Source organism: Gorilla gorilla, chromosome X (assembly GCF_029281585.2).
Source record: "Gorilla gorilla gorilla isolate KB3781 chromosome X, NHGRI_mGorGor1-v2.1_pri, whole genome shotgun sequence".
NCBI classification, from domain to species: domain Eukaryota; kingdom Metazoa; phylum Chordata; class Mammalia; order Primates; family Hominidae; genus Gorilla; species Gorilla gorilla.
In genome coordinates, this window is record NC_073247.2 from 131,741,968 (window position 1) to 132,030,325 (window position 288,358).

The 288,358-nt window shown below is 42.5% G+C and overlaps 6 protein-coding genes, 1 long non-coding RNA gene and 2 pseudogenes across 14 annotated transcripts; 4 read left to right on the forward strand and 5 right to left on the reverse strand.

Annotated features, from left to right (window-relative positions):
* Positions 1 to 33,982: 33,982 nt before the first annotated feature.
* On the reverse strand, positions 33,983 to 39,467 carry LOC115932259 (rhox homeobox family member 2). The gene is made up of 4 exons (XM_031005954.3): positions 39,190 to 39,467; positions 38,614 to 39,004; positions 37,619 to 37,664; positions 33,983 to 34,559 (listed from the first exon to the last, which is right to left on the reverse strand). The coding sequence occupies exons 1-4, from the start codon at positions 39,266 to 39,268 to the stop codon at positions 34,230 to 34,232; spliced, it is 846 nt and encodes a 281-aa protein (XP_030861814.1). The 5' UTR covers positions 39,269 to 39,467; the 3' UTR covers positions 33,983 to 34,229.
* A 13,720-nt stretch (positions 39,468 to 53,187) lies between these two features.
* LOC101149428 (putative uncharacterized protein CXorf42) lies at positions 53,188 to 208,926 on the reverse strand. Of its 6 annotated transcripts, XR_010132585.1 has the most exons (6): positions 79,097 to 79,302; positions 73,137 to 73,290; positions 64,913 to 64,983; positions 61,113 to 61,234; positions 56,297 to 56,476; positions 53,188 to 54,404 (listed from the first exon to the last, which is right to left on the reverse strand). XR_010132585.1 is itself a non-coding variant. In XM_019019655.4 (2 exons), the coding sequence occupies exons 1-2, from the start codon at positions 208,546 to 208,548 to the stop codon at positions 155,478 to 155,480; spliced, it is 444 nt and encodes a 147-aa protein (XP_018875200.1). In that variant the 5' UTR covers positions 208,549 to 208,692; the 3' UTR covers positions 154,266 to 155,477. The 6 variants fall into 6 exon arrangements, 3 of the variants coding, with proteins under 3 accessions (XP_018875200.1, XP_063559327.1, XP_055232218.1); XR_008675541.2 differs by having other exon boundaries at positions 53,188 to 56,476; XR_010132584.1 differs by lacking the exons at positions 53,188 to 54,404; positions 56,297 to 56,476; positions 61,113 to 61,234; positions 64,913 to 64,983 and adding an exon at positions 208,187 to 208,692 and having other exon boundaries at positions 73,112 to 73,290; positions 79,097 to 79,384.
* Positions 82,321 to 91,020, forward strand: RHOXF1 (Rhox homeobox family member 1). Its single transcript, XM_055376241.2, has 4 exons — positions 82,321 to 82,379; positions 84,340 to 84,781; positions 87,345 to 87,390; positions 90,769 to 91,020. The coding sequence occupies exons 2-4, from the start codon at positions 84,384 to 84,386 to the stop codon at positions 90,877 to 90,879; spliced, it is 555 nt and encodes a 184-aa protein (XP_055232216.1). The 5' UTR covers positions 82,321 to 82,379; positions 84,340 to 84,383; the 3' UTR covers positions 90,880 to 91,020.
* LOC101146547 (rhox homeobox family member 2) lies at positions 122,006 to 127,496 on the forward strand. The gene is made up of 4 exons (XM_004064797.4): positions 122,006 to 122,288; positions 122,474 to 122,864; positions 123,815 to 123,860; positions 126,920 to 127,496. The coding sequence occupies exons 1-4, from the start codon at positions 122,210 to 122,212 to the stop codon at positions 127,247 to 127,249; spliced, it is 846 nt and encodes a 281-aa protein (XP_004064845.1). The 5' UTR covers positions 122,006 to 122,209; the 3' UTR covers positions 127,250 to 127,496.
* Positions 165,187 to 172,457, reverse strand: LOC101148712 (swi5-dependent recombination DNA repair protein 1 homolog; annotated as a pseudogene).
* Positions 199,833 to 203,702, reverse strand: LOC129530030 (uncharacterized). The gene is made up of 2 exons (XR_008675545.2): positions 203,607 to 203,702; positions 199,833 to 202,634 (listed from the first exon to the last, which is right to left on the reverse strand). It is a non-coding gene; the product is annotated as an uncharacterized lncRNA (long non-coding RNA).
* Positions 208,927 to 213,601: 4,675 nt separating the features above from the next.
* On the forward strand, positions 213,602 to 221,814 carry ZBTB33 (zinc finger and BTB domain containing 33). 2 transcript variants are annotated; one of them, XM_019019654.3, is made up of 3 exons: positions 213,602 to 214,394; positions 216,096 to 216,197; positions 216,841 to 221,814. In XM_019019654.3, exon 3 carries the CDS (start codon positions 216,843 to 216,845, stop codon positions 218,859 to 218,861), a length of 2,019 nt encoding a protein of 672 aa, XP_018875199.1. In that variant the 5' UTR covers positions 213,602 to 214,394; positions 216,096 to 216,197; positions 216,841 to 216,842; the 3' UTR covers positions 218,862 to 221,814. The 2 variants fall into 2 exon arrangements, with proteins under 2 accessions (XP_018875199.1, XP_018875198.1); XM_019019653.3 differs by lacking the exon at positions 216,096 to 216,197 and having other exon boundaries at positions 214,074 to 214,394.
* A 248-nt stretch (positions 221,815 to 222,062) lies between these two features.
* TMEM255A (transmembrane protein 255A) lies at positions 222,063 to 274,616 on the reverse strand. 2 transcript variants are annotated; one of them, XM_004064804.5, is made up of 10 exons: positions 274,348 to 274,560; positions 267,432 to 267,574; positions 257,508 to 257,570; positions 254,766 to 254,855; positions 250,627 to 250,695; positions 249,098 to 249,169; positions 248,600 to 248,688; positions 240,361 to 240,523; positions 231,720 to 231,863; positions 222,063 to 224,465 (listed from the first exon to the last, which is right to left on the reverse strand). In XM_004064804.5, the coding sequence occupies exons 1-10, from the start codon at positions 274,403 to 274,405 to the stop codon at positions 224,307 to 224,309; spliced, it is 1,050 nt and encodes a 349-aa protein (XP_004064852.2). In that variant the 5' UTR covers positions 274,406 to 274,560; the 3' UTR covers positions 222,063 to 224,306. The 2 variants fall into 2 exon arrangements, with proteins under 2 accessions (XP_004064852.2, XP_018874359.1); XM_019018814.3 differs by lacking the exon at positions 249,098 to 249,169 and having other exon boundaries at positions 274,348 to 274,616.
* On the forward strand, positions 234,270 to 237,022 carry LOC109024646 (prefoldin subunit 4-like; annotated as a pseudogene).
* Positions 274,617 to 288,358: the final 13,742 nt, after the last annotated feature.

The window sequence follows — 288,358 nt, forward strand, 5'->3', positions numbered from 1 at the left end:
GATGTCATGATTACTCACTATCATTAGAACAAAACTAGAGGGGAAATCTGCCCCTATGATCTAATCGCCTCTCACCAGGCCCCATCTCCAACATTGGGGACTACAATTTGATATGCATTCGCAATATCAATTGCTGCATACCAAGTTCTCTCTGTTTTGGGCCTCTGTAATAGTCACAATGTCAGGTACTGCTGGTGCCAAAGGTGGTATTACGCATTGAGCTGCCTAAAATCAGTGGTAAGTCTCCAAGAAACCAAGGTCTTGTGCACAGGCCAGATGGGGCTATTGAATGGAGAAACAGTCTCATGAAACATTTTGGCTTCCTTAAGCTCAGCAATGATGGCAATTATTCTTTTTCTCCCCTAGGCAGCTGACATTGTTTTTTGGGAAACAACAGTACTAGGTGTTGGTCATCAGATGGGTCCATGGTCTTCTATATTTCTCACTAAGATGGCCATAACTATTGCAATTCCTGTCAGGGCTTGGAGGCAAAGGCAAGTGGGGCTGCACATGGAAAACACATCACTACCAATATTTCATTCAGTAGTGGGGGCCGTGACAACGGAGGTTAGTAGGAGCCCAAAGTCAGAGAACGTGATCTGTTTTCTCCTCATCTTGATGCAAGGGTTTGTGGGGATCACAGTCACCTGTGTACTGGTATCTAAAAGGCCTAAGAAGTGCAATTCCTCTCCACTGTTCAGTTGAACTCTAACCTTGGCATAGGGCCTCTGGGTCCCCTGAGTACAGAAGGATCTTGTTTATAACCCCTAAAATCTTTGGATTTTTGTTTGTAACCCCTAATCTTGTTTATATTTGAAAGCTGAGTGTCAGAGCAAAAGTTGCTCAGGATCTCTGATTTGTCTCCAAATCCACCAGGAGAGGTGGAAGGCCATCACTGTGCAGACTCTAGCGGGACCACTTATCAAATCCCCATGGCCTGGTACTTGGCCCTGAATTTTTTAGTGGGGAGCCCATCAATCTGCTTTCGTGGTTCCATTATTGAGTAATCAGACTCAGAGATCTCTTTGGGAAGGCCCTTGCCCAGATAGTCCAGAAGAGGGCGCTCAAGTACTATTTTTATGCTCCTTTTTTGGAGGGGAGGGGTCAGATTTTGCTATTTTATCAGAAGCCACTTCTTCTGTGCCTGAGAATTTCTCAGTTAAGATCTGGATCACATTGCAGATTGATGGACTTGACCTCAGGAGGTGGCTTAATTGGGCTTGACAACAAGCAGGAGCAGCATGAACAAACCCATAAATCTAAGTCTGGTTAATCTTCTCATCTACTGTTCCCACTCCCTCGTAGTAGACCCAAGAGACCACCAGGAGGGCTGCAGGACCTCCATAGTCTCTGCGAAGGTGGTCGAGACATGTTTTTCAGTGACTAGGTACTCATTATGTGTGGACCAAACCTGTCAGAGACCAAATAGTACCCAGCTGAGGAAAGAGATGGTCGTTGGTATACATACACTCTCATCTCCCCACCTTGCTCCTCCTCCTCAGAGAAAGTGGCCACTATCAAGGCACTATGGAGGAGGGGGTCTGTAGTGATGTACCCCTCAAGGAGCCACTTTCCTTTATGAAGTTTATTTAACAAGATTACCTTTTACGTAATGGAAGCAAACTAGCCAAGTCTCTGTGGTTTCTTCCCCTAAGCAAGTCTTCCTTCTGGCTTGGCTGCTGGGCATTGACCCTATCTAGTGAGATCACTGGACAAAGTGATTCTAAAGAGCTCTACATTATTTTTATTAGAAGCATGAGTCTCAGTAACATGCTGCATGGCATGTTGTCCATCAGCCCCAGGGAACTGCTTGGATCTAGGAATAGTTTTGGGGTACAAGTCAGTTTACAGGGTCTCCAACGACTTCTGGCCCCATCATCAGAGAACAGTGTCCAGGGAATTGTTCCTGTGGCTTCTTAGAGCCCCTCTGCTGGATCTCTTATTTGATCCACTAGGTTATCTCAGCCGAGGTGATGGGGATAAACAGGAGGACCGATGGTTACCTTGGAACCAAAAGCTTTTATAAACAATTTTCTATCATCCTCCAAGTATACCCTGTGACTTACAATAGCAATTCCTGAGACCTGCTGGCATGGCTGGTAAAGTGCCACGTGAGGTCTGCTAGCACTTCCCAGGACTCACTGGCAGAGTGCCCGGTCAGATCCTCTGACTCTGGCAAATAATCCATTAGCATCCTCCAGGAGTGCCCTGCAAGGTCTGCTTACACCCATCATTAGTGAATTGCCCCACGAGATTTTCGGGCTCTTTGCTCTTCAAAAACGACATTGTGCATAATCAACTACCCAGCTTGCCATTCCAATTTTTCAAGAGCTCAGTTGAGCTAGAGAGAGCTGAGCTGCTGGGTGTCAGAGTAGTTGATTAAGACGAGTCAAAATAAAAGTAACAGTCAGACTTTAATAACTGCCTTTGATAGTATAAGCAAGGGACTGAACCAGAAAAAGTACCGACTCCTCCATTATTCCATTTTTCCACATGGAGTGGCTCCAACAGGGGTCTGATGGATTAGCACAGATGCAGGCCATCATCATCTCACTGTTAAGGGAGCCCTGAACAAGAGGCTCCTGCCATTTTATGGACCCAGGGGCAGGAGGAGGTGACAGGGAAGGGCTAGGAGTAGAAAAGTACTGAGTCAGCTTGAAGAAAAAAATATTTTTAGGCATCCCCCACTCCCACCATGGCAAAAAGAGGTCTCAGCTCAGGTGCTTGAGAAAGGCCTCTGCCAAAGGCTCCTGACAAGGCGGACTCCAAATGGAGGCATCTGGTCTAGGAATGCCGACATGTGTGAGAGCATGATCAGTTAGGGACGTCTGAGTCCTTGACTGCAACTCCATTCACAGACTGCAATGCACGGCTGTGCATCAAGTCTGATGTGGGGAGGGCATGTCCCCCCACGATCCCTGCCAGGTAAAGCTTTTGTAATTGCCTATGGCGAGGCCTGAAAGATCACCCATAGGTTTTTGGCCAAGAGTTGAATTCACTCTCTCCAGTGGTCCTAGCACTTCCTGTGAGAGGTCTTGCTGTCATTGTCTCTAAAAGCATGAAACAAAGGAAGTCAGATCTCTGCCCCTTTGGAATGCAGCTACTGTGGGGCTAGGTGTTTCTAGTTTCCATTACAGAAATACTGAATCCACCCGTGCCCCTACCACACCCACACAGGGAACTCAGGAGAAGGGGAGGCAGGGCTGTGGTTTCTGGCCTGCTGTGGCACTAGAAGGTTCATAGCAGTGAGTCTGAGAGGCTTTCTGGGTGTCAGACCAGACAGAAGAACCAAAGCCAGTCACCATCATCAGTAGTATTCTAGCTCTGGAGCTTACGTGTTCACCAATGACAGTGTCTGCCCAAATCTTCCTTCTGGCTTGGCTGCTGGGCATTGACCCTACCTAGTGGAAGCTTAGGACACACCTATCCCTGGAATTCTGGGCAAATTCTCCCAGCTCAGGAGAGTGGTGGGCTGTTTTTGGTTCCTCTGCTTTTTAAATTCTATCTGTTATGGTTAGTATCAGGCCTCTGAGCCGAAGCTAAGCCATGGTAACCCCTGTGACCTGCACGTATACATCCAGATGACCTGAAGCAAGTGAAGAATCACAAAAGAAGTGAAAATGGCCGGTTCCTGCCTTAACTGATGACATTCCACCATTGTGATTTGTTCCTACCCCACCTTAACTGAGCAATTAACCTTGTGAAATTCCTTCACCTGGCTCACAACCTCCCCCACTGAGCACCTTGTGGCCCCTGCCCCTGCCCATAAGAGAAAAACCCACTTTGATTGTAATTTTTCACTACCTACCCAAATCCTATAAAACAGCCCCACCCACCCCTATCTCCCTTCACTGACTCTCTTTTTGGACTCAGCCCGCCTGCACCCAGGTAAAATAAACAGCCCTGTTGCTCACACAAAGCCTGTTTGGTGGTCTCTTCACATGGACCTGCATGAAATTTAGTCCCTTAATCATCATCACTGTGGAAGATAATGTTTATTAAACACCTACAGCATGGCAGGCCTTGTTCTGAGTGTTCTACTTGAATCTCTTCATTTCATCTTCTTTTCAGCCCTATGAACTAATTACTGTGAAAATTCCATTGTACAGATGAGGCTCAGAAAGCTAAAACAACCTGCCTAAAGTCACAAATCCAGTAAGTGGCAGATCTGTGACTTGAAACCCTCTGTCTGCATTGAGAGTCTCTGTTCCTCCTATTTAGCCACACTGACTCCCATACTTCTGAAACCGCCTTTGCAAAATTATGGCTAAGACAGTGAAAGAGATTTAACTTAACCAACTCCATTTTGCTTCTAACCTCCAAGCTGTCCTTGTTCATTCCTGGGCGTAGGCCCAACTAACCTTGGAAAAAACTTAGTTTATAGTTTAAACAAAGATGGTAATAGCCTTTCCCAAAGCAGACTTCCTTCTTGCCTGGGAACTAGATTGCCTTTGTAGGACCAACATTGGCCACAAGATTAGAAATTATAGTTTAGGAGTCATGCAGCTGGAGGCTACAAGATTCTAACCCTTCCTAAACTGCTCCTAAGATCAGTGGTTGAGATATTTTGTAAACCCTGCACTTGATGGATCAGCTGGCACCACCCAAATGGATAAACTGGCTCATCTGATCTTGTGGCCGCCACCCAGGAACTGACTCAGCACAAGAAGACAGCTTCGACTCGCTATGATTTCATCTCTGACCAATCAGCACTCCTGGCTCACCGGCTTCCCCCCACCCACCAAGTTATCCTTAAAAACTCTGCTCCCTGAATGCTCGAGAAGACTGATTTAAGTAATAATAAAACTCCAGTCTCCCACACAGCCGGTTCTGCATGAACTACTCTTTCTCTATTGCAATTCCCCTGTCTTTATAAATCGGCTCTGCCTAGCAGTGGGCAAGGTAAACCCCTTGGGCAGTTACACTTCTTCCTCCCACCCCAGTGCCCTTACCCCTCCATGCCATCTCAGCAGCATGATGTTTACATATGGGTCCTAGATTTGTGTAGTGTTTTCCAGGCAGCAAGCTTAGTATTTCTTCCTGGATACAGAGGACATTTAATGAAGCACTTCCCTTTCTGTATTGCAATTAAGACCAATTGTCTTAAGGTGGGAAACTACTCCACATACAAAGCATAGTGGTTAAAGGCAGGGGTTCTGATACTTGGAGATGTCAGGGACTAATAAAGTTAATAAAATTGGGTCCTGACATAGGTTATTATCTTTTTATTTCACTAATTAAGGACATGTAAAACAACACCATTTACACTACTATTAAAATAATAGTAGACTGAACATGGTTGCTCACACCTGTAATCCCAGCACTTTGGGAGGCCGAGGCAGGAGGATCACTTGAGGTCAGGAGTTTGAGACCAGCCTGGGCAACATGGGAAGAACTAGTCTCCACACATAATAAAAAAGTTAGCTGGGTGTGGTGGTGTGTGCCTGTGGTCCCAGCTACTTGGGAGGCTAAGGCAGGAGGAGTACTTGAGCCTGGGAGGTTGAGGCTGCAGTGAGCTGTGATTGCACCACTGCACTCCAGCCTGGGTGACAGAGTGAGGCTGAAACGGCTTTTGCAAAAATTACAACACTGAGAAAATTATAGCAGTGAAAGAGATCTGATCATGCCAAAGTCCCATCTTGCCTTTGGCCTTCAAGGTGCCCCTAATTATTCCTGGGTTAGGCCAAGCTAACTTCGAGAGACATTTAGTTTATACTTTCAATGATAATAGCCCTTTCCCAAAATTCAACTGCCTTTGTAAAGCTAATGAGAGACCACCAGGCTAGGGGGATAGAGGAGCCTAAATTCTGCTAAGGTGTACACATAAACGATTGCCAGCTATTGTTCTGGAGGTCACAAGATATGCTACTTCCCCAATTACTCCTCCAGATAACATTACTATTGTAGAACCTAAGACTGGCCTTTTGGGATATCTTTTCAGATTTGTTTGCCTGTCTGACACCAATGGCTTCACCTGGACCTGCCAGCCACTCCTGTGGCCCCACCCAGAAGATATTCATTGAGCAGAAGGACCATTCCTGCACCCTTATGACTGCACCCCCAACCAATCAGCAGCAAGCACCCATTGCTTAGCCACCCTAACTCCCTCCCTAAAACTATCTTTGGAAAACCCTACCCCTAAATGCTCAAGAAGATTGATCTGAGTAACAATTCTATCTCCCATGTGGCGTGGCCAGCCTTGCATCAATTAAATTCTTTTATTTACTACCATGCCGTGGTCTTCATTTGTGCAGCAGGCAGGAAGAACCCATCAGGTGGTTACAATCCTGTCTCAAAATATTTAATAACAGAAATAATATCTAAACCTTGTAAAGAAAGATTACAATGTGGCAGGTTCTGCTCTCAGTCTTTCAATGAAATATCTGATTCAATCCTCATAAAAATCCTGTTCAGTAAGCTTGTTATCCCCATTTTATAGGCAAGGAAATTGAAGAAAAAGAAACAATATGTAAATTGCTTCTGCCTCTGCTGATAACCATTATAGTTAGCATACTATAATATACTGTCTCTCTCTTTCATAAAAGACAAGAGTAACCTTTAGGCCCACAAGGGAGGCCCTGATCTCAGAATTTAGGAATAGCCAAGTAAAACACAGACACCTCTGAGTTTGAGTCTTGGGAAAATGAGCATTGTGTCTGTTTCCTGAAATTTAAGATGAAAACACTAATATCTGTTGTGAGGAGTAAATGACAACATATACCGAGTATTTACACAGTAACTGGCACATAAGAACCTCCGAATACGTACCAGCTGTAAGGCTTATTGTCACTCTTCCTCCTTGCACAGCCCTATGAGTTCATCTCTTGCTGGGAAGAAGCTGAGTATGGATACTACAGACTGGTCCTGTTATTGAGGTCAGATAAATTTGATGTTCCTCCTTCCCCCACTCTCTCCCATTTCCTCCTCCTTGACCGAACTGAAACGGGCAGAAATATTTGGGCTTTACTTCCCATTGGTTGAAATTGTTGCTATAACAGCATTCATAAGCATTCTTTCTGGGAACCCTGGGTAAGAGCTGCTTAAAGACTTCTGAGGCTTCTTCAGCTACTGCTGCTGGTACTCCAAACAAGGATCTGATCATTCATGTATCAGAGTTTGTCAGGAATGGGGACTGTCTACAAAAAAAAGTACCTACAGTGGTTCTCCCCATTCATCACCAAGACCCCACACTTGACCATGCTCCCAGCTCTTTCTGCCCATTCTGCCTACCTAGCATCTTATTAGGAAGGTACAGATAAAAAAAGAGCTAGAAAAGGTCATTGGGAGGATCAAGAATGATTTGTCCCCACAGATATGTAAGGATAAAATCCTAGTATTTTCCTTCTCCCGTTGGAACACAGGGCTCCATGGAGAAAGTTCTAAAGAGGGTCTTCCCATGGACAGAGACTTCACCTTAATTGCTTGGTGTTGGCAGTCATGATTTTGACTCCTGGTTAATTCATCAAGAGCCATTTTGCCAAAATCCAAGTCACAGAATGACCAAGTGAACAAGTGAGCCATTCTTGGAGCAATCAAGTTACCAATGACTAGTTCATGCAAGCTTAAGAAATTAACTGATTTACAAAACACTTTGTTGTTTTTGCAGAGTTTACTACAATTTACTTTGAGTGAATGGGCATGGCATAAGGGCTATGGAGAGCCAGTTCTATAATGTTCTGTGCCTTCAGACATATCCTCTCCCATCGGTCGGTCTTTCCCCAGTCTGGAATGGGCAGTTTCAGGAGACTGTTTTCCCCCAGTAGATGACCCTCTCTCCCATCCCCAACCCACAGCTACAGCAACAGGAACTTAGCTGAAGCCATCCAGCTGATGCCCAAGACCATTCCAGTCAATGAACTAAGGACAAGCGTATGAGTGTCCCCCCACCCCCATCCCAACCCCATGCTCCAGACCTACCCTCATGGCCACTGAGTGGGACACTGGAAACTTTGCCTTCCTGAGAGAATGGGGCTCTCTCTGAGAGTGGGAACATCTCTGTTGTCTTGGCTCCCAGACTGCTGCCACCACAGTGCAACCACCCAAAGCAAAGGGTATCATGGAAGCTATTTCACGTATGCTGACAAAGCCCTGCCCCAGTCCTAGGGGACCTCCCACCAATGTGAAGAGGTGTGTGTGTGTGTGATACAATTGTGGGGTTTTTTTTCTTTTTTTTTTATTGTACTTTAAGTTCTAGGGTACATGTGTACAATGTGCAGGTTTGTTACATATGTATACATGTGCCATGTTGGTGTGCTGCACCCATTAACTCGTCATTTCACATTCGGTATATCTCCTAATGCTATCCCTCCCCCCTCCCCCCACCCCACAACAGGTCCCGGTGTGTGATGTTCCCCTTCCTGTGTCCATGTGTTCTCATTGTTCAATTCCCACCTATGAGTGAGAATATGCGGTGTTTGGTTTTTGGCCTTGCGATAGTTTGCTGAGAATGATGGTTTCCAGCTTCATCCATGTCCCTACAAAGGACATGAACTCATCATTTTTTATGGCTGCATAGTAGTCCATGGTGTATATGTGCCACATTTTCTTAATCCAGTCTATCATTGTTGGACGTTTGGGTTGGTTCCAGGTCTTTGCTATTGCGAATAGTGCTGCAATAAACATACATGTGCATGTGTCTTTATAGCAGCATGACTTATAATCCTTTGGGTATATACCCAGTAATGGGATGGCTGGGTCAAATGGTATTTCTAGTTCTAGATCCCTGAGGAATCGCCACACTGTCTTCCACAATGGTTGAACTAGTTTACAGTCCCACCAACAGTGTAAAACTGTTCCTATTTCTCCACATCCTCTCCAGCACCTGTTGTTTCCTGACTTTTTAATGATCGCCATTCTAACTGGTGTGAGATGGTATCTCGTTGTGGTTTTAATTTGCATTTCTCTGATGGCCAGCGATGATGAGCATTTTTTCATGTGTCTTTTGGCTGCATAAATGTCTTCTTTCAAGAAGTGTCTGTTCACATCCTTTGCCCACGTTTTGATGGGTTGTTTTTTTCTTGTAAATTTGTTTGAGTTCATTGTAGATTCTGGATATTAGCCCTTTGTCAGATGAGTAGATTGCAAAATTTTCTCCCATTCTGTAGGTTGCCTGTTCACTCTGATGGTAGTTTCTTTTGCTGTGCAGAAGCTCTTTAGTTTAATTAGATCCCATTTGTCAATTTTGGCTTTTGTTGCCATTGCTTTTGGTGTTTTAGACATGAAGTCCTTGACCATGCCTATGTCCTGAATGGTATTGCCTGGTTTTCTTCTAGGGTTTTTATGGTTTTAGGTCTAACATTTAAGTCTTTAATCCATCTTGAATTAATTTTTATATAAGGTGTAAGGAAGGGATCCAGTTTCAGCTTTCTACATGTGGCAAGCCAGTTTTCCCAGCACCATTTATTAAATAGGGAATCCTTTCCCCATTTCTTGTTTTTGTCAGGTTTGTCAAAGATCAGATAGTTGTAGATAAGTGGCATTATTTCTGAGGACTCTGTTCTGTTCCATTGGTCTATATCTCTGTTTTGGTACCAGTACCATGCTGTTTTGATTACTGTAGCCTTGTTAAGTATAGTTTGAAGTCAGGTAGCGTGATGCCTCCAGCTTTGTTCTTTTGGCTTAGGATTGACTTGGCAATGCAAGCTCTTTTTTGGTTCCATATGAACTTTAAAGTAGATTTTCCAATTCTGTGAAGAAAGTCATTAGTAGCTTGATGGGGATGGCATTGAATCTATAAATTACCTTGGGCAGTATGGCCATTTTCACGATATTGATTCTTCCTACCCATGAGCATGGAATGTTCTTCCATTTGTTTGTATCCTCTTTTATTTCATTGAGCAGTGCTTTGTAGTTCTGCTTGAAGAGGTCCTTCACATCCCTTGTAAGTTGGATTCCTAGGGATTTTATTCTCTTTGTAGCAATTGTGAATGGGAGTTCACTCATGATTTGGCTCTCTGTTTGTCTGTTATTGGTGTATAAGAATGACTGTGATTTTTGCACATTGATTTTGTATCCTGAGTCTTTGCTGAAGTTGCCTATCAGCTTAAGGAGATTTGGGGCTGAGATGATGGGGTTTTCTAAATATACAATCATGTCATCTGCAAACAGGGACAATTTGACTTCCTCTTTTCCTAATTGAATACCCTTTATTTCCTTCTCCTGCCTGATTGCCCTGGCCAGAACTTCCAACACTATATTGAATAGGAGTGGTGAGAGAGGGCATTCCTGTCTTGTGCCAGTTTTCAAAGGGAATGCTTCCAGTTTTTGCCCATTCAGTATGATATTGGCTGTGGGTCTGTCATAGATAGCTCTTATTATTTTGAGATACATCCCATCAATACCTAATTTATTGAGAGTTTTTAGCATGAAGGGCTGTTGAATTCTGTCAAAGGCCTTTTCTGCATCTATTGAGATAATCATGTGGTTTTTGTCATTGGTTCTGTTTATACGCTGGATTACATTTATTGATTTGCGTATGTTGAACCAGCCTTGCATCCCAGGGATGAAGCCCACTTGATCATGGTGGATAAGCTTTTTGATGTGCTGCTGGATTCGGTTTGCCAGTATTTTATTGAGGATTTTTGCATCGATGTTCATCAGGGATATTGGTCTAAAATTCTCTTTTTTTGTTGTGTCTCTGCCAGGCTTTGGTATCAGCATGATGCTGGCCTCATAAAATGAGTTAGGGAGGATTCCCTCTTTTTCTATTGATTGGAACAGTTTCAGAAGGAATGGTATCAGCTCCTCCTTGTCCCTCTGGTAGAATTCGGCCGTGAATCCATCTGGTCCTGGACTTTTTTTGGTTGGTAAGCTATTAATTATTGCCTCAATTTCAGAGCCTGTTATTGGTCTATTCAGAGATTCAACTTCTTCCTGGTTTAGTCTTGGGAGGGTGTAGGTGTCGTGGAATTTATCCATTTCTTCTAGATTTTCTAGTTTATTTGTGTAGAGGTGTTTATAGTATTCTCTGATGGCGGTTTGTATTTCTGTGGGATCAGTGGTGATATCCCCTTTATCATTTTTTATTGTGTCTATTTGATTCTCCTCTCTTTTATTCTTTATTAGTCTTGCTAGTGGTCTATCAATTTTGTTGATCTTTTCAAAAAACCATCTCCTGGATTCGTTGATTTTTTGAAGGGTTTTTTGTGTCTCTATTTCCTTCAGTTCTGCTCTGATCTTAGTTATTTCTTGCCTTCGGCTAGCTTTTGAATGTGTTTGCTCTTGCTTCTCTAGTTCTTTTAATTGTGATGTTAGGGTGTCAATTTTAGATCTTTCCTGCTTTCTCTTGTGGGCATTTAGTGCTATAAATTTCCCTCTACACACTGTTTTGAATGTGTCCCAGAGATTCTGGTATGTTGTGTCTTTGTTCTCGTTGGTTTCAAAGAACATCTTTATTTCTGCCTTCATTTCATTATGTACCCAGTAGTCATTCAGGAGCAGGTTGTTCAGTTTCCATGTAGTTGAGTGGTTTCGAGTGAGATTCTTAATCGTGAGTTGTAGTTTGATTGCGCTGTGATCTGAGAGACAGTTTGTTATAATTTCTGTTCTTTCACGTTTGCTGAGGAGTGCTTTACTTCCAGCTATGTGGTCAATTTTGGAATAGGTGTGGTGTGGTGCTGAAAAGAATGTGTATTCTGTTGATTTGGGGTGGAGAGTTCTGTAGATGTCTATTAGGTCCGCTTCGTGCAGAGCTGAGTTCAATTCCTGGATATCCTTGTTAATTTTCTGTCTCATTGATCTGTCTAATGTTGACAGTAGGGTGTTAAAGTCTTGGAGTGTGAGTCTCTTTGTCGGTCTCTAAGGACTTGCTTTATGAATCTGGGTGCTCCTGTATTGGGTGCATATATATCTAGGATAGTTAGCTCTCTTGTTGAATTGATCCCTTTACCATTATGTAATGGCCCTCTTTGTCTCTTTTGATCTTTGTTGGTTTAAAGTCTGTTTTATCAGAGAATAGGGTTGCAACCCCTGCCTTTTTTTGTTTTCCATTTGCTTGGTAGATCTTCCTCCATCCCTTTATTTTGAGCCTATGTGTGTCTCTGCACGTGAGATGGGTTTCCTGAATACAGCACACTGATGGGTCTTGACTCTTTATCCAATTTGCCAGTCTGTGTCTTTTAATTGGAGCATTTAGCCCATTTACATTTAAGGTTAATATTGTTATGTGTGAATTTGATCCTGTCATTATGATGTTAGCTGGTTATTTTGCTCATTAGTTGATGCAGTTTCTTCCTAGCCTCGATGGTCTTTACAATTTGGCATGTTTTTGCAGTGGCTGGTACTGGTTGTTCCTTTCCATGTTTAGTGCTTCCTTCAGGAGCTCTTTTAGGGCAGGCCTGGTGGTGACAAAATCTCTCAGCATTTTGCTTGTCTGTAAAGGATTTTATTTCTCCTTCACTTATGAAGCTTAGTTTGGCTGGATATGAAATTCTGGGTTGAAAATTCTTTTCTTTAAGAATGTTGAATATTGGCCCCCACTCTCTTCTGGCTTGCAGAGTTTCTGCCGAGAGATCAGCTGTTAGTCTGATGGGCTTCCCTTTGTGGGTAACCCGGCCTTTCTCTCTGGCTGCCCTTAACATTTTTTCCTTCATTTCAACTTTGGTGAATCTGACAATTATGTGTCTTGGAGTTGCTCTTCTCGAGCAGTATCTTTGTGGCGTTCTCTGTATTTCCTGAATTTGAATGTTGGCCTGCCTTACTAGATTGGGGAAGTTCTCTTGGATAATATCCTGCAGAGTGTTTTGCAACTTGGTTCCATTCTCCCCGTCACTTTCAGGTACACCAATCAGACGTAGATTTGGTCTTTTCACATAGTCCCATATTTCTTGGAGGCTTTGTTCATTTCTTTTTATTCTTTTTTTCTCTAAACTTCTCTTCTCACTTCATTTCATTCATTTGATCTTCCATCACTGATACCCTTTCTTCCAGTTGATCGAATCAGCTACTGAGGCTTGTGCATTCATCACATAGTTCTCGGGCTGTGGTTTTCAGCTCCATCAGGTCCTTTAAGGACTTCTCTGCATTGGTTATTCTAGTTAGCCATCCGTCTAATTTTTTTTCAAGGTTTTTAACTTCTTTGCCATGGGTTCGAACTTCCTCCTTTAGCTCAGAGTAGTTTGATTGTCTGAAGCCTTCTTCTCTCAAGTCGTCAAAGTCATTCTCCATCCAGCTTTGTTCCATTGCTGGTGAGGAGCTGCGTTCCTTTGGAGGAGGAGAGGCGCTCTGATTTTTAGAGTTTCCAGTTTTTCTGCTCTGTTTTTTTCCCATCTTTGTGGTTTTATCTACCTTTGGTCTTTGATGATGGTGACGTACAGATGGGGTTTTGGTGTGGATGTCCTTTCTGTTTGTTGGTTTTCCTTCTAACAGTCAGGACCCTCAGCTGCAGGTCTTTTGGAGTTTGCTGGATGTCCACTCCAGACCCTGTTTGCCTGGGTATCAGCAGCAGAGGCTCCAGAACAGCGGATATTGGTGAACAGAAAATGTTGCTGCCTGATCATTCCTCTGGAAGTTTCATCTCAGAGGAGTACCCAGCCGTGTGAGGTGTCAGTCTGCCCCTACTGGGGGGTGCCTCCCAGTTAGGCTACTCGGGGGTCAGGGACCCACTTGAGGAGGCAGTCTGTCTGTTCTCCAATCTCAAGCTGCGTGCTGGGAGAACCACTACTCTCTTCAAAGCTGTCAGACAGCGACATTTAAGTCTGCAGAGGTTTCTGCTGCCTTTTGTTTGGCTATGCCCTGCCCCCAGAGGTGGAGTCTACAGAGGCAGGTGGGCCTCCTTGAGCTGCGGTGGGATCCACCCAGTTGGAGCTTCCCGGCCGCTTTGTTTACCTACTCGAGCCTCAGCAATGGCAGGCGCCCCTCCCCCAGCCTCGCTGCCACCTTGCAGTTTGATCTCAGACTGCTGTGCTAGCAATGAGCGAGGCTCCGTGGGCGTAGGACCCTCCGAGTCAGGCGCGGGACATAATCTCCTGGTGTGCTGTTTGCTAAGACCATTGGAAAAGCGCAGTATTAGGGTGGGAGTGACCTGATTTTCCAGGTGCCATCTGTCACCCCTTTCTTTGACTAGGAAAGGGAGTTCCCCGACCCCTTGCGCTTCCCGGGTGAGGCGATGCCTCGCCCTGCTTCGGCTCATAGTCGGTGCGCTGCACCCACTGTCCTGTACCCACTGTCTGACACTCTCCAGTGAGATGAAACCAGTACCTCAGTTGGGAATGCAGAAATCACCCATCTTCTGCGTCGCTCACGCTGGGAGCTGTAGACTGGAGCTGTTCCTATTCGGCCATCTTGGCTCCACCAATTGTGGGGTTTTTTTTTCTTCAGTGCCATCTTGACCCAATTTTGAGGCCCTGGCTAGAGGCTAGTCAGTTCCTCTTCTTGAGCAGCTGATTAAATCCACATCTCAACCACTTCCCTTATGGGGCTCTCACATTCCTGGCAACTATGTACCTGCCCTAATCACCACAGGGATAGGTACCAGACAACTAGGGACAGCCCTTTTGCCTAAGTTTCAAATGAACAAATCCACAGGGAGCCCATGAAACCTCCCTTGCCATACTTGGGCTGCCTCCTACAGGTATAGCTCTATCCTGGGTTACAACTTCAGGTGTGGCTCTACCTGGCAGCCTTCTCTCATTTGGAGCTGTAAGTAACAAAGAGTTCTGCCTTTCATCTATCTGAATATATTTATGTGGTATCCTTCCATCCAAGGAACCTATGTTCCTGTCTAACATTTTATAATTATGAAACAATATGGGCATAAAGAGGACAATAAGGGAATCTAGTCCCCTGCTTGTTTCTGATTTTACATGAGGCTCTCCAAATTTAAGGTGGGTAGGGGACCATAAGTGGATATAAATACAATTGCCAACAGCCCACAAATGTGGCTCTGGGCACTATGTCAATGAGTTAGCCCTGCTTCACAAGGAACAGCTCCAGTTAAGTAAAAGATTGCTGTTTAATACCACCAAGTCACCCTTGAATTCTTTCCTGGGCAAAGCCAAGAACTCTCCCAGGCTAAGCCCCAGTTTGGGGGCTTGCCTGCCCCACGTCATCTGAACATATACTCCAAGTAATTTTCTAGGTTTAACAGAATTTCAATTAACACAGAAAGATAAGCAAGAAAACACATGGTCGATCTAAAAGTAAGTATGGAATTCATTTAACTACATATTTATTAGAAAGACAAAACATTAATCTTTAAGACTGACGATGACTGAAAAATGAAATACTAGTCAATCAAAAAGAGATGTCTGAAGTAGCTGTTGGCATATATGACATTAACAGGTGCCAAATATATATGTAGAATGATGGAAGAAATATTGTTTTCCTTGTTTTGGAAAAAGAAGAATGGCTTCTGATTGCTTCTGAATGCGAGTACATGAAATTGCAGGAAATACTCCACAAAGTAGTTGTATATATGCTGTTACATAAACCATATCAATATACTGAAACACTAAACAAAATATGCATATCTTGGAATGATGGGATTCAAACAAGCAGACCTATGGCTGTATTAAAGCTTTGATCATGTCTTACTTTTTAACACGTGAGACTTCCAAATCCCAGTGATACTGTGAGTTCACAAACTGCTTAGCATTCACCCAGGCAAAGGAAAATGGCTTTATCTTTTGAAAAAGATGTCTTAATCCACAGTTAACATTTTTTTTTAAGAGAGAGGATCTCACTCTGTTGCCCATGCTGGAGTGCAGTAGCGCGATCATAGCTTATTACAGCCTCGAACTTCTGGGTTCAAGTGACACTATTAACATTATTTTCTAAAACAACTTTTTTTCATTTTTCCTTTCTTATTATATTCATTGTATATATGTTGCCTTACTTCCTAACAGACAATAAATGGATGGGTTAATGATTATAAAGAAAAAATGGCAGCACAGAAAAGGGAATCTAATGAGCAAATAGAAGAATGAAAGAAAAATATCTAGTACATACCCAGCAGTCTATTCTGTTTAATTTGTATCCAGAAATATTGTGTACTTATATATTACAATGAATCCTTAATTCAGCGTAATACCCAAGGGTTAGATTTAGTCTGGTTAATGGACTGTTTTAAAGAAATGAGATTGAACAAGAATCCCATGTCATTGTTTATTTCCTCATTTTCTTTTTATTTTAATTAACTAATTTAGAGATGGGGTCCTGCTGTTACCCAGGCTGGAGTGCAGTGGTCTGATCATAGCTCACTGCAGCTTTGAACTCCTGGGCTCAAGCAATCCTCCTATCTCAGCCTCCCAAATAGCTGGGACTACATACAGGTGCATGCCACCACACCCAGCTATTTTTTTCCTAGAGATGGGGTCTCACTATGTTGCCCAGGCTGGTCTCAAACTCTTGGCCTCAAGCAATCCCCCCACCTCAGCCTCCCAAAGTGCTGGGATTACAGGCATGAGCCACTGTGCACAGCTTATTTCCTTATTTTCTGTTGAAAAAAATGTGAGATTATGTATGTCTATTTTCCCCTCACATTTGAGTCTACTGAACAGAATGGGATGTTTGGTGAATGAATTCCATTATAGCCACTTGTCAGCTGTGATTTGGACAGATTATTTAATCTCTCTCTGTCTTTATTTCTTCATTTGTGAAATAGCAATAAGCTTAATTCACACACAGTACTTGTCACACATTAAGCCTTCCAAAAATTTTAGCTGTTACGACAATCACTGCCCTTTTAAACATTACACATAAAGCGCCACTCCTAGCTTCCGTGAAGGAAACAAGAAGAGTAGGAGACCCAGTCTGAAAATGCAAGTGCTTACCATGCAGGTAGGGAACATAAGAATTACACCCACAAAACAGTTATGTTTCAGTGAGAGGCCATAAGTCATGACTGTTGGCTCTTAATTAGTGATTGATACTTCAGGTCTACAGGGGGTCTGGAAGGGGAGACAATTGGGCAGGTGAGGTTGAGAAACAGAAGGAAAAAGAAGAAGATGGGTGAAAGGAGGCAGAAAATGTGAGAGGAAAACAGACATGAATGATTTGGCTAGATGAGGAAAGGAGTATAGGAACAGCACAAGCAAAGATAGTCAGAAATGAGCATGGTATATTCCAGAGATTCACTGTGAGTTTGTAGTGTCTAATATGGTTTGGCTGTGTCCCCATCCAAAATCTTATCTTGAATTGTAATCCCCATAATCCCAATGTGTCAAGGGCAGGACCAGGTGGAGGTAACTGGATCATGGGGGTGGTTTCCCCCATTCTGTCCTCATGATTGTGAATGAGTCTCGCAAGATCTGATGGTTTTATAAACATCTGGCATTTCCCCTGCGTGCACTTCCTCCATCTTGCTGCCCTGTGAAGAAAGTGCCTGCTTCTCCTTTGCCTTCTGCCACGATTGTAAGTTTCCTGAGGCCTCCCCAGCCATGCAGAACAGTGAGTCAATTAAACCTCCTTCCTTTATAAATTACCCGGGCTTGGGCATTTCTTCGTAGCAGTGTGAGAACAGACTAATACAGTGTCTAAGAGCCATCACTCCAAAGAGCAAACTTTATTGCCATGGCATTAGCTGAAAAACACTTAGGCTATTAGGTTGAATGTGTGCTGATCCCTGAGACTTTCTCTAAATAGTTATATAAAGCAACACATATGGAAAAAACAGCTAAGCAAAGAAAAAGATTCAGCAGAGGAAAAGTGGCTGTCTTGGTTATTTATCTTTTGCTGCAATAAGTATGCAATCATGATTAATTAAAGTTCCCTCCTAGTGTTATTCTATTTAACTGAGATATTGATGTACAATATTAGAATGCTACCAATTGTGAGAGGGAACAAGACAGTTTGGGCATGGTGCCTAAATATCAGGAGGGTGTTAAAAGAGTTATTCAGAGTATCATTTTTATTTTGCCTGTGGATTGAGTCTTTCCTATGGTTCATAGGGGAAAGAATGGTGAGAAGGAGCAGAGTGAGATGAATGAAATTTGATCTCTGTCGTTGGCTGTGGTTGCTACTCTTGGACAGTAACTCGATGACCATGAAGAAGACTTCCTCATTTCATCACATCCTGCATGTTGACTAGGATCACAGCTGGCAGCTAGTCTCCTTCCTTCCAGTTCAGAATGAATGGACTAAACATTTACTTAGTGGAGAGTTATGCAAAATTTTGATACTATAGAATGTGTTCACCTGACGGGTTGAGCCAAGAAGAGGCTCCTAAATCTAAGTCTGTATGTTAAATAAATAGAAGAGACGATTTAGCATCTTACAATATTTCTGTCGGACTCACTTTTGGAGTTGACCTTTTTGATGTGGTGGGTAGGCCTGTGGAATTTGTGAGAAATCCTTGGAAATTCTTTGTGCTTAAAATGAATACAATCATATTTTGTGCTTCTTGAGGTGCTGGGGTTGGGGACCTGGGCCAGGGAAAATCAGATTGTGAAACCTCCACTCAGTCTTTACTTTCCTTTCTTCCTTATAAATAATTTCAATCCCACTGAAACCCCTTAATGTGACCAGACGAGTTAAAGGGAGGATAGGGATCAGAGGTAAAGAGAAATTGGTCTTACTGCTTGGCCTCGTGATGAGGGCTATGGAAGGCGATGTTAGGGACTGATTTATATAGGAACCAGAGTTCTATTTTTCCTTTTTTTTTTTTTTTATGGTAAAGCCCAGCTGGCCAGAGCTACCTCCTTGTGCCCCACTGGCTACCTTCCAGAGGTAGTACCTAGCTGCTAGCCGCTGTTTATCATCAAGCTCCCCACACCTCAACAACAGCTCCAGGCTCAGCCATTGCCATGGATTTCTTTCCTCCTATGTCTCCACAGACTCTTTCACCTTTTGATTTGAAAACATCCGTTGTTTAATTTTTTTGTTTCTCTCGTTCAAAGGGAATGGACAGAGACCCTTCCTTGTTCTCTGCCTTCCCTCCATTATTTTGCCTAAACCAAGATTCTTCGGCTTGAAATAAAAAATCATAATCCAACTCTGCAGTTCTCATAGAGGCCCTAGTTTTGTTTGCGGCCTGTGCTTTAGAGGGGTCCAAATGTATCAATTATGATGCTCACACCTGAATGCTACCTCTGAAATCACCTTTGTCCCCTTGCTTGTGTAACACAACAGAACGTGCTTTTAGAAGGGGTCTTTTGTATTACTAGATTCTAAAATATTGACAGAACAATTTCCAACCTGTTAGCCTGCTTTCTTAAAAAAGTTAATTCAACACCAAGCACCAAGCTAGTTATTGTTCATGTGTTGTGCTTCCAGCTTCAGGCACAGATTTGCAAGAAGACTGGGAGAAATGAGAGTTGTGAGGAGGGTACAAGTTGTATCACTCCCTCAAGGGCCTGTAAGAATGGACACCAAGATACTGAATGCCTTTAGGGGAGGTTGTTTACTATTCCTAGAGGTAAAATGGCCCAGTGCCATGACTGGGGAAGGGACTTGAATCTTCAACCCTTTAAGTGAAATAGTTCTGGGCTAGATAATGTGGTAGGTGCTGAAGAGCTGAACTTGGGCTGGTGTGTGTTTCTCTTAATTGAATGATCTCTGGCCCAGGGGATGGCATCGCCATTCAGCGGCTGGCCTCTTCTAAGCTGAGCTGTGTGTGTTCTCTTATGTAGGCCACTCCATTGCTCTGGGCCTGCAGAAAGCCCTCTACAGTGCTGTATAAAGGATATAGTCAAAAGCAGGTCAGTATAACAGAGTTCATTTTAGAGGAATTCAAATGTACCATTGGCCAAATCTCTACAACAGGATAACTGTGTTTTGGGTCCATATTCCCAATACTGTTTTCATAAAATAGTTTTAGTATATTTGCAAAAGGGAGGAGAGCATCTGCTAAAAGTTTCTTGGGGAAATTCATGCTATAGTTTGGAAATAGATAAAAACATACTTTGTTTTCACTTTAAAAAAAATCTTCGGCTGGGTGCAGTAGCACACACCTGTAATCCCAGCACTCTGGGAGGCAGAGGCAAGAGGATCACTTGAGCCCAGGAGTTTGAGATCAACCTGGGCAACATGGCAAAATCCTATCTCTACAAAGAATACAGAAACTAGGTGAGTGTGGTGCTGCATGCCCGTAGTCCGAGCTACTCTGGAGGCTGAGGTGGAAGGATCACCTGAGCCTGTGAGGTCAAGGCTACAGTGAGCCAAGATTGTGCCACTGCACTCCAGCCTAAGAGATAGAGTGAGACCCTGTCTCAAACAAAATATTTTGTTTGGTCCATTTTCCCTCCAGAACTCCATAGAGGACTGTATAAATTCACATAAGGAGAAAAAGCAACTCACCAAACCTTAAGATGGTTTCTCAAAATTCCCAGACCCTGGTATACACACATATTCTCCCATACCAGGACACTGAATGCCTTTGGAGGAGGTTGATTACCTTCTTTAGAGGTAAAAAGGCTCAGGCTTAAGACAGAGCCTTGAGCCTGCAGGCCTTTGAAGGAAAGCATTCTGGGCAGGATGGAGTTGGTAAGTGCTGAGGAGCTGAATCTGATGTAGTGAGCACTTCCTGTATCTGGGTGACTGGGGAGCTAAGGAAGGGCGTGGCCACTTAGAAGCTGGCCTTCTCCAGGGTGCAGTCTATATGTTCTCTTTTGCAGACCACTCCCTTGCTGTGCGCCTGTGTTCCTTCATCTGTAAAGTAAAAAGAGTAGGCTCGATGTTCCCTAAATTCTGTCCATTGTTTACGCAACACATCCTCCAGGAAGGACTCCCTAGCCAACACAGGTAGGACTGGGGACGAAGTGTGGGCTTGTCCCTTCAGATATCCCACCCTCAACAGACAGATTGTACCATAAGAGCAGAAAACATGCCTGGTTCATCTCTGTGACCCCATCGTCTAGCCAGGAGCTGGGAACAGAGCAGGTATCTCCAACAGTCTGTGTAATATATACATGAGAAACTGTTCAGGCAAGTAATCTTGACAACCCCTCCAGCAAAGTTCTGCTGTTCTTTTCAAACCTCTCCATTCACGAAATCAAGTGATGGCTAAGACATGGTCATCAGATAACACTGAGCTCAAATCCTGGCCCTTTCAGGATCTTTGGCAGGTCATCTATAGCAGATGTCGTCTGTGTCCTACTAGATCTCAGCCATATGTACTTGGCCCAATTTCCAACAGCTTGATGCTTCCTCTGGGGTCTGAAGCCCCTCTGCCTGAACAGGGAAGGCTGGGGAATAAATGCCCCCAGGAGCAACCCTCAACCAATGATTATTGGGAGTTGGTGGATAAATGCCCAAGCTTCCTTGCCCCTTAGACAGGATAATTACGAAGTGATTGTTCTACACTGTGAGAAGGTGATAAGCAGTCTGTACTAGTCCGTTCTCATACTATAAAGAACTACCTGAGACTGGGTAATTTATAAAGAAAAAGAGGTTTAATTCACTCACAGTTCCACAGGCTTAACAGGAAGCATGACTGGGAGGCTTCAGGAAACTTACAATCATGGCAAAAGGTGAAGGGGAAGCAAGGCATATCTCTTCATGGTGACAGGAGAGCAAGAGAGTGAGGGGGGAAAGCGCCACACACTTTTAAACCATCAGATATTATGAGAACTCACTCACTATCGTGAGAACAGCAATGGGGAAATCCTCCCCCATGATATAATCACCTCCCATCAGGCCCCTCCTCCAATTCGACATCAGATTTGGGTAGGGACACAAATCCAAACCATATCGCAGTCCCTGACAGCCAGCACTGGCCTGGTACTCACAACTAGGTCTTGATGTTTTCCTGTTGAACATAAACAGTCTCACAGAGCACTACTGCCAGACAAAATCACTCTGTGATCTTGAAGTGAGAAAAAAAATACCACTTCATAACCTTGTCTAGGCATAGAAAAAACAAGATCACTGTGCAAATGAAAAAAGTACCAAACACGGAGTTCAACTTCCCGCATGACAGCTTGAGGAACTCTGCTGATGCACTCCCAAGTGAAAGTGGTAAATATTATTTTTAAAACAACAACTTAAAGCCCCTGGAAATGGTCCTAAGGGAAAACAGCAAATGAAGAAACATCTTTCTAAGAGAACCTACAAAAATTCAATACGAAAAGCAAGTCTGTGGTATTTGAATCACTACAGCTTGCTTCTTCCTTTCCCCCTCCCAGATCAGTAAGGCAGAGATTCTACTTCAGACTGCTGCAGACAAGAGCATAGGGCTCCCTCTCCCCTCTGGCTCCCAGCCAGAGGACTTTCTTCCCAAGAGGAGCAGCGCTTCAGCATCATTCATACTGACACCAGCTACTTGTTTCTGAGGCTAAGTATCAGGTGAGTACAGCTGAGTGATGGTGGCTCATTTAATCTGCCTACTCTGTCCCCCAGTTATTTAATGGAGGCTCTACCTTAGATGCAACACACTGAGGAAACTGCGGCTCCAGTTTTCCTTGCCTCGCTCATGAGGTGGTGGTTACATGCTGAAGAGGCAAGCCGAGAGCACCTTAGGCTGCTGCACCCCACTCTGCCAAGGCTTCAGCCCATAGAAAGGGGTTGCCACTCAGGCAGAAGCTTGCCACCGTCCCTACCCTGTCTCTAGAGCTCTTGCTCAAAGATTTTGCCTTGGAGGAGGAACAGGCTACAAAACAGGTAGCTCCTAATCTCTTCCCAAAGGGACTGACTTCATTTGCAACAGAGTGTAAAGTTCAAACCTAAGAGTGCTCTCAAGAACAGTGGACGTTGTCACACAAGGCAGTTGAGATTTGTGGATCTCATGAAGATAAAGCATGGCCTGTAAGCTGGATCGTTTTCAGGAGAAAACCAGGAAATAAGATGGCTGGTAAGAGCACTCCTGATATCAGAACAAATATCAGACGTGGACCTCAAAAACTATTCCTTCAAATCAACCACAATTTAATTGAATTAGTTTGTAGAACAATTTATGTCCTAGAGCATTGCTGAAAACAATAGAATGATCAGCAGGCAATTAGTGGAGTTTAATAGTTGGGCATGGTAAGGGAAAGATAGAGAGCCCTACTAACACCACTGCCATCCTAGAGTGACGGTGTACACACCCAAAGTCATGTCTTCCTGAAGAGCAACATCAGAGGCTTAAGACTATGAGGAGAAGGAATAAGCTTCATTAAAATAATCCAGCCAGTCACTAAAAAAATATACCAGCAAATAACAAGTCCCAGAGGCCAGGGTTGGGGGCAGTTGCTACAACCTATTATCAAAAATTTTGTGGCCAAGCATAATGCTTCACACCTGTAATCCTAGCACTTTGAGAGGCCAAGGTGGAAGAATCACTTGAGCCCAGGAGATCAAGACCAGCCTGGGCAATACAGAGAGACCCCCCCATCTCTACAAAAGTAATAAAAAAAATTAGCCAGATGTAATGGTGCATGCTGATAGTCCCAGCTACTCAGGAGGATGAGGTGGAAGGATCACTTGAACCTAGGAGGTCGAGGCTGCAGTGAGCCATGATTGCACCACTGCACTCCAGCCTGGGTGACAGAGTGGGACCATGTCTCAAAAATGATTTCAATTTCCAGCAAAAGATTTATGAGGCATGTGATATGGTTTGTCTATGTCTCCACCCAAAATCTCATCTTGAATTGTAATCCCCTTAATCCCCATAATCCCCATGTGTCAAGGATGGGACCAGGTGGAGGTAATTGGATCATGGGGGCGGTTTCCCCCATGCTGTCCTCGTGATAGTGAGTGAGTGCCACATGATCTGATGGTTTTATAAGCGTCTAGCATTTCTCCTGCTTGCACTTCTCCTTCCTGCTGCCTTGTGAAGAAGGCGCCTTGCTTCCCCTTCACCTTCTGCCATGATTGTATGTTTCCTGAGGCCTCCCCAGCCATGCTGAACTGTGAGTCAATTAAACCTCTTTCCTTTATAAATTACCTGCTCTCGGCTATTTCCTTATAACAATGTGAGAACAGACAAATACAGACCTGCAAAGAAACAGGAAAGTATGCCCCATACAGCAGAAAAAAGCAGACAACACCAACTGCCTGTGAGAGCAACCACATGATGGATTTAACAGAAAAAGACTTCAAAATACCCATTATAAATATGTTTGCAGGCCAGGTGTGGTGGCTCATACCTGTAATCCCAGCACTTTGGAAAGCTGAAGCGGGAGGATTGCCTGAGGCCAGGAGTTTGAGACCAGCCTGGTCAGCATAGCAAGACCTCCATCTCTACAGAGAAAAAAAATAATATGTTTACTGAACTAAAAGAAAGCATGATTCAGAAAATAAAGGTATGATAACAATGTTGCATCCAGTAGAAAATATCATTAAAGAGATAGAAATTATTTTAAAAGAACCAAATGGAAATTCTGAATCTGAAAAGTACAAGAACTGACATGAAAAAAATCACTAGCAGGTTCAATAGCACATTTAAACTGGCAGAAGAAAGAATTAGCAGATTTGAAACAGGATTGATAGCGATTATGCAAGATGAAGACTAGAGAGAAGAAAGAGTGAAGAAAAATAAATAGAGCTTCAGACAAATGTAGGACACCATCAGCCACACAAACCTAAGTGGGATCTACTAGAAGAAAGGAAGAGATAGAGAGGAGATGAAAGGAAGAGATAGAGAGGAGCAGAAAAAATAGTCAAAGAAATAATGGCAGAAAATTTCCCAAATTTATTTTAAAAACAATAACCTACACACTCAGGAAGCTCAGTGAATTATAAGAAGGATATATGTAAAGAATCCACAAACAGATTACATCATAGTAAAACCAGCTAAGATCAAGGAGAAAATCTTGAAAGTGGCAAGAGAAAAATGTCTCATCACTTACCCCGGTAAGATTGGTAGTTGACTTCTCAGCAGAAACAATGAAGGCCGGGAGGCAGTAAGATTAAATACTCAAAGTGCTTAAAGAAAAAACTATCAACCAAGAATCCTACATCCAGCAAAGCTACCTTTCAGAAATGAAGGCAAAGACATTCCCAGTTAAATAAAAATGGGAGGATTTGTTGTTAGTAGATCCACCTCACAAGAAATAATGAAGTTCTTCAGGTTGAAAGCAAGTGCTTCAGATGTTAATCGCAACCTATGAGAACGAGCCAAGGCCCACTTTATCCACTGCCTCTTTCCCTTCCAGCCTCACGAGTGTCAGAATGTCTCAGCCACAAGTCTGACATACCAGGATAAAAACCCCACTTTATCAATTACAGACTGAATATTTTTGGGAAGTAACAGCCACTCTGGGTATGACAGTTAATACTGAGTGTCAACTTGATTAGATAGAAGGATACAAAATATTGATCCTAGGTGTTCACTGAGGGTGTTGCCAAAAGAGATTAACATTTGAGTCAGTGGGCTGCACAGGGCAAATCCACCCTTAATCTGGTGGGCACAATCTAATCAGCTGCCAGTGAATATGAAGCAGGCAGAAAAACGTGAAAAGGAGAGACTGGCCTAGCCTCCCAGCCTACCTCTTTCTCCCATGCTGGACACTTCCTGCCCTTGAACATCGGACTCCCAAGTTCTTCAGTTTTGAGACTCAGACCGGATCTCTTTGCTCCTCAAGCTTGCAGACAGCCTACTATAGGACCTCGTGATCATGTAAGTTAATGCTTAATTAACTCCATATATATATACATGGAGGATATATATATATATATATATGGAGGATATATATATATATGGAGGATATATATATATGGAGGATATATATATATGGAGGATATATATATATGGAGGATATATATATATGGAGGATATATATATATGGAGGATATATATATATGGAGGATATATATATATCCTATTAGTTCTGTATATATATATATTCTGTATATATATATAAGTTCTGTATATATATACATATATATATCCTACATATACATATGTATATATCCTACATATACATATATATATATATATATATATATATATATATATATATATATGCTATTAGTTCTGTCCCTCTAGGGAACCCTAATGCACTGGATCTCAAAGTTTCTATGGTGAGACCAAATGTTTAAAGATGTCTGATGTCCCCTAGACCAGGAGAACAAGGGAGTAAGGAAGGAGAGTGCTGGAACTTTATGACTTCAGGCAGTCACTGTCTCTCTCTGGGCCTCAACTTCCCCTTTGAAAAATGAGAATGTTTGCCCTCTCTAAGAATACCAGACCCAAAGTGCTCAGGAGCATTTCTCAAGATTATTGGAAGTGTCAAAATTAGAATCAGATCAAGTTAGGAAACATTTTAAAGTTTATTGTTATACAGTAAGAGAAAGTACAGCTCATGATCCAGGAGACTTCAAACAAAGTGGTAGAAAGCTCACCTTATGGCAGTCATAGCACACTTTATAAAGCATAAAGGAGAATATTTTGATTTTTTTTGTGGTTGGCTGTTTTACGTTATCATTCTTTTTAAGGTAAACAGAGCTGTTTAAACTGATTTGCCTATAGCTGATTGGTTTAATTTCACTGAATCATGCTGACAACGATGTAAAGGTTATGTTTGATATTTATGATTAGAGACAGTGTTTTGGGGAAATTGGGAAGAATTAAATTTTGGTTACATGGTTATGAGTGGTTGGCCTTCGGGTACACGTAAAGTGCGGCTTCATTTTTATCTTTAACAGAAGATAACTGAGCTCTCATTATGTGCTAGGACACTGTTTAAATTCTGAATCCTGCCCTCTGGTAGGAAGACAGACATTAAACAAGAGAGCCAATAACCAAACAAAAAAGTAGAGAGACTGTGGGGTTAGGCATTTTAGCTCAGGTGCTTAGAGAGGGCATTTGAGCAGAATCATGAATGCAATAAAGGAGGCAGCCATGCAAAAACCTGTAGGAAGAGCATTCCAGGCAGAGAGAACAGCCAGTGCAAAGGCCCCAAGGTGGGAACGAGCTTGGTGTGTTCTCAAGACCCATGTGCTCAGGACCCAGGGGGCAGAGGAGGAAGCAGGGGAAAATGAGGCTAGGAAAGGAGGCAGACGAAGATGGCAGAATAGAAAGCTCCGCTGATCGTCCTCCTGCCACTCTGTGCAAGGACACCAAGTTAACAACTACCTACACAGAAAAGAACATCTTCTTAAAAACCAAAAATCAGGTGAGCACTTACAGTACCTGGTTTTAATTTCATATCACTGAAAGAGGCACTGAAGAGACATAGAAAACAATCCTGAATCACCAATGCTACCCCTTCCCCACCCTGGCAGCCATGGCATGGTGTGGAGAGTGTTTCTGGGCACTGGGGAAGAGAGAACACAGTTCTTTTGCTTCACAATTCAATTGTGAAGCATTGCACTCAGCAATGTCCTGTTACAGCAGAAAGGAAAACCAGATCAAACTCAGTTGATGCCCACTCACAGAGGGAGCATTTAAACCAGCCCTAGCCAGAGGGGAATCACTGATCCCAGCAGTCTGAACTTGAGTACCTGCAAACCTCACCATGAAGGGCCAAAGTGCTCTCAGTCTCTAAGTAAACTTGAAAGGCAGCCTAGGCCATAAGGACTGCAACTTTTAGGTAAGTCCTAGGGCTGAACTAGGCCCAGACACAGTGGATTGGGGGTGGGGGGGCGGGGAACACAACATGCTGAGACGCTAGCTAGGACAGCCAAGGGAATGCTGGCATCACTTTTCCCCTAACCCCAGGATGCACAGCTTGTGGTTCTAAAAGAGAGCCCCTCCTTCTGCTTGAGGAGAGGAGAGGGAAGAGTTGGGAGGACTTTGTCTTGCGTCTTGGATACCAACTCAGCCACAGCAAGATACGGCTCCAGTCAGAGTCAACAGGCCCCTGTTCCAGCCCTAGTTCCCAAATGACATTTCTAGACAAACTGTGGGCCAGAAGGGAACCCACTGCCTTGAAGGAAAGGACCCCATCCTGCCAGCATTCATCACCTGCTAACTGAAGAGCCCTTGGGCCCTGAATAACCAACAGCAATACACAGGCACTACGTTGAGGGCCATCACGAGCCTCTGAGACTTGCTGGCTTCAGGTACCAACACCACCACGGGGGCTAGAGCACCAAGCAGGTTCTTGAGGTTCCAGATTCCAGGACTTGACAGCATTTCTGGACCTGCCCCAGGCCAGAGGGGAGCCCAGTGCCCTGAAGGATGAGTCCCAGACCAGGCAGCATTCACCACAAGCTAACTTAAGAGACCTTGGGCCTTAACGGAACATTGATGGTAGTCTGTCAGTACTCCTTGTGGCCAGGGGTGGCAGTGGCTATGGAGTGAGGCTCCTTTGCCTTTGGAAAGGAGAGGGAAAAGCAGGAAGGACTAGGTCTTATGGTTTCAGTGCCAGCTCAGCTGCAATACAATAGAACACCAGGTAGACTTAGAAGGTTTTTGACTCTAGTCCCTGACTCCTGGATGATACTTCTAGACCCACCTGGGGCCTGGGGGAACTCACTGACCTGGAGGGAAGGACACAGGCCTGGCTGGCTTTGCCACCTGCTCATTGTAGAGCCCAGGGTCTTAAGCAAACATAGAGACAGTAGCCAGGGAGTGGTTACAGCAGGCCTTGGGTGAGACCCAGTGCTGCGCTGGCTTCAGGTCTGACCCAGCACAGTCGTAGTGGTGGTGGCCACAGGGGTGTTAATACCTATGTCACTCCACCCCCAGCTTTAGTTGGCTCAGAACAGAGAGAGCGATTCTGTATGTTTGGGAGAAAATAAGAGAACAAGAGGCCAGGTGCGGTGGCTCAAGCCTGTAATCCCAGTACTTTGGGAGGTCGAGGCAGGTGAATCACAAGGTCAGGAGACCCAGACCATCCTGGCTAAACACAGTGAAACCCCATCTCTACTAAAAATACAAAAAATTAGCTGGGCGTGGTGGCATGCACCTGTAGTCCCAGCTACTCGGGAGGCTGAGGCAGTAGAATCGCTTGTACTTACAGTGGAACGTTCCAAATGAACAACAACACATTGAAATACATTTAAAAATGAGGGCTCTTGGTAAAATCCCTTTTGGCTAAGGACGGGTTTGGCACTATGGAATGTTAAGTGCTATTCTCTTTGGATTAATCGGTCTTACACTTTTTGCTGATGGCTATGGGTGACGGGATTAGGCATGTGCAGGACCATGGGAGATGGGGAGCTTTTTCCTCCCCAGAAGGGGAATCCTGACAGCTGATGGAACTGCTGGAAAAGATCCCTTCACTACTGGCAAGTGGTCCCCTGAACTTTTCATTTTCAGTGTCACTGCAATGAATGGGTGGGTCCTTCTCTGGCCTCTGTGAGCTCTTCACCTTCCCCACCCTGCCACAGGCAATGCTTTTCTCTCTCTCCTTTCCCTTTCTTATCTTTTCTATTACTCAGGGTGACCATCTTGCCCAGGGACCACGTGTTGAAATTCCTAGTCAGAAGTTGGATTAAAGATGACGGGACCCATCTAAGGACAAATTTAAGCCTTGCCAGTTTAATATTGGGTGCTAAGCAGAGTAGCTAATGTCTATGTTTCGTCACACATATTTTACTCTGGCCCAAACAGAAAAACATAATTTTCCTTTGTGTTGCGGCTTGGCCCCCCAGGGCTATGGTGCAGCGAGCTGGGTCACTAGGGCCACTTAGGGAAACGGAACACAGAAGCCTGGCATGCTGGCAAACAGGTAAGAATTTCTTACCAGTCAGACTTCTGGCCTCTCTCTCTCTCTGTGCAAACAGGTTGAATAAATGGTAACAATCACTGTTACTCTCCTGTAAAGTTTAAATTAATCAGAAAAAGCACTTGTAAGGCTAGTCTTAAGCTGTAGCAAATTTGGTATGCTTTGTGTGTCTTTCCATATTTTCTGTCATTAATGAGGGGTACCTTAGGATAGAATACAGGCTTAGGACACCTGTAAGCCCGCTGTTCAAGACAGCCAAGCAAACTGATCACTTATAAGCTTTGCTGCAGGTCCCTGAAAAAAAAAAAAAAAAAAACTGGATAAGGTTTCCCTCTTGTCCTGTATGTCCCTGGGAGCTTGACCTTGTAACCATGTGGCCATGCTTTCTCTTCACAATGGCAGCCTGGGTTCAGGGTTCAATTCCTGGCTTGGAAAATGAGTCCTTTAACTTCTGTCTATGGATTTATATGTATTATGTGTTTGATGTTTATATATAAAAGAGCTTTCACTAATTGGTTTAAAAATAATAAAAGCTTAAATAACATATTTTGTCAGAAAAGTAAAAAGTGTAATGCCTTTTAGTTCATGTGTCTTAAGTAATTTTTGGGAAATAAAGACAGTTTTAAAAATTATTGGTAAAATGAAAATGTCAAATAAGGCAAACGTCGAGCTGTAACCAATCCAGCCATTCTCTATCTCACTTCTGATTTCTGTATGTAGTTTCCCTTTTTTGTCTATAACTCTCCCACCACATGGCTGCACTGGAGTCTCTGTGAATCTGCTGTCATTCTGGGGGCTGCCCGATTTGCAAATCGTCCATTGCTCAATTAAACTCCTTTAAATGTAATTTGGCTGAAGTTTTTCTTTTATCACATGAGAACAGGACTTATAATGAGAAAAGAATAAGGTGGAATGATGGCATCCTAGGATTGCTGGCTTTAGAGTTGCTTTCAATCATATTCTATTGCTCCACGGTTTTGAATTTGCCTAAAGTTACCTTCTCAAGTACAGGTTGCAAATTGGAAGCTGCATCCTATATCTGGTCTGCAGATCTGTTTCGGATGACCAGTGTAATTTTAAATAAAACGTATTTGAATTGATTGCTCAGATCTAAGGATCAGAAGGTTTCATGTAAACACTTATTTCTGGCCAATCTTTACAAACTGGAAAATCTGCCAGATCTGGACCCCAAAGTCCTGACCAGAAAAATTAGGCTGAAGCAGAGTAGTGGCCATTCCCTTTGGGGGAGACATATCCTTTCCCAGTTTACCAGTCCCCACTCTGCTTGTTTTCTTCATTTATGTTACCTTCCTGGCCCTGTTAGCAGCTAGGTTTTCGACCCTTACTATTTTTTAAAAAATTATAGGAAATGTCCAAAATATATAAAAGAAACATAAGATGAACACTCATATAGCCACCACCCACATTCAACAATTATTAATATCCAGTCTTGTTTCATCAATAGCCTTGCTGATTTCTCCAACATCCCTGCACCCAACCTGGGATTATTTGGAAGCACATCGAGACATCACAAAATTTCATCATTAACTATTTCAGGGCATGTTTAAATGATACACCCTTTTTATACAGACAGCCACAGTATCACTACCATAGCGAAAACATGGAAAAGCCTTTACAAATATCCACTCTGCTCACTTTAAAAAATTCCTCTCCGTATTATTCACTTCATTTGATTCCTTTTCTCTGTCAAGAAAGGACGAACAGTAATTGTTGATCTGGGAAAATGGGTTCGAGCATGCATATAAACATGAATGGTACTCCCCACACTCTAGAAAACAATGCGTGAAATGATTTTTTCCATAAGGCATTCATTCCTATTTTTTCTGATTTTTTGAAATATGCCTGATAAACTTTTACCACTAAACCTACTCCGAATACATGAGTCATGCTATTACTGTCATGATTCCATAGGTGAGATGATATGGTTGGGATATTTGTCTCTGCCCAAATCTCATGTTGAAATGTAATCCTTATTTTCCCCAATGTTGGAGGTGAGGCCTGTTGGGACGTGTTTGGGTCATGGGGGTGGAAACCTCATGGCTTGATGCTGTCCTTGCAATAGTGAGCGAGTTATCACAAGATCTGGTTGTTTAAAAGTGTGTGGCACCTCCCACACCCACTCTCTCGCTCCTGCTCTCACCATGTGAGATGCCTGCTCCCAGTCTGTCTTCCACCATGACTGTAAGCTTCTTGAGGTCCTCACCAGAAGCAGATGCCAGCGTCACACTTCCTGTTAAGCCTGCAGAACTGTGAGCCAACTAAACCTCTTTTCTTTATAAATTACTCAGCGTCAGGCATTTCCTTATAGCAAAACAAGAATGGCCTAACACATGAGACAACAGAGATATAGTAGGTTAAGTGACTCATTCAAGGTAACAAAGACAGCGTAGAGCTGCAGCAAGAACCCAGACCACCTTATTTTTAATCAGATCTCTTTCTGTTATACCACACAGGAAAGGTGGAACAACAGGTTATAATAATATGATGATAGAAGATAATACAGAATAATAGTAGAAAACATTTCTGCGTGCTTACTCTGGCTGGGCATTGTGGAAGGCCACTTACATATGTTATTTATTCCTCTCATCAATTCTGTGATATAATATTATCATCTTATAGAGAATAATAATGATACTACAGAGCTTAAGTAAAATGCCCAGGGGGAAACAGCTGGGAAGTGGTGCATCTGGGATTGGAAGCCAGATTGCCCTAACTGTGGCATCCCAGTGCACCACCGCTGAATTAAACTTGACAAAGCATGGGCTCTGGAGGCAGACAAACTTGGCTTCAGAGCCTCTTCCTCTGATTAGCTCTGCACCATGGATAAGTTTCCTCTTCTTTCAATGAAGATGCTAGAACCTCACTATTAGGATTCATTTGAGCATCAAACAAAATCATCCAAGGAAATTATTTTATTGCTTGTCACATAGTAAAGGCATACAAGACGTTAGCTGCTAATAAAAAGGGAATGAAAGTTTTAAAGGGTACTGTCTCCAGTAATGTTCTCCATCAGAAAAAATTGTAACTTGTTCTCCACCCAGCCCCTTGAACTAGTCCCATTGTATGCTACCTAAACAATGTGTTGTTCAAGGTCAGTAAATGACATCCTAACTATAATTCTATGAATTTGAATTTCTTAAGGTACAAGAACTCTGCTTTGAAGTTCAGAATCTAGGTTACCAGAGCTAGACAACATCTTGACCTATAATTCTAACAGGTACTTATCAGATACATGAAAACAAATGCCAACTGAGTATAGGAGATCTCATTTTCTACATAAAGGAAACATATATGGCTAAAAATGTCTTTTGATGGTGTAAAAATTTTATGAATCTGATAACCACGGGGAGGGATAATGGAAGTATGACTTCAATCTCCCCTCCTCCCCTTTTACCTTTCTTTGCCTATTTCTGAGTATCTCTAGGCTACCAAATGTTTCAGTCTGAATGTAGAAAAAACAAAATAATGAGCAGGAATAGACCGACTGGCACAAAATGTACTAAATGGAAACAATTTCCAGACGGAATGTACCCTGACATGCGCGACTTACTGTAAATAATTATACAAAGCACAATACAATGAGAACAAGAGCAAAAAAACAAAAAAAAAAAAAAAAGGAAAATCTCAGTCGGAGAAGAAAAAAGAATCCACTTGGCCAAGAGGCATGCATTAATGCATAGTGAATTCGTGGACTTTCCTTATTCCCACCAAGGCTTGTGGCTTCAGGGGTATGAATAAACCTCCTTGTCCTTGCAGAACCCTCACACCAAATGCAATTGCGTGGCTGAAGCTTGACACCCACAACTGTGAAGAGAGAAGTGGGGAATGAAAAGCAGCACACAGCCTGACAGAAAGTTCATGCTCACCCAAGAAAATGGAATTTTCCTTCAGGCTGAAAACATAATCATTATGAAACTGGCCATCAAATAATTTTCAGAGAAAATATTGTTGTAACCATGACTCCTTATCTGCAGGCATTGCAATCACTTCACAGGATGACCACAATGTTCATGATCACTTTTTAAAAACTTTTTGGTATATTTTTTCTTTTCTTTTGTTGTGGTAAACCATATAAAAATTTGCCATTTTAGCCATTAAATAAGTGTATAATTTCATGGCATTATTTACATTTACACTTTTAAAAGAAAATTACTTTAAAGAAGTCTTCCATAGCAAGAAAAAACTGAATGAATGTTTAAGAGTGGGCATGGCTTCCTTCCCGATACCATTTTGGTTTTGCTGTTTTCCACCCTGGCAGTAACTTGAAACACACTATTCTCTCATTAGGGACTCACACCACCCCATCCTGCACATGTACCTGGTATCAATGGGGGCAGAGGGGAGATGAGTATGGGGTGTTGGGGGTGGGGGTGGAAGAGAATGTGTGGGTCGGTGTAAGCCTGCCATGGGCACATGGGAAAATTCTGTGACATGCACAGCCCCCAGATGGTGACTCAAGATTACTGCATGAGACGAGAGTCCGTGACACTCGGTTTGAATGGCATTTCTTAACAATTTTTATTCAGAACTTACTGACCCCATGTGACACACAAAACAAATGTACATACCCTTCACATATTTATAGAAACATTTTTAAAAGTGCCCTAAAAATGGGTCAATGATGTACTTTTCTTTAAAACATTTAATAGACATTTGAGGAACTACTTTTGATGGGGTGCTATGCAAAATATGAATCTGGCTCAAAGACACTCTGGCAAAAAGTGGCACAGAGGCTATCCCTTAGACATTGGGGAATGTGAGAGAAGGCACGATAACAAAAGGGAATGGGCCAAATTCAGCCTGGCCAGCGGGTGGCATAGGTGGAAGAAGCATGAGTGGAAGGGGCAAGGACGGAGGAGGAAAGGGTGGCATGGGGAAACACAGGCTGCTGGAATGGCTGTGGCCCCAGAAGTAACCATCTCTCATCCTGCTGATGAACAAGGGTGCCATGATGGCCTCAGCTGCGGTTACCACGACAGGCTGGCCCACTACCATGAAGGGCAGCATGTTTCTTGCCATTAACGCCCTCTGATGTCTCCTCCATTTGTCTCTTCTATTCTCAAACCAAATCTTCAATCAGAGGAAAAAAGAAACAGGTTTAGTATACTGAGCATTTAATTTCATCATGGAAAAAAACACAACAAGCAACTCTCTATGTCCTTAACCTTCTCAGGTGTATCAAGACAAGCTACTTCCTTACTACTGAAATATCTTAGAAAGGTGAACACCACACCTTTCCCCTAGTGAGCTCCAAGTATGTGCTACGTACGCTCTGGCTTGGCTTATTTCTTTGTCTCTCTCCTTTTATCTGTAATATTACTTTTTCCACTCTTGGGTGCAGGTGTAGCTGATGAGTGGGACTCGATCCCTGCTGGTATTGCTATGTGTGGCATGTCTGCTTGCAGATACTTGACCATCAGCTACCCAGCTGCCCACCAACTCCTACTTACTAGGCCACTGTCACCCTGGTCGTGGGGGAAGCTGAGCTTGGAAAGAAAGGCGGGGGTGCCTTTTAAAGTCATACCAAGAAGATGAGGCCCCCGTTTTGAAAAGCCCATCTTCAGTGTAAAGTAAAAAATCGATAAGAGTACATTGTATTTTAAAACAGGTTTTCTTTCCTTCAAGAAATTCTAAGGGGTCATTCATCTTCTGAAACTCCTTGAGAATTAAAAAGATGGTATATTGCAAGGCAAGTCTCGTTACAGGGGGCCCAGGGAGTTTGTGGATTTCCAGTCTTGCTGGGAAATGAGGGTATCTGAAGCCCTGGACACTCTTCACACTTCAGCTTGACGCTTTGTGGAAGGAGGACACAAATGTTGTCCAAATTCACAAAAATTCTCAAAAAGCTTTGCCCAGTTGAGAGTTTGAGAGAAAGGAAGCATTGCTAATTCTGCATGCTCCAACTCATCCCTCCCTCCAAATCTTCCTGGGCTAAGGACAAGGTCAGCTCACTTTGTTCTCCCTATAGTCCTGGGATATGGGACAAAGACTTGGTTGCCCAGTTCCATGGGACGCCTTCAGCCATCTACCCTCACTACTCAAGCAGAAGATCCCAATCTCATCAGCATTCCCAAAGCGGGAGTGTCCAAATAGGCAACTCTGAACATGTTCACTAGTAATGTGGAGGAGGTATCAAAAAACACTACTCCCTAAACACCTGCCAATTGTTAAAAGACCAAAAAATAAAACCTGTCAATTAAACAACCCTATCCCCCAAGCTTCTAGTTAATGACATTTCCATTGTATTTTGATCCTTCTGGAAGTTCCCAAACTGCAAATTTTATGGGACAAAGGGACTCTTCTCCCTGTTTGATGCCCCCTTTCCTTCTCCCATCTTACTATTTGGAGTCCTTCTCCCTCATGAATACATAGTCTAAATTTTAAGCCTACTGTAATAGTGCTTGTTTAGAGACAATTCCAATGTACCTGTGGTCAAAGGTTCATAAACATAAGCAATGCCAAAAGTGGGCCAAATGTGCTATGGGACAACATTAGGTCCCTATTCTCAGTATTGGTTTCATAAACCAGCCCTTACTATCTTTACAAAACAGAGGGGGGAAACATCTATTAAAAATTTTTGGAGATATTCATGCTGAAATGTTTGGCAATAGATGAGAACATCATGCCTTTTTCCTTATTTGCCGAGTGAGAGTGGTCCTCTTGCCTTCAGAACTGCATTGAGTGAATGCTATGTAAACCCAGGGAGGGGAAAGGCAATTCACCAAAACGTCAATATTTCATCTCCCCCAAATTGGCATTGCCTGCCTGAGAAAATGGAGGGCAACAGGATGCCAACACTCAGTGCCCCATTTTGTCAGGCTGCTTTTCTACATGCCACCATTGACAGAACCGCAGCATAGTTCCCTCACTGCACTCACACACATGAGCTCTGCAGAAAAGCTATTAAGGTCATCCCGATTTTTCTTTCTTTTCTTCCTTTTTTTGCAAATACTCCTTTGGATCCACTGACCTACAAATTTATTATCACAGCCTGAGCAAATAAATAAAAAGGTATTTCAAATTACCACAGGTAAGAGTCTAGCCTGACCTGACAGCCATCCCCCACTATCAACACATTCCACAAAACACATCTCTTCCTATTAGTACAACAAACTGGAAGAAACAAAAAAATCTCTTAAACGCTAGAAATTGATCAAGAAAATATTCACTGATGCATGTGGTAGTTTCAAAAGTTGAATGGGGGCAGCTTCCCCAAGCCATGAGTGTGACTGTATACAATTCTTGCCTAACACTTCCATCCTTAGGTTGGTGGAAATTTATGAAAAATTGATCTTGTAGTTTGTTTTGGTTTCTAGATAAACTTGCAAAGGTTGCAAGCCTTTTCGCTATCTCTACCATAATGCAAAACCAACTATGTCAGCAATGTTTTCAGCCTGCTATATCAAAGTATTCCAGAAAATTAAAATTTAGAGCTGCCACTCTCTACAAGGCTTCACCAAATACTTAAAAACAATAGTAGGAGGGCCAGGCACTTGAACTTTATGCTATCCCCCGCCATCAGTCTCAGCTTAAGGAAACATACGTTCTGGTTGGGAATTATTCCTTTACCCCAATGCCTAAACATTTATAAATTCTTAACCAAAGAGTTTATGCTTGGTTTTAAATATATTAAATAATTTAGTTTAATGGAGCTCTTTGGAGCATTAGTTCGAATAATCCCCATGTCAGAAGACCCCAGGATGCCTCCACATGGAAGTGCTACCTAAAGGATACCAGGGCTGGGAATTGAATCTTATATATTATGCTATATTTAATTTATACTGTTATATATTATATATATTTGTAATTTGGAATACATATATTTATATGTTTGTAATTTATTCAAGTGTATAATATATTTTATACACAAGGAATAAAGGAAACAGTTCAGTACTAATTTTTTTTCCGTGGATTGTCATGTTCCCTCTGGTAATGGGAAATTTCCACAAGCTGAGCTTTCCTTACCGCATTTTCCAGCCACAAAGATCCCAAAGTTCAGACCTCACTGCCTATACATGAAAAAGGCCACAAAAACACCAAGATGGCAATGTCTGGGTCAAAGTGTGTCCAAGCCCTGAAGCAGGTTTTAGAATGGCTCCCCTGCCCGATTGCTTTTTCGGTTTACTGACCTGCACTGCGAGTTCAGTCACATTCATTCTTCTTGCCAGCCTCCTTCTATGGAAGAAACCACACGTGTTCAGCATTTGGAGTTGTGGGTGTCGTTTCATTCTCGTGTTTAATTTTTTATTCTACCAACTCCCCACACCCAGTAGGCTGTTCTGTAACACCCAGCTGAGCCTCACATTAGGAACATTTCTCTCATGCCACAAATAAAGGAGATGCCAAAAAAAAAAAAAATCAGGGCGGTGGCTCACGCCTGTAATGCCAGCACTTTGGGAGGCCGAGGCGGGAGGATCACTTGAGGTCAGGAGTTCGAGACCAGCCTGGCCAATATGGTGAAACCCCGTCTCTACTAAAAATTCAATAATTAGCCGGGCGTGGTGGCTGGCGCCTGTAATCCCAGCTACTTGGGAGGCTGAGGTAGGATAATCTCTTGAACCTGGGAGGCAGAGGTTGCAGTGAGCCGAGATGGCACCATTGCACTCCAGCCTGGGTGTCCCAGCGAGACTCTTTCTCCAAAAAATAAAAAAATAGCCCCCCCCATAACAAAAAAAAATCGTTAATCAATATAAATGACATTCTAACTTACTATTTGAAACTTAGAAAAATTAACACCAAAGGAAACCCAGACGAACGACGGACTTCTCAGAATTTTAAATAAGGTCAGAATGCGACCCTGCACTTGCTGTACAGAACCTTAATCTCCTCATCTTTATTTCTGCCTCGCCTGGGATAGGAGTTATTTATCATAACTGACCTCAGCCCAAAGTTGCCCAACTTGGTTCATTTAAATTCTGCATGATGCCTAATAGGCATAGCCCCACTACGGAACCCACTAGGTGCCAGGGGTCTGCGGGGAGGGGACGGCAGCAACACCAGGCCCCAGATGGGTTTTGGTTCAGGAGGGGAGAGGGTAGGAGAGGGACTGCGGGAAAGCCAAACGCCGCCCTGGAGCAGCATGTGCTCCCTGCAAACCGCGCGCCAACCAGAGCAATGGGCTTACCGCAGGAACTCACTGGGGAACTGCTTGCGTTGGAAAATGCGCTCCAGCTCCTGCAGCTGCAATGGGGTGAAGGCGTGGACGTTGGGCTGCTGCGCGTTGCCAGGCTCCAGCCCCCCGACGGCGCCCCGTGGGCGCGAATCCTGCTGCCCAGGTTCCTTCTCGCTCTGGTCACTGTCCTCAACGTTGCCATCGCTGCCGCTGGTGCCCTCGAGGTTTCCTTCCCATAGGTGGCCAGGAGCTCCTGCGCCGCCGCCATCTTTTTCTTCTCCGCCCTGGGCTCCTGCCGACTTTAACTTTTCTCCTGCTGCTGTGCCTTGCTCAGGCTCAGGCTGTGCATCCTCTTCCTCCTCTTTGACCTCTTCAGTAAGCGACAGCACCACAGCATTCATATCTGGAAAAGTAGAAACCCCAAGAGAAAGATCAAGGCATTGGTCCTGAGGGTGTTGGAAGGAGGCGGTGAGGGGCTACACTCTGAGAGCAGTGGTAGTGCAGGGGCATCATCCAGTCGACTCGCCTCTCCCAGAGAACCCTGGTTTCCTGAGTTCGCAAAAGCATGTGTCCCACCAAGGTACTGACCCTGTAGTTCTTTCTCGTCGTCGACTCCAGGGCTGAGCAAGCTGGTGATATACTGGCTACACTGGTCCGGAGGCTCCATACCCTGAGTGGTGTGGATGGAGCTGTGCACTTCTGCAGATTCTGAGCTGGGGCCACCACGATCTCCTAGGCAGTGCTAGAACTGTGAGTCGCCGCCTGGAAGGTTCTTCTGGTGTCTAGACTCAGCAACAGTGTATCCACTTAGAGACCTCCTCTCTTGCTTTTCTGCTTCCCGCTATTTGCTGTGGGTTGGGCCTGCTGAGGTGCGCATGCCTCAGGGGCTTGGCCTTGCCCCGGATGAGGGAGAGCACGCGTTGGTGGTGTGGGGGGGGGGAGGGGTAAGTGGTGTAGTAGGGTGTGGGGGAGGGGGGAGTAGGGCGTGGCGCGGGGGAGTAGGATGGGGTGGGTGCTTGCATGCGTTGTCCTGTAGACAGGCATGCGTGAGTGTGGAACTTGGGGAAGCTGCTGCGCTGAATTGTGCAAGCCCATTTTATGGCGATAAGGGAGATTTTGCACTAGCTCCATGCTTCCTAGGTCTCCAGGAACAGGAGCTTGGGCCTGGATTTGCAAAGCTTGTGGGCTGCGCAAATGCACTATGTAAAAATGCAGCACACTCCTTGAGAAAGTCCACTATTAATTCTTAGTAATGAATCCACATCAAAGTGCAAGGGTGGAAACATGCACAATGCTTAGAGCATCCGAGATTGCTTTTCTTTTCTTTCTTTTTTTTTTTTTTTTTTTTTTTTTTGAGACAGCCTTGCTCTGTCTCTGGAATGCAGTGGCACTATCTGGGCTCACTACAACCTCCATCTTCTGGGTACCTAGATTCAGTAACAGTGTATCCACTTAGAGACCTCCTCTCTTGCCTTTCCTCTTCCCACTATTTGCTGTGGGTTGGGCCTGCTGAGGTGCGCATGCCTCAGGGGCTTGGCCTTGCCTTGGGCACGGGAGAGCACGTGTTGGAGTGGGGGCAGTAGGACGGGTGTGGGGGGGAGTAGGGCGGGGGAGGGAGTAGGGCGGGGGGGCATAGGGTGGAGTGGGGGAGTAGGGCGGGGGGGCCGGGGAGTAGGTTGGGGTGGGTGTTTGCATGTATTGTGCAGGTACTCAGGAGTGCCTCAGCCTCCCGAGTACCTGGAACTACAGGTGCGCACCAGCACACCTGGGTAATTATTGTGTTTTTAGTAGAGACAGGGTTTCACCATGTTTGCCGGGCTGGTCTGGAACTGCTGGCCCCAAGTGATCCACCCACCTCGGCCTCCCAAAGTGCCGGGATTACAGGCGTGAGCCACCGTTCCCAGCTGCAGCCAAGATTTCTAAAATTGCAGGGCATCCTTCCTTTGCCTTTGGTTGTGACTGTGGATAGCGCAGCTTCTGCTATGTCTCTGGCTACAGACCCATTACAAATGCGCGCTTACCTTCTGTGCTGAGCTGGTGCTGTGGACCTGCAGTGATTTCCCTTGTTTCCTGCTGCTGCATAGCCCTCTTTTCCTCTACTCCTGCCCTTTTCTACAGATATCTTTCTGAGCTCTTGTTTAGGAATAAATACATTTTATTTATTGTCAAATAAACACAGCCAGGACAGATTGAGTGCTCTAAGATTCTTCCTTTAAGAAGTGTTTTGTAGATACTGCAGGACTTGTTAATGTCCTGAATATAGAGAGTAGGTTTTAACCGTAGAACCTATCCTCCATCGTTTGAGTGACTCATTCTATTTTTGCTTGCACAATGACCCTTTTCATCAACCTTATTTTATATAAGAAATTAAACTATTTTGTGGGCCCCTACATGTACTGTGGGTTCCGGTCACCCCAACGACTGATCCTAATGGATGAGTGCACGCATCATACCTCATGTTCCCAGAGGATGGGTAAGAAAACGGCTGGAAAATATTTGACCAATTCACGTTCAAAGAGATGGGAAGGGATGACGATCTAACAGCCTCTTTCTGATTTTAACTAAGATGTCTCCTCCTCAGGCTGGCTCTTCCTGGAGCTAAACTGCTGGAATCTGAAATTTTGCTTTGCTTCCTGTTGCTAGCTGGCTAATCTCACTTGATCACTCTCCGTTTGTGTTAGTTTTCTCACCTGTAAAATGGGAATAACAATGATAACTATCTCATGGGGTTTTCGAATAGATGGAGATGATTAAACATGCTGCCTCACATTTCCTGCTTCTGTCAGTCTGTATGTGTTTATTTACAAGGGTCCTTGAAAGAAGAGAGATGATGGTTATTCTCTGGCAGTGGGCAACAGGGGCAAGACGTTTTATTGTGAAAATAATGGTTCTATAAGTCTTTTTGTACCTATATGTACTTCACTCAGTAAACCTTTGTTGGCTGCTGTGTTGACAGGGCCCTGTGGCAAGAAATGTGGGGATTGCCACAATGTCTGATCAATGCCTGACCATTGAGATGTAGGTTCTCATAGTGTAGTGGGATTGATAAGGAATCAGAGAGACTGATGGGGTTCAGGAGGATATTTATTATTTAGGTGCACCGGCCCAGTAAGATTAACATCCGAAGAACTGAGCCCTGAACAAAGAGTTAAGTTACTTTTTAAGCATTTCGTGGGGCAGGGGGAAGCATATTTGCAGAAGTGAGAAACAGAGACAGTTATTCAATTAATTGAGACATGCATTACAGCATTTCTTACTTTTCGAGGAAAAACATGTTTTATGACTTGAGTTTATCTGTCTAGTGAACTTGCAGCTGCACAGCTAGGGAAACAGGGTCTTCACAATGCCTGGGAAAGGAGGAGAGATAAGGCTCACTAGCCACAGAAAAACAGGCAGTTAATTTTTAAAGGACTCCAACTCTTTCTCTTTCTCAGGGGAATTGGGTTTTCTTACATACAACTGAGTTTCTGCTTACATATTCTTTAATTTCTTTTAATTCCTATTCCATTCCCCCCTTTGGTGCTTTTTATAACAAAGGTGTTAATAGAAAGCACCACTACTTGCCACCTCTTTGCGGAGCTGAGCTGCTTCTACTGGCAGTGGCTGATATTCGGTTAATGCCATCAACTGTGCGGTAGTGTGTCCGGTTACTATTGCCTCTAGAGTTGACTGAATACTCCTAGTAAGCAGGGGGAAAAGGCAAGGGAGGATGAGGCAGTTGCCAAGAATAAGCAAGAACCTACCAATGAGGGTTTTGAATCCTCCAAAGGCTGAGAACCATCCTCCAAACAAGGAATCCAGGGACCACCCGGATCAAGTCTGAACTAGAACGTGGGCCAACTCGCGCATTCTAGCTGTGATTTCCATAATAGCTTGGCCATTATCGTCAATTTCTAGGCAACATTTGGTTAAATTAAATTTTCTACATACTCCTCCTTCTGAGGCTAAGAGGTAATCCAAAGCTAATCTATTTTGATGTATAGCATTTCTTATTTGTGTTGCTTGTATTGCCAATAAACCTAGTGCCCTTGATGTTTCATTGGTTATAATTTCAAGGACTACCTACAACCTTATGATGCAGTTGAGCATATAGATTGGGGTGCAATATCCCCATGAACCGTCTTGCACCCAGATAGCTGGCTTATAATATTTAATGATTCTTTCAGGAGACCATTCATTATCTTTTCAGTCTCCTATGTCCACATCTTTTTGACATTTGTGTCTATTTTTGTGATTATGCTTCTTCTAGTTCTTCTTTTATTTTCATCATAAACTGGATATCCTAAGAGTTCCTCTTGCTTTAGAGGAATTAGAAAGAAGGATGGCTTGATTGTTCCTAACACACATGCCCCTGTCCATTTAGCCGGCAGTTGCCGATATACCCATGCTCCACAGATCCATTATAGGCCAGAGGATGCCTTCCAAGCATTTGGAGCCTCTAGCCGATTCCAAGTGTGGCTTAGAGTAGAGAATCAGGAGAAAGGGTTTGGACCTGGTAAGTAGGAGTCATTCTGGGCATTTCTCCATAGAGTTTTGTTTTTAGTCTCATCATAATGCTGTTGCCCTAGGCAGGTTGTTTCTCCTACTGCCTCTGTGAAAGCCTTTCCCCATCGGGTGATACAGTACTTTTTAATTATGGAGGTTTTTAACAACCAAACACTGGCTGAGGCTGTTGGTTCACTGGCAGGGTTAGGCAAAGTGAAGTTACCTTGTGGCATTAATTCCTTTGCCTCCCATGGCCACTGGTCACCCATATTAGTTCCTCCACATACATAGCATGAGGAAATTCCTAAGCTGCCAGTTATGTTTTCAGCTAGTTGAGCAAATATGTTTTTGGGTGATGGGGGAAGCTCAGGCACTGGCTGATCAAAATGCTTATAGAATGACTTATGGACCCAGAATTGGGGGATTGGACACATTTGAGTCCTTCTAGTCTTTTTGACAATCAGTAGTGGAACTCCAAGGCCTGCTTCTTGTCTATCAACTCATAATAGTGCTGCCTGCCCTGTAGACCAAAAAGGTAGCTCTGGCTTTAAGATAGTAAAATTTAAAGAATTGCATGTCCTTGTCTTACGATTTAGTTTGACTGACATACTACTTAGCAGAGCAGTCCATCCTGAATATAAGTGTTGGAGCTGTGTTAGCCTAGACCACTGAATGTTACAGTCCGGGCATCCGATTTGTGGTTCTCCATACAGATGTTTAGGGCTGTTCCTGCTCAGCCTCTCTTGTGTTAAACCATTGCAGGCTGCTTCTGTTTTTTTTAAGATTATGAACATATGCGGCATGGCAGGCATCAAAGTACAAGGAACTACGCCTTTTATAGGAGGGAGGGGCTTCTTTGGTTCGAGCTATAAGCTCTCCTTCTTTTTCTCCCTCTGATTTAATATGTACCTCAAACCAGAATTCATAAGGTAAGAGTTTAGGGTCATAACCTACATATAGCTGATTATTTCCTGGGTCACAGAATGAATAGGTGGTCTGGTTGTATGTGCAGGTTCCTAACTTGGTTCCTGTACATTCATAGTAGGTATGGTACAGTAGAGTTTTAACTATGGTATTTCTTACCCAGGTAGTGTGTACACAGTATGGGCATCTTTCTAGAGATTTCTCCTTTTTTAGTATAGGCAGAAATGGTAAGAACATTAGTGTATATAATAGAAACATGCTTACACTACACATGGGCATGGCAGACCTTCCTCTGGGCATAGACATTTGCAGCATTTGCAGTAATAACATAACATAATAACCAGTATTGACAGAATTATAGCTAGGCTTATAAATTGTATCCACATTTGCTTATCCGGAGATGGTCCTTTTAGCTTCGGCTGTGCATAGACTAGTCAGCTTCCGGGCTGTGACTAGAGCAGAGCTTGCAGGATTCTCAAGCTTCACCTGTGCGTAGACTGACCAGCCTCCGGTGTGGTCAGAGCAGGGCAGTTGTCCTTCTTACCGGTAGTTGGGTTTTGCCATAGGACTGTTCGGGTGGGGCAATCTGGGTCTTGTTGGCTAGTCCACTGGTCGTCATGGGGAGTCACTGCTGCCGCTGGTTTTAGCCAGCTATGGTGAATCCAAGGTGTGACACCTGCAACTTTAACAGCAGTGGGAGTAGACATGATCACAATATGGAGCCCATCCTATAAGGGCCCCAGGGTTGTTGGATTCCACCTTTTTTTTTTTTTTTTTTTTGAGATGGAGTCTCGCTCTGTTGCCCAGGCTGGAGTGCAGTGGCGCAATCTCGGCTCACTGCAAGCTGTGCCTCCCGGGTTCATGCCATTCTCCTGCCTCAGCCTCCCAAGTAGCTGGGACTACAGGTACCCACCACCATGCCTGGCTAATTTTTTGTTTTCGTATTTTTAGTAGAGACGGGGTTTCACCGTGTTAGCCAGGATGGTCTCATTCTCCTGATCTCGTGATCTCCCCCCCGCCGGCCTCCCAGAGTGCTGGGACTACAGGTGTGAGCCACCACGCCCAGCCTGGATTCCACATTTTAACCCAGACAGAATCCCCAGTTTATGTGGATGCACTGGGTCTGTTAGACTTAAAGGTATCCTTTCACTTACCCAGCCTTGCACCTCCTGCATTGCCACTCCTGAAGCCTGCATCTGTCTTCTAAGGGTTAGCTCTCCTAACTCCTTTAACTACCCTCTGATTTGATTAATGATTGGGGGTGGCCTTCCAAATAATATTTCATAGGGGGAATACCCAATTTGTTCTGTAAGTGCACACCTGACCTGGAGGAGGACCATGGGCAAGACCGGATCCCATCGTAAGTGAGTTTCCTGGCAAAACTTTTTTAGTAGCTGTTTGAGTGTCTGGTTCATCCATTCCGCCTTCCCTGAACGCTGTGGTCAGTAGGCTGTGTGCAGTTTCCATTTGATCTTTAAAAGCTGAGTCAGCTGTAGTACTACTTCTGCCACAAATGCAGGACCATTGTCTGATCCTAGGGTTAAAGGCAATCCAAACCTTGGTATGATGTCTTTTAGTAGCACCTTTGTCACCTCTCGTGCCTTTTCAGTCCTGGTGGGGAAGGCCTCAACCCACCCTGAGAAGGTGCAAAGAAACACTAGCATATACCGGTAACCTCCTGCTCAAGGCAACTCGGTAAAGTCTACAAGCAGGTTCTCACAAGGCACAGCTCCCATTTCCTGAATTCCTGGGGGTCAAATAGGTCCTGGTTTTGGCTTATTCCAGACACAGGATAGACATTATTCGCAAACAGCGTGGGTGATGGCAGAGAGCCGTGGCACATAGAAGTGTTGACCTATCAAAGTCTCTAGTTTCCAGTGTGTGTTCCTTGATGGATCTGCTTCACAAACCTTGAGGCTATTGTCTCTGGGACGTCTAGTCTCCCATCAGAGAACAGCCACCATCCACCTTTAATATATTTCCCTGTTTCCAGAACAAAACAAGCTTTTTCACTCGAAGAGTAAGGGGGTACCTCCAGCAAAGGGGGCTCTATAAGGAGAGGCATTGCTAGAGTTCTTTCTTCAGGTGAAGCCTTGCTCATTGCTGCCTGCCGAGCCTCTTGGTCTGCCTTTCTGTTGCCCTGCACCTCATAGCTTTTCCTGATTTGGTGTCCTTTGCAATGAATGACAGCCACCTTCTCCGGAGCCCATATGGCTTCTAATAATTGCAAAATTTCCTCTTTATTTTTTATTTCTTTTCCTTCAGTAGTCAAAAGTCCTCTCTCTTTGTGTATTCCCCCATGGGCGTGCAGGGTTGCAAAAGCATATTTTGAGTCAGTATATACGTTTACTTTCTTCCCCTTGGCCAATAACAGTGCTCTGGTTAATGCTATTAATTCAGCCTTCTTAGCGGAAGTCCCAGAAGGTAAGGCTTGAGCCTCAGCCACTGAGTGTTGGGTCACTACTGCATGTCCTGCATATCTCACCCCATCTGTTATGAAACTGCTACCATCAGTGAAGTATTTAACATCTGGGCTCTCCAAGGGGGAATCTCTGAGGTCTTCCTGGCTCGAGAACACTTTGTCCACCATATTTATGCAACAGTGGGGAAGGTCCTGCCAGGAGTGAGGCAACCCAGCATCCTTCCAATCGGGTTCCTCCACAGGCAGCAGGGTAGCTGGGTTCAAGGTATTTACATTCTCTAGTGTTATCTGGGGATTTTCACATAGAAGCCCTTGATACTTTAGCATTCTAGAGTTGGACAGCCAACCATGTCCTCTTTGCTCCATTAAGGTGACTACGGCGTGTGGCACTGAACTATTAACTTCTGACCTAGGGCTAGCTTGTTGGCATCTTCTATAAGGATTGCGGTAGCTGCCAATGCCCTGAGGCGGTGGGGCCAACCTAAAGCCACCAAGTCCAGTCTTTTGGATAAGTATGCTACCGGCCGATGCCAAGAGCCCAAGAACTGAGTTAAGACTCCAACTGCCATTCCTTGACATTCATCCACATACAAAAGAAGGGCTTTTTTACATTTGGCAACCCTAGTGCCGGGGCCTGGATGAGAGCTTCCTTTATATCCTTGAAGGCCTTTTCCTGTTTCTTTTGCCATAGGAGGGGCTCTCTTTCCTTTCCTTTTATAGCCTCACACAAGGGCCTTGCTGTAAGGGAGAAGTTTGGAATACAGATTCGGCAGAATCCTGCCACGCCTAGAAATTCCCTGGCCTTGTAACTGGGGTGGGCAGTGCACATACAGCCTCCTTGCGTGCACTTAAGCCTGCGCTGGCCTTGGGATACCATGAATCCTAGATATCCAGCCTCCTGAAAACAGACTTTTGCCTTGTCCTTGGACACTTTATAACCAGCTTCACACAGCACGTGAAGAAGCCTCTCTGTTCCTTGGAGTCATTCCTCCCTCGTGGGGGCAGCAAATAGGAAATCATCAATGTGTTGTAATAGCACATAATTGTCACTAGGTGGCGCAAAAGCCTCAAGATCGGTAGCCAAAGCCTCCTGGAAGATAGTGGGAGAATTCTTCTTCTTCTTCTTTTTTTTTTTTTAGGGCTAATAATTTTATTTATTTATTTATTTTTTAAATTATTCTTGAGACAGAGTCTCGCTCTGTCGCCCAGGCTAGAGTGCAGTGGTGTGATCTCAGCTCACTGCAACTTCCACCTCCCAGGTTCAAGTGATTCTCCCACCTCAGCCTCCTGAGTAGCTGGGATTACAGGTGTGCACCACCACACCCAGCTAATTCTTGCATTTTTAATAGAGACGGGGTTTCACCATGTTGGCCAGGATGGTCTCAATTTCTTGACCTTGTGATCTGCCCTCCTTGGCCTCCCAAAGTGTTGGGATTACAGGCGTGAGCCACCACGCCTGGCCTGTATTTTTTTTTTAGTAGAGACAGGGTTTCACCTTGTTGGCCAGGCTGGTTTTTTTTTTTTTTTTTTTTACAAGAGATACAGAAATTTTTGTTATTAATAAAGATATATGTAACAGGGTGTCACTTTTTTTTTTTTTTTAGTATTTATTGATCATTCTTGGGTGTTTCTCGGAGAGGGGGATTTGGCAGGGTCATAGGACAATAGTGGAGGGAAGGTCAGCAGATAAACATGTGAACAAGGGTCTCTGGTTTTCCTAGGCAGAGGACCCTGCGGCCTTCCACAGTGTTTGTTGTCCCTGGGTACTTGAGATTAGGGAGTGGTGATGACTCTTAACGAGCATGCTGCCTTCAAGCATCTGTTTAACAAAGCACACCTTGCACCGCCCTTAATCCATTTAACCCTGAGTGGACACAGCACATGTTTCAGAGAGCACGGGGTTGGGGGTAAGGTTATAGATCAACAGCATCCCAAGGCAGAAGAATTTTTCTTAGTACAGAACAAAATGGAATCTCCTATGTCTACTTCTTTCTACACAGACACAGCAACAATCTGATCTCTCTTTCTTTTCCCCACATTTCCCCCTTTTCTATTCGACAAAACCGCCATCGTCATCATGGCCCGTTCCCAATGAGCTGTCGGGTACACCTCCCAGACGGGGTGGCGGCCGGGCAGAGGGACTCCTCACTTCCCAGACGGGGCAGCTGGGCAGAGGCGCCCCCCACCTCCCTCCCGGACGGGGCGGCCGGCCGGGCGGGGGCTGCCCCCCACCTCCCTCCCGGACGGGGCAGCTGGCCGGGCAGGGGCTGCCCCCCACCTCCCGGATGGGGCGGCTGCCGGGCGGAGACGCTCCTCACTTCCCAGACGGGGCGGCTGCCGGGTGGAGGGGCTCCTCACTTCTCAGATGGGGTGGCCGGGCAGAGACGCTCCTCACCTCCCAGACTGGGTGGTGGTCGGGCAGAGACACTCCTCAGTTCCCAGACGGGGTCGCAGCTGGGCAGAGGCACTCCTCACATCCCAGACGGGGCAGCGGGGCAGAGGCGCTCCCCACATCTCAGACGATGGGCGGCTGGGCAGAGATGCTCCTCACTTCCTAGACGGGGTGGCAGCCGGGAAGAGGCGCTCCTCACTTCCCAGACTGGGCCGCCGGGCAGAGGGGCTCCTCACATCCCAGACGATGGGCGGCCAGGCAGAGACGCTCCTCACTTCCCAGATGGGGTGGCGGCCGGGCAGAGGCTGCAATCTCGGCACTTTGGGAGGCCAAGGCAGGCGGCTGGGAGGTGGAGGTTGTAGCGAGCCAAGATCACGCCACTGCACTGCAGCCTGGGCAACATTGAGCACTGAGTGAGAGAGACTCCGTCTGCAATCCCGGCACCTCGGGAGGCCGAGGCAGGCAGATCACTCGCGGTCAGGAGCTGGAGACCAGCCCGGCCAACACGGCGAAACCCCATCTCCACCAAAAAATGCAAAAACCAGTCAGGCGTGGTGGCACGCGCCTGCAATCCCAGGCACTCTGCAGGCTCAGGCCAGAGAATCAGGCAGGGAGGTTGCAGTGAGCCGAGATGGCAGCAGTACAGTCCAGCCTCGGCTTTCACAACTTTGGTGGCATCAGAGGGAGACCGAGGAGAGGGGGAGGGGGAGGGCGATAGTGGGAGAATTCTTCAACCCTTGTGGCAGACTTGTCCAGGTATACTGCGATTGCCCCCACTGCAGGGCAAATATAGGCCGACTTTGGGGAGCAAGCCTCAAGCAAAAGAAAGCGTCCTTTAAGTCCAGACACGTGAACCACGTGGCCTCAGCAGGAATCTGTCCCAACATTGTGTATGGGTTGGCTACTATGGTATGGATAGTGACAGTGGCCTTGTTTACCACCCGGAGATCCTGCACTGGCCTATATTCACCATTTGGTTTGCGCATGGGCAGCAGAGGAGTATTCCAGGAGGACTTGCATTTCACTATAATATGTTTATAGAGCCAATTTAAATGTTTTGTTATACCTTCAATTGCCTCTCTGGGTAGTGGGTATTGATGGACCCATACCAGGGCAGCATGAGAGTTAAGCTCTACTACCACCGGGGATCTGTTTGCAGCAAGTCTAGGGGTGTTGTCCTCAGCCTATACACCCGGTATCTTGAAAAGCATTCCCCACATATTGTGTAGGTCCGGCTCTGGCAGCCTCCTGGTACACAGTTCATAGAGCCGCCATTCCTCAGTTCTTGGGACAGTTAGAGTCAATACCATTGCCTCTGGCTTCCCTATCTCCAGGGTCATATTCCTTTTAGGTGTAAAGGAAATTTGTGCCTGCAGTTTCTGGAGTAAGTCTCCCCCCAACAAGGGCACTGGACAATTTGGCATATACAGAAACTCATGCTGCACTTCTTGTCCCCCATTAACACACCTCCTGGATTTACAAAAAGGTCTCTTTTCTTTGGCCCCAGTAGCCCCTACAATAGTAGCACAGTTCTTTGTGGTGGTGCTAATTGGGTGAGTTACCACAGAGAAATCAGCACCAGTATCGACCAAAAAAATCCATTAATTGACCCCCTATTTCCATAGAGACCATAGGCTCCCTGGGGCCTAAAAAGATGGAGCCTGGTCTGTCTCAGTCCTCAAAATTCTCGGCCCCCTCTAGACCGATCAGATCAGGATCTGCCTTTGAAGCACCACGACTAGCAACTGAATGCCACACTTGGGTGTTACATCATTGACCATCATCTCCATCCTTTTCCTTTTCGGGGTACTCATCTTTCCAATGGCCCATTTGCCTGCACCTTGCACATTGGTTCCTGTCCAGCTGGGACTGGCTTTCATCTCCCGGTCTTGTCTGTCTCCTTCCTCGGCCTCTGCCTCGGCCACTCCCTCTAGCAAATCCAGGGTTACTTTCTGCTAGTGCAGCAGCTATAAATTGAGCTGTCTCTTTGTTTCTATTTCTGGTTTTTCTTGCTTTCTCTCTGCCTCTTCTTCCTGGCTTATGTATATTTTGTTTGTTATTTCCAGGAGTTCACTAATATTTTTCCCTGCAAAGCCTTCCAGCTTCTGAAGCTTTTGTCTTATGTCTCCCTGAGCTTGCCCGACAAACATCATATTTATCATATTTTGGTTTTCAGGAGCCTCTGGAATAATTGGTACGTACAGCCTATAGGCCTCAGAAAGCCTTTCATTAAATGCACTTGGGCTTTTGTCAGGCTTTTGGCACAGTTCTGATATTTTGCTTATATTCATTGTCTTCCTTACTCCTTCTTTTTTCTCATTCAGGAGTGCCTTTCTATATAGCTGCAGGCCTTCCATGTCCCTTGCCTCATTTGGATCCCAGTTAGGGTCCTCATTTGGGTATTGCTGAACTGGCGTGGGTTAGGGGTGGTCTCTGGGGCTTCCCCTTCTAACCAGCTGAGAGCTGCCTGATTAACTCTCCTATGCTCCTCTGTATTAAATAATGTTAGCAAAAGTTGTTGACAATCCGGCCAGGTTGGATTATGTGTCATAATAATAGAATTCACCAAATCAATGAGAGCCTGAGGTTTTTCTATATAGGAGGGGGTGTGCTGTTTCCAATTTAAGAGATCAGTAGTGGAGAAAGGCTGATAAACATAAAGCCTAGGGCCACCTTGTATCTGCCCCTGGTCATCATAAACTTGTGTCCTGGTCTCTCAAAGTGGCATCTGCAAAGCCTGTGGTCGGCCTGAGCAGAGGCACCCAGCTGCCTCACCCTGTCCATCTTCCTTGTTTTTTTATAATGGGGGCTTCTGGTCCTCTGTGGGGGGAGACTGAGCCTCACTTTCCTCCAAGCCCAACTCTCTGGACACTCCTGACTCTGCCTCCTGCCTTATTCTGGTCAAAGATGGGTAGACTGGCACATATGGGGGCGGACATTCCCTTTCCTTGGGTGGGGCCTGAAGAACTGGTTTCAGCTGAGGCTTCAGGGATTCCTTTTCCTGGGAGATGCTAGGGGCTTTAGGTTCCTCTGCTTCCTTTGGTTGGGCCACATGAGACACTAATGATTTGCAATATCCCTCTAGGCAGGGCTGTAGCTACTTGAGGTGACTTCGTGCCACATTGAGCCAAGAGTCTATATAGGGAAACTGGTCTGGGTATCCTGGTTGTCCTCCAACTCCAGTGACCACCTTAAACACATGGCCAGTTAATTCCCTGTCTATTATACCTTCGGAGGGCCTCCCCACATTGAAAGCAGGCCAATCTATTTCACAGTTATGTCCTTAGCTTTTGAGCACCCAGTTTCATCCCATAATCACCTCTAAATCTTTTTTTAAAATTCTATATCATGCACTCCAAAGGAGTTGATTTCAATGCTTTCCCTCCCATTTCCTCCCTTGTGGCGCACTTTCCCTTTCACTTTCACCCTTGGGTCCACCAGACCGGGTCCTATTATGGGAGTTTTGGACACTGCTTAGCCAGGAATGTGCCTTCCCCTGTCACAGCCTGCTGTGGCTGTGAAGCTGGTCCTATCAGCCGTATGCAGCGTCCTAGGTCTGATTTCCCCCACACTTGCCTCAGAGCACACAGCCCACACTGAGGGATCTGTGCCTCCCCACATCACTCCCCACATTGGCCTCTCCTGAGACCGTCTCTTTCTCACACTTTCACACACCTCCCCTGCACCAGGACTCCTCATTGGATGAAACAAGCCTCTCTCGTGTCCCAGGTGAGCCTAGTTAGGCTCCCACATTCACACACATACACAGACCACTCCTACCCCAGGACTCCTCATCGGACAAAATGAGCCTCTCTCATGTCCCAGGTAGGTTCACATGCACCCACACACTCCCAGTTGGGATGGCAAGCCACTCTTGCCACCCTGCCAGCAAGCTGTACCTTGCTGCACTTGCCACTCTATTGGCCCATTTTCTCCCTTTTCCCAGTTCCACTGTTAGGGGGACACGAGGTTCATCCAAATTGGCAAGCCACTCCTGCCGCCCCCAGCCACTCTAGGTTGGATTACTGGTTGGTCCCTGGGAGGTGACCAAGCTCCCCTTCATCCTTATGGGATGGGCTTTCATGCCTTGGGCCCTTGCTCCTTACAGTGGTTCCTGAAGTGCTGGTATCTTCCTGCAGCCCCATCCCCGGTTCCATTGCACTGCTGGGCAGGCCACTGGGATGCAGGGAGAGCCTATCTCTGTCTGGGTGAAGCTCCCCTGTGATGCACCTTGGATGTCGGGTCTCCCCCGGTCCTTGGGCTCTAGTCCCCACAGGCAAAGGAGACAGTAAATCTGTTGTCTCCAATCCCAGGCGAGTCCCCAGAAATGTTGCAGGATTTTTTAAGGAATCAGAGAGACCAATGGGGTTCAGGAAGATATTTATTATTTAGGTGCAACGGCCCAGTACTCAGCCCAAAGGACTGAGCCCAGAACAAAGAGTTAAGTTACCTTTTAAGCATTTTGTAGGGTGGGTGGAGATCTGTGCAGGGGGAAGCATATTACAGAAGTGAGAAACAAAGACAGTTATTTAATTAATTGAAATATGCATTACAGCATTTCTTACTTTTCAAGGAAAAACATGTTTTACAACTTGAGTTTATCTGTCTAGTGACCTTGCATCTGCCCAGCTAGAGAAACAGGGTCTTCACAATGCCTGGGAAAGGAGGAGAGATAAGGCTCACTAGCCACAGAAAAACAGGCAGTTAATTTTTAAAGGACTCCAACTCTTTCTCTTTCTCAGGGGGAATTGGGTTTTCTTACATACAAATGAGTTTCTCCTTACACATTCTTTAATTTCTTTTAATTCCTATTCCAATACCATAAAAGCGATTAAGGACAGGTCTAGAGTTAGTTAAGGTGGAGGTGGTGATAGAGAGGACAGGGTTACACTGGTAAGGGTGACAGTTAGAAGGGGCAGTCCTTTTAGTGAAATAGATGAGAGGTTTTAGATCTGCACAAACCTTTTTCATGGAAGTCCAACTTTGCTTCTGGGTAGTTTAAAGGACGTAGTCCCATGTACTACAAGGTTGCCAGGCTATAGGAGCAGAAAATCAGCGTCTTGGCTGCAGGTGATCACAACGATGAGTGCTAGGGGTAACTGTGTCAATTAGAGGGCCGAGGCATAAATAATTGTGTGAAAAGGCTAGCTGTCATTGATCTTTTACATTTCCACAAGGTATGACAGAGCAAGCATAAAAGGCAATGGTCTGAGGTGACTCAGACTTAGTTACATTAATAACAAAGGAGCTAGTAACAGAATAAGGAAAGGAAAGGAAGCAATATAGAAGGTATATGAAAATTAAGCTTTCTTTAACTTTAAGTTAGTAAGGCTTAATCCTAGTACAGTAACCCATGATTCTGACGAGGAAGATGTTTTCTTGACTTCAGTATGATAGGTGGGTCCATCCTTTCTCAGCTGTGAGGATGGCAGTCTCAGTGGTTAACAGCATAAAATAGGGTCCTTCCCAGGCTGGCTCGAGTTTTTTTCTTTCTGTCTTTTGATGAGGATGTGGTTTCCAGGCTGCTGCTGGTGTACTGGAAATTCTAGGGCTGGTACCTGTGCTAAAAGACTTTTAGTTCTGAGGGAAGGGAAAGTGGAAGATAAAAAGTATATAATTTTTGCTGCATATTCTGGGGCTTGAGGCCCCATGGTGATGCCTCCCACTCCATTCCTGCTCAGCACCACTCAGGGGATGCTGCGGCCCTGCCCCCTCTTAAGGTCTTGGCCTTCTAGTGGCCTTCATCTCCCCTGCACATTGTATCCTTGGGGATGAGGAGCTTGTGACTTACCCAGCCGCCCTCGGACCTTAAGAAAGCTAAACACCATTTTATATTTGACAATGCTTTTTGTATGATTTTGTACCAGGTAAGTTAAATTTTACCTTTATATTAATGTGCTATTAATGTTAAACTTAATTTTAATAAAATCTTGTAGACATTATCCAATTTTAATGTCAGACTATAAGGTAAGATTTTTATAGACTCTTTTTAACATGTTAAATTTTTTGTTAAAGAGCAGGTTAGTGCTTTAAGAAAAAACTATTGTGGTTTTATTTTAATGTTCAGTTCACAGCAAAACTGGATGATAAACCCTTTACCTTTAGCCAAAATGTTTACACACAGAATTTCCTTTACAATTAACATGTTAAAACTTGCTTAAACCTTTAAAACAAAATTTTTTAAACCTTTTAATGTAGGTAAAAATCCATATTCTTATGCCTCCTTATAATCCTTTTATTAAAAGTATATTTTATTTTTCTTACATACTTTGTACATAAACTGTTTTTTTAATAGTTTTACATTCAGGAGGCCTAATTACTTTTAAATTATACAATATTTCTTGCATAAATTCCCTTTATAACCTTTCTTACGACTTTCATAGACAATCTTCAACATGTCTTAACTTTCTGCCTTCCTTTTACACTATTTCTTTTCCTAGTTTCACCCTCTGTCTTTCTTTGATTTCTGTCTCTTCCAGTTTCTCTCTTACTTATTCTTTCCCCCTATTTCTCTCTCTCATTTGCACTCTCTTTTTTTCTCTCTCTCTCCGTCATCCCTTGTTTCCTTTTTCCTGCGGGGCCGGCAAGGCCGGGCAATGGCATGGGTCCCGCCCCCACACACACACTGCCGTCTGTTTCATCTGCTTTTTTTTCTTTTCCCAATTTCCCTTTTTACTTTTTTCCTTTCTTCTTACACTCAGTTTCTTGGGCTGGGTGGGATTTGTGGGGCTGCAGTCCAGACCCCGGGCCATCACTGGCCCAGAGGCTTGGCAGATGCCTGCTGCAAGTTGCAATAATTATGCCCTTTCACCTCCTCTGCTCTCCTCCTGGTGCCGTTCCCCACACTCTTTTTCACATAGAGCTGGGCTGGGGAGAGGGACTTAACCCTTGGTGCGCCTGTCTGGTGTCACACTTGCTGTTTTTGCTCTCTTTCTCTCTGACTTCCTTTCCTGGTTTCTTTTTCCTCCCTGCTGGACTTTGCCTCTGCCAGCCACCTATGCTGCTGTTTTCCCCCCCTCCTTCCCCTTCCCCTAGGGGAGCAACCGGTGGGAGTGGAGCTTAGCCTTTTTCTTTTCCTGAGAAGAGAGGAAAGGGGAGTTTTGAATATATATTTACTACCGGAGGTTTCTGTGAGATTCAACCCCCACAATGGGGATTTCTCACCTCTTTGAGGTTCAATCCCCCAATGGGGATTTCTCACCTCTTTTTGAGGTTCAACCCCCACAATAGAGATTTCTTACCTCTTTTTAAGGTTTAACCCCCCCAGTGGGGATTTCTCACCTCTTTTTAACCTCCAAGACATCCTGACTAAGGAATACTTTACCACCCCCTGTGGCTTTCTTTCCCTAGTCCTGACTAAGGAATGCTTTACTGCCCCTGCGGTTTCTCTCTCCTCCGTATGTCTTAACCAAGGAATGCTTTACCACCCTGCTGCTTTTTCCTTAGTCCCCACCACCAAGGAAATACTTTACCGGCTCTCCCAGTGTTTTTTTTTCGTCGGTTTGGGCATAGAGTTTCCTGGTTCACATGGATGTGAGGATCCTTTACTCCAGATCGCCAGCCAGTTTTTGTTTTTTTTTTTTCCTGTGTTGCTGAGAGTCTGGGTTTATTCATCACACCAGGTGGATCTTAATTCCATATCCCTGAGGCCACTGCAATGAGGCAGAGGAGTGTGCTCCCTCATGAGAAAGGACTGGAGACCGCCCCCAGAAGAGAACGTATCCATGTACGGATTTCCACCAAAATTGTTAGAAATGCTTGTTTCCCAGTGCCATAAAGAAATTTACTTGAACGTAAATTTAATTTCCTCAGCAAGGGCATTTTTACTTTCTGCAGAAAGGGTACACTCGTCAGCTGTTCTGCCATGAGAGTACACTGAACAAGGGAGACAGGGTCATTTATAACCTGACATGTCCACCCTACTGCTATGTCCGGTCTCCATTGGCTGGAATGGAACCTCACATTCTGTATTAGTCCTGATTGGCTAGCAACTTAGAACTTTTTAAAAGAGGCAAAGGCAGAGAAGAACAAAGGAAGGAGGAAGTAATTTATGGAATGCTGAGAAAGGTAAAAACACCTTCAAATAAGGAAAAGGAACAGGCTATCCTAATGCTTGCTTGGACCAGTATAAGCATGCCAGGGCAAATATTTAGGCTAAATCGTGGAAGCTAAGAACATAAAGTACATTGATTTCTTTATTACAGCTCACAGATATTTAAGAATGTTAGCCCAGGTCTTTGAATAAATTTTGCTTCTAAGAGAAGTTACTATTTGTTCCTAATTAGATGGGGAGGAAAGTCTTTGAGGAGGAACCTCTACTTTACTTTTCACAATCATGAAATGAAATTAGAAACCAATAGCAGAAGGGAAACTGGGAAATTCACAAATATGCGGAAATAAATAATATGCTGTTAAACAACAAATGGATTGAAGAAGATATCACCAGGGAAACTAGAAAATACTTAGAGATGCATTAAAATGAAGACACAAACTCCCAAAACCTATGAAATGCAGCAAAAACAATGCTCAGAGGAAAATCTATACCTAAAAACACCTACATTAAAAAAGAAGAAATGTGCAAAATCAATAATCGAACTTACACATTTAGAAACTAGCAAATGAGAGGAAACTAGACCAAAGCTAGCAGAAGGAAGGAAATAATAAAGAATGGAGACAAACAAAATAGAGAATAGGAAAGCAATATAAACTATCAGCAGAACCAAAATGTGGTTCTCTGAAAGATCAACAAAGTTGACAAACTTTTAGCCAGACTAACAAAAAGAGAGAATATCAAAAACTAAAATAAGAAATGAAAGAGGGGATAATACTGGTTAAAAAAAAAAAACAAAAAACAAAAAAAACCAGACACATAGACCAATGGAAAAGAATAGAGAGCCCAGAAATAAAGCTGCACACCTATGGCCATTTGATCTCTTACAAACTTGACAAAAATAAGCAATGGGGAAAGGACTCCCTATTCAGTAAATGGTGCTGAGATAGCTAACTAGCTATATGCAGAAGAATGAAACTGGGCCCCTACATATCATATACAAAAATTATCTGAAGATGGGTTATCATATACAAACATTTTATCATATACAAAAATTAACTGAAGATGGGTTAAAGATTTAAATGTAAGATATCAAACTATAAGAACCCTAGAAAATTTAGGAAACACCATTCTGGACATCAGCCTCAACAAAGAGTTTGTGAGTAAGTCCTCAAAAGCAATTGCAACAAAAACAAAAATTGACATTTGGGACCCAAGTAAACTAAAGCACTTTTGCATAGCAAAAGAAGCTATAAACAGAGTAAATAGACAACCCACAGAATGGGAGAAAATATTCACAAACCATGCATCCAACAAAGGCCTACTATCCAGAATCTATAAGGAAACAATTCAAGAAATAAAAAACAAATAACTCCATTAAAAAGCAGGCAAAAAACACATGAACAGACACTTTTCAAAAGGAGACATACAAGTGGCCAACAAACATTTGAAAAAATGTTCAATATCATAATCATCAGAGAAATGCAAATCAAAACCACAATGAGATACCATCTCACACCCATCAGAATAGCTATTATTAATAAGTCAAAACACAACAGATGCTGGTGAGGCTGCAGAAGAAAGGACACTTACACACTGTTGGTGGAAATGTCAATTAGTTCAGCCACTTTGGAGAGCAATTTGGAGAATTCTCAAAGAACTTAAAACAGAATTATCATTTGACCCAGCAATCCCATTACTGGCATACATCCAAAAGAAAATAAACTGTTCTACCAAAAAGACACATTCACTCATATATTCATCACAGCAATATTCACTGTAGTGAAGACATGGAATCAACCTAGGTGCCTATCAATGGTGGACTGGATAAAGAAAATGTGGCACACATACACCGTGGCATACCGTGCAGACATAAAAAGAATGAAATCATGTCCTTTGCAGCAACAAGGATGTAGCTGGAGGCCATTATCCTAAGTTAATTAACATAGGAACAGAACACCAAATACTGCATGTACTCACTTACAGTGGTAGCTAAACATTGGGTACTCATGGACATAAAGATGGCAATAATAGGCACTAGGGACTGATGGGGGGAGGTAGGGAAGGGGGCAAGGGTTGAAAAACTAACTGTTGGGTACTATGTTCACTAGTATCCCATCCGGATGACAGGACCATTCAGATCTCAAACCTCAACATCATGCAATATACTCATGTAACAAACCTGCACATGTATCCCCTGAATCAAAAATAAAAGCTGAAATTATTTTTTTAGAAAAAGAAGAGGGGATGTCACCACTGATTTGACAGAAATAAAAAGGATTATAAGAAAATACTATGAACATTGCATTTCAACAAATTAGATGCCCTAATACATTGAAAAACAATTCCTACAAACACACAAACTACCAAAACTGACTCAAGAATAAATAGAAAATCTGCAGACTTATAACAAGTATGAAATTTGACAATAGTGCCAAACCATTCAAAGTGAAACCACTTCGTCTAGGGAAATACCTGTAGTTAGTTGTCTGGCGCCGATGATTAACAACATGGACACACACGTGGAGTGGGTTAAGGAGCAGAAAGTTTAACAGACAAAAAGGAAGAGAGATAGAATAAGCTTCCTCATGCTGAGAAAGCGGGTCACCTGAGAGAGGGTTTCTAGGTTAGGTGCAGAACGTGATCAATTTTGTACAAAGGCTTGAGGAGGCGGTGATTGATTTACATAGAGCCCAGGGGATTGGTTTGACCAGGTGCTCTATTTACACAGTCCATGAAAAGACTGGCCCTCCAACCCTAATCTTTTATTATGCAATTATGGCTTCTATCTGACTGTCGCCATGACACCTGCACATGTGACTTTACCTGGCTAGTGCCATGACACCCGCACACGTGGCCACAAAGAAAAGGGAGCGAGAATCGCCATATTGAATGTACCTGGCTTCCAGGTACAGCTGATGGCATTTACATATGAAAGCTAGCTTGCATAGCTATGCTTGCAGCTTGAAGTTTCAGGCTGCTTTCTGTTAGAAAAGAAATGGTTTGGGGGCTGCTTTCTGTTAGAAAAGAAATGGTTTGGGGGCTGCTTTTTATTAATGGAAAATTCCACCAAGAACTCTTTACCCTTTCTAATTGCCTAAGATAATTTTTAATAACTGCTGTATTAAAAGGATATGTGTACCGAAACTAAGCCAAAACACAACTTTAATAGGCTTAAGATCTCTGTGTGTTTGCTCCTAGACAAAACAAATGGGGTACAGAACAAACAAAAACATGTTGATAGGAGAGAGAATGGATCATGGTCTTTCATAGAGCATTCTGTGCTTCTGGACTCAGAAAAGCTGTCAGACACCTGTTTATGGTTTATTACAGCTACAGAAAACACATTAAAAACAGCAAAGGAAAAAGGTATCACTTGAAGAGAACAGATATTCATATTTCAAATTAAATACTTCAGGAAATCCAGTTTAAATAATTGAAAGCAAAACTCAAATGCCAAAAGTGGGTAAATATTTAGTCATATTTTCTTGTAAGTTTCTTTAGATTAATTGTTGATATTATTGTTGCTGCTGTTGAATATCCATTGTCTTCCTATCCTTAACACTACAAGAACACAAATACGTCATTGTAGATATATTAGCGTAAGCCATTCCCTACTCTTCTAACCAATTCTGAACTCTTAACCATGTGATTTCAAATAAAAAATTTTCCCACGATATGCTCTGTAGTAAAGATATAAATAGGTTTGTAACAGTGACATTTGGGGAAATTTATCAGGGCTTTACATGTATTTACATAATAGAAACAGGCAGAGAATGCTTAAGGACACTAATCCCATTTGTGAAGACTCTACCCTCATGACCTAATAACCTACCAAAGGCCCCACCTTCTAATACAATCACATTAGGGGTTAGGATTTCAACGTATGAATTTGGTGGGGACACAAACATTGAGTCTATAGCACTGTCATATACTAGTGTTCTGTAGCAGATTAGCAAATTTATGAACACACAGTTTCACAATTTCTAGAGGAATATGCTTCCTCATTGTATAATTTTTCATGTTCATTAACAGAACCAGATGTATTTAGCTTCACTATATCATATAAAAATAAAACACCAGGCCGGGCACGGTGGCTCATGCCTGTAATCCCAACACTTTGGGAGGCCAAGGCAGGTAGATCATGAGGTCAGGAGACTGAGACCATCCTGGCTAACACAGTGAAACCCCATCTCTACTAAAAATACAAAAAATTAGCCAGGCATGGTGGCACGCACCTGTAGTCCCAGCTACTCGGGAGGCTGAGGCAGGAGAATCGCATAAAACCAGGAGGTGGAGGCTGCAGTGAGCCGAGATCGCGCCACTGCACTCCAGCCTGGGCGACAGAGGGAGACTCCATCTAAAAAAAATAAAATAAAATAAAATAAAACACCAAAAGCATATAAACTTAAAACTTAGGTTCAGTAATTAGTGTTTAAGTGGTTACTTAGAAAAGATCTAGGTTCTTATTTTAGGCAAACATAACATTAAACAAAGCTAGCCATCATTTGAAGTTATTTCCCTATTAACTATTTTTACAGGATGTCCATGTTTGACTGGCATCACAAAAGCAAAAACCTAAAAAGTTAAATGCATGAGTTTGTTGTTTTACTGCTGTGCTTGACACACATGACGTAATGGAATCAGACAATTCATTTTTACCTGCATCTTTACTTGTACATTTGTTGTTAGTTTGGATTATATTTATTATTATTATTATTATTATTATTATTATTTCAGACACAGTCCCACTCTGTCCCCCAGGCTGGAGTGCAGTGGCACCTTCTCAGCTCACTGCAACCTCCGCCTCCTGGATTCAAGCAATTCTCATGTCTCAACCTCCTGAGTAGTTGGGATTACAGGCGTATGCCACCATGCCTGGCTATTTTTTATTTTATTTTATTTTTAGTAGAGATGGGTTTTCACCATGTTGGCCAGATGGTATCAAACTCCTGACCTCACATAATCCACCCACCTTGGCCTCTTAAAGTGGTGGAATTACAGGTGTGAAACACCGCACCCAGCCATTAGCTTGAATTTATAATGTTTATAACCTTAAACATCTGCCAGACATAATATTAGTTTATTAAATGAGTAAACCCAAATAGAATAAAAATATATGCCCATATTATACTTGAAACTGACAACTCAGAAGACAGCTGTTTTTATTAAACCAAAAATATTAAACTAACTTTATTTACCAAAGATTTAACCAAGTCATGTGAACTTGAAAGGCATTTGGGTTTCTTTCTATATCACTGGGAGTTTTAGGAATATTCCATTGAGATAAGTGTTCATTTATCTTTAGGCCAATTTGAATAGAGCTCCTTTAAGAGATTTTATAAATTCATTAGTTAATACCATCCAGAGGTGGAAAAAAATCACATATACATAACATACATTCATACATAAACATAGACACAGGCATAAATGGAGATCTTGGTTTCATTCTAAACTTTTAGCCATGAATCAATACAAAACTCATTGATTCATATCTTCTTTATATTTTTATCCGAATTATATTTCTGACAAAAATGGGACAAGGTTACCTACTGAATAAAGGCTAAAGCCTTTTTTAAATCAATATTTGTATAGAAGACTTTTAAGATTTTCTTTTACCCTGATATGTAATCTTATGAAGTCCGTGGATACTATTTTAGGCAAGAGACTAAGGAGACATCTAGCGGCTGTTTGAATATCTCCAAAACACATCTGAGTGGATAAAATATTCAGTCTATTTCTAATTATCCTTTTTCCTTTTGAGCTTCAGGTAGTTGCCTTTGGGGTCACTAAGTCCCTTGAGAGCCCCTAATAGGGTCAAGCAACCTAAAGGTAAAGAGACTGGGAAGTTGAGGGGTCAAAATGGGAAGGGAAGTCTGGCAGGAGTGGACAGAGGAATGGAAGAGGTAGGAGTTTGCCAGGGACATATTAAAGCATTCAAGGCAGCTGAAGAGAAGATTGAAGGTAGCAATGAAACCAAGTGCCCCGTTTTCTTAAAAGGAATTATTTTTACCTTTTTTTCTTTTTCCCTCGCCTCTTACTTAGCTCTTTAGGAATACAATTAAAATCTTTACCTTCTTTTTAACAGGCACTCCCTGCACTGCAAGCTTATCTAACTATGTTTTTGCTTAGAAGTTCCAGGGACCAAATCTCAAAACAAACAAAGCACCCTCTGGAATTCTCCCCCACCGGGAGACTGCCTCAAAACAGCAATTAATTAACAACCCACTTCTGTCCACGAAGGCACTGACCAGGCCATCAGACCACAGCATCACTTAAGGTAAGCATTGGAGCGAGTCACATAGATCCCACACCTAGTCACCCCTCTTGCATGCCATTCACTCCAAGTTCCCCTTTTTAAACCCTTGTTTTCTATCCCAAAGTTTAAAGTGGATCCCTTAAGGCAGGAGCCTCTTCTGCTTCTCCACTGCTAAGCTCTGGAATAAGTCAGTTTCTTTTCTTTTTCTTTCTCTTTCTTTCTTTCTCCCTTTCCTTTCTTTTTTTCTCTCTTTCCTTTCCTTTTTTCACTCTTTCTTTCTTTTTTCTTTTTTTTAAGATGGAGTCTCACTCTGTCACCCAGGCTGGAGGGCAGTGGTGCAATCTCAGCTCACGGCAACCTCCGCATCCCAGGCTCAAGCAATTCTGCCTCAGCCTCCCGAGTACCTGGGACTACAGGCATGCACCACCACGCCTGGATAATTTTTTGTATTTTTAGCAGAGACAGGGTTTTGTCATGTTGGCCAGGCTGGTCTTGAACTCCTGGCCTCAAGTGACCTGCCTGCTTCAACCTCCTGAAGTGCTGGGAATACAGGCGTGAGCCACCATGCCAGGCCTAGAATAAATCACTTTCTTTTTACCACCCTCGTCCTTGCTATTTGATTTTGCAAGCGCTGAGCGGCCAAATCTGTGTTTGGTTAAACATTTGGTGGCCCATACAGGGAGCACTGTGCATTTCTGGCTGTCCGAGCCTACTGGCCCAGTTTACACTACTGGGCAGGGCACAGGGCCACCTGTGAACACCAGCTGCTTGTTGGTAAGCAAGTTCTTACAACTGCTTGTTGTAAGAACATTAGGGTATTTCCCAGAAGCTGCCAAAATGCTTTCTTTTCAAGTAACCTCCCTTTCTCTTTCCTGCATGATGTCTGCTGCCTTCAATGCCTTGCTGGTATAAAGAATGTGACCTCTGAAGAAATTTGGCAACCTTTGAAACTGGGTGAGTGACTTGGAGTGGACTCGACTTTCCTCTGTGTCTTCTACAGTGTTGCTGGGGATCTGCTCTGTTTAGACTTGGCTGCCAGTGGCACCATTTTGGCGTTTAACACATTTGTATATGTGGCACCATTGGGGCTTTGGCACCATTTGGACTTAGCTGCCTGTGGAGCTGTTTGGAACTGAGGTAAGGCATTCAGGATTTTACCTAGCCCCTTAACCAGGGTTTTGTTCAGAAGTGCACCATTTGTTTGTAAGTATGAGTGTTTGACCTTTGTGTGTGGATCCTGATTTCATCCTTTCCTTTTCACTTCCAACTTCATCTTCCTGATTTATCTTGCAAAGCCACCTACATCGTTACTTCTCTCAGGCAAATGTATCTTTAGCTCCCTCCAGCTGGAAACAGTTCACTTCAACCAGTGACTTGTGGAGTGGGGAGGGATTCATCCTACATTGTGCAGGTCTAGGGTACTTGGGCTCTCCCTGACAGGAGGTAAATGAGAGTGGTGGGGGTACCAACCCCACACCATGCAGGGGCTGGAAGGGTCACAAACCTCCTTCTCTTTCCTTCTCTTTCTCTTTCTCTCCTTTAAAACCCAGCTCCTTCACAGAAGCCTGCCAGGAACTTCATATTTTAATTCTCTTTGGAATTACAGCTGGTTACATATTATGACGTATTTTTGTGCACATTTTTAAATGATGAGAAAATTACAGCAAGAAAAATTCAGAGCTCGAGTGGTAACCTGCAACTAGAAAGTTAAGCAGAGTGTTTTAAAGCTCTCTATCTTCCTCTAATTTCTATTCTGCCTGCTTGAAATCTATTACTAACCTTCGGGTGCTGAGATGAGACTCGTTATTTGTGGTCCAACTAGAATATAAACATTGGAAACTCATCTGAAACTGAAAAAAAAAAGATAGAAGAGGTTATATATATATATATATATATATATATATATATATATGTATTTTTTTTTTTTTCAAACTGCCACAGAGACTGCTTTACCCAAATTTTGGTTCACAGCTTTCATTGGATTATATATTGGGGGCAATCAAAATTTAGCCATATAAACAGCTTCCAATGTAATCAAAGAATAATGTGGATCCAGCTATCTTTCATAAAGTTGTGAGTTTGTATTGTTATCTGATGGCTAGAATTCTGAGGTAAAAGCTATTGGGACCTTTGTTTGTGTGCGTATACATGTTTAGATCTGTTCATGTGTATGTACATGTATTATATATTGTATCTAGCATGCTACCAAAAGGATTATAAGTAAATGAGTACAATCTGCCAAGATGGGCAGATTACTTGAGGCCAGGAGTTCAAGACCAGCCTAGCCAACATGACAAACACCCACCTCTACAAAAAATGCTTTTTAAGTTCACATGAATTTAGTAATCTTTGATAAATAAAACTGATCTTAAGATTATTGGTGAAATAAAAATAGAAATACCTTCAGAACTGTCAGCACACATTTTTGTCTGAGTTTATTGACCAAATGGTTTATATTTGTCACTGTCTATAAATAAAAGTATTAGGCTTTAACATAAATGTCATAAGCCTATAAATCCACCAAAAAAAATCTTTGTGTGATTTTTTAAATAAATAAGACTAATATAATATTGTTAGTTTAGTAAAAAATTAAATCTTCTAAATTATCAACAAAATGCCCATATGTTTAACTTTAAGGTTCTTACTTAAATAAACACCTAATGTGTACAGACTTTAAAAATGGTTAACAGGGAACTAACTCTAAATAATGATTACCTTTGTGTAATATCTCAGTTTTCATAAGTAATCTAGATAAACTGTCAAATGTTTAAAAATTTAAACATGTAAATAAAATAAATGCTTGCAGGCCAGGTGCAGTGGCTCACACCTGTAATCCCAGCACTTTGGGAGGCCAAGGTAGGCTGATCACTTGAGACCAGGTGTTTGAGACCAGCCTGACCAACATGGTGAAACCCCATCTCTACTAAAAATACAAAAAAAATTAGCCAGGCATGGTGGTGCATGCCTGTAGTCCCAGCTACTTGGGAGGCTGAGGCAGGAGAATCACTGGAACCTGGAAGATGGAGGTTGCAGTGAGCTGAGATCACTCCACTGCACTCCAGCCTGGGTGACAGAGTAAGACTCCATCTCAAATAAATAAAAAATAAATGCTTGTAAATAGAGTTTTCATGTATTTTTAAATCTTGAAATTTTTAAATTAAGTAATAATTGCTTGTTGGATGTCTGGGCCATTTCTAATTAAGAAAAAATTAAGTAAAGAAAAACGTGTTTCTAAAATCATGGAGGCCGGGCACAGTGGCTTACACCTGTAATCCTAGCACTCTGGGAGGCCAAGATGGGCAGATTACTTGAGGCCAGGAGTTCAGGACCAGCCTAGCCAACATGACAAACACCCACCTCTACAGAAAATACAAAAATTAGCCAGGCATGGTAGTACATGACTGTAATCCCAACTACCTGGGAGGCTGAGGCACGAGAATTGCTTGAGCCTGGGAAATGGAGGTTGCAGTGAACCAAGATCACACCACTGCCCTCTAGCCTGGGCAACAGAGTGAATCCATGTCTCAAAAAATTAATTAATTAGTTAGTTAATTAATTAAAATAAAATTATGGAATGGTTTCCTCTATAAAATACTATTATCTGTTAAATTGTTCATAATTTCTTGCTTCCTAGGTTTTCACTAAAATTTACGGTCGCTAAGAATAAGAATTCTAGTTAATAAGTATTATATAAGTTATATTCCTAGTTTAAAAATAATTTTATATAATGCAGAGGGTTTTTTTAGTTTTTTTTAAAAAGGAAAAAGGCAATAAATAGGAGACAGGTATGAAAAAGTTATGGATATAAAAATATATCTTTAATTTTAAAATGGTATAAAGAAAATAAAATAATTTTTATATATATTCAACCTAAAATAAAGTGACTGGTTATTTAGAAAAGAGAAAAATTTAGGACAAGTCAAATAGTCCAAGCATGTTATAGATGATCTATGTAAGTCATGATAAAGTTTGTGAAGAGGAATTTATGAAAGAAATTTTATATATAATTAAGTTGGGCTATAATTAAAAAGGAATTATTTATAATAGTCTTTCTAAAGATTGGTCACCTATGGTAAAACAAAGTTTTCTTAAGGTATTGATTTACTCTTAATAAAATTACAAAAGGTAGAAAAGGGAAAAGGACTCAGAATTTAAAAAAAAAATTGCAAAAGATTATTAATTTTAATTCTATAACCTATTTCTTTTAAAAACTTCTTGGAATCATATCTCAGAAGTTCAACTTTTGATGTGTCTCACTGCATTCAGCTTTTTTTCCCCTTGAGAGGGCCCAAGGTAACAACTCTCTCCTTTAGCTTTTTTATCAACTCCTATAACATTTTTCTTCCAGTTCTAACTGCTGTTGTGGCCTAATGCTAAAATGTTTTCTCTTAAAGGTCTAGAAAAGTAATGTTTTCCTCTAGGATAACTTGACTCTGCACTCTTGTCTTTCCTTAATATGTCCAAATTTTCAATGTAATCTGAAAATTTCTCATGCATTTAGTCAGAGTCATGTATTCCCTGGCTATACTCATTACCTTAAACACAGTCTTCCCGTGTACGATTAAAGTTAAGTACTTTTTTCATCTAGTTTGACTTTCAGGTTATCTAAATGGGCTTTCTAATTTAAAAATGCAGTCACACTAAAGAAGGGGTGGGATTTTTTTGCCTTTTTGATAACTGGCTTAAGAAACAAGATTTTACATTTTATCAAGATAGTTCCTATGTTGTCTTAATAAGGTTTATTAAGTTTTTGATTAATTAAAAAACTGAGATTTAAAAGGATTTAAGTTTTTATATACATGTAACCTTCCACCTTGCCTTTAAAATCTCTTAGTTATCATCTTGGATACATTAGCAACTTTTGTTTTACAAGGACCTATGGTTCTGTTTTGATCAATTTTAAGCCTTTTAGCCTCTTTGACAGATGTCCTCAAAATCAAATCCTAAATTAAGTCTCAAACTTATTGCTGAGGTTTATCAAAGGTATAAAAATTAATGACTATAAGGTTATAAAATCTTTTTACAGCTTCCAATCAGGTCATAAACTCCAGTATTACCACCTCCAACCCCTTAAAAGTCCTCATCAGGTGCTATTGATAGCGACAGGAGGCAGAGAAATTCTAGGCAGATGGGAGGGGTCCATGGTAAAACCCCACCTTTGAGCCAAAAAGCCTGAAACACATAGCCCAAAGTGAGAACTTCTATTCCTGTGTGCCCACTCTCTCCCAATTGGTTCTTCCTGAATAATGTATTTTTCCCAATCGAATATTGCCTTTTCCAAAACTACCTAGGCCCATTCTGCCTCCCATCCTGTGTCTATAAAGACCCCAGATTCAGCCAATAGAGAGGAGAAGCGGCTGAATGTCAGGGAGAGATGACTTGACTTCAGAGACAGTGGGTGGACATCGGAAAGAGGCAACTTGACTTTGGAAGAGAGAGGCAGAGAGGCAGCTTGATTTCAGGGTAGAGCGACCTGCCCTTACTGTCCCCTTTCCAGCTCCCCTCTCCACTGAAAGCCACTTTCATCAGTCAATAAAATTCTCTACATTCACCATCTTTCAATTCATCTGCATGACCTCATTCCTCTTTGGCACTGGACAAGAATTTGGGACTCACCAAGTGCAGGTAGCCAGAAAGGTTGTCACACTGGCCCTTTACCCTCACTGGCAGAGGGAAGCTGCCCCATGTGATGAGGCAAAAGGCCCACTGAACTAATAACACACTGCTGTCTGAGGATGGTGGAGCTAAGAGAGCATCATAACATGCCTTCTGGGGCCTTGGGGTTGGAGGCACCCCCACCTGGACAATGCCACAGGGCCTGCACAGAGTTTGCTCCTGCTGGCACCAAAGCAGCCAGCCAGTTCCTGCACTTGCTTATTCCGGCTCCTGCACTGCACTCATTCACTCACACATTCCCTCCTACGAGGGGTTGAGTGGGGTGGGCTGAGTAAATGGGGCACCCCTGTTGCAAATCCAATGAAGGGGTCAAGAAAATATCTTGCATATCTATTAACTAATCTTTGTGTTGTTAAGTTATAGGGCTTTGACTCCTGGATACACATATCTTATCTAAAGAAGACACTGACTCCTGCCAGTATCTGACACCAGACTCAAGTTAACCAAAGTCTTCTCTTTAGACTCAGGCAAAGGCAACAATCAAAATAAACTGCTTTCATGAGACACAGGGAAAGGTCTGTCCTCAAAAACATTAAGATTCATTTAATAATTTTGCCTCTATCTGGAATAATATAAGTTATTCTATGCCTTAATACTAAATGATTTAAATGTTTAGCTACCTATAAACTTACCTTTCTCAAAACTAGACAGGGCTTTTAACTTTTTTGTTTGTAACACTGCTAATTCTTTATCTTTGTTTTGCCTCCAGAGCGTAAAACTATTCAGTCGTTCCAAACCCAGGGACTATTGTGCAAGCGGTGGGCATATGAGATTATAAGGGCTAGTTTTGAGGGATAAAACCAATTCAGACCCTCCAAATTGAGGATGGGCACACAGAGGCCTAAGCCACTAAACAAAATGCTTGTGTTTTATATACCTAATTGCTACAAGCCAAAATTAGAATAGCTCAATGCATAAAATGTACGCTCTTATGTTACTTGAAAGGGATTTTAAAGGTTAATGGGTGCCTGCTTACCTCCATTCCCATCGGGCCTAGAATGTTTAATTGCCTATAAATCTTTTGGCTCTAATCCCTTGGCAATAGGGGTCGTCCCTTGGCCATAGGGGTCCTACCAAGGGACATAATGGACACACACCACCCTGGCAACAACACGGGACAAAATTAAAGTTTAGCCATCAATGCTGCCTCTGGTATGTCTTAACCAAAAGCAGTGGGGAATATAAACTAAAAAAAATAAAATCCTAAACCCCAACCAACTAAATGGATTCCCTTCTTGCCCGAAGGGAATCCCAAAGAAACCTAAAAGAAAAAGTTTCAGGCCATGACAGACAGCAGGGCATCAGGCATGCCTCACTACACCATCCCCACCCTTTCTGGAATTTAGGCAAAACTGACAAGCATTAACATTAAAATGGAGATCATAAGACTGATAAGACAGATTCTTTGTAACAATAAGATACCAAACTATAAACAAGACCACTGACCATAGGCTAATTCTGGCTAGTTTACAAAAAGTACACATTTGCATGCCTTTATGTCCTATAAAGACCTTTTGATGTCTAGGGCCTAATTATAATACATTATACGTTAAGTCCCCACACAAAAATAAACATGAGTCATATGTTACATACATATTTGTTCCATACACGTGTCAAGACTGCCTTCATAAACATTTATGACCTCTCCTGTATGTCTTAACCAAAAGATGTGGGAAATATAAACTAAAAAAAAACTGTTAAATTTGTGTATTGAGTCCACCTGTCATCATATCCCCACAAGAACTCTGGACACAATTGATAGTGGGGACTGTGCATGATAATTAAGTAATTAAGACTGAATGCTAAATATTATGCCAGATAATTCAGAAAATGTCTTGTTAGCCCTGCAAGACATGAACCAACAAATCAAAACTATGTCTGACCCCACATTGTCGCTAGCTCAGTGGTTAGCAACCTGGTTCAGGTCAGGACCGTCCTGGTGGCAAAAGCTGCTTATAACTTTGGCCCTGGTTGCAGGGATAGGCATATTTCTTTGCTGTGGATTTTACTGCTGTTGCAACTTCTGTATGGAAATGCAAGACAGGCTTTCCCAAGAGACTTTCCTGGCCTCGCACCATAATGCTCCAGCAAACATTGTCTGTGAACCCCAGTACTTGTGAATATTTCCAACTCCAATGGATCAGTTCCATTCTGGTACCCTATAACTCCTCCCACTTTCAGCAGTAAGTAGCCAGAATAAAAACAATGCCCAAATCCCATGAAAATGGAATGGAATTTGACAGTGGGGAGTCGTAACCAAGTACCTCATTTTCTTAAAAAGAATTATTTTTACCTTTTTTTCTTTTTCCCTCACCTCTTACTTTACTCTTTAGGAATACAATTATAAACTTTACCTTCTTTCCAACAGACACTCCCTGTGAAGCAGGAGAATAGGGTCTGGAGGCAGGGAACCTAAAGCTGTTTCACACTAACTTCCTAGAACTAAATTGAAAGGAAAGCCCTAACTTTCCACACCTAAGTAACAAAAGGACCAGAGGCTACTCCCTTTGCAAACCCCCACCTTTCCTTTGCTGCAGATGGGAAATTGAAAGTACCTCTCTGATTGGTTGATTTTGGCAACCAATCAGACCTTTATATAGGAGTGTAACTTTATAACTTTAGTTCAGCTCAATCTGATTGATTGCCAGCCAGGTCTCCATTTGCATAGAAGTACAACTTTTTGACTTCACTTTAGCCTCTGATTGGTTGCTTTCTGCAACCACCAGATGTTTGCATGGGAATGTGACCTTTGTAAGTTCACTTCAGCCTCTGGTTGCTTTCTGCAACCACCAGATGTTTGCATGGGAATGTGACCTTTGTAAGTTCACTTCAGCCTCTGGTTGCTTTCTGCAACCACCAGATGTTTGCATAGGAATGTGACCTTTGTAAGTTCACTTCAGCCTCTGATTGGTTGCTTTCCGCAACCATTCAGACTGATTGCGGGCCACCACTTCATTTACGTGAGGTAAGCACCAAGTGGCCAATGGGAAACCTCTAGGGGGTATTTGGACCCAAGAAGATTCTGTATCTGGGCCCTTGAGCCGCTGCTCAGGCCTGCTGCCACCCTGTGGAGTGTACTTTCGATTTCAGTAAATCTCTGCTTTTGTTGCTTCACTCTTTACTTGCTTTTTTTGTGCATTTTGTCCAATTCTTTATTCAAAACGCCAAGAACCTGGACACCCTCCACCAGTAACACCTAGACTGAAAGCTTATTTAAATATATGTTTGCTTAGAAGTATCAGGGACCAAATCTCAAAACGAAACAGGCACTCTCTGGAATTCCCCACCAGGAGATTGTCTCAAGACAACAATTAATTCACAATCCAATTCTATCCATGATGGTGCAGACCAGACCATCAGATGGCATCACTCAATGTAAGTCATCCAAGCGAGTCACGTAGACCCCGCACCTCCTTGCCCCTCCTACATGCCATTCACACCAACTTTCCCTTTTTAAGCCCTTGCTTTCTTCCCTGAAAGTTAAATCAGTTCCCTTAAGGCAGGAGCCTGTTCTGTTTCCCCACTGCTAAGCTCTGGAATAAAAGTCACTTTCTTTTTACCACCCTCGTCCTTGTTATTCAATTTTGCAAGCAATGAGCAGCTTAGCCTGCGTTTGGTTACAGTAAGAGGAGGAAGGAGGAGAGAAACCAGTGGGAAGAGAGAAGTCTTAGAGACACCAGTTTGGGGAGATGATAAGTTTCCCAAAAAGACCAGTGAAGTTCCAAATTATCCTCAGCAAAACCATGTCAACAAGAAGGAGTTGGACAGTGTAGGTGGAGCATATAGTCAGTAGGAATTCAAGAATGGTGTTTCAGTTGACTCAGAAGTTCCTGTGGGAAAAACAGGATCAAATAGAACAGAGAGGCCTCACAAAGTAACAAGGAAAAAAATTTCCAGCCTGGGCAACATAGTGAGACTCTGTCTCTACAAAAAAAAAAAAAAAAATTAAAATTAGCCGGGCACAGTGGCGTGTGCCTGTACTCCCAGCTACTCAGGGGTGCTGAGGTGGGAGGATTGCTTGAGCCTGGGAGGTTGAGGCTGCAGTGAGCCATGATCACACCACTGCGCTCCAGCCTGGGCAACAAAGGAAGACCCTGTCTCAAAAAAAAAATTTTCCAGCCCAAAGAATCAATGAATAATTCCCACTCAAAATAGAAAGCCAGAAAGAAAAGCTTTCAGCCCAGGGAGCCAGAGAATAATCCCCACTCAAGACAGAGATCCAGGAAGGAAACCATCCAGCCTAGGAGATACCTTTCAAAACAAGCCTGGGACTCTAACCTGCTTCAGAGAGTATACTCAGAATCTTAAGAATCAAATCAGTCCTTACCAGCTTTAACAGAAGTTTGCCTGGAACAATGGTTCAAAAGTCTGACTTAGCAGTGGATCCCAAATCAATCAGTCAGGAGTGAAGGAAAGGGCTTAAAAGGTGCACATTTGAGGTCCGCAGTGATAGGTCCAGGAGTCCAATGATGAATCTGATCCTATAAAAGTCACAGCATCATTACTGTTCAATTTTTTTAAATGACACTTGTTAAAGATGGTGAGAAAGACTGTGTTCAAGGGGGAAATATCAAGATAAGTATAGGAATCACTGCAATGGCATCTTTCAATGGGGGAGATAGATTGAGATCAGCTAAAATACAATGTGGGCAAGTGGGAATTTAGAGCCAAGGAACAAGGTGGGAGTCAATGGATGGAAATTAACTAAGAGGAAACATCAGGCATAATGGAAGATTTGGGCCAAACCGACCTAACGTTATTTTTGCTGAAGGCACCAGGGCGATCAAACATCACCTGGGAGATGGTGGAGGATGAGGAACCAGATTAGATATTGAGAGTGCTTGGATATAGGGGATGACTAAATAGACTTAGCAGGACTTAGCAATTTCCTTGCTGAAATCGGACAATGCAGAGACAAACTCAGAAATCCAAAAATCCAGGCCTAGTTGAAAAAGAGCTCAAGGGAACCTGAGTAAAATTCGGTCAATAAGAGAATCTTTGTCAGCACTAGAATTCTGGGATGAATAAAACAGAGCTCCTTCCTTCCAGGAGCTCAGTGTAGTGGGGAATAAAAACATGCTCTCTAATCCCAGCTACTTGGGAGGCTGAGGTGAGAAGATCGCTTGAGGGCAGGAGTTCCAGACCAGCTTGGGCAAGGTAGCGAGACTTCATCACTAAAAAATACAATTTTTATTACATAATATATATATTATATACAATATATGTTATATATTAACATATATAATATATAACATATATATTATATATAATTTTCTTTAATGATAACACAAGACAAGGAAATTCCAGTGAGTATGAGGTGTTTGGCTATGTGTGCTCCAGCAGAAGGTGAAAGGGAGAAGAAGGAGACCAGGGCAACTTATGAAGGGACATGATGAAGAGTAAGAACGTAAGGGAGTAGGTAGGATGCATAAGGGATCCATCAGCTGTATGGATTGAAAGGGTGAAAACACAAGGCAGGCAGAGAGGAAATGTGAATAGACAGAAGTAAGATGTCAGGGACTCTGCAGGCAGGTGAGCTCACTCACTTCTGCCACAGGCTCTCCTCCCTCTCCTTATTGAGGAGGCTAGGCCACAGCTTGTCATACCCATAGGGGTGTGGGTAGCTGCCATAATTGGCGGACCAGAAGACAGAAGCTAAGGGGATGCCATGCTGGGCAGAGGGCCACCCTAGAAAGCACGACCACTAGTGTGAGCGGTAGGACTGGTTTCAAGAGCTTTGGCAGAGGCCACCCAGCTGATGGCTGAGGCCATTCCAGTCCCTAGGCCATGGGCAAGAGTGAAAGTGAAAGCAGCAGTCCTGCAGGGAGTGGGCAGATTTGCTGGGCTTGGGGCTTTTCCAACAACTTTGACATTTCGTCCAGAGCCCAAGGACTCCCAGATACCTCACTGCTGCTGTGGGATAAGGGGATAAAGAAAAAAGCCAGTAGGGCAACTGGGTCCCTGTCTCCTTCCAGTTCCACATGACATTCAAGTCTAAGCTAAACAGGAGACCTTGTCCTTTCTCTGCCTCATTCCTAAATGACTGAAGAAAGTGTTACCAAAACACCAAGGCTACCGTCTAAGTCCTGCTGCTCACTGCACAGAAAGCCAATCACAGAGACAGTGAGTATTGCCAAGGAAAAAGGCTATAATCGGATGCTGCAGCTGAGATGGAAGCTCAGTCTCAAATCCATCCCCCGAACCCACTAAAACTAGGGGTTTATATAGCAGGGAAGAAATTTAACAATGTATAAGAAAACAGGAACTAGGGAGGGGCAAGGAAGCAATCAAGATGAAAGAGGGGTCTAGTGTCTCACTGTCTGGATGTGGTGATCTGGTGAGTTTCAGTTCTTTGATCCCTTTTTTTTGAGAGGCCTGAAGGTTGCTTCCTGAGGAAGGAACTCAGATAAAACAAATGTAAGGTTCAAACTTTAACACCAGAAGGGTCCATTTCTATTTTTATCAAAATGAACAGTCCATGGCAGGGGTCCCCAACCCCTGGGCCACAGAGCAGTACTGGTCTGTTGCCTGTTAGTAAATGGGCTGCACAGCAGGAGGTGAGTGGTAGGTGAACGAGCACTACCGCCTGAGCTCTGCCTCCTGTTGGATCAGCGGTGGCGTTTTATTGTCATAGGAGAGCGAACCCTACTGTAAACTGCACATGCGAGGGATCTAGGTTGCGTGCTCCTTATGAGAATCTAACTAATGCCTGACGATCTGAGGTGGAACAGTTTCATCCCAAAACCATTGCCCCGCCCGCCAAGTCCATGGAAAAATTGTCTTCCACGAAACCAGTCCCTGGTGCTGATAAGGCTGGGGACCACTGGTCTATAGAACTGTTGGGTCGGTTTCAGAAGGACCACAGGTCACAAGACGTATTTCACTGAGCAGCTGTTTCAACAATACAGTCAGTTCAGTTTGTGTTTCGCGTGTGTTTACATCAGGTATTATATAGAGCACACTGTCACGTATATCTGTATATAGATAATATATATATGAGTGTATATAACATATGCATGTGTATAATTATAGGGATGGCTCAAATCAAAGTACCTAATGTTTTCCTTAATCTCTCCTAAATTAAAAGAAAAATATAAATGGGATGAATGGATGAGAAAAAAAGGACAAAGTATTTAAAGCATTTCCTATGAAAATGACAACATGTTTATATGAGAGTTGCAATAAAAATACGGAGTGCTGAGTCAAACTACTGATAAACAACAAATATTTTTAGATAACTGTGTCTCATGCAATATTTGGGACATACTTTATACAAAAATATTTGTTGTTTATTTGAAATTCAAATACAAGTGAGTGTCCTGCAGTTTACCTGACAACGCAGAAGGGGAACATCACACACCGGGGCCTGTTGTGGGGTGGGGAGAGGGGGGAGGGATAGCATTAGGAGGTATACCTAAGTTAAATGACGAGTTTATGGGTGCAGCACACCAACATGGCACATGTATACATATGTAACAAACCTGCACATTGTGCACATGTACCCTACAACTTAAAGTATAATAAAAAAGATTATTTCCTATACTTCAAAATCAACAAGATTTGATTGCATTTAAATTTTTCTGTCAATTTGTTCTTCTATGTAATACTTTAAAAATAATTGGCATAAAAATTCAATCAATTCATAAAAGTCCAAAGCAAAAAAAAAACAAATCTACTGACATCTCTTGAGGAAGAAATGATCAGGATTGGCATTAATGAACCCTCTCACAGAGACCACTACACACACACACAAAAAGAAGGATGGGTGAATGGATGCAGAGAGAATTTAATAAGACTGAAATGATGCCATACATGCTTTTAAAAAATAAAAAGTATTAAATTTTAAATTTTACTTCAATATAAGAGAAGAAAAAGAAAAAAGGGAGATTGAAAGAACTGCTGAACTTCAGGAAGTTCTACTTGATCACAAATTGATACTAGTTTTATAAAATTCCCTTTTTCTTCTCAAGGGTGCCCTGCCCTTCCAGCCTGGTGCCTTGCCCCCTTGAGGCATAATATTTCTGAAAACTGTCCAAAGGACCTGCATATTGTTAAGAACAGCTGCACAATGTACCAGAGAGAAAGATCAGGTGAGCTGGTGCCTAATTCATTACTGTGAGGTCTCCTCTCTTGGACACTTGCGAAGTCTTGGTCATCAGTGCTCTGAACCTTAAGATCAGAACCAAGTAAAGAGAATGAAAGATAAAGTTAGAGAAACTTCAGGTAGGGATGGAAGGCAGAGAGCAAAGCATATACGGGCACGGGACTTATAATAAGGAACAGCAGGACAGCACAATGGCATTCTTGGATTGTTGGCTTTAGAAACGCTGTCAATTATATTCTACTGCTCCAGAGAATGAAAATTGCTTAAAATTGGCTTCTTAGGCAGAGTTTACAAACTAGCAGCTCCAGCCTGAGTCTGTTCTGCAGACCTGATTTAGATGGCCAGCATACTTTTCAATAAAACATATTTCAGTTAGTTACCAACATTTAAAGAACTGAAGGTTTCATATCAACGTTATAATTTGTGGCCAATCTTGAAAAACTGAAAAATCTGGCAGTCCTGGCCCAACATTGCCAGCCAGCAACACTAAGCTGGAGCTGAATACTGGCTGCCCCTTTGGAAGAGACATATTCTTTCCCAGTTTGCCACAGTCCCTACCCTGCTTGCTTCTCTCTTTTATGTTACCTGTCTGGCCTTGTCAACATTTGAATTTACAACTCTGATTATTACAATTTTTCTATTATGCAAACTGTCAGACATATACAAAAGCAGAGAGAATGGTAAAGATGAACCCTCCTATTTGTACCCATTACCCAGTTTCAACAATGATCATAGACAACCTTGTTTCATGAATACCCTAACCAATTCTCAAACACACTTGGATCTCCCCCTGGATTTTTGTGATGCACATCTAGACGTCACATCATTTCATCAGTAAATATTTCAGTGTGTATCTCCAAAAGAACCAAATGTGTGACTCCTAACCAGGCTTCTTCTGTTATGTCACACATGCCATGGGTTATACTGTGGTGAGAGGATATATTACAGAGTAATAGTAACAAATATTTCTGAGGTCTTACTCTGTGACTAGGTATTGTGCTAGGTACTTACATATATTGTCATTTATTCCTCTTCTCAATTCTATGGCATAGACAATGCTTTTATTCCCATCTTATCGATAATCTTCACATAGATGTCCTCCCTAATATATATACACATATGTATTTGTGTGTATATATATACACACATACAAACACATATACTGCATATTATTTATTTATATTTATATACAATATAACATATTTAGATACTTCATACTGATATTATTCACATACATATTTAATTGTATTAATATATAGGAACTAGAAAAGTAGTTTGGTTCTACTTTCTTTGGCCTTTTTTGAAATCGTGTATGCTCTGATAATGGGAAATTTCCATAAGCTGAGGTTTTCTTATCCCATTTTCTATTCGCAAAAACTCACAGTTTGAACTTATTTCCCAAACCTGGAAAAGGCAACAAAAACACACCAACTTCAGAATATCTAGGGCAATGGTATCTACCTCTTGAAGCAGGTTGTAGAATGGCTGCCCTGCCAAATAAGTTTTTTCAGGTATAGTGACCTGCACACTGGTTTCAGTCATGCTCATGCATCTTACAAGTCCCTTTCTGGTGAGAGAAAACCACAAAGATTCAGTATTTAGAGTTGTGGATGAAACAAAATTTATGTTGTTCATTTCAAGCTTGCTTTTAAATACTTATCTCCCAACACCTCTCCCCGAGTACACTATTTTGTAATATCCAGATTGAGGCTTTCTTTAGGAATGATTTTCCCCCATAGTGAATGTAAGGGGGCACAAAAAACTCAGGATTCCAGAAAAATAACACTTTTTGCACTACTCTGAAAAATCAAAAATATTATGAGCAAATTATCAAATATTTACATAAAACCAGAGTTTGCCCATCCACTTGCACGACCATGGCTTACTCTCCTCACCCTGATCATGGTTCTTGTTCCAATCAAATTCTACTTATACAAACCTAGTTATCAGGCCAAAGTTTCCCCACTTGATTCATTTAAATGTTGCTTGAAAATATTTACCTTGGTGTCCAAGAGGCATTGCCTCCACCCTGAAGCCCAAGGGCAAACAGGCCCCAGCAGCCTTGAAACCCCTAGGTAGCTTTTGGCTCAGAAAGGTTTAGAAGGGGCCTGGGGAAAGAGAATAAGCCCTGAGCCCAGCCCCTGCTCCGTGAAAAGTCGGTGCCGCCTGAGCATGCCACTTACCTAACACGTCCGGGTATGGAACAAGTTGAAAAATATTCTTCAGCTCCTGTAGTTGCACCAGTGTGAAAGTGAAGAGCCAGAGGAGCTGCTGACTGTCCTCAGGCTTTCTGAGTTCGTGGCCACTGCCACTGACGAGTTTCTCTTTGTCCATGGGGCCAGGGCCTGCCGCACTACCGCGGCATTCTGCTGGTGCTGCTGGTGCGGCTGCTCCTTGTTTACATTTGGACGGTATTTTGCCCTCCTCGTTTTCGCCTGATACAATCACTGAGATCACGGGAGGAATCGCATCTGGAAAGGCGGAAAGGCAAAGAGAAAGATCAGAACACTGGAGGCCTGAGTTTATGGGCTGGAGGAGGTTAGGGGCCGCAAACTGAAAGCTGCACAAAGATAATCGGCTGTCGCAGGAAAAGGTAGTTTGCCTGAGTTCACTGGAGCACCTGTCACCATCCAGGCACTGACCATTAAGTTCTTCCGGGTCCTCGATTCCCAGGGTGCGATAACGGTGCCATCTTGGCTTCTCCTGGGCTGAAGTTTCAGTCCCTGCTGTTGATGAAACGGTGCGCCTCCGCAAACTCTGGACTGCGATCTGCGGTAATCCCCGGTCCGGACAAGAAGTGCAACGCTTCTTGAGAAAAGTCCAAGTACTCCAAAATTTTAGCCATGACTCCACCACCTCAGAATGCAAGTGTAGACCGCAGCCCAGTGCTTAGTGCATCCAAGAATGTTAATGTTTACACTGCATGGGCTCTGGCCGCGACAGTGGCACATTGCATCCTCTGCTGTGCTCCACCTCCGGGCTTCTGGTTACAAGTACTCTACACAAGCTTAAGTGTTCCCTGTGTTGGGCTCCTGCTATGGGCCTGGGCAAGTTTCCACTTTTCCCTGCCTCCTCCTCCTTCCACCTTTTCTCCCTTTTTCTAGAAATAAAATCCCAATCTTATGCTCAGAAATAAATAAAACTTTATTGTCAAATAAAAGAGGCAGGCCAAATTGAGGACTATGGTTCTCCCTTCAAGATGTGTTTTGCAGACGCTCCAGGAGATGTTAATATCCTGAGCACTGGAAATAGCTTCCAATAATAGGCCCTATGCTTGGTATCATACTATGATATTGGTCTACCGTATTTTTCCCTTTGCAACTATCATTATCTTCAGCACCATTTTATGAAAGAAACTAAACCATTTTCATGGGCTGCTAAGGGTGTCATTGGGCTTAGGTACCTTACCTACTGTACCTAATGGATAAGTGCCCCTGCCTCATATTTCTGCAAGATGGCTAAGAAATCAGCTTAAAAAAAAGGTGATCAAACAATTCACTTTTAAAAAGATGTCAAGGGATGGCAATCTCACAACCTCTCTCTGACTTCAACCAAAATCTGACTTTTGTTGGAGTCTGGCCCCCTCTCCTTCTCTTAACTAATCAGTTCATGATCAATTTTTAGCCTTGGATCAAATGCTGCATGAGAGACATGTAAGAGTTTTAATCATGGAGTGCAGCAGACTAGCTGGGACGTCTGTGACAGCTTGATGTTCTTCCACATCTCAGATTTCCACAGTGTACCCCGGTGTTTTCTCACCTTCAGTCACTCATAGGCATCTTAGGTGAGTGTTGTTGCCCTATGTGGGCACCAGAAAAGCTAGTACTTACTTAAATGTTTTACTTTAAATATAATTTAATTTTTAATTTTTGATTCACTCTTGAAAACCTTAAGTACCTAATGGAACCCTCATCCTAAGCAAAAATAGCCACAAATCACGGCCTGATGTAACAGATTTATGTGAGCAGTTACCCTAGAACCAGACTAGGTATCTGAATCATGGCTTCACTCACTACTTGCTAGCTGGCTAATCTGGTGAGCAGTTTATTCTCATTTTGCCTTGGTTTAATAATTTTTTAAATGGAGATAACAATCATACCTAATTCATAGAGGTGTTTTGAGGATTAATTGAGGTGCTTAATTATACAATTTCACAAATGACCATGCAGCCTCACATTTCCTACTTGACTCACTTTCATATTTTTTTATTCACAAGGGAAAGAGAGAGAGTGATTGTTCTCCTCTGGCAGCATGTAATAAAGATAGAGCATCTTCTTGTGAAAACAATACATGTACCATGTTTCTATGTACCTATATGTGCTTCCATCAATAAGCCTATGTTGGTTGCTGCATGTATGAGCCCTGGGCCAGGAAATGTGCCAGGAGAGTGTGTCTTTCACTCAGCAGATAGATTTTCTTCCTTGGCCTAATATGTCTTATTCCTAGATACCAGAGCAAATAATAATGTAATAAGCATTACCACGTATTAAGTACCTACTCTGGACCCAACCCAAGAACAAGCAGTATGAAGGTGATAAGCAGGGGCACCATGGTGTAATTCACATTTTCATCATCAGATCACTCTGGCTGCTGGGTGGAGAATGTTTATAGGAGAAAAAAGGTGAAAGCAGGGAGACAGGACACTAATGCAATATCCCAGGTTTAAGATGATAGTGATTATCTTAAGCATGTCAGAGAAAAAAAATTAAAGGTTTGGGAATGTGTTTCTGAGGCGGAGTCAACAGGATTTGCTGATAAATTGACTATTTGGAGTTGAAGAAAAAGAATAAAACAGTCTATATGTAACCAAGTACCTCTTTTTTAAAGAATCAAATGAATTATTTTTTCCTTTTTCTTTTCCTCACACCTCCTACTTAGCTCTTTGGGAATGCAATTATAAACTTTACCTTCTCTCCACCAGACACTCCCTACACAGCAAGCTTATCTAACTACATGTTTACTTAGAAGTTACAGAGACCGAACCTTAAAGCAAACCAGGAACCTCCAGAACTCTCTCCTACCAGGAGACAAATTGAGATTGCCTCAACTTACAACCTAGCTCTGCCCGTGAGGGTGCCAGCCACACCACCTGATAGATAAGACATCCGAAGCAAGTCACATAGACTCTACACTTCATCGCCCTCTCCCCTGCATGCCATTCACGCCAAGCCCCACTTTCAAAGCTCCTGCCTTCTGCCCCAAAGGCTTTAGTGGCTTCCTCAAGGCAGCCTGTACTACTTCCCCTCAACTAGCTCTGGAATAAAGCCACTTTCTTTCTACCAGACGTCGTTCTTGTTCACTGGACTTTGCAACTGGTGAGCAGTCGGAGCTGTGTTCAGTTACATGTATGCCTTGCCTCATTGAACTCTCATGAAAACCCTATGATCGAGACACTGTTGTTATCTCCATTTTATAGGTGAGGAAGCTGAGAACCAGATAGATTCATCCAGTGTCCCAGGACACACAGTGAGTCATGCTTCGGATCTGTGCTCCTAGCTGATGCCTCCCATTACTGGTAGTCCTTTCCTGCTCCCCACAATGTACATTTATTCATTTCTTTTTCTATTTTCTTATTATCTTTCTATTTTTCTTCTTCTTCCTCTCTCTTCTCTCACTAGGGATAGAACGCAAGGATCTCACTTAGCCCAGTGGATGGCAGTCAATTAATGGAGCGAGTGGCTTAGTCCTTGTCATGCTGCCAAGTGCAAGGGCCTTTCCATGCTCAGAATCACCATGAAGACGAGAGCTATCTCTCTTGGTAGGCTACAGACTCAAAGGGTCTGCATATTTATATATGCTGCCAAAAAACCTCAAATAACCAATAGATATAAATAGATACAGAAAGTTTTTAAAAGAACATTTAAAAATACAATTTTTAAAAATATTTTTAAAAAACAAAATAAAGTATATAACATCACTTAAGAGCACACACACAAACTCTAGAAAAATTAAGGATTCATGAGTTGTCCACCCTCAGAAGACATCTCCATGCCCTTCCTCATGACAGACTCTCTTAGCGCTTTCCTTTCTTTCTTTTTCATTTTATTTCTTATTTTATTATTTATTTTAAAGAAAAGGGGCCTCTGTCTGTTGCCCAGGCTGGAGTGCTGCCATGTGATTCTAGCTCACCACAGCCTCAAACTCCTGGGTTCAAGTGATCCTCCCATCTCAGCCTCCCGAGTAGCTGGGACTAGTGCAGAAGCCACTGCACCAGGCTCTTCAGGGTTTTTCTTCGTAATTGGGCTTATTGGGGTCAGTGGTAGGAAGGCTGTGTAGTTACAAGGCTCTGTGGAGCAGAAGTGGCCCCACATCCAGTAAGCTGCATATCCATAGATCCCAAATCTCCATCCCAAGATTGGAGATTTTTGGCAGGTATGCCCTTACTGGTACTCTTCCTATACCATCCCCGATTTTATTTATTTATTTATTTTTTGCTTGTCCTTATAGCACTCCATTTTGCCATGAGTACAGGTTTCTCTTGCATAGCCAAAGATATTCAGTCTCAGGCTAACAGATTCAGCCTCGTGTTTATTCTGTGTTGACTTTCTCAAAGGGTGCGTTAGATTTCTTGCAGAGTACATCTTACCACCCAGAATGCTCTGCATGCCCATCTCCAAGATCCCGATCCCAGCACTGAAGAGAGCATGGCAGCTCTGCTTTCAGTGCCTTTGCTGGAACTCTGAACAAGCAGCCTCCAGTCAATCATTTCAGCTTAATTAATAGCCCGCGCCCTGTGCATGCTGCCAAATATGGAGGGTCAGGCCATGAGATATTCTCCAAACTTTTACTCAAGGCGTCCTATGGTCACCGTGAGATCTCACCTCCCCTCTGAGCTCCCAAATCAGCTTTCCTTAGGGTAATAACTAGGCCCGAGTAGGGTGTAGTCAGCAAAGCTGCAAGCTGGGGCCCCATGTTGCATACATATATGCCTCCTATTGGTCCTTTTCTTCTCCACACTGCCCCTATGTTTTGGCCACCCCACTCCACCCTCAACTGCCACCCCCACCCACGACCCATACCACACCCCTCACCCCCACCCACAACCCCTACCCCCACCATGCACCCCCCACCCACACCTCCCATCTCCACCCGCTACCCCCACCCCCACCATGTACCCCCACCCGCAACCCCCACCCCAACCCACAACCCCTACCCTCACCCGCAACCCCCACCCTCACTGTGCACCCCCCACCCTCCACCCACACCCCCATCCCCACCTGCACCCCACCCCACACTCACAACCCCCCACTCCCACCTGCAACACCCCCACTCCCCACCCCCACCCGCACCCCCCAACTTCCCATCCCCCCACTCCTCTCCATTCCCTCTCTTGCTTGTGCGCATAAGCAAGTCCCACTCATTGCAACTGTAACCAATACCAAGCATGAGAACAGGAACTAGCTCCACCCTCTAACCCCCACTCCAGCTGCAGACGCCACGGAGTTTGTGCAGGGGCGCAGCGCTCCAGCCATGGCGCGTTCGCTCGTCCATGACACCGTGTTCTACTGCCTGAGTGTATACCAGGTAAAAATAAGCCCCACACCTCAGCTGGGGGCAGCATCAAGCGCCGAAGGCCATGTTGGCCAAGGAGCTCCAGGCCTCATGGGTAATATGAACCCTGAGGGCGGTGTGAACCACGAGAACGGCATGAACCGCAATGGCGGCGTGATCCCCGAGGGCGGCAGTGGAAACCAGGAGCCTAGGCAGCAGCCGCAGCCCCCGCCGGAGGAGCCGGCCCAGGCGGCCATGGAGGTTCCACAGCCCGAGAACATGCAGCCACGAATTCGGCGCACGAAGTTCACGCTGTTGCAGGTGGAGGAGCTGGAAAGTGTTTTCCGACACACTCAATACCCTGATGTGCCCACAAGGTAAGTGGCCTGCTCCAGGAGCCACGAGATCTCCAAGTTCGTTTCGAGGCATCTTTTTCTCTCCCTTGCCCCACCCAATCATGAGGAAAAAGCCACTGGGGGTCCTTGCCTGCCTTTGTGCTGGTGTGGAGGGGGATATTTACCTCCTGGGCATCAAGGTAAATGTTTTATTGCAATGTTTATGTGAATGAAACCTGGAAACTAGTCCGTGCCTCCCTTTTATAAAGATGTGGTAAAATACACGGAAATATGAAATTTACCGTCCAAACCACTTTTTAAGTATAGAGTTCAGTTGTGTTAAGTATGTTCACATTGTTGTGCAATAGATCTCTAGAATTCTTCTCATCTTGCCAAGCTAAGTCTCTATACCAGTTAAGCAACTCCCCTTTTCCCCCTTTCCCCAGCCCTTGGCAACCACCATTCTACTATTTTATGTCTCTATGATTTTGACTACTCTAGGTATCTCATGTAAGTAGAATCATACAGTATTTGCATTTTTGTCACTGACTTATTTCACTTAGCATAATGTCTTCAAGGTTCATCCATATCGCAGCATATATTAGAATTTCCTTCCTTTTTAAGGCTAAATAATATTCCATTTTATAGATACAGGTGCATACACACCAACAGTACATGGGGGTTCCAGTTTCTCCACATCCTCACCAACACTTGTTATTTTCTGGGGTTTTGTACATAACCATCCTAATGGGTGTGAGGTGATACTTCATTGTAGTTTCGATTTGCTTTTCCCTAATGATTAGTGATGTTGTGCATCCTTTCATGTGCTTAGTGGCCATTCGTATATCTTCTTTGGAGAAATGTCTCTTTAAGTCCTTTATCCATTTTAAAATCTGAGTGGTTTTTTCTTTCTTTCTTTTTTTTTTTTTTTTTTTTTTGGTTATTGGGTTGTAGGAGTTCTTTATATACTCTGGATATTAACCCCTTATCAGATGTGATTTGCAAATATTTCCTTCCATTCTATGAGTTGTCTTTTTACTCTGTTCATTGTATCTTTTGATATACAGAAGTTTTAAATTTTGATATAGTCCAAGTTATGTATTTTTTCTTTTATTACCTGTGATGATGGCCTGCTTTTGTTGTTGTTGTTGTTTTTGTTGAGTGGGGGATCTGTCACCCAAGCAATCCTCCCATCTCAGCCTCCTGAGTTGCTGGGATTATAGGAGTGAGCCACCACACCCAGCTGTGGTCTGTTTTTATAAATAAAATTTTATTGAAATTGGGGTAAGGAGAATGAGGTACTGTCAGGCAACTACAGTGCTAGATCCTTCCTTTATTTAAAATGTTGATAATTTGTTCATCATAGTTTTTTTTTTTGTTTGATTGGTTGGTTTTTTGTTTTTCTGGTTTTTTTGTTTTGTCTTGAGGCAGAGTCTCTCTCTGTGGCCCAGGTTGGAGTGCAGCAGTGCGATTTCAGCTCTCTGCAACCTTTGCTTCCTGGGTTCAAGCCATCCTCCCGTGTCAGCCCCCTGAGTAGCTGGGACTGCAGGCACAGGCCACCACACCTGGCTAATTTTTGTATTTTTTTTGTGTGTAGAGATAAGGTTTCGCCATGTTGCCCAGGCTAGTCTCAAACTCCTGGGCTCAAGCAATCTGCCTGCCTCGGCCTCCCAAACTGCTGGGATTACAGGCCTGAGCCACAGTGCCTGGTCCTCATCACAGATTTTTGCATTAATTGTTATTTATTAAAATAGTGCATTAGGGCCAGGCACGGTGGCTCAGGCCTGTAATTCCAGCACTTTTAGGAGGCCAAGGTGGGAAGATTGCTTGAGTCCAGGAGTTCAAGAACAGCCTGGGCAACATGGCAAAACCCCGTCTCTAAATATAACTTAAAAAATTAGCCAGATGGGTGTGGTGCTGTGTGCCTGTACTCCCAGCCACTTGGAAGGCTGAGGCAGGAGGATCGCTCGAGCCCAGGACATGGAGGCTGCAGTGAGCAGTGATCCTGCCACTGCACTCCAACATAGACGACAGTGAGACCCTGTCTCAAATAATAATAATAAAAATAATAATAATGCATTAAATTATTCATCTTGGCCGGGTGCAGTGGTTCATGCCCCAAATCCCAGCACTTTGGGAGGCTGAGACGGGCAGGAGTTCGAGACCAGCCTGGCCAACATGGCAAAACCCCATCTCTACTAAAAATACAAAAATCAACTGGGCATGGTGGTATGTGCCTGTAATCGCAGCTACTCGGGAGGCTGAGGCACGAGAATCGTCTGAACCCTGGAGGCAGAGGTTGCAGTGAGCTGAAATCACGCCACTGCACTCCAGCCTAGGAGACAGAGTGAGACCTTGTCTCAATTTAAAAATAAAAGTATTTCTCTTGATTACTGAGTTGTTAACATCACCTTAAATTTCATGATGAGGGTAAACCATTTCTAAAGCAACCATGGAGCTGGGAATTAGAGAAAAGTATATACTTGGGGGAGGTGTGAGGGGAGATTATAAACTGTAAAACAAACATGAAGTAAATAGTAGATACTATATATTTCATTTCGTCCACAACTTTGAATACTAACCATGTGTGATCTTCTCTCCACAGAAGGGAACTTGCCGAAAACTTGGGTGTGGCTGAAGACAAAGTGCGGGTCAGTACACTTGAAAAAGCAATTTGAGAGGACAGCCATTCTAAAACCTGCTTCAGGGCATTGAAGGCTTTGAAGGCTTTGTCCTGAACATTCTAAAGTTGTTGTTTTTATTATTGTCTTTTTTATGTTGACAAATAAGTTTTGAAGTTTGGGTTCCTTGTCGGTAGAAAAGGAAGTAAGCTCCAGCTTATGGTTCTTTCCTCTTTCCCATTCCAATTAGGGAATATGATTTCCTAAAGGAAAAACAAAACAAAAACTGCTTCTCCTAATCTGTATACAAAATTAAACAAATACATACATATGAAACACATATATATTATACATATATGTATGTATCCAATAAATAAAATTCAACTCCTTCTAACGCTGGTATCTTTTAGGAACAATTTCTGTGTAGAGTCATGGTGGGGTTCAGTCTTACCTTAGAAGTATTCAAGTTAATGCAGGGAGGAGCAGGGTTATAAGAGGGTTCAAGTGTACTAAATTATTTAAGGCCAGGCATAAACACTTAGCTAAATGAGTGAATTTATAAATATTGGAATGAGGGAGTAATTCACCCACAGAACACATTACATGACTAAATAATGTATACTTAAGCTGAGACTGATGGGAAGATAGCTTATATGTCCAAGCCCCTGGTCCTTCTTCGTTTGTTTTTAAGTTATTGGTAAAGCAGTATAGAGAGTAGCAGCCCTAAGTTTTAATTTTCTAAAATACTTTGATGTGTCAACCTGAAAATATTGCTAAAATAGTCACATTATTTTGAAATTGAGGAAGGTTTGTAAGGTTTGTATGCTTTGGAAAATTGTCTAAAGAATGAAGCAAACAAAATGAGTAATATTGAATTCATTTCGGTTGACCAAGAAGGGTGAAAAGGTTAGAGAGAAATATGGTCAAAATAGGCTTTGCACATACTATGCATGTACTATACAAATTCAACATTATGGAACTACTAAATGTTTAAGTGACTGTTCTCTTGAGGAATTTCTATCCATCTAAGGATTTATATTTCTTTTTGGTGGTACTTTTTTGAAGAGGTGGGTTTTCTGGAATTTGTTTGGAGAGGTGGCCCTCATTTTAGGGTAGATTCACACCCATGTTAATTTCAAATACTTTTCATTCCTTTAAGCAGTGTTAACTAATTTGTAGGTCATAGGATTCAAGTGATGACCACTTAAGACCAAAGAAAACCATACATAGTATCAAAGTGATGTTTTCCCAAAAAAGAAAAAACAACAATCAGGATGACCTTATTATTAGTTTTTATGCAGAGTGCATGTGTGAGTGTAGTGAGGGAAATGCACTGCCGATCTGGTAGTGGGTTGTCCAAAAAAGCAAACTAACAAAGCGGGTTACTGAGTGCTGGCATCCTAATGGCAAAGGGTGGACTCACAATCACACCTGGTTCGGGTTGGAGAAGTTGAAAAGAGGTTGGGATCACTTTTCTCCAGCTGGTAAGGCAAACTCAGAGGAAAAGAAAAACAAGGCTTGGTGAGTTGTTTTTCTCCTCCCTGGGTCGACATAATGTTCTCTCCTTAGTGCTCTGAAAAGAATATGAGCCACAAGATACAAATAAGGGAAGAGACAGAATGCTCTCATGTATCTCCAAACTATACAGCATAAATTTCCCCCAAGAAAGTAATACATAGTTTCCCCATAGCTTTTGCAGATGTAATGCAACTGGTTTATGAAACCAGTACTGGGAATGCAGACCTAATATCAGAACATACCAGTTAACCCACTGTACACTTTGGTTATGTTTATAGAGATTTGACCAGTGGTACACTTGAAAGCTCCCAAAATGAGCTCTTTTAGACTTTTAGAGACTGGCCTCATGCAGCAGAAATACTGCAAATCCTTACATGGGAAAGTGAAAAAGACGTGTCAGGTAGAGAAAGAAGGCCCTTTGTGCCACTTACAATTTGCAGTTTGAGAACTTTTGAAAGTAATAAATACAATATAAACTCCGTTAACTAGGTTGCTGAGAGGATAGTGACATCTAACTGACAGGTTTTTTTTGTCTGTTTGCTTTTTAATTGTTGGCAGATATTTAGGGAGGAGCCATATTTGTGACCCTTCCCCCACATTGATGTTAACCATCTTCCTAAAATGCTGGTTCCACCTTTCTGCCTTAGGAATAGGGGGTGGGATTCAGATCTCCTGGTTGAGTAGCAGGGCCTAGGGGGCCCTGCCTTACTGGGCTACAGCACCTCCAGTCCAGGATCCTGGCGCTGTAGGTAAAACAGAGTGAGCTGACCTTGTCCTGAGCCCAGGAAGGTTTGGAGAGTGCAGCAGATTGGAGAACGAAGATTTGGCATTGGTGACAATGGTATGCCTCTTTCCCCTAAACTATTGGGTGAGCAAAGATTTTTGAGAGTTTCAGTTAATTTGGGTCGAGTTGGTTTCAACTTTCCTTAATGCTACAGGCTAAAATATCAAGGCAGTGTCCAGGCCTCTCTTGCCAGAGGACGAATGATCCCTTAGACATCCTGGAAGGAAACCTGTCTAAAATTCCAGTGTGCTCTTTCCTATTATTTACTACATACTAAAGATGGATTTTTTAAACAATCCCCTGAAAATGATTTGAAATTAGGCCCACTTTTTACCATGCCGAACTTCTCCCACAAACAAGATGAAACTCTCCCTAGTGAGGAGGGAGCAGGAGGCAGCTGGATAGTTGATGGTCACTTGTCAGATGCACACCTTTTGTTACCCTGTTGCCAGGCATTGAATTAACAGCAAGGACCTGGAACAACTCATAAGCCAGAACTGCATCCAATATCTGGAAGTAACCATTAAAGAATATTAAAATTGGGGCTGGGCACAGTGGCTCACGCTTGTAATCCCAACACTTTGGGACACCAAGGTGGGAAGATCACTTGAGGCCAGGAGCTCAAGACCAGCCTGGGCAACATAGCGAGACCCTGTCTCTACAGAAAAATTAAAACAGCTGGGCATAGTGGCATGTACCTCTAGTACCAGCTACTTGGGAGGGTGAGGTGGGAGGATCTCTTGAGCCCAGAAGTTCAATGTCACAGTGAGCTATGGTTGCACCACTGGATCCCAGCCCAGGCAAAACAGCAAGACCCTGTCTCAAAAAATAAATAAATAAATAAATAAATAAATAAAATGGAGAAGAGAAATACAAAGTAATAAGCTTATTCCAGGACTTGGCACAAAGCTGGTCCTCACTAAGGGTGAGCTGAAGGGCCACGGGCTATGTTGTTAACTTTCCTAAGGTATTTTAGCAATGAGGAAATAGCTTTTCCTGATGCAGTTTAAAATCTCAATAGCATATAAAGTTGCATCCTGTGTTTTTCTATTACGACATTAACTGTTCAATATACTAAACCAATCCCCTTTTCCCTCTGATTGTAGGTTTGGTTTAAGAATAAAAGGGCCAGATGTAGGCGACATCAGAGGGAATTAATGCTCGCCAATGAACTACGTGCTGACCCAGACGACTGTGTCTACATCGTCGTGGACTAGCCCTAGAATGCCGTCCTTCTTCAGGAGCTAGTTTGGAGATGGGTTTTTCTGGTGCCACTGACACCTGGGCTGCCCATGCCGCTCAGGCTACCCTTATCTCCTCTGAACTTATGTTATCAATAAAGAGGCAAATTCTCAATATATTTGTTTTTGTGTGCCAATTGTGGTTAGTAGGGTATCGGTGCAAATTGTTTTTAAAAAGCCATTTAAGGCCGGGTGCAGTGGCTCACACCTGTAATCTTAACACTTTGGGAGGCCGAGGCGGGTGGATCAGGAGGTCAGGAGTTCAAGACCAGCCTAGCCAAGATGGTGAAACCCTGTCTCTATCAAAAATACAAAAAAATTAGCTGGATGTGGTGGCAGGCACCAGTAATCCCAGCTATGCGGGAGGCCTGAACCCAGGAGGCAGAGGTTGCAGTGAGCCAAGATCGCACCACTGCACTTCAGCCTGAGCAACAGAGTGAGACTCCATATCAAAAAAAAAAAGAAAGCCATTTAAACAAAATGACAAGGAGATCTTTCATGAAATGACATCCCTGAGTTGCCATCAACAATAGGCCCTGCACATCACAGAAGTTTACCAAGCATCATTGTGAGTTTGCACTGACCCATACATCCTTTTCCACTCCCCCTCCCTACCCCTGCCATTATGCCATCCTCACCACCTTGCCCCTTTAGGGACCACAAATATGTGCAAGAAGGGGTGAAGCAGATTCCTGGTGAGACAACAGTGTATTCCCAGATAAAGCTGAGTTCCAGTTATGCTGACTAGTTCAGTCCAAATTCTGGACTCTAAAGAGAAACTTCCTAGGTGGCTACTCATAGGATTTATGGGAAGGTGGCAGCTGAACGTTGATCCACTCCACTATGCTCCAAATTCTGTTCACTGCCCTCCCTTTATGTGGGGGACACAGGGGAATAGGAGCTATTCTGCCCCAAGGATCCTGCTGCTTCAAAAGAAACACAAGCAAAAATTTCATTAAGCCCAAAAAGAGGCTCTTCTCCATTTTCTCCCCTCCCCCCAGCCCAGAAAGCATACTGTTATACCTTCCCTAGCTCAAAAGCAGATGAACAATCCTTTAAGTTTATTTTGTCATCTTCAACATCTTCGAGAGAATCCCACTTCCTGCTGATTACAAGGTGAAAGGGGACCTTTTCATTTAGTGCTGCTCAAAGAAGAGTAAGAAGATGGTACCCTGAGCAAAGTTCCAGAATAACCACTCACTGGAACAAAGCTGTCAGACCTCTGCTTTGTTCATGCTATTGTAAACCAAAAATAAAATTCGAAGCCCCACGACTATCTGAATGGATCCCTCCTCTCAGCCAAGGGCATTCCAAAGTTAACCTGAAAAACTTATTCAGGTCATGACAGGAAGTAGGCGTCAGACATGCCTTATTATTCCCTACTCCTTTTTGGAATTCGTGTACAGCTGACCAGTCTTAACGTTAGAACAGAACTTAAGACTAACATACTCTGTGGCAATAAGACACCAATTTCCAGCCTAACTCTAGTATAGCATCACATGACAGATAGCAAGGCTTGAAAGAAATCAAAAGTATTTTACCCTATGTGTTTCTTTGCCATATTTTGAAATAGTCCTGCAAAGCTGTCTCTTGTGGGGGGAAATGTACATTCTCAAGAGAATCCCCTTTCTTGTGCAGGCCTTTTTCTTGATCCAGGAGAGAATCAACTCAAGTAAGAAACATTTACAATCTACTCTCTCTGAAGCCAGCTACCTGGAGGCTTCCTCTGCATAATGGGAACCTTGGTCTCCACAACCCCTTATCTTAACACAGACATTCTCTTGTATTGATTCTTGGTCTTTAGACAATAATGTAACTTTTCAACCAATTGCCAATCAGAAAATCTTTGAATCTACGTATGACCTAGAAGCTCCCACTTCAAGTTTACCCACCTTTCTGGACAGAACCAATGTTGTATATCTTACATGTATTGATTGATGTCTTATGTCTTCTTAAAATGTGTAAAACCAAGCTGTAACCCAACCACCTGGGGCACACATTCTCAGGATCTCCTGAGAGTTTTCATGGGCCATTGGTCACTCATATTTGGCTCAGAATAAATCTTTTCAAATATTTTACAGAGTTTTACTCTCTTCATCAACACGATCTTCTTTGTGCAAAACTTCCAGGATAGAAAGAAAACAAAAACAAAAATAAATTAGGAAGATGAAGAGGCCCAGCCCATTTTTTAAAGCATAAAGTTCTTCTCAGTTTAACCTTTGTTTTTGAGTAACCTTTAGCAATATGAGTCTCCTTCAGTGGAGTTTTATGTTAAAACTGATTAATTGTGGACCCCACAGTCATACTATAAAGTGATTGCAGTGACTATAGATAAGGTATCAGAGTTACCCCACAATTTCCTCTCATGGGTCTTAGTCAAAGACCAGCTTAATAGTGCATATATGTTCCCAGTGTAGAGGAAGGCTCTGTTTCCTTGGAAAAGCATGCCATGGTGCCTGCTAATTTTAATTCCTTACTTCTTCCTTTTTTCCACTTGTGATTGTCAAATTTCAGCGAAGTAGTATGCATAATGTGTGGCTTCCACACAGAGAGGGTTGTTATTGCTACACAGAAGCCCCAGGCCCTGTTGGGAGTGTGGAAAATCCAAGAAGAATGTACCTCACCACTCTCACAGGATGATTTTCAAACCAAAAATTATTTCCCAGTGTTAATCACTTTCCATCTAAAACAGTAAATTTCTCAATGCTTTAAGCAGCCTCAGAATTAATGGGTCTGTACAAAAAAGCCCCAAGACACCATCAGACCCAGGCCTGACACCTTCTCTGCACTGGCTACAGCTGAAACTGAAGGCCAGAGAGTGCTCAGCAGAAATCCTCAGTCAATCCTCACATCCGGTCTGGCACACACTAGCAGAGAATATTCTTTTTTCATGTTCAGATTTCCTGGAAGAAGCAAAATAAAAGTGAATACATTTTCCAGAAGTGGGTAGCATCTTCAAGAGTCATATACACTGTTTTTTAACATGTCTCTACTTCCAGGTGCCAGAAATTAAGGCAGGATTCAGGCAGGACGGTGGTATGAGGCAGAAAAGATAAGCAAAACATTGTGGTACATGATAATTTACCTGCAGTCTAGGTTTTCAAAGAGAGAGATCCTCTAAAATTAATGCCACAAAGAACACTTCTCTTTCTTTTATTTTTTTAGTTAACTTTCATTTTAAGTTCAGGGGCACAAATGCAGGTTTGTTACATGGGTGAACTTGTGTCATGGGGGGTTGTTGTACAGATTATTTCATCACCCAGGTATTAAGCCTAGTACACATTAGTTATTTTTCATTATCCTCTCCCTCCTCCTACTCTTCAGTAGGCCCTAGTGAGTGTGTTCCCCTCCATGTGTCCATGTGTTCTCATCATTTAGCTCCCATTTATAAGTGAGAACATGCAGTATTTAGTTTTCTGTTCCTGCATTAGTTTGCTCAGGATAATGTTCCTTTTTATGGCTGCGTAGTACTCCATGGTGTATATGTACTACATTTTCTTTATCCAGACTATCGTTGATGGGCATTTGGGTTGATTCCATGTCTTTGCTATTGTGAATAGTGCTGAAATGAAATACATGTGCATGTATCTTTATGATAAAATGATTTATACTCCTCTGGGTATATACCCAGTAATGGGATTGCTGGGTCAAATGTTATTTCTGGTTCTAGGTCTTAGAGGAATCACCACATTGTCTTTCACAATGGTTAAACTAATTTACATTCCCACCAACAGTGGAAAAGGGTTCCTATTTCTCTGCAGCCTCGACAGCATCTGTTGTTTCTTGATTTTTTTAATAATTGCTCTTCTGACCAGTGTGAGATGGCATCTCACTGTGGTTTTGATTTGTATTTCTCTAATGATCAGTGATGTTGAGCTTTTTTTATATGCTCATTGGCCACACAAATGTCTTCTTTTGAGAAGCGTCTGTTCATTTCATTTGCCCAATTTTTATTATACTTTAAGTTCTAGGATACATGTGCAGAACGTGCAGGTTTGTTACATAGGTACACACGTGCCACGGTGGTGTGCTGCACCCATCAACCCATCATCTACATTAGGTATTTCTCCTAATGCTATCCCTCCCCTAGCTCTCCACCCCCGACAAGCCCTGGTGTGTGATGTTACCTCCCTGTGTCCATGTGTTCTCAATGTTCAACTCCCATCTATAAGTGAGAACATGCAGTGTTTGGTTTTCTGTTCCTGTGTTAGTTTGCTGAGAATGATGGTTTCCAGCTTCATCCGTGTCCCTGCAAAGGAAATGAACTCATTCTTTTTTATGGCTGCATAGTATTCCATACTGTATATGTGCCACATTTTCTTTATCCAGTCTATCATCGGGGGGCATTTGGGTTGGTTCCAAGTCTTTACTATTGTGAGTAGTGCTGAAATAAACACTGTGCATGTGTCTTTATAGTAGAATGATTTATAATCCTTTGGGTATATACCCAGTATTGGGATTGCTAGGTCAAATGGTATTTCCGGTTCTAGATCCTTAAGGAATCACCACACTGTCTTCCACTATGGTTGAACTAATTTACACTCCCACCAACAGTGTAAAAGCATTCCTATTTCTCCACATCCTCTCCAGCATCTGTTGTTTCCTGACTTTTTAATGATTGCCATTCTAACTGGCATGAGAAGGTATCTCATTGTGGCTTTGATTTGCATTTCTCTAATGGCAAGTGATGATGAGCTTTTTGTCATATGTTTGTTGGCTGCATAAATGTCTTCTTTTGAGAAGTGTCTGCTCATATCCTTCAACCACTTTTTGATGGGGGTTTTTTTTTTTCTTGTAAATTTATTTAAGTTCCTTGTAGATTCTGGATATTAGCCCTTTGTCAGATGGGTAGATTGCAAAAATTTTCTCCCATTCTGTAGGTTGCCTGTTCACTCTGATGATAGTTTCTTTTGCTGTGCAGAAGCTCTTTAGTTTAATTAGATCCCATTTGTCAATTTTGGCTTTTGTTGCCATTACTTTTGGTGTTTTAGACATGAAGTCTTTGCCCATGCCTATGTCCTGAATGGTATTTCCTAGGTTTTCTTCTAGGGTTTTTATGGTTTTCGGTCTTACATTTAAGTCTTTGATCCATCTTGAGTTAATTTTTGTATAAAGTGTAAGGAAGCAGTTTCAGTTTTCTGCATATGGCTAGCCAGTTTTCCCAACAAAATACCTAGGAATACAGCTAACAAGGGATGTGAAGGACCTCTTCAACGAGAACTACAAACCACTGCTCAAGGAAATAAGAGAAGACACAAACAAATGGAAAAAAACATTCCATGCTCATGGATAGGAAGAATCAATATTGTGAAAATGGCCATACTGCCCAAAGTAAAGAGAAAAAGAGTCTGGTATTCTAGGGGGAGATTAAAAACCGATGCCAAATCAAACATAAAATTATAAAAATCTATCATAGGATTGTATAAGGGGACCAATTTTATCAATATAGGTAGTTTTAAATTTAGTCTCTTACTATTTAACTGGATCTCTGAGGTCTGAGGCAGAGCCCACACTGAATTCTGAATCTCCAAAAGAGAAATTTTCATGAGCCTAGAACATGTGATGCTTTTATAATGCACTTTCTTTGTGAAGACATTTCTCTTAGTGTCTAAACTATACTCTTTCTGATTTTAAACACCCAAGAATAGCCACTGTTGTAATAACTACTTTAGTCAAAACAGAATCAGGTAACGATACAAAAGCAAGCTATTTAAGATCTGAGAAGAACTTGTCTGTTTATACTCTTAAGGTTCCATAAGGAAAAACAGAGGTTTCTCCCCAAAATGGAGTCTGGCACCTTCTCTGTTTTCTTTAAGGAATCTCAGGCTGTTAAAAACCATTTTAGGTCCTTCATGCAGCAGAGAGGGGCAAAAGGAAGGAGAGACAGGAAGAAAAATGGAGAAAACAGAATTCAGTCAACTGAGAAAAACGAAACTTTTTCTACAAAAAAAATGAAGTTCTAGGGAAAAAAAACATAAAGGCCTTTTAAGTGGACACACACACACACATACACACACACACACACACACACACCCAAAATCTTCAATATTAGCTTTTTAATTAAGCAGATTCATAGCCATTGAGCTCTTCTAAAAAAAAAAATCCTTTTAAGCTGGGTGTGGTGCCTCACACCTGTAATCCCAGCACTGGGAGGCCAAGGTGGGTGGGTCACTTGAGGTCAGGAGTTTGAGACCAGCCTGGCCAACATGGTGAAACCCTGTCTCTACTAAAAATACAAAAATTAGCCTGGTGTGGTGGCACATGCCTGTAATCCCAGCTACTCAGGAGGCTAAGGCAGGAGAATTGCATGAACCCAGCAGGCAGATTGCAGTGAGCCGAGAATGTGCCACTGTACTCCAGCCTGGGCAACAGAGAAAGACTCCATCTCAAAAAAAAAATCCTTTTAAATCTCATTGCCATATTTTAGCTGAGACAAATTGCTCATATTTCAACAGTAACATAAATATGAAACCTGAAAGGACTTGATTTAGGAACCAAACCCAGGGTGTTGTGGTGGGAAAAAAGGGCAGAACCATAGCTACTGAACTGCACCATGGGACAACAGCTGTTGCTCTTTCAGTTTGGCTTGGCTAGCAAAAAGTGGCCTTGTTATGTAAGTAAAACCCCTCAGTAGTTAAAATCTTTCCTCTTTTTCCCCTTTGCTGGTCATTTTTTCTTTTTCCTTTTTTTCCCCAGCTGTGGGAATTTAGCTAATTCAGTGGCATTGTTCCCCATAATTTGGAAATTTCCTTCAGATTTGACTAAGTCTGATAGAGTTTATCAAATCCAATGGAAAAAAGACCAAAAGAAGAACAAAAATAGAAACAAACAAAAATAGTTAAGCAAAACAAACAAAAAATTGCACAACTTATACAATTACTGAGCACTCTAAAGGTAAGGAGAAATTAAGAGCGGCTGGTTGTTAATTTTAACTTTAGTCATTAAGGAGAATTTCCAAGACAAAATCCCAATTCAGTTACTTACCTAGGAATGGAGCCCAGTCTGAAGATGGCTCTCTACCATCCTAGAAGCAGGAAACAACTTCAACTCACCTTCCCTGTTGGAAGTGAGCTCACACTCCAGAAAGGAGTTGCCTGCTCTCCATCAACATGAAGCAGGACAATTCACCTTCCTTGTGTAAAACTCCAGAAAAGGAGTTGTACAACAAAATAAACCTTAGATCTCAGCCAAATTTGAGGAGATCATGGATTCTCTGAAGGGGGAGCTCCCAGGACTTCACAAATTGTCCTATTGGTTTGAACAATAAAGATAGCTCAAACTGGTACCAAGCACCAATAGGAGATTTGTCAAGGGTTAGGGGAACCTCCACTCAGAAGCCATTCCTGGTTACCAACTTGTGAACCAAAAGTATCTGAGACAGGTTCCAATCAATTTAGAAAGTTTATTTTACCAAAGTTAAGGATGCACCCATGACACAGTCTCAGAAGGTCCTAATGACATGAAATGTAGCAGGACGATCCACAGACAAAACTCCTCAGGCACCAGGTTAAAGACGGAAGGAGCTTTATTCGGCCAGCAGTGTCGGCAGATTCATGTCTCAAAAACCGAACTCCCTGAGTGAGCAATTCCTGTCCCTTTTAAGGGCTTACAACTCTAAGGGGGTCCACATGAGAGGGTCGTGTTCGATTGAGCAAGCAGGGGGTACATGACTGGGGGCTGCATGCACCAGTAATCAGAACAGAACAGAACAGGACAGGGATTTTCACAATGCTTTTCCATACAATGTCTGGAATCTATAGACAACATAACCAATTAGGTCAGGGGTCGATCTTTAACTACCAGTCCTGGAATGCAGTGCTGGGCTGTCTGACTACTGATTTCACTTCTGTCTTTTAACTCCTACTTTTTCTTTGAGGCAGAAATTGGGCATATGACAATATGAGGGGTGGTCTCCTCCCTTATTCCCCCCTTTGAGAACCTCACTAATTAGTGGGAGTTCTCACTTTCATCCTCACTACCCATGTCTTCTTGCAAGACAGATCAATAGTGATTTATATAGTACACCTGTGCTGAAGCATTTTGGTGAACTAAGGTAGCGGTGAAGCTTTTTATTACTTGTAGGAGTACAGGTAGCAAACAAGGGAGTAGTAAGCAGGTTCTTATTACTATTATAATTTTTATTATAAGAGTTTTAAATGCTCTTAACCCTAGAAGCCATTTTCCAAACATGGCTCCAGGATGAAGTCCATGCCGTACTTGCATGGGCACATGTGCCAGTTTTGTCATATCTTTTTGTCTTCAACTACTTGCCCTTGATCATTTATGTGCAAACAGCAATTGGTTAGGTTAAATTTTCCACAGACTCCTCCTTCAGCTGCTAGCAAGTAGTCTAGGGCTAGTCTATTTTGATAGATAGCATTTCTCATCTGGGTTTTTGCTGGGCTAAAACAGTTAAAGCTCTGCCAGTTTTATTAGTGATTACTTCTCAGACAGCTTGTAACCATATGATTCGGTTGATAGTATAAATGGGGGTTGGGTATCCCCATGAGCCGTCTTGTGCCTAAGTGGTAGGCCCATAGTACTGTATGATTGTTTCAGGGGGCCACTTGTCATCTTTCCAGTCGCCTACAGCTATGCTTCTCTTTTCTTGGGAAGCATAGACTGGGAAGCCTAGAAGTTCACCTGTTTTTATGGGCAGTAGGAAAAAGGATGGGTTATAGCACACATCAGGCTGGTCACTTCCTGGTCTACATACCTTGTATAGAACAGCATTATACAAACAAGTTCCCTTTAGAGTCCCAGTAGACTTATAATAACCATAAAATAATAGGACTGTAGCAATCTTTTGTCCTACCTCAGTGACTTGATATATATACTGGGAACAGTCCTCAGTCTGAGGAAGGTCAGTTGAAGTCCTTACTGTACAAGTCCAAATTTTAAGGGAAATGAGTCCTGCGATGAGTTTCCTCATGCTTTGGCCATGCAAGGACCAGTCAGCTTCCAGGTGTGACTGGGGCAGGGCTTGTCATCTTCTTCAGAGTCACTTTGCAGGGGTTGGCGAAGCTGCTCCCATGCACGTACAGCTCCCAGTCTACTGATGTTTAAGGATGGTCTTGGAAGTTGGGCCTGCTAGAATAAAGTGAGTCCAACACCTCTACATAGTTATGTTTAACTGGGCTCTCTGATACCAGAAGCAAGGTGGCGGGGTTTAGGGTGTTGCAAACTTCAATGGTTATGTGGGGATTTTTCACAGAGCAAGCTTTGGTATCTAGTTAGTCTAGTATTTGTTAGCTAATGACGTCCTTTGGTATTTATTAAAGTCACCACAGCATGGGGGGCCTTTATGTTTAGGTTTTGCCCAAGAGTTAGCTTATCCATTTCTTGTGCTAGTAGCGCTGTTCCTGCCAAGGCCCTCAAACATGGGGGCCAACCCTTAGAAACCCCATCTAGTTATTTAGAGAGGTAGGCCACCGGCCTCAGCCAGGGCCCCACAGTCTGGGTTAAATCTCTAACTGCCATTCAGTGTAAAAGGTTTGGTCAGGTCAGGTAGCCCCAGGGCTGCGGCCAACATGAGGTTTTTCTTTTAACTCATGAAAAGCTAGTTGCTGTTGGTTGTAATAGGTGTAGTTTATTTACTTTACATTTTTATTAACTGTCACCTACCAAAATATTGACTTAAATCCTGCAGCTATTTGATTTTGGGCTTTAAATTGATCTGGTATTTCCCGTGGGACTCCAATTGCATCTAAATAGACATGAGAGTTGAAAGACCCATAAGAGGCTTCTCTCGCTTTACGATGTCTTATTTTTCCTCCCTCTGGTTGATGAAATACCAGGGTGAAAGGGATAGCCAATTGGACTAAAGTACAAATGCCACTCCAGTTATTTGGCAGAGTGCCCAGTAAAGGTCTACCACAATATCACACACATCCGCTCGGGGATGAACAAGGGCTGATTGATTGATAAGCTCTTGAAAATTCTTAAGCTCACTGCATCCCTTCAGGTCTCCAAGGAATGCTAAGTTTTCTCCCTGTTGTGAGAGACATGAAGTGAACTTAGTGCTGGGAGATGGAAGCTGGATGGCCCTCAGGGGCTGACTCGCAGGGTGCCGGACTTCAGGATATAGCGGAGAGAGCTTGGCACTGACTTATTACTCCAGGCTGTAGAATCCTGAAAAAGAGCTATCATGCAGCCCACACCTGGTCAACTGGATGACTACCTTAGTGAAAAGGGGACAGTCTGGGCCTCTGGCCTGCCACGTGCACAAGCATAACAATTGCTTTTGTTTAACGTGCGGAAAGAATATTTGATCCATTCCAACCAGGCATTTGCATCTTGGTATACTGCCTTAATTGCCAAAGTTTGTTTTAAGTCTTTAACTTCTATGATTCTTTAGTAAAATGAATGTATGGTTTTAGGAAATTACAAACACTGGTTGGGGTAGTTCATTCTTGCTTTTTAGTGGTCCACAGAACTTTGGACCAACTACGGCATAAAAGCTCCACATCGGGGGGCAAGACTCCCGGTTGACACTGGGGTCTTTATTGAAATCTCCCTGGATTAGATGGTCCTAATTTACTAATGCCCAGTCTGAGGAGAGTCAGGAGGGACAGAGGTACTTTTTTGAAGTAGAGAGCTGTTTTTGGCTTAGCAAGTCCCTGCAGGGTATAACAAAGCAAGCATTAAATGCAATAGTTTGAGGCGAAATTGACTTGGTTATGTTAATAACTACATGGTCAGCAATAGAGCGAGGAAAGAAGAAAGAGTAATAGAATAGATGAAAGAATTAAATTTTTCTTAGCTTTAGTTTGGTAGGGTTTTCCCCTGGGACTATGGCCCATGACTCTGGAGGGGGTGGTGCTTTGACTCGGGTGTGATGAGTCCATCCCTTTTCTGCTGTAAGAACAGCAGTCTCGGTGGTTAGCGGCACAAGGAAGGGTCCTTCCTAGGCTGGCTCGAGTTTCCCTTCTTTTTACCCTTTGATGAGAACATGATCCTCAGGCTAGTGCTGGTTTACCAGAAATTCTAGGGGTGGTACATGTGCTAAAAGACTTTTAGTTTTAAGGGAAAGGAAAGTGGAAGATAAACCAAGTATGCAATTTTTAAGAAATTGACCTTTTGTTTTAAATGTGGGATCATCAGCAGTCCTTGGTGCCTTTCTACTGAAAAATTTCCTTTAGCACCTACTTTTATTAGTTTTTAGACCAAAGAAAGCCAAACACCATTTTATATTTAATAATGCTTCCTGTATGATAATACAGGAATAATAATGCTTCTTGTCTTTCATGCATGGATGTGAATTGACAGTTCAATTGCATTTAAAATCTGGCACAATGAGCCATTGGCTGTGCTGAGAGATCTGGGTTGTTGACCAAATTCTGAGGCTTCCTTGTTCTCAATCCCTCTCACAACCTGTTTCCCTAGGAACTTGGTGGTCAGCAGAGCACTTGAATTCTCCTTCCAAACCATGAGCTTATATTTTTGGCTGTTCCTTCTCTCTTTTGCAGACACACGTGCATGTAGGCATGCATGCACACACACAGGATCTTTAGCTGGAAAGCACCCTGGAATGGTCACATCACTCCATTTCACCCTGTGCTTTTTGGTCATCAGAATACCCCCACCCCCCACAAGCTGCAACCACATTTCTACCTGTTAGAAGACACAACTGTCAAGTTGTTCCCAGTGAGATAAAACAAGAAACAATCGTCTATTTATGAGAGCATTTTCCAATTTAAAATTCCAATTGACTAATCCAGGAGTTTGGGAAATTTTCCATATGTACAGTGGCCTAATATCAAACTCCTTCCTATAAAAATAGGAACAATTCATCATCATAAAGCTTGTCAAGCCAGTTGTTAGTGGGACCCACAAAGCCAATTCCTCAGTTGGGTATCAAATCCGTACAAATCTGTATTAACTAAAAATAATAACTAGTTTATTCACGAGAAAAATTAATTTTAAAAGTACATAATTCAGGTCCTTCCAAAAACACATTAGTGATTAAAAGCTTTTTTTAGTGTTGAAATCTCTTAAAAAGTTATTGATATAATTGGGAAGGGCCTTCACGTAGAGTCGAATGAACACAGACCATAATACATTCCTGCACAACCCCTACTCCCTATTGGCTCCCCCCCGGAGTCCTGCATGGGTGCTCTAAGTGGCAGTCATGTGCCAGTCCATGCTGCAGGGTCACAGATTGGGAAGACCGGTAATGAATGGAAGCTGGATGTCCCTGAAGCTATAACACAGGCCAAGTGCAGTAGCTCACACCTGTAATCCCAGCACTTTGGGAGGCTGAGGTGTGCAGATCACCTGAGATCGGGAGTTGGAGACTAGCCTGGCCAACATGGTGAAACCCTGTCTCCACTAAATATATGCCTGTAATCCCAGATACTGGGGAGTCTGAGGCACGAGAATCACTAGAACCCGGGAGGTAGAGGTTGCAGTGAGCCAAGATCACACCACTACACTCCAGCCTGGGTGACAGAGTGAGACTCCATCTCAAAAAAAAAAAAAAAAAAAGGAAAAAAAAAAAAACAAGCTGTAACAGAAAAACAACTTAATTATTGCAAAGAAGAGATCAGTATAGTGACATGTGACTCCAATCCCACTGCAGTGTCTAGGGTAGGCATGTGTTACCGTGTGCTCTTTCAGTTTAGCCATCCGTAGGCAGCTTGTGTTTATCAACTCAATTAGACCCCCTGCCTTATCGCAAGGGCAGAGGGCTTTCTGTATCGCAGGTTCTTGCCTTGGTGTACCAGAAAAATCAGATGACATGTGGGCTTGGAGGATGGGTGCAAGGTTTTTTATTGAGTGGTGGTAGCTCTCAGCGAGGTGGATGGAGAGGCCAGAAGGGGGATGGAATGGGAAGGTGATGTTCCCCTGGAGTCAGGCCACCCAGCAGCCAGGCTCTCCTCTGACCACCACAGCCAAACTCAGTGTTGTTCAGCTGGTCGGCCTGCTGGCATCTGCTGGTGTCTGCTGGTGTCTGCCGGTGTGCTCTTCCACCAGTGTGCTCCTCTCGAGGGCCAGCCACTTCTGTCTGCCCATGGCCACTTGTGTCTCTGCCCAATATGGTCTCGGGGTTTTTATAGGCACAGGATGGGGGCGTGGTGGGCCAGGGTGGTCTTGGGAAATGCAACATTTGGGCATGAAAACAGAAATGCCTGTCCTCACTTTGGTCCATGGGCACAGGACCGGGGTGGAGCCCTTGCTAGGGACCCCGCCTTCTCCTCCCAGCGTTTCCCTGCCTCCCTCCCCTGTCACTGGTGTGCTCTGGCCTCCCCTCACTTCCCATTCAAGAAACACAGGCTGCTCTCCGGAAATGGCAAGAACATCGTGCGCCATTTGGAGGTGGGAGAGTTGGGAATAGGAGAGGTGGGGTTGTTCTCTGAGGACCTAAAGTCCCACCAATCAGGAGTCTGGCAAATGAACCACAATTGCAAAATTGGCTTTTATGCGAAAGTATACATTCTGGTGCCACAAAAGTCGGGCAATTAAGATTTCCATTGAAAAGTTTCTTACTAGAAATTTCCCCAAATCACGTAACTTCTCTGACTCAATTCAGCTCTTGGACCTAACTCAGTGAACGATTACTTTCAGTATCCAATAGTGTGGTCCAGTTTTTCCATTTAACACTATTTCAGAAATGCTTTTCAACATTTTATCATTTTCTTCATAGTTTTCATTTTAATGTCTGCATTCGTATCTTGTAATTTGCTTAAGGTTGTTTCCTGACACATAATGAGTGATCAACAGATATCAATTGAATGAATGCACATCTTTGTACATACGGCTACTTTTAAACTTTCTTTTGCTTCCTTTTTTGTTTTCTGTTTGTTTGAGACGGAGTCACCCTGTCACCCAGGCTGGAGTGCAGTGGCACAATCTAGGCTCACTGCAGCCACTGCCTCCCCGGTTCAAGCAATTCTCCTGTCTCGGCCTCCGAAGTAGCTGGGTTTACAGGCGTGTGCCACCATGCCTGGCTATTTTTTTGTATTTTTTAGTAGAGATGGGGTTTCACCATGTTGGCCAGGCTGGTCTCGAACTTCTGACCTCAAGTGATCTGCCCATCTCGGCCTCCCAAAATGCTGAGATTACAGGTGTGAGCTACCATGCCTGGCCTTGTTTTGTTTTTGAGGCAGTGTTTCACTCTGTCACCCAGGCTGGAGTGCAGTGGCTCAATCATGGCTCACTGCAGCCTCGACCTCCTGGGCTCAAGTGATCCTCCCACCTCAGCCTGCTGTGTAGCTTGGGCTATAGGCACGTACCACCATGCCCAGCTAATTTTTCAAATTTTTTTGTAGAGCCAGGGTTTTGCCATATTGCCCAGGCTGGTCTTGAACTCCTGGACTCAAGCAATCTTCCTGCCTCAGCTTCCCAAATTGCTGGGATTTCAGGCATGAGCCACCGCACTCAGCCTAAATTAGCATTTTTGGGCTAACATGCCAGAACTGAAATACATAAGTAAAAGAGTTTGAACCTTTTCTTTTTTTCTTGCATATTGCCATGAGAAGCAGTATCCAGTTTTGGTTAAAAACATGGTTTTTAGGCCAGGTGTGGTGACACGTGCCTGTAGTCCTAGCTACTCAGGAGGCTGAGGCAGGAGGATCCCTTGAGCCAAGGAGTTTGAGGCTGTAGTGAGCTAGAGTTGTGCCACTGTGCTCCAGCCTGGGCCACAGAGCAAGACTCTGCCTCTAAAAAATAATCAGCAAGGCACCGTGGCTTACACCTGTAATCTCAGAGATTTGGGAGGTGAGGTAGGAGGATCACTTCAGGCCAGGAATTTGAGAACACCCTGGGCAACATAGTGAGACATCATCGCTATTAAAAAAAAAAAAAAATGCTTCCAAATGGTTTTATGTAAAATTAAAAAAAAGGAACATAGCGTTTTTAACTTCAACAAAGCTCTATTAGGCTAGTTTGGATATTTGTCCCCTGCAAATCTCATGTCAAAATTTAATCCCCAGTGTTGGAGGTGAGACTTGGCAGGAAATGTTTGGATCATGGGGTTGAGTCCCTCATGAATGGCATGGTGCTGACCTGGTATAATGAGTGAGTTCACACTCTATTATTTCCCCTGAGATCTGCTTGTTAAAAAAGCCTGAAACCTCCTCCCCTATCTTTTGTTCCTTCCTGTCACCATGTGATTGACATACACTTGCTCCCCTTCCTCCACGAGTGGAAGCTTCCTGAAGCCCTCACCAGAAGTAGATGCTGGTGTCATCCTTCTTGTACAGCCTACAGAACCATGAACCAAATAAACCTCTTTTCTTTATAAATTACCCAGCCTCAGGTGTTCCTTTACAGTAACACAAAAATGGACTAAAACACCATACTAACTGTGTGATGGGGGACCACTTACCCCTCCCTTCTGAGTCACAGTCATCTGATCTACAAAATGGGGTAAACAGTAGTTCCTCTGCACAGAGATGTGGGCACAAGAGGAAAGTGGACACAATATTGGTTATTGTTATTATCATTGCCATTTGCAATACATGTTTTTCCCCACAGCCACAGGAACGTTGTATTTTATCATTTTCAGCTTGTCTTTATTTATTAATTAGGTATGAAATGACACTGTTATATTTATACTAACTAGGCCAGGCTTGGTGGCTCATGCCTGTAATCCCAGCACTTTAGGAGGCTGAGGCGGGCAGATCACCTGAGGCCAAGAGTTTGAGACCAGCCTGACCAACATGGTGAAACCCCATCTCTACTAAAAATACAAAAATTAGCTGGGCGTGGTGGCAGGTGCCTGTAGTCCCAGCTCCTCTGGAGGCTGAGGCACAAGAATTGCTTGAACCCAGGAGACAGAGGTTGCAGCAAGCCGAGATCACACCACTTCACTCCAGCCTGGGTGACAGAGTGAGATTCTGTCTCAAAAATATAATAAAATAAAATATAAATTTAATTTAAAAATATATTTATAGTTCCTTGTTGCATAGTGAAGTTAACACCTTTTTTAAGGATCTTCTATGTACTTTTTGTTCTGTGATTTGTTTTATTCTTCACTGAACATTTGGACATTTGGTGGCATTCTTCCAACGTTTAATAACTTAAAAAATACATTTAAAATAACTAATGCTTATGTTTTTCACTACAAATATTTCCCCATTCTGTTGTTTTCCTCTTTTTCTTAGTTTTGTGGTCCATATTTTTCTTTCTGATTTTTTTATTGCTTCATAACTTTAAAAGTTATCCTCCTTCCAGAGTTGACATTATGCTTTATCAAATAATTGCACTGATGATTTTTAAATTCTATACTTCTACTTGATTTGATGTTACCTAAATTTAACTCCTTAAATCAGCTGAGATACACTGTGCTGCCTTAGTAGGAGATAGGTAGAAAGGTGAGGATAGGAATAACATCTACCTTACACCATTGCTGTGACAAGTGAAAGACGCAATGCATGCATGTCTCACACTGCACCTGGCAGGTAAAGAGCAGGGACTCAGTAAGTGACGAAAGCTATTAATTTAATTCTTATTATCAGTATCTAAAGTTGGATATCTGTAGAAGGAACACTGAGAGGTTTGTCACATACCAATTCTAGGAGTAACATAGAACTGTAAAAATTTTAGAAATTAATTGAAAATGACAACTCTAAATTCATATGTACAACTGCACATGAAATACATATAATCATAGATATAACTAAACATACACAGCAATACATTTACTTCTTTTTGATACTGCGAGTGATGTCAAGGGAAAAGACATTCACATTTCAAAGTTTAGTTTTATAAAATTAAATATTTCAAGAATATCAGTTAAAATAAAACAAAAGCATAACTCAGAAGCTAAAAATGGGTAAAACCTTTGGCCAGGTTTTCATTTAAGTTTCTTTAGATTTGTGAGTTTTGTTATTATTTTTAGAATTTATTTATTAAGTTGGTTTTTTATTTCCATAGGTATTTGGGGAACAGGTGGTATTTGGTTACACGAGTAAGTTGTTTAGTGGTGATCTGTGGGATTTTAGGACATCCATCAATCAAGCAGTATACACCGAACCCAATTTGTAGTCTTTTGTCCCCCACCCCACTCCCACCCTTTCCTCTGAGTCCCCAAACTCCAATGTATCATTCTTATGCCTTTGCATCCTCATAGCTTAGCTCCCACTTATGAGTAAGAACATACAATATTTGTTTTTTGTTATTGTTTAAACAGTGAGTTTCAAAAGTGTTTCACTTTATAAAAGTACACTCAGAAATATGAATATCTATTGCCTTCTTGTTCCTCACACTACCTCAGGAAAGCAAATATGTCATTGCAAATATACTAATGTAAGTTATGCTCTACCCTTCTAACCAATGACATAATTCTTAATTCTGTGATTTGAAATAAAAAAATTGTCTCAGCACATGGTCTCAAGAAAAGCCTTGCATGGGCTTTAGGGAAATTGATCAGGGTTTTACATATAATTACGGAATAGCAACTAAGCCAGGGAACCTTTTGTGGCTCCTTACAGCTGCACTCTGAAAATTCAAGTGAATAAAATTAGAGTTGAAGTTATGAATAACAAGTTTTAGCCCTGGAACAATGCCTACTGTAACATTCTAGCATTTCAATTATGATCCTACCTGAGGCTGCCAACTAGGCTGGATCTTCCATGGAAATATTTTCTGCACACTTCTTACAATCTCTCCAATTTCTGTGTCTAATCTTCGTGACACATGTTGCCAATATTATCAAAGGAGACCAATTTAGCTGACAAGTGTACAGATTTTAGGTTCCATCCAAACTTTAAGGGGGCATAGTCTTTCCTAATATGCCCTATGTTTAAGGACACTTGCTCTGAAGTCATACAACTCAATTTCTCCCATCTCTTCTCTGCCCTCCCTATTACACCATCCCTTAGTTATCTTCTTCCCTCATTCCCTCCTCCCCCTTGCCCATTCTCTTCATGCTTTCTCCTCTTCATGTCTACGTCTAGCAAGCTGATGGCTCCCAGCAATGAAGTGCAGGTGAAATTCTGACATTGTATTTTTCTCAAATAAGCCACTCAGCCAGCAGATAGCTTGTCAACACCTTTAAAGTACCTAGGTGTCTGGCACTATGGGGAAGAAAAGCTGAATGAACTAATGTTTCCATCCTCACAACATAGTTGGAAAGATAAAGCATGTTCATGTGAAAAGATAACTAGAAAGGCCAAGCAGGGGACAGCAAAACACTTTCTAACTTAAAATATGATTCAAAGTTAGATTTAGTAAGTTCTAAGCAACTATAGCCGAAGTTAAATCCTTTCAAGATAAAGGGCACCACACTGACCTCAGAAATAAGAGTGTAACCAAGTACCCCCATTTTTCTAAGTGGTAGTTTAATTATTTTTTTCTGTTCTTTTCTCCTTTCTCCTTTCCCCCTGCTTCCTATTTAGCCCTTTTTGAAATGCAAAATAACCTCTCTCCTCCCAGTCACCAGACTTTCCCTACAGCGCAAGTTCATCTGTGTGCCCCAAGATGGAGCTCTCCTCTAGAGTTGATAGTTGAAGTGCAGATCAAAGCATGTCCCCACAGAATCCCACCTCCAGAGGGTCACCTCAGGAGGGCATGCTTTCCATTTAGCCACTTTTACAACTTATTTCTGCCCAGAAAGGCACCAACTCAACTGTCTGGTAGATAAGAAACCAGGGTAGCAGGGAGACCCCCTGCCCTTGCTCACTTCTCTGGTCAACTTAGAAAAGATTTCACTTTTGCTACAAAGGTGAAGCATCACATTTAAAACAAGACACTTTATGCCCCTTCCCCTAGCTAGCTTCGGAAATAAATTCACTTTTCTTGTACAAGGCCTTGCTCTTGTTAATTGGACCCTAAGTCCAATTAACCTGCTTTTTGGTTACAAGAGGAGGTGGTTATAGCCCAGGATTTTACCAAGCTGAGGTCCATCCTCCAACATTGAAGTCCATAGACCCTGAGTACTGTGCTGGTCAGTTCCAGGTGGGCAGATCCTTGAGAGTCATGAAATCTTAAGACCTCTCAGAACAATCCAGCCTCACTTGAACAGGTGTGTTTGCCACACAGTGGACTGCCTCATTGAATAGTGCCTTGTGCAGAACTAAAATACTGTGGCAAAGCTGTTCCTCTAATGGCTGAATATCTGATGGTGATGTTGATGTTTTTCTCTTTTCCAGTCAGGTCCAAGGTCATATCTACGATGGACCACTCTTACAGGCTTAGCCTGAAAACTCTATGATTACCCTATAGACCTGATTAAGCCCACCCCAAACACCAAGGTCTGTAAGGTAAAAGAAAAGAGTGGGCTCCCTGGACCTTGACCGCTTTTTAGCCTCTAAAAACAAAATACATTAGCACTAGAAGGAAAATGTATATGCTAAACAAAACACTCCTCCATGTAACCATGTGGTAAGTGGCACAAAAGAAGATGCACCTAATGTATCAATGAAACTCTTTTTTGTGTGTGTGTGTGATGGAGTCTCACTCTGTCGCCCAGGCTGGAGTGCAGTGGCGTGATCTCGGCTCACTGTAAACTCCGCCTCCCAGGTTCACGCCATTCTCCCGCCTCAGCCTCCTGAGTAGCTGGGACTACAGGCACCCGCCACCACACCCGGCTAATTTTTTGTACCATTAGTAGAGACGGGGTTTCACCGTGTTAGCCAGGATGGTCTCAATCTCCTGACCTCGTGATCCGCCCCCTCGGCCTCCCAAAGTGCTAGGACCACAGGCGTGAGCCACCGCGCCCGGCCCAATGAAACTCTTAAACACATGGGAAATCATATTGTTTTCTTGTATAAGTAATACTGGATGTTCTCATTGTTTTCCCTACCTTTTATCTACTGCCTTTGTGAATATAATTCTTTGGGATCATAGTAGAAATCACATACTTACTTTATTATATTATCTGAGCACTCTGTAGATCAAGTATAATCATTGATCTCTCTGTGTTTTCTGAAAGTAAAGATAGTATCTGCCAACATACAAAACAACTGATAAGATTATGCAAACATAGCTTTGGGTTTATTCTACACAGAACTTAACTTTTCTTTTGCCCTTTGTCAAAAGTGCAATAAAATGTGAAAGTTATAACAAAGTTCTCAACCAGCTCAGTTCAGTTCAGTAATTCTCAACAGGACAGTCAGCTATAGGCCACAAATTTCTGTGCCTGTATCCCTTAGAAAGAAAAGGAAGAACACATTCCAAAAGAATATTCCAGTGTATGTATGGAACAGGAATTAAAAGAAATTAAAGAGTGTGTAAGCAGAAACTCGGTTGTATGTAAGAAAACCCAATTCCCCCTAAGAAAGAGAAAGAGCTGAAGTCCTTTAAAAATTAACTGCCTGTTTTTCTGTGGCTAGTGAGCCTTATCTCTCCCACTTTCCCAGGCATTGTGAAGACCCTGTGTCCTTAGCTGTGCAGCTGCAAGCTCACTAGGCAGAAAAACTCAAGTTGCAAAACATGTTTTTCCTTGAAAAGTAAAAAATGATGTAATGCATGTCTCAATTGAATAACTGCCTTTGTTTCTCACTTCTGCAGTATACTTTCCTCTGCACAGATCTCCCCCCACCCACGAAATGCTTAAAAGGTAACTTAACTCTTTGTTCAGGGCTCAGTCCTTTGGATGTTAATCCGACTGAACCAGTGCACCTAAATAATTAATAAATATCCTCCTGAGCCCCATTGGTCTCTCTGATTCCTTAAAAATCTCGTAACATTTCTGGGAACTCGCCTGGGATTGGAGACAACAGATTTACTGTCTCATTTGCCTGGGGGACTAGAGCCCCAGGGCTGGGGAGACCCAGCATCCAAGGCGCGCCACAGGGGAGCTTCACCCAGACAGAGACTGGCTCTCCCCACATCCCAGCAGACTGCCCGGCAGTGCAACAGAACCAGGAACAGGGCTGCAGGACGATGCCAGCACTTCAGGAACTGTAGTAAGGAGCAAGTGCCTAAGGCAGGGAAGCCTGTCCCATAAGGATGATCACCTCCCAGGGAATGACCACTAATCCAACCCAGAGCAGCTGGGGGTGGCAGGAGAGGCTTGCTAATTTGGATGAACCTCGTGTCCCCATTAACAAAGTGAAAGTGGTTTACTGGATCTGGAGACAGGAACTGGGAGTGTGTGGGTGTGTGTGAACCCACCCAGGACATGAGAGAGGCTCGTTTCGTCTGATGAGGAGTCCTGGGCAGGGGAGGTGTGTGAAAGTGTATGAAAGAGATGGTCTTGGGAGAGGCCAATGCGGGGAGTAACGTGAGGAGGCACAGATCCCTTAGGGCAGGCTGTGTACTCCAAGGTGAGCGTGGAAGAAATCAGACCTAGGATGCCACATACGGCCAACGGGACCAGTTTCACAGCCACAGCAGGCTGTGACAGGGGAAGGCACATTCCTGGCTAAGCAGTGTCTGAAACTCCCATAAAAGGACCTGGTCTGGTGGATCTGAGAGTGAAAGTGAGAGGGAAAGTGCACTGCAAGGGAGGAAATGGGAGGAAAAGTGTCGAAGCCAACTCCTTTGGAGTGCGTGATAAAGAATTTTAAAAAAGGATTTAGAGGTGATTATGGGATGAAACCGGATGCTCAAAAGTTAAGGACATACTGTGAAATAGATTGGCCTGCTTTCAATGTGGGGTGGCCCTCTGAAGGTACAATAGACAGAAAATTAATTGACCGTGTGTTTAACGTGGTCACCGGAGTTGGAAGACAACCAGGATACCCAGACCAGTTTCCCTGTATAGACTCTTGGCTCAATGTAGCACAAACTCACCCCAAGTGTCTACAGCCCTGTCTAAAGAGATATTATAAGGCATTAGTGGCTCAGGCAGCCCAACCAAAGGAAGAAAGAAAAACCAGATATAGGAACAGAGATGGCTCAATTTATAGCTGCTGCACTAGCAGAAAGTAACCCTGAATTTGCTAGAGGGCGTGGCCAAGGCAGAGGTCGGGGAAGGGGGCAGACAAGACCAGGAGAGGAAAGCCAGTCTTGGTTGGACAGGAACCAATGTGCAAAGTGCAGGAAAATGGGCCACTGGAAAGATGAGTGACCCAAAAAGGAAAAGGATGGAAATGATGGTCAATGGTCTAACACCCAAGTGCGTTATTCGGTTGCTAGTCATGGTGCATCAAGGGCAGATCCTGATCTGATTGGCTTAGCAGGGGCCAAGAATTTTGAGGACTGAGACAGACCGGGCTCCATCTTTTTAGGCCCTGCGTAGCCTATAATCTCTATGGAAGTAGGGGGCCAATTAATTAATTTTTTGGTCGATACTGGTACTGATTTCTCTGTGGTAACTCACCCAATTAGCCTCCCCACAAAGAACTGTGTTACTATTGTAGGGGCTACTGGGGCCAAAAAAAAAGAGACCTTTTTGCAAATCCAGGAGATGTGTTATTGGGGGACAAGAAGTGCAGCATGAGTTTCCATATATACCAAATTGTCCAGTGCCCTTGTTGGGGAGAGACTTACTCCAGAAACTGCAGGCAGAAATTTTCTTTACACCTAAAGGGAATATGACACTGGAGTTTGGAAAGTCCAAGGCAATGGTATGAACTCCAGCTGTCCCAAGGGCTGAGGAATGGTGGCTGTATGAACCGTGTGCCAGAAGGTCACCAGAACCGACCTACACAATATATGGGGGATGCTTTTCAAGGTACCAGGTGTATGGGCCGAGGATAATACCCTGGACTTGCTGCAAACAGACCCCCAGTGGTAGCAGAGCTTAACCCTCATGCTGCCCCGGTATGAGTCCGTCAATACCCACTAACCAGGGAGGCAATTGATGGAATAACAAAAGCATCTGAATCGGCTTTATACGCATGGGATTATAGTAAAATGCAAGTCCTCATGGAATACTCCTCTGTTACCCATGCACAAATCAAATGGGGAATGCAGGCCAGTGCAGGATCTCCGGGTGGTAAACAAGGCCACTGTCGCTATCCATGCAACAGTACCCAACCCATACACAATGTTGGGACAGATTCCTGCTGATGCCACTTGGTTCACATGTCTGGACTTAAAGGATGCCTTCTTCTGTTTGAAGCTTGCTCCCCAAAGTCAGTGGGGGCAATCGCAATATACCTGGACAAGGCTGCCATAAGGGTTTAAGAATTCTACCATTTTTGAGGAGGCCTTGGCTACAGATCTTGAGGCTTTTCCGCCACCTAGTGACAATTATGTGCTATTACAACACATTGATGATTTCCTATTTGCTGCCCCCACGAGGGAGGAATGACTCCAAGGAACAGAGAGGCTTCTTCACGTGCTGTGTGAAGCTGGTTATAAAGTGTCCAAGGACAAGGCAAAAGTCTGTTTTCAGGAGGCTGGATATCTAGGATTCATGGTATCCCAAGGCCAGCGCAGGCTTAAGTGCACGCAAGGAGGCTGTATGTGCACTGCCCACCCCAGTTACAAGGCCAGGGAATTTCTAGGCGTGGCAGGATTCTGCCGAATCTGTATTCCAAACTTCTCCCTTACAGCAAGGCCCTTGTGTGAGGCTATAAAAGGAAAGGAAAGAGAGCCCCTCCTATGGCAAAAGAAACAGGAAAAGGCCTTCAAGGATATAAAGGAAGCTCTCATCCAGGCCCCGGCACTAGGGTTGCCAAATGTAAAAAAGCCCTTCTTTTGTATGTGGATGAATGTCAAGGAATGGCAGTTGGAGTCTTAACTCAGTTCTTGGGCTCTTGGCATCGGCCGGTAGCATACTTATCCAAAAGACTGGACTTGGTGGCTTTAGGTTGGCCCCACCGCCTCAGGGCATTGGCAGCTACCGCAATCCTTATAGAAGATGCCAACAAGCTAGCCCTAGGTCAGAAGTTAATAGTTCAGTGCCACACGCCGTAGTCACCTTAATGGAGCAAAGAGGACATGGTTGGCTGTCCAACTCTAGAATGCTAAAGTATCAAGGGCTTCTATGTGAAAATCCCCAGATAACACTAGAGAATGTAAATACCTTGAACCCAGCTACCCTGCTGCCTGTGGAGGAACCCGATTGGAAGGATGCTGGGTTGCCTCACTCCTGGCAGGACCTTCCCCACTGTTGCATAAATATGGTGGACAAAGTGTTCTCGAGCCAGGAAGACCTCAGAGATTCCCCCTTGGAGAGCCCAGATGTTAAATACTTCACTGATGGTAGCAGTTTCATAACAGATGGGGTGAGATATGCAGGACATGCAGTAGTGACCCAACACTCAGTGGCTGAGGCTCAAGCCTTACCTTCTGGGACTTCCGCTAAGAAGGCTGAATTAATAGCATTAACCAGAGCACTGTTATTGGCCAAGGGGAAGAAAGTAAACGTATATACTGACTCAAAATATGCTTTTGCAACCCTGCACGCCCATGGGGGAATACACAAAGAGAGAGGACTTTTGACTACTGAAGGAAAAGAAATAAAAAATAAAGAGGAAATTTTGCAATTATTAGAAGCCATATGGGCTCCGGAGAAGGTGGCTGTCATTCATTGCAAAGGACACCAAATCAGGAAAAGCTATGAGGTGCAGGGCAACAGAAAGGCAGACCAAGAGGCTCGGCAGGCAGCAATGAGCAAGGCTTCACCTGAAGAAAGAACTCTAGCAATGCCTCTCCTTATAGAGCCCCCTTTGCTGGAGGTACCCCCTTACTCTTCGAGTGAAAAAGCTTGTTTTGTTCTGGAAACAGGGAAATATATTAAAGGTGGATGGTGGCTGTTCTCTGATGGGAGACTAGACGTCCCAGAGACAATAGCCTCAAGGTTTGTGAAGCAGATCCATCAAGGAACACACACTGGAAACTAGAGACTTTGATAGGTCAACACTTCTATGTGCCACGGCTCTCTGCCATCACCCACGCTGTTTGCGAATAATGTCTATCCTGTGTCTGGAATAAGCCAAAACCAGGACCTATTTGACCCCCAGGAATTCAGGAAATGGGAGCTGTGCCTTGTGAGAACCTGCTTGTAGACTTTACCGAGTTGCCTTGAGCAGGAGGTTACCGGTATATGCTAGTGTTTCTTTGCACCTTCTCAGGGTGGGTTGAGGCCTTCCCCACCAGGACTGAAAAGGCACGAGAGGTGACAAAGGTGCTACTAAAAGACATCATACCAAGGTTTGGATTGCCTTTAACCCTAGGATCAGACAATGGTCCTGCATTTGTGGCAGAAGTAGTACTACAGCTGACTCAGCTTTTAAAGATCAAATGGAAACTGCACACAGCCTACTGACCACAGCGTTCAGGGAAGGCGGAATGGATGAACCAGACACTCAAACAGCTACTAAAAAAGTTTTGCCAGGAAACTCACTTACGATGGGATCCGGTCTTGCCCATGGTCCTCCTCCAGGTCAGGTGTGCACTTACAGAACAAATTGGGTATTCCCCCTATGAAATATTATTTGGAAGGCCACCCCCAATCATTAATCAAATCAGAGGGTAGTTAAAGGAGTTAGGAGAGCTAACCCTTAGAAGACAGATGCAGGCTTCAGGAGTGGCAATGCAGGAGGTGCAAGGCTGGGTAAGTGAAAGGATACCTTTAAGTCTAACAGACCCAGTGCATCCACATAAACCGGGGATTCTGTCTGGGTTAAAATGTGGAATCCAGGCTGGGCGTGGTGGCTCACACCTGTAGTCCCAGCACTCTGGGAGGCCGGCGGGGGGGAGATCACGAGATCAGGAGAATGAGACCATCCTGGCTAACACGGTGAAACCCCGTCTCTACTAAAAATACGAAAACAAAAAATTAGCCAGGCATGGTGGTGGGTACCTGTAGTCCCAGCTACTTGGGAGGCTGAGGCAGGAGAATGGCATGAACCCGGGAGGCACAGCTTGCAGTGAGCCGAGATTGCGCCACTGCACTCCAGCCTGGGCAACAGAGCGAGACTCCATCTCAAAAAAAAAAAAAAAAAAAAGGTGGAATCCAACAACCCTGGGGCCCTTATAGGATGGGCTCCATATTGTGATCATGTCTACTCCCACTGCTGTTAAAGTTGCAGGTGTCACACCTTGGATTCACCATAGCTGGCTAAAACCAGCGGCAGCAGTGACTCCCCATGACGACCAGTGGACTAGCCAACAAGACCCAGATTGCCCCACCCGAACAGTCCTATGGCAAAACCCAACTACCGGTAAGAAGGACAACTGCCCTGCTCTGACCACACCGGAGGCTGGTCAGTCTACGCACAGGTGAAGCTTGAGAATCCTGCAAGCTCTGCTCTAGTCACAGCCCGGAAGCTGACTAGTCTATGCACAGCCGAAGCTAAAAGGACCATCTCCGGATAAGCAAATGTGGATACAATTTATAAGCCTAGCTATAATTCTGTCAATACTGGTTATTATGTTATGTTATTACTGCAAATGCTGCAAATGTCTATGCCCAGAGGAAGGTCTGCCATGCCCATGTGTAGTGTAAGCATGTTTCTATTATATACACTAATGTTCTTACCATTTCTGCCTATACTAAAAAAGGAGAAATCTCTAGAAAGATGCCCATACTGTGTACACACTACCTGGGTAAGAAATACCATAGTTAAAACTCTACTGTACCATACCTACTATGAATGTACAGGAACCAAGTTAGGAACCTGCACATACAACCAGACCACCTATTCATTCTGTGACCCAGGAAATAATCAGCTATATGTAGGTTATGACCCTAAACTCTTACCTTATGAATTCTGGTTTGAGGTACATATTAAATCAGAGGGAGAAAAAGAAGGAGAGCTTATAGCTCGAACCAAAGAAGCCCCTCCCTCCTATAAAAGGCGTAGTTCCTTGTACTTTGATGCCTGCCATGCCGCATATGTTCATAATCTTAAAAAAAACAGAAGCAGCCTGCAATGGTTTAACACAAGAGAGGCTGAGCAGGAACAGCCCTAAACATCTGTATGGAGAACCACAAATCGGATGCCCGGACTGTAACATTCAGTGGTCTAGGCTAACACAGCTCCAACACTTATATTCAGGATGGACTGCTCTGCTAAGTAGTATGTCAGTCAAACTAAATCGTAAGACAAGGACATGCAATTCTTTAAATTTTACTATCTTAAAGCCAGAGCTACTTTTTTGGTCTACAGGGCAGGCAGCACTATTATGAGTTGATAGACAAGAAGCAGGCCTTGGAGTTCCACTACTGATTGTCAAAAAGACTAGAAGGACTCAAATGTGTCCAATCCCCCAATTCTGGGTCCATAAGTCATTCTATAAGCATTTTGATCAGCCAGTGCCTGAGCTTCCCCCATCACCCAAAAACATATTTGCTCAACTAGCTGAAAACATAACTGGCAGCTTAGGAATTTCCTCATGCTATGTATGTGGAGGAACTAATATGGGTGACCAGTGGCCATGGGAGGCAAAGGAATTAATGCCACAAGGTAACTTCACTTTGCCTAACCCTGCCAGTGAACCAACAGCCTCAGCCAGTGTTTGGTTGTTAAAAACCTCCATAATTAAAAAGTACTGTATCACCCGATGGGGAAAGGCTTTCACAGAGGCAGTAGGAGAAACAACCTGCCTAGGGCAACAGCATTATGATGAGACTAAAAACAAAACTCTATGGAGAAATGCCCAGAATGACTCCTACTTACCAGGTCCAAACCCTTTCTCCTGATTCTCTACTCTAAGCCACACTTGGAATCGGCTAGAGGCTCCAAATGCTTGGAAGGCATCCTCTGGCCTATAATGGATCTGTGGAGCATGGGTATATCGGCAACTGCCGGCTAAATGGACAGGGGCATGTGTGTTAGGAACAATCAAGCCATCCTTCTTTCTAATTCCTCTAAAGCAAGAGGAACTCTTAGGATATCCAGTTTATGATGAAAATAAAAGAAGAACTAGAAGAAGCATAATCACAAAAATAGACACAAATGTCAAAAAGATGTGGACATAGGAGACTGAAAAGATAATGAATGGTCTCCTGAAAGAATCATTAAATATTATAAGCCAGCTATCTGGGTGCAAGACGGTTCATGGGGATATTGCACCCCAATCTATATGCTCAACTGCATCATAAGGTTGTAGGTAGTCCTTGAAATTATAACCAATGAAACATCAAGGGCACTAGGTTTATTGGCAATACAAGCAACACAAATAAGAAATGCTATACATCAAAATAGATTAGCTTTGGATTACCTCTTAGCCTCAGAAGGAGGAGTATGTAGAAAATTTAATTTAACCAAATGTTGCCTAGAAATTGACGATAATGGCCAAGCTATTATGGAAATCACAGCTAGAATGCGCGAGTTGGCCCACGTTCTAGTTCAGACTTGATCCGGGTGGTCCCTGGATTCCTTGTTTGGAGGATGGTTCTCAGCCTTTGGAGGATTCAAAACCCTCATTGGTAGGTTCTTGCTTATTCTTGGCAACTGCCTCATCCTCCCTTGCCTTTTCCCCCTGCTTACTAGGAGTATTCAGTCAACTCTAGAGGCAATAGTAACCGGACACACTACCGCACAGTTGATGGCATTAACCGAATATCAGCCACTGCCAGTAGAAGCAGCTCAGCTCCGCAAAGAGGTGGCAAGTAGTGGTGCTTTCTATTAACACCTTTGTTATAAAAAGCACCAAAGGGGGGAATGGAATAGGAATTAAAAGAAATTAAAGAATATGTAAGCAGAAACTCAGTTGTATGTAAGAAAACCCAATTCCCCTGAGAAAGAGAAAGAGTTGGAGTCCTTTAAAAATTAACTGCCTGTTTTTCTGTGGCTAGTGAGCCTTATCTCTCCTCCTTTCCCAGGCATTGTGAAGACCCTGTTTCCCTAGCTGTGCAGCTGCAAGTTCACTAGACAGATAAACTCAAGTCATAAAACATGTTTTTCCTCGAAAAGTAAGAAATGCTGTAATGCATGTCTCAATTAATTGAATAACTGTCTCTGTTTCTCACTTCTGCAAATATGCTTCCCCCTGCCCCACGAAATGCTTAAAAAGTAACTTAACTCTTTGTTCAGGGCTCAGTTCTTCGGATGTTAATCTTACTGGGCCGGTGCACCTAAATAATAAATATCCTCCTGAACCCCATCAGTCTCTCTGATTCCTTATCAATCCCACTACACTATGAGAACCTACATCTCAATGGTCAGGCATTGATCAGACATTGTGGCAATCCCCACATTTCTTGCCACAGGGCCCTGTCAACACAGCAGCCAACAAAGGTTTACTGAGTGAAGTACATATAGGTACAAAAAGACTTATAGAACCATTATTTTCACAATAAAACGTCTTGCCCCTGTTGCCCACTGCCAGAGAATAACCATCATCTCTCTTCTTTCAAGGACCCTTGTAAATAAACACATACAGACTGACAGAAGCAGGAAATGTGAGGCAGCATGTTTAATCATCTCCATCTATTCGAAAACCCCATGAGATAGTTATCATTGTTATTCCCATTTTACAGGTGAGAAAACTAACACAAACGGAGAGTGATCAAGTGAGATTAGCCAGCTAGCAACAGGAAGCAAAGCAAAATTTCAGATTCCAGCAGTTTAGCTCCAGGAAGAGCCAGCCTGAGGAGGAGACATCTTAGTTAAAATCAGAAAGAGGCTGTTAGATCGTCATCCCTTCCCATCTCTTTGAACGTGAATTGGTCAAATATTTTCCAGCCGTTTTCTTACCCATCCTCTGGGAACATGAGGTATGATGCGTGCACTCATCCATTAGGATCAGTCGTTGGGGTGACCGGAACCCACAGTACATGTAGGGGCCCACAAAATAGTTTAATTTCTTATATAAAATAAGGTTGATGAAAAGGGTCATTGTGCAAGCAAAAATAGAATGAGTCACTCAAACGATGGAGGATAGGTTCTACGGTTAAAACCTACTCTCTATATTCAGGACATTAACAAGTCCTGCAGTATCTACAAAACACTTCTTAAAGGAAGAATCTTAGAGCACTCAATCTGTCCTGGCTGTGTTTATTTGACAATAAATAAAATGTATTTATTCCTAAACAAGAGCTCAGAAAGATATCTGTAGAAAAGGGCAGGAGTAGAGGAAAAGAGGGCTATGCAGCAGCAGGAAACAAGGGAAATCACTGCAGGTCCACAGCACCAGCTCAGCACAGAAGGTAAGCGCGCATTTGTAATGGGTCTGTAGCCAGAGACATAGCAGAAGCTGCGCTATCCACAGTCACAACCAAAGGCAAAGGAAGGATGCCCTGCAATTTTAGAAATCTTGGCTGCAGCTGGGAACGGTGGCTCACGCCTGTAATCCCGGCACTTTGGGAGGCCGAGGTGGGTGGATCACTTGGGGCCAGCAGTTCCAGACCAGCCCGGCAAACATGGTGAAACCCTGTCTCTACTAAAAACACAATAATTACCCAGGTGTGCTGGTGCGCACCTGTAGTTCCAGGTACTCGGGAGGCTGAGGCACTCCTGAGTACCTGCACAATACATGCAAACACCCACCCCAACCTACTCCCCGGCCCCCCCGCCCTACTCCCCCACTCCACCCTACGCCCCCCCGCCCTACTCCCTCCCCCGCCCTACTCCCCCCTGCCCTACTCCCCCCCACACCCGTCCTACTGCCCCCACTCCAACACGTGCTCTCCCGTGCCCAAGGCAAGGCCAAGCCCCTGAGGCATGCGCACCTCAGCAGGCCCAACCCACAGCAAATAGTGGGAAGAGGAAAGGCAAGAGAGGAGGTCTCTAAGTGGATACACTGTTACTGAATCTAGGTACCCAGAAGATGGAGGTTGTAGTGAGCCCAGATAGTGCCACTGCATTCCAGAGACAGAGCAAGGCTGTCTCAAAAAAAAAAAAAAAAAAAAAAAAAAGAAAGAAAAGAAAAGCAATCTCGGATGCTCTAAGCATTGTGCATGTTTCCACCCTTGCACTTTGATGTGGATTCATTACTAAGAATTAATAGTGGACTTTCTCAAGGAGTGTGCTGCATTTTTACATAGTGCATTTGCGCAGCCCACAAGCTTTGCAAATCCAGGCCCAAGCTCCTGTTCCTGGAGACCTAGGAAGCATGGAGCTAGTGCAAAATCTCCCTTATCGCCATAAAATGGGCTTGCACAATTCAGCGCAGCAGCTTCCCCAAGTTCCACACTCACGCATGCCTGTCTACAGGACAACGCATGCAAGCACCCACCCCATCCTACTCCCCCGCGCCACGCCCTACTCCCCCCTCCCCCACACCCTACTACACCACTTACCCCTCCCCCCCCCACACCACCAACGCGTGCTCTCCCTCATCCGGGGCAAGGCCAAGCCCCTGACGCATGCGCACCTCAGCAGGCCCAACCCACAGCAAATAGCGGGAAGCAGAAAAGCAAGAGAGGAGGTCTCTAAGTGGATACACTGTTGCTGAGTCTAGACACCAGAAGAACCTTCCAGGCGGCGACTCACAGTTCTAGCACTGCCTAGGAGATCGTGGTGGCCCCAGCTCAGAATCTGCAGAAGTGCACAGCTCCATCCACACCACTCAGGGTATGGAGCCTCCGGACCAGTGTAGCCAGTATATCACCAGCTTGCTCAGCCCTGGAGTCGACGACGAGAAAGAACTACAGGGTCAGTACCTTGGTGGGACACATGCTTTTGCGAACTCAGGAAACCAGGGTTCTCTGGGAGAGGCGAGTCGACTGGATGATGCCCCTGCACTACCACTGCTCTCAGAGTGTAGCCCCTCACCGCCTCCTTCCAACACCCTCAGGACCAATGCCTTGATCTTTCTCTTGGGGTTTCTACTTTTCCAGATATGAATGCTGTGGTGCTGTCGCTTACTGAAGAGGTCAAAGAGGAGGAAGAGGATGCACAGCCTGAGCCTGAGCAAGGCACAGCAGCAGGAGAAAAGTTAAAGTCGGCAGGAGCCCAGGGCGGAGAAGAAAAAGATGGCGGCGGCGCAGGAGCTCCTGGCCACCTATGGGAAGGAAACCTCGAGGGCACCAGCGGCAGCGATGGCAACGTTGAGGACAGTGACCAGAGCGAGAAGGAACCTGGGCAGCAGGATTCGCGCCCACGGGGCGCCGTCGGGGGGCTGGAGCCTGGCAACGCGCAGCAGCCCAACGTCCACGCCTTCACCCCATTGCAGCTGCAGGAGCTGGAGCGCATTTTCCAACGCAAGCAGTTCCCCAGTGAGTTCCTGCGGTAAGCCCATTGCTCTGGTTGGCGCGCGGTTTGCAGGGAGCACATGCTGCTCCAGGGCGGCGTTTGGCTTTCCCGCAGTCCCTCTCCTACCCTCTCCCCTCCTGAACCAAAACCCATCTGGGGCCTGGTGTTGCTGCCGTCCCCTCCCCGCAGACCCCTGGCACCTAGTGGGTTCCGTAGTGGGGCTATGCCTATTAGGCATCATGCAGAATTTAAATGAACCAAGTTGGGCAACTTTGGGCTGAGGTCAGTTATGATAAATAACTCCTATCCCAGGCGAGGCAGAAATAAAGATGAGGAGATTAAGGTTCTGTACAGCAAGTGCAGGGTCGCATTCTGACCTTATTTAAAATTCTGAGAAGTCCGTCGTTCGTCTGGGTTTCCTTTGGTGTTAATTTTTCTAAGTTTCAAATAGTAAGTTAGAATGTCATTTATATTGATTAACGATTTTTTTTTGTTATGGGGGGGGGCTATTTTTTTATTTTTTGGAGAAAGAGTCTCGCTGGGACACCCAGGCTGGAGTGCAATGGTGCCATCTCGGCTCACTGCAACCTCTGCCTCCCAGGTTCAAGAGATTATCCTACCTCAGCCTCCCAAGTAGCTGGGATTACAGGCGCCAGCCACCACGCCCGGCTAATTATTGAATTTTTAGTAGAGACGGGGTTTCACCATATTGGCCAGGCTGGTCTCGAACTCCTGACCTCAAGTGATCCTCCCGCCTCGGCCTCCCAAAGTGCTGGCATTACAGGCGTGAGCCACCGCCCTGATTTTTTTTTTTTTTGGCATCTCCTTTATTTGTGGCATGAGAGAAATGTTCCTAATGTGAGGCTCAGCTGGGTGTTACAGAACAGCCTACTGGGTGTGGGGAGTTGGTAGAATAAAAAATTAAACACGAGAATGAAACGACACCCACAACTCCAAATGCTGAACACGTGTGGTTTCTTCCATAGAAGGAGGCTGGCAAGAAGAATGAATGTGACTGAACTCGCAGTGCAGGTCAGTAAACCGAAAAAGCAATCGGGCAGGGGAGCCATTCTAAAACCTGCTTCAGGGCTTGGACACACTTTGACCCAGACATTGCCATCTTGGTGTTTTTGTGGCCTTTTTCATGTATAGGCAGTGAGGTCTGAACTTTGGGATCTTTGTGGCTGGAAAATGCGGTAAGGAAAGCTCAGCTTGTGGAAATTTCCCATTACCAGAGGGAACATGACAATCCACGGAAAAAAAATTAGTACTGAACTGTTTCCTTTATTCCTTGTGTATAAAATATATTATACACTTGAATAAATTACAAACATATAAATATATGTATTCCAAATTACAAATATATATAATATATAACAGTATAAATTAAATATAGCATAATATATAAGATTCAATTCCCAGCCCTGGTATCCTTTAGGTAGCACTTCCATGTGGAGGCATCCTGGGGTCTTCTGACATGGGGATTATTCGAACTAATGCTCCAAAGAGCTCCATTAAACTAAATTATTTAATATATTTAAAACCAAGCATAAACTCTTTGGTTAAGAATTTATAAATGTTTAGGCATTGGGGTAAAGGAATAATTCCCAACCAGAACGTATGTTTCCTTAAGCTGAGACTGATGGCGGGGGATAGCATAAAGTTCAAGTGCCTGGCCCTCCTACTATTGTTTTTAAGTATTTGGTGAAGCCTTGTAGAGAGTGGCAGCTCTAAATTTTAATTTTCTGGAATACTTTGATATAGCAGGCTGAAAACATTGCTGACATAGTTGGTTTTGCATTATGGTAGAGATAGCGAAAAGGCTTGCAACCTTTGCAAGTTTATCTAGAAACCAAAACAAACTACAAGATCAATTTTTCATAAATTTCCACCAACCTAAGGATGGAAGTGTTAGGCAAGAATTGTATACAGTCACACTCATGGCTTGGGGAAGCTGCCCCCATTCAACTTTTGAAACTACCACATGCATCAGTGAATATTTTCTTGATCAATTTCTAGCGTTTAAGAGATTTTTTTGTTTCTTCCAGTTTGTTGTACTAATAGGAAGAGATGTGTTTTGTGGAATGTGTTGATAGTGGGGGATGGCTGTCAGGTCAGGCTAGACTCTTACCTGTGGTAATTTGAAATACCTTTTTATTTATTTGCTCAGGCTGTGATAATAAATTTGTAGGTCAGTGGATCCAAAGGAGTATTTGCAAAAAAAGGAAGAAAAGAAAGAAAAATCGGGATGACCTTAATAGCTTTTCTGCAGAGCTCATGTGTGTGAGTGCAGTGAGGGAACTATGCTGCGGTTCTGTCAATGGTGGCATGTAGAAAAGCAGCCTGACAAAATGGGGCACTGAGTGTTGGCATCCTGTTGCCCTCCATTTTCTCAGGCAGGCAATGCCAATTTGGGGGAGATGAAATATTGACGTTTTGGTGAATTGCCTTTCCCCTCCCTGGGTTTACATAGCATTCACTCAATGCAGTTCTGAAGGCAAGAGGACCACTCTCACTCGGCAAATAAGGAAAAAGGCATGATGTTCTCATCTATTGCCAAACATTTCAGCATGAATATCTCCAAAAATTTTTAATAGATGTTTCCCCCCTCTGTTTTGTAAAGATAGTAAGGGCTGGTTTATGAAACCAATACTGAGAATAGGGACCTAATGTTGTCCCATAGCACATTTGGCCCACTTTTGGCATTGCTTATGTTTATGAACCTTTGACCACAGGTACATTGGAATTGTCTCTAAACAAGCACTATTACAGTAGGCTTAAAATTTAGACTATGTATTCATGAGGGAGAAGGACTCCAAATAGTAAGATGGGAGAAGGAAAGGGGGCATCAAACAGGGAGAAGAGTCCCTTTGTCCCATAAAATTTGCAGTTTGGGAACTTCCAGAAGGATCAAAATACAATGGAAATGTCATTAACTAGAAGCTTGGGGGATAGGGTTGTTTAATTGACAGGTTTTATTTTTTGGTCTTTTAACAATTGGCAGGTGTTTAGGGAGTAGTGTTTTTTGATACCTCCTCCACATTACTAGTGAACATGTTCAGAGTTGCCTATTTGGACACTCCCGCTTTGGGAATGCTGATGAGATTGGGATCTTCTGCTTGAGTAGTGAGGGTAGATGGCTGAAGGCGTCCCATGGAACTGGGCAACCAAGTCTTTGTCCCATATCCCAGGACTATAGGGAGAACAAAGTGAGCTGACCTTGTCCTTAGCCCAGGAAGATTTGGAGGGAGGGATGAGTTGGAGCATGCAGAATTAGCAATGCTTCCTTTCTCTCAAACTCTCAACTGGGCAAAGCTTTTTGAGAATTTTTGTGAATTTGGACAACATTTGTGTCCTCCTTCCACAAAGCGTCAAGCTGAAGTGTGAAGAGTGTCCAGGGCTTCAGATACCCTCATTTCCCAGCAAGACTGGAAATCCACAAACTCCCTGGGCCCCCTGTAACGAGACTTGCCTTGCAATATACCATCTTTTTAATTCTCAAGGAGTTTCAGAAGATGAATGACCCCTTAGAATTTCTTGAAGGAAAGAAAACCTGTTTTAAAATACAATGTACTCTTATCGATTTTTTACTTTACACTGAAGATGGGCTTTTCAAAACGGGGGCCTCATCTTCTTGGTATGACTTTAAAAGGCACCCCCGCCTTTCTTTCCAAGCTCAGCTTCCCCCACGACCAGGGTGACAGTGGCCTAGTAAGTAGGAGTTGGTGGGCAGCTGGGTAGCTGATGGTCAAGTATCTGCAAGCAGACATGCCACACATAGCAATACCAGCAGGGATCGAGTCCCACTCATCAGCTACACCTGCACCCAAGAGTGGAAAAAGTAATATTACAGATAAAAGGAGAGAGACAAAGAAATAAGCCAAGCCAGAGCGTACGTAGCACATACTTGGAGCTCACTAGGGGAAAGGTGTGGTGTTCACCTTTCTAAGATATTTCAGTAGTAAGGAAGTAGCTTGTCTTGATACACCTGAGAAGGTTAAGGACATAGAGAGTTGCTTGTTGTGTTTTTTTCCATGATGAAATTAAATGCTCAGTATACTAAACCTGTTTCTTTTTTCCTCTGATTGAAGATTTGGTTTGAGAATAGAAGAGACAAATGGAGGAGACATCAGAGGGCGTTAATGGCAAGAAACATGCTGCCCTTCATGGTAGTGGGCCAGCCTGTCGTGGTAACCGCAGCTGAGGCCATCATGGCACCCTTGTTCATCAGCAGGATGAGAGATGGTTACTTCTGGGGCCACAGCCATTCCAGCAGCCTGTGTTTCCCCATGCCACCCTTTCCTCCTCCGTCCTTGCCCCTTCCACTCATGCTTCTTCCACCTATGCCACCCGCTGGCCAGGCTGAATTTGGCCCATTCCCTTTTGTTATCGTGCCTTCTCTCACATTCCCCAATGTCTAAGGGATAGCCTCTGTGCCACTTTTTGCCAGAGTGTCTTTGAGCCAGATTCATATTTTGCATAGCACCCCATCAAAAGTAGTTCCTCAAATGTCTATTAAATGTTTTAAAGAAAAGTACATCATTGACCCATTTTTAGGGCACTTTTAAAAATGTTTCTATAAATATGTGAAGGGTATGTACATTTGTTTTGTGTGTCACATGGGGTCAGTAAGTTCTGAATAAAAATTGTTAAGAAATGCCATTCAAACCGAGTGTCACGGACTCTCGTCTCATGCAGTAATCTTGAGTCACCATCTGGGGGCTGTGCATGTCACAGAATTTTCCCATGTGCCCATGGCAGGCTTACACCGACCCACACATTCTCTTCCACCCCCACCCCCAACACCCCATACTCATCTCCCCTCTGCCCCCATTGATACCAGGTACATGTGCAGGATGGGGTGGTGTGAGTCCCTAATGAGAGAATAGTGTGTTTCAAGTTACTGCCAGGGTGGAAAACAGCAAAACCAAAATGGTATCGGGAAGGAAGCCATGCCCACTCTTAAACATTCATTCAGTTTTTTCTTGCTATGGAAGACTTCTTTAAAGTAATTTTCTTTTAAAAGTGTAAATGTAAATAATGCCATGAAATTATACACTTATTTAATGGCTAAAATGGCAAATTTTTATATGGTTTACCACAACAAAAGAAAAGAAAAAATATACCAAAAAGTTTTTAAAAAGTGATCATGAACATTGTGGTCATCCTGTGAAGTGATTGCAATGCCTGCAGATAAGGAGTCATGGTTACAACAATATTTTCTCTGAAAATTATTTGATGGCCAGTTTCATAATGATTATGTTTTCAGCCTGAAGGAAAATTCCATTTTCTTGGGTGAGCATGAACTTTCTGTCAGGCTGTGTGCTGCTTTTCATTCCCCACTTCTCTCTTCACAGTTGTGGGTGTCAAGCTTCAGCCACGCAATTGCATTTGGTGTGAGGGTTCTGCAAGGACAAGGAGGTTTATTCATACCCCTGAAGCCACAAGCCTTGGTGGGAATAAGGAAAGTCCACGAATTCACTATGCATTAATGCATGCCTCTTGGCCAAGTGGATTCTTTTTTCTTCTCCGACTGAGATTTTCCTTTTTTTTTTTTTTTTGTTTTTTTGCTCTTGTTCTCATTGTATTGTGCTTTGTATAATTATTTACAGTAAGTCGCGCATGTCAGGGTACATTCCGTCTGGAAATTGTTTCCATTTAGTACATTTTGTGCCAGTCGGTCTATTCCTGCTCATTATTTTGTTTTTTCTACATTCAGACTGAAACATTTGGTAGCCTAGAGATACTCAGAAATAGGCAAAGAAAGGTAAAAGGGGAGGAGGGGAGATTGAAGTCATACTTCCATTATCCCTCCCCGTGGTTATCAGATTCATAAAATTTTTACACCATCAAAAGACATTTTTAGCCATATATGTTTCCTTTATGTAGAAAATGAGATCTCCTATACTCAGTTGGCATTTGTTTTCATGTATCTGATAAGTACCTGTTAGAATTATAGGTCAAGATGTTGTCTAGCTCTGGTAACCTAGATTCTGAACTTCAAAGCAGAGTTCTTGTACCTTAAGAAATTCAAATTCATAGAATTATAGTTAGGATGTCATTTACTGACCTTGAACAACACATTGTTTAGGTAGCATACAATGGGACTAGTTCAAGGGGCTGGGTGGAGAACAAGTTACAATTTTTTCTGATGGAGAACATTACTGGAGACAGTACCCTTTAAAACTTTCATTCCCTTTTTATTAGCAGCTAACGTCTTGTATGCCTTTACTATGTGACAAGCAATAAAATAATTTCCTTGGATGATTTTGTTTGATGCTCAAATGAATCCTAATAGTGAGGTTCTAGCATCTTCATTGAAAGAAGAGGAAACTTATCCATGGTGCAGAGCTAATCAGAGGAAGAGGCTCTGAAGCCAAGTTTGTCTGCCTCCAGAGCCCATGCTTTGTCAAGTTTAATTCAGCGGTGGTGCACTGGGATGCCACAGTTAGGGCAATCTGGCTTCCAATCCCAGATGCACCACTTCCCAGCTGTTTCCCCCTGGGCATTTTACTTAAGCTCTGTAGTATCATTATTATTCTCTATAAGATGATAATATTATATCACAGAATTGATGAGAGGAATAAATAACATATGTAAGTGGCCTTCCACAATGCCCAGCCAGAGTAAGCACGCAGAAATGTTTTCTACTATTATTCTGTATTATCTTCTATCATCATATTATTATAACCTGTTGTTCCACCTTTCCTGTGTGGTATAACAGAAAGAGATCTGATTAAAAATAAGGTGGTCTGGGTTCTTGCTGCAGCTCTACGCTGTCTTTGTTACCTTGAATGAGTCACTTAACCTACTATATCTCTGTTGTCTCATGTGTTAGGCCATTCTTGTTTTGCTATAAGGAAATGCCTGACGCTGAGTAATTTATAAAGAAAAGAGGTTTAGTTGGCTCACAGTTCTGCAGGCTTAACAGGAAGTGTGACGCTGGCATCTGCTTCTGGTGAGGACCTCAAGAAGCTTACAGTCATGGTGGAAGACAGACTGGGAGCAGGCATCTCACATGGTGAGAGCAGGAGCGAGAGAGTGGGTGTGGGAGGTGCCACACACTTTTAAACAACCAGATCTTGTGATAACTCGCTCACTATTGCAAGGACAGCATCAAGCCATGAGGTTTCCACCCCCATGACCCAAACACGTCCCAACAGGCCTCACCTCCAACATTGGGGAAAATAAGGATTACATTTCAACATGAGATTTGGGCAGAGACAAATATCCCAACCATATCATCTCACCTATGGAATCATGACAGTAATAGCATGACTCATGTATTCGGAGTAGGTTTAGTGGTAAAAGTTTATCAGGCATATTTCAAAAAATCAGAAAAAATAGGAATGAATGCCTTATGGAAAAAATCATTTCACGCATTGTTTTCTAGAGTGTGGGGAGTACCATTCATGTTTATATGCATGCTCGACCCCATTTTCCCAGATCAACAATTACTGTTCGTCCTTTCTTGACAGAGAAAAGGAATCAAATGAAGTGAATAATACGGAGAGGAATTTTTTAAAGTGAGCAGAGTGGATATTTGTAAAGGCTTTTCCATGTTTTCGCTATGGTAGTGATACTGTGGCTGTCTGTATAAAAAGGGTGTATCATTTAAACATGCCCTGAAATAGTTAATGATGAAATTTTGTGATGTCTCGATGTGCTTCCAAATAATCCCAGGTTGGGTGCAGGGATGTTGGAGAAATCAGCAAGGCTATTGATGAAACAAGACTGGATATTAATAATTGTTGAATGTGGGTGGTGGCTATATGAGTGTTCATCTTATGTTTCTTTTATATATTTTGGACATTTCCTATAATTTTTTAAAAAATAGTAAGGGTCGAAAACCTAGCTGCTAACAGGGCCAGGAAGGTAACATAAATGAAGAAAACAAGCAGAGTGGGGACTGGTAAACTGGGAAAGGATATGTCTCCCCCAAAGGGAATGGCCACTACTCTGCTTCAGCCTAATTTTTCTGGTCAGGACTTTGGGGTCCAGATCTGGCAGATTTTCCAGTTTGTAAAGATTGGCCAGAAATAAGTGTTTACATGAAACCTTCTGATCCTTAGATCTGAGCAATCAATTCAAATACGTTTTATTTAAAATTACACTGGTCATCCGAAACAGATCTGCAGACCAGATATAGGATGCAGCTTCCAATTTGCAACCTGTACTTGAGAAGGTAACTTTAGGCAAATTCAAAACCGTGGAGCAATAGAATATGATTGAAAGCAACTCTAAAGCCAGCAATCCTAGGATGCCATCATTCCACCTTATTCTTTTCTCATTATAAGTCCTGTTCTCATGTGATAAAAGAAAAACTTCAGCCAAATTACATTTAAAGGAGTTTAATTGAGCAATGGACGATTTGCAAATCGGGCAGCCCCCAGAATGACAGCAGATTCACAGAGACTCCAGTGCAGCCATGTGGTGGGAGAGTTATAGACAAAAAAGGGAAACTACATACAGAAATCAGAAGTGAGATAGAGAATGGCTGGATTGGTTACAGCTCGACGTTTGCCTTATTTGACATTTTCATTTTACCAATAATTTTTAAAACTGTCTTTATTTCCCAAAAATTACTTAAGACACATGAACTAAAAGGCATTACACTTTTTACTTTTCTGACAAAATATGTTATTTAAGCTTTTATTATTTTTAAACCAATTAGTGAAAGCTCTTTTATATATAAACATCAAACACATAATACATATAAATCCATAGACAGAAGTTAAAGGACTCATTTTCCAAGCCAGGAATTGAACCCTGAACCCAGGCTGCCATTGTGAAGAGAAAGCATGGCCACATGGTTACAAGGTCAAGCTCCCAGGGACATACAGGACAAGAGGGAAACCTTATCCAGTTTTTTTTTTTTTTTTTTCAGGGACCTGCAGCAAAGCTTATAAGTGATCAGTTTGCTTGGCTGTCTTGAACAGCGGGCTTACAGGTGTCCTAAGCCTGTATTCTATCCTAAGGTACCCCTCATTAATGACAGAAAATATGGAAAGACACACAAAGCATACCAAATTTGCTACAGCTTAAGACTAGCCTTACAAGTGCTTTTTCTGATTAATTTAAACTTTACAGGAGAGTAACAGTGATTGTTACCATTTATTCAACCTGTTTGCACAGAGAGAGAGAGAGGCCAGAAGTCTGACTGGTAAGAAATTCTTACCTGTTTGCCAGCATGCCAGGCTTCTGTGTTCCGTTTCCCTAAGTGGCCCTAGTGACCCAGCTCGCTGCACCATAGCCCTGGGGGGCCAAGCCGCAACACAAAGGAAAATTATGTTTTTCTGTTTGGGCCAGAGTAAAATATGTGTGACGAAACATAGACATTAGCTACTCTGCTTAGCACCCAATATTAAACTGGCAAGGCTTAAATTTGTCCTTAGATGGGTCCCGTCATCTTTAATCCAACTTCTGACTAGGAATTTCAACACGTGGTCCCTGGGCAAGATGGTCACCCTGAGTAATAGAAAAGATAAGAAAGGGAAAGGAGAGAGAGAAAAGCATTGCCTGTGGCAGGGTGGGGAAGGTGAAGAGCTCACAGAGGCCAGAGAAGGACCCACCCATTCATTGCAGTGACACTGAAAATGAAAAGTTCAGGGGACCACTTGCCAGTAGTGAAGGGATCTTTTCCAGCAGTTCCATCAGCTGTCAGGATTCCCCTTCTGGGGAGGAAAAAGCTCCCCATCTCCCATGGTCCTGCACATGCCTAATCCCGTCACCCATAGCCATCAGCAAAAAGTGTAAGACCGATTAATCCAAAGAGAATAGCACTTAACATTCCATAGTGCCAAACCCGTCCTTAGCCAAAAGGGATTTTACCAAGAGCCCTCATTTTTAAATGTATTTCAATGTGTTGTTGTTCATTTGGAACGTTCCACTGTAAGTACAAGCGATTCTACTGCCTCAGCCTCCCGAGTAGCTGGGACTACAGGTGCATGCCACCACGCCCAGCTAATTTTTTGTATTTTTAGTAGAGATGGGGTTTCACTGTGTTTAGCCAGGATGGTCTGGGTCTCCTGACCTTGTGATTCACCTGCCTCGACCTCCCAAAGTACTGGGATTACAGGCTTGAGCCACCGCACCTGGCCTCTTGTTCTCTTATTTTCTCCCAAACATACAGAATCGCTCTCTCTGTTCTGAGCCAACTAAAGCTGGGGGTGGAGTGACATAGGTATTAACACCCCTGTGGCCACCACCACTACGACTGTGCTGGGTCAGACCTGAAGCCAGCGCAGCACTGGGTCTCACCCAAGGCCTGCTGTAACCACTCCCTGGCTACTGTCTCTATGTTTGCTTAAGACCCTGGGCTCTACAATGAGCAGGTGGCAAAGCCAGCCAGGCCTGTGTCCTTCCCTCCAGGTCAGTGAGTTCCCCCAGGCCCCAGGTGGGTCTAGAAGTATCATCCAGGAGTCAGGGACTAGAGTCAAAAACCTTCTAAGTCTACCTGGTGTTCTATTGTATTGCAGCTGAGCTGGCACTGAAACCATAAGACCTAGTCCTTCCTGCTTTTCCCTCTCCTTTCCAAAGGCAAAGGAGCCTCACTCCATAGCCACTGCCACCCCTGGCCACAAGGAGTACTGACAGACTACCATCAATGTTCCGTTAAGGCCCAAGGTCTCTTAAGTTAGCTTGTGGTGAATGCTGCCTGGTCTGGGACTCATCCTTCAGGGCACTGGGCTCCCCTCTGGCCTGGGGCAGGTCCAGAAATGCTGTCAAGTCCTGGAATCTGGAACCTCAAGAACCTGCTTGGTGCTCTAGCCCCCGTGGTGGTGTTGGTACCTGAAGCCAGCAAGTCTCAGAGGCTCGTGATGGCCCTCAACGTAGTGCCTGTGTATTGCTGTTGGTTATTCAGGGCCCAAGGGCTCTTCAGTTAGCAGGTGATGAATGCTGGCAGGATGGGGTCCTTTCCTTCAGGCAGTGGGTTCCCTTCTGGCCCACAGTTTGTCTAGAAATGTCATTTGGGAACTAGGGCTGGAACAGGGGCCTGTTGACTCTGACTGGAGCCGTATCTTGCTGTGGCTGAGTTGGTATCCAAGACGCAAGACAAAGTCCTCCCAACTCTTCCCTCTCCTCTCCTCAAGCAGAAGGAGGGGCTCTCTTTTAGAACCACAAGCTGTGCATCCTGGGGTTAGGGGAAAAGTGATGCCAGCATTCCCTTGGCTGTCCTAGCTAGCGTCTCAGCATGTTGTGTTCCCCGCCCCCCCACCCCCAATCCACTGTGTCTGGGCCTAGTTCAGCCCTAGGACTTACCTAAAAGTTGCAGTCCTTATGGCCTAGGCTGCCTTTCAAGTTTACTTAGAGACTGAGAGCACTTTGGCCCTTCATGGTGAGGTTTGCAGGTACTCAAGTTCAGACTGCTGGGATCAGTGATTCCCCTCTGGCTAGGGCTGGTTTAAATGCTCCCTCTGTGAGTGGGCATCAACTGAGTTTGATCTGGTTTTCCTTTCTGCTGTAACAGGACATTGCTGAGTGCAATGCTTCACAATTGAATTGTGAAGCAAAAGAACTGTGTTCTCTCTTCCCCAGTGCCCAGAAACACTCTCCACACCATGCCATGGCTGCCAGGGTGGGGAAGGGGTAGCATTGGTGATTCAGGATTGTTTTCTATGTCTCTTCAGTGCCTCTTTCAGTGATATGAAATTAAAACCAGGTACTGTAAGTGCTCACCTGATTTTTGGTTTTTAAGAAGATGTTCTTTTCTGTGTAGGTAGTTGTTAACTTGGTGTCCTTGCACAGAGTGGCAGGAGGACGATCAGCGGAGCTTTCTATTCTGCCATCTTCGTCTGCCTCCTTTCCTAGCCTCATTTTCCCCTGCTTCCTCCTCTGCCCCCTGGGTCCTGAGCACATGGGTCTTGAGAACACACCAAGCTCGTTCCCACCTTGGGGCCTTTGCACTGGCTGTTCTCTCTGCCTGGAATGCTCTTCCTACAGGTTTTTGCATGGCTGCCTCCTTTATTGCATTCATGATTCTGCTCAAATGCCCTCTCTAAGCACCTGAGCTAAAATGCCTAACCCCACAGTCTCTCTACTTTTTTGTTTGGTTATTGGCTCTCTTGTTTAATGTCTGTCTTCCTACCAGAGGGCAGGATTCAGAATTTAAACAGTGTCCTAGCACATAATGAGAGCTCAGTTATCTTCTGTTAAAGATAAAAATGAAGCCGCACTTTACGTGTACCCGAAGGCCAACCACTCATAACCATGTAACCAAAATTTAATTCTTCCCAATTTCCCCAAAACACTGTCTCTAATCATAAATATCAAACATAACCTTTACATCGTTGTCAGCATGATTCAGTGAAATTAAACCAATCAGCTATAGGCAAATCAGTTTAAACAGCTCTGTTTACCTTAAAAAGAATGATAACGTAAAACAGCCAACCACAAAAAAAATCAAAATATTCTCCTTTATGCTTTATAAAGTGTGCTATGACTGCCATAAGGTGAGCTTTCTACCACTTTGTTTGAAGTCTCCTGGATCATGAGCTGTACTTTCTCTTACTGTATAACAATAAACTTTAAAATGTTTCCTAACTTGATCTGATTCTAATTTTGACACTTCCAATAATCTTGAGAAATGCTCCTGAGCACTTTGGGTCTGGTATTCTTAGAGAGGGCAAACATTCTCATTTTTCAAAGGGGAAGTTGAGGCCCAGAGAGAGACAGTGACTGCCTGAAGTCATAAAGTTCCAGCACTCTCCTTCCTTACTCCCTTGTTCTCCTGGTCTAGGGGACATCAGACATCTTTAAACATTTGGTCTCACCATAGAAACTTTGAGATCCAGTGCATTAGGGTTCCCTAGAGGGACAGAACTAATAGCATATATATATATATATATATATATATATATATATATATATATATATGTATATGTAGGATATATACATATGTATATGTAGGATATATATATGTATATATATACAGAACTTATATATATATACAGAATATATATATATACAGAACTAATAGGATATATATATATCCTCCATATATATATATCCTCCATATATATATATCCTCCATATATATATATCCTCCATATATATATATCCTCCATATATATATATCCTCCATATATATATATCCTCCATATATATATATATCCTCCATATATATATATATATATATCCTCCATGTATATATATATGGAGTTAATTAAGCATTAACTTACATGATCACGAGGTCCTATAGTAGGCTGTCTGCAAGCTTGAGGAGCAAAGAGATCCGGTCTGAGTCTCAAAACTGAAGAACTTGGGAGTCCGATGTTCAAGGGCAGGAAGTGTCCAGCATGGGAGAAAGAGGTAGGCTGGGAGGCTAGGCCAGTCTCTCCTTTTCACGTTTTTCTGCCTGCTTCATATTCACTGGCAGCTGATTAGATTGTGCCCACCAGATTAAGGGTGGATTTGCCCTGTGCAGCCCACTGACTCAAATGTTAATCTCTTTTGGCAACACCCTCAGTGAACACCTAGGATCAATATTTTGTATCCTTCTATCTAATCAAGTTGACACTCAGTATTAACTGTCATACCCAGAGTGGCTGTTACTTCCCAAAAATATTCAGTCTGTAATTGATAAAGTGGGGTTTTTATCCTGGTATGTCAGACTTGTGGCTGAGACATTCTGACACTCGTGAGGCTGGAAGGGAAAGAGGCAGTGGATAAAGTGGGCCTTGGCTCGTTCTCATAGGTTGCGATTAACATCTGAAGCACTTGCTTTCAACCTGAAGAACTTCATTATTTCTTGTGAGGTGGATCTACTAACAACAAATCCTCCCATTTTTATTTAACTGGGAATGTCTTTGCCTTCATTTCTGAAAGGTAGCTTTGCTGGATGTAGGATTCTTGGTTGATAGTTTTTTCTTTAAGCACTTTGAGTATTTAATCTTACTGCCTCCCGGCCTTCATTGTTTCTGCTGAGAAGTCAACTACCAATCTTACCGGGGTAAGTGATGAGACATTTTTCTCTTGCCACTTTCAAGATTTTCTCCTTGATCTTAGCTGGTTTTACTATGATGTAATCTGTTTGTGGATTCTTTACATATATCCTTCTTATAATTCACTGAGCTTCCTGAGTGTGTAGGTTATTGTTTTTAAAATAAATTTGGGAAATTTTCTGCCATTATTTCTTTGACTATTTTTTCTGCTCCTCTCTATGTCTTCCTTTCATCTCCTCTCTATCTCTTCCTTTCTTCTAGTAGATCCCACTTAGGTTTGTGTGGCTGATGGTGTCCTACATTTGTCTGAAGCTCTATTTATTTTTCTTCACTCTTTCTTCTCTCTAGTCTTCATCTTGCATAATCGCTATCAATCCTGTTTCAAATCTGCTAATTCTTTCTTCTGCCAGTTTAAATGTGCTATTGAACCTGCTAGTGATTTTTTTCATGTCAGTTCTTGTACTTTTCAGATTCAGAATTTCCATTTGGTTCTTTTAAAATAATTTCTATCTCTTTAATGATATTTTCTACTGGATGCAACATTGTTATCATACCTTTATTTTCTGAATCATGCTTTCTTTTAGTTCAGTAAACATATTATTTTTTTTCTCTGTAGAGATGGAGGTCTTGCTATGCTGACCAGGCTGGTCTCAAACTCCTGGCCTCAGGCAATCCTCCCGCTTCAGCTTTCCAAAGTGCTGGGATTACAGGTATGAGCCACCACACCTGGCCTGCAAACATATTTATAATGGGTATTTTGAAGTCTTTTTCTGTTAAATCCATCATGTGGTTGCTCTCACAGGCAGTTGGTGTTGTCTGCTTTTTTCTGCTGTATGGGGCATACTTTCCTGTTTCTTTGCAGGTCTGTATTTGTCTGTTCTCACATTGTTATAAGGAAATAGCCGAGAGCAGGTAATTTATAAAGGAAAGAGGTTTAATTGACTCACAGTTCAGCATGGCTGGGGAGGCCTCAGGAAACATACAATCATGGCAGAAGGTGAAGGGGAAGCAAGGCGCCTTCTTCACAAGGCAGCAGGAAGGAGAAGTGCAAGCAGGAGAAATGCTAGACGCTTATAAAACCATCAGATCATGTGGCACTCACTCACTATCACGAGGACAGCATGGGGGAAACCGCCCCCATGATCCAATTACCTCCACCTGGTCCCATCCTTGACACATGGGGATTATGGGGATTAAGGGGATTACAATTCAAGATGAGATTTTGGGTGGAGACATAGACAAACCATATCACATGCCTCATAAATCTTTTGCTGGAAATTGAAATCATTTTTGAGACATGGTCCCACTCTGTCACCCAGGCTGGAGTGCAGTGGTGCAATCATGGCTCACTGCAGCCTCGACCTCCTAGGTTCAAGTGATCCTTCCACCTCATCCTCCTGAGTAGCTGGGACTATCAGCATGCACCATTACATCTGGCTAATTTTTTTTATTACTTTTGTAGAGATGGGGGGGTCTCTCTGTATTGCCCAGGCTGGTCTTGATCTCCTGGGCTCAAGTGATTCTTCCACCTTGGCCTCTCAAAGTGCTAGGATTACAGGTGTGAAGCATTATGCTTGGCCACAAAATTTTTGATAATAGGTTGTAGCAACTGCCCCCAACCCTGGCCTCTGGGACTTGTTATTTGCTGGTATATTTTTTTAGTGACTGGCTGGATTATTTTAATGAAGCTTATTCCTTCTCCTCATAGTCTTAAGCCTCTGATGTTGCTCTTCAGGAAGACATGACTTTGGGTGTGTACACCGTCACTCTAGGATGGCAGTGGTGTTAGTAGGGCTCTCTATCTTTCCCTTACCATGCCCAACTATTAAACTCCACTAATTGCCTGCTGATCATTCTATTGTTTTCAGCAATGCTCTAGGACATAAATTGTTCTACAAACTAATTCAATTAAATTGTGGTTGATTTGAAGGAATAGTTTTTGAGGTCCACGTCTGATATTTGTTCTGATATCAGGAGTGCTCTTACCAGCCATCTTATTTCCTGGTTTTCTCCTGAAAACGATCCAGCTTACAGGCCATGCTTTATCTTCATGAGATCCACAAATCTCAACTGCCTTGTGTGACAACGTCCACTGTTCTTGAGAGCACTCTTAGGTTTGAACTTTACACTCTGTTGCAAATGAAGTCAGTCCCTTTGGGAAGAGATTAGGAGCTACCTGTTTTGTAGCCTGTTCCTCCTCCAAGGCAAAATCTTTGAGCAAGAGCTCTAGAGACAGGGTAGGGACGGTGGCAAGCTTCTGCCTGAGTGGCAACCCCTTTCTATGGGCTGAAGCCTTGGCAGAGTGGGGTGCAGCAGCCTAAGGTGCTCTCGGCTTGCCTCTTCAGCATGTAACCACCACCTCATGAGCGAGGCAAGGAAAACTGGAGCCGCAGTTTCCTCAGTGTGTTGCATCTAAGGTAGAGCCTCCATTAAATAACTGGGGGACAGAGTAGGCAGATTAAATGAGCCACCATCACTCAGCTGTACTCACCTGATACTTAGCCTCAGAAACAAGTAGCTGGTGTCAGTATGAATGATGCTGAAGCGCTGCTCCTCTTGGGAAGAAAGTCCTCTGGCTGGGAGCCAGAGGGGAGAGGGAGCCCTATGCTCTTGTCTGCAGCAGTCTGAAGTAGAATCTCTGCCTTACTGATCTGGGAGGGGGAAAGGAAGAAGCAAGCTGTAGTGATTCAAATACCACAGACTTGCTTTTCGTATTGAATTTTTGTAGGTTCTCTTAGAAAGATGTTTCTTCATTTGCTGTTTTCCCTTAGGACCATTTCCAGGGGCTTTAAGTTGTTGTTTTAAAAATAATATTTACCACTTTCACTTGGGAGTGCATCAGCAGAGTTCCTCAAGCTGTCATGCGGGAAGTTGAACTCCGTGTTTGGTACTTTTTTCATTTGCACAGTGATCTTGTTTTTTCTATGCCTAGACAAGGTTATGAAGTGGTATTTTTTTTCTCACTTCAAGATCACAGAGTGATTTTGTCTGGCAGTAGTGCTCTGTGAGACTGTTTATGTTCAACAGGAAAACATCAAGACCTAGTTGTGAGTACCAGGCCAGTGCTGGCTGTCAGGGACTGCGATATGGTTTGGATTTGTGTCCCTACCCAAATCTGATGTCGAATTGGAGGAGGGGCCTGATGGGAGGTGATTATATCATGGGGGAGGATTTCCCCATTGCTGTTCTCACGATAGTGAGTGAGTTCTCATAATATCTGATGGTTTAAAAGTGTGTGGCGCTTTCCCCCCTCACTCTCTTGCTCTCCTGTCACCATGAAGAGATATGCCTTGCTTCCCCTTCACCTTTTGCCATGATTGTAAGTTTCCTGAAGCCTCCCAGTCATGCTTCCTGTTAAGCCTGTGGAACTGTGAGTGAATTAAACCTCTTTTTCTTTATAAATTACCCAGTCTCAGGTAGTTCTTTATAGTATGAGAACGGACTAGTACAGACTGCTTATCACCTTCTCACAGTGTAGAACAATCACTTCGTAATTATCCTGTCTAAGGGGCAAGGAAGCTTGGGCATTTATCCACCAACTCCCAATAATCATTGGTTGAGGGTTGCTCCTGGGGGCATTTATTCCCCAGCCTTCCCTGTTCAGGCAGAGGGGCTTCAGACCCCAGAGGAAGCATCAAGCTGTTGGAAATTGGGCCAAGTACATATGGCTGAGATCTAGTAGGACACAGACGACATCTGCTATAGATGACCTGCCAAAGATCCTGAAAGGGCCAGGATTTGAGCTCAGTGTTATCTGATGACCATGTCTTAGCCATCACTTGATTACGTGAATGGAGAGGTTTGAAAAGAACAGCAGAACTTTGCTGGAGGGGTTGTCAAGATTACTTGCCTGAACAGTTTCTCATGTATATATTACACAGACTGTTGGAGATACCTGCTCTGTTCCCAGCTCCTGGCTAGACGATGGGGTCACAGAGATGAACCAGGCATGTTTTCTGCTCTTATGGTACAATCTGTCTGTTGAGGGTGGGATATCTGAAGGGACAAGCCCACACTTCGTCCCCAGTCCTACCTGTGTTGGCTAGGGAGTCCTTCCTGGAGGATGTGTTGCGTAAACAATGGACAGAATTTAGGGAACATCGAGCCTACTCTTTTTACTTTACAGATGAAGGAACACAGGCGCACAGCAAGGGAGTGGTCTGCAAAAGAGAACATATAGACTGCACCCTGGAGAAGGCCAGCTTCTAAGTGGCCACGCCCTTCCTTAGCTCCCCAGTCACCCAGATACAGGAAGTGCTCACTACATCAGATTCAGCTCCTCAGCACTTACCAACTCCATCCTGCCCAGAATGCTTTCCTTCAAAGGCCTGCAGGCTCAAGGCTCTGTCTTAAGCCTGAGCCTTTTTACCTCTAAAGAAAGTAATCAACCTCCTCCAAAGGCATTCAGTGTCCTGGTATGGGAGAATATGTGTGTATACCAGGGTCTGGGAATTTTGAGAAACCATCTTAAGGTTTGGTGAGTTGCTTTTTCTCCTTATGTGAATTTATACAGTCCTCTATGGAGTTCTGGAGGGAAAATGGACCAAACAAAATATTTTGTTTGAGACAGGGTCTCACTCTATCTCTTAGGCTGGAGTGCAGTGGCACAATCTTGGCTCACTGTAGCCTTGACCTCACAGGCTCAGGTGATCCTTCCACCTCAGCCTCCAGAGTAGCTCGGACTACGGGCATGCAGCACCACACTCACCTAGTTTCTGTATTCTTTGTAGAGATAGGATTTTGCCATGTTGCCCAGGTTGATCTCAAACTCCTGGGCTCAAGTGATCCTCTTGCCTCTGCCTCCCAGAGTGCTGGGATTACAGGTGTGTGCTACTGCACCCAGCCGAAGATTTTTTTTAAAGTGAAAACAAAGTATGTTTTTATCTATTTCCAAACTATAGCATGAATTTCCCCAAGAAACTTTTAGCAGATGCTCTCCTCCCTTTTGCAAATATACTAAAACTATTTTATGAAAACAGTATTGGGAATATGGACCCAAAACACAGTTATCCTGTTGTAGAGATTTGGCCAATGGTACATTTGAATTCCTCTAAAATGAACTCTGTTATACTGACCTGCTTTTGACTATATCCTTTATACAGCACTGTAGAGGGCTTTCTGCAGGCCCAGAGCAATGGAGTGGCCTACATAAGAGAACACACACAGCTCAGCTTAGAAGAGGCCAGCCGCTGAATGGCGATGCCATCCCCTGGGCCAGAGATCATTCAATTAAGAGAAACACACACCAGCCCAAGTTCAGCTCTTCAGCACCTACCACATTATCTAGCCCAGAACTATTTCACTTAAAGGGTTGAAGATTCAAGTCCCTTCCCCAGTCATGGCACTGGGCCATTTTACCTCTAGGAATAGTAAACAACCTCCCCTAAAGGCATTCAGTATCTTGGTGTCCATTCTTACAGGCCCTTGAGGGAGTGATACAACTTGTACCCTCCTCACAACTCTCATTTCTCCCAGTCTTCTTGCAAATCTGTGCCTGAAGCTGGAAGCACAACACATGAACAATAACTAGCTTGGTGCTTGGTGTTGAATTAACTTTTTTAAGAAAGCAGGCTAACAGGTTGGAAATTGTTCTGTCAATATTTTAGAATCTAGTAATACAAAAGACCCCTTCTAAAAGCACGTTCTGTTGTGTTACACAAGCAAGGGGACAAAGGTGATTTCAGAGGTAGCATTCAGGTGTGAGCATCATAACTGATACATTTGGACCCCTCTAAAGCACAGGCCGCAAACAAAACTAGGGCCTCTATGAGAACTGCAGAGTTGGATTATGATTTTTTATTTCAAGCCGAAGAATCTTGGTTTAGGCAAAATAATGGAGGGAAGGCAGAGAACAAGGAAGGGTCTCTGTCCATTCCCTTTGAACGAGAGAAACAAAAAAATTAAACAACGGATGTTTTCAAATCAAAAGGTGAAAGAGTCTGTGGAGACATAGGAGGAAAGAAATCCATGGCAATGGCTGAGCCTGGAGCTGTTGTTGAGGTGTGGGGAGCTTGATGATAAACAGCGGCTAGCAGCTAGGTACTACCTCTGGAAGGTAGCCAGTGGGGCACAAGGAGGTAGCTCTGGCCAGCTGGGCTTTACCATAAAAAAAAAAAAAAAGGAAAAATAGAACTCTGGTTCCTATATAAATCAGTCCCTAACATCGCCTTCCATAGCCCTCATCACGAGGCCAAGCAGTAAGACCAATTTCTCTTTACCTCTGATCCCTATCCTCCCTTTAACTCGTCTGGTCACATTAAGGGGTTTCAGTGGGATTGAAATTATTTATAAGGAAGAAAGGAAAGTAAAGACTGAGTGGAGGTTTCACAATCTGATTTTCCCTGGCCCAGGTCCCCAACCCCAGCACCTCAAGAAGCACAAAATATGATTGTATTCATTTTAAGCACAAAGAATTTCCAAGGATTTCTCACAAATTCCACAGGCCTACCCACCACATCAAAAAGGTCAACTCCAAAAGTGAGTCCGACAGAAATATTGTAAGATGCTAAATCGTCTCTTCTATTTATTTAACATACAGACTTAGATTTAGGAGCCTCTTCTTGGCTCAACCCGTCAGGTGAACACATTCTATAGTATCAAAATTTTGCATAACTCTCCACTAAGTAAATGTTTAGTCCATTCATTCTGAACTGGAAGGAAGGAGACTAGCTGCCAGCTGTGATCCTAGTCAACATGCAGGATGTGATGAAATGAGGAAGTCTTCTTCATGGTCATCGAGTTACTGTCCAAGAGTAGCAACCACAGCCAACGACAGAGATCAAATTTCATTCATCTCACTCTGCTCCTTCTCACCATTCTTTCCCCTATGAACCATAGGAAAGACTCAATCCACAGGCAAAATAAAAATGATACTCTGAATAACTCTTTTAACACCCTCCTGATATTTAGGCACCATGCCCAAACTGTCTTGTTCCCTCTCACAATTGGTAGCATTCTAATATTGTACATCAATATCTCAGTTAAATAGAATAACACTAGGAGGGAACTTTAATTAATCATGATTGCATACTTATTGCAGCAAAAGATAAATAACCAAGACAGCCACTTTTCCTCTGCTGAATCTTTTTCTTTGCTTAGCTGTTTTTTCCATATGTGTTGCTTTATATAACTATTTAGAGAAAGTCTCAGGGATCAGCACACATTCAACCTAATAGCCTAAGTGTTTTTCAGCTAATGCCATGGCAATAAAGTTTGCTCTTTGGAGTGATGGCTCTTAGACACTGTACTAGTCTGTTCTCACACTGCATTAGTCTGTTCTCACACTGCTACGAAGAAATGCCCAAGCCCGGGTAATTTATAAAGGAAGGAGGTTTAATTGACTCACTGTTCTGCATGGCTGGGGAGGCCTCAGGAAACTTACAATCGTGGCAGAAGGCAAAGGAGAAGCAGGCACTTTCTTCACAGGGCAGCAAGATGGAGGAAGTGCACGCAGGGGAAATGCCAGATGTTTATAAAACCATCAGATCTTGCGAGACTCATTCACAATCATGAGGACAGAATGGGGGAAACCACCCCCATGATCCAGTTACCTCCACCTGGTCCTGCCCTTGACACATTGGGATTATGGGGATTACAATTCAAGATAAGATTTTGGATGGGGACACAGCCAAACCATATTAGACACTACAAACTCACAGTGAATCTCTGGAATATACCATGCTCATTTCTGACTATCTTTGCTTGTGCTGTTCCTATACTCCTTTCCTCATCTAGCCAAATCATTCATGTCTGTTTTCCTCTCACATTTTCTGCCTCCTTTCACCCATCTTCTTCTTTTTCCTTCTGTTTCTCAACCTCACCTGCCCAATTGTCTCCCCTTCCAGACCCCCTGTAGACCTGAAGTATCAATCACTAATTAAGAGCCAACAGTCATGACTTATGGCCTCTCACTGAAACATAACTGTTTTGTGGGTGTAATTCTTATGTTCCCTACCTGCATGGTAAGCACTTGCATTTTCAGACTGGGTCTCCTACTCTTCTTGTTTCCTTCACGGAAGCTAGGAGTGGCGCTTTATGTGTAATGTTTAAAAGGGCAGTGATTGTCGTAACAGCTAAAATTTTTGGAAGGCTTAATGTGTGACAAGTACTGTGTGTGAATTAAGCTTATTGCTATTTCACAAATGAAGAAATAAAGACAGAGAGAGATTAAATAATCTGTCCAAATCACAGCTGACAAGTGGCTATAATGGAATTCATTCACCAAACATCCCATTCTGTTCAGTAGACTCAAATGTGAGGGGAAAATAGACATACATAATCTCACATTTTTTTCAACAGAAAATAAGGAAATAAGCTGTGCACAGTGGCTCATGCCTGTAATCCCAGCACTTTGGGAGGCTGAGGTGGGGGGATTGCTTGAGGCCAAGAGTTTGAGACCAGCCTGGGCAACATAGTGAGACCCCATCTCTAGGAAAAAAATAGCTGGGTGTGGTGGCATGCACCTGTATGTAGTCCCAGCTATTTGGGAGGCTGAGATAGGAGGATTGCTTGAGCCCAGGAGTTCAAAGCTGCAGTGAGCTATGATCAGACCACTGCACTCCAGCCTGGGTAACAGCAGGACCCCATCTCTAAATTAGTTAATTAAAATAAAAAGAAAATGAGGAAATAAACAATGACATGGGATTCTTGTTCAATCTCATTTCTTTAAAACAGTCCATTAACCAGACTAAATCTAACCCTTGGGTATTACGCTGAATTAAGGATTCATTGTAATATATAAGTACACAATATTTCTGGATACAAATTAAACAGAATAGACTGCTGGGTATGTACTAGATATTTTTCTTTCATTCTTCTATTTGCTCATTAGATTCCCTTTTCTGTGCTGCCATTTTTTCTTTATAATCATTAACCCATCCATTTATTGTCTGTTAGGAAGTAAGGCAACATATATACAATGAATATAATAAGAAAGGAAAAATGAAAAAAAGTTGTTTTAGAAAATAATGTTAATAGTGTCACTTGAACCCAGAAGTTCGAGGCTGTAATAAGCTATGATCGCGCTACTGCACTCCAGCATGGGCAACAGAGTGAGATCCTCTCTCTTAAAAAAAAATGTTAACTGTGGATTAAGACATCTTTTTCAAAAGATAAAGCCATTTTCCTTTGCCTGGGTGAATGCTAAGCAGTTTGTGAACTCACAGTATCACTGGGATTTGGAAGTCTCACGTGTTAAAAAGTAAGACATGATCAAAGCTTTAATACAGCCATAGGTCTGCTTGTTTGAATCCCATCATTCCAAGATATGCATATTTTGTTTAGTGTTTCAGTATATTGATATGGTTTATGTAACAGCATATATACAACTACTTTGTGGAGTATTTCCTGCAATTTCATGTACTCGCATTCAGAAGCAATCAGAAGCCATTCTTCTTTTTCCAAAACAAGGAAAACAATATTTCTTCCATCATTCTACATATATATTTGGCACCTGTTAATGTCATATATGCCAACAGCTACTTCAGACATCTCTTTTTGATTGACTAGTATTTCATTTTTCAGTCATCGTCAGTCTTAAAGATTAATGTTTTGTCTTTCTAATAAATATGTAGTTAAATGAATTCCATACTTACTTTTAGATCGACCATGTGTTTTCTTGCTTATCTTTCTGTGTTAATTGAAATTCTGTTAAACCTAGAAAATTACTTGGAGTATATGTTCAGATGACGTGGGGCAGGCAAGCCCCCAAACTGGGGCTTAGCCTGGGAGAGTTCTTGGCTTTGCCCAGGAAAGAATTCAAGGGTGACTTGGTGGTATTAAACAGCAATCTTTTACTTAACTGGAGCTGTTCCTTGTGAAGCAGGGCTAACTCATTGACATAGTGCCCAGAGCCACATTTGTGGGCTGTTGGCAATTGTATTTATATCCACTTATGGTCCCCTACCCACCTTAAATTTGGAGAGCCTCATGTAAAATCAGAAACAAGCAGGGGACTAGATTCCCTTATTGTCCTCTTTATGCCCATATTGTTTCATAATTATAAAATGTTAGACAGGAACATAGGTTCCTTGGATGGAAGGATACCACATAAATATATTCAGATAGATGAAAGGCAGAACTCTTTGTTACTTACAGCTCCAAATGAGAGAAGGCTGCCAGGTAGAGCCACACCTGAAGTTGTAACCCAGGATAGAGCTATACCTGTAGGAGGCAGCCCAAGTATGGCAAGGGAGGTTTCATGGGCTCCCTGTGGATTTGTTCATTTGAAACTTAGGCAAAAGGGCTGTCCCTAGTTGTCTGGTACCTATCCCTGTGGTGATTAGGGCAGGTACATAGTTGCCAGGAATGTGAGAGCCCCATAAGGGAAGTGGTTGAGATGTGGATTTAATCAGCTGCTCAAGAAGAGGAACTGACTAGCCTCTAGCCAGGGCCTCAAAATTGGGTCAAGATGGCACTGAAGAAAAAAAAACCCCACAATTGGTGGAGCCAAGATGGCCGAATAGGAACAGCTCCAGTCTACAGCTCCCAGCGTGAGCGACGCAGAAGATGGGTGATTTCTGCATTCCCAACTGAGGTACTGGTTTCATCTCACTGGAGAGTGTCAGACAGTGGGTACAGGACAGTGGGTGCAGCGCACCGACTATGAGCCGAAGCAGGGCGAGGCATCGCCTCACCCGGGAAGCGCAAGGGGTCGGGGAACTCCCTTTCCTAGTCAAAGAAAGGGGTGACAGATGGCACCTGGAAAATCAGGTCACTCCCACCCTAATACTGCGCTTTTCCAATGGTCTTAGCAAACAGCACACCAGGAGATTATGTCCCGCGCCTGACTCGGAGGGTCCTACGCCCACGGAGCCTCGCTCATTGCTAGCACAGCAGTCTGAGATCAAACTGCAAGGTGGCAGCGAGGCTGGGGGAGGGGCGCCTGCCATTGCTGAGGCTCGAGTAGGTAAACAAAGCGGCCGGGAAGCTCCAACTGGGTGGATCCCACCGCAGCTCAAGGAGGCCCACCTGCCTCTGTAGACTCCACCTCTGGGGGCAGGGCATAGCCAAACAAAAGGCAGCAGAAACCTCTGCAGACTTAAATGTCGCTGTCTGACAGCTTTGAAGAGAGTAGTGGTTCTCCCAGCACGCAGCTTGAGATCGGAGAACAGACAGACTGCCTCCTCAAGTGGGTCCCTGACCCCCGAGTAGCCTAACTGGGAGGCACCCCCCAGTAGGGGCAGACTGACACCTCACACGGCTGGGTACTCCTCTGAGATGAAACTTCCAGAGGAATGATCAGGCAGCAACATTTTCTGTTCACCAATATCCGCTGTTCTGGAGCCTCTGCTGCTGATACCCAGGCAAACAGGGTCTGGAGTGGACATCCAGCAAACTCCAAAAGACCTGCAGCTGAGGGTCCTGACTGTTAGAAGGAAAACCAACAAACAGAAAGGACATCCACACCAAAACCCCATCTGTACGTCACCATCATCAAAGACCAAAGGTAGATAAAACCACAAAGATGGGAAAAAAACAGAGCAGAAAAACTGGAAACTCTAAAAATCAGAGCGCCTCTCCTCCTCCAAAGGAACGCAGCTCCTCACCAGCAATGGAACAAAGCTGGATGGAGAATGACTTTGACGACTTGAGAGAAGAAGGCTTCAGACAATCAAACTACTCTGAGCTAAAGGAGGAAGTTCGAACCCATGGCAAAGAAGTTAAAAACCTTGAAAAAAAATTAGACGGATGGCTAACTAGAATAACCAATGCAGAGAAGTCCTTAAAGGACCTGATGGAGCTGAAAACCACAGCCCGAGAACTACGTGATGAATGCACAAGCCTCAGTAGCTGATTCGATCAACTGGAAGAAAGGGTATCAGTGATGGAAGATCAAATGAATGAAATGAAGTGAGAAGAGAAGTTTAGAGAAAAAAAGAATAAAAAGAAATGAACAAAGCCTCCAAGAAATATGGGACTATGTGAAAAGACCAAATCTACGTCTGATTGGTGTACCTGAAAGTGACGGGGAGAATGGAACCAAGTTGCAAAACACTCTGCAGGATATTATCCAAGAGAACTTCCCCAATCTAGTAAGGCAGGCCAACATTCAAATTCAGGAAATACAGAGAACGCCACAAAGATACTGCTCGAGAAGAGCAACTCCAAGACACATAATTGTCAGATTCACCAAAGTTGAAATGAAGGAAAAAATGTTAAGGGCAGCCAGAGAGAAAGGCCGGGTTACCCACAAAGGGAAGCCCATCAGACTAACAGCTGATCTCTCGGCAGAAACTCTGCAAGCCAGAAGAGAGTGGGGGCCAATATTCAACATTCTTAAAGAAAAGAATTTTCAACCCAGAATTTCATATCCAGCCAAACTAAGCTTCATAAGTGAAGGAGAAATAAAATCCTTTACAGACAAGCAAAATGCTGAGAGATTTTGTCACCACCAGGCCTGCCCTAAAAGAGCTCCTGAAGGAAGCACTAAACATGGAAAGGAACAACCAGTACCAGCCACTGCAAAAACATGCCAAATTGTAAAGACCATCGAGGCTAGGAAGAAACTGCATCAACTAATGAGCAAAATAACCAGCTAACATCATAATGACAGGATCAAATTCACACATAACAATATTAACCTTAAATGTAAATGGGCTAAATGCTCCAATTAAAAGACACAGACTGGCAAATTGGATAAAGAGTCAAGACCCATCAGTGTGCTGTATTCAGGAAACCCATCTCACGTGCAGAGACACACATAGGCTCAAAATAAAGGGATGGAGGAAGATCTACCAAGCAAATGGAAAACAAAAAAAGGCAGGGGTTGCAACCCTATTCTCTGATAAAACAGACTTTAAACCAACAAAGATCAAAAGAGACAAAGAGGGCCATTACATAATGGTAAAGGGATCAATTCAACAAGAGAGCTAACTATCCTAGATATATATGCACCCAATACAGGAGCACCCAGATTCATAAAGCAAGTCCTTAGAGACCGACAAAGAGACTCACACTCCAAGACTTTAACACCCTACTGTCAACATTAGACAGATCAATGAGACAGAAAATTAACAAGGATATCCAGGAATTGAACTCAGCTCTGCACGAAGCGGACCTAATAGACATCTACAGAACTCTCCACCCCAAATCAACAGAATACACATTCTTTTCAGCACCACACCACACCTATTCCAAAATTGACCACATAGCTGGAAGTAAAGCACTCCTCAGCAAACGTAAAAGAACAGAAATTATAACAAACTGTCTCTCAGATCACAGCGCAATCAAACTACAACTCACGATTAAGAATCTCACTCGAAACCACTCAACTACATGGAAACTGAACAACCTGCTCCTGAATGACTACTGGGTACATAATGAAATGAAGGCAGAAATAAAGATGTTCTTTGAAACCAACGAGAACAAAGACACAACATACCAGAATCTCTGGGACACATTCAAAACAGTGTGTAGAGGGAAATTTATAGCACTAAATGCCCACAAGAGAAAGCAGGAAAGATCTAAAATTGACACCCTAACATCACAATTAAAAGAACTAGAGAAGCAAGAGCAAACACATTCAAAAGCTAGCCGAAGGCAAGAAATAACTAAGATCAGAGCAGAACTGAAGGAAATAGAGACACAAAAAACCCTTCAAAAAATCAACGAATCCAGGAGATGGTTTTTTGAAAAGATCAACAAAATTGATAGACCACTAGCAAGACTAATAAAGAATAAAAGAGAGGAGAATCAAATAGACGCAATAAAAAATGATAAAGGGGATATCACCACTGATCCCACAGAAATACAAACCGCCATCAGAGAATACTATAAACACCTCTACACAAATAAACTAGAAAATCTAGAAGAAATGGATAAATTCCACGACACCTGCACCCTCCCAAGACTAAACCAGGAAGAAGTTGAATCTCTGAATAGACCAATAACAGGCTCTGAAATTGAGGCAATAATTAATAGCTTACCAACCAAAAAAAGTCCAGGACCAGATGGATTCACGGCCGAATTCTACCAGAGGGACAAGGAGGAGCTGATACCATTCCTTCTGAAACTGTTCCAATCAATAGAAAAAGAGGGAATCCTCCCTAACTCATTTTATGAGGCCAGCATCATGCTGATACCAAAGCCTGGCAGAGACACAACAAAAAAAGAGAATTTTAGACCAATATCCCTGATGAACATCGATGCAAAAATCCTCAATAAAATACTGGCAAACCGAATCCAGCAGCACATCAAAAAGCTTATCCACCATGATCAAGTGGGCTTCATCCCTGGGATGCAAGGCTGGTTCAACATACGCAAATCAATAAATGTAATCCAGCGTATAAACAGAACCAATGACAAAAACCACATGATTATCTCAATAGATGCAGAAAAGGCCTTTGACAGAATTCAACAGCCCTTCATGCTAAAAACTCTCAATAAATTAGGTATTGATGGGATGTATCTCAAAATAATAAGAGCTATCTATGACAGACCCACAGCCAATATCATACTGAATGGGCAAAAACTGGAAGCATTCCCTTTGAAAACTGGCACAAGACAGGAATGCCCTCTCTCACCACTCCTATTCAATATAGTGTTGGAAGTTCTGGCCAGGGCAATCAGGCAGGAGAAGGAAATAAAGGGTATTCAATTAGGAAAAGAGGAAGTCAAATTGTCCCTGTTTGCAGATGACATGATTGTATATTTAGAAAACCCCATCATCTCAGCCCCAAATCTCCTTAAGCTGATAGGCAACTTCAGCAAAGACTCAGGATACAAAATCAATGTGCAAAAATCACAGTCATTCTTATACACCAATAACAGACAAACAGAGAGCCAAATCATGAGTGAACTCCCATTCACAATTGCTACAAAGAGAATAAAATCCCTAGGAATCCAACTTACAAGGGATGTGAAGGACCTCTTCAAGCAGAACTACAAAGCACTGCTCAATGAAATAAAAGAGGATACAAACAAATGGAAGAACATTCCATGCTCATGGGTAGGAAGAATCAATATCGTGAAAATGGCCATACTGCCCAAGGTAATTTATAGATTCAATGCCATCCCCATCAAGCTACTAATGACTTTCTTCACAGAATTGGAAAATCTACTTTAAAGTTCATATGGAACCAAAAAAGAGCTTGCATTGCCAAGTCAATCCTAAGCCAAAAGAACAAAGCTGGAGGCATCACGCTACCTGACTTCAAACTATACTTAACAAGGCTACAGTAATCAAAACAGCATGGTACTGGTACCAAAACAGAGATATAGACCAATGGAACAGAACAGAGTCCTCAGAAATAATGCCACTTATCTACAACTATCTGATCTTTGACAAACCTGACAAAAACAAGAAATGGGGAAAGGATTCCCTATTTAATAAATGGTGCTGGGAAAACTGGCTTGCCACATGTAGAAAGCTGAAACTGGATCCCTTCCTTACACCTTATATAAAAATTAATTCAAGATGGATTAAAGACTTAAATGTTAGACCTAAAACCATAAAAACCCTAGAAGAAAACCAGGCAATACCATTCAGGACATAGGCATGGTCAAGGACTTCATGTCTAAAACACCAAAAGCAATGGCAACAAAAGCCAAAATTGACAAATGGGATCTAATTAAACTAAAGAGCTTCTGCACAGCAAAAGAAACTACCATCAGAGTGAACAGGCAACCTACAGAATGGGAGAAAATTTTGCAATCTACTCATCTGACAAAGGGCTAATATCCAGAATCTACAATGAACTCAAACAAATTTACAAGAAAAAAACAACCCATCAAAACGTGGGCAAAGGATGTGAACAGACACTTCTTGAAAGAAGACATTTATGCAGCCAAAAGACACATGAAAAAATGCTCATCATCGCTGGCCATCAGAGAAATGCAAATTAAAACCACAACGAGATACCATCTCACACCAGTTAGAATGGCGATCATTAAAAAGTCAGGAAACAACAGGTGCTGGAGAGGATGTGGAGAAATAGGAACAGTTTTACACTGTTGGTGGGACTGTAAACTAGTTCAACCATTGTGGAAGACAGTGTGGCGATTCCTCAGGGATCTAGAACTAGAAATACCATTTGACCCAGCCATCCCATTACTGGGTATATACCCAAAGGATTATAAGTCATGCTGCTATAAAGACACATGCACATGTATGTTTATTGCAGCACTATTCGCAATAGCAAAGACCTGGAACCAACCCAAACGTCCAACAATGATAGACTGGATTAAGAAAATGTGGCACATATACACCATGGACTACTATGCAGCCATAAAAAATGATGAGTTCATGTCCTTTGTAGGGACATGGATGAAGCTGGAAACCATCATTCTCAGCAAACTATCGCAAGGCCAAAAACCAAACACCGCATATTCTCACTCATAGGTGGGAATTGAACAATGAGAACACATGGACACAGGAAGGGGAACATCACACACCGGGACCTGTTGTGGGGTGGGGGGAGGGGGGAGGGATAGCATTAGGAGATATACCGAATGTGAAATGACGAGTTAATGGGTGCAGCACACCAACATGGCACATGTATACATATGTAACAAACCTGCACATTGTACACATGTACCCTAGAACTTAAAGTACAATAAAAAAAAAGAAAAAAAACCCCACAATTGTATCACACACACACACACCTCTTCACATTGGTGGGAGGTCCCCTAGGACTGGGGCAGGGCTTTGTCAGCATACGTGAAATAGCTTCCATGATACCCTTTGCTTTGGGTGGTTGCACTGTGGTGGCAGCAGTCTGGGAGCCAAGACAACAGAGATGTTCCCACTCTCAGAGAGAGCCCCATTCTCTCAGGAAGGCAAAGTTTCCAGTGTCCCACTCAGTGGCCATGAGGGTAGGTCTGGAGCATGGGGTTGGGATGGGGGTGGGGGGACACTCATACGCTTGTCCTTAGTTCATTGACTGGAATGGTCTTGGGCATCAGCTGGATGGCTTCAGCTAAGTTCCTGTTGCTGTAGCTGTGGGTTGGGGATGGGAGAGAGGGTCATCTACTGGGGGAAAACAGTCTCCTGAAACTGCCCATTCCAGACTGGGGAAAGACCGACCGATGGGAGAGGATATGTCTGAAGGCACAGAACATTATAGAACTGGCTCTCCATAGCCCTTATGCCATGCCCATTCACTCAAAGTAAATTGTAGTAAACTCTGCAAAAACAACAAAGTGTTTTGTAAATCAGTTAATTTCTTAAGCTTGCATGAACTAGTCATTGGTAACTTGATTGCTCCAAGAATGGCTCACTTGTTCACTTGGTCATTCTGTGACTTGGATTTTGGCAAAATGGCTCTTGATGAATTAACCAGGAGTCAAAATCATGACTGCCAACACCAAGCAATTAAGGTGAAGTCTCTGTCCATGGGAAGACCCTCTTTAGAACTTTCTCCATGGAGCCCTGTGTTCCAACGGGAGAAGGAAAATACTAGGATTTTATCCTTACATATCTGTGGGGACAAATCATTCTTGATCCTCCCAATGACCTTTTCTAGCTCTTTTTTTATCTGTACCTTCCTAATAAGATGCTAGGTAGGCAGAATGGGCAGAAAGAGCTGGGAGCATGGTCAAGTGTGGGGTCTTGGTGATGAATGGGGAGAACCACTGTAGGTACTTTTTTTTGTAGACAGTCCCCATTCCTGACAAACTCTGATACATGAATGATCAGATCCTTGTTTGGAGTACCAGCAGCAGTAGCTGAAGAAGCCTCAGAAGTCTTTAAGCAGCTCTTACCCAGGGTTCCCAGAAAGAATGCTTATGAATGCTGTTATAGCAACAATTTCAACCAATGGGAAGTAAAGCCCAAATATTTCTGCCCGTTTCAGTTCGGTCAAGGAGGAGGAAATGGGAGAGAGTGGGGGAAGGAGGAACATCAAATTTATCTGACCTCAATAACAGGACCAGTCTGTAGTATCCATACTCAGCTTCTTCCCAGCAAGAGATGAACTCATAGGGCTGTGCAAGGAGGAAGAGTGACAATAAGCCTTACAGCTGGTACGTATTCGGAGGTTCTTATGTGCCAGTTACTGTGTAAATACTCGGTATATGTTGTCATTTACTCCTCACAACAGATATTAGTGTTTTCATCTTAAATTTCAGGAAACAGACACAATGCTCATTTTCCCAAGACTCAAACTCAGAGGTGTCTGTGTTTTACTTGGCTATTCCTAAATTCTGAGATCAGGGCCTCCCTTGTGGGCCTAAAGGTTACTCTTGTCTTTTATGAAAGAGAGAGACAGTATATTATAGTATGCTAACTATAATGGTTATCAGCAGAGGCAGAAGCAATTTACATATTGTTTCTTTTTCTTCAATTTCCTTGCCTATAAAATGGGGATAACAAGCTTACTGAACAGGATTTTTATGAGGATTGAATCAGATATTTCATTGAAAGACTGAGAGCAGAACCTGCCACATTGTAATCTTTCTTTACAAGGTTTAGATATTATTTCTGTTATTAAATATTTTGAGACAGGATTGTAACCACCTGATGGGTTCTTCCTGCCTGCTGCACAAATGAAGACCACGGCATGGTAGTAAATAAAAGAATTTAATTGATGCAAGGCTGGCCACGCCACATGGGAGATAGAATTGTTACTCAGATCAATCTTCTTGAGCATTTAGGGGTAGGGTTTTCCAAAGATAGTTTTAGGGAGGGAGTTAGGGTGGCTAAGCAATGGGTGCTTGCTGCTGATTGGTTGGGGGTGCAGTCATAAGGGTGCAGGAATGGTCCTTCTGCTCAATGAATATCTTCTGGGTGGGGCCACAGGAGTGGCTGGCAGGTCCAGGTGAAGCCATTGGTGTCAGACAGGCAAACAAATCTGAAAAGATATCCCAAAAGGCCAGTCTTAGGTTCTACAATAGTAATGTTATCTGGAGGAGTAATTGGGGAAGTAGCATATCTTGTGACCTCCAGAACAATAGCTGGCAATCGTTTATGTGTACACCTTAGCAGAATTTAGGCTCCTCTATCCCCCTAGCCTGGTGGTCTCTCATTAGCTTTACAAAGGCAGTTGAATTTTGGGAAAGGGCTATTATCATTGAAAGTATAAACTAAATGTCTCTCGAAGTTAGCTTGGCCTAACCCAGGAATAATTAGGGGCACCTTGAAGGCCAAAGGCAAGATGGGACTTTGGCATGATCAGATCTCTTTCACTGCTATAATTTTCTCAGTGTTGTAATTTTTGCAAAAGCCGTTTCAGCCTCACTCTGTCACCCAGGCTGGAGTGCAGTGGTGCAATCACAGCTCACTGCAGCCTCAACCTCCCAGGCTCAAGTACTCCTCCTGCCTTAGCCTCCCAAGTAGCTGGGACCACAGGCACACACCACCACACCCAGCTAACTTTTTTATTATGTGTGGAGACTAGTTCTTCCCATGTTGCCCAGGCTGGTCTCAAACTCCTGACCTCAAGTGATCCTCCTGCCTCGGCCTCCCAAAGTGCTGGGATTACAGGTGTGAGCAACCATGTTCAGTCTACTATTATTTTAATAGTAGTGTAAATGGTGTTGTTTTACATGTCCTTAATTAGTGAAATAAAAAGATAATAACCTATGTCAGGACCCAATTTTATTAACTTTATTAGTCCCTGACATCTCCAAGTATCAGAACCCCTGCCTTTAACCACTATGCTTTGTATGTGGAGTAGTTTCCCACCTTAAGACAATTGGTCTTAATTGCAATACAGAAAGGGAAGTGCTTCATTAAATGTCCTCTGTATCCAGGAAGAAATACTAAGCTTGCTGCCTGGAAAACACTACACAAATCTAGGACCCATATGTAAACATCATGCTGCTGAGATGGCATGGAGGGGTAAGGGCACTGGGGTGGGAGGAAGAAGTGTAACTGCCCAAGGGGTTTACCTTGCCCACTGCTAGGCAGAGCCGATTTATAAAGACAGGGGAATTGCAATAGAGAAAGAGTAGTTCATGCAGAACCGGCTGTGTGGGAGACTGGAGTTTTATTATTACTTAAATCAGTCTTCTCGAGCATTCAGGGAGCAGAGTTTTTAAGGATAACTTGGTGGGTGGGGGGAAGCCGGTGAGCCAGGAGTGCTGATTGGTCAGAGATGAAATCATAGCGAGTCGAAGCTGTCTTCTTGTGCTGAGTCAGTTCCTGGGTGGCGGCCACAAGATCAGATGAGCCAGTTTATCCATTTGGGTGGTGCCAGCTGATCCATCAAGTGCAGGGTTTACAAAATATCTCAACCACTGATCTTAGGAGCAGTTTAGGAAGGGTTAGAATCTTGTAGCCTCCAGCTGCATGACTCCTAAACTATAATTTCTAATCTTGTGGCCAATGTTGGTCCTACAAAGGCAATCTAGTTCCCAGGCAAGAAGGAAGTCTGCTTTGGGAAAGGCTATTACCATCTTTGTTTAAACTATAAACTAAGTTTTTTCCAAGGTTAGTTGGGCCTACGCCCAGGAATGAACAAGGACAGCTTGGAGGTTAGAAGCAAAATGGAGTTGGTTAAGTTAAATCTCTTTCACTGTCTTAGCCATAATTTTGCAAAGGCGGTTTCAGAAGTATGGGAGTCAGTGTGGCTAAATAGGAGGAACAGAGACTCTCAATGCAGACAGAGGGTTTCAAGTCACAGATCTGCCACTTACTGGATTTGTGACTTTAGGCAGGTTGTTTTAGCTTTCTGAGCCTCATCTGTACAATGGAATTTTCACAGTAATTAGTTCATAGGGCTGAAAAGAAGATGAAATGAAGAGATTCAAGTAGAACACTCAGAACAAGGCCTGCCATGCTGTAGGTGTTTAATAAACATTATCTTCCACAGTGATGATGATTAAGGGACTAAATTTCATGCAGGTCCATGTGAAGAGACCACCAAACAGGCTTTGTGTGAGCAACAGGGCTGTTTATTTTACCTGGGTGCAGGCGGGCTGAGTCCAAAAAGAGAGTCAGTGAAGGGAGATAGGGGTGGGTGGGGCTGTTTTATAGGATTTGGGTAGGTAGTGAAAAATTACAATCAAAGTGGGTTTTTCTCTTATGGGCAGGGGCAGGGGCCACAAGGTGCTCAGTGGGGGAGGTTGTGAGCCAGGTGAAGGAATTTCACAAGGTTAATTGCTCAGTTAAGGTGGGGTAGGAACAAATCACAATGGTGGAATGTCATCAGTTAAGGCAGGAACCGGCCATTTTCACTTCTTTTGTGATTCTTCACTTGCTTCAGGTCATCTGGATGTATACGTGCAGGTCACAGGGGTTACCATGGCTTAGCTTCGGCTCAGAGGCCTGATACTAACCATAACAGATAGAATTTAAAAAGCAGAGGAACCAAAAACAGCCCACCACTCTCCTGAGCTGGGAGAATTTGCCCAGAATTCCAGGGATAGGTGTGTCCTAAGCTTCCACTAGGTAGGGTCAATGCCCAGCAGCCAAGCCAGAAGGAAGATTTGGGCAGACACTGTCATTGGTGAACACGTAAGCTCCAGAGCTAGAATACTACTGATGATGGTGACTGGCTTTGGTTCTTCTGTCTGGTCTGACACCCAGAAAGCCTCTCAGACTCACTGCTATGAACCTTCTAGTGCCACAGCAGGCCAGAAACCACAGCCCTGCCTCCCCTTCTCCTGAGTTCCCTGTGTGGGTGTGGTAGGGGCACGGGTGGATTCAGTATTTCTGTAATGGAAACTAGAAACACCTAGCCCCACAGTAGCTGCATTCCAAAGGGGCAGAGATCTGACTTCCTTTGTTTCATGCTTTTAGAGACAATGACAGCAAGACCTCTCACAGGAAGTGCTAGGACCACTGGAGAGAGTGAATTCAACTCTTGGCCAAAAACCTATGGGTGATCTTTCAGGCCTCGCCATAGGCAATTACAAAAGCTTTACCTGGCAGGGATCGTGGGGGGACATGCCCTCCCCACATCAGACTTGATGCACAGCCGTGCATTGCAGTCTGTGAATGGAGTTGCAGTCAAGGACTCAGACGTCCCTAACTGATCATGCTCTCACACATGTCGGCATTCCTAGACCAGATGCCTCCATTTGGAGTCCGCCTTGTCAGGAGCCTTTGGCAGAGGCCTTTCTCAAGCACCTGAGCTGAGACCTCTTTTTGCCATGGTGGGAGTGGGGGATGCCTAAAAATATTTTTTTCTTCAAGCTGACTCAGTACTTTTCTACTCCTAGCCCTTCCCTGTCACCTCCTCCTGCCCCTGGGTCCATAAAATGGCAGGAGCCTCTTGTTCAGGGCTCCCTTAACAGTGAGATGATGATGGCCTGCATCTGTGCTAATCCATCAGACCCCTGTTGGAGCCACTCCATGTGGAAAAATGGAATAATGGAGGAGTCGGTACTTTTTCTGGTTCAGTCCCTTGCTTATACTATCAAAGGCAGTTATTAAAGTCTGACTGTTACTTTTATTTTGACTCGTCTTAATCAACTACTCTGACACCCAGCAGCTCAGCTCTCTCTAGCTCAACTGAGCTCTTGAAAAATTGGAATGGCAAGCTGGGTAGTTGATTATGCACAATGTCGTTTTTGAAGAGCAAAGAGCCCGAAAATCTCGTGGGGCAATTCACTAATGATGGGTGTAAGCAGACCTTGCAGGGCACTCCTGGAGGATGCTAATGGATTATTTGCCAGAGTCAGAGGATCTGACCGGGCACTCTGCCAGTGAGTCCTGGGAAGTGCTAGCAGACCTCACGTGGCACTTTACCAGCCATGCCAGCAGGTCTCAGGAATTGCTATTGTAAGTCACAGGGTATACTTGGAGGATGATAGAAAATTGTTTATAAAAGCTTTTGGTTCCAAGGTAACCATCGGTCCTCCTGTTTATCCCCATCACCTCGGCTGAGATAACCTAGTGGATCAAATAAGAGATCCAGCAGAGGGGCTCTAAGAAGCCACAGGAACAATTCCCTGGACACTGTTCTCTGATGATGGGGCCAGAAGTCGTTGGAGACCCTGTAAACTGACTTGTACCCCAAAACTATTCCTAGATCCAAGCAGTTCCCTGGGGCTGATGGACAACATGCCATGCAGCATGTTACTGAGACTCATGCTTCTAATAAAAATAATGTAGAGCTCTTTAGAATCACTTTGTCCAGTGATCTCACTAGATAGGGTCAATGCCCAGCAGCCAAGCCAGAAGGAAGACTTGCTTAGGGGAAGAAACCACAGAGACTTGGCTAGTTTGCTTCCATTACGTAAAAGGTAATCTTGTTAAATAAACTTCATAAAGGAAAGTGGCTCCTTGAGGGGTACATCACTACAGACCCCCTCCTCCATAGTGCCTTGATAGTGGCCACTTTCTCTGAGGAGGAGGAGCAAGGTGGGGAGATGAGAGTGTATGTATACCAACGACCATCTCTTTCCTCAGCTGGGTACTATTTGGTCTCTGACAGGTTTGGTCCACACATAATGAGTACCTAGTCACTGAAAAACATGTCTCGACCACCTTCGCAGAGACTATGGAGGTCCTGCAGCCCTCCTGGTGGTCTCTTGGGTCTACTACGAGGGAGTGGGAACAGTAGATGAGAAGATTAACCAGACTTAGATTTATGGGTTTGTTCATGCTGCTCCTGCTTGTTGTCAAGCCCAATTAAGCCACCTCCTGAGGTCAAGTCCATCAATCTGCAATGTGATCCAGATCTTAACTGAGAAATTCTCAGGCACAGAAGAAGTGGCTTCTGATAAAATAGCAAAATCTGACCCCTCCCCTCCAAAAAAGGAGCATAAAAATAGTACTTGAGCGCCCTCTTCTGGACTATCTGGGCAAGGGCCTTCCCAAAGAGATCTCTGAGTCTGATTACTCAATAATGGAACCACGAAAGCAGATTGATGGGCTCCCCACTAAAAAATTCAGGGCCAAGTACCAGGCCATGGGGATTTGATAAGTGGTCCCGCTAGAGTCTGCACAGTGATGGCCTTCCACCTCTCCTGGTGGATTTGGAGACAAATCAGAGATCCTGAGCAACTTTTGCTCTGACACTCAGCTTTCAAATATAAACAAGATTAGGGGTTACAAACAAAAATCCAAAGATTTTAGGGGTTATAAACAAGATCCTTCTGTACTCAGGGGACCCAGAGGCCCTATGCCAAGGTTAGAGTTCAACTGAACAGTGGAGAGGAATTGCACTTCTTAGGCCTTTTAGATACCAGTACACAGGTGACTGTGATCCCCACAAACCCTTGCATCAAGATGAGGAGAAAACAGATCACGTTCTCTGACTTTGGGCTCCTACTAACCTCCGTTGTCACGGCCCCCACTACTGAATGAAATATTGGTAGTGATGTGTTTTCCATGTGCAGCCCCACTTGCCTTTGCCTCCAAGCCCTGACAGGAATTGCAATAGTTATGGCCATCTTAGTGAGAAATATAGAAGACCATGGACCCATCTGATGACCAACACCTAGTACTGTTGTTTCCCAAAAAACAATGTCAGCTGCCTAGGGGAGAAAAAGAATAATTGCCATCATTGCTGAGCTTAAGGAAGCCAAAATGTTTCATGAGACTGTTTCTCCATTCAATAGCCCCATCTGGCCTGTGCACAAGACCTTGGTTTCTTGGAGACTTACCACTGATTTTAGGCAGCTCAATGCGTAATACCACCTTTGGCACCAGCAGTACCTGACATTGTGACTATTACAGAGGCCCAAAACAGAGAGAACTTGGTATGCAGCAATTGATATTGCGAATGCATATCAAATTGTAGTCCCCAATGTTGGAGATGGGGCCTGGTGAGAGGCGATTAGATCATAGGGGCAGATTTCCCCTCTAGTTTTGTTCTAATGATAGTGAGTAATCATGACATCTGGCTGTTTAAAAGTGTAGCATCAGCTGGGCATGGTGGCTCACACCTGTAATCCCAGCACTTTGGGAGGCCGAAGTGGGCGGATCATGAGGTCAGAAGTTCGAGAACAGCCTGACCAACATGGTGAAACCCTGTCTCTACTAAAAATACAAAAATTAGCCGGGCGTGGTGGTGTGTGCCTGTAATCCCAGCTACTCAGGAGGCTGAGGCAGGAGAATTGCTTGAACCCGGGAGGCAGAGGTTGCAGTGAGCCAAGATGGTGCCACTGCACTCCAGCCTGGACGACAGAGTGAGACTCCGTCTAAAAAAAAAAAAAAAAAGAAAGTGTAGCACCTCTCCTCTCTTCCTCCTGCTCTGGCTGTGTGAAGATGTACCTGCTTCCCCTTCCACCATAATTGTAAGTTTCCTAAAACATCCAAGCCATGCTTCCTCTACAGCCTGTGTACCTGAGTCGATTAAACCTCTTTTCTTTATAAATTACCCAGTCTCAGGTATTTCTTTATAGCAGTGCAAGAAAAAACTAATATAGAGCAATTTCTTAAAACTGCTCCTCCCTGAATCCTCACTCTCACAGCCAGAGACCTAGTTGCCATCTGCAATGGACTTAATTGTGCCCTGCCTCAAATTCCTGTGTTGGAGTTGTAATCCCCAATGTGACTGCATTTGTAGATTCGGCTTTTAGGTGATAATTATTAAGGTTAAAAGAGGTCATAGGGTAGGGTCCTAATCCGATAGGATTGGTTACCTTATAACCTCATAAGAAGAGGAAGATTGACCAGGCGTGGTGGCTCATGCCTGTAATCCCAGCACTTTGGGAGGCTGAGGCGGGTGGATCACCTGAGGTCAGGAGTTCGAGACCAGCCTGGCCAACCAACATGGTGAAACCCTGTCTCTACTAAAAATACAAAAACTAGCTGGGCATGGAGGCACACCCCTGTAATCTCAGCTACTCAGGAGGCTGAGGTAGGAGAATCACTTGAACCTGGGAGGCAGAGGTTGCATTAGTAAGCCGAGATCACGCCACTGAACTCCAGCCTGGGAGACAGAGCAAGACTCCATCTCAAAAAAAAAAAAAAAAGAAGAAGAGGAAGAGGAAGATTCTCTCTCTCTCTCCCCTTCCCTCTCTCCCTCCCCCCTCTTTCTCTCCACTGGAATGTGAAAGGAAAAGCCAGTGAGTACACAGAGAGAAGGCAGCCAACTGCAAGCAAGGAAGGTGACTCTCACCAGAACCTGAGCTCACTGTCATCCTGACCTTAGACTTCCAGCCTCTAGAACTGTGAGAAAATAAATTTGTGTTGTTTAAGCCAGCCAGTCTATGATATTTTGTTGTAGCAGCCCAAATAGACTAAGACACCATCCATGATACCTTCTTCTTTCTCAGCCCCACATATATTATGTCACCATATCCTGTGTGCCCTTCCTTCAAAATATGCTCTGAATCTGGTTACTTACCACTTCCACTGTTGCCACCCATAACCAAACTGCTATCATCAGCTCTTCCCTAAACACCTGCAATAGCTCCTTACTAGGCTCCCGCACTCACGCCTGATTCCCTCCCATCTGTTATCTTCATATTAAAAATAATACAGTGGCTTTCCACTATACCCTAGGATTTGATTTAAAATTCTTAGCATGGCCTTCAAAGCTTTGCCTAATCTATCTCCTGCTTAACTCTTCAAACTACTGGAGCCTCTCTTCTCCTCACTCCTCACCATCTAGTCACATGGCCACTTTGGGAATATATGAAAACTTCCCAGCTTGGAATCACTGCCCATTATCTTTCACCTGGCTCATTCTTGTTTATCCTTCAGGTTCAGCTTTCATGTCCCTTCTTTGGAGTGGCCTTCCATGACCTACATCCTAAATTAGAAGTCTTTGTATTCTTTCTAGTTTTAGCATGTTCTTTACATTGACATGCATACCACCAGTTTTGTATGTATTGGTTTATTGTCTGGCTCCCCAGTTGGGTGACCAATTTCATGAGAGTAAGGAAAGCATCTGCCTTGTTCACTGACGTTATTACCAGCACCCAGCCTAGGGTTCAACAGGAGTAGGTGCTCAGTGAACATGCGTTGAGTGAGTGAATAAATGAATAGAGTCTATGAGGTTGGTGTTTTTAGTTCAGAGTAGTTTGGTGATTCACTTGCTGCCACACAGCTAGCAAGCAGACACAAATGGGCAAGATCCCAGAATCATAGTTCCAAGGTGAATGCATAATCAAGAGACTGCTAGGGGGTGAAAAATGGAAGGGGACATGGAGTGTGAGACAGGTGAAAAGATTCCAGACCATTGATTCTAGGGAGATCTTCCCCCGGGGTGTGTTTTTGGGGGGGGTACATATTCAATATTCACATTTGTTGAAAAATAGCTTCTGATTTCATAATAAATATATATTGCTGAAAGACTATTCCGGTTGGTAAGGATAACAGAAAATGCAGCGTTTCTTCACTGAGGGCAGATTTTTTTCAGTTTATTGAAAGGAGGCAAGTTAAAAACGTGACTAGGAAACTGCACAAAAGCTTTCTGCCATTCCCCTGATTGGAGCTAAGGCCTGTGGGGTGCAGGAGACACCAAGGTTTGGGTCGTGCCGGGACTATGCTCATATAGTGGAGAGTAGGTCTTGGTGACACAGCAACCCACAGGCTGCACATTGCCACCCACCCCTTACCCCAGCAAACTGCACATCATTCCACCCCTACCCCACAGACTCCCCTTCACAATTCCCTAATCTGTATATTACCTCTCAGGCTCCACACATGCCCCACGCCAGCCCCCTTCTCCAAGCTCCACTTTACCCCACATTACCTCCTAGAATCACATCACCCCACAAATGGTGAGAAATGGCCATTTGTGAAAAGCGAGTTTGGAAGGTGCTGGTCAGGAGAGCCGGGTGCGAAGCCAGAACCCTTGGGCAGAGGCAGCATGAGGGCCAACTCGACAGCAGAAGGCGCCTGAGAGCCTCTCCGCAAAGGCCATGCAAGGACGCGCGCTCCTGTAAGTACAGCCTCCATGCCCGGGTTAATTCCTAGACAGGTAGTGAGCCAATCAAGCCAGCCACCCACTTTCTAAAAAACAAAAAATCTACTCTTTCTCCTTGTCCTCCTCTGCTCAGCATCGTTCACTATGCCTCGAATATTTTAAATGGCCCTATGGATATCTGTAAAACAAAGGCTAGTAGTTATCATTATTATTATCATTAATCAGATATATAGGTAAAAGGTGATCCTAGGAACAAAGCCAAGAATCTAGAGTAAGGATGGCTAATGGGGATTGTGTTTGAATAGTTTGCTTTTGTTTCTTATTTTGCTTGGGTTGTGACGTGTGTTGCTTCAACATATGGCTTAAAAAAAAAAGTCTGTTAATGTATTGGTCACAAAGTGTCTTTCTGGGAAAAGGCACTTATTTTCCCAGAGTGATTTGACACATTTCTGGTGAAATGCATTAACATTAACGTTCCTTTTTTTTCCCCCCAAGTTTTGGACATATGGGTTTAATTACCTGCTAGATTAGCAGATGGAAATATGTGGTAAATGGATGTAAACAAGGTGCATAAACTTAGGAGAGAGGCAGAAATTTTTAAACTTTAGGTTTAGACATTCACTAGATTGGACAATTTTTAACATTTAAAATAAAACTTTTTGCCACAAAGAAACAATTGTATTAAAACTAGTTTCCAGAACTGCCCAAATGACTTTTTAAACATGATTTAAATGTCAAGCTTTCTTTGGCAAATCTATCCAAAATACTAATTTTCCTTCTAGAACTTGGTTTATAATTTATATATTAGAGTGCCCTTAATTGATGTTCATTGGGATGCCTTCCTCTGAGCCCTAATGGTTTCTATCTTCCCTTTAAAATGAGTAAGTATCTTTTAATTAAGTTGTCATTCGCAAAGATATTCTGGAGCAAAAATCAGGAATTAAACATCTATGAATTCTTCTTCACTTCTGTTATAGTGTAGCAATTTATCTTCTAACCCATATAGTCTATCAATTGAGTAAGGCTTAGTTTCTTGTTCTCTTCAGACACAGCTGACTGCAACTCATAAAGCAACAGCTGGCTACAGCTCCTCCACTTCTTTATTAACAACTGTAATGGAGACAGATTCTTTGATCATACAGTTTGATGAGTTTTAGCCTCCAAAGAAGGTCTTCTTTCTCCTGAACCTGCTTCACCAATTTGGCTTTTTCATCGTTTAATCTTTGTTTAGAAAGGTTCTCATTCACAAACTCATTTTGGAGAGCACTGCATGACCCAGAGTCAAATGACTGAGATTCACAGACATTGATTCTTCAAAGTATTTTTCAAATTTATATTTTCTTCAAATTCACTGTCTATATGTTTAAAACTTTCTTGAAATTCCAAACAGTTTTCCTCTGTGGAAGATGCTGGTTTCTCTGAAAAGTTCTGATCGTTTTCTTCATTCTCTACTTTAAGAAGTTTCACCACATTATAACAGGAATTAAATGAAGATCTTGCTTTCCTTAATCTTTCTCTAAGTGTTGCACTCATAGGTTGTGTTCGTGAACTATTTGTATAGGGAGATGATGGATTCACAGAGGTCTGAGGAGTGCTAGGTAAAACCACAGCTGAGTCTGATGGACTTTCCATCTTGAAAATGAAATCTTGGTTTTCCTTCAACTCCACAGCAGACTCCCGAGGAAGTCCAGGTCTCAGGCATCCCCCTTCCCCTCAGCAGGGTACCTCCCTCCGCCATCCCCAGAGAGAGCAAAAAGCCAACTTTCCCTTCTTAAAGGACTCACGGGAAGGGAATAATGGAAATAATAACTTCACATGCTGAAGAAAACAGATAAAGTGTGAAGAAACCATTTATCAACATTTAAACCTCCACACATTGTTTGTTCTTTTTTTAAAAGAACTTTGCTAAGAATCAGATTCATTAAGTCAAAGAATGTTAGAAGACAAAGGAACCTGCAAAATTAAATCGCGTTCTTATTATATAAAGCAGGAGACCCAGAGAGGGTAAGTGACTTGTCCAAAGTCACAGAGCACTTGAATGCAGTCAGGGCTGATTTCCAGTCTGCAACTCAAAAGAGAAGCAGTGTTTCTCAGTGAAAGAACAGTGGTGTGAGTTTTAAAGATTTTATTCTATTCTTTATTACATGATTATTATAGGAAAAATTGGGACACGTTTTAAATTACCTAGAATCCTACCACTTCACAATGATCATTGTTAGTATTTTTGCTGTATAATTTTCCAGACTTTTTAATGTATATGAATACTGGTAAATGTGTTTACTAAAACTGGATCACACTGTCTGTACATCTCTGTCATATAACTCCTAACAGATGCAAAACTAGTCCACTGAATAGATTAACTTCATCAGTTTAACCAGTCCCTTATTGATAGACAGATAGATAAGCTTTTTCGAATGTTAAACCCTTATAAAAGATGCTGCACTAACCATTCCTGTTCAGACATCTTTTGCTGAAGTGATTTCTACCTACTGATCTGTGTGAATTTTGTAGGGATGCAATGATGTAGACTAGGTTTGAACTCAGGCTCTAGAACTTACTGTGTGTCTTTACACAAATCACAACTTTTCTGCGCTCTAGTTTCCTCATCTTCAAGTGGGAATAATCATACTGATAGCCTAGAAGTGTTAAAAGGATTAAATGAAATAATACATGTAAAATAGTTGGTTAATACCTAGCATGTAGCAAATCCTAAATAATATTAGTTATTATTATTACCACAATGCTGAAGAAAACTGGCTCTTCAAAATAATGCCCATGATTTTCTATTACTCTTTAAAAGAGACTAGCCAGAATTTTACAAAGAAGGTTTTAGATGCAAAACTTCAGTAGCTAAATTAATATTTCCTTTTTTCTAACTTAATCTATCGAGAAGAAAAGTAATAAATTTAAATCATGTGTGGTCTGTTGAGCTAGTTACTATGTTCTATTTATATAACTTAATGCCAGTCAAAATTTAAAAGGCATAGCTTTTCATCAAACATTCTTGTCTTAGTCTGTTTTCTGTTGCCTATAATAGAATATCTAAAACTGTGTAATTTATAAAGAAAAGGAATTTATTTCATATGGTTATGGAGGCTAAAAAGCCCAAGGTCAAGGGACTGCATCTGGTGAGGACCCTCTAGCTGGTGGGGATTCTCTGCAAACTTCCTAGACAGCACAGACCATCACAGGGTGAGGGGGCTGAGCATCCTAGCTTGGGTCTCTCTTCCTCTTCTTATGAAGCCACCAGTCCCACTCCCATGATAACCCATTAATCTATTGACCCATTAATCCATGATGGATTAGTCCATTCATGAGGGCAGAGCCTTTATGACCCATCACCTCTTAAAAGCCCCAAGACCCCACCTCTCAATACCGCCACATTGGAGATTAAATTTCAACATGAGTTTTGGAGGGGGCAAATATTCAAACCATAGTCATTTGTAAGTAAAAAATCAACTGTTTTGTGATAAAGTTGCTCACCTTTCTTTCCCCTTTGGAAAATGCTCAAAGCATGGCTTACCCCATAAAATCAGCAGAATATCTTTACAGTCATCTGTCCAGCCTCCCGGTGCCTTCAAGCTATTCTCCACTGCTTTTCTGTTTTATCCATGGGCCCCCAGCTATTTCATATTCCTCAGAGGGGTGGGCAAGAGCACAGAAGCTGAAGTTTTCACCTCTGAGACTTTGCTTTTAAACTGAAAAGATATCCATTGTCACACTGGGATTCATTTCTATCTGAAGCTTTGGAAACACATCACGACTTTTACCAAAGCCTATACAGTGAATCTAATTTATGTGTCACCTTTATTTCACCAATAGTTGCTTTAAAAATAAGGGAACACTCACCCCCTTTGAAAAGCTGGGTGGAAGGTTCAGTGTTGTATGGCTTATCTCAGAAGTCAGGGGTCAGTGACCAAAATTCACGGTGACCAGAAGCATTCCAAAATGCTGCCAGTAACTCCATGCTTACTGTTTCTTCCTCTTCTACTCTACTGAACATTGTGGACATAGACACTCACGATTGTTGGGGTGGATGATACTGGTTAAATGAGTCCTTCTTGGACACAGCTTTGGTTGAATGTGAGCACCAAACACTGAGAAGTCCTTGTCTATAACTGATGTGCAGAATGACCCATATGTTTTTTGGTTTGGGATTCTTTTTTTTTTTCTCTACTGTGTGTTATCCTTTTCTCTAATAGTGGCCAGTCACATTCTACCGGTCTGTATTTGTCTCACGGTTGTTGAAGTGGCTTTGCCAACTTAGCTAAGCTAGAAACATAGTTTCCTGGAATTGCCTTCCCAATGTGGTTCTGAGTTAGAGTGGACCAGGAGAAAAATTTGGGCAGGGCTTGGGAAGTGGGAGTGAAGCAATATATACTATATTCTGAAGTTTGGTAGGACCAGGCACTATTACCACTGGCATACACTGGCACTGATCAACTGGCACACCTCGTTGGTGTGGGGCAGCAACAGGACCTGCAGCAACTCCAACTCTGACAAGATCTCCTTCTTCAACTTCTCCAAGTCCTAAGTCAGGTGTGTGTGCACTTCCACGACTATGGATGCCAGCTCTTTCTTTAGGTTGGAGGCAATAAGAGACAGATGCAGGTTCCAGTAAGTCTTCATGGGATTTAGTTTGTCCTAGGGATTCAAGTTAATCCTTGCAGGTTCCAGTTTGTCCTTGCTTTCCCCCACACCACATACACCTCTTCTTCCCAACTGTGGGCCCTGAATATCTACAGTGACCTCAGGCTGCTATAAGTGCAGAGACAATAGCCTTCCATAGACTTCTTCCTCTGTGTAAGGTACATGGATGTTCTTTGGTCAAGGAATAGGCCAAGGTGGATATCCAGGCCTGCATGACTCAGTGAGTTTGGCATGCAGGCACACACCTCCACTTGTTACATAACCTGTTTGTGTAAGTTTATACTTCGCTCTAAGCCACTATTGTCTGTAAAAGGTATAACTGCCCTGCTAACGTTCTACAGGGGCTCTTGGGACTCTGGTTAGCTCAACATGGCTTAACATGGTGGGCACGCTGGTGCCCAGAGAAAGAGAGAGAGAGAGCCAAAGCTGTCCGTCTTGCAGATGGACAGGAGGGAGCCAGCACACAGCTTGGCTTGCTCATGCCCAGAGAGAAAAAGAGTTAAGCCGCTGACCCTGAAGGCAAGGAAGAGCCAGATGCACAGCTGTTTGTGGGAGCCACTGGCTCAAGCAGCTGTGACAGGGCAAACAGTGTGAGAGAGCTAGTGTGAGAAAGCTGTTAATAAAAGCTGCTGCTGAATAAAACCACATTCACCTGCCTTCAGCCCCGAGTGTTCTTTCTGCTCATCCACCAACTCCCTCTGGACTTCAGCATGGGCTGGACCCGGACCCCCGGGACCTGACAATTGGTGATGAGAATGGGATGAGGTGAGTTGGCCCCAGTCCCTGAGGGCTCCCAGGTTGGCTTTGTGGCCACAGCATGGGCTGTGATACCCGGTGGCAGCTGTGCTGCGAAGACGGGCTCCAGTGGAAACATGGGAGGCAGTGGGTGGGTCTCCTGTGAGTATGGAGAAGGCACTGAAGCACCTGGAAGTGCACAGCACTGAGAAGCATGCCTTTGCTGGCAGAGTCAGATGAGCGTTTGTAACTGTGCTGTGGGAAGTTCATGCCCAGTCCTTGTGGAACTCAGTGCAGTGAGGAGGAAGAACCTCCATGGCAGGCTTGCCCAGTGATCCACCACAAAATAGATCATGAGCAGCTACTGGGCCCCACGAGTAGGCCCAGAGACCCCCTGCTGTGGTGGAGCACCCTTCCTTTGGTGCCTGTGCCCCTGCTGAGTTGAGGGAGTTAAGCAAGTAGTGTCAGCAGTCATGCACAGACTTAGTGCGAGTCATTTGGGAGAAGGACCTTGCTGCGCAACCCAGTCCTGCTCGAGCATTCCAGTTCAAAGAGTACCTGCTGCAGTTGGTGGAAGTGTAAAGCCTTTTCTGTTTGATAAGAGAACTGTCCGAGATGTCCAGCTTGGAGGGCACTGGACAACGGGAGCCACATTTGGACTTCGCAATCCACTGGTCCCTGAACCCAGATAAGTTTCCAGGCAGAGCTGCATTTATTGACAACTATGAAGACTGGTCAGTGAAAGTGAAACCTGTATCTCTGCATCTTGGCATCGACTGCTTGGCTCTCTGCTTATGTGCTGTGTATGTCTCTCCATCCACACCTGAAGACATTCTGGGGTGGATGTTTTGCATGGCTTGGCAGCTGTGCCATCTATCACAGACTTAATAGACCACCTGACAATGGAACTTGGCAGTGCCACTGTGTGGTGGACTTGGCTAATGCATTCTTGTCAATCGACAATGCTCCAGAGAGCCAGGAAGAGTTTGCCTTCATGGGACAGCGACAATGGACTTTCACAGTGTTGCTGCAGGGCTACTGTATAGCCCCACCATATGTTGTGGTTTTGTTAATAATGTTATGTTAACCTCTGATTCTCTTGCAGGTTTAAAAGTGGCAGTGTCCCTCTTGCCTGGGATTGGGGTGATGAGGCTGAGACAGCCTTTCTGGGTAGTAAACCAGGGTGCTCATTTACACTGAATGTGCATGTAACCACAGATAATTTTGGCTAGGGCCTATAGCAGTGCATGGAGCACTTGGAAGCACCAGTGGGCTGTTAGTCCCAACTGTGGAAGGGAGCTGAGCTCCAGTGCTTACTAATAGAGAAGCAGTTATTAATAGTGGGATGGGTGCATTCATGGGTAATGACCCCCTGGACAGAGGCAGCACAGACATCAACTTTAGCGAAGTGGGGTACCTACTTGAAACAGTGAAGTATGCTAAGTAAGTACAAATCCCTTAGCAGCAAAGTTGCAAGAGGTCTTGGGACCTGTAGTCCTAATGCAAGATAAGGCCATGGGGCCTGAGGCACTCCTAAACCCTGAGCTTCATCATTAGGAAGGGCATCCCCTCGTTCCTGATAGGGCATGGCACACAGCTAGGTCTAGCTGGGGTGCTACTGCTGCCTGGACTGCTGGTGCGGTCCAACCTAGTACTAACACCATATGGTTTGAAACCAGGTGTGGGCAAAGCAGCTAATAAGCTAAACTCAGGGCAGTGTGAATGGTAATCACCAAGGATGTGACAACCTATGGTAATCTGCACCAATAGCTGGGCAGTTTATCAAAGCTTATGTATGTAACGGGCTTGAGTGCCCAAAAGCTTGTGTATGTATTGGGCCTGCATGCCCAAAGCTTGTGTGTCAGGCTTATGTGTCAAGCCTGTGTATGTATCAGGCCTGCGTGCCCAAAGTTTATATGTCAGGCCTGTGTGCAAAACTTGAGTATCAAACCTGTGTGCCCAAGACCTAAGTCTCCCTCAGCCTAGGGGGTGGAGTGTAAGGTACATGGATGTGCTTTGGTCAAGGAATAAGCCGAGGTGGATATCCAGGCCTGCATGACTCAGTGAGTTTGGCATGCAGGTGCACACCTCCGCTTGTTATATAACCTGTTTGTGTAAGTTCATACTTGGCTCTATACTTGGTATAAAGATATATTTGCCCTGCTAATGCTGTACAGGGCTGTTGGGGCTCAGCTCGGCTCAACATGGGTTAACATGGTAGTGGGTGCGCTGGTGCCCAGAGAAAGAGAGAGAGCCAAAACTGTCAGTCTTGCAGATGGACAAGAGGGAGCCAGGACACAGCTTGGCTTGCTCATGCCCAGAGAGAAAAAGAGTTAAGCTGCTGACCCTGAAGGCAAGGGAGAACTGGCTGCACAGCTGTGTGTGGGAGCCGCTGGCTCAAGCAGCCAAGACAGGGTGGCCAGTGTGAGAAAGCTGTTCATAAAAGCTGCTGTTGGCCGGGCGCAGTGGCTCACGCCTGTAATCTCAGCACTTTGGGAGGCCGAGGCCAGCGGATCGCGAGGTCAGGAGATGGAGACCATCCCGGCTAACAAGGTGAAACCCCGTCTCTACTAAAAATACAGAAAATTAGCCGGGCGTGGTAGCAGGCGCCTGTAGTCCCAGCTACTCAGGAGGCTGAGGCAGGAGAATGGTGTGAACCTGGGAGGTGGAGCTTTCAGTGAGCCAAGATCGCGCCACTGCACTCCAGCCTGGGCGACAGACCGAGACTCCGTCTCAAAAAATAAAATAAAATAAAATAAAATAAAATAAAATAAAATAAAATAAAATAAAATAAAATAAAATAAAATAAAATAAAATAAAATAAAATAAAATAAAATAAAGCTGCTGCTGAATAAAACCATATTCACCTGCCTACAGCCCCCTGAATGTTCTTTCTGCTCATCCACCCACTCCCTCCGGACTTCAGCATGGGTTGGACCCGGACCCCAGGACCTGACACCCTGCTCCCACAATTGCATATGGTCTGATTCCTGTAATCATCCCTTATTGCTTTTCACTCTGCTTCTCTGATCAAACTCTGCAACTATGTTCAAGTGATTCTTATTTTACATCCAAATTTGCAAATCAGACACAGGATTATAGACATTACAAAAAAATTCAATTTTGAAAAAAAAAGGAAGAGATTTGTATATGACACTTAAGTAACCCATCTATTACCCTCGCTTTCTTTTTGATGTCAAACTTCTTTAAATGGCACCCTAAGTTTATTGCAAAAGTATTTTTCTTCCTCCCATTTTCTCTGCAGTTCCTTGAATATGACTCCTGCTTTTAAAATACTATTTTAATTCATCAGAAACTTATAAAACATCAAATCCAGATCTTAGTCCACTTTATTTCTTTGTACTCTTAACACTGTTGACTACTCTCTCTTTTTTTCTCATTAAATTTGGTTTCAATGGGTCTCAAATTTCTGTGACAGATTTTTGGTCAAGTTGTTTCCACTAAAAAGTGCTGATTTTAAAAACTAAATAACTTAAAACTACCAGATGCCAGAAAAAAAAAAAGTTCACAAAACATTCTCCTTTCCTTCCAAAGGTTTTACAATGCATTGTTATCATTAACCAGTCTTTTACGACTAAACTTAAGTGGCCAGTTGAAACAAACAGTTCTGAGACCCTTCCACCACTGATTAAGACTCAGGCCAGACACCGTGGCTCATGCCTGTACTCCCAACATTTTGGAAGGCTAAGGTGGGTAGATCACTTGAGCCCAGGAGTTTGAAACCAGCCTGGGCAATATAATGAGACCTAGCCAGGCATGGCGGCACATGTCTGTAGTTCCAGCTACTTGGGAGTCTAAGGCAGGAGGATTGCTTGAACCCAGGAGGCAGAGGTCGCAGTGAGCAGTGATTGTGCCACTACACTCCAGCCAGGGCAACAGAGTGAGAACCTGTCTCAAAACAAAAAACAAAAAACAAAAACACCAGACAACAACAACAACAACAAAAAAGACTGGGGTAGCACGTATTAGGGATAATATTCATTTAGCTTTCTGAGCTTTCTGGACAGACTTGGTGACCTTGCCAGCTCTAGCCGCCTTCTTGTCCTCTGAACCCATGGCAACTGTCTGTCTCAGCGAGTTTGGCATGCAGGTGCACACCTCCACTTGTTATATAACCTATATAACCTGTTGTATAAGTTCATACTTGGTTCTATCCTTGGTATAAAGGTATATCTGCCCGCAAAATGTCCCAGAAGAGAATAGTCAGGATAGTCAGAATATTCAGAGAAGCTCTCAACACACATGGGCTTGTTAGGAACTATATCAGTCATGGCAGCACCACCAGATTTCAAGAATTTAGGGCCATGTTCTAGCTTCTTACCAGAATGGTCATCTTTTCTTTCTGCTCAGAACACTTGCAAGGAATTTGAGATGTGTGACAATCTAGTGCAGGGGCATAGCCAGCACTGATTTGGCCTAGATGGTTCAGGATAATCACCTGAGCAGTGAAGCCAGATGCTTCCATTGGTGGGTCATTTTTGCTGTCACCAGCAACATTGCCATGATGAACATCTTTGGCAGATGCGTTCTTTTTTTTTTTCTTAGAAAGAATGTAATGCATGTTTTTAATCAGAACAACAGCAATAACAAAAGCTAAGTATGGATATGCCAATATAGTGTTGAATCCAGCAATGGACACAAATAAAGAGCAAATGCTTGACAGAGACAGCTGTAAATAATCTATGTACCTCTTACATCCCCCCACTTCATAAAAAGACATTCTCTTTGGAAATATGGTTACAAATGTAAATCACTGATTTCTTGCAAGACCACGATGATTCTGTAATAAATATCAAATTGTTCCATTTCAGATTTGTAAAAGGATTCTTTCAGATATGAAGACTTGGGAGCAACTGTGAAGCTGTCTTTATTCAGATGCTTTGAAATATAAAGTGGTGATCTTAAACCACCAAGAACTGTAAGGCATGCTAACTGATGTTTATAACAACTTAGCCTTTTTTTCCTTTATATCCGATTTTATTAAGTGGGCAAACACCTTGTTCACATTGAGGCCCACATTGTCCCCAGGAAGAGATTCACTCAAAGCTTCATGGTGCATTTCAATAGACTTTACTTCAATTCTAACATTGACTGGAGCAAAGCTGACCACCATGCCAGGTTTGAGAACACCAGTCTCCGCTCGGCCCACAGGTACAGTACTAATACCAACAATCTTGTAGACATCCTGGAGACACAGACACAAGGGCTCATAAGTTGGATGAGTTAATGGTAGAATAAAGTCCAGAGCCTCAAGCAGCGTGGTTCCACTGGCATTGCTATCTTTATAGGTGACTTTCCATTCCTAGAACCAAGGCATGTTACCACTTGGCTCCAGCATGTTGTCACCATGCCAACCAGAAATTGGCACAAATGTTACTGTGTCAGGGTTGTAGCCAATTTTCTTAATGTAAGTGCTGATTTCCTTGTATCTCATCTGGTGGTAGGGTGACTAAGTGGAATCCATTTTGTTAACACCAACAAGTAGTTGTTTCACAACCAGTGTGTAAGCCAGAAGGGCATGCTCCTGGGTCTGCCCATTCTTGGAGATGCCAACTTCAAATTCACCAACACCAGGAGCAATGATCAAGAGAGCACAGTCAGCTTAAGATGTGCCTGTGGTCGTTTTTTTTTGTTTTGTTTTGTTTTTTTGAGGCGGGGTCATGCTCTGTCCCCCAGGCCAGAGTGCAGTGGTACAATCTTGGCTCACTGCAACCTCCACCTCCCGGGTTCCGGTGATTCTCCTGCCTCAACCTCCCGAGTAGCTGGGATTACAGACGCATGCCACCACGCCCAGCTAATTTTTGTATTTTCAGTAAAGATGGGGTTTCACCATGTTGGCCAGGCTGGTCTCGAACTCTTGACCTCAAGTGATCCGCCCGCCTCGGCCTCCCAAAGTGCTGGGATTACAGGCGTGAGCCACTGTGCTCGGCCTGTAATAGTGTTTTTGATGAGGACTCTGTATCCTGGGGCATCAATGATAATCATGCAGTACTTGCTGGTCTCAAATTTCCACAGGGAAATATCAGTGGTGATACCATTCAGCTTTCAGTTTATCCAAGACTCAGGCATACTTGAAGGAGCCCTTTCCTATCTCAGCAGCCTTCTTCTCAATTTTTCAGTGGTTCTTTTGTTGATGCCACTGCATTTGTAGATCAGATGGCCAGTAGTAGTGGACTTGCCTGAATCTACATGTCCAATGACGACAATATTGATATGAGTTTTTCCTTTCCCATTTTGGTTTTTAGGGGTGGTTTTCAAGACAACCTATGTGTTGGCGGCAAACCTGTTGCAAAAAAGCTACTTTCTCTTTTCTGAATTTCTCTCTTCCCTTGGTTTCTATGACAAGCACTCTTTGGAATTTTCTCCTATCTCTCCAACTGCTGCTCCCTGTCTTAGTATGCTCACTTCTCTTCTACCCAATCGTCAAGGTGTAGGAGTTGGTTGCTCAAAGTCCAGTTCTTGGCACTCTTGAATTCTCACTCTACCCTCTCTACCTTTATGACCCCCTCCACTCTAAAGGATTCAACCACCATCCCTTCACACTCATGATTTATAGATCTATGCTTTTATCTCAGCTCTCTCTCCTGAATGCCAAGGTCATGATTCTTATAGTCCATTTAGTTGCAGATGACTCTCAAATTCAACAAGCACAAACTGACCTATTTATTTACCATGACATGTTCCATGTCCCCTAACTTGGATAATGGCATTACAATTCTTCAGTCACTCATTCTCAAAACTTCAGAGTTGGGGAGTGATGTCACCAAAGATGGAGTAGAAGCAATCTGGATTCACTCCCCCTGCCCACTGAAAACCAAAAACAACTATCCGGGGCCACAATTATCACCAGCAATATCCCAGAACTCAAAATCAAAGCTGTGACAATCCCTGAGGCCACAGAGAAGTAAAAAACTATGAGCTGAAAGTGAGAGAAATGGATTTCTCTATCCACAATGCCCCTGCCCCAAACTACTAGACACCACATGGAAAAATCCTCCAAGACTCATGGTTTCTACATTGGAAAAAGTGAGATCAAGGTGGAAAGCCAGCTTCCCCATCATCTTGGGTTCCTATGCAAGAAAGCTGTTCCTGCCTCAACTCACAGGAAGCATCACAAGTGCCTCCACCTAAGGACAGGTGGAGACAAACCTTGGAGGTGGAGCTGCATGGCCCAGCACCAGAAACTCGGGGGCTGCTCTCCACTCTAGAAAAAGGGGACACCAAATCAGAGAGGTGGTTTAGCAGCACCACACTGTAGGAGGCACCCTGCAGGGAACCTCTGGGCATGAACCCATAGCCAGCCTCCCCACACAGCTGAGGAGTCCCCTTTGGAATCTCCCCCTGTCTGTAATGGGCAGCACTTGGAGAACTACAGAAAACCTGTGTTTAGGGCGCCATCTAGTGCTCAAAGAAGGCAGCAATCTAGGGCTAAGGGAATCAATGGGCAAATCGCACAGAACCTCTAAACACACAAACCAACTCAGACAGGAAAGACTTGAAAAAATAACCAATTCTTTAATGCGAAGACATAGATCTACATACATAAGAAATAACAGCAAACAGTGAATAATGACCTCCCAAAATGGACAAAGCAAGGAACCACTGATCAACCCCAGTGAGAGAGCAACATGTGAGCTCTCAGATAGCAAAGTCACAGGAGTCAGATCAAGAATTCAAAATAGCAGTTCTGAAGATACTCAGCAATCTCCAAGTTAATACAGAAACGCAACTTAGAAATTTATCAGAGAAATTTAATGAAGAAATGGAAATAAGAAAAAATCAAACAGATACCTGGAACTGAGAAATACATTGGCTGAACTGAACAACTCATCACAGAGGTATCAACAGCAGAACTGATCAAGCAGAAGAAAGAAATAGTGAGCTCAAAGATAGTCTACTTGAAAATACACAGTCAGAGAAGAAAAAAAGAAAAAAGAAGAAAAAGGAATGAAGAATATCTACAAGAACTAGAAAATAACTTCAAAAGAGCAAATCTGAGTCATTGACCCTCAAGAGGAAATTGATAAAGAAAAGGGGGTCATTAGCTTATTCAAAGAAATAACAGAAAACTTTCCAAACCTAGAGAAAGATATAAATATCCAGATACAGGAAAGTCAAAGATTACCAAACAGATTAAACCCAAATAGGACTATACCAAAATATGTATTAAGCTCTCAGAGGTCAAGGACAAAGACAAGATCCTAAAAGCAGCAAGAGAAATAAAAGCAAATAACACACAAAGGACTTTGATTTGTCTGGCAACAGACTCTCAGCAGAAACGATACAGGACAGAAGAGAGTGAGACAACATATTCAAAGTGCTCAAGGCAAAAATTGAGAATAATATACCCAACAAAGCTATCCTTCAAACATGTAGGAGAGATAAAGACTTTCTAAGACAAACAAAAGGTGAATGAATTCATCATCACCAGACCTGTCTTGCAAGAAAATGCTAGAGAGAGTTCTTCAATCTGAAAGAAAAGGATACGAATGTGCAATAATAAAGTCATTTAGGCTAGGCATAGAGGCCCACACCTGTAATCCTAGTGCTTTGGGGGGCACTAGGCACAGAAAGACAAACATTGTATTTTCTTACTTATTTGTGGGATCTAAAGATCAAAACAGTTGAACTCATGGACATAGTAGAAGGTTGATTACCAGAGGCTGGGAAGGGTAGTGGGGGATAGGTAGGGGAGTTGGGGATGATTAATGGGTACCAAAAAATAGTTAGAATGAATGACACCTACTATTTGATAGCACAACAGGGTGTCTATAGTCAATAATAATTTAATTGTACATTTTAAAATAACTAAAATAGTATAATTGGATTGTTTGTAATACAAAGAATGATCACTTGAGGGGGTGAATACCCCATTCTCCATGATGTGATTATTATACATTGCATGCCTGTATCCACACATCTCATGTACCCATAAATATATATACCTACTATATACCCACAAGAATTAAAAATAAAATTTTTTTAAAAAGTAGAAAGACTTCAAATAAATAACCTAATGATGCACCTCCAGGAACTAGAAAAGCAAGAACAAATCAAACCCTAAATTAGTAGAAAGAATGTAACAAGGCTGGGTGTGGTGACACCTGTAATCACAGCACTTTGGGAGACTGAGGCAGGATGATTGCCCGACACCCACCTGGGCAACAAAGTGAGACTGTGTCTACAAAAAAAGTTTGAAAATTAGCCAGGAATGATGGCATGTGCCTATAGTCCCAGCTACTTAGGCGGCTGAGGCAGGAGGAATGTTTAAGCCCAGGTGGTTAAGGCTGAAGTGAGCCATGATCGCACCACTGCACTCCAGCCTGGGGAGCAGAACAAGATTCTGTCAGAAAGAAAAAGAAAAGAAAAGAGAAAAAGAAAATAATAAAGATCAGCACAGACATAAATGAAATCAAGATTATAAAAAAATACAAAAGATCAATGAAACAAGTAGTTTTCCAAAGAGATAAACAAGCAAAACTGACAAATCTTTAGGTAGACCAAGAAAAAAGAGAGAAGACCCAAAGAAATAAAATCTGAAATGAAAAGGAGACATTAAAACTAATACCACAGAAATATCACAGAAATATAAAGGATCATGAGAGACCATTATGACCAACTATATACCAACAAACTGGAAAACCTATAAGAAATGGTTAAATTCTTGGACATATACAAACTATAAGAAATAGAAAGCCTAAACAGACCAGTAACAAGTAATGAGATCAAAGCAGTAATAAAAAGTCTCTGATCAAAGAAAAGCCCAGGAGCAGATGGCTTCCACAATGAATTCTACCAAACATTTTAAGAACTAATATAAACTCTGTTCAAATTATTCCCCAAAAAATTGAACAGTAGGGAATACTTCCAAGTTCATTGTATGTGGCCAGCATTACCCTGACAGGAAAACAAGACAAAAGATACAACAACAATAACAACAACAACAACAACAAAACTACAGGCCAATATTCCTGATGAACATAGATGTAAAAATTCCCAATAAAATACTAGCAAACCAAGTTCAACATCACATTAAAAAGATCATTCACCATGATCAAGTGGGATTTGCCACAAGGATGTAAAATGGTTCACCATACACAAATCAATAAATGTGTTATATCACATTAACAAAACTAAGGACATTTTTGTCCATGATGATTTCAATAGATGCTGAAAAAAGCATTCAGTAAAATTCAGTATCTTTTCATGACAAAAACTCAACAAACTGGGTATAGAAGGAACATATCTCAAAACCATAAAGGCCATATATGACAAACCCACAGCTAACATCATGCTGAATGGGGAAAAATTGGTAGTCTTTCTGGGGAAAAATTGGCAGTCTTTCCTCTAAGAAATGAAAGAAGATAAGGATGACCAATTTTACTATTTTTATTAAACACAGTCCTGAAAGTCCTAGCCAAAGTAACTGGGCAAGAGAAAGACCTAAAGGGCATCCAATTTGGAAAGAATGAAATTAAATTATCCTTGTTCATTGATGACATGATCTTATATCTAGAAAAACCTAAAGACTCTACCAAAAAATTATTAGAACTGATAATCAAATTCAGTAAAGTTGCAAGATACATAATCAACATACAAAAATCAGTAGCATTTGTATATGCTAACAGCAAACAATTGGAAAAATAAATCAAAAAAGCAATCCCATTTATAATTGCTACAAAAAAAACCTAGGAATAAATTTAACCACAGAAGTGAAAGATCTCTTACAAAGAAAACTATGAAACACTGATGAAATAAATTGAAGAGGATACAAAAAAAATAGATATCTCATGCTTATGGATTGGAAGAATTAATACTGTTAAAATATCCATACTATCCAAAGTGATCTACAGTGGTCTCTTCACTCTATTGATTGTTTCCCTTGCTACCCATACAATATGATACAAAAATGATCTACAGATTGCAATCCCTATCAAAGTGCCAACAACATTCTTGATGGAAATAGAAAAAACAATCCTAAAATTCATATGAAACCACAAAAGACCCCAAATAGCCACAGCAATCCTGAGAAAAAAAGAACAAAGCTGGAGGCATCATACTACCTGACTTCAAAATATGCTATAAAGCCATAGTAACCCCAAACAGCATAGTACTGGCATAAACGCAGGCACATAGACCAATGGAACAGAATAAAGAACCCAGAAATAAATCCACACATTTACAGCCAACTCATTTTTGACAAAGATGCCAAGAACATATATTGGGAAAGAACAGTTTCTTCAATAAATGATGCTGGGGAAACTGCATAACCATATGCAGAAGAATAAAACTAGACCCCTGACTCTCACTATATACAAAAATCAAATCAAAATGGATTAAAGAAAGCCAGGCATGGTGGTGTGTGCCTGTAGTCCCACTACTTGAGAGGCTGAGGCAGAAGGACTGATTGCTTGAGCCCAGAAGTTCAAGTCCAGCCTGGGCAACATGATGAGACCCCCTATCTCTTAAATAAAGACTTAAATGTAAGACCTAAAACTATAAAACTACTGGAAGAAAATGCTGAGGAAATGCTTCAAGACATTGGTCTTGGCAGAGATATTTTGTGTAAGACCTTTAAAGCACAGGCAACAAAAGCAAAAATAGACAAATGGCATTACATCCAGGTAAAAAGCTTCTGCACAGCAAGGGAAACAATCAATAGAGTGAAGAGACAACCTATGGAATGAGAGAAAATATTTTCAAACCATATATTAAATAAAGGGTGAATATGCAAAATAGAAAAGGAACTCAAATAATAGCAAAAAATAATAATCTGATTAAAAATGGGCAAATGATCTAAATAGACATTTTTCTTTTAGATTTGCCGTTAACAATGAATATATATTTCTTAAAAGAAGACATACAAGTAGCCAACAGATATATGAAAAATGCTCAACATCACTAATCAGGGAAATGCAAATCAAAACCACAATGAGATATCATCTCACCCCAATTTAAATGGCTATTATATTCTACCTGAGAAAACTGAAAAAAATGGCTATTATAAGACAAAAATAACAATTGCTGGTAAGGACGCAGAGAAAGGAGAACTCTCATACACTGCAGATGGAAATTTAAATTAGTACAGCCATTAATGAAAATAGTATGAAGTTTCCTCAAAAAAACAAAAAAACTACCATATGATCCAACAATCCCACTGTTGTGTATATATTCACAAGAAAGGAAATCAATATATTGAAGAGATATCTGTACTCTCATATTTATTGCAGCACTATTCATAATAGCCAAGATATGGATTCAACCTAAGTGTCCAGCAAGAAATGAATAAAGAAAATGTGGTATATATACCACAGTGAAATATTATTCAGCCATAAAAATGAAATAAATACTTTCATTTGCAGAAACATGGATAGAACTGAAGGGCATTGTGTTATGTGAAATAAACCAGGCACAGAAAGACAAATGTTGCATGTTCTCACTCATATATGAAAACGAACAAACAAACAAAAAAAGGACCTCATGGAGGTATAGAATAAAATAGTGATTACCAGAGGCTGTGAAGGGTAGAGGGAGGGAGGATGAAGAGAAGTTGGTTAATGGGTACAAAACTACAGTTAGAAGCAAAAGGTTCTAGTGTTTGATAGCACAGTAGAGTGACTATAGTTAACAATAATTTATTGTATATCTCAAAATAGCTACAAGAGAAGATTTGGAATGTTTTCAACACAAGTAAATAATAAATATTTGAGGTGATGGATACCCCAATGACCCTTATTTGATCATTATACATTGTATACATGTATCAAAATATATGTACCCCCAGAAATATATGTACAACCATTATATATTAATTAAAAACTTGAGTTATTCAATACTTTTCCCTCTAATCAGACTCCTAACTTTAGCTTCCACCTCTTTTTCTACCCCCTAAAGCTTGTGTTTCCTTCCCAAAACATGAATCGGCTTATGTAAATTCTTTGTTCAAAATATCTCCTGGTTCCCAGTGGCATATAGAATACATATCTGCCAGTTTTGTACAGCATAGCCACATTTTGATTTCTTCCCTTTCAACTGTATGTCCTACTATACTCCAATGTCCCTTTCATCACACACACAGTCTGTGGATCTCCCTCAGCACTCCCCCATCTTCTGGATATATCTGGATGCTCCTGGCCCAGGGGCTTGGCTCAGACCTTTTCTGTTTGAGTTATGTACTATATTGAATGCCTAACCATACTCCCTATCCAGTTTCAGTTTTCACTCCTAGCTGATGACTTGGATAAGAGTCTCTTGAGTTAGAAATAGTTTTTATCAATAACATGGGAGTAACAATGCATATAATAGCAATAGCTCACATGAATCAAGCTCTTAATTACTGTGCCAGGCACTGTTAATGACAAAAATGATAAATGTCCTCCAGGATAAAGGGACCTAAGAGACAGTTTGATCAAATGTCCTTACACCCTCAAAGAGGGTTTCCTGATATAACAGGCCCAGCCTCTGTCTACTTGCCCTTTTCTATTCCAACTTGTCAGGAGAAGAGGGGCCATACCCTGTTAAGTCCAGTGAGTAGAATCACTTCATTCATCAAGGCGGGACATGGCTTGTTTATGCATGAGGTAGTTATTCCACTCTGGTTTAATTTCTTTTAAAATGGGGATGATGACAATTGTGGTTGTTGTGCAGATAAAAACTCATGTACAGTGTCAAGCATAGGACCCATGGTTAAGAGCTATTAATATTCAGAATATTAACACATCACAGGGTACCTGTAAAACACTTCTTAAAGAACTACAGTGCCTTCAACCTAGCCTGGCTCTTATTTATTTGACACTTCAGTGGGGAACAAGAATTCAATTTTGGCCAGGTGTGGTGGTCACACCTGTAATCCTAGCACTTTGGGAGGCCGAGGCAGGTGGATCACTTGAGGTCAAGATTCAAGACCAGCCTGGCCAACAAGGCAAAACCACGTCTCTACTAAAAATATAAAAATTAGCTGGGCATGGTGGTGCACATCTGTAGTCCCAGCTACTCAGGAGGCTTAGGCACAAGAATTGCTCTAGCCCAGGAAGTGAAGGCTGCAGTGAGCTGAGATCGTGCCACTGCACTCCAGCCAAGGTGACAGAATGAGACCCTGTCTCAAAAAAAAAAAAAAAAGAATTCATTTCAGGAAGATAGTTCTGAGAGGCAAAAGAGGAGAAGCAGGGAGGAGTGGGAGGATGAGGTAGCAGCAGTACCCACAGTGATGCAGGAGCTCCTGGATGGGAACCTGGAGGGCAGTGGTGTTTTTATTGCCTCTTCCATGATTAGAAAATAAGTTTTGAACTTTGGGGGCTTTAAGGAGTGGAAATGAGAAAAGTAAATACAGAGGCTGTTAGCCCTTCTTAAGGGAGAATACTACTGTCTTCTGTGTATCTTCATGTTGGGACTCAGTCTGAGCTGGAAGTATTCAAATTAATGCACTGAGGAGCTGGATTATACAAAAATTAGCTGGGCATGGTGGCATGCACCTGTAATCCCAGCTACTTGGGAGGCTAAGGCAGGAGAATTGCTTGAACATGGGAGGCAGAGGTTATAGTGAGCTGAGATCACGCCACTGCACTCCAGCATGGGTGACAGAGCAAGACTCCGTCTCTAAATAAATAAATAAATAGGGCCAGGAGCGGTGGCTCATGCCTGTAATCCCAGCACTTTGGGAGGCCGAGCAGGCGGATCACGAGGTCAGGAGATCGAGACCATCCTGGCTAACACGGTGAAACCCTGTCTCTACTAAAAATACAAAATAATTAGCTGGGCGTGGTGACAGGCACCTATAGTCCCAGCTGCTCGGGAGTTCTGAGGCAGGAGAATGGCGTGCACCTGGGAGGCAGAGCTTGCAGTGAGCGGAGATCGCGACAATGCACTCCAGCCTGGGCGACAGAGCAAGACTCCCTCTCAAAAATAAATAAATAAATAAATAAATAGGGTTCAATTGTACTTAACTATTTGAAGTATTTAAAACCAAGCATAACCTCTGAGCTAAAATGAGTGATTTTGTAAATATTTAGGCAGTGGTGTGAGGAAGTAATTCTCCCCCAAAACACACTAATGTACATTTAGTTACAATGAGACTGAAGCAGGGAGATGAAGGCCAAGTCCTTCTGCTGTTGTTCTTAAGCCTTTGGTAAAGCAACATAGGGAGTGGCATCTTTAGATTTGTCTAAAAAAAACAAAGAACAGTTACAAATAAAATTCCATGCACATGTATCCCAGAACTTAAAGTAATATATATATATGGCAAAAAACCACAAAAACAAATAAAATTCCAGACAGAAAGAGGATGCAAATATTAGAGAATTATATACAAAGTATGCCTTGCAGCTGCCACACAAACTCAACATTATGAAACTATCAAATGCACAAATGAACACTCTCTTGAGGAATTTCTAATATCAGAGGAATTGTTTTTTTCCCTTTTGGTGGTACAATTATGAAGAGGTGGGTTTTGCAGAATTTGTTTAGTGGTGGTAGGGTGGCTGTCAATTCAGGGTTGATTCAAACCTCTGTTAATTTGAAATACTCTTCCATTTTCTCCAGGAGTGAAGACTTATTTGTAGGTCATGAGATCAAAAGGTGACTACCTGAGACCGTGGAAAACCTAAAGTTGTGTCAAAGAACTATTGTCAGGGAAAAAACATCAAGATGAGTTTATTGTTAGTTTTGCTGCAGAGAGAGAGAGAGAGAGTGTGTGTGTGCATGCAGTAATGGAAACATGTGCAGATCTGATGGTGGGTTGTCCAAAACAAGCAGCCCCTGAGTGCTGCCATCCTAACACCATAGGTAGGGCTCACAGTCAGTCTTGGCTGACTCCCACAGTCAGGTTGGGAGGATGAAAGAAACCTCCACTGTCTCAGGAGGCATGGAAAGCTCAGAGGAAACGAAAGACAAGGTTTGATGAGTTGCTTTTCTGGTTTTCATAGTGGTCTCTTAATGGAATTCTGAAAAGGAAAAGGAGCCACAAGAAAAAAGAGAAAGAAAATGTTCTCATCTATTTCCAAATTCTAAGGCATGACCTTCCCCCAAGAAACTCTTGGTAGATGTTTTCTCCCTTTCTCTTATTTGCAAATATAATAGAACTGTTTTATGTAATCAGTACTGGGAATAGGGAACTAATATTGGCCCATAAAACAGCCTACTTTGGGGATCGGCTATTTAGGTAGATTTGATAATAGATTTGAACATGCCCAAAATGAGCTCTATTACACTAGCCTTCTTTAGACTATATTCATGCAGAGAAAGGATCCTAAATCCTAAAATAGGAGAGTGAAAGTGAGGAGTCAGACACGGAGAAAAGGCCTGTAGTGTCACAATTTGCAGATTGGGAACTTCCAAAAGGATTAAATACAATGTTAACTCCATTAACTAGGATGCTGAGTGGACGTAAAGCCCACCTGACATGGTTGTTTTGTTCTGTTTTTTAGTAGCTGCCAGGCATTTAAGAAAAAGCCTTTTCTGTGACCCCCCACACCCACATTGATGTTGACCTTGCATTAAAATGACTAGTTCTGTTATGGGATCTTTGGAGTGTCAATTTTCTGGCCAGAAACCTCTGTGGCTGGTGACATCTTTGCCCTAGTTCTTGTCCTGTGTCCAGGAAGAATGAGGTATGCGACAAGTGAAGAGTGAACAAGACAAAGAGGCGCCTGAGTTCTTGTCCTGCATCCAGGAAGGATGAGGTATGCGAACAAGTGAAGGGTGGACAAGGAGGAAGAGGAGCTTTATTAAGTGTTAGAACAGCTCAGAGGAGAACCACAGTGAGTAGCTCCTCTCTGTAAGCAGGTAATCCCATCTCTCCATCCTCTGCCCTGCTCTGGCTGAGCCCAGAACTTCTATGGACCTCAGAGGGGAGGAAGTGTGTGCTGATTGTTCCATGGGCAGCCATGGGTGGGCCCAGAAAAGGCACCACAGGTCCTCACTCCAGTCGTCAGGACTGGCTGCCTGGCCTGAAGGTGGGGTCTTACTGAGGACCTGCCCTCTTCCACCCAGGAGCCTGTCTGCCTCCCACAGCAGTCCATGGCGCCCAGGCTGCTTGCACCAAGGGGCACTTGCAGGCCAGTGCTGAGCTGCCCTCAGCCCCCCTTAGCTTCCTCTCTCATGTTCGTGGGCACTCAAATTCTGGAGGGGGCCAAGGCAGCAGGGCACTGGCATGTCAGCACTGCCCTGAGCCTACACACATCTTCCGGGCTGTGACAGCACCTCCAGCTCGGCCCCAACTCCTCTCTGAGATGAGATCAGAGCAGGTGCCTGAGGGAAAAGAGAACAGGCAGTGGGAGCAGACACCCCTGAGCCTGTGGTGGTGGGGCTTCCTGGCCCCCATGGATGCAGGCTGCAGAGATGCCCGTGTCCTGCACCTGGGAGGGCAGCTACAGATGCACCTGAGGAGCTCCTGCCCCACCAACTTGGAAGGGGTGGGGCTCCCACTTGTCCCTGGCTCCTGCCTGCTCTGTGGAGCCAGAGGCCTGGGTCTGCAGCCATGGATTGGGCAGTTATAGTTGCACTCAGGAGGACAGGGATCCTGCCTGCTCCTGGCTCCCTCGAAGAGCACAGGGAGGCTCAGATCTGCAGCCCAGTAGGGTCGGGGCTCCTGCCTGATCCATGGAGCTGGAGGCCCAGGTCTATAGCTGCAGTTTAGGTGACTGCAGTGGCACCCAGGAAGCTCCCTCCCCAACATGGAAGGGGTGGGGCTCCCACCAGCTCCATGGAATGTGCAGCCCCAACCATGCCTCCCTGCTGCAGCCAGCATGATTGCAGCAGCCGCTGCCATCAGTTCTACTTTCCTGCCTTAGAAATTGGTGATGGTGTAGCAGGAATTTTAAGGAATCAGAGAGACTGATGGGGTTCAGGGGGATATTTATTAATTATTTAGGTGCACCAGCCCAGTTGGATTAACATCCAAAGGACTGAGCCCCGAACAAAGAGTTAAGTTACCTTTTAAGCATTTCGTGGGGTCGGGGGAGATCTGTGCAGGGGGAAGCGAGAAACAAAGGCAGTTATTCAATTGAGACATGCATTACTTCATTTCTTACTTTTTAAGGAAAAACATGTTTTGTGACTTGAGTTTATCTGTCTAGTGACCTTGCAGCTGCACAGCTAGGGAATCAGAGTCTTCACAATGCCTGGGAAGGGAGGAGAGATAAGGCTCACTAGCCACAGAAAAATAGGCAGTTAGTTTTTAAAGGACTCTAGCTCTTTCTCTTTCTCAGGGGGAATTGGGTTTTCTTACGTACAACTGAATTTCTGCTTACATACTCTTTAATTTCTTTTAATTCCTGTTCCAATGGGAATGAGATCTCCTAGTTTTGGACTGGGGCTAGCAGGGCCTCGGGTGCACCACCACTTGGCAACATCAGCCTCTGTCCAGAATCCTGAACCTGTAAGCTAGAACAGGGTTAGCTGACAGTGTCCTGAACCCAAGAAGGTTGGGAGGGTGGGGTTGGATTGGAGTAAGCAGGATTGACAATGGTATACCTCTTCTCCAAACTACTGGCTGGGCAGAAATCTTGAGTTCTAATGAATCTGAACTTAGTTAGGCTAACCTTTCCTTAGCACCTTTCCTTAGCAGTAAAGGCTAAAATATCAAGTCAGTATCCAGGGCTTCAGCAACTCGTGTCCCAGTAAGACAAGCCACAAATACCTTTGGCCCCATTATCAGGCCTCCATTGCCATAAAATCTTTTTAACTCTCAAGAGGTTACAGAGAATGAATTACTCCTTAATCATACTTGAAGCAAACCTTCTGTCTAAAAATCCAATGTAGCCAGGCATAGTGACTGGAGCCTGTGATCCCAGACACTTAGGAGGCTGAGGTGAAAGAATTGCTTGAGACCAGGAGTTTGACACCAGCCTGAGCAACATAGTGACTCCCATCTCCAAATAAATAAATAGACAGATAGATAAGTAAATACATAGACAAATTGATAGAATGATAAATAGATAAATGAGTAATAAATAGATTAGGTAGAGATAGATAGCCAGCTAGGTAACTAGCCAACCAGCTGTCTCAAAAAAAAAAAATGGCTGGCTGTGGTGGTTTATGTCTCTAATCCCAGCACTTTGGGAGGCTGAGGCAAGAGGCTCTCTTGAGTCCAGGAGTTCAAGACGTTTGGGCAGCATAGTGAGACCCTGTCTCTAAAAAAAAATTAAAAATTAGCTGTGTGTGGTGGTGTGCACCTGTAGTTCCAGCTACCCTGGAGGCTGAGGTAGGAGATCAAGGCTGCAGTGAGCCATGACTGTACCACTGCACTGCAGCCTGGACGACAGAGCAAGATCCTGTGTCAAGAAAAAAAAAAAAAAAAAAAAGGAAACTGGGTTTTTTCCCTCCACTTTCACACACAGTTAATACAATACTCAGCACAAAACACTTTTGACATCAGATTCTCCAGTGAACACCAACTGGGTGTCTTATGATTTAATTCAATTCTGACACTATCTACCTGGAGATAGTGTCAGATCCTATGGGTTAACGGCTCAGTCCCACGAGATTGCGACCCCCATTTCAGATGCCAGTCACAAGCACTAGATTGTCACTTATACTTCTGACTCCCTGGGTATAAATTGCAGGGTCCTACAACCCCCTCCTCAGGTTCAATTAATTTGTTAGAGTGGCTCACAAGACTCAGAAACACTTACTTACATTTACTAGTTTATTATAAAGGATACACAATAACAGCAAAATGGAAAGGATGCATAGGGCAAGCTATCAGGAGGAGGGTGCAGAGCTTCTATACTCTCTCTAGGTGTATAACCTTCCAGGCACCTCTGTGTGTTCAGCAATCTGGAAGCTCATCAAATCTCATTGTTCAAGAGTTTTTATAGTTCTGGTGTTCTATGGCACAGTAGGGTGACTATAGTAAACAACAAGGTGTTGTAGATCTCAAAATAGCTAGAAGAGAGGATTTATATGTTCCTATCACAAAGAAATAATACATGTTTGAGGTGTTGGATATGCTAATTACTCTGATCATTTGATCATTACACAATGTATACATGTATCAAAACAAAATCACATTAGGCTGCATGCAGTGGCTCATACCTGTAGTCCTGATGCTTTGTGAGACCAAGGCAGGAGGATCGCTTGAGGCCAGGAGTTTGAGACAAGCCTAGGCATCATAGTGATACCCCATCTCTACAAAAAAATTTTAAAAATTAGTTGGGCATGGTGGTGTATACCTGTAGTCCTAAATACTTAGAAGGCTGGGGCAGGAGAATCCCTTGAGCTCAGGAGTCCAAGGCTGCTGTGAGTTATAATCAAGCGACTGTACTCCAGTGAGGGCAACAGAGTGGAGACCCTATCTCCCAAACACACACACACACACACACACACACCACATTATACCCCATAAATGTGTACAAAATCATGTCACTGAAAAATACTTCATTTTTATGTTTTATTATTAATATTTTTAGAGACAGGGTATCACTCTGTGACCCAGGCTTCAGTGCAGTGACCTGATCATAGTTCACTGCAGCTGTGAACTCCTGGGGTCAACCGATCCTCCCACCTCAGCCTCCTGAGTAGCTAGGACTACGGGTATGCACCATCATGCATGGATAATTAAAAAAAATTTTCTTTGTAGAGATGGGGTCTTGCTATGTTGACCAGGCTGAACTTGAAATCCTGCCCTCAAGCAATACTTCTACCTTAGCCTCCCAAAGTGCTGGAATTACAGGCATGAGCCACTATGCCTAGAAAAAAAAATTATTAAAAAGAGTTTTTATAGAACTCATCCCTTAGCCCTGTTTTCCCACCTTTCCTGGATGTTGGTGGGTGAGGCTGAAAGTTCCAACTTGCCAATCCTCTAATCCTCTATTACCTGTTTTTTCAGGTGACTGGCCCTATCCTGGGCTACCTGGGAGTCACACTCTGAGTTATATCATTAGCATAAACTCAGATGTAATCCAAAGGGACACATTATAAATAAGAAGATAATACTATTTGTCAGGAAATTTCAAGGGTTTTAGGAGCTCTGTGACGGGAACCAGGGACAAAGACCTAATATATTTCTTATAATATCATAGGACTATTTCCCTCAATATGACTTTAAAAAGGTTCAGTTTTTATGATGCTCAGCTTCCCCCATGACCAGGGTGACACTATTTGTAGTAAAGAGGGACAGAACAGCTGACAGCTGATAGTCAGTTGTCAGGACACTAATATTTCTTTATTCTGTTACCAAGCATAGCATTAACAGAAAGGACACAGTGCAATTCATTAGCTAGGTTTGCATCCAAGACTTGGACGAAAATGAAAGAGTATTAAAAGTGGGTAGAAACTTTGAAAGGAAAATAAATCTCGGAACCCCCAAATCACTAAGCCAAAGGGAAAAGTCAAGCTGGAAACTGTATCGGACAAACCTGCCTCTCATTCTATTCCTAAATAAGATAGTTACAAAGATTTGTTTAAAAGCTACATACCTCTGTCACAATTTGCCCATAAGGAAAATCCTCATGGACAAAGGACAAACAGAACTCAAAGTCATCCCTCTGCTGCTGTGCAACAAATGCATATCTGATTGCTTCCTTTGCCCTATTGTTTCACTAAGCCAGACTAAGGCATAAGTGACTATTCCTGTAAATTGTGTATTCAGTGAAAGGCTAATCAGAAACTCAAAAGAATGCAACCATTTGTCTCTTACTTACCTATGACCTGGATGCCCCCTCCCTGCTTCGAGTTGTCCCACCTTTCTGGACCAAACCAATGTATATCTTACATATATTAATCGATGTCTCATATCTCCCTAAAACGTATAAAACCAAGCTGTATCCCAACCACCTTGACCACATGTTGTCAGGACATACCGAGGCTGTGTCACAGGCGCATCCTTAACCTTGGTGTAAGGAACATGGCTGCACTGAAGCCAGGCAGACATAGGCTGAGGTAAACATCCTGCATGACTCAACAAGTTTGGTGTACAGGCACATAAATCCACTTGTTATATAATCACAGCCATGTAGCCATAACATGGGAAGGCTCATCACTCAGCTCAGAGCCACTATTGTCTGTAAAAGGTACAACTACCCTGTTAATGCTGTACAGGTGTGCCCAGAGAAAGAGAGAGCCAGAGCTGTCTGTCTTGCAGATGGACAGCGGGAAGCCAGGACACAGTTTGGCTTGCTTGCACCCAGAGGGAAAGAGTTAAGCTGCTGACCCTGAAGGGAGAGCTGGCCGTGCGGCTGTGCGTGGGAGCAGGTACAGCAGTTAGCCAAGACAGAGACAGACAGTGTAAGAGAGCTGCTGAATAAAACCATCTTTCACCTGCCTACAACCCACCCCCTCCCCTGCCCTGAGTGTTCTTTCAGCTATCTGCCACCCATCCACCCACTCCCTTCTGACCTCAGCATAGGCTGGAACCTGACCCTGGACCTGACACTTGGCAAAATAAATTTTCTAAATTGATTGAGACTCGTCTCAGATACTTTTTGGTTTACAAATTGGTGACCACAGAGGGACTCAGTGGAAGTGGCCCTGACCTTTGGCAAATCTCCTGTTGGTGCTTGGTACCAGCTTCAGCTATCTTTATAGCTCAAACCAACAGGACAATTTCCTGAGGCCTGGGAGCTCCCCTCCCTCCAGAGAATCCCTGATCTCCCAAAATTTGGTTGAGATCTAAAGTATATTTTGCTGTACAACTCCTTTTCTGGAGTTTTACTTGCTTCCAACAAGGCGGGCAAGTTTTCCTGCTTCCATGATGATGGAAGGCAGGTAACTCCTTTCTGGAGTTTGAGCTTGCTTCCAACAAGGAAGGCAAGTTTGAGTTTCTTCCCGCTTCTAGGATGGTAGAGAGCAGTCTTCAGTCTGAGACCCATTTCTAGGTAAATAACTGAATTGGGTTTTTTTTTTTTTGTCTTGGAAATTCTCCTTAATAACTAAAGGTTAAAATTGACAACCAGCTGGTCTTAATTTCTCCTTACCATTAGAACACTCAGCAATCATATTGTTGGGGTTTTTTGTTATTGTTTCGGTCGTTCTCCCATCGGATTTGACCAACTCTACCCAATTTGGTCAAATCTGAATGAGAATTCCAAATTATGGGGAACAAGGCCTCCGAATTGGCTAAAATTCCTTGCAGCTGAAAACAAAACAAAAACATATGTTTAGTTTCTGTGTCTGCTTCCTGTCTTTTCTTTCACCCTATTCCTCCTTCCCCTTTGCCATTGTTGACCAAGAAAAAAATCTAGAGAAGGCTTCTAATGAGTCAACCCCCTCAAAGAACTCAAAACGAAGGCACTATTCATGCCTCTTTGGAGTGTTCTGTTTTCTTTGTGGAGTTTCAAGAGTCATGGGCAGATTCTTTGTAGGTCTAAAGCTCTGCTCTCCTGTATTGCCTTACCTGACCTCTTTGGTTTTTGGCAGTACTAGAGATTACCTCGTACTGTAAGAGGATTTGACTTTGGCATGTGTAATGGCAAATGAGAACTTCAAAGTTAAGAGTGGGTGAGGACAGTTTACAGGAAGTGGTTTCAGCTGAGTATTTTTCCTCCTAGGAAATTGTTTAGGATCATAATTCTAGTTCAGAGGTTCATTCTAAAGGGTCTTCTTTGTTGCCTTTCCTCCTGAAATTCATCTCAATTGGCTTGTCTGCACATTTGCATGAGGAACTGAACTGTTTTCATAGACAAATGAGAGACTGAGTTTCCTCAGCTCTGAAATGAAAGGGCATTTTGCTCCTCCCAGCTGAAGGGCACCCCTGGGTGATGAGTGGGAGCTTTCTTTTCTACCTGCTTTAAGTCTGCTGTTACTTTTCTACTGAAATAAAATTCACTGTTTGCATCCAACCATTTCTTTTTGTTATTGTTTGCAAACTGGTGAGTTTGTATTACTATCTCATGGCCAGAGTTCTGAATTAAAAGCTATAGGATCTTTGTATGAGTGTGCATATGTGTGTTTATGTGTACATGCATGCATTTTATTATGTGTTTTTGGTCACAAGGTACCAAATTGGCTTAAAGTTAAGTAGTACTCATAAATTAAATAAGCCCAAATGCTTTTCAAGTTCATGTGACTTAAAATACTTAATACGCTAGCTTTACAATTATTGGTAAAATAATATTAGAAATGTCTTAAGAATTGTCAGCATACATTTTTGTTTGCATTTATGAATCAAGAGATTTCATACTTATCCCTGCCAAATATTATAAGGTGTCAAAATTTGTCATAATGGTTAAACTATAAACCCAGCCCAAAACAGAATGATATTTGCTTGTGTAATTCTTGATAAATAAGATGTTAATACTGTTTTAATGTAAACAGCTAAATTTTGGATTATTTAGTAAGATAACCATATATTTAATCTTAAGGTTCTTACTTAGGTAAACATCTGAAATTCACAGGCTATAAAATGCTTCACAGGGAAATAATTTTAAATGATGACTATCACAGTTTTCATAAATAATCTAGGTAAACAATTAAATTAGGTAAATATAATGGGATATTTATAGACAAATTTGTCATAATTTAGAATCTAAAGTTATATTAAACTAAATAGATATTTCATTAAATGGGTATTTTCCAATAAAAAATATATATAATATAGTAGGAAAACATTCTTTCTAAAAAAAGGAAGTGTGCTCTTATTTAAATGTGAACTACTTTTGTCTAACTAAAAGCTTATTTAAAGGTTATGTGTAAAACAAGGTAAAAGAAACTAGGAAATAAGAGAGATGTAAGGAAAGCTATAGAAATAAAGAGGTATTTTTGGTTAAAAAAAGCTTAAAGAAAAATAATTTTATATAAGAATATTAGGTCAGGTACAGTAGCTCATGCCTGTAATCCCAGCACTTTGGGAGGCTGAGGTGGGTGGATTGCTTGAGCCCAGGAGTTCAAGACCAGCCTAGGCAAAAGTGTGAAATCCCATCTCCACAAAAAAATACAAAAATTAGGCAGGCATGGTGGTGCATGCCTGCAGTCCCAGCTACTTGGGTAGGCTGAGGCAGGAGGATCGGATCGCCTGAGCCTGGGAGGTGAAGGCTGCAATGAGCCATGATGGCGCCACTGCACACCAGCCTGGGCAACAGACAAGACTCTGTCTCAAAAAAAAAAAAAAAAAAAAAAGAATCGTATATGGTAAATTTTTTTCTCCTAGAATAAAATGACTGGTTGTTTAAGAAAGAGGGATGTTCAGGACAAACCAGAAAGTCCAAGCGTGTCATGAATGGTATGTATAAGTCATAAGATTTATGGAAAAAAACTTTTATATGATCTAATTGGCTATAATTAAAGGGAAATGATTTATAATGGTCTTTCTAGAGATTGGGTTTTGATATTAAAAAAAGACATATACTAAAGAATTGGTTAGAACAATGAAATTTTCTTAAGGTATTGCTTTACTCTTAAAATTACAAGACATTTTAATTCTTTAATACAAAGTTCAACTTTGTGTCTCACTGTTTTCAGCTTTCTCTCCCCTTTTAAAAGGCCTGAAATAATAACTCTATCATTCAACTCATTTTCAGCTCCTGTAAGTTTTTTTTTCCCTTCAGGTTCTAATTTTTGTAGCCTGATGCTAAAAATGTTTTATTGTAAAGGTCTAAAGAAAACGTTTCCTTCCAACATAATATTCTGTGCTCTTGGCTCTAAATTGTTCTATGAACCAGAAAATTTGCATTTATGACCCAGGAAACACTCTTTCTATGTCTAACTAATTCAAGTACCCTTTTCATTAGTTTTGAGTTGCAGGTTATCTGAATGGACTCCCCATAGGGAACAGCAGTCATACTGCAGATCTTTTCTTTTGCCTTTGGGTAACTGGCCTAATAAACAGATTTTGTGCTTTATCAAAATAATTCCTGTCATTACTAAGTATTGGTTTGCTTGGAAATAACACTGAGATTAAAAAAAATTTAATTGAGGGTATTACATCCATGAAACTTTCTGTATGTGCTTTTAAAGTCCTTGTGCTATTAAGTTACGGGGCTTTGACTCCTGGGTCTAAAAAGGGTCTAAAAAGGACCAAGTCCTGCTAAATCTTAAACACTAACAGCCGTTAAAGCCTCATCTTCGGAGCCGGTAGAAGATGCCAATCAAAATAAACTGCATTCATGAGACACAGGCCAGAAATTAAAGCTATTCAACTCCTCAAGGCCCAGGGACTATCATGAGAGAGGTGGATCTGTGAGATTATAAGGGCCGATTTTGACCATTAATGTCAAAGGCACACTGATGTAAGACCAGCATATGGGTCCCTGTGTTAGATTAACAAGGTTTTCTTGAAGCATTCACCCACTCCTTAATAAAAGGTTATAAAGGTTATAAAAAGGACTTAGGAAAATTATATCTTATGGTCAAGATGATTAAAATTTTATAGGTTTATAAAATTTTGAAAAACAAATTTAATTGGGCCTCATGCCATCTTTATTAGGACTTATTGTTTTGGAAATTAAGTCTCCTGTCTCAAAGAATAAAAGTTTTTAACTTTTTTAAAAAATCGAGTTATTACTTTGGCTAAATGAATGACTTATTTTACAATGACCTGTGATCCTATTTTGTGATATCATGTGTTTTAAACTATTTATGTTTGACAAACTTTTCAAAATCAAATTTTAACTTCAGACCTCATTAATTTTTTGATATTAGTCTCCTGAAGTCCAAAAGAGACATCTTTGGCTTATTTGATGTAATAAAACCATACAGAAGTATTGTTAAATATGAAAGTGTTTAACTTTCTTTGGATTTATATAAATGTGTTATTAGTATGTGTTCCAGAATTATATGAAATTCCTGTGATTCTGATGTGTCTTATAGCATGTTATCAGTGGTAATTGTGATTATTATGTTAAATTGTTGTATGCCATAGAAGTAACCAAATTTCCTTGCCAATTGTCTCTTTAAATATGACTGTTCTAAGATTTTTTCATCCACAGTTATTTTACTTTCATCATCTTTTTTTTGAGAGGGAGTCTCACTCTGTTGCCCAGGCTAGAGTGCAGTGGCACCATCTCGGCTCACTGCAAGCTCCACCTCCCGGGTTCACGCCATTCTCCTGCCTCAGCCTCCTGAGTAGCTGGGACTACAGGCGCCCACCACCACGCCCGGCTAATTTTTTTTTTTTTTTTTTTTTTTGTATTTTTAGTAGAGACACGGTTTCACCATGTTAGCCAGGATGGTCTCGATTTCCTGACCTTGTGATCCACCTGCCTCGGCCTCCCAAAGTGCTGGGATTACAGACGTGAGCCACCGCGCCTGGCCACTTTCATCCTTTTCAAAAGGTGGTTTTATAATCAGCATAGGACTCTGACAGGTGCTCTTGAATGCACACTTTTGATAATTTTGGAGATTGTGACACTAGAATAGAGGAAAAACCTCCAAGGCTCCCATGGAGAGCTGAAATGTTCATGATTATCAAGCAGAACAGGAGTTAACTACATAGACTGAACTAATAGAAGACTGAAATAATTATGACTTTTGCTCAAAATGTTGCTCATCCTTTGTTTTTCAGAGCCAAAAAAACTTTTCTTTTGAGCTATTTACAGCTTTTAACACTTAAGTATACTCCTATAAACAAAATTTAGTGCATATTTCTCTCTACCTGATCTCTCCAAAATTTGGAAACTAGTTGAATGTATACTTAACTTATAGCAACATAGCTAGTTGCATAAGTGCAATAAGAATCTGTTTTCTTTTGTAACAGGACACAAATGGAAAAAACTGGTTATTTTACCCAGGTATTGACAGGAATAACATACTTTCAGATATAGTCTCCTTTAAGAAATCAAAGTTGACTTACAGGGCCAAAAAAAGCCCCTTGTAAAAGCTATCCTCATACCTTATCTACACAGTCCCTGTACAGTCTCCTAACATGTGGTAAGTAAAGAATGCCACTTTCTGACAGGCCCAGGAGACCCAAGTTTTCTGGGGACCTTGAGGTGAGGAATTCACCCAATTAATACAAGTATTTGCAGGCACAGGCTGGGCTTAAGGCATTAAAGTTGAATCTGAGATTCCTTATGGAATAAAGTTCCAGCAAAGCCAATTTTAAAAAAAGAGAAGACTATATGGCAAATAATTATTTTTGCTGACTTTATGCAAATACCGCAGCCATAAGACTAAAACTTATTTTGCCAATGAATTTGTCCTATGATTTGTCTTTAGTGAAAACGGGACTGGAGAGAGAAAAAAATATGTTTCCAAATAAACTATAGTATACCTGTTAGATTCTAGTTTGCCTAGTGTTTTTCAATTTTTATCATTTTCTATAGTTTAGACTGAATTCTAATTTTTTTCCTGGCTACAAGTCTCCAAAATAATGTTTTCAAATTGTCCTTCTTTCCTTTCCCTTCTTCCCCATTTTTCCTCATTTAAAATCACTAAAAATTAAGCTGTGCTTTCTTCAAGCCCTGCAAACTGAAGCTAGACAACTTCAGAAGAAAATAACAGCAACCTATTTACATACATCAACCACTTTCATACCTGCCTACTGATGCATGGACTTCAGAGTAATATGGCCTATATAGATTTTCCAGGATTGTTCTTGTTTGTTGTTGCCTTTCTCCCTTCCTCCCCGTTTTCTCTTCATAGGACATGAAACTTCACAACCTACTAAACATGAGCTTTCCTAATAACATGGGACCTAATCATGTAGGAATAAAGCATCCTAGCCATGAGAGATCAGACAAACCTAAGACCAAAGGACTCATTTTCTTCTAAAATGCTTTCTCTGAAGGATTTTTAAAAGGGGGGAAATGTAAAAAAAAATATATATATATCTCGGGACCCCAAAATCACTAAGCCAAAGGGAAAAGTCAAGCTGGGAAAAGTCAAGCTGGGCAGGACAAACCTGCCTCCTGTTCTATTCCTAAATAAGATAACTACAAAGATTTTTTACAAAGCTATATACCTCCCTCACAATTTGCTCACAAGGAAATTCCTTGTGAACAGACAGAATTTAAAGTCATCCCTCTCCTCACGTGAGACAAATGCATATCTGATTGCTTTCTTTGCCCTATTGTTTGACTAAGCCAGACTAAGGGATAAGTGAATATTCCTGTAAATCGTGTATTCAGTGAAAGACTAATCAGAAACTCAAAAGAATGCAACCGTTTGTCTCTATCTATGACCTGGAGGCCCCCTCCCCACTTCGAGTTGTCCTGCCTTTTCGGACCAAACCAATGTGTATCTTACATATAGTGATTGGTCTCATGTCTTCCTAAAAGGTATAAAACCAAGCTGTGCCTCAACCACCTTGGGCACATGTCGTGAGGACCTCCTGAGGCTGCGTCACAGGTGCATACTTAACCTTGGCAAGATAAATTTTCTAAATTGATTGAGACCTGTCTCAGATACTTTTTGGTTTACAAAACAAAGCCAGAGGCCTAGTCCAGAGGTTGGCAAATAGTCCATGCTCACTAAAGGTGAGCTGAAGGGAAGGCTTGCAGTGTTAACTTTCCTAAGATATTTTAGTAATAACATAATAGTCTCTCCCACTGTGGTTTAAAATTTCAATAGCACATAGATTTGCATGTTATATTTTTCTATTAAGATATGAACTATTAAATATACTGAACCAATTCTCCTTCTCCCCCTGAAGGTTTGGTTTAAGATTAGGAAGACCAAGTAGAGAAGATATCAGAAGGCTTTAGATTTTAGATATATGTCACCCATTGCCATCGATCTCCCTGTCATCATAATCTTGGATGGGCTCTATAATGCCATCCTTGTTCTGGAGCCCAGTTGGAGTTGGGTTCTTGTAGTGCCACTGCAGCCTACAATATCCAGGCTTCCCATGCTGTCCTTGCCTCCTCTGTCTATGCCTTGCTTTGCCCTGACTTTGTTTGGCCTGGTATACGCCCCTGTCATCAGCATTCATTTGTAGTCTCCATTTTCTTAGGTCTGTTTTTTACAAATTTTTCCAAAATGTTTTTCTGCCAGATTCAAATTCTGCATGGCACATCCTCAAGTGCAGTTCACCAAATGTCTGTTAAATGAACTAAATAAACAAAAAAGTCAGTGCACCATTTTTTATAAGGCACATTTTTTATTTAAAAAAAGTTGTGAATTCCTTGTAAACATTGGTTCCCAGGACCCCTGCAGATACCAAAATCCATGCATACTCAAGCCCCACACTTGACCCTGCAGAATCCAAGTACACAAAAAGTTGGCCTTACCTATCTGCAGGTTTTGCATCCCACGAATACTATATTTTTGATCTGCATTTGGTTGCAGGTGTGAAACCTGTGGATGGGGGGCCAATTCTATTTATTGAAAAAAAATCCACATATAAGTGGACATACGCAGCTCTAACCTGTGTTGTTCAAGGGTCAACTGTATATCTGTTTTGTGTGCCAAATAAGGTATTGATAAGAATTTCAAAGGAAAAGTCATTTAAACAGAATTACAAGGAAGCCTCATTTTATGAGCTGACATTCCTCAATCACCAATAGGCCCTGTACGGCTCACATACATACATATGCAAAATGGGGGTGGGGAAAGTCCCTAGTAAAAGAACAGTGTGTTTCAAGACAGGGCCCATCTCCATTTATGCTGAAGAGCTTAGACACAACCCTGTAGTCTAAAGGAATCTTCCGAAGAAGCTACTCATAGGGCTTTATGGGAAGGTGGCAGCCAAACATCTATCTAGTATATTCCAAATTCTGTTCACTGTCCTCCCTTTCTGTGGAGGACATAGGGAAATAGGAATCATTCTGGCCCAAAGTTCCTCTGCATCAAATGAAACACAAGAGGAGACTCTACCAAAGCCAGAATGAGGCAGTTCTCCCTTTGCTCTCCCATCCCCAGCCCAGAAGGCATATTGTTGCATATTCCCCAGCTCAGAAGCTGACAATCATGCATTCAAATGTATTTTGTCTCATTCAACCTCCTTGAAAGGACCCTGGTTCCTGATGATAAAAACACAAAAAGGGAACCTTTTGGTTAGTGCTGCTAGAAGCAAGAGGGAGGAGGTAGTTCCCTGATTAATATTCTAGATTAATTGATCATCAAAAAGAAGCAGTCAGACCTTGGCTTTCTTTATGCTGTCTTCCTCATGTGAAACTGCTAGGCTAGAAAACAACAAAAATTTAAAAATGGAGTGTGATGAGAGTTGAGGAGTTATTGTTAATTTTTTTAGGCATGATAATGGTATTGTAGTTATGTTTTTAGAAAAAGAACGTGTATCTGATATGGTTTGGCTCTGTCCCCACCCAAATCTCATCTTGTATTATAATCCCCACATGTGGAGGGAGGGGTGTGGTGGGAGGTAATTGGATGGATGGGTTTCCCCCATGCTGTTGTCATGATACTGAGTGAGTTTTCATGAGAACTGGTTGTCTGCAAAGTGTCTGGTGCTTCCCCCTTCTCACTCTCTCTTCTGCTCCCATGTCAGATGTGCCTTGCTTCCCCTTTGGCTTCCGCCATGATTGTAAATTTCCTGAGGCCTCCCAAGCCATACAGAACTATGAATCAATTATACCTCTTTTCTTTATAAATTACTCAGTCTCAAGTATGTCTTTATGGCGTGTGAAAACAGACTAATAAAGAAAACAGTCTTTTAGAGAAACATGCTGAATTGTTTATAAATGACATTATACCTGGGATTGGTTTCAAATTAATTAGGGGGCAATGGCAATTTCCCACAAGTTGTTAATTGTTCAAGCTGGGTGCTACGTGCCTGAGGGATCATTATACCATTCTATGTATGTTTATACACATTTGACCTTTTCCATAATAAAAATTAAAGGAAAAAATCTGGCCATCTGCGTTTCTTTTCCTTTTTCTTAGCTGTCTTTGCTCTCATTTTTGTGTCTTCGTCTGCAAATTAAAACACATTATAATTTTTAAAAAGTTACCTCTAAAACCTCAATACTTTTGAGTAAATAAATATGCTTTTGCTGTTTCTCATTTGTTGTTACAGAGAAATTTATTCATTCAAACATTTATTACTATTTGTCAAGAACTGTGCTAGGCACTGGGGATATATATATTATTAAAGTCACATTAGGTATTATATGATATAAGAAATTAATGTTAATTTTTTCATAAGTTAATGGTATTATGGTTAAGTAGGAAAATATCATTTTAAAGAGATACACAGAAATATTTTGTAGCGAAATGTGATGACATTTGTAATTTACTTTGAATACCTTAGTGAAAAATCCATATTTGAAGCAAACATGTCAAAATGCTAACAAATGTTAAACCTGAGTACTAAGGTATATAGTATTAATTATACTATTCCCTTTACTTTTCTGAACATTTGAAGATTTCCATGATAAAAAGGGAAAGAAAACTATGTGTGGGGAAGGAGAATGCTTTCTAGGAGCTCAGTCTAATGGAGGAGACAAATAGGTAAAGAGATTGATACAATCCAGAGTGACATAAGGAAGCTTGAGGTGCTCTGGACACACAGAGGAGTCTCAAAATCAGAACTGATTTGAGGAGGGGGGTTGAGGAATGGTTGACCAAGAAAGGTGGCTCTTAGAGTAGTTATTTGATTACAAAATCCATTGTTGCAATGAGTAAGCCAAGCTTGTTGGAAGAAGAGACTGGTATTGTAGGCAGAGGGCCTCTCTACCAAGCAATAGAGTCAAGAGAAAGAACATGGAATACTGAGGAGACAGAAAGCAGTTCTAGCCTGGGCAACACAGCATGACCTCATCTCTACAATTTTTTTTTTTTAATAGCTGGGCATGGTTGCACGTGCCTGTGGTCACAGCTACTCGGAAGGCTGAGGCAGGAGAATCACTGGAACCCTGGAGGTGGAGGTTGCAGTGAGCAGAGATCGAGCCACGGCCCTTCAGCCTGGGTGACAGAGGGAGGCCCTGAAAAAAAAAAAGAAAAGAAAGAAAAGAAAAAAGAAAGAAAGAAGAAGGCAGGCAGGCAGGCAGGCAGGCATGAAAGAAAAGAAAAGAAAGAGAAGAGAAGAGAAGAAAGAAAGAAGGAAAGAAAGAAAGGAAGAAAGAAAAAAAGTTTTCAGGCCACAGAGTATGGTGCAACAAAAAGTGACAGGGTATATGTGATTAGAGAAGGATCAGTCAGGGTCTGAACTTTACCCTGAGGGCTATGGAGAACTACTGAAGGATTTTGAGTATGGCACTGACATGCTTAGATGTGTGCTTTAAGAAAGTTTAGTTTTCCAGTGGCAAGGAAGTAAAGTGACATTGGGGACCAGGAATCTGGGGCAATATCAGAGGAAGCAGAGCCTTTGTGGAATATGCCAACCAAGAGGAAGCACCCTCTGGTCAATCATTAGCCAGGAGAGGGCATAAAAAAGGTGGCTTTTTGTGATGCACTACCCCAGATGGGGTGCCTTCCATAAATTGGCAGCCAGTCTAAAGGGAGTGCCTTTTTGAAAACTGTACAGCAGTGCCCACTGGGCACGAGAATTACACAAATGAGCCCTTCCACTGGGCTGATGCAGCCCTGTAAGGCTTACTTTGGTACAGCCCAATCCCCTGACTTGGTCTGGTGCCATGTGCTTTGTACAACTATGCACAACCAATCTGGAGTCAGATTGCTTAGGTTTGAATCCCAACTGTGTGACCTTGGGGACAGTACTTATAATCTGCTCTGTCTCCATTTCCTCATCTATAAGATGTACCCAACAGTTATTTATGGATTAGATGGTAATAATGAATATAAAGCACTTATGGGGAATGCCTGGCACAAGGTTAGCAAGCGTTCAAAAACTCTTCAGTATTATTAGTGTTTTCAGGAATCTTCTTCTAAAATAAGTTTAAAGAAATAAAACTAGTTTTGAAGCAAGGCTTGCAGAATGCTGTTGGCTTTCTTACCACTGGAGTCTGTTTCAGAATCAGAGTCACTGTCGCTATCTTCAGAATACTTCTTGTGTTTTCTTTTTGATAAATTTTTCTTTCTTCCTTTCTTGGACCTTTCACTTGAATGACTAGACTACTATTTTTCTATAAAAAATATAAATAAAAAAGTAACTTCTAAAAAAGTATTTCTGATTATCAATTTTATTGCATTTGAAATACTGAAAAGGAATAGATGATAGGCAATTTGAATAAAAGTAAAGTCTAATGTTTAACTATTTATAAACTTTTTTTAACTTCTCAAGAAAGGTCTGTATCTTAAAAATCCTTTCTGATGTGGAAACTGAAGTAGTGCATTTCTTTGGCTCTTCATTCTTTACTTCAATATGTTCAGCAGAGCTGAATTTAAAGAAAATGGTTATAAGAATTAGAAAAGTGATGAAATATGGACCATAGAGTATAAAAACACAGGCTTAAAACTTTTCAGCAACAATGACAATTGTCCAAGAACCATTAAAAACAAGCATTGGACTGCTTTCATAAGAATACAGTTCATGTCTGTAATCCCGGCACTTTGGGAAGCCAAGGTGGGAGGATCACTTGAGCCCCAGAGTTCAAGACCAGCCTAGGCAAAATAGCAAGACCCCATCTATACAAAACATTTAAAACATTTGCCAGGTATGGTGGTGCTTTCCTGTAGTCCCAGTTACTCAGGAGGCTGAGGTGGGAGGATCACTTGAGCCTGGGATGTCAAGGCTGCAGTGAGCCATGATCATGCCATTGCACTCCAGCCTGGGTGACAGAGCAAGACTGCCTAAAAATAAAATAAAATAAAAAATAAATAAATACAGTTCAAGGGTCTGCCACCTTCATAATAATAAAATAACTTACATTTGCACAATGCTTTACAGATTACAAAGCACTACTCAAACTGAAAGCAGCATGGAGGATTTATATTTTCAGAAGAAATCACAGGCTAAAAATAGAGAAAACAGAATCAGAAGGAAAGATGAAAGAAACTGTATATAAAAAGTCTGAAGAAGATATTATAATTTTATTCTAAGCATGTAAAAAACAAATGGTAGAGCAGCAACTGTTCTGTCTCCTCAGAGCAAGAAGATCCTAAGAAGCTACAATCTAAAGAGATTTGGGGGACACATGTTCTCAGGACCTGAGGCTATGTCACGGTAAAAAATTGTGTGTGTGTGTGTGTGTGTGTGTGTGTGTATATATATATATATATATTTAAATATATATTTATATATAAATATATATATATTTGTTTTGTTGCAGATAATTCTTAAAATAAGTATTATTAAAGTTTTACAGTAGGCTTGGCATGGTGGCTCATACTTATAATCTCAGCACTTTGGGAGGCCAAAGCACAAGAACAGCTTGAGCCCAGGAATTCAAGACCAGCCTGGGCAACATAGTGAGACCCTTCTGCACAAAAAATTTAAAAATTAGCTGGGTGTAGTGGTGTGCACCTGTAGTCCCAGCTACTCGAGAGGCTGGGGCAGGAGGATCACTTGAGCTGGGAAGGTCAAGGCTGCAGTGAGCCATGATCGTGCCACTGCACTCTAGCCTGGGTGACAGAGTGAGACCCTGCATCAGAAAGAAAGAGAAAGAAAGCAAATAAATCAATAAATAAAGTTCTACAATACTTTAGAAAGGGACTTTCTATATTATATAATCTTTCCCTTTGAAGATCACATCTGCAATAATTTAGGTATTGCCTAGAAAATTATTTTTAGGGTTCCTTCTGACTCTAATTCTATGAGTTCAGGTCCTTTAAGCATTTACCAAGGGTATCTATAAGAATACACTTCAGATAATAATGTTTTATCACCTTGTCACAAATTACAGGTTTACCTGTGAAACACATTGCCTCAACTCAACCTAAACACAGAAATAGAGGAGAGGGAAGAAGAAACTTATGAGCAACACCAAAGAGAAAAGAAATAAGCAAAAAAAAAAAAGTACTAATATTTCACATAGTATTGGATACAGGAAAATTAACTAAACCGAACTACACTGGCATCTGCATTTTTAAAAAATCGCTGTGTAATACTATTGTCTGGGATGCAATCTGCTCCTGGGTTGAAGAAAAAAATCAAAATATAAATGTATTATCTGTTTTAACACTGAACTCCTCTATTAATAGGAAATTAGCACCCCATGAATACAATTTGAAGAAAACAATTAGCATGCTAAAATCCACTAGCAACATGTTTTAATTCTTAGGTATGTTAGACTCCCTTTAGTTCCTTTTTAAAAAAGAGTACCTTACCTATCTGTTCTTTGGAGGACACTAATTTTTTATTGTATTATAATGTTTGTCATTTATTGTTTTAATTTTTGCTGTTACTCATAAGCTGAAAAAAATAAACTAAGAGAGGTTCAATTTCCCCAAAGTTTAGCTGCTTACGTCTATAAAAATCCTTATAAAATAAATATGTTTGATTTCATTGTTTGAATAAATATTTTTTACTTCTTTATTCAGGGAAAAGGTATTATAAGTATACAGAGTTAGTCTCAGAGGGTTTCCCATTTCAAGAGCAGGTAATCAAAAAGTAAACATACGTCTAACAGTTCTTGGAATATGAGTATAGGGACCAAGGATGCCTGCCAGACTATAAAGACACACAGTCTTTGTGGTGTGAGGCACAAAATTAAGGCCCAATATTGTGTACTACCTTGACAATTGGGGAAACCAGGAGGGCTCCCAATGGCCTTACTGCGAATTCTCCTCTCCATTCTGCTCCTGCAAATAAGGTCCCCTAGCCAAATGACCCTCCTTCTCAAAGAGACCAGACACAGTTCCAGCTTATCTCTGGGTAGCAGATTTTAGTACATTGTCAGCTTGTGGAATTATTCAAACAAGCCAATCATATCCTTCCAAGGGGAAGCAGGTATTACCTCAATTTCTTGATACCACAAAGTCTACCTCCCACAGCCCCTGATTATTCACTGTCTTACCAACAGCAACCTCGGTGTGGCCCTTCGTGGCACGCTGTGTTCTCTCCCATTCCAGCTGTGAACATATGTGATTAATAAACTGCTGTTGATCTCATCTGTCCTGTGTTCAGCTACTCCATAACACAAAGGGTGGGAATCCTTCCCTCATCAACATGGTGAATAGCAGACGATTATAACAGTCCCTGCTGCTACCTAGTTTTATCTGTGCCTTAAGATAAATTATTTATCTTCTATGTGCACAAATGCAAATTTTACCCAAGTTGTTCTTATATCTTTTGGTTAGGATTCTAAAATAAGTTTTTTGATTGACACAAACTGGGAGGACCTTTCCATCCCAAAGGCAGGAGCGCTCCTCAGAGGACAGGTGCAGTAGTTTCACTCACCTCTCCCACATGGGCAAAAAATGTGTATCTCTAACCTAACTCAGGACTGTTTTTACTTCCTCTGCTCCCAGGCATGAAACTCTAATAACCAACACCTGTGAAATGCTTATTACGTTCAAGGCACTACATCATTACAATAACCCTAAAAACGTCAGTACTATTTGTATCCCCCTTTTACAGGTGAAAAAAAAAATGAAGCTTGGAGAGGTTACCAAGGTCACATAGGTATTAAGTAGCAAAGCAAGGCTTCAAACTCAGAAAGTCTCAATCCAGAGGCTGTCCTTCTCATCACTATGCTTTATTACATCCCACTAGTGGAAGAAAAAGACTCATCAAGACATCTCCCACCTGTTGGAATTTCAACCTACCCCTCAATACCTGTAATGTTTTTAAATTTCTCATTTTTTAACCGTAGTGCATGTAAGGCACTCAGTATAGTACCTGACACATTCAATAAACATTTGATATGAGTACTTACACAGCAATAATTATAATTATTTTCCTTCTCAAACCATCTACTTCCCACTCCAATATTCACTCTCATTAGAGGAAAACTCATCTCACTCTCCTCTCATTCTTCAAGGTCAAGATTGAGACCACTTAAGACCTTCCTGAAGGTAGCCACATCTGCAGTTTAGCACATCACTTTGCCTACATTCATCCAATTATCTTGTCTCAGAGGAAGGTATTTCTCCTTTCCAATTTAAACCCTTAATCTCAACCCTTTCCAACTCCCTACAAGGAATTTCCACTTAGTTAGCCTGTTAGGATCTCAAACCGATCATTCACGCGACACACAACACTTTCAGTAGATTGAGCCCCTATTAAGTGCCAGGCACTGCAAATTCTGTAATGAATAAAATAGGGGTCCTCCTTTCCACGAGCTCAGTCTAGTGGAGAATAAAAATACGTTCACGAACGATAACACAAAGCAAATAAATGCTATACGTAGGTCTGTGACCCTTAGCCGTGTCTGCTCCGAGATCAGAGGCGAAAGAGGGTGGAGGGAGACCAGGGCACCCTACAAAGGGGGGCCCAAGGATGAGTGAGAATGTGAGAGAGGAGAAGGGCGAACAAGGAGCTGCCGTGGATAGATTGCAGAAAAGGATGAAAATGGGCGCGGTGAAGGTAGAAGGAGCGAAATGCAAATGGTCAGAAGCGGGCTGAAAGATGAAGCGGACTCGCTGAAGGCAAGCGGGCTCCTTAGAGCGAAGGTGCAGCCATGATCTCACTCACCTCTGCCACGGATTCACCTCCCTCTCCTCGTCCCGTAGGAGCGTGAGTAGTTGCCGCAATAGGCGCACGAGCAGGCAGAAGCGAAAGTGATGGTCCACGGCGCAGACAGCCGCTCTTGAGAATGCGACCACAAGTGGGAGCGGCAGGGCTGGTTTCGGGAGCCTTGGCTGAGCCCATTCCATTCCCCAGTCAGAGAACAAGAGTTCCAGTGAGAGTTGCGCCCCAGCGGGGAACGGGCGGCTTTGCTGGGCTTGGGGCTCTTGGACAAACTGCAACACATTCCCCCGCCCGGAGCCCGAGGCCTCCCTCTCGGCACTGCAGAACCGGACACTGGAGCTACTGCAGCCTCGAAAACGGGACATTCTCAGGAGCCTCAGCAGTATCCGTTGCCTTTGCTCCGAAAACCCAGCCCGCGCAACCGCTGGGAGCAAAGGAAACCATGGGAACTATTGCGAGTACGTTGGCAAAACATTTCCCCAGGTCTGTGTGGCCTCCGGCCAAGGTGAAGAGGTGTGTGTCTTGGTGTAAATAAACCGCCACTGCAACCGATTTCGCTCATCCTTTGGTTCCGCATTGAGGCTCACCAGGGTCTAAATCCGCACAGAGACCACGTCTTCCTTAGGCTTCTACTTGAAATAACTGAAGGGCAGGACGACAGTCCACTGGAGACATTTCACAGAATGGCCATATCAACAACATAGACAATTCTGTTCGTGTACGGGTGCTTTCCGTGAATGTGTGTATTACATGTTCTATAATATTGGGCGCACTCTGTGTCGTGTGTGTGTATAAAATATGTACATTTGGTTATGTGTGTATATATGTACATATATAATAAATAGGACTGGCTCAAACAGATTCACATATTTTTTCGGAGTCTATTTGAATTAAAAGAAAAATCTGAGATGGGAAGAAAAGGGACAAAGTATTCAAAGTATTTCGTACACAACTGAAAGTGTTTATTTCAGTGTTGTCAGATTTATTAATAGCAAAAAGAAATATACAGTAGGCCACTTATCTTTGAATTTCAAATAAAGAATAATGTTTTAGTATAAGTATGTTCCATACAATAATACAGTAGAAAGTGACTACTTTCTATTAAAGATGAGGTGATAGCCACGGTTGTACTTCTTCCTCTCCTACTACTTCTAAAATTTGTTTCTTATATTCTTTTTTTGTTTGCTTGTTTTGTTTTGTTTTGAGATGGAGTCTCACTCTGTCACCCAGGCTGGAATGCAATGGCGCGATCTCAGCTCACTGCAACCTCCACCTCCTGGGTTCAAGTGATTCTCCTGCCTCAGCCTCCCAAGTAGCTGGGATTATAGGTGCCCGCCACCACACTCGGCTAATTTGTGTATTTTTAGTAGAGACGGGGTTTCGTCACGTTGGCCAGGCTGGTCTCGAATTCCTGACCTCAAGTGATCCTCCCACCTCGGCCTCCCAAAGTGCTGGGATTACAGGCATGAGCCACCGCGCCCAGACTTGTTCCTTATATTCTAAGGCTTTTAGCTTGCTGTTTGAGAAAGGGAAGTGGGAGCAGCCCCTGATATCCACAAACTGACCTCGCACTCACAATTAGGCATGTTCTTCTCTTGTTGAACATAAACTCACAGAACACCAACCCAAGACAAGATCACTGGGAGCCTGATCAAGTGAGACAAAACAAGACCACTTCATAAGTTTGTCTAAGCACAGACAAAAACAAGCTCACTGTGACACCCAGAAAACACCAAACACCCCTTCTTGGACAAGATAGGTCACTGCTACTTTGCCAGTTAATGTACAGCTTTATCCTCCCTCTAGTCTGCCCTCCCTATAAATAAGATTTATTGAAATGTGCAATCATACAATTGCCCCTGCTTTCTGATGTATCTGAGACGGAACTCCTGATTCCTAGACCTTCCCCCAAATTGTCCAAATCCTATAATAGGTTCATTCTAACAACTTCTTATTGAAACACATCATAGTTACCTATAGTGTGTGTTGTCCCTCCCTGGAGTAAGAGTAATAAACTCAATCTGTCAACTATGGGTATGTTTCTGGTAGTCTTTGGTTGAAGGGCATTGACACATTCCACTGCCTAAAATGTTCTTCCCCAGATATTTATATGGCCCTTTCCCTTAGTTCATTCCATTCTTTGGCCATACATCATCTTTTCAGAGAGGCTGTCCTTGACCACACAATTTACAATAACACCCTCATCATTCTCTATCCCTTTGCTCTATTTTTCTTCATAGCACTTACTACTTTCTGTTATTGTATTATATATTTATATTATATATACAAATGTTGATTGTATGTCTCTTCCATTATAATGTAAGTTCCATGAAGACCAATATCTCAACTTGATGATAATTATATCCACAGTGCCTACAACACTGCCTACAACACTGCCTGGCACAGAGTAAATACTAAATGATATATATTTAATATGTATTGAAAAAATGAATGAAGTTTACAGTGTCGGGCTTTATAAGTTTCATTGTCACATAGTCATAATCAATCTGTTGTTTGGACTTAGTCTTCCACTTAAATAGATTGGCTTACTGCAAAATCTCCATTCTTAATTCTTTATTTGGACTCATTTCTTATTTGATTTGACTTCATATATTGCCAAGTAATTTTCACAAATGACTCATAGGTAGTATATTCCCTCAATTTTGTTCAAGTTTGGAATAAGCTGTCTGTTGCTTTTTTTGGTAGATTGTATTATTGTTAGCAATTATCGACGACTCCTTTTCCAGTAGGAGAGTTATATATCCCTATCCAATTGACTTTGGAAAGTTTTAAGAAAAAAGGGCAATAGGCAGTATTAGACAGGTCACTTAAAGAGAGATTTGTTGGGATTAAGCAGAAAAGGGGATAGTGGTGAGAAAGCAACATATATTTGGCACTTATTGGGTTCCAGACACTCATTCGTTCAGCATTAAGCAACCATCTCTATCTACAATTTGTTGGGCCAAGGGATGCTTCACAAATAGGTTAGTACTTGAGTTGGGTTTTTATGGAAAACCAGGCACTTGCCAGGAACTAACCAGACAACAGGTTAAGCGAGGTGTGGCTATGAAGGGAATGACTATTCCAAGCTCAGGGCTCCAGGCTCAGACTTGAAGGCAGTAAATTGCATGGCATATTCTGGAAACCGTGAGCAGTTTGACACTATGCATAGTTAATTCATTTAATCCTCAAAGTGACTCTGTGGGAAGGTATTATTATCCCTATTTTACAGATGAAGAATCAGGCATAAGATCAAAGAGCTAGGAAGTGGCCGTATCACAATTCCAACCCACTCACATCTTCTGCTTAAGACTTTGTTTCTTCCACTCTACCTTACTAGGGTTTCTGTAGATCCCATGGAGTGACCTTACCAAATCTGTAACCATAAGCATAACATATAGGAAGTGCTCTAAGACTGAACGAGTGTCACTTTATCTTTTGTCATCAATTAATATATATTAAGCACCCACAAGATTGTTGGCATTTTAACACAGGAGAGGACAGTTACCGCCCTCATGGAATTCACAATCAAGGTCAAAAGGCAAGCAAACGCTGACAATATGGCTATAAAACCTAACTCATTCCATTTTCAGCCAATAAAACCTTTCTAGAATGTGAAACAATTGATACCTCCAAATCCATTTGATATAGGTTGTTCTCTGACCTCAGGTGATCCTCCCACCTCGGCCTCCCAAAGTGAGTTGTTGTTGTTTGAAATAGAGTTCAAACTACTGGGTTGTTTGAAGTAGGGTTAAGCCCTCCAGATTAAAAACAAAAGTAAAAGTGAAATGACTAGTTGAGAAACAGAAAATTAATTAAACTTTCCGGTGATCCTGTCCCAAAGACAATTATTAAGGCCACTCAGGCTTCTTGGTCTGTTCTGCTTTCCTACAAATAAAATTCCTTTCCTGACCATTGGACCCCCTTTCATTATAGGTAGCTTTTAAACTTGTTTAGTTTTTGCTTGGTTAGGGGGTGAGAGATACAGCAAGAAGGGAAGAGAAGGTTTACTGTGCTTTGAATGAACAGATTTCATCATATGTTAGTTGGTACTCCAGACTTTTAAAATACTTTCAGGAAAGTGACAATGGCAAGGCAATTCTGTTGCCAGCCTCGGTGATGTAAATGCTGGTGCAAAATAAATTGCATTGTGCCTTCCAGTTTACTGAGAGCTGACCAACAAACATGATATCTAGAGTGGCATCTATTGCCACTGTGATCTGTATTTCAAAGATATGTCTCATTTTAGTTTTCATCAATTAAGCCACTGAAAGATAAATAGATCCTAAACTTTCAAGATATACTTTGTTCTAATTACTAAGATTTTTTTTTACTACTAAGTTTTGGGGAGGATAACTCAGAAAAATGGTTATTAAGTACTCAGTTGCCAGGAAAAATACTAATCTGCCTTAGTTTATTTTACAACAGCATACTTCTATTTGCCATGAAATATCTTTATAGTAAACAATGAAACTTTCATAATGCTAAGTCCTAATCAAAAATCAATAATGCAATAATTCCCACATAGTTTGTTTTCCCACAATACAAAATCTTGGAGAAGAGCTTAAGGAATTGCATATTTCCATGGGAAATACAGCTATATTATACCACTTTGATGTTTTATTATACCATGTGGCTTTACTTTATTGAGGAGGATGAAGAATAGATTAGGGATAGGTAGATGAGATGATGACATCCATGTCTGATTTCCTGTCAGAGAAAATTAGATATAGTTACATCTGTTTTCAGTCTAATATCCTGATGGACATTTTCAGCAAGATTTTTTAGGAAAGAAGCACAGGAATTCCACTGCAAGGTATTAATAGGTACAAATTTAAGATTTTGGAAATGAATGCAGTATTATCCTACATATATCTTTTTAAAAAGATAATGAAGGTAGTGAATGGCCTTAATTATGGCAGAAAAAAAGTTACTATTTGGTTCCTTAGTTGAATATGATCAATAACCAGCCTAAAAGGGAAACATTTTGCTCTCCAAACACCCATCCTGTTGCTTCATTCATTATGGTACTCAGTTGGAAGGGTATTACCAGAGGATTTTAAAAAATTATGTAACTCACAGTGTATTTTTTCGGTCATTAAACAATCACTGAACACATACTATGTGTCAGACACTAAAGCCCTCTGAAGACGAAATGTTATGGAAATAGTAACAATAAAAAATTAAAATAGTAACAATAAAAAATTAAAAATGCAAGTGTTAATATTATTAATCTTTCAAGATACAGGTCAAATGACAGCATTCAATTTGCTATTCTCTTCTCTCTGCTTCTACACCTTGTACAAATATTTTTGTCCATGTTTGTGTACCTACCTACTGAGCTCCCTAAAGAGGTAGAGACCTTTGGGTTATTCATTTTTGTATTCCCGAGAGCCTAACATAGGGTTTTTGCTACAGATCAAGCAGGGGGTCAGTAAATGCTAGTTGGAATGAGGGAATTAACATAGTACTGCACCATTTAGTATTCAATTAAGAAGATAGTTGTCCAAACACTAAATTTCTTTCTTAAAAGTAGTTACTGTAATGTAGTTGCTCTCTTGTTATCCCAGAACTCGAATTACCATAAGAAGTTGTGAATTTATATTTGATTGTATGTATTTTGATTATATTTCAAGATGGTTTATCATCTAGCAAACAGTCTAATAGAGCAGATTCAAACTTGCAAAATAAATGAAACCTGTATAGTCTCTAAAAGTTTGTATGCCCTAGAAGTTCACATTGAATTTCGATGAAAACGACTCGCTTCCCTTCCATCCAATTGCTTGCGACTGTCTTACCCGATCTTTCCCTTTCCTTTTTTCCCCACCCTTTAGCCCTCCGGAAAGAGCCGAACACACAAGAGCTTCCCAGTCTTCCTCCGCCCCCTTGCGGAAAGAACCGAAGGCAGAGCACGGCGCCGAAGTGGAGCCGCCTCAAGCTCGGGCCCTTCCGGACCACCCCGGCCTGCGCTCGGAAGAGGAGGGCGCCTTTGGCTTCAGCGCTTCGCCCCCGCGCTGTGCCCTCTGTCGGCGGCGTGGGGCAGCTGTAGCAGCGTTGGCGGTAGGAGGCGGCGGCCGCGTCGACGTCGACCCAGACTGGAGCGACGTTTAAAGAAGGGGCAGAATCGCTGGGGAGTGCGGCTTCTTCTTGTTGGGGGACTCCCAGCCTTCCGCGCGTCCGGAGGAGGAGAAGCGGCGGCGCCGGGAAGCAGGTGAGGACCCGGCCCCAATCAGGGAGGGGGCGAAGGAGCGCGCTTGCCTTCTCCGTCCCTGGGCCGCGCCTGCGTTTGCATTCGCCTCACTTGAACCAGGAAGCGGCAGAGTCGGAGGCTCGGCTCCTCCGGCTCTTTCTTTGTGTGGGCCGGGGAGTGAAGGAGGGGACGAGCCGCGAGGGCCGCGGTGCGGTCCCCTTCGCCGTTAGGGGCCGAGGGGCTGCCGGTGCCCTGGGTAGGCCCCGGGGCTTGGGGAATCCATCACAGAGACCCACTTGGCTTTTCCCTCGCCCGTCTCCCTGCTTTTTTTGTGCCTCTTTTACTCCCCTAGCCCCTACTTTGATTTAGAGCTTTTCTGCCAGGCCCATCCTCCCCTTCCGTCCCCTTCCCGGGGCACAACAATGCCGCCTGCTTCGCTTCATTCCCCCCACCCCCCCACCAACACCCCACCCTGCCGTTCGCCACCTTCTACTTTCCCTGGTACCCCATATTCCTCCCGCCCTCACTCTGCTGTTTGTACCTCCGTCTGTATTTGCAAGAAGCTTGCTTTGCACGTGAATTGGGGTTAAAAACCTCGGTTGCAGCTGGCAGGGTCCATATGGGGAAGAGGGAGGTGGAGGAAGGGAGATGAGGTTCAGCTGCCGCAGGGAGCCGCGTGTCGGTTTGTTTCACTCCCTCGCGGATGGCTTTTATCTCTTTCCACCGTCACCAGCTCCTCCGAACTGGCCCTCGGTCAAGGGTTTCACAGTGATGTGGAATGGCTTTTCCACAGTCGAATCGCAGATCTTCGGAGTGGGTTCAGACCGACTTGTGCTGTCTCTGGGGCCACCCTGAGTGGGAGGAGGGGGACACATAAACGAAACGAAACCGAGTCCCAGTGTCACCTGGACACGTACATTTGACGCATTCCCATATTGGAAGAACCCGGGAGCAAATGACAAAAATTGCGTGCCGTTTTCAGAAAACCTGTCTTTCCACTTAATATCGACTTCTGTCGAAATGCCCGTATTTCGGAAGCCCTGGTTTTTGGCAAACTGTCCAAAGGTCACCCTTTCTGATGATGAATGCCTTTATGGTAACCTGGAATTCCTTGGTACTGTTAACATGCAACACCTTCTAATAATGTTTTAAATCTTTGATTTTTAGACTTTTTGCTTGCTGTTTGTTCTTAAGGTATCATTTTGAAAAATTTAGAAGGTATTTGAGACAGAACTGCCCTCCACCTATATATAACTTAAGCATTGTGACATCGACACCCTTTTGGTAACTTCAAAGGGAGAGAATATTAATAAAATATTTCTTCACTAAAAGTACTTGTCAACTAATTGTTAATATATAATATCCATATATTAAAATATATCCATATATAATATGTATGGATATTATATATTTTTAATATATGGGTTTTTTTAAACTCTGGCCTCTTTGTTACTGGAAATATCTTCTGCAAAGTGCAAAAAATGATGTTTTGCTAGTGCTACACAACAATGCATTCTACTGACATCATCCCCTTTTTCTAGAGTAGTCTATTCCAATAAGTTAATGTTTTCATTTTCACTAACTCATTTGGTGTGGAAAAAATTCTCATACCAATGCACATGATTCTTTACCAACAAAAATAAAATGTTTCGTGTTTTCTTGGAAGTGGGCATTTAGAAATGGTAAACTTTCCTTTTCCTTTGTCATATTTTTTCATGATAGTGTCTGTTGACTTCACTTGGCACTGTTTAACATTCCACCTCTGGAAATTGTAAAGATGGAGAGATGAGGGGAAGGGACAAGGGGATGAAGAAAGAGGAAAGGGTAAGAAAGATGTTTAATAGTTTATCAAGATGAGGCACCCCAATTTAAATAACAGAAAAATAATGGGACGTTGGGAGGTAATAATTGTCAGTGTTTATAAATGTCATTGGCTCCAGGGTGTAGATTCTGCATATATTCTTAAAGATTAGTTGAAATTAAGAGTATGTATTTCAGACACAGTATTGCATGCGCTGAGCTTTTCTGACATTTAAATCATTTACAGACGAAATAACTTCTGTGTGTTCATGATGATTTTCCTTAATTTTGACAGTTAAAAGTCAACTCTTACCTCTTCTTGGAAAGAAAACCCAAAATTGGGACTAAGAAAATTAATTCTAATCTTTAAAGATCACTTAGTGGAGGTGCATGTATCTAATATTCAAAAGAAGGTGACTATGGAGATTACTGTTCAAATCTCTGTAACAATGTAAAACTTGCTCAACTCAGGAGCAAGCCATGAAATTGGACACTTGTTCCAAAAGCCAACCTGTATGAACAATTTCTGTAAAAGCCAAAAAATTATGCTGAACTTTGGTTAAAACTTGAATAAACTATTTAATGATGCTACGGCTTAAATTCTAAATAAGTACTTTTGTTTTTTCTCTCTAATCCTCTCCCATCCCCTCCTCTCTTTCTCTTAAAGGCATGGAGAGTAGAAAACTGATTTCTGCTACAGACATTCAGTACTCTGGCAGTCTGCTGAACTCCTTGAATGAGCAACGTGGCCATGGACTCTTCTGTGATGTTACCGTTATTGTGGAAGACCGAAAATTCCGGGCTCACAAGAATATTCTTTCAGCTTCTAGTACCTACTTCCATCAGCTCTTCTCTGTTGCTGGGCAAGTTGTTGAACTGAGCTTTATAAGAGCAGAGATCTTTGCAGAAATTCTCAATTATATCTATAGTTCTAAAATTGTTCGTGTTAGATCAGATTTGCTTGATGAGTTAATTAAATCAGGGCAGTTATTAGGAGTGAAATTTATAGCAGAGCTTGGTGTCCCATTGTCACAGGTTAAAAGCATCTCAGGTACAGCGCAGGATGGTAATACTGAAACTTTACCTCCTGATTCTGGTGACAAGAACCTTGTAATACAGAAATCAAAAGATGAAGCCCAAGATAATGGGGCTACTATAATGCCTATTATAACAGAGTCTTTTTCATTATCTGCCGAAGATTATGAAATGAAAAAGATCATTGTTACCGATTCTGATGATGATGATGATGATGTCATTTTTTGCTCCGAGATTCTGCCCACAAAGGAGACTTTGCCGAGTAATAACACAGTGGCACAGGTCCAATCTAACCCAGGCCCTGTTGCTATTTCAGATGTTGCACCTAGTGCTAGCAATAACTCGCCCCCTTTAACAAATATCACACCTACTCAGAAACTTCCTACTCCTGTGAATCAGGCAACTCTGAGCCAAACACAAGGAAGTGAAAAATTGTTGGTATCTTCAGCTCCAACACATCTGACTCCCAATATTATTTTGTTAAATCAGACACCACTTTCTACACCACCAAATGTCAGTTCTTCACTTCCAAATCATATGCCCTCTTCAATCAATTTACTTGTGCAGAATCAGCAGACACCAAACAGTGCTATTTTAACAGGAAACAAGGCCAATGAAGAGGAGGAGGAGGAAATAATAGATGATGATGATGACACTATTAGCTCCAGTCCTGACTCGGCCGTCAGTAATACATCTTTGGTCCCACAGGCTGATACCTCCCAAAATACCAGTTTTGATGGATCATTAATACAGAAGATGCAGATTCCTACACTTCTTCAAGAACCACTTTCCAATTCCTTAAAAATTTCAGATATAATTACTAGAAATACTAATGATCCAGGCTTAGGATCAAAACATCTAATGGAGGGTCAGAAGATCATTACTTTAGATACAGCTACTGAAATTGAAGGCTTATCGACTGGTTGCAAGGTTTATGCAAATATCGGTGAAGATACTTATGATATAGTGATCCCTGTCAAAGATGACCCTGATGAAGGGGAGGCCAGACTTGAGAATGAAATAGCAAAAACGTCTGGCAGCGAGATGGCAAACAAACGTATGAAAGTAAAACATGATGATCACTATGAGTTAATAGTAGATGGAAGGGTCTATTATATCTGTATTGTATGCAAAAGGTCATATGTCTGTCTGACAAGCTTGCGGAGACATTTTAACATTCATTCTTGGGAGAAGAAGTATCCGTGCCGTTACTGTGAGAAGGTATTTCCTCTTGCAGAATATCGCACAAAGCATGAAATTCATCACACAGGGGAGCGAAGGTATCAGTGTTTGGCCTGTGGCAAATCTTTCATCAACTATCAGTTTATGTCTTCACATATAAAGTCAGTTCATAGTCAAGATCCTTCTGGGGACTCAAAGCTTTATCGTTTACATCCATGCAGGTCTTTACAAATCAGACAATATGCATATCTTTCCGATAGATCAAGCACTATTCCTGCAATGAAGGATGATGGTATTGGGTATAAGGTTGACACTGGAAAAGAACCTCCAGTAGGGACCACTACATCTACTCAGAACAAGCCAATGACCTGGGAAGATATTTTTATTCAGCAGGAAAATGATTCAATTTTTAAACAAAATGTAACAGATGGCAGTACTGAGTTTGAATTTATAATACCAGAGTCTTACTAAACTCCTTTGAAATACTAGAAAGTTTTGTTTTGGATGATGGGGCAGGGGTTTCAGAAGATCTGTAAAACAAATTAAGGTGCGAACAAGTTAATTTGATCTGCCACATTATCTGAAGGAAGTGTAGTGGGATTTTTGTTGATAATTTTTAGAAGCAAATTTTCCTGAAAGTTTTGAGTAGAGGTGAGACCCCCTCCGCAAGTATCTGTTTATATAGTTAGTTTTCAGCTCATTTAAAAGAGGCAAAAATTAAAAGCTTGGAGAGATAGTTTCCTGAATAGAATTTGAAGCAGTCTGAATGTTCTTTGAAAATAACTGGAGTTATTAGCATACCCTAGTACATCTTACAGCTTTCCCCTTCCATGTTAGCACTTTACTGCTGAATTCTCAATTTTCTTAACATTGAGACAATAAATGTGTGTTTTGTCTTGTATATGGCATAAAGAGTAAATAAGTTTTAGAGTTGTTCTGGAAAATGTCAGAATAAGTCTGTACTTGGGTTGTGTAATCTGCTAGTCCAAGCGGACAGCAACCTCCTGCTACCCTCCCTCTATGAAAATAGCCATGCAGACAAGTCTCTCATCTGAAGAACAAATTAGATTTAGCTAATTAGAATTAATCCTGGCTTTCATTGCCATAGTCTGTAAAAGACTTTGGTGGCTAGACCACTTTATACCTTTGCAGTGTGGTCTCTGGGGGCAAAAAACTAATGAAAAAAGTCTCTGTAATGGCAGATAGGAGGAGATGAAAAGTTCTGTTGCATGTATTTTTAATTCTCTGGCTACCACATAGTAGAGAATGGAATGAAGATTTCCTTCTTGCTTCTTAAGGTTAAAAATATTCCCATGAAAATTTTCAAATTTTGAATCTGAAAGCCACCAAATGAATCTTTATGTATAAATCCTTGTAAATGATAGATTCCATGGGTGAGACTTTACATATTTTGGGTGGGAGGCTACTGGCATATATTTTTAAATGTTCATATTGCGTAGAATCTCCAATAGGAAGTCTTTATTTGAAATAGTTGAATCAGTGATCTAGTATTTTCCTTTCGGCAAGATTCGTTAGGTTTTTACCCCTTCTAAAATAAGTTTTATTCCATCTGCAAATTGCTGCAATATTATAGTAATCAGAAACTACATAAGGAATGTTATATAGGCTTGTCAGTTCCCATTTTTCTTGACAACAATAAATACCACTTTTAAAAATGACACATATTTAAACACTTAGAAAATAAAGTTAACACTTACTGAAGTGCTAGTACTAAACTGTGCTAGTACTAAAAGAAAACAGGTTGGAACATACATATAGCCTAGCATTTATAACAGAATTGTTGAACGTCTGTAAATGATTTTTTTTTTTTGCAAAGGAAAAAATTGATACTGGAAAAGATTGTTGTGCATAGTTATTAGTCATTTGTAACCTTGCTTAAGTATTTCTTAGTCCAACATAGATATTTTCTTTCTCCTTACCATGTATTTTAAAATATAGTCTATTTCTTGACTTTGAACTTAAAGCTTTAATCATAATTTCTCATGTATACATCGTTCTTCTGATGGTAAGCTGGATTTGAAGGTAGTGGTTTCAGTGTTTCTTAAGTTGGTAGCTGAGGGTATCAGGCATCAGTTCATGCAATAATACAAGAAAAAAAATCCTTTGCTTGCCAAGAGGTAGAGTGATGTGCATTTATCTGTTTTCTGTTCTATAAGTCTAGACCTTCAAACCATTTGTAAACTAACCCCTGGGAAATTTGAAATTACCTTATAACTTAAGACTCTGTGATCTCTGGAATCACCATATCTGTTTCTTTTTTGTGTAGATATTAATAACATTACTCTTTGACTATAGTGTGCACTCTGAAATGTACTCAGTGAAAATTTGAGTTTCATTAATGCTATTTCACCAGTTAGACATAATTACTTCTACCAATGTGAATGATACGGATGCCGGCAGAGCTTCCAGATCTTTCAGACTCAACTGCTAGGTCAATTAGTTTGTCATAATAAAACTTGGCAGATTCTACAAGTCTATTATGACAAACCAGGAACTAATTCTATACTGGAAAACTATCCATACTGAATAATAGGGATGTAATTATTTGCTGCTGCTGCTGTGCTCTGTAAATTCTGAATATGACATTTAAACTCTGTGCCTACTAAAGGTGTCTTCTGGAGTTTTTTGGGAGGAGAGAAACTGGAAAATTAAATTGTATTTTTGCCAGAAGACTCTTACTTGCATGTGTCTCAGGGTCTTCAGTTTTTCTATAAGTTTCCATATCCAAAGTTCAGAATTCATGTGAAATACTTCTTTGGGGCAAAAGTCCTTCATTCCTGGTATTTATTGGATTGGAAATCTGTAGCAAGATGCTGTTTAAAATTACCATATGGTTTTTTTATCTTATACTTAGCTCTCTGGCTATTGAACTTCCTTTTCTTGTTTGAAGTTAGCTTCAAATTTGCTCCTATGCTAAATTACCTGTAAATATTCTGGATAGGAACTACTTGAAATAGTAATTTGTTAAACGATATGACAAAATGAAAATGCTTAAACTACAGAAATTTAAAAATGCCATAACAATCTTGCAGGACTAACTTTAAAATATACTTTAAATGATTATTATGATTTTGGTGGTAACGATCCCCCACACACAACCACTATGAAGAAATAATGCCGCATTTTTCCCCATTGTACCAAAAAGATAAAAAAATGGTAAACACTGATCAAGGTATTTTGTATTGTCAAGGCATGCATATTCTAAAGAATTAAATGCTAACTTAACAGCACTGGCTTTCTGGCTGGTCAACTATATGAAACCTTGTTCATTCCTCCGAGTACTGTAATGTTCACACTTGTACAATCTTCCCTGTCATGACTTTAAGTTCTACTTTTCATTAACCATGGCCTGATACTAGTTCTTAGAGCTTCTTGTGGCAAAAATAAAATGATTTAATTCTGATGTTTGAGTGCGTGTTTTACAAGATTGTCTTTCAGAAATTATATGGGTTTTTATATTGTTTTTCAATTTTTATAGCAGGAGACTGGGGCTGTATTTCTGATGACAGCACGGCAAAATTTCCCACTAGGTTTTATATGTTGGTTAAAAATGTCCCCTTTTATGAACCCTAATAGTCAAAAGTGAGTCAGCTGCTGTCAGTTGCTTTAGAGCGTTTGCTGTACTTTTATAGCTACCTTGACACAAGTGGATAAGGAGGGGAGGATAGTTTTATTCATTTGAAACATCACAAAAGCAGTCTGAGTTTTCAACATGGCAGTGATACAGATTTTAAGCAACATCCAGTTTATATAGTTTCTGGATTAATATTTTAATGTTTCATGCCCAGTTCAGTACTTTAAAGCAGAATTAGGAATAAAGCAGTAAATATTACAAAATGCAGTCAAGATACATATTGGAAATACAAATCCATTCATTACAGCAAATGTTTTGCAAAAGAGTAAAGCAGCAAATATTAATTTTTCTAAGGTAACATGCACTTTATATAATTCAATGTAATAAAAAAGCTGCTCAAATTAAGTGTTACAAAATCTATACTGTTTCAGGTTATTTTGTAAAGTAAGAAAAATACATAGAAATGAGCCATAGAATCTTAACACTTTAAGAAGTGTGATAAATGTAGGATAAACTGTAATGGTGCCTTAAAAAATTAAATATGGACATTCACTAAAGCCAACGGTCAAATGTAAATGGCAAAAAAATTCATTGAGTTACTCAATGTAACTCAAATATCAATTACAAGTTGATATTTGTTTAATTAGTCAGTTGGGTATTAGTCTCTTTTTGAAATCCAGTAGAATTTTAATATGCTCAGAACTGTAAAAAATCATAGTAATTTTGTATAACATAAAAGGATTATAGTTTTTCGGATTCAAAATCTGGATAAGAACATTCATGATGCTGAAAGTTAAACTGAATATCTTGCAAACATTTACTGTTAATAATGAGAGAGTGCACTTCTTGTGCCTTGATTCTTGATGGCTAAGTGTCTACAAGGTAGATGGGAGCACCAGCATTTGTGCTACCTCTAATCCATCAAGTTGGGAGGTAGCAAAATTGGCCGGAAAATTTTCCAGTGTGTGTTCTGTGTTTGGAGAACTGTCTAATTAGGTACCCTCCTGTAGCCCCTGTATATTTACGTTATAAAGTATAGGATTATCAATCTTCCTTTAAATCAATTCTCAGGTTAACATAAGATCACAATGAAGGTGTTCATTCTGAAGTGAAGGCATGGGTGCAAAAGTTTTAAACTCATCAGGTTGATGGTTTAAAGCTATGTGTAATTAAAAGAACTGTACAAATACCTACCATGGTGTGCCAGATGGATTTTAAATCTGCCGTAACACTTAAATATCTGTCAAGTTGGCTACGTTTGAGGTTTTGCAGACTTGAAGTGGCATTGTAACACTTTCATAATCTTGAATGCTGTCATGACTGGTCTCAACAGACAAAAGGACCGATAAGACCAGTGGCATTAAAATATAGATGAGTCTTTTGGGGTGGGGTGCAGGATACGTGCGGATTGCTGGGGTTAAGCACAATATTTGAAGATTAAATAGTCACAAAGATCAGTAACAATTCATATCACGACCCAAGAACCTAATTTATAACATTTTTAAACTCTGAATTACAACCATAAGATTTATATCTCCTGTAGCAAATGTATTTTGTAATAATGCAACATGTAGTAGAACCACTGTCTCCTAAGTGATCTACTTAAAACATCTCACATGTTGCTGTGTATTTCAGTGTTTCCGGAACAATACATCCTGTTCCCCACTACTCAAGATGCAAGAATATTGCACTTTTCCCTTTAGGAGGTACCAATAACAAAAGCTGAGCTGAGTGATCACAACAGCCATTTTTACAATACTCACAGAGAAGGAAGGAGTAAGAGATACGGGCAGCCTTTTTCAACATCCAGACACAAGCAAACAAAATCTTAGCCAGAACTCTCTGTATTGGAACTACTGTGTAGCCCCATCAGCTGGGAAATTGTCCTTAGGGACTGACTTTAGGGGTAGGGAAAGATAGGGCCTATAAGCCAGGTGCTTCAACCTAGGTGCTGGGGTGGCAATCTGCCAAGGGCCCGAGGGCAACACTCCTTTACATAAAGTGAAAAAGATGGCAACCACACTTCTGCTGAATACAGAGGTGGAGCATAGGGTAATGCAAGTCCAAACAAGCTTCTTGCTGGGCTGGCTCCCCAGCCTTGCTTAGAGAGTGTGAGCTGCCCTTCTGTGCTGGGTTCAGCCTGACCACCCCTGCTCTGCACTAATAATGAATAAGCTTCGTCCCTATCTTTCCCTAGCCTGGCAGGCCATTGTAAAACTTTATGCGTAAGAGTCACACTTTAAATTTTGTACCCTACACACTTCCACTGAAGCAGAAATACAAAAGCCACAATAATCTCAATAGCCAGCAGGCATTCCTCTTTAGGGACTGTAAGGTGGTGGCTTTTCAAAAGGTGGATAGTAGGGTGGAGAGTAACGGGGCGGTGCACTTGAGGACCACATGTAGCTGGGTGAGGGAGAGGCAGACTGGGGCTCGTCAGAAAGTCCAGAGGGAGGGGAGGATGGAAAGACACCGGAATGCTGTGTGATAAAAAGAAAACGTTAGTTTAGGCAGTGAGTTTGCAATTCCCTGAACAGTCATTACTATTTAAAAATGAATATGGGCCAAAGCTTTTTTTCTATTTGGAAGAACAGAGAGCTCCCAAACCTCACAGAGTTAATGAGCCTGGAACAGGTGGTTCTCTCAGTCACTCAAGCTACAAGCCACCTGCAGAAATAGGGAATCCTCCTCTGCAACCCCTTGCAGCCCACATCCAATCAATTGCCAAATCCTGTTGCTTCTACTTCTGTGTTGTCTCTTGAATCCATCACTACCTTTTTTACATTTATAACTCAAGCCTCCAATACCTCTTCCTTAAGCTATGGCAACAATGTCCCAACTAGTCTTCAAAAGGTAATTTTTGGCCTTGAGAACATTTAATGATGTTAAGCCAGTGATCCCTGGGAAAGTCTTTACTAAAAGAGTATATCACAGAGAGGTAGTACAGTGGTCAGGAGCCCCTCTCATAGACAAGAAACTAAGGTCAGAGAGGTTAAATAGCTTGCTTGGATCTGGAGTCTTCTGACTCCAAGTCCAACATTTTCTACTCCATCTTAACTGCTGCCCCCTCATCCCCAAGTGCAGAGTAGGTTGGAGAGCAAAGAGTAACAAAGGCATGGAGGTGAGAATGAGGAGCAATATGTCAGGTTGCAGAGACACTGAGTATTCAGTTTTACTTTGTGTTGTCTTACTTTGGGAAAGGTTGTTAGTCTTTGGGAAAGGAATGGAAATGAATTTTTTAAAATATGCAGTGAATTGGCAGGAGTCATTTGCCCCTTTCTCTCCCTGGCCCATGTATATCCTTGACTCTAGTGATTTCCCTGCTGAAGGAGAGTTGGCCTGTTGTGTTTGTTGCTGTATCCTCCAGAGCTCAGAACAATACTTGCCAAGTAATAGGTGCTCAATAAATCTTGAATGAGTGAATACAACTTCAGGAGCATAGTAGATGAACTTGGCATGCTTTTAAAAAATAAAATCTAGGCCGGGCGCGGTGGCTAACGCCTGTAATCCCAGCACTGTAGGAGGCTGAGGTGGGTGGATCACCTGAGGTCAGGAGTTTGAGACCAGCCTGGCCAACATGGCGAAACCCCATCTCTACTAAAAATACAAAAATTAGCTGGGAGTGGTGGTGGGTGCCTGTAATCCCGGCTACTCAGGAGGCTGAGTCACGAGAATCGCTTGAACCTGGGAGGCAGAGGTTCCAGTGAGCTCAGATCACGCCACTGCACTCCAGCTTGGGTGACAGAGTGAGACTCCGTCTTGAAAATAAATAAATAAATAAATAAATAAAACCTATGTCCAGATTTCTAAGCCTTGCTTGAGACACAGAAAAATCTTCCTTACCACATAATGTTAAGACTGAGAAGAGTTGCTAGCTGCCATCATCCCCTGCCTCCCAAATCCCATCCATTATTTCACTCCAAAGAAATGGCAGGGTCGTAGAACCTGGAGAGCCCTTAAAGGCAAAACAACCTGAGGCAGTGGACTCAAGACAATCTAGATTCCTTCTTAAAAACTTAATTTTCCTCCTCCCTCCAAGAAGATACCCTTTGTTAAAAACATCGGTATAGTGATTTCCTGATTTTCCATCTTGCACCCTTCAAACTCTCCCTTCCTCCTCCTCTCCCTCCCTCCTGTTCTGTTGCTTTCCTCAACTAAGAACTCTCTCCTCTTAACCAGAGAGGGGAACAAAGACCCACCAGGGCAAAGAATCTCTGTGCCTGGGCATATGGCACTCACTGCCTCTCTAAATCCCACTACAGAGATGACATGAGAGGCAGCAGGCCAGTTTTAGGTGTTCCCAGCCACAGAAGGGAGAGGCAAGTTTCCTGAAGTGAAGCTAAAGGCAGTTCTGTCCTGAGAGGCATTAAAAGGCTTCTGTGGGCAGCAGCTGCTGTGGGTGGCAGTTGTACACTTTGATAATAAAAGGGGGTGGTACAACGGCCCTTGGGTTTTCACTTCTCAGTTTTGTGTTTGAGAAGTATGGGGGGAGGGAGTCATGATTCTCACTTCCCTTTGAGGATGCTGGGAGTCTTAAGGATAAAACTGAAGGGTTCCTGGCAGAGCTAGGGAGCTAACTGGCTGCAGTCCACACACCCTTGGGGTTTAGCGGGGGAAAAGGCCCATAGTACCAGTGCATAGTTTCCTAGCAACAGGCAGGCACCTTGGGAAAGATTTGGCTTTGTCGCAGCCAGGGAGTTGGCCTGGTGTATTCTGGTTCCTGCCTGAGAGTGTGACTTTAATAATGCTGTGGGCAGCTCAGGAGAACAGAACTTTGAATCCTTGTGCACCACCAAGCACAAAGAGCATCTAAATAGCCTACTGCTGGGCCTAGTCAGCTCCAGCTTCCTGAGCAGCTTCTTAGAGGCTGGGGTGGCCAACAGGCTGATGGTGCTCAAAGAGGAGCACCACCCTTTCAGGGACACAGATGGCTTTCCTCTTCCACCTTAGCCTGCCTCCTGCCTGCCTGATGGCTGACCCACACCCTTCAAGATCAATGCGCATTTCCGTCAAGGCATGCTTCTCTCCAGGAGCCTTGTGGGACAGTGACTTCACAAAGAGCCCAGGAACTGGCTGGTGACAATTACTAGTTAAAGACACTGTGTCCCAAGGGTAAGATCCAGCATCTGTCGGTATTGTGCATTCCCTCTCTGTTCTGCCCCTGGAAGCAAAGGCTAGGGAGATGGAGAGAAGAGTGGGTAAAAGAAAGAGGAAAAAAAAAGGATGAGTCAGGAACAAGGGAAGGGAGGGGAAGAAAGGAAAGACTTGACAGCGGGGTGGCGGGCGGGTGGCGGGGGGAAGAAAAAGTTGAGTGATAGCAACAACAGCCTTCTAAGGCTCTCAGCAACCTGTGCCATAAACTGTACCCTCCTAGGATCAAAGCAATCCTTTTAATAAATGGGCCCAATTTATAATGAGTAACTTTTAGTGGCTAGGGTGAAACCTAGTGTACCCTCGTGATTTAATAAAGAGGAAAAATAGAGGCACTTTTGAATTGCATAGGTTGAGACTTTCGTTTTAAGCTTAAACTTGGCTGGTCACTAAATGGATAGGAAAGGGACCATTCCATGGTTAGAGTAAAGTAGGGGTACTGGCCCAGTATGCCAGACTGGGAAATATTGCTGGGAACCTTGAGGGGTTTATAAATAGCTGGGTTTAATTTCCCAGTAGAAGTAAAAACTGATGCTTTGTACCCTACAGATTTTGGACTACTTGGCTAAAGCTGAAGGGGTGGTGGGGAAATAGTGCAAAGGACAAGAGAAATGAATGTTGGATAGATGAGCAAGGAGGCAAAGGTAGTCTCAGCTTATATCCTTCCTGCTTTGGAGTATGGGGAGTTCCTGAGAAGCAAGGACACCCTGGAGCCCAGTGTTTGAAAGAATCCAGTTTCTCTAAGCTCAGCACTCAAAACTTCCTCAGGGCCAGCTGATCAGACCCAAATCCTTGCTCACGTCTGACCACAAGAAGTGTTTCCCAAGCTTCCTCACTGGACAGCTACCCAATAAGGGTATGACTTTGAGGGGTTAAAACAAAACATTATAAGTCTTTTTTCCTCATCCTCCTATTAGCTTCAGGGTCAAAAGGAAGTTGAAATCACCAAACCCAAAGTCACAGAAATAGTCCTACTTGGAAATAACCAAAATGGGAAGTCATTCAGAAGAAAGTCTAGAAAGGTCCATTTTCTGGCTGTAACTTAGGTCATTTTACAATCAGAAGAGCATGAGGGAGCTCTGGCCTTTTGGGGGTGGGTCTGTGCTTCAGGTGGTTTTATTGTCAGATCTGGAGTGCATTTGCTGACTGCTTTTTGTTTATCTGGGAATATAAGCAGACGTTTCTTGGCCTCTTGACTTTCCTTTTTTTTTTTTTTTTTTGAGACAGAGTTTCTCTCTTGTTGCCCAGGCTGGAGTGCAATGGCGTGATCTCGGCTCACCACAACCTCCACCTCCTGGGTTCAAGTGATTCTCCTGCCTCAGCCTCCTGAGTAGCTGTGATTACAGGCATGCACCACCATGCCTAGCTAATTTTGTATTTTTAGTAGAGATGGGGTTTCTCCGTGTTGGTCAGGCTGGTCTCAAACTCCCGACCTCAGGTGATCGCCCGCCTTGGCCTCCCAAAATGCTGGGATTACAGGCGTGAGCCACCGCGCCTGGCTGACTTTCTTGTGTAAAGAATGGTATTTTCGCCTATGAAACTATAAGGGAATGAAACTTGGTGAGCAAAAGAAAGCTAAACTAAAATACTAAAATGAAGCCATTTAAGTTCTAGAGAGAAATCACTTAAAATCTTACCCCCTCAAGACTTAGGCTATACAATTATAAAGTCTTCAAACAGGAAATACTAAAGACATCTTGAGCCTAGGGAAAGAAGTGGGAGACATATAAAAAGTGTCCAAGCAGCCCCTGAATTCCCCTCTGAGGAATGCATGAAGGAAGGGAATCCTTTTTCAGTGAGGATCAATTTAATAATTTAATAAAAAAGAGTAAAGAGACCCTTTCTGAGGACCATGAGTCCAGTAGAAAGTATAAATATCCAGTAGAAAGTATAAATATCCCAAAATTAACTGGGGAAAGAGCTGTGCTCCGCTTAGATTCACAACTTCAAAAATCCCCCAACCCAATCTCTGGAATCAGTCAGCCCTAGATATAAATCCTTACTCTTTCACTTACCACCTCTGTGACTTTGGTGAAGTCACTTAATCTCTCCATGATTCAGTCATCTTATCTTAAAAATGGCAATTGCAAGAGTACTTCTCTTAAAGAGGTAAATGACTGAATGATGATATATGTAAAGCACTTAGCACAATGCTTAGTACATAGTAAGTACTCAGTGAATAGTAGCTGTTATTAAAAAGTAAGGGCGGGCTAGGCACGGTGGCTCATGCCTGTAATCCCAGCACTTTGGGAGGCCGAGGCGGGTGAATCACGAGGTCAGGAGTTCGAGACCAGCCTGGCCAACATGGTGAAACCCTGTCTCTACAAAAGATACAAAAAAAAATAGCTGGGCATGGTGGCACGCACCTGTAATCCCAGCTACTCGGGAGGCTGAGGCAGGAGAATCGCTTGACCCCAGGAGGTGGAGGTTGCAGTGAGCCAAGATTGTGCCATTGCACTCCAGCCTGAGCGACAGGGCAAGACTCTGTCTCAAAAAAAAAAAAAAAAGGAGAGGCTTCTAACAATCCCCAAAGTCCCTGCTACAAGCCCATAGTATAGGTTTGGACTAGGTAGCTAAATCTGGATCCCTTTTCTGGGTTAGGTATGCTGTTTCCATAGCATTCTGGGTAATGTTTTCTTTACTTTTTTGTCCCCACTACTGTCCCCTGACCCCCCACCCCCAAGTCCCTAGACTAACACAGGGACTGTCTCATTTAATTTCTATTTCCACAGCTCCTGGCTCAATGCGTGGCACATGGAACACAGAGTAAACATTGATCGAACTGAAACCAACAATCCAAGTCACCGTTGGCATTCTCAATCTTGCTTTCATTTCTGGGGTAGGATTTGAATGAGGAATGATGGCTCCATACCCAAAAGAGAGGTTTCCTATCTTATAATTTGTGGTAACCATCACCAGATGTATTATTGTCCCTACTTAAAGGGTTCATTATAAAGTGCAAATTCCTGAAATCAATGTAATTTACTTTGATATAAAAGTAGAGGAGGCCTCTTGGGCTAGACCCATGTGTGGCTCCTCTATTTAAGGATGACTTGTTATTATAGGGACCCCAAGAGAATGATGACCTTCCTTGTTTTAGCTTCAACATCCCTGAATTCTCTTGAAGAATTCCTTGTTGCCTCGGTCACTATTGAAATTATCTATGCCCTTCTTGAACATATTTTTGTTTTCCAGTCTATACCACCTATTTGGGTAACAAGTTACCTGAGTTGTCTACCTGTGTACACAGTAGGCTTTAGAACGAATTTTATCATTATATTTTCTAAGCTTTAACCCATTTATGCCTAGTGTCCTATTATTGGAACGCTAAGCTTGTGGGAGTTATTTATGTCCTCCTGCTCAAGGTCATCGCCAAGGTCTGATTTTTCACAAAAAAATTTGCAACCTCTGGCATCAATGGGTTAATGGATACCTTTTTGAACTAGTACTATATTTTATAAAAGTGAACAAGTGCATGTGCACACTATATGTATTATTATTGCATTATGGAGCCACAGACCTCTCTGAACGGTATCTAAACCAACCACAACAACACTTTATTCAACTTAATCAGATTTTTAAGTTTCAATTATTTTGCCAAACTGAAGTTGAAATTAGGTTGCCCAAGGGCTTTGTATTGCCAAACTGGCTGGTTAATTGGAAGTACCCCCAGATAGTTGTACTTTTATGTCCCCATGGAACATTCATGGTCTCTTGATCAATAGAAGCAAATTTATTATGAGTTTCCCTTCCTTAAAAGGTATTTCCTTTGGTCTCTAAAGTTTGAATTAACTAGATTTTAGTGTAACCTTGCTCTTCTATGGTCAAGGGTTTATAATCATTATACATACCTAAAGGACCATTTCACTTGTTTGCCCAAAGTGTCTAGTTCAGTGTTCTGCATGCAATGAATTCCTTTTAAGTAAGTGCCTTTTTTGGTTCTGGTTTTCTACTAGTAGTCACAGTTCAAAAGGAAAAGGGGAAAGTGCAAATTTGTTAACACTATTTCTGACTTACGTGATAACAGGGCAAAAGGGGGAGGGGTGTTATAAAAATACTCTTGTGTATTGCTCTGTGTAGTCCTAGTTAGGAGGCCTGGAGAAAAAGAATGGGACTTCTTCCTCATTACAGGTTTGATTCAAACCCTTGTGTGGCTCAGAATGCCCTTGTGTTAAGGAGCAGGATTAGGCCTCTCCCCATATCAGAGGAATGGAAAAAGCCATTGTTGCACGGGGGTCCATGGTAGTGTACTAATGAGCTGCCATTTCCCAACTAGCTTATCTTCTCCTTGGTGTAGTTTAAGGCAATTTGGGATATGTTGATCCTACCTCCCTCTCTCCCTTTTTCTTCCATCTCTCTGTTTCTTCTCTTGTGCAGCTTCCACCCGCCCATCTCTGCCATCGTTGCCTGCCTACATAGTCCTTAAGCTAGCAACCACAGGCTGCTGGCCATTAGGGAGATGCATGGCTACCTCATACATATGCAGACAATGGAAAGGTTCCATAATTGAATTTAGGGAGAGAACAAGAGAGCATGAGTGAGAACAAGGGTAATAGAGAGTTCTTTTTTTTCCCAAAACATACCTGAAAGTCATAAGCAGAATATGGTGGCAGGTGAGGAGGGCTATGGTAGTAGGTATTGTAGGATGCCACTTGGGGATGAGCATAGTAAGAAACTGTTGGATGGGTGTTTTCAACAGAACAGTTCAGTGCTGGGAGAGTTGGGTTCTGTAGAAAAACACAAATTAGAAACAACATAAACAGTCATCACTAGGAGAATGGTTAAATAAACTTAGTACATCTATACTATGGAATACCATGCAGCTATTGATAAACAATGATGTGGACCTATTTAGAGAAGGTTGTCCAGGATATATTTTTATGTTTTAAAAGCCATTATGTTATATTAATATAACATGATCCCAATTTATGTTTTAAAAAAAGACCCCCAAAATTATACATGTATGTATGTTTGTAAATGCAAAGAAATTAACCTGGAAGGATGCATAGCAAACTATTAACTGTGGTTTATCTCCGGGGAGCAGAGTAGAATTAGGAGGTATATAGGGATTCTTAACTTTCTACTATATATGTCAAAATGTTTACAACTAATTTGTATTGTGTCATTTTCCCCAAACATTTTAACTTGAAAAATTTAAACCTATAGAAAAGTTGAAATCATTTGTGTGATTTTTAAAAACAAGAATTAAAAAGAAAAAATAAGACTCAAAATGCAAAACATCAAATAGACAAGGCCGAACAAGCTAGTGTTCTTGCTGTGACAGAGTGTGTTCAATCACAAAGAATTTGTAAAAGTTGTAAGGATTCTTAGAGATCCCAACCTTGCTAAGGGGGTCTCCTGAAGACATGAAGGGTATTGATTTCTCATCAGCCCTGTAGAGTAGAGGCAAAATCCTAGCAGTGCACAGAAGCCATGAAAGACCAAGAAAAATATATTGATCCCCCCACCTTTTTTTTTTTTTTGCAAATAAAACGATGCAGACATAATTTTATATCCTTTTCACAACATGGTGGTGTGTGTAGCCCTTCAAGGGTTAAAGCTAACCTTGTCCAGAATGGAGGCCCTGCTCTCATCAGAGCCAAAGCACTGCTAAAGGAAGTTACAACTACTCATTAGTTCCCAAGTAGGACTGTGCTTTGTGCCACATGGATCAAGGTGTGGGGTAAATGATTTTTCCATCTTCTATGTCATTGATACCTCCCCATTCATGTGTATAATTGAGAGCTGTCTGAAAAATCAATGTGTCTTCCTTCTGGAACATAGCTACAGCACATTAACAGAGAAGCAGAAGCTTCCTCTCAAGTGATGAAAATGTGTAGGCAGGCTTTGGCAGTCACAAAGGCAACCATGTTAGGGTGTTGGCAGGGGGAAACTCCCTTCCAGCAAGTTTCAACACAGTTCTGTTGCTCTCTTCCTTGGAGTGGGTTACTGTTTACATCTCTAGGAGGTTTGAAGAGCTACAAACCTCAGTCATAATACAGCTCACAGACAGCCAGATAAATGTTTGTCAGCCTCTTTAATGTGTGAAAGAGGGCTGAGATCTTGACCATTCCAAGGGCTGGCTTGCTTTACATTTTACTCAGAAATGCCCTTACCTCTCCACCAGAATTCTTTAAAGAAATTCTGTCTCTGGGGAAGTACCAGAAATCATGTTCCCTTGGCATACTGTCAATTAAAAACACACCCTCCAGCTCTTGCAAAATGAAACCAGCTCTTCTATCTAAATAAATTAAGCCTAACTGTGGAGAAACAATCATGCAATGTAAACTATATAAAAGTTTTTGTGTGTTCAGCAAGGCCAAGGGTCTAGACAATATTTGAAAGGAAGTTGACTATTTAGAGAAGGCAACACAGAAGAAACATGAGAGTAAGATTAAATGGGTATAGGAAAGTCTCTGAAGAGAAGACAGTCAGGGGTAGAGGATATAGAGAAAATGGACAAGCCAGCAAGAGAAGGAAGAAGAGGGAATGGGGAATGGAGTGAAGACTTAGTCAGGGATGGGGCAAAAGAGATGGGGCAAAAGAGATGGGCCAAAATAGTGGTCTGGTTATATTTTAAATCAATAAATCTGATTTTACAATAAGTTTGGGCCCTGTTTCTATTTGTGTGCACGTATAGGAGTGTGTGTTTGTGTGTGTGTGTGTGTATGTGTATTTCTGTTAGAATTCTGGGGATTACGATGTGAGATGCCCGCCCTGCCCCCCCATTATTGATCACTAGCATTCTGAGCTCCAGTAACACAAAAGGTTACTAGGTAGCACAGCAAATGGTGAAAGCAATCTTGCCTGGACAAAACTGAGTCTATTCTGAGACAATGATTGTGGACTTTGGAAAGAATGCTACTTTTTTTCCCTCTCCAGTTTACTCTAAACCAGCGATACCAATTAGGAGAAAATGGAAAGATATATTCACTTTTTAAAAATTCATCTCAAATCCTCATATCTTTGGTCAACAAGCACTTCTTCAAACATTTCTTTAAGATCTTTTTCACCAAGCACCTCTTGTCAGGGTTCCTTTCAGGATCCCACAACTTTGGAAATGGTGGTTCCTAGCTGATTCCATTGAAGACTGCCAGCTCACAGCCCTCGGCTCCTGTCCTCACTCTCTGGAAATGGCTTTCATCAGCCAGCACCCCTGGGCCTCCCTGCAGACCCCGGGGACTCTACTCAGGGAGAGGCACATCACAAGTCACCAACCACACTTGGATGTAGGCCAAGGATTGTACTTAGGCTCACCTGAATGATGTTCCTGGACTTTTTACACCATGGTCTTATTTTAATAGAGTGATCTAGGCAATGATTCCTCCTTGGTATCCTTATCTGTGCCCCCACTGGTGTTCTCTAATCTCATGAATCAAAGATCTTCTCCCCAGATCTTTGCTTTCATTTTTTTCCTGCCCTGGTCCTTGATAGAGTTCCCGGGATTCACATTTGATAATGCTCGGTACTTCCCTTGCTCTCCTTCCGTACTGTCAAAGAAGCTCCCAACAGGTGGAAAAAACTTGCTTTTAATTTTTTAATTAAATCAACTAAACAAAGGAGGTAATATATGTTAAAACACTCATAGAACCAGAAAGGGCTACCCAAACGTTAGTCAGGGGCAGCTGGGATGGAATAGAAACAGCAAAGGCTCTGGCATTTGACAAATCTGGGCTCCAGTCCCAGTTCTGCTACTCAGCTCTGGGCAAGTCACTTGACCCCTCTTGGCCTGTTTCCTCACCTGTTAAACAGAGACAGTAATACCTACCTCACAAGGTAGTAATAGTGAAGATTAACTGTGCAAAAGCACTTTGCAGAGGGTTAGGGGCCATTATTGCCGCTATCAGGACAGACCATCAGCAAACCCATTTTTTCCTCAGGAGATCAAAGATAACAGTGAAATTAAGAACGCAGAAACAAATCTATATATCTGCAGTTAATTGATTTTTGACAAGGTTGCTAGGATCATAAAGTAGGGAAAGAGCAGTGTCTTCAACAGATGTGCTGGGAAAACTGGATATCCACATGAAAAAGAATGAAACTGAACCCCTAACTTATACTAGATATAAAAATTAAATCAAAATGTTTCAAAGCCCTAAATGTAACAGCTAAAACTATAAAATTCTTAGACAAAAATGTGGAAATCATGACCTTGAGCTTGGCAATAGATTCTTAGATATAACACTAAAAGCACAAGCAACAAAAGAAAAGATAGATAAATGACACTTCATCAAAATTAAAAACTTTTGTGCTTCAAAGGCCATTATCAAGAAAGTGAAAAGACAACTCACAGCATGGGAGGAAGTACTTGCAAATCACATATTTGATAATGCTCTAGTATCCGCTATTTATAAAGAACTCTTACAACTCAACAACAACAAAACAGATTTAAAAATGGGCAGGATTCTTGGTCAGTGGCCAGGTCTCAGCTACAGCAGGGGAGTGGAGGGTGTGGGATGCTGGGGGTGCCCAGCTCTGAAGCTCAGTGTGGGGCCCAAGACTGAGGCCCCCAGCCCTTACAGCTGCTCCGTGGGGAGCCCTGTCTGCACCTAGGGCCCTGAGCATTTGCTTAGTCACCTGGCTTGTTGAGGCAGGGGGTCCCCAGGCCGGAATCCATGGAGGGCTCTGGGCACCTCTCTCAGTACTGAGGGTGCCTCTGGGGAGCATGAGGACCCTGCAGCCCAGGCCTTGTCCTTAGCGTATGGGAAACTGAAGGTCCCATTGACTGAGGTTGGCTTTTACGCACTTGATGCACTGATACGGTTTGGATTTGTGTCCCCACCCAAGTCTCCTCTTGAACTGTAATCCCTGTAATCCCCAGGTGTTGAGGGAGAGACCTGGTGGGAGGTGATTGAATCATGGGGGTGGTTCCCCCATGCTGCTGTTCTGATGATAGTGAGTGAGTTCTCACGAGATCTGATGGTTTTATAAGGGGCTCTTCCCCCTTTGCTTCCTTCACATGCACTCTAACCTGTTGCCATGTAAGATGTGCCTGCTTCTCCTTCTGCCATGATTGTAAGTTTCCTGAGGCCTCCTCAGTCATGCAGAGCTGAGTCAATTAAACCTCTCTTCTTTATAAATTACCCAGTCTTGGGCAGTTTTTTTTTTTTTTTGAGACGCAGTCTCACTCTATTGCCCAGGCTGGAGTGCAATGGCACAATCTCGGCTCACTGCAACCTCCACCTCCCAGGTTCAAGTGATTCTCCTGCCTCAGCCTCCCGAGTAGCTGGAATTACAGGCATGCACCACCATGCCCGGCTAATTTTTGTATTTTTAGTAGAGACAGCGTTTCACCATGTTGGCCAGGCTAGTTTCAAACTCCTGACCTCGTGATCTGCCCACCTCGGCCTCCTAAAGGGCTGGGATTACAGGTGTGAGCCACTGCACCCGGCCAGGCAGTTCTTTATAGCAGTGTGAGAATGGACTAATACATGCACTTTACCTGGGTTATCACATCAGCCCTCACAAGTCCACAGGTAGGTGCTACTAGTACTGTTGTTTACAGGCTGCAGAAAATTTCAACGCTACTTTTGAAGATCAACATTAGGTAAACAAATTTGCAAGGAATATGAGTAGAATCACAGAGCTGAAGGAAGAAACAGAAGTTAAAAGGAGACAACTCCACAATTTAGAAGTTGTTTGCAATGACATCATGCTTGCAGATGATGACTGCTTAATGATACCTTATCAAATTGGTGATGTTTTCATTAGCCATTCTCAAGATGAAACACAAGAAATGTTAGAAGAAGCAAAGAAAAATTGGTAAGAAGAAACTGATGCCTTAGAATCCAGAGTGGTATCAATTCAGTGAGTGTTAGTAGATTTGAAACTTCAGTTATATACAAAATTTGGGGGTAACATAAACCTTAAAGCTGATGAAAATTAAACATTTTATAATACTTAAAAATTTTGTTTAACAATCTTGAATATTGTTTGGAAAATAAAAAAATGTGCAAAAACTTGATAGATATTTCTCCAAAGAAGATATACATACAAATTGCACACAAACATATAAAAAGATGCCCAACATCACTGGTCAGCAGGGAAGTACAAATCAAAACCACAACAAGATACAACTTTGTGCCCACTAGAATGTTTATAATTTTTTTGAGAAAGTGTTGGTGAGGATGTGGAGAAATTGGAACCCTCACACACTGCAGGTAGGAACGTAAAATGACACAGCTGCTGTGGAAAACAGTTTGGCAGCTCCTCAAAAAGTTAAACATAGAATTACCAAATGACCCAGCAATTCCACCCATAGGTGGAAAAAGAATTGGAAGCAGGTAATCAAACAAGTACTTGTAAGTGATTGTTCATGGCAGCACTATTCTCAGTAGCTAAAACATGAAAACAACCCAAATGTATATCAATGGATAAAAAACTAAACAAAACGTGGTCTATCCATACAATGGAATATTATTCAGCCATAAAAAGAAACGAAGCACTGATATATGCTACAAGGTAGATGAATTTTAAAAACAAAAAAATATGATAAGTGAAAGGAGCCAGACCCAGAAGTTCGAATATTGCATGATTCCATTTATAGAAAATACCTGTAATAGGTAAATCCATAGGGACAGACAGCAGATTAGGGGTTGCTGGGGCCTCAGGGAAGGGGCAACAAGGAGTGATTGTTTAATGGGTACAGGTTTCAGGTAATGAAAAAGTTCTAGAACTAGACAGAAATGATGATTGCACAACATTGTGAGTGTACTGAATGCCACTGAATTGTACACTTTGAAGTGATCAATTTTATGTTTGTGACTTCCACCTCAATTTTTTTTAAAGGGGGACAGTGAAGGAAAACAGGCAACTAAAGCTAAGGCTAAAAGCTTGGCAGGGTTGTATTCCTTAGCATATCATCTTCCTACTCCTCCCTTCTTTCCAACTTCCAGAAATTTCTTGAAAGTGTCCATCTAGCCACTCTCCCTGTCTTCCTCAGATGCCCTTTGCCTTCAAAATCCAATTCTTTCCATCACCATGGAAAAGGGTCTTATCAAATCCTTCACACTGAGAGACTAGTAACTCAAAGTATAAACACCTCTGTGGCCTACTAGCCTATTCCTTTGTTTAATACACGCATCTTGAAAGTGGACAAGGAGAAAAAGGACAATGCTTATCTTAAAGTAAGGAATAAAACATGGTGGCAGTTTCAGCGCCCACAGTAGGGTAAAATTGGAGAGGGGGAAGCCTTACAGGCACCCCACAGAGTCTACCAAGTAGCTACCACCTACTCCATTTGTGCATCAAGGTATCTCTGCCATCCAAGCCTGAAAGCTCTAGGGACAATTTAGAGAACTCTTAACACTCATCCTGAGGTCCCATCTCCTCAACTTGCCAAACCTGGGAGCTTCTCTTCCAGCCAAAGCTGCTGAGATTCCACACAATACCTGTACTTTCATCTGCCCCCTGGGGAAATTCTCCAAGAACAAAGGGCATTCTTTTCTCCAAAGAAGCCCCAACCCAGAAACAGCTTTTTTGCAGCTCTCTAACCTAAAAGCTTCCTCAAGGCCAAATTTACAGGAAATCCTTTTCCCTCCTGGGGCTCCACCTTTGTTGATGCTTCCCCTACTTGTTAGTGCTTGGGCATTCCAGAGTCCGGGGAGGGAAGCTGGGAAGAGAAATGTGCGGATGAGAGAGGGAGAGAAAGAAGAAAGACAGAGTGCAGATGGGCAGGAAAGGATTTCTCTTGACTTAGAGTCACTAGCAGGAACACTTAATAGTTCCAGTCAGCCCAGTACTGCTGGAGACTTGCAATCCAAAACGACAGAGTTTCTTTCTTTTCCCTTGTCCTACCCCACCTTTCACTTTCCAACATTCATCCTTTTGACAGTCCAGGATCAAATTACAAACTGCCTTTCAGGTTCTGTTCTTCAGGGACCCCAAAATCTGACAGAAACAGCCAAGGGCCTAGGAGCTAATTTCTGGGGCCAAAGGAAAGTCCCTCTTAGGCACAAAATAATTCCATAAACAGATGTGGGATGTTCATTTAAAGCAGTGGTATTCAATCATGGCTGCAGATCAGAATTACCTGGGAGCTTAAAAAAAAACCAAAAACCCAAAAAACCAAACCTGATGCCTGGGCTTCAGTTTAGACCAATTAAATCAGAATCTTTAGAGAAGGAGCCCAAGCATTTTTTTTTTTTTTAAGAGACAGGGTCTTACTCTGTTACCCAGGCTGGAGTGCAGTGGTGCAATCATGGCTTACTGCAACCTCAACCTCCTGGGCTCAAGTGATCCTCCCACTTCAGCCTCCCAAGTAGCTGGGACTACAGGTATGTGCCACTACACCCAGCTAATTAAAAAAAGTTGTTTTTTCTTAATAGAGACAGGGGCTGTTGCTCAGCCTAGTCTCAAACCCCTGGGCTTAGTCAATCCTCCTGTCTTGGCCTCCCAAAGGGCTGAGATTACAAGCATGAGCCACCATGCTGGGCAGGTGATTCTTATATGAAGCCAGGTTGATAACCATAACTCAAAGCTATTATCTCCATAATTAGAGATCTAGATTTATCAAATAAGCAAATACATGCTTAGAAATGCCTTAGAAGGAAAGGAAAAAAAGAAGCCTACTATATGGAGTACCTACTGAATGCTGAGTCCTGCTGTGCCTTTGCAGACACACACACAAAAATAGGAAAGATTTGGAAGGGAAGAATGGAAAGTGGGGAGGCTGAGGTTGAGGTCCAAGTTGAAGGCAAGACCTGGCAAGCAACTTAGCCTAGAGCTGGCTCTGCGAATGCAAACAGAAAAGAGCCCAGATGCTCTTTCTGAAGAAACTTCACTATGAAATACCTGGGGAGGGGAAGACTAGCATTAATCCTACCTATAGCTAGAACAACCTTTCCTTCCATCTCTCCCAAAGTTTGTTAGCAGAAAACTATTCCCAAAAAATTTTACTGAAAGTGTGGGGTGGGGCTATAAAAGACTATGTTTACATAACCAGTGCGAATGGGGGAACTGAGAACACCCCTTCCTCCTTTCACCCCCCACCCCCGGAAGGTGCCTCCAGAACACAGGTAATTTGTGTATAACAAGAAATATTTGCAGACTGATGACATTACCTGGCTCCTTCAACTTGAGACATTTGAAGGCAGCTACATCCTTGAAGCAATTGCTTCTGATTCTTCCCTTCAAAATATGTGTCTGCATTTCCCCCAACTGCCTAGCCTTCCCCCTGTGTCCAACAGGGGCCACTGTGAAATGCAAAGTCAATTCTTTCCTTACCATGTCCTTAAAGCCTCCAAGGACAGCGGCAGTGATGATGCCCAGGAACAGGCCAACAATGTTGAGGATGGTGGCAGACCAGAGCAGGTGGTAGAGGTGGATGATATCTTGGCAACTGCTGACATCGATGTATTCGTAGTACCCACCAGTGATCTCCACCCGGCTGGACAGGGAGGAGCATGCTCCAGTCAGTCCCCAGAGAGCAGGCTGTCCTCCCCGGCCCCCTCCCCAACTCTGGGATTGGGCTACCATACAGCTCAGTGAAAAGACAGGTGGGCAGGTGGGGAGCTACAGTAAGAGACATCATAGCCATGTACTATAATAAATCAAAGTGTGATTGTTTATCCCCACTCCCTGAAAAAAAACTCCTACCTGCCAGAAAAATACGTGTAACCCCCACTAACACTAATCCTAGATAGCACTTATTGACACTTGCTATGTACCAGGCACAGTGATAAGCATTTTACATGTGTGAATTCATTGCATCTGTGCTGTTTAATGTGGTAGCTACTAGCCACACGTGGCTATTTAAATTTAAATTAAGTAAAATTAAGTAAAAAGAAAAATTCAGTTGGTAAGTCTCACCAGCCACATTTCAAGTGCTCAATAGTCACATGTGGCTAGTGTTTACTATACTGGACAGAGCAGGTTACAGAACATTTCCATCATTGCAAAAAGTTCTGCAAATCCTCACAGTATCCTATCAAATAGGGACTATCATCATGCCCATTTTACAGATGAAGAAAGTGAAGCACAGAGAAGTTAAAGAACTTGCCCAAGTCATAAGTGGTAGAACTGGGACCTGAATTCAGGCTTCAAAGACTTCAGTGTGTGCCCTCTCAAAACAAAACAAACAAAAAAACAAACAAATAAAAACCAATGTCCTGGTAAACAACTAAAGCTGAGTTGCTACACAAAACCTGAAAGTCGCCTCCGTGGGGAGGCCTTTCTTGACCACTCTGTCCAAAGACACCCCTTCCCAGCCCTGTCGCTCTCTATCACATTATCCGCTATGGAATGAATTTTGTCCCTCCAAATTCATGTGTTAAAGCCCTATCCCCCAATGTGACTGTATTTTTAGATAGGGCTTTTAGAAGATAATTAAAGTTAAATGAGGCCACAAGGGTGGGGTCCTAATCGGATAGGATTGGTGGCTTTATAAGAAAAGGAAGATCTCGCTCTCCTCCTTCTCCTCCTCTTTTTCCCTCCTTCTCCCCTGACTTCCCTACTCCACGCCCCTCCCCCACCCACCCCCGACCCCGACTTTCTCTCCCTCCCTACTTGAATGTGAAAGGAAAGGTCACTGTGAGCACAGAGGGGAAGTGGCACAAGACAGGTAGAGAGCCCTCACCAGAGCTCGACCATGTTGGCACTCTGATCTTAGACTTCCAGCCTCCAGAAATGTGAGAAATAAGTACATTTCTATTGTTTAAGCCACCTGGTCTATGGTATCGTGTTATGGCAGCCCGAGCTAAGCAATACATCACCCTTTTCTAATTTCTCTGTAGCATTCATTCCCATATGAAAATATCTTACTGATGTGTCTACTACGTTATTGTCTGCCTCCCCAACTTGAACGTGAGCTCCATGAGGGCAGGAACTGGTTCATTTTGCTCACTGCTGTGCTTGACACACAGTTGGTGCTACATAAATACCTGTGGAATTAATTAAATGAAAGTTCCTGTCCTCCTGGATGTCACAAACTAGTTTACAACTTGGCCACTGGAGTTCATCATGAATCTAAAACACTGTGGTTCTTAAAGTCACAACGAAACGCCCTGGCATTAGGATGATTATTACATGTGACTCCCCTGCTATAAGAATGCAAAAAAGAAAACAGAAAAACAATCAAAGGCTGATCTCCAAAATGAATCAGAGAGGGACTATTCACATATGAAAAGACTTAAAATTTACAGATGAATTTATCTTCAGATTCTTTAAAGTCAGTGTTTCTCTAAGGAGGTGAAGTCAGTGTGGTTACAGGGCAGACTGCATCAGAATCATCTGTGTTTGTGTCTATGTGTGCCTGCCTGTTTGTATCAGTGCATTATTTGTGTGTGCCTGTGGGTGTCTCTGCGTGTATCTGTGCATGTATCTTTGAGAAAGAGAGATGGTTAAACATGCAGATTCCTAGGCCCAGCCCCAGTCCTACTGAATCTGGTAGAATCTCTGGTGATGGGGTCAAGAATGTGTGTTAACAAGCTCATCAATGTTTGAGACCCACTGTTTTTAATAGTAAGCTTCCGCAGTGGAATTTTTAAAAAAAATATTTTTTTGTAGAGACAGAGTCTTACTATATTGGCCAGGCTGGTCTTGAACTCCTGGCATCAAGTGATACTCCCACATCAGCCTCCCAAAGTGCTGGGATTCCAGGTGTGAGCCACCACACTTGGCCCACAGTGGAATTTTAAGGGAGTTTCAATTAATCAGAGTTTGAATTGGATTTCAGTATTTTCAGGAGCATATCTCAAGAGCCCATGCATAAGCATACATTGTCTCCTATTAGCTGGCATTGTACTAGGCCCTGGGGATAGGGCAGGGAGGATGCACAGATTATTTACTGCCCCCAAAAACGGACAGCTGTACAAGGACTATTCTCTGAAAAGGACAGACCTGTGTGTATGGGTGAGTGTGGAACTGCAGGAGCACCTTTGTAGCTTGGGAGTCAACTTCTGACATCCCCCAAATTATGTTTGCCTGCCTCCTAAAACACCAAGTGTGGCCTAGTAGTATATATAGGCAGGCAGTATGCCATAGCTGACTCTGAAGTCAGACTGTGTTCGAATCCTGGCTCTGTCATCTATGCTCTGTCACCAGATGCTGACTCTAGCAACTTACTTTCTTACTCTTAGGTTACTTACTTTACTTAACTTCTCTGAGCCCGGGGGATGTAATGCCAGCAGGCATGAAAGCAGTACTCCAACATATAATAAAAGCCCCCACTAAAATATGTAGCTACATTTTGTTCCTTCTAAGAGCCAGCCTCTGGCAACACAATTCAAACCTTTGAACCCTGTTCTTAAAGGTATTAACACTTTATTTTGTTTTTTGTTTGTTTGGTTGGTTGGGTTTTTTCTTTTTCTTTTTTTTCCTTCCTTCTTTTCTTTCCTTTTCTTTCTTTTTTTTTTTTTTTTTGATGGGTCTTGCTCTGTCACCCAGGCTGGAGTGCAGTGGTATGGTCATGGCTCACTGCAGCCTCAACCTCCTTGACTCAAGTGATCCTCCAACCTCAGCCTCCCAAGTAACTGGGACTGCAGGCTCACACCGCCATGCCCAGCTAAATTTTGTAGAGATGCGGTTTTGACATGTTGCCCAGGCTGGCCTCGAACTCCTAGGCTCAATCTATCCCCCCATTTCAGGCTCCCAAAGTCCTGGGATTACAGCCGTGAGCCACTGTCCCTGGCCAGTATTAAGACTTTGTAGGCACAAACCGCAATATGGGAATAGGATAGTAGTTTGTTTTAAAATATTCAATAATTTTAGATAATATATACTTGGTTTCAGTTTGAGTGGTTCCAGCAGCCATTTAATTTTTTTTTTTCACTGAACCATGAAGGAAAAGAAAGCTAATTCTTAGATATGGTTCGGGTTTAGCAAATTAATGTGGTTTTTTTCTGCTTGAGATTCAGGATTCCATTTGGTTCAGTCTCTGGGCAGAGCTTCCTCTGAAATTGCACCTTTTGCATTCCCACTGCTCCCATCCTTATGCCTCCATCACTGTAAGGCTGTCCTGCCAGACCCTACTGCTGCCTGATTACTCTTCCTAAAACACTTTTAAAAATATGTCATTCACTTAATCAAAACCCTTCTGTGGCTCCCCAGTACCTTCAGGGGAGTGTTCGAATTCCTCAGTCTGCCAAAGTCCAGCCTCAAAATGGAGTATACACTCCAGCCAGGCTGGAGTCCACAGAAGCCCCACACTGGCTATGCTGGGTACTAATTCCAAACCTTTGCTCAGATTTCTCCCCCTGCATTGAAGGTATTGCTTTCTGTTCTCTGCCTATCCTAATCTCTCTCACTGCTCAAAGCTTCAATAGTGCCTTCTTCAAAGACGCCACTACCCATTCATTAGCTTTTTCCTTGGACTCCCATAGTCTATTCCTCTTAGTTTGGCACTTTGTATATATCAATAATTCAGTTATTTATTTAATCTAATATGTGTTGGTAGCGTATCAGTGCTAAATACTGTGCTGGTGCTAATGTTACAATCAAGGCCAAGGCCGACATGATGTTTCTGTCAAAATCGCAACCTCTTGAGGGCGAGGGTCGTCTCTTAACATTCCTTTGTGTCTCTCTCACTGCCTAGCACAGTGGTAGAAACATTAAAGGTCGTCAATAAATACTCGGTGAATGAGTAACTGAGTGCAAAGACTAATCACTGTATTGATCATGAGATTGATTACCCAATGTGGGCTTTTACCCCCTTGCTCTCAACGTTCTGGGTGGACCTAGAGAAATGGATATGTTCTCTGTGTTTCAGTCTCCTACTTAACAAAGTAGGCAGCAGAAGATCTTAGATAAGGCAGGAGGGCATCCTTCTGCTCTTCCATAAGGGCCTGGAGCACTCACCAATTCTTGGTGGACAGGCAGTGGCAATGGCCAGCCTCTATGTGTCTCTCTCCTGCTGCATGCATTCTGCATATACGTTTAAGTCCCCTTCCCTTCAATCTCCCTGGCAAATTGAGTTCCTTAAGGGCAAAGCTGTGTCTTATTGATGCCCATTCTTTTAGAACAGCCCCTAGCACATAGTAGGAGCTCAAGAAAATTTTGTCGAAGAAAAGAGTGAATGGAAGTAGGCTATCTTCTTTCATTTTATTACCAGCTGATGCTGTTCACAAATCACTTCATTTCCTTTAGGTTACGGGCTGAAAACCAGTGATATTGACTTGATCTTTCCAAAGATGAGTGAGTAGGTGAAAGCCTGAAGTACTCTGAAAGGCAACTGCTGAGGAGCTGTGTCCTGGAGAAAGCCACCTTCCTGCATGAGGCTAAATAGAATAATCTATGTTTGGTATTAAAACCTCAACACCCCTGACGTCAAAGAAGGCCTGTGGGTTCGAGGGGACAGTAGAGACTCTGTTTCTGCACTGTACAAATGACTGCCTGATGTTTTTGTTCCCACTTTTTTTTTCTTGGCCTCCTTTCCAGGAAATGGACTGGAGGAGCTGGCAATTGATTAAAAATAGGCTTCGTGTGAGGAAAACAAATACACATTTGGCAAAATTAAAGTCTCCAAGCCTCAGAATGCTTATTGCTAGCTATATTTAGGCCTTGAGTTTAGGTCTCTTTGGCTCTGGGTGGAAAAAGCCCCAGGTCAAGAAAAAACATTTTCCTCTATTGTGGGACCCTCGCCTCTTCAGTCTCAGCCTGGGTTTATGGCCTGGTGGGACTGTTTCCTCAGGAAAAGCTAAGGAAGTCCTTTTCTAGTGGCTTTGCCCTTGGAATCTTAGCACTACAGACTTGGGAAAGGGCTTTGAGAGATGTCCGGGGCTGGCTTCCAGGCACTAGGTAGGTGAAAGACATTTCTAGGCTTGAAGATCTTTAGTAGGACTGTTCCCATGACCCCTCTCAGTTGCCTAGTCCAATATTTTATTTTCCCCAGTGAAAAGGGAGTTCTTCTTTTTGTTCCTTTTCAACAAATATCACTCCCTTTTCATCAGCTCTTTACTCATGCCCAGCCCTGTGCTGGGGCCAGGGAAGTATAGATAAGATTAAGTCATGCTCCCTGCCCTTGGGGAGTGCATAGTTTAGCACAGCTCCTCATAAAATTCCTTGAAGACTCTTCTGGTATAACTTGCTTTAAGAAAGTAAGGAAGTCAATTTTTATGAAGTTCAGATTGGCAGGAACATAGAATGGACTTGAGCCTCCACTTTCAAAAACAATTCACCTGAGGACTCAGCTAAATGGAATTTAAAGTAGGGTTTTGTGTATTCAAACCTTTTTCAGAAACACACTGTCACAGAGAGAAAGGTGTGTCTGCAAGGAATCACTTATCAACCCTCTCAGTGGGCCTCCTCTCTCCTTGAGATCTCAGGCCCAGTTCTGGCCAGCTCCCAGCACCACCCTAGGAGGCCATGAAATGGGAAAGGAGAGGAGAGCACCAAGGAAAATGGAGAAGGATGGCAGGAGGAGGGAGAGAAGAGGGAGGAGATAAAAACAAAGGGAAAGACAGATCGGGGAAGGAAGGATGAGGGGAGGCAAGAGGAAAGATAGTAAAATAACCCCAATTCCCCTAGGACCCGTGTTACATTTCTTTGATCATTTTTGTAAGGATGGGCTGAGGAAGTACAGTTATAGCCAGCTCTCCATCATTGCTGCTAAGGAGGGAAGTCCTTTACAAGTGATGGTTATTATTACAACATAAATAATTGAACTCCCCAGACAATCCCTAAACCTCATTTGAATCTGTAAATTTCTCTTCCTCCACTGCCAAACCTTTCAATGAAACAAGACTGGCACAAGCAAAGAAGGTAAAGAGCTGGTGTATGGTCTCTGCCTTCTCCTCCCTGACTCTAGTCTGGCAAGTCTTAATCCTTAAACCAGAGTAACTGACCCCAAAATACCGACAGTAGGGAATGTGAGTGATGAGGGGGCTGCATCCACCTGCTGCCTCTGAATCTAGCTCCATCCAGCCCCACTCTGCAGGTTCCTCCTCTTACTCCCTCCCTCCCGTGGCCCTCAGTTCGCCTTCACTAAGATTCTGAAGGAAATACGTGCATGACGAACATTGGTCGACATACCCTGCATGGAGAGGTGTTCACTCACTGTGCACATCACCTACTCACACATCCCTATTGATTCTACCTTCTAAATTGCTCTTAAAATGATTCCCCGCTTTGCATTGTCTCCAACTTGATCTAGGCTCCATTCTCTATGGCCTGCGCTCTTGCAGTGGCCTCCTAGCTGCCTCCATTCCTCAACCACTCAAGTCCATCTTCCATGCTGTACCCTTCAATGGCCCCCAATTGCCTACAGGGTCAAGTCTGAAGTCATTCCTATGGCCAATGAGCTCTCTATCATCTGATCTCTGGCTACACCTCTGTCTTACCTCCTACCACACCTTCTGTAACTACCTCCATCCACTACCTCTTCACAACTACCAGGAATATCCTTCCCACCTCTGTCTTCTTTTGGTTTGTCTCCTGATTCTCTACTTATTCTGTAAGTCTCAGCTCCCATATCAACTACTCTTTGACACTTTTCCCTCCCGGCAAACTCTGACTTTCATTCATTGGGCCTCCAGAATCCCCACCACATCCACTGATCCCCACTGCACTTATCACATTATATTGCAATCGATTGTTCACATGTCCATCCTCTTTACTAGTCTACGAGCTCTTCAGTGGCAATCTCTGTATTCCTAGCACCTAAATATATTTTGAAAGAAAGAATAAAGGATGTTTTAGCAATTTGGAGTGCACAGAGCCAGAGTGGCTGTAGCAGAACCAGCACCAAAACTGCTCCTGCCTCAGAACCTTTGCACTTGCTATTCCCTCTGCTTGAAGCACTCTTTCTCCAGGTATCTACCTGGGTTGCCCACCCACCCCCAACTACTTTCAGGTCTGCACAAATGTCACCTGCTCAAAGAGGCCTTCCCTGGCTACTCTATCTAACATACAGTGTGCACGCATGTGCACATGCACGCACACACACACACACACACACACACCCCTCATCACTATCTACCTCTCCTGCTTCATTTTTCTTCAGAGCTCTGATCACCACCTGGCATTATATTATATATTTCTGTATTTGTTGACTTTCTCCCCTACTAGAATATAAGCTCCACAGGGGAAAGGACTTCTGTTTTGTTGGCTGCTGAACCTTCAGTGTCTAGAACAGAGCCAGGCACCGAGAAGGTACTCAGTAACTATTTATTGAACATTGTTAAACTTGGATATAGACAGAGCTGAGTTTGAATCCTATACATATTATTTTCAAGTTCTGTGTAACCTTGGGCTAGTTGTCTGTTTCCTCTGAACTTCACTCTCCTCATCTATAAAATGAGGATTACTCTGCATACATCATAAGTAAGAATTAAATGAGATCAAGTATGTGAAAGTACCTAGCATGATGCCTGGCACAGAGAAGGCAAGTAATGTCTGTTAGCCAAAATCTGTTAACAGATCAATGTCTTCCACTTCCCTAATTCCCACAATGCACCCTTCCTTAACCTCAGCCCTTCTAGTGTCCGTTGTGGTCAGACCATTATTCCTGTGTCTGGGCCTCAACACTTACTTGCCACAGTTGTAGAGGTCACAGCAGAAGCAGGTGTTGCCCCGGATGCGAGGTGTGCAGAATTCACGGCTGAGGTGAGGGCAGTTAACCTGATGGTATATAACAGTGAGGAGATGAGCTGGCATTGGATAGGAAGCAGGACCCTCTGGGATTGGAAATGCAAGTTAGTGACTGATGGAGACAGTAAGGATGGCTTTGAAATGAACACCCAATGTGTGGGAAGGATGGGGCTGGACAGGGAGCTGGCCGAACTTGTGCATGAGGCAAGTCACTGTGTAGCTGGGCTCATGTCCAGCCTCAGCCACAGCCCTCAGTGCCCCATGCCTGAATGGTGGAGATGGAGAGAAGGAAGGACAGATGGAAGGACAGACGGAAGAACAAATGGACTGAAGGAAATGAGGATATGAGGGCAGGCAAAATCAGGGTACAGGAGGAAAGCAGATAAGGTGGGAAGGAAGACAGAGGGGCTGGCGCATGCACTCTGAAGTACAATAGTACCTCTCTAGCTGCCTGGGTAAGGTTCCTCATAACCCTCGTGGAAGGAGAATTTTTGGTTGAGGAACTTACGACCTTATGTAGGAAAAATAGGGTTAGGGGGACCAGGGTTACAAGTGAACCTACGGAAGTCATTATTAATATTTTTACAGTAACCAAATTAACGCAAGAAAGCTATCACAACAAAATCTAGAGAACAGCAATGACATTTTACACATTTTGAGTTAGCAAAAAGGTTTTAAAAACGGAAAAGAATTTCATTTACCATCTCTTGTTAGCAAGAAATTGTCCAGCTCTCTCCCCCATCCAGATGCAATGAAGTGCTGCTAAATTTGTCTCGCTTTGTTATAGAGAATATTCATAGCAAATGGGCATTTTTTTCTATATTGGGTCCTTCATCCAAATGCTCACTGCCTTTCAGATAAGCTGTTATCATATATGCATTTCTATTCTTCCTATCTAACCTGAGAACAGTGAGAGAAATAGTAAATTTATGGTTGTTAAAAGAAAAAGGAGTCAAGTGGATGGCAGAGACATAATCAAAGTATTTGCCATGGTGCCTTTGGAGCAGGACTGCTTTGCCTTACTCCAAGGGCACCCATTCACATTGTATTTTATGTAAAATGGCTTCCCCTGAAGCTGTGCAATGCAGTGGCCATTTTACATCCAATTGCCTTCCTCTTCTCTTCCCAACTGAAAGTTTACGATTTTTCTAACTATTTGGGAATGATTGACTTTCAATGTGAGGTTAATAGAGTACAAAATTGTCAAGATTCCTGGAAGCCTAGGTACAGTTTCATATGGAGAAATCCCTGGGTTGGGAAGGGATTATTGTGTACTGAAATGAAAGCTCTCCAAAAATGACCTGGAGTCATACTTTGCCTCACTACGCATTGCATCTAGCTCTGCTTGAGGCAACATGGAACATAAGGAGAGCTGTTTGGGGCAGAAGAGAGACTCATCTGTGCATGCTCAAGCATTATTAGACTCGCCTCTTGGAGGTGTTATGAGAGGGGCCAGGCTGACAGTCCCAGCCTCCCCAGAGCATAAAGGTGGATCTGGCTTCTCAGTTACCCTCATTTGGCTTCCAGACCCATCCTATGTGTGGAACTCAGGCTCTGCCTCTGTAGTTCAGGCCTAGTGCCCTGGTGGGGCTACCACTTTTATTCCAACTGAGCACTGAGTTCAGGCAACTGAACCATCATCCACAGAGATGGGGGAGGGTCATGTCCTGTGGCCTCTGTACTCTCATTTGTCCCCCTGAGGATCAAAGCCACATACGGGGAGGCTCCCGGCTGGGGTCAGAGGGTCAGCCTGTGGCCACAGAACAAAGTAAAACTGATTAGGCCTCATGAGGCTCCAACCTATGACCATGGCCTCATTAGCAATGTGCTCTGACCCACTGAACAAATCAGCTATACATACCTAGAAATAAACCTTAGGCCCATGCAAAGGAGTAAAAGAAAGGGTGTTTCAGGCAGAACAGGGGACTTTCCCAGGAGGTAAAGACATGCAGCCTCATTCTGGCTCACCTCCTCAGCTTCCCTCTGTGATGTCTTGGGAACATAATGGCACCGGTTAGCGTAGAGTGGTTTCAGATCCTGAAAAGGGAAACACCAAAACAAAGGGGTTTTGACTTTGGAAAATAAAACAGCAAGTGTTGTACTTGGTAATAAAAGGTTTGAACACACACACACACACACACACACACACAGAAGCAGGCAGGCAGTAGATTGGGTTAATTTCTGAAAGTCACCTGTCTAGGGAGACTGAGTGAAGATTAGACAAAAATACTTTAAAAATTACTTTCTATTAGACTACTTGGTTAATGAGAAATTATGAAACTGATTGAGAAATGGGCTTCTTGAAATTTCCTCTCTGGTTTTCTTTTACTTCTAGCCTTTGTCTTCTTGTAAACAGTCCTCAGGGAACAAGATGCAAAACTCCAGGTTATTATGAAATGACACTTTCAAGCAGAGAGAGCTCAAGTCCAACAATGAGGTTTCATTATCACCCGGGGACAGGACTATGGCTGGCTGACTTGTACCTCTTGCTGTCATTTCCGCATCATTTTCAGAAGGAAGAGCTCAGGAAGCAAGCCTCAGGAGGAGGGGCAGCCCCTGAGGCTGCTGTAGATTTTAACTCATTTGAACTGTGAGCCATTTTCACCCAACTACATAGATTAGATAAAGTCAGTGAACTCCAAAAACACTGTTCAAGTCTCAGAAAACTAACATGGGGCTCAAGGACAGTCGATTTACTCTGCTGGCTTGGCCAGCTTCCTGATGAGAGAGAGCTCTCATGCATGGGGGTTGGGGTAGAACCAATAGACACAAGCCAGGGCTGCCTGGAAGCTTCCAGGCAGGAGCTGCTGTTCACTTTCCGGACTGATGCTAAACCTCCCCTGAGTGGTAGGGGGCTTCTTCCAAAGGCACCTTAGGACAGGACAAACAACTTATGCAAATTGACCTTGGGGTTTGGCAGAAGTACCCAGGCAGAGGGAATTTATGTATTGTGTCCTTCCCTTCTGCCCCCACTTCTTTCACCATTTCCGATCATCTCAGTGGCTGCTTTTCCCCACACATGTGATTTAGCGTCTCTTGTACTTGGCACTCAAATGCCTCCTGCCTTCTAGCCGGCCTCCCCATTAAGGTTCTAGGACTTTCCATCAGCTAGCTACTTCTACATGAAACTCCTGCCTGCTCAATGTTCTGAAAGTACCTTGCCCTGTTAACTTAGCTTGCAGTCTAGCTGGAAAGGAATGAGGGTGTTCATGCTCACACCTGGAAGGGCTTATTGTCCATGTTTGGTGTTTGGGTAGTGGCAGAATAATTATCATAATTATCCTGCTGAAGAGGAGGCTTAATGTGCTGGTCACAGCCCTTCTCACCTCCTGGTTTTGCAAAAAGCATTCAGGCACCAAGTGCCCTACATGAAGACAGACGTGTGATAGTTGACCATTTGCTGCCTCTGGCTGATACTCTTCATTGAGGCCCAGAAGAGTAACAAGAACAAGGCAATTGGGAGGCAAGAAAAGGTCACTCAGCCAGGGCTTGGCAACCTCTGTAATCTGAAGGGCTACCAACTATGGCATGAAGGGGTAGAAAAGGAAATTGCTTTATGTTGAGTGTCTGCTCTATGCCAGGCCCTCTTAGGGCATATCCATTCCCATTATTTAATTTCATGTTCATGCTAACCCTGAAAGGTAGGTTACTACTATATCCATTTGGAAGAAAAGAAAACTATGGTACAAGAAGGTAAAGTGATTTTCCAAGCTAGTTAAAAGCTATACTAGGGAGAGGGGAAAGGAAAGAAATATGAGACAAAAGAGAAATGGCACAAGACACATAGAGAAGGGTGAGTGAGAAGGTGGTAGGTCTTGAGAGGAAGTTCAGATTCACCCAAGCCAAAGGAACAGGGAAAGATGATGTTAAAGGGCCTCAACAATAGGACAGCAGGCTCTCACCCATCCAAGCTGTGCTAGGGTCCAAATGTGCCTTTCATTTAAGTTGGCCAACAGATACCATCATAGATTAATAAAGCCTCCTTCCTCAAAGCTCTCTGGGTGTCAATGAGGACTAGCCAATGTCTTAGGGCAGGTACAGTATAAGCAGAAAGATTTTCTTAAATATTCATCCAGTCTTACCCCCAAATACTTGAGTCAAATGCTGTACTGCAGGTCACCAGCAGCAGGAGGTACAGAGGGCCTGGACTCAGAGGCAAGTAGTGGTCATTAGAGGAAACTTCCAGTAAATATAATTTGAATTTTTGCCCATTGCCTTTGACTGGAGCCAATGATCAAAAACATTGGAATGTCAGGAAAATGCAAATCAAAACCATAATGAGATACTGCTTCATACCCACTAGGATGGCTGGAATCAAAAAGTCAGATAATAATGAGAGTTGATGAGTATGTAGCAAAATCAAACCCATCAAACACTCTGATGGGAATGTAAAATAGTGCAGCCACTTTGGAAAACACTCTGGCAGTTCCTCAAACAAATAAACATACTTACTATATGATCCAGCAATTATACTCTTAGGTAGAAAGAAAATGAAAATGAAAATGAAAACATATATCCATGCATAAATTTGTACATAAATGTTTACAGTAGAATTATTCATAATAACCAAAAAGTGGAAACAACTCAAATGTACACCAACTAGTGAACGGACAAAGAAAATGTGGTATACCCACACAACAGAATGTTATTAGTCCGTAAAACGGAATGAAGTACTTGATACAACATGAACGAATCTTGAAAACATTATACTAACTGAAAGAAACCAATCACAAGAGAATATATATAATATATGATTCTATTAATATGAAATGTCTAGAATAGGGATATAATGAATAATATGATAATAATAGGATAATATGAAATGTCTAGAATACACAAAGAAAGTATATTAGTGGTTGCTTGGGTCTGGGGAGAATGTGGGAATGTGGAGGTGAAAGCTAAAGGGTATGGGATTTCTTTTAAAGATGATGAAAATCTAAAATTGACTGTGGTAATGGTTGCACATAAATAACTGATACATACTAAATATATTAAAAATCATTGAATTATACACATTAAATGGGTGAATTGTATGGGATGTGAATTATATCTCAATAAAACTATTAAACAACATTAGGAGTGAGGGGAAGAGGGAAAAAAAGGAAGCCATTTTAGCTCATGCTGCCATCAAAATCTACTGCAGGCTTCTTAGCCACTAGGCCTATGTTGCCATGGAGACTGCGTCAGAGTGAATACTGTTTGTCAAACGGGGATAATAATGCCTGCCCTATATATATCACAGGATTACTGTGGGTTTCAAATGAGGTAATAGATGTGAAGTCACATTGAAAAGCTAAATGCACTACACAAAAACAAGGAATTATTGTTATTAAGATGGCTTCTGTTGAATACAAAATAGTATGCATACTATGATTGACTGCAACTATGCTACAAAAATAGGTATATACTCAGCAGCTAATATGCAAAAACAATAAAAATTGTCAAGTTAGGGTGGTAGAATTATGGATGTTTAAAGTTACTGATGTGTCATTTGACTTTATAAGAAGAAAAAGATGATGAAAAAGATGGCTGATCTCAGCTAAAATCAGAAGGGATGGATCTGGTAGAGGGGCCTACATTTATATTCCTGGTCCTGAAAGAAAATCAGGCAAAGGGCCTTTCTCTGGCATTCCTTGTTTTTCCCTTTGCCCAGGAATTGTTTCTTCAGATGCCATTTCATAGACTGTTTGGGTGACGGCATTGACCATAAGTCATGTGGCTTCTTGGTGCTCTCTCTCTACCCCGTTACCCCCAATACTAGTTCTAAGCAATTCTCCTGATCCTTTGCCTTCTCAAATCTTACCCACGTGTCAAAGGCCTAGCTCCAGCCCTACCACCACTGAATGCCTTCTCTGACCTCTGGAATCCAAGATAAGCCACTATGGCACTTGGAGTTTGTTCCCCCAGCTTAGACCTCATTCTCTAGATGTCCGTGTGTCCATTGGTGTCTTCACCTTGACTGCCAACTCCTTGAGAAAAGGGACTGTGTCTTCTCCCTCTCATGTAACCCTTATGACACTAAGCAAAGGACTGAACATCGAGCACACATTCAGTGGGACCTTGTTGTATTGCCTATTTACTTTAACTCAGGATGAAAAAATACTCACAATGTGTCTGGCAGCAAAGACCCCGTCAACTATGGCACAACAAAAAGCCGCAATCACACCAAAGCTGATAAACACGATAGAAGCCACCAGCTGTAGGGGGGAATAAAACAAAAGCGTCTGTTAGCCTTTCACACTTGCTGCCTCTGGGGACCAGGCGATCCCCAAGAGACTTCCAGCCAAAGCAGAACTCTAGCCTACCACCCCATGGGAATGCTCTTTTTGGTCATGAAGGATGAGTGGAAGGGAGGTAGGCAGGGGAGGCAGAGAATGGGCAACTGAAGCAATTTTTACATTTTCAGGGAAAGCTAAGAAATTCACTCTGTGGGCACCAAATGAAGAGGAGGCTTGCTGGTATCTAGCATGCTGTCCATGAAGGAATTTGACTGCACGGCCCTTCCATCCTTGGACTCAGAAATAATGTTGGACTTTTGACATTAGGTAGTTCAATCCTCTATTTTATTTATGTAGAAATGTAGGCACAGTGAGGGGAAATGGTGTGCCCAGGGTCTCCATCTAGTCTGTGGAAAATCCTGGTGCCCACCAACTCCTAATCCAGTGTTCTTTTTACCCCCTCACACTGCTGCTTGATGCTATAGTGGGCACTGATGAAGGCAATGATGATTCCGGGGTCCTGCAAAACTCTACATGACCTTCTGCAACACTGAAGAAACAGGACATTCAACTTAAGACTTACATGTCAAGGACATTTTACAAAGGATTGAAATCTCTGAATCAACTTTGTATGATACATATTTTTTAAATTTTTAAATTATTTTAGAGACAGGTCTCCTATGTTGCCTAGAGTGGTCTCAAACTCCTGAGAACAGCAATCCTCCTGCCTCAGCCTCCTAAAGTGCTGGAATTACAAGTGTGAGCCACCATGCACAGCCAGTATGGTACATATAAAAACTTTCAAGTAAGACAAATGTTTGCTAGAACCAGGCTACCCTATTCTCTAATTGTGTTAGATAACAGAAATTTTCCTAATAATTTGTCTACTATTACAAAGATGCTACTACAACCCAATGTGGGGGAAAACAGGAATTTCAAGGCTTTTCCAGGGGCAGGGATAGATGCTACCTGAGCTGACCGCCTGCCTGTGTTGACCCTCAGAACTAGATGGAATCAGCACTTTTTTTCCCTGAGGTTTCTGGAAGAAAAGAGGGGGAGATCACATGGCATCAAGCTGCTCTCCAGGGAGAAGGAGAAAATCAAAATCAAGGCCACCCAGGGCGCAGTGGATCACGCCTGTAATCCCAGTACTTTGGGAGGCTGGGGCGGGTGGATCACTTGAGGTCAGGAGCTCAAGACCAGCCTGGCCAACACGGTAAAACCTCATCTCTACTAAAAATACAAAAAATTAGCCAGGCATGGTGATGTGCATCTGTAATCCCAGCTACTCGGGAGGCTGAGGCAGGAAAGTGGCTTGAACCCGGGAGGCAGAGGTTGCAGTGAGCCGAGATCGTGCCACTCCACTCCAGCCTGGGCGACAGAGCAAGACTCCATCTCAAAAAAAAAAAAAAAAAAATCAAGGCCACCCTAGGGTTCTCCCACCTCAACAGGCTAGGAGGAAATACTTATCTCCTTTGGGAGTTGTTCAGAAACCTCTCCCCATAATTCTCACTTTATAGTGTTACAGAGAATTGGTAAATAATGTATGAACAATGTCATGAAATTGACATTATTAGCTAGGCTATGATCAGCTCTACAATTAAAATTCCCCCATTATTTTGAATAATTTAAGCCTAAAGTGCAAACACAACTGGCAAGGAGGCAGCCCAGGTGAAATGGAAGAAAAAAACTATTAGAACTCCCTTGAGGGTGATTCCCCATATCGCTGGGGGAAAACATATGGTTAGAGTTCTCTGTCCTTGGAGCTATTACGTTATCTGATTAAACTTGCTGTGAAATAGACCCCATTGTCAAAGTTTCAGTGCCACAGAGACTGTACAGGGGGAGCCCAATCACCATCTGACCACTCACCAGGCATCTTGATTTACAGTTCTATAAAACTGCAATATGCTTGCAATTCAGTCTATATCTTCTACCTTTACCCTTGAGGAAGCCTTTTCAGATTGAACCAGGAAAGTACAACAGCTTGCCCTTGTGGGCCCCTGTTAAGACATAGAAGCTTCACCTTCTGTTATACGCTTGTCCTTCCTTTCAATCTTACAACATGCTTAACTTTGAACTATGGGTAATGGAGATACTTTAGGATGGCTTTATAATTTTATTTTATCTTTTTTTGTGTGCCACAAGTACATTTGCTCATTAAATCAAAGTCTGCTATATTGTAATCTCCTAAAAGGCAGGAACTCTCTGTGAAAACTTGCCCAAAAGATTATGTATCAGAGAGAAAGATGTGACGGCCACCAATAGTCCAGGGCTGTAGTAACAGAAATGTAAGCAAAAGCATTCTAGGTGAGGAGCATAGCCTGATTGGATAGGTTGGAGCACTCCTTTGGGAGTAAGGAGGAAAGCAAAGGGCAAGATCCAGAATATTCCATCCCTTTGGCATAAGGAATCTAGCTAGGCCAGTGAGGGAGCATCAAGCAAGATGAGAACCAATCCCATATCACAGGGTCACAGTAAAACACATTCCCTAGAGGTTTAGGAGAAAAGGCAAAGTAGCAGTTCCTTTTATGACCAAATCACGCAAACTTAAGAAATGTGTTACTTATCCACATAAATGTTGTGCTTTTTTAGAGGAAGAACTTGACTCTATAAGGGATGAAAACTTACCATCTGCCTTTTGTTCTCAATAAGGTTTGATCCAATGATTCCAAGGAACGATCCAAAGCCAAGCTGCAAAGCAATATGGCATACATAGTATGTGGGATGACAGTCAGGCTGACCACACAATCACTCCAGCCCCTTCATATGATTCAGGATAAAAGAAAAAACTGGGGTATTGGTGCTAAAGCCACATGCAGCTGTTACTTACACAAATACAGCATGTACAATAAAAGTATTTTTCCCACCATTTGCCAGTTTTCCCTTGTAGCTATGAATCATACCTAAGAAGAAACTTATGTGCCCAAAAACTAAAAGTAAAGGTCAACCATAGCTTTCAGAGCCTGCCTATTTCAATTGCAATATCTATTACCTAGCATGTGACTGGCGAGTCAGTAAGAGACATATAATGATGAAAAGCACACGTTATATTTTTATCTTTCTTTATCTTTTTTTTGAAAAAGACCTTCCACTTTGATGTATAGATCACAAAATAAAGGTTTGCAAAAGCAATTTTGATGCATCTGGCATACCAATCCAACTCAGGAAGTACTTTAGAAATCAGGAAGCACCTTAACCCACACTAAAAAAATTTTTAAAAAATCTTTTTTTTTGAAAGCCTGTATTTGTGGTTGACCCACTGCAATTTATGTTAGCACTTATTCACCTCTTCTTCCATCCCTGCTTCATTTATGGACAGAAAGCATTCATTAAAGGGTGAACAGAAATGGCAGTGTAAAACCCTAAAAACAATTTTCCTGTCTAAGTGGCTGAGATTATGGCTTGGTATAACAGATCTCACTGCCCTCTCAGCTCTGCCATTAGAGAACTGAGTCTGCCAGTCTTAGATGAAAATGATCACTAACTGATAGCTGTTGATGGGGATGAAAGTGGAAGAAGTAAAAAGTGGTGAGAACGGACCAATAAATCTTAACACAAGTTCAGTGATGAAGTTACTTTTCTCTTTAGCCTCACTAATGGTCTGGGTTTCCATCTGCAGCCTTACTTTGGCTCACAGGGACATCTATTTCAATTTGAGACCCCCAAGCCTTGCACCTAGGTTTGGGAATCTAAGAGACCCAAGGGCTGGGCAGGAGCTTGGTAGGGCAGTGTAGGGGGACTGGGTGGTTTTCTCAGACCCCAAGAATGAGAGAATGAATGGAAGGAATGAATGTAAATCTCCAGGACTCCTTGTGCAGGGCCACTCAGACAGCAATGTCTCTTGGGAAATAGATGCTGCAGTGCATGAGGGTAATATCCAAGACTCTACTGAGAACATCCTCATTCAACAGTCAAGCAATGCCTGTCTCCCACCTGGTCTTATTTCAGATATAATTAAAATATGTTGCCATAAAATATACTGATTAAAACTTAGTTATCACACTAGCCTGGCTTCCAACCCCAGCTCTTCTATGTCTGTGTAACCTTGAACAAACTGGTTAAGCTCTCTAAACCTCAATTTCCTTATATTGTAAAAATAGGAACCACAGTAGTGACTACCTTATAGGGCTTTTGTGAGAATTAACCAGGATGATACATTCAAAGAACTTTGCACAGCGCCTGGTACACAGTAAGCACTCAGTAAATATTACTTTTTTCTAGTGATTATTATTATTTTTACAGCCACTTAACTTTTGAACCACTCTAACCTGACTTGAGCTGGAAAATCTTATAATTATGTGCTCTATTTCGTGCTAAGAGAATTTCCTTGTTCCATCTTGTCTCCCCCTCTGATATGTTCCACGGCTTCTATTTTTTAGGAGAAAATCCATGAATAGTCTGTGCTTTTGGCACTCTGGGCCACTTGTGGAGTTGAGAGAAATTTGGAGGCAGCTTCTTATGGGAAAAATAAGTCCTTTTACTTAACAATTCATCAGCTTCCAAAGGTATTCGCAGAATGTCTCCTGAATCGTGATAGCAGTCTTTGTCCTAAGACAGGAAGCAAAGACACTCCCTATTCCTCATATTCTCTCATGGCAAATAACTCTCTGATGGCAGTGACCAGAAGAGGTGGGTGGAAGTCTTGTGGAATTGTCTGGAAAGACAAGGCACTCCAGAACTGGAAATCCCAGGCCAGCCAGTTACTTCATCCAGTTATCTCCCCTTCTCCTCCTATTCTATTCTATTCTATTCTATTCTATTCTATTCTATTCTATTCTATTCTATTCTATTCTATTCTATTCTATTCTATTCTATTCTATTCTATTCTATTCTACTCCACTCCAATGCATTCAGTTTTCTGACGTTCACTACTAGCTTTATGTCAGATGAATAAGAAGACATGGCTACTGTCCTCCAAGAGCTCACGGTCTAGTAAGGGAGAGACAGACTGGGTTAAGGACCACAGACCAGGTAAAAACAAAGTGCTATAGGAGCAGGGAATAATTCACGCAGCCAGGAATATAATACATATATATTATATTATATTATATATTTTATATATATAATATAATATAATATATAATATATAATATGCATATTATATATAATATATATTATATATATAATATATATAATATTATATATATAATATATATTACATAAATATTATATATATAATATTATATATATTATATATAATATAATATTGTATATATTATATATAATATAATATTGTATATATTATATATAATATAATATTGTATATATTATATATAATATAATATTGTATATATTATATATAATATAATATTGTATATATTATATATAATATAATATTGTATATATTATATATAATATAATATTGTATATATTATATATAATATAATATATTCCTGGCTCTGCTACTTATAAACTCTGTGCCCTTGGCCCAATTCCTTAACCACTCTGTGCTTTGGTTTCATCATCTATAAAATGGGAATCATAATAGAGCCTGCCATACAGGGTTGCTTTGAGGATTATATGAGATGAAGTATGTAGTGTGATTTGCATAAGGTAGGCTGCTAAATAAATGGTAGTGCTAAGGTTTCATAGAGGAGGAGACATTTTTATATGCACTCAAAAGATGGATTAGAGCTCAGCAGACAGGGAACTAATACGTATTGTGTCATGACTGGAAGAATTCACTTACCTGGATGACAGGTTAATGAACTCACCAGTGTTGCTAAAACAATCTTCCATTTCAAAAGCATTTTAAGTTAAAGAAACACTTGCCCCCTACTTTGGTCACAGGAATACTATGGAGTTTGGTGGAATTCATATCATTCCCATTTGATAGACAGGAAAATGAAGGCATAGATAATTGTAAAGTTGTATGCCCTCTTATAGCAAGTTAATGGTAGGTCTGGGACTAGCCCTCGGGTCCCCTGAATAACAGCTTGAGTTCTTTTAGCCACATCTCACTGCGTTTGTGACCAGTGCTAGTAGAATAGTGACCTCCAAGCAACAAGGACTTCATTGTTGCCCCCTAGAGAAGAAGTTCTCTGCAAGGATGGAGTGAGAAGTCTTATTTGCGGAAGAGCTGAGGGGTTGAAAATGAAGAAGGGAAAACCAACAGTTTCCTTAAAATGGACAGCTGCTTCTAAACAATTGCTTGCTCCTCTGAGACCTCAGAAAGGTAAGCTCTGTGGTCTCCCCTGAAGAGCTTCATGGAATCATGTAATGTTCAGACCTTTGGACCTCCATCTTGATTCCCCATTACCTGAACAAATAACTAGTTTGCTTTGTTTTGGCTGTCCTCCACTTGTGGAAAAAAAAAAAAAAAGACAGATGATTAGATATCGAAGTCAGATTCAAGGGCTTTTTTGAGGCTGGACTCTTGTCACCTATGCCTATTCCCATTCACTGTCCCAGACATCTAGGACAAAGGCTAAAAAAATTAGTCATTAGGTAAATATTAATTGGACATCTACTGTGGCCGGCAGTGTGTTCGATCTGTAATTTGGAGGCCAGGAGGTGGGATGGGGTATGATCAAGACCACTCAGGCTAAAGGAGCTCATACTACAATTAGGTAAACCAGTCCACAATCCCTTTCCATAATCCTGAAATCCACAAAGCTCTTAAAATAAAAAAGTGGTTTTTTTTTCTTGAATGTAACTAACTTGGTGGCAAAACCTGATCTTGAACTGATGTGAGGTTATATTATCATCTTTATCTCACTTAGTTTAAAAATCCATGTTTTATTATAGAAACGTGAGGTGCTTGATTATGGGATGCTTCTCAAGGCTCTACTTGGTTGTTAGATAATATGTGGTATATGTATTGTATAATTTTTCTAAAATAAGAAGTCTAAATTCTGAATCCCATCTGACCCAAGGGTTCAGAGAAGGGATTGAGGACCTATATAAACAAAGCTAAATGAGAATATAGCCCAACAGATGCCACAAAGCAGGACATAAGTGTTTTCCAGCAACCATGAATAGGAGGAATCTACGGTAGGGAGTTCAAAGATGTAGACACCACTGTGGACCTCAGTATTTGAGAAATGTTTCTGCTGTGTTTTTAAGTTGGGACAGAACAGAGCACCTAGAGAGAGAGAGAGAGAGCAGGGAGGATATTCTAGGCATGAGGAAAAAATGTTATGATGGCCCCAAGGCAGAAAAGCCCAAGTCGTGTTCAGAGGACTGTGAATTGGCAATTTTTGAAAAAAGAGAAGTAATGAGAGACTAGGCTGAGGGCATCTATGCAGAGCTCTGAATGACATGCCAAGGAAGCAACAGGGAGCCAATGAAGGTGAGAACCTTGTGGTATTATAAAAGTCTTCTCCAGCAAATCAAGATTCAAATGTATTTATTTATTTAGAGACAGGATCTCACTCTGTCACCCAGTCTGGAATTCAGTGGTGCAAACAAGGCTCACTCTAGCTTCGAACTCCTGGGCTCAGGCAATCCTCCTGCCTAAGCTTCCTGAGTAGCTGGGGCTACAGGCCTGAGCCACTGTGCCTAGCTAATTCTTAATTTTTTTATAGAGACAAAGTTTTGCTATGTTGCCCAGGCTGGAGAGCAGTGGTGTGATCCTAGCTCATTGCAGCCGGCCTCGACCTCCTGGGCTCAAGGAACCCCCTTGCCTCAGCCTCCTAAGTAGCTGGGACTACAGGTGTGCACCACCACACCTGGCTAATTTTAAAATTTCTTATAGAGATGGGGGTCTCACTTTGTTGCCCAGACTGGTCTCGAATGCCTGGCCTCAAATGATCTTCCTGCCTCGGCCTCCCAAAGTGATGGGATTACAGGCATGAGCCACTGTACCCAGCCCAGGTGCCATTTTAAAAATGTACTTAGTAAGTGAGGGACTTATATTTTAGAATGAACTTAGATTTTAGAAACATTTTCAAACAAGAGGTAGAAACTTTTTCACCTCTTGTTGAAAATCTTTCTGCCTAATTCACTATTTACTACAAAATCCCACTATCCAGAGCTCCTTATGTTTTCTGAGCATTCATGTTAATCAAAATTTCTTTGGACTTTTCAAAGGAGTCTTTACATGTGAATCTGAGGCCACACTGACCTAAAGAAGGTTTCTGGGATATTGATTGTTTTGAATGATCCCTGTTGTCCCCATCTCCTAATATCCCACAGTAACTCTGAAATGATTTTCAATTAACTGACTCTCCTACCCACTCCCTGGGAAAGGGGGCAGAAATTCTTGCTCTCTTTCCTGAAAGAAGACTCAGGCTAGTATGGGCCCTAATAGTATCAATACAGCAGCTGAGGAGAGGGTGCAAGAATGAAAGGCTTGTCTCACTATCCAGGGGACCAACTCCATCTTGTGGGTTGCTTGGGAAACACATTTAGAGGCCTCTTTTTCCTGCATCTAAGGTAAGAGGAGGTGTACCAGGAAGCAGCAACCACCCTCCCCTGTCTCTTTCAGCTTCAGGCAACAAATGAAGCTCTTGGGTTTTTAGGCCTTCAGAGTAGAAAGCTCATCTGAACCCTCCTGAAATAAAATGCCTTGAATATTTGAGGACAGTAAAATTCTTAATCCAGTTTGTCTTTCTTTGTTGGTGTTCAGTTTTTGTTTCTGTTTTGTTTTGTTTTGTTTTGTTTTTTTGAGACAGGGCCTCGCTCTGTCACCCAGGCTGGAGTGAAGTGGCGCGATCTCAGCTCACTGCAACTTCCATCTCCTAGGCTCAAGTGATCCTTCCACCTTAGCCTCCCACGTAACTGGGACTACAGGCTCATGCCACAGGGCCAGGATAATTTTTTTTTTTTTTTTTTTTGTAGAGATGGGGCTTTGTCATGTTGTCTAGGCTGGTCTCAAACTCCTGGGCTCAAGCGATCCGCCTGCTTCAGCCTCTCAAAATGCTGGGATTACAAGTGTGAGCCACCGCAGCTGGCCGTTTTTAGTTTTTAAGTTTTATTTATTTATTTATTTGAGACAGTCTTGCTTTGTGGCCCAGGCTGGAGCCCAGTGGGGTGGGTGATCATGGTTCACTGCAGCCTTAACCTCCTGAGCTCAAGAGATCCTCTTACCTTATCCTGTCGAGTAGCTGGGACCAGAGGCATGCACCACCATACTTGGCTAATTTTATATATATATACTTTTTGTAGAGATGGCGTCTCACCATGTTGCCCAGGCTGGTCTTGAACTCCTGGCCTCAAGCTATCCTCCCACCTCAGCCTCCCTAAGTGCTGTGATTACAAGCATGTGCCACCGTGCCCAGCCTGGTTTTAGTTTTTTTAAAACTTTACAGTTCAGCCTGTACAGACTAGCACATCTTTATAGAGGCATGTGTGCGTGTGTCTCTTAGAACGATGATACCACATGCTAGCTCAGGTAGAGTAGCTAACATGCCATGATAATGCACCTCACTGTACAAAGATATCTCATTTGGCAAAATAAAGATGCTCCCGAAAAGCTTCACGTGACTTAGAATTATGCAAATTGAGTTATATTTTAAGTACCTGAGATCACAATATTTAAATGATTTGTATGGTAAGTCTTCTTTTAATCTAATAACTTCTCCCTAATTTGTCTGTTTTGAAAATTTAAATTCTCATGGATTGTTAACACATTTAATCAGAGTCTAAAACAGCAGAGTTCTAAATAAGCTGAAACTTTTTCACAGTTCTATTATACATTAGTAATTTATATTTAAAGTGACCACTTTGACAGTGCAGAATCTCCAGATGACACATTATGATCCTTCTGGTTTTATTGCTAAGCATATTTTACTGTGTGTTAATTCTGCAGGTGGTTGCTAGTCCACCTGAATTAGACTCCCCCCACCCCCCACGGATTCTTTCCCCTCAGGTGGATTCAACATTTATTACTTTTTCAATCAAAGGTTAGTTTATGAAAAGAAAATTCAGATTGCCAGGGCCCATGCAGACCAACTGAATCAGAATCTCTTGGGCTAGGGAGTAGAGATCTGCATTTTTCGCAGGTTCACAAGGTCATTCTTATTCACATCAGAGTGGGGAAACCACTGGTTTGGAGTTTCTATAGTAACTCCCTAATAACCAAGCTATTCAGTTAGTGAAAGTACCCCATTCCCAGACAAATCTGGATTCTCAGGCGTTTACTGTTTCTGAGGTATGAGTCGTAATTGTATTTGTTACAACGTGATCTGACCTATAAACTCAAATGGATTTTTCTGCTATTCAATCTGCTGTCTTTTCCCCTTTATTTTATGTAATTAAAATGCATTTTAAAGAAGCAATCTCCAGGAACTATGAGAGCACATTTTTAAAGGTTAAATCATGGGGGCGCAGTGTCCGTTAGGGATGGCTTTCCTATTAACACTTCCATATTAGCTCTTAGTGAACCACTCACATGCAAACACACGCCCCCACTGCTTCAACTTCTAGTGCTAGCTGAACATCAGGTACTTGAATAACAGCAATCAGGCACCCTCCTTCCTTTGTTAACGTATTCCAACCTAGCCACCCACAGTAAGATATTCCACAGAGAAGGTTCACAGCCACTGTTTATGAATAGGAGTTCGTACTCTTAAATAACATGGAAAATACCTTCCCCTCATCCACAGAGACTCTGAATCTTGGCTTCAGCATTTGCTCATCAGTCAGAAATATTTTACTAATGCAGCTACCTGAAATACACAAAGTCACGCAGACCCTATAAATTGCTTTTCCAAGCCACCGAAATGCTATCTTACCCCCTCTGTTCCTCCCTGCACACCCACCCCGCTACCCCCCGCCGGCTTTGCTTGTGTTTAAAAATAAAACCCAATTCTGCTGACGACTGGTTTTCTTGCCTCACCACAGGAAGTGGACTGGGTGAGTTCTCACATCACATGTTTAACACAGGGCACCAAACAGTGTCTGTGGGTCACCTGCCCTCAGCTGGGAGGAGCCCTGCCTGCCCTGGAGCTGTGGAGGCACTTCCCCCAGCAGCCTTCAGCTCCAGGAAGGCATAGCCTGCAGCCCACTTTAGGTCCCAGCTTCTCAAGAGCTATTGAGGAGGCTGACTGTGGAATGAAATCAGTGACCTAGGCAACAGGCTCCAGGCTTGGTCACTTATAGCTCTGGCTTGTCCAAGGCATCATCTTTAATCTCTCCTCTCGCTTTGCTTCTCTCTCCAATCCCCACCTCTCTCTCTCTCTCTCATTTCATTTCAAAGAGAAATGAAACAAAACAACAAAAATTACATCTGACCTCTTTGCTGTACTAAAATACTTCTTAACTGAATTGTCCTAAACGTCCTTCTGCTCTCTAGCAATTGAGGAGCCATTTAACTGATATTTAAAATATGATCTCACCTCTAGAGTTAGGTTTTTGGGTTCAACAGCAGTGTACGTAGACTCAAATTAGGTTTTGGTTTTTCTAATGCAACTAGTTTAGCAGTCTCCAAAGGGAACTGCATGCACCCTAGGGTAGATAAAACAATCCACTGGAATACGGCTGTTTCCTATTTATTGTTTATCTAAAATAATAAGAAACCAAACATTACTAATATTTAATAAACAGACTGTCACTGGCACCCTCTGTCCGTGTGAATGTCAGGTGATCAGGTGAGCTGTCCTTCTGGAGGAGGGCAAGTTCCAAGCAACAAAGGGTTGATGGTGGGGCATTTTATGTGTGCCTGGATTGTATTATCCAATTTTAACGAAACTAGTCTCAACAAAATGGATAAGAGGCTTGAAAAGATTCCTCTTGAGAAACCAGAAGTTGAAGATGACCCTAATAATGTAAGCAAATGTAAGCAACAAGAAAATGGCAGAGTTTAATAGTTCTAACTCCCAGGGTAGATTTTTGGCAGCCAAATTGTGATATTGACATTTAAAAACATGACTCCAATGACAATCTAATCATATGGGATAAGAAGGCAGCCAAAAATATTCACAATTATCTAGTGGGCCATTTGAAATAAGGATTTAAAGCCACTGTCTTTAATGACAAGCTTCACACTAAGTGCATATTATCTGGTGACATTTTAGTTTGTGTTCACATGAAGATATTAAAAGTTATTGTATACTTATTTTTATCTAATTTTTGAATGTGCATTTTTATATAAGTTTTATGAACATGTATATATATATAATTTATAAGTGAATAAATATACATATTTTAGGAACATATCTTCCACAGCTTTTTCTGATAGGAGTGCAGGATCACTTTGGAGATCAGTGCTGTTGGTCAGAGTGTCAAGCTGCCAGGATCCTCAGATTTCAGGTGAGATCAGATGACCTCTATTATATATGGGAATGCAGATGCCCGGAGAGAAAGGACCTTAGCCTAAGGTTAACACTGCTGGTAACATCTCCTAAACCAGAAACCTGAGGTATTAAAGAGTGAGATGACTTGCTCAGGATCACACTGTTAGATAGGGATGGTGCTGGATTCTTCTGATTCTCAGTCCAATGCTCTTCTTAGCGGGCCCAGAGTTGCCTCTCTACATAAATATACAGAGATACAAAGGAGGAAATCTGAGCAAACACTAGACACTCAAACAGAATTGAAAACTATCAGAGCAGAGCCAGAATTTCTGTAGACAGCAAGCTACTGCGACCTACCTGTGCCTTCTATACTTACAATAACTCCGGGGTAATAACCTCCTACAGTCACATTCTGGGTCCTGGTGGTTGCAGCAAGGCCCACTGTGAGAATTAACACGGACACAATAAGCAAAGTCACGGTGACATAGATGGAGTTTCGTTTCCTCCGATTGAATGCTCCTGAAAGCACAGAGAGAAATTAAAATTGCTCATTTCAGCTGGGGAAAGGATTGACTTAAAGAAAAAAACACTAAGAAGGTTTTCCTTTCCTATTCCTACCAGTAACTGAAGTTATCTTTGGTGGTGACGGGTGGGGGGTTGTGGGGAAGGGATAGAGCATTATTTTTTGTAGTCATCAGGTGCCACTTTTATAATAAAATATGTAGTTCCAATTTGAAAATAAACAACAGAAGAAATTTCACCAGTTACGTAAAAACAAAACGAATTTTTGTGCTCCTGGCACTCTAGGAGAGATGTGTCATAACTACTTAGTAGAGTGGTTTTTTAGACCAAATTAGAAGGCATATGATAAATGGGAAGTGTGTGTGGGGGGGAGGGGGTATTAAATGAAAACATTTTAAAGCCAATATCCAACTAAAAAGATTTTTTTCATAAGCTAGAGATATGAAATTTCATTTTCAGTGTAAATATCACAGCCAAGCCAACTTACTGGGATTTTCTTTTCATTTATTTCTGACATTTGCCACCTCATGTATAAACTTTAAAATGGTGTATTGGCAAGATTTGTCACATAACAAATGTGTGTAATAAAGTGAGTGTTTGGAGGCCATTAGTCCACAAAGATATGTATCGGGGGAGTTAGGTGGGGAGGATTATAACTTATACACATTTAGGCTTATGTGAGGGTGACATAAATATAAATTATGAGAAACCCATTCTCCCACTCAGGGCTTATCAGACATGATAGTGCAAACCAATATTTTTTTGAAAACAGGATTATTAAGTCAGATAGAAAAATGGTATCTAGGCTCACTTTTTAATTTATTTTTTTTTAAAGGAACCGAGCACTGTCCCACACTCTGCAGGGATTTCTCAGGCATAGGGAGAGGGCCTTCAACAGGAAATAACCAGGGGAGAGTTACTACCTAGGAGTTCTCAAAAAAAAAAATAGCAAATGAGAAGAGTCTAGCTCTCTAGTGGAGGTATGGAGCATGAGGAGGATGAAGCAGTGAGGAGCCCTGATGGAGTCGCCCACCCACGTGGCTTGACTGTCATTTATGGCCCTGAAGAGATCACTTGAGTCTGTCCATAAGACCCTGTCATTCTGGGAGACCTCACTGCAGCCTCAGGAAGCAGTTGTTGAGAGAAGCCATGCAGACTGCTCCATGGGGAGGGAGGGGAGAGGGGATAGAGGGAGGGGAGAGGGGATGGAGGAAGGGGGACGAGGTCAAGGAAATGAAGCGAGACCCAGGAGGCAAGGTGGTGGTGAGACGGGAGGGGTTGTGGCTGGCCTTGCAGTCCGCTGCAGATAACCCCTCCTGTATGGAAGAAAAGTACTGGGAGTATCACCCGGGCTTAACCCCACCATCCATCTTGTCTTTCCCAGTACGGTCCCTGCTGAAGTCTCCAAGGGAGGTGGGAGGGGCGGGCGGTCTCCCCTGACGTCAGCTTCGAAAATGAGGGATGTGACTCATCAGGGTCATTTCTAATATGGGACTAATCTAAGACTATTTTTCGTTGAAATGTAGAAGTGGTTTGAACGTTTATAGGCATCTACAATGCTAAAGCACCATGTCTCACCCTGGGGAAGAGGTAAGAAGAGTTGGCAAATGAGACTCATCTTTAAAGAGACCTGAGTCCAGCCTCCATGGGACAAAAACATAAAGGCCCACTAGAGACACCTGTAACATCGGGGCCCTTTCATGACAGGGCTATTAGGGATGCAAATGGGAGCTGACTAATGGTAAACACAGGAGCAAAGCCGGGAGCTCTGGACTGCATGGTACTGGGAAAGGAATAGTAGAGGGTTGGGGGAAGGCCAGGATTTATTTCTTCTGTTTACCTGAAGTTTAGTTATCCTTCCTCTTGATTTTGAGGGACCCTAAATTAGTCTCTAAACCAGGGTGCCTAAGTTTGTTTGATGATAGATACTTCTCAGTGAATCTGTGAGTTGGTTCTACAGAGGGGCTCTAACATAAACTTACCAACATTGCCTCCCATTCTTGTCTTCCCTTCTCTTTTGTCACTCACACAATCTCTAGCCCTCCCCTGCCCCAAATTGGCAAAAGAGAGTGAGAGAACATTTGGATACAGCACAGATATCTTTGTGATATGGAAGTGTCTCAACACCTTACCCAGAAAACATGTAACCTGACAGACTAAATTGGAGAAGTGTGTGTGCATGCATGGTCTTTTTAATTTTGGTTTGTTTGTTTGTTTGTTTCATTTGCCTGCTCCTTCCCCACCAGCTGGCCTTTAATCTTATTCACAGCTCTTGGGTCTTCTTTGCAAATATCACTCTAACTTTTAAAAGCGCAGGAAGAGCCAGGTCAGAAAAGTGACTCAGCAAACCACATAGTGTCATTTGAAAATCTTTTTTCCTGCTTTAGAACCTGAATTGAAAATTCAGTCACTTGAGCAACGCAGGCAAAGATCCCACAGCCCCACAGGGGCCTTGACTCCAGATAGGATTTGCTTTGGATAAAATTCCTAAGAAAACTCTCTGATCACCAGGTCGAATATCTAATCTCTGTCCCCTCACGAGCGTCCTTCCCTGTCACCACTTATTTTATATTATAAGGACCATAATTGTGTAGCATGAAATTATTTCTAGTTGCACTTGGGGAATTGACTGTTTTAAGAACCCCCTCCCCCCAGGGTGACTCGTTTTGAAAATGAAGAATCACCCCTCAATTTATCTTTAGTGTCAATTTGACTCAATAAAATTCACATCTACTTAGAGCAAGATATACCCATTTTCTGAAGGTGTGGCCCAGGCTCCTAAAAGGCAGTTTATTGTGTCTGCTTAGGACATTTTCCTGGTGGTTGTTTTATTTTAGAAGGGAGAAGTACAGCCGTGTTCTTATTCTGGTGCAATTTGGGGCTTGCCTTAGATGTTTCTGTAAACACAGGACCATCTTATTCTGATTTTGTTTAGTAAAGTGACACGTAAAAAAACTCAGGCACCAGGAGGTACTTAAATAAAGCAGCAGGTATATGAAAATCATGCCTATTACGATTTATACCTAGTGTTTGATACCTAATAAACAATCGGTACTTGTTGAATAAACAAGAGGCAACATCTCAGAATTGTTTCCCTTTTAATCAAGAAGGATGTGGGAGGAATTGTGTGAATAAATATGGGCTATTCTCATAGAATTGATTTTTTAATGTAGGGTACACCTGAGGGTTCCCTCAAATTAAAAGCCTTCTGGCTAACTAGTGTGAAAACTACAATATCTCTCACTACTCTGTCTCCTTGGCACCCAGTATATTTCTGCTTAAACAACAACCACCTCTGCAACCAACAGCAGAGAGAGAGTCTGAAATCTTTTCATTGGCCTTGCCTGCCCCCACTCAGCAGCCTCCCTGCAGAACTACTGCAGCCCTCCCTCTCTGCAGTGCCCCACCTCCACCCCAGATTCCTGATGACCAGGATGCTTAGCTCTAGAAGCACCCAATTATTTGCTGTCTCCACCCTTCCAAAAACAACCAGCTTTTCTCTCATCCGGGTATTCCCCCTGGTCAGAGCCCCCATCTGCATTGCGGTCTTTGAATCTGGGTGCCTCCCTTCCTTCGAAACATGCTCAAAATTCCCCTCCTCCAAAAAGTTTTTCTTGATCAAAATTAATCACTTATTTATGTCCCTAAATTCCCAGGTACCTTACTCAATAAGTATATTAATTGTAACTGATACCATTACAATTGTAACCGTGGGTCTGGTCCACAACCCATATGATATCTGCCAGTCCCAGGATTATGTATCTGAGGGAACCAAGATGTGAGTTGCTAGAAGGTAGGATGCTGTCTCTGTTACTTTGTTTTACCTTGCACACGTTCTTGATTATCCTCTCCCAAGAGAGTAGATAAGGTGTATAATCTTTATTGGGCACAGAAAAGTTGGGAACCCAGTATCCTGTCCTGTACACGGTGTTGTTGATGCCTGGCTAGTTCTCTGGGTTGATCTTTTGAACCGATTAGGATTTGCTTACCTGAGTCAGCTTTGCCACACAGGGTGGGTCCCCGGATATCCCAGCCTTGAGTATCCCTAGAAACAGGTGGCTGCCCACACAAGGGCCTCAAGACCCTGCCAATCTCCCAAACATTTCCTTAAAGGCGCTGAAATCCATCCCTCCCCACTTTAGACAGTTCTCTGAATGGAGAACATCCGAGGCCGCCCGCGAATTACAAATGTGTTATTTGGGAGGAAGGAATGCCCTACTGTAGTAGAGGTGCCTTTGCGCCTGGGGGCGGTGTTGCCAAAAGGGAGAAGGGGGTTGCTGGGAGGGGATGGGGGGACGCTGGAGTCAAATTACCATCTTCTTAATTGCAAAGCGCCTGCTCCACTCTGAGCCTTGGACGAACTGCTCTATTCCCAGGCAGCCAGCAAGCGTAGAGTGCAGGCACCTTGGTGCAGTGTGTCTGCGTGTTTTAAATTTTATTGTTTTGGTTGCGGTTGTGTCTTGACAATAAAGGGAATCCCCTCAGAAATGCTGCCCTTGGAGGCTGAAACACTAACCTACCTACCCACTGTCCTCTTCCCCCCACGCAAGGGAAGGTGGTGTTGCCAGAGCTAAGTGGGAGTAGCTCCTAAGTAGCCTAGACGCTGATTCAGGCCCGGAGTGTGCGGGACCAGGGCCAGGGAACTCCGGGGAGACTCCCCTGTCCAAACTGTGGAAACCCAGCGTTAGCACTCGACTCAGGAATTTGCTAGTGCCGTCGGTCTGCGGACTTTAAAAAGTGGAATGCGTGGCGCCGGCTCCGCTTCTATCTGGGATTTATGATTCCTTTCCCGCAGTGTGGAGACTGGGCTGAGCGAAGCCCACTCAGCTGTTTGTTGCGCAGACCTTTCGAGAAACACAAGATCTCTGAGGGCCCCTGGGAGCCCAAGAAAGAAAGCTCTTCATCTTGTTCCCCAACCCACAGAGCAGTGCGCCAAGTAGCGACTCTTTAAGCCCTGGACCACCAACCAGCCCACTCCCCGAAGGCAGACGGGCCCGGGGCGCTGTGGCTTGATTTGCAGGTGGTTAGGTGGTTGTCGTCCGCAGCGGGAATGGACGCTGCGGAACCCTAGCACTCTTCCACTCTGCTCTCCCTCGCGAAGCGCAACAGCTTGGCGTCGGGGAGCCAGGGCTGCGTTGTTGGCGCCACAGCTGGCCAAGGTAAGGAGTGCATTCCCACCTCTCTGTCTCTCTCTCTCTCTCGCTCTCGCTGTCGCTCTGTCTCGCTCTCGCGCGCTCTCTCTCTCTCTCCCTCTCCCTCTGTATGTGTGTGCGCGTGGTGTGTGTGTTGGAGAAAGAGTGCACGCGCGCGAGCTGGGAGTAAGGGGGAGTCTGGTACTGTTGGGCTCTGGATTCGGACCAAGTCCTTGGCCTCATTTGTACCCCGTTGTAAATAACTACGCCCTTAAAAATGAAAAAGTAAATTCTTATACTGAATATGCAAAACCATTGAGGATACGGATCTTTCCACCATCCAGGAGATAACACTTTCTGGGGCCCCTCCGGTGAACGAGTTTTGTTGACACTTAGTCTTCTGCGGGCAGTAGGGAGATTATATAGGGGGTTCGATCTTCTCCCTGCCCCCTCCACTCGAGATGTTCCCGCAAATTCATCGGAGAAGACCTGAGCAGACTGATGGCAGGAACTGCGGGACAGAGGGATTTTGCAGAATGTAAAGTATGTTGGAAAGAGAGAATTCGATTTGACTGAAGTGTATCCGAGGCGAATTTTAAAAGATTAGGTGGGATCATGATTTTACAATCCCCTCCCGCTCTCCAGGGCTCCAAATTAATTTCTCCGCCCAGTGAAATCACAGGGCTTGGGAAGGTGCCTAACAGCTGAGGGGGACTGGGTTTGTTTTTTTTTTTTTTTTGTAACTACCAAAAAGCAGCTTCGAGGGGCAGCCAAGTTGGTGCCCGAAGGTAGCTGTCCCCCAGTTTCTATAAGGAAAGGAGTCGAAGGGTGCCCCTCCCCCTCCATTCCGCCCTGCGAGGAAAAGCGCGACTTCGGAAGATGCGCGGGTTCGCGCTGGATGTTTCTTTCTCGCGCTCTCACTCCTGCCCCTGACTCCCTTTTCACACTCATGCACATTCCGTGCATTTGGAGCAGAGTAACAATCAAATTCAAAGAATGTTGATCCCGCCGCTGCAGAGGGCAGGGCTGGGCTGTCTTGAGTGATTCCTCAGGAATTCCCCTCCCCTCATCCCCCCCTTTCTTCTCACCCCCGCCCATCCCCCAGAGTTGCGCAACCCGCCCCCCCCCAATCATCGAGGTGCAAGTCAGGCCCCCACCCAACTGCATCTCTAAATTTCAGGGCAGCTTCAAGAGAGTTGGGAGGGGGCGAGGACCCTGCTTCTAATTGTCGTTAGTCGTTAGCTCTTAGAAGTGACCAGGACTTTGCAAAGAGGGAGTGTCGAATGGAAAGCGAAGGCGCAGGTTGCAGGGAAGTGTTTTGATCCTCAGATTGCTGGGATTTACCACCGACTGCAAGTCTGTAGACACACGCACACAAACAGGCACACACCCGCACTCCGGGGCAGAGATACTCCGACGCAAGCTTGGCGCTCCGATCTCCGCACGTCGCTCCCGCTGCAGCCAGGCCGCCCCCCTGGGACTCTGGTCCACCACCCAGACGCTGGGGCGCGAAGACCACCCCATCCATGCCCCGTTTCCCGCTCTCTGGCTTTTGGGGCACCTGGGGCGTTCACAGTCCAGAGGCCAGCGCACTCAACCCCTGCTGCCGCCGCCCGAAGGAAGGGCCGCTAGACTTACCCATGGAATCGGGCAGGGACATGTCGCTGGACCGCTGCTGAGTCAGGGACTGATGCATGGTGAAAACTGCCCGGTTGCCCCAGTCCCCGAAGCTGCTTCAAGCGCCCCCGGCTCTGGGCGCCCCGCAGAGCATCCTACTCCGCGGTTGCCTCTCTCGGTCCTTCCGAGAGCTGAGAGAGGCTGCCTCTGGTTGCGAGCTGCAGCCCAAGTGCCGCCTCCCCCTCCCTTCCACTCTTCTCCCTCCCTCCTCTTCTGCCTCCCTCTGCTCTGGGAGGCAGCAGCATTGGCGGTCCGTGCAGCCGCGTGCGCTTGCGCAAGACCCCCCCCCCCCAGTCTCCCCATCCTAGTTATCCACCTCCCAGCCTTCCAAGCCAGACAGGGAGCAGTTTTAGCCCCTTGGGGCCAGGGCTGCGCAGAGAAAGAGGGGGAGGCTTCAGTATGAAGCCAACCAACCTTCTCTATAGTTGGACAGGGTCTTGGGTAATTATCCTGTTCTAGGATTTATAACTGGGGAGGGGGTCAGAGTCAGAGGTTCAGAGCTGAGGAACACACACACACACACACACACACACACACATTTGAGCAGGTCTGGTCTTAGTGCTTCCAGAATGACATAATGGAGCTGGAGATGATCCAGAGAAGGGCCACTCTATAATCAAAGGGATGGTGTGTGTGGGGCGGGGGGAGGGTGGTGGCTGACATATGAAGATAGATTAAACAAACGCAGACTCTTTAGTCTAGAACGATGAAGGCTGGGAAGTGATGTGACCAGAGTGTATAAAATTATGCAGAGACAGAGAGAAGGAGCACAGCCTTATTCACCAGATCTGAGAATTCTAGAACCAACAGCCCCCAATCTTTAGCTAGAAAATTCAGCTAAAGTATGACTCTGCACCAGAACCCCAGTTTGTACTGTTCAAGTGCTTTTATTTCAAGGATCTCATTTTATCATCATAGCAGCCATGCAAGGGAGGAAGAGGAGTTATCAATAATCCCATTATGCAGAGGAGGAAACTGAATCTCAGAGAAGGGAAGAAAATGTCCTGTGCCCACTCAGCTAGTAAGCGGCAGAAGTGAGAGCTAGAACCTAGATCTGTTGGACTCCAAGGTGAGTGTTCTTGCTATGGCGACTGAAAAGAACTATTATTCTCTATAGCAAATGGAAAACCTAAGGAATTCATTAGCTCCAAAAGATGCAGCAAGATGAAAATGCAAGTAGCTTTGGAATGAGTGAAAGTAAAGTCATGGCTGACAGATCCACTGTGGATTACTAAGGGAAACTGGGGATGAGGTGGGAATGTCACTGATCTTGGAAGACAGCCAAATCCTTCTCGAACCTATCCTTTTGGACCCCATTAGGATATTGGGCTTGAAGCACCTTGTGGTTGGACCAAAAGGTGGTTTGAGTGTTCTCAAAACAATTGCAGAACAGGATGAGGCCTCCTTGGAGTGCCCCCAAGACATCTATCTGGTGGCCAGGGGAGGTGGAGAGTGAGGAAGCGGGTAACAGTGGACTCCACCTCCCTCTGGAAACAGCCCTGGAAGCCTAACATAGCTAAGAGAATATACCTGTTTGGAGGTGCCCATACTGTCCCATTGAGGAGCTCCCAGGCTCTGCTTGTCAGGTCTCCTTCCAACCACCTCCTTCTGATGGTTGCTGCAATCCTTTCTCCATGTCCCCCTAAAAACCCAAACCAAATCAAGTATAAAACTATTCTAAGAGTCAATGGGATGAAGAAGAGTACTTGGCTCTTTCCAGATCTGCCTTGCTAATCTACTGTAAAGCTTTGTTTTTCTTATCCAGGAAATGGGACTGAAGGCCCTTGCCCTTTCCCATCTTCTGAAGGAAGAAAATATGTTTCTTGAAGATTAAAAAGGAAGCCCTTTGTAAAGAACTTGGGCACCCCAGGGGCCACGTTGAATGCTGTGTCAGGTATTATTAGCAACCCTACACTATACATGTGGTTTAGAAATCTGTGATATATGTCCTAGATAGAGACAAGATGCCTACTATTGTAGATGTGTGTGTCTTAAGCCTGCTTAGCTTGTGTCAGGGTCTCTATAAGCTCCACAAAGGCAGAGAGAAATCCTGTATTTATACTTCTGCAATGATTGTCTTTGAGTCCTGTTTACTTATCTCTTTCTCCTCTCATTCTAAATATCTCATACTTAATGTGGAGGACTCCTGCAACCAGCACTGATTTCTCAGGAGTGCTTGCTAATTAACATATTTCGTTTCTGTGAAAGTAGCCTGAAAGAAAAGAGGTTTTTATACAGGCTCTAAAGACTATTTGACACCTTCTTTAGAGATTCTTGGCTCCCCTATAGCAATCACACAGCAAGAGATCCCTAAAGAAGCCAAATAGAAACTTGTTACCATGCTGGTTTTGATGGACAGATTGAGGCCTTTTCAATTCAGAGAGAAACACACTACCCACCAAATGATGCAGAGGGCATATGTAATTTGACCTTTGTAATCCCAAAGACACAAACTAGTGAGGTACCTTTAATGGGAGTGAGGTTTGCTTTCTCAACATCTGTATTCCTGAATCCTGCTTGAAATTGAACATTATTTTATAAAGTACTAGAGGAGCTGGCTATTTAAAAGAACTGCATATGGTATGTTTCTTTTGCGCTGTCTCTGGGGGTACCTTATGGGACTTGGAGCACAGCACGCACTCAGTCAAGTTAAAAATGACTTTGAGACCAGTAGCAGTGACAATAGCAGCAGCTGCAGTAGCTCGGAGAGTAGTAGCAGTCTTCTCCCCAGAGATGGTGTATTTGTCTGGAGAGAGGATCGGGAAAAGGGGAGGGACTAGAATGGGAACTGGGGGGAAAACCCCCTACATTTTAACTAAGCCCAGTACATACACCTCTTTTCCTCCAAAAACAGTTATTTTAACTCAAATTGAACCGGATGATTAAAAAGCAAGAGGCAATGTCTCCTGGGCTCCATTCTGATTTTCTTCATGTCAAAACACATGTGGAGTTTATACATAAATAGGTTTATAATAAAACTTACCGATAGGCAAGCCACCTACATGAAGAAACAGGTCTTTCATGCAAGTGAAGGCTACTATAAAACTGCTTGGTTAGCTTTTGATAAAAAAAAGAAATTATTAAAATGCCTTAAAATAAATCCTTTTCATAGCAAGCTTAATCAAGCATACAGTGTTGCCCTAGGTTGCAAACTGCTTTATAGCATCAGGAAATGTTTACCAATGGGGCTGCAGCCTACTTCTCTCCATCTTCTTCAAACCAATGATGAGCGCCCTCCCCAGAAGCCTTCAGACCAGTAGAAAAATGCCAGATGGTGCTCTGTGCCTAACACTTTCTCCCTGGGAAGAGCCATAGCATTCAATTATCTCCTTATTTTGCTGACCAATTTGACTATTTAAATTACATAGCATACCTTCCTGATTCCAATTCTGGGAATGTGGGCTAGAGAAATGTCAACATGTTTACACACACATACATGCATACATGCATATTTAAAATGGTGGCCATACAGGTATTCACAAGTGCACATACTTATAGACATCCCAGCTAGTATCTCTACGCTCTGGTTATCACCATCCAACTCTCATTTTCCAGACTTTGGTTGATCAAGGACAGAGAGAAGCTTCAGAATAATGGAAAGCCTCAAAGAGTCCAAACATTCCTAACTGAGGTTGGGGTGTGCCCACCAGACTACCTTAGGTCAATGCCTAGTACTCAGTGCCTGCACCACAAACATGTGAATCTTGATTCAGGAAAACCATAGTTAAGGGTGTTGCCTGATTCTCATTGCCAGCTGGTCTTTTTCTTTGGGTACCAGGAAAATAACCATAGCACCAGGGAACAGCATTGGTACTTGTCTTTACTTTGTTATTGATTTATTTCTATTTTGTAACCTGTGTTAGTTACCAAACACTATATAATAAATGTTTTCCAATATCAGTAAAGAAAAAACCTTTGATAATGTGATTTAAAATGAATGGAACATAATTTATTTACCATTTCACTGTTATTGAATATTTTAGAGATTGCCAGTTTTTTAACATTGTAAATAATGCAATGAACTAAACCTTTGCATCTTTTTCACCATAGGATACAATACTACCATGGAATTATTGGTTCAAACGTTCCAAACACATACTTTTAATTAAACTTTTTTTATCAACACACATGTAATAAAATGTACAGACCAATGTGTTTTAACACACACACACACACACACACACACACACACACACTTGTAAACCACCACCCAGATTAAGATATTGAACCTTTCTAACATCCCAGATGGCTCTCTTGAGCCCCCTCCCCAGTCAATAACCCTCCCAGAGGTAACCACTATTCTGATTTTTATCAAGTCAGAATATTTTTAAGGCTTTGAAAATGTATTGCCAAATTGCCCTCCCAAATACTTGTAGCAAAGCACATTCCCACCATCAGCATCTGAAAGTGTCTGGGTCCCCATGACCTCTTGATTTTACCTTGAAAAGATGTTTAACACTGAAGACACACCTAATTGCAGTCAGCTACGGGAAGGGCCAGTCAAGAAGCTGAAGTTCAGTTGGGCACAAGGCATCCAGTGGGAACCATAGATCTAGGAGGCAGAGCGTGAGGGCAGTGCCGGGGCAGACAACACTGTCACAGCCCACAAGTACAGTCATGTGCCACATAACGATGTTTTGGTCAACAATGGAATGCAGATATGAAGGTATTCCCATAACATAATGGAGCTGAAAAACTCCTATCACCTAGTGACATCATAGTGCAATGTGTTACTCACGAGTTTGTGGTGATGCTGGTGTAAATAAGCTCACTGTGCTGACAATCACATAAAAGTGTAGCATATACAATTAGGTACAATCCATAATACTTGATAATGATAATAAATGACTATGTTACTGGTTTATGTATTTCCTATACTATACACTTTATCATTATCATAGAGTGTACTCCTTCTACTTAAATATTTTTTAAAAGTTAACTGTAAAACAGCCTCATGCAGGTCCTTTGGGAGGTATTGCAGAAGAAGGCATTGTTGTCATAAAAGATGACAGCTCCATGTGTGTTATTGCTCCTGAAGACCTTCCAGTGGAACAAGACGTGGAGGTAGAAGACAGTGATATTGATGATCCTGACCCTGTGTAGGCATAGGCTAATGTGTGTGTGTTTTGTCTTTGTTCTTAACAAAAAATTTAGAAAAGTAAAGAAACAAGTTAGAATAGAAAAAAGCGTGTGGAATAAGGATGTAAAGAAAGAAAATATTTTGTACGGCTGTACCGTGTGTGTTTAAAAGTGTTATTACAAGGGTCAAAAGTTAAAAAAAAAAAGTTTATAATGTACAAGTTACAGTAAGCTAAGGTTAATTTATTGAAGAAAGAATAATCTTTTAAAATAAATGTAGTGCAGCCTAAGTGTACAGTGTTTATAAAGTGTATAGTAGTGTACAGTAATGTCCTAGGCTTTCACATTCCTTCATAATAGGACACAATACTACCATGATTGTATTGAGTCACTCAGTGACTCACCCAGAGGAACTTCCAGTTCTGCAGGCTCCATTCATGGTAAGTGCTCTATACAGGTGTACCATTTTTTATCCTTTATACTGCATTTGTACTGTACCTTTTCTATGTTTAGCTATGTTTAGATACACAAATACTGACCATTGTATTACAACAGTATTCAGTACAGTCACATGCTGTACACATTTGTAGTCTAGGTGAGATAGGCTATGCCTTATAGCCTAGCTGTGTAGTAGGATATACTATCTAGGTTTTGCCTAATAGCCTAGCTGTGCAGTAGGATATACTCTCTAGATTTGTGTGAGTACACTCTATGATGTTTGCACAAGGACGAAATCATCTAACGACGCATTCCTCAGAAGGTGTTCCTGTCAATAAGCGATGCATGACTATACCTTAGAAAATTCCAACTGCTCAGGTGTTTTCATTGTCATATTCATTATTGTTCTCTGGTGCAAATACTCAAAGTCTTTCTTATATTTAGCCTTTACAGTTTCGATAATGATCACTTAATTATGTCTGGTACATAGTTGGCATTTAAATACTTGTTGAACATGTTTTACTTATTTTTATCTATTGCTTTATTCTACCTACTAAATAAGACACAACACGGTAAAAGTTCCCAAAACTGCAGAGGTGCTTGATGCAGCAAATTACTCCTGCTCCATAATTCTACTCTCCACAGATAACAATGCTTTACGGGTTTGAATGCATTTTTCCACATTTTTTCTCCATGCATAGTTTTACCTTTGTTTGTTTATTTTGAGAGTTAAATACTCTAAAAAGTATTTTAAAAGTAAACTTGCTAAATAATGAAATAATAAATATTTTTATTAAGGCTTGTAAGTTGCATTTAATAGCTTTCAAATACACCACATCAAAGTCCATCCTCAATCAATCAAACCCAATGGTAGTTCCTTCTTGCATAATAAAATTCCCTCCAACTTACATTATGATACCCACTTAGCTATCATGGGCAGGGAAAGGAAACTACATCTCCTTTCTGATCACTATTGTGTAAGGAAGAGCATCAGGAGAATTACATAAAAATGAATATAAAGAAATGATTCTGATTTCAAAGTACATTGTTTGGAAGCATTAACAAAAACAGAAATGATTCAGGTATACATACTTCTACTGAATTTTTGATAGGAAAGTTAGTTCTGAAAACAGTCCATTTCCTACTACAGAAAGGAGATAGTTTATTTTTAAGGTTAGTCTTTGTTTTCCACAGAATTTCACATATTCCTAATTTGAAGGCATAAAACAGCAACAGAGAACCATAATGCATGAATCAATGAATACACTAGGGACATGGTGATGTTTAAGAAGGCTAGGTAATTTTTTTTGAATTTCAGAATAAATGTAACAAAGGTTAATAACCACGAATGTTAAGGTTAGAGTGAGATCGGTCTATGAGAAGCATAATTAACATTTTATACTGCAAACTATTTACTACTGAAGGAAAACATCTACACAGAAAAATTCACCATATGTATTACTTTTAAATCGGGGGAAAGGGAGAGGAGATGAGTAGCTTTAAGCCCACAGGAACTGGGTTGGGGATCTTTTGGGGAACCTCACTGTTTAGATGCTATGATTTACCTGCCAGAGATAACAGTTGGTAGGGAGAGTAGAATGGGATTCAGTTAAGCTGTTTCCTTCCTTTAATTAATGACAGAGCTCAGTATATCCTTCTCCCTTATCCCCATCAAAAACATTCATTAAACACCTAATTAGATGTGACATTGTTGAAAGCAGGGGTGCATGTGTCCAGCTGCTTGGTTCAGGCTTGCACTGAAGAGGATTTCTGTGTTCAGTAGTTCTTAGGAATCAATAAATTTGCTACTAGTTCAAACTGCTCCACAGAGCCTTTAAAAATGTTTACACTCTGTGACCCAGTAATCCCACTTCTGGGAATCAGTCCTAAGGAAAGAGAAATCTGGACTAAGATTTATGTGCAACAATGTCTGTGGCAATGTTATTCGTAAGTTAAAAAAACCCTGAAATGACAAAAATTAGGAGAATGATTAGCTAGATGATACCACAACCAAATGATTCCATATGTTATATAGCTATTAAAATTGTATTTCAAATATTTAAGAACACAGAAATATATAAAATAATGAGTGCAAAAGTAGGCTAAGCACTGCGTGTATAGTTTGATCCCATTTTGTTTAAAATTGTACATATATACAGAGAAAAATGACTAGAAAGAAACTCAAATATTCACTGTAGTTATCTCTGAGTAGTGAAATTACAGTAGATTGCTTTCTTTTTTATACTTTTCTATATCTTTCAAATACATTCAATGAGCATGTATTATTAAAAAGCACAAACTACTTCAAATTCTATTTTACAAATGAATTAAACAGGCGAATGTTTAATAAATTGCACTGTGTCTGTCCTGCAGTGTGAGCCTAGGGCTGCCCAGGACCCACCTACTTTGGTTTGGTCTCTCACACACACACACACACACACACACACACACACACACACACACACAGCTCTTCTGTCAGTCTTTCTTGCCTGAATGCTAGTTTCAGGCAACATGCCACCTCTCTCAAGGGAATTTGTACTTCTTTTTCATTGTATGATTGAGGCTTGTTGGTGCTGGCAGGTGGGCAAGTACTTTTTCTGGTCTGGCTTTGTCGATGCCCCTAAAATTACACCGGTAGGGGGCTGTCTACTCTGTGGATTGCCTGGAAGGAGCAGCTGTCTGGGTAACTGATCTGTCTAGGAAGATAGAAGAAACTCTGCCTAGGTGGGAGGAGAGGAGGAAATTTGGAGGTAAAACAGAATAGAGAGAGGAATAAAAATCAGCAGCTGTGATTATTAGAGAGGATTCCTTTGGTAAGGCTATATTTTAGTGTGTTACTGTTTATAAGAAATACAGTTCAATTGGACCTGTAAGAAGTTCTATTGAAGGTGAAATGCACCTAAATCCATGCCCACTGCTCAAATCTGCTCAGGAACCTGGAATCCCACTATAACGAGAAAGGGGCTGTTCAATAAAGTCTATTGTCCTTTAACAAACACCCAACATTACAAAAGTAAAATATGCACACAGATTTCAAACAATACAAAATTGTATAAAATAAAAAGTGAAATTCTTTCCTTCCCCAATGTCGTTCTTCAGAGGTAACCTCTATTCTGATGTATATTTTCCCAAGATTTTCCACTTTTCCTATGTATATATAAGGATATGCATACACACATACAATAACACACATAGTGAAGAAAAATGGAAGCAAACTGTAAATATTATTCTGCAACTTACTTTTTAAGAAATCCAATACTATTTCATAAATACATTTTCCGTGTCAGTATATATAGGTTTGCCTCATGTTTTTTAAGCTGCTGCCTAACATTCCATTGTGCGAATGTTTCAACTTACTTGAAGAACCCCCATGGGTGGACATTTAGTTTATTTCCAGTTTTTTATAGTTACAAGCAATGTTGCTATAAACATCCCTGTACATATACCATGGAATCAATTTAAAGGAAAATCTTCTTTCTATCAGCTGTGCATTACCTAACCATTTGCAATTAGTTTCCTGGGCTCTGGAGAACAGTTTTTAATGGCTATGCCAAATGTTCTGTAGTGTCCCAAATGGTCAGAGGCATCCCTTCCAATTAAGTTGCAGTCTACTACACACTGCATTTTAAATTACATTTTGCTTTAAGGACAGGGCACTGTCTTACATTATTGATACAGTGTTATAATGTTCTATCTTAGTCCTTATGCCCTAGACTTGAATGTGCACCGCCTGAAGAGAGTGGGCAGTCAGAGGCAGCTGGTACATGTCACCAAGGGTAGCCCAACTCAGCCCAACACAAATATGTGATTGTCCCTCCTCTGATTACATCCAGCATCTTTTCACCACTTCTGGCAGGAAAGCACAACTAGAGATAAGGCACTTTATTTGCCACCTACCAGCTTGGGGGAAAGGAAAATGGGACCACTTACACTAACATCTGAATTGGTGAAGGAGACCAGGCTGCTTTCGGCCCCTCTCCCATCCTGTCTGCCTCCCCTCACCCAGGTGTTTATTGTCTCCAACATGTCCTCTGGCTGTTTGCAGGCCTTTTCTTTGACATCTTACTTAGACATGACCTCCTTAGCCATTGCCTGCACCACCCCCCATCAAAACACATCTCTTTTTCGAAGTCTCAGTTGACAGCATTCATTTGTTTTAGCATGACAGAAAGCACTTAAGGCGTGGCATCAGAAGACCATTTTCTAGCCCTATGTTTCTGACCAAGTCAATTAATCTCTTTGAGGCTCCATTTTGACATCTGTAAAATGGGGATTATAGTAATATTTTCCTCATATAATGGATGTAAAACAAAATGAAATAACATGTTGGAAAGTACATTGAGAGCAAGGAAAAGTGCTCTGAGATTGTAAAATGCCATTATTACTTATGAATTCTTTCTTCCAGGTAAACCAGTTTTATTTTATTTTGTTTAAACAAGGGATTTCTGAAGACTACAATGTTTTCACTGAGAGAAGTGCTTATTACAGTGAAAATGTCAGGCAGTGCGAACAGGCCAGTGGGGAAGCTATTTTGAGATGGGAAAACTCTTTCAGACCTTCAAATCCACATATGTAGGTGGCTGATGGTATCACCAAGACAGAAGGCTGACCAGAGTCCTCCAGGTAAAAATATCAGAATGGTTTCTGGTACTGTTTGCTCTCTTCGGGGAGAGAAAGGTTGGGTGGAGGGGGACGAGGAGAGCATGGATTTCTGTGGGCTGGCCTGAGGATCTGTCCTTCCCAGGGAGATGTGTTCTAGCAACTGTTTGGTGTATTTTTAAAGGTCAGAGAGGCTTTGGCTCTATAGGATGGAGTGGCTGTGACACCTGATTAATGTCTGTGCAGTATTTTCCAGAATGAAATTTAATCAGCAGAATGATTGCAGCAAGCAGCTGCCTGGAGGAAAATGATCCTGTTCTAATGGTGGCTTGTTTGATATGTTGGCATTGTAGTGGGGCACGTACATTATTAGTCCAGCCCAGGGGGCCCAAACTAGGATACTGGATCAACTAGTAAGGAAATACAACAAACAGCAGCACCCACTCCATGGCTTTGTGTAAGGTCATCACTGTCAGATTGTCAGTTCCTCCCCACTTCAAGGACCTTTACTGTCAGCCTCCCTCCCACCCCCAGGATCTTCTTCGTCAGCTCCTTTAGCCCCCTCCTATCATTATCTATTCCCTGAGTCCCTTCAGATCCATCACTCTCACCCTGGCTTCAAGGCCTTCACTGACAGCTTCCTCCCAACACACTCACACATGCACAAGTGCATGCATACATTTCTCCTCTATCTCCATGGGTGTTCTCAAGACTTAAATGAAATGAAAAATGACCTCTCCTCATAAAACGACTGGAGTCTCCTGATCTAATTAACACTTCTTGGACTATTTTTCCCATCAGAAGCACAGAGGTTATTACACTGCCTTGCAAAAATTCTGTAGTCAGTATTATACTCCCTAACATCTAGGAAATACAGTGGAGACCTATGTGACTACCATGTCCTACCACTCAAATGACATTGGGTGCATTTCATCCAAGCTGAGTATGCTGAGCTTTCCTCACAGGATCTGTGGTATAAGATGTTTCCCAGTAGTAGAGAAAATTTGGATGAGCTAGTTAAAATTTCTTGCAGGTATTTGTTTCCCTAGTTTGAAAAACTTCCACTAAATCCCTCCAGAGTGTACCCTAGGATCACCACAGGGATCTGACTCAGGATGGGGGCAGTGCTTGGAACTATTAAGGCCACAGTTTATGGTGGAAAGAGTAGCTTTCAGGACCAAAAGAACCCAAGCTGATAGGGCCATAACAACCCTTTCTAAATTCAAAGAAAGGATAGAGTAGTCTACTGCTCTGTGGGCAGTTGAGAGTGCTTCAAGATTCCTAGGCTTTGCCTGTGGTGCCACCTCTGGGCAAAGGACACCATCAAGAAAGTAAAAACTGACAACCCACAGGATGGGAGAAAAATTTTTAAAACCATATATCTATATATCTGATAAGAAACTCTCTCTCATACATATACATATATATATAATATGTTATAAACATATATAATGTACATATGTAATAAATCAGAGATTAATTTATAATAGGAATTGGCTCATATGATTATGGAGGCTAAGAAGTTTCACGATTTGCCATCTGCAAGCTGGAGACCCAGTGGAGAACCAGAAAAGCTAGTGGTACAATTCAGTAAGAATCTGAAAGCCAGAGACCAGAAACACTGATGTTGAGTACAGGAGACAATGAGTGTCCCTGATCAAACAGAGAGTGAATTCACCCTTCCTCCACCTATTTGTTCTATGTGGGCCCTCAGCAGATTGAATGATGCACCCTACATGGGTGAGGGAGATCTTCTTTACCCAGGTTACTGATTAAAATGCTAATCTCTTCCAGAAACACTCTTTCACAGACACACCCAAAAGTTTTACCAGCTATCTGGGCATCCCTTAGCCCATTCGAGTTGACAGATAAAAATTCACCATCATGCTAGGGAAATGCAAATCAAAACCATGAGATACACTCATGATTGTATAGTTAGGAAACACAACAAACAACAGCACCCTCTCCATGCCTCTGCATAAGGTCATCACTAGGATGAATTTTATAAAGACAAATAATAACAAATGCTGGAGAAGATGTGCAGAAATTAGACCCCTTGTACATTGCTGGGTGGAATGTAAAGTGGTTAGAGCCACTTTGTAAAACTGGCAGTTCCTCATAATGTTAATTATGGAGTTAAGATATTTCATAGATATTCCACTCCTAGGTATATGTCCAAGGGAATTGAAAACGTATGTCCACACAAAAACTTATAAATGAATGTTCATAGCAGCATTATTCACACACACACACACACACACACACACACATATATGTGTCCTGTTGGTTCTGTTTCTCTGGAGAACCCTAACTAATACACCTAGTGACTAATGATATTGAGCATCCCTTCATTTGCTTATTGGTCATTGTGTATCTTTGGAGAACTGTATATTCAGACCCTTTATCCATCTTTTAATTGGGTTACTTGTCCTTTTGTTATTAAGTTGTAACTGTTTTTAATATATTCTAGATACAAGTCTCTCATCAGATATATGATTTCCAAAAATTTTCTCCCATTCTGTGGGTTGTCAGTTTTTACTTTCTTGGTGGTGTCCTCTTAAGAATGGAGGTTTTAAAATTTGATAAAGTTCAATTATCTATTTTTTTCTTTTGTCACTCGTGCTTTTGGTGTCACGTTTAAAAATCCATTGCTTAATCCAAAAACCACAAAGATTTGTGCTTACGTTTTCTTCTAAAAGTTTTCTAGATGTAACTTGTGCTTAGGTCTTTGATCCATTTTTTGTTAATGTATGTATGTAGTATGAAGTAGGGGGTCCAACTTCATTCTTTTGATGTGCATATTCAGTTGTTTCAGCACCATTTGTTGAAAACACTCCTTTTTCTCTCAATTGAATGATCTTGGCACACTTGTCAAAAATCAGTTAACCGGCCGGGCCTGGTGGCTCACGCCTGTAATCCCAGCACTTTGGTAGGCCAAGGAGGGCGGATCACGAGGTAAGGAGATCAAGACCATCCTGGCTAACACAGTGAAACCCCATCTCTACTAAAAATGCAAAAAATTAGCTGAGTGTGGTGGCCGGCACCTGTAGTCCCAGCTACTTGGGAGGCTGAGGCAGAAGAATGGCGTGAACCCGGGAGGTGGAGCTTGCAGTGAGCTGAAATCACGCCTCTGCACTCCAGCCTGGGCAACAGAGCGAGACTCCATCTCAAAAAAAAAAAAATCAGTTAACCATAAAAGTGACTTTTATTTCTGGATTCTCAATTACATTCTATTGATCTATATGTCTATCCTTATGCAGGTACCATGCACTCTTGATTACTGTTACTTTGTAGTAAGCTTTGAAATTGGTTAAGCGTGAGGCCTCTGCCTTTGTTCTTTTTCAAGATTGCTTCCGACCGGGCGCGGTGGGTCACGCCTGTAGTTCCAGCACTTTGAGAGGCCCAGGCAGGCAGATTGCTTGAGCTCAGGAGTTCGAGACCAGCCTGGGCAACACGGTGAAACCCTGTCTCTACCAAAAAAAAAAAAAAAAAAAAATTAGCCGGACGTGGTGTCAGGAGCCTGTAGTCCCAGCTACTCAGGAGGCTGAGGTGAGAGGATTGCCTGAGCCTGGGAGGCAGAGGTTGCAGTGAGCCAAGATCACATCACTGCACTCCAGCCTGGGTGACAGAGAGAGACTCTGTCTAAAAAAAAAAAAAAAATTCTGGTCCCTTATATTTCCATTTTTGTCAATTTCTGCAAAAAAAAAAAAAAAAAAAAGGTAGCTGGGATTTTAATAGGAATTGCCTTGGGTCTGTATATCAGTTTAGAGGGTATTGCCACCTTAACAATATTAAGTCTTCCAATACATGAAAATGGGATAATGTTCCATTTAGTTAGGTCTGTATTTTCTTTCAA

Bases quoted from the DNA above. Each gene is read 5' to 3' on its own strand.
- LOC115932259 (XM_031005954.3), bottom strand. From the start codon at position 39,268: ATGGAGCCTCCGGACCAGTGTAGCCAGTATATCACCAGCTTGCTCAGC. The intron at 37,665-38,613 runs GTAAGCCCATTG...TTTCTTCCATAG, and splicing joins TTCCCCAGTGAGTTCCTGCG to AAGGAGGCTGGCAAGAAGAA. The intron at 34,560-37,618 runs GTCAGTAAACCG...CTCTGATTGAAG, and splicing joins TGACTGAACTCGCAGTGCAG to ATTTGGTTTGAGAATAGAAG.
- RHOXF1 (XM_055376241.2), top strand. From the start codon at position 84,384: ATGGCGCGTTCGCTCGTCCATGACACCGTGTTCTACTGCCTGAGTGTA. The intron at 84,782-87,344 runs GTAAGTGGCCTG...TTCTCTCCACAG, and splicing joins TACCCTGATGTGCCCACAAG to AAGGGAACTTGCCGAAAACT. The intron at 87,391-90,768 runs GTCAGTACACTT...CTCTGATTGTAG, and splicing joins TGGCTGAAGACAAAGTGCGG to GTTTGGTTTAAGAATAAAAG.
- LOC101146547 (XM_004064797.4), top strand. From the start codon at position 122,210: ATGGAGCCTCCGGACCAGTGTAGCCAGTATATCACCAGCTTGCTCAGC. The intron at 122,865-123,814 runs GTAAGCCCATTG...TTTCTTCCATAG, and splicing joins TTCCCCAGTGAGTTCCTGCG to AAGGAGGCTGGCAAGAAGAA. The intron at 123,861-126,919 runs GTCAGTAAACCG...CTCTGATTGAAG, and splicing joins TGACTGAACTCGCAGTGCAG to ATTTGGTTTGAGAATAGAAG.
- LOC101149428 (XM_019019655.4), bottom strand. From the start codon at position 208,548: ATGTCCCGTTTTCGAGGCTGCAGTAGCTCCAGTGTCCGGTTCTGCAGT. The intron at 155,560-208,186 runs GTGAGTGAGATC...ATATCTTTTCAG, and splicing joins GAGGTGAATCCGTGGCAGAG to ATTTGTTTGCCTGTCTGACA.
- ZBTB33 (XM_019019654.3), top strand. From the start codon at position 216,843: ATGGAGAGTAGAAAACTGATTTCTGCTACAGACATTCAGTACTCTGGC.
- TMEM255A (XM_004064804.5), bottom strand. From the start codon at position 274,405: ATGCATCAGTCCCTGACTCAGCAGCGGTCCAGCGACATGTCCCTGCCC. The intron at 257,571-267,431 runs GTAAGTATAGAA...ATTGCTTTGCAG, and splicing joins GTTATTACCCCGGAGTTATT to CTTGGCTTTGGATCGTTCCT. The intron at 224,466-231,719 runs GTATGTTTTGGG...TTTATCACACAG, and splicing joins ATTCTGCTTATGACTTTCAG to CATTCCGGTGTCTTTCCATC.